Genomic DNA, 288,358 nt, shown 5'->3' on the forward strand with positions numbered 1-288,358 from the left:
AGTGTTGGAAAGTTATGATAGACCATTTTCATACTTTCACAAAAAAATAGGTACTATATTTTTTTTTTATTTTCAGTTGAATTTTTGTTTCTAAAAATGCCGGCAATTAGACGTACAAACTTAAGTCGCAGAACCCGTAATGCTGCAAGTCAAAGAAATACAAGAGCAAACTGATGAGCAACGTGAAACACGGAATGAAAATGAACGGAATCGATGGAACCGGAACGAACAAAATAGAAGTGTTGCGTTTAACCCCTATAGAGCTGCATTTAATTATAACAAATAAATTGACTACAGTACATTGCATATCGTTGCTATTGGACCAATGAACGTTGTTTGTCAGTATTGCAAGGCATTTAAGTTTGAAAATGAAGCCCCTGCATTGTGTTGCTCGAACTTAATAAAGAAATTAACTTAATTCAGATAAAAAGAAAACAGATATTTCTTGATTATAGGGCGGTACGAAGTTCGCCGGGTCAGCTAGTATATGTATAAATAAATTAATTTATAATTAATAAATTAAATTGAATTAATAAAGGAGCATCAACATCAAATCATAAACAATAAATGAATAAGATAGTTTCAACAATAAGAAAATTACTTTCAACAAAAAATGAATAACATAAATAAATTAATTTGAATAGATAAATATATGAATAAATAAATAAATATATGAATAAATAAATAAATATATTAATAAATAAATGAATGAATAAATAAATAAATATATAATTAAATAAATAAATGAATCATTTCTTTTTTCTCTTTGTAGCAAAGATTCTTTTTGCCCCTATTTTGATAGGATCAATTAATTCTTTACTAGGGGAAGTTAGAAGGAACTTGGAAAATTTTGTATCGGTACCACTCATAATTTCGTTTACCTGCTTGCACCACCAGTGCAAGGAACACCTTATTATTGTCTCACTCACATACTTTTTCCCCCAACATATGTTCATTACAATTTAAAATTTTGAAGTCCAAATATTTCATTAAAAACGATTTTAAATAGAGGGAAATGTTTTTTTTCACAAATTCGCGGAATAATATAGAAAAGGTAATTTAGAGAATGCCGACATAAAAATGATACACATTGCCCAGGTTTTGTCAACTTTCCGTCACCTTACCTGAATAAAATCCATGTCCCCCAATTCTTCACTGTTAAAGGTTAAATTTTTTGCCGGTAAGGGCATGGATGTTTGGTGGTTGTTCAACCACTAAACATCCATGCCCTCACCGGGATTCGAACCCGGACCTTCGGTGCCGCAGTCGAGGTCTCTATGGACTACGCCACCGAGGCGGCTACGACCGATGTATTTGCAAAGAGCATATAAACATTATAAACTACGTTTCTTTGTTTCAATGTCAACTACGTGAATTATGCAACTTTCGTAATTTTTTCTTACGTAAGAACCTTCTGCTAGTAATAAAATACAAAAAAAAAAAATTGATGAAATCGGTCCAGCCATTCACGCGTGATGCCGTGACCAAGGGAAAAAGGGATTCATTTTTATATATATAGATTGTTTATTTTTTGTTGATTTTTTTATTTTTGTTTACTGCTAATAAATTATATGTTTATTCTACTATCGACTTTTATTTGCACAAAATGTTCATCATATTATACCAGTTATTTATAAAAAATTCAAATGGTTTTTGGTCATCATAGCACCAAACTCCATTTGAATTGCTTAATATTTCGTTAATAAATTCAAAACAAGTATAGGAAAACCAGTCACTTCAAATTTCCCGCGTTTGTCGAGTTTGTTCTTGTCCCGACCACCAGGGGGAGTTAATTTCAAATGATTCTACTTTAGGTAGGGGAGTGTCGCATCTATGTTATCCGTAATCTGGGATCCAGATTGAGGGGATTACACATCTGGAGCGTTCGGCAGAGAAATCTGATCAATCAGATGTCGATCTTTTTCGTCGGACGTTTTCGACCTAGCAAAACGATTTTATCCACAGAGTTTACCTTTGTCTATGGATTATTGGAGTTTATCTGTCTTTAATGTTTGTTTATTTATAAAAATCAAACGTAGTTTGTAATGAAAAATTTCAATACCTACCTTGTTATACTTCTATAATTGGATTTTAAATAAAATTATGGGTATGGTATGCAGATAACAAATGAATAGGCGGTGTGCATATTTTTGGAATGAGATATCTGGTGGTGACTTTGGGCAAAATCATTAGTAAGACTTTGGGGACAGGTAATTTTTTCGTGTAATTAGGTACCGATATAAAGTATTGTGCTTGTGCAGTTTATTCAGGAGCGATAGACATTCAAGCTATAGATATGAAGAAAAAGGCCAAGCTTTTTAAAAATCTGGCCATGTTTACAACATATGAAGCGGACTGGTTTCATTACTTCTAAATTAATGAGACAGACTTCAGTGAATTTACCATCTTATAATATCGAAATTATGTAAGAATGTTAGATGAAACAGAAGAAATTTATTCCTTCAAGGGTACCGACCTCTGGGACATCAGCAAGTCCCAGAAGTATTTTATAAATGTTCCGTTCAGCAATAAATATACCCAGCATGGAATTAATTGGGAATATAAGGCCAGATCAGTGTATTCAAGGTACTATATCTATATTTGTGTTAGCTTATTAGTTTATTATCATACAAAAGTTTCAGAGAAAAAAATACCATATTCGGGAAAAGGACTTGCAGTTTGTCAGTTGGACCCAAGGCTTGTTGCTTTTCTGGATGGAGTTATTTTCAAGAATGGGGAGTCAGTGCAATTATTGGAAATCAAATTTCCATTCATTGTTAAGTTTCTAGTAAGTTATAGACATAATTTTTATAATTTCAGGTCAAACTATTTCTGCTGTGAATACTGAGCACCATTGCCAATATTTGAGAAGGGAAAAAGGAGAGCTAATTTGAAAGAATAAATAAACATTATGCTAGACTCCGATTAAGTATGGCAATTACGAATTTGAAAAATTGCGACTCCGAACTTCTCTGAGTCTCTGAACTTCCAGATTATTGCTAAGATTTGAATCCAGTTATTTTCAGTAAGAGAGTGAAGGATTTGCTATTGGATCATACAATGTACAGGTTGAGCGATTTCTTGAATCAGTAAATTTACTTAGGAATCATTTTTGTACATATGTATTTCTCAATATTATTTGATAATTAGTACCAACATACATATTTGAGTCTTTATTACAATGTCTATTAATATTATTCATTTATAGTTCAAGATTTTTTTTATTGACAAGCCATGTAAAATTTTTATGGCAAATATTTATATGTTTTTATGAATTTCTTGTGTGAAAATAAATTATCATTATTATAATAATAATAACAATAATAATAGCAATTTATTTCAAAAATTATCACAGTCCAGACAAAATTTATCACAGAATGAACAATCTATCATAGAATGAGACAAAAAGAAACAGCGAGAAAAGAAAAAAAAATTCAATGCCGAATAGATCAATAATCGTAATACTCATCCAGACAACGGTTCACAATCCACCAAAAATCGACGAACCTTGAAGTCAAAAGAGCTTGCACCATCAAGATCCCGCATGGATTTAGGTAATGAATTGTATAATTTCATACAAGAATACAGCACAATATTCTGAGACTGTGTCAGAAATAGTCTTGGAAGATGAAAAGTATGAGCTTGCCTTTTGTTGTTAATATTTTGAAATTTATTAAACAGGTATTTATGCTTGGATACAAATTGCAAAGACTTGTAAACAAAAAGCCCAGTGACTGTCAGGATGTTATTATCCCTCAAAATATTTCTACAGGATTCCCTAAAATGCATTCGCAACATCAGCCCCAATGCCATCTTCTGATTAACAAATAGGCGACGCGCGGAAGTGCTGCCACCCCAAAATATTATACCATACGCTAGTCGCGACTCGAAATTAGCATAGTAAACAGTTTTTAAGATATCAACGTCAATCTGACGTTTTAGTACATTAATGGAATAATTAACCGATAAAAGCTTTCTATTTAAAGAATCAACATGCACATGCCACTTTAGGGTACTATCAATGAATAACCCGAGAAATCTAACAGATGTCCCAACTGAAACATTACAGTCATCAGTGATATTTAAAGATGAAGGAAAATCATGTCGAGAGCGATCAGTATGAAAAAACACCAGCTCGGTTTTTGTTGAATTTAACTTAAGAATTATCAGAGCACCAACTCCCAATCCTCCCAAACACCTCCGACGCACCCTCAATAACTGAGGAAACACTGTTACCACAAACGACAACATTTGTGGGTAGCGGTAGGTGAATCCCTAGCGATTCACCTATCAGGAGAGTTGAATCGACTCCTGCCCACCACAGATTCCAGGAGCTCCCTGACCCGGGAAGCTGAAACCTGTCAAAGGGTCCCTGTCCAGGGTAACGGACGAAGCCGTGTGGAAAGCAGCTCAAGAATTCTCCCACCGTAGCTCTGCGGATCGTAAAAAGCGATCAAAGGCCGTCTCCTCCACGACACGGAGGAACCCATGAATGATGGTGAATTTGAGGAATAGGAATATAGAGCCGCTGCCTGAGGTTCGTCAGGGCGTGTCTGGAGCCGGCGCTGGACATGACAGTATGCGGGACGTCGGTGACAGAGTGCTAAGGAGACGGGCGTCCGTCGAACAAAATGCTACGCCTCCACAATCTCAACATTCTAGGAGAAAAATAACACGAGTTTCTCCGACCGCTGAAGGTGCTGCGCAGGATTCCCAACCAGCACTCGCCCAAGCAGGTCTACCAAGAAGACGCATGAAATGGACAAGTTCGATAAATGAAACGATCATGCGCATATATTATGAAGTGACTAATATGGAAGAGGACAAAATAGGCTACCGGCAAAAATTATTTTCAGAATTCCACAGAAACTATCCCGAACTCCAAGTTTCTGAGCAAAGAGTAGCCAACCAATACCGGGTCATATTGAGAAATAAACTTGTACCCGATGAGAGACTTAACACCATAAAAAATTAAGTCCAACTGAGGCTACAGAATAGAGACCTCACTAACAACGAAACGACAATTGAAGAAAACTACGATTGTGCTGAAAACCAACACAACATCAATGCACAAATGAACACTGAGGAACAAAACAACGCAGATGTGATAGCAATAAGTGATGCTCAACGACGGAATATACTGCACCAGTCGAAAATCCAGAAGAAGACCAAAGAGAACTACTGGAGCGATTATCTGCCACAATGAATAGATGCGTTATAGATTTTGAGGGCACAGATCCATTGAGACGACCGATTCTACCAAGATTGAGGACATCCAAGAAACTATCTCATCTTCTGGTCATGACCAACAAGGAGATTGTACCAAAGTATCTTTCTGACTACCATGATCTCGAATCATTACACCTCATCTTATACTGTGCAGCATTTTCAATAGCAACAGTGCTAGGTGTGAAGCCAAAACCTAAAAGTCAGCAACCAGCCAGAGAAAAACAACAAAATAAACCACTTTGGCAAAAAAGGCTAGAAAATAAAGTTCATAGCATCCGCCAAGATATTGGGAGGCTCACCCAATTTGCAAAAGGTTCGCCGTCTAGAAAATTACAAAAAATGGTGAATATAATTATGGATCGTCACCGGCAACATACAACATATGATCCAAACAATGAAAATGCTCAACAAATTTTAGACACACTGAAACAAAAACTTAGTGTATACTCCGAAAGACTCAGAAGATACAATGAGAGCTATAGAAGAAAACAGGATAATATGAATTCCGAAAGAAAATTCTATAGAATTTTAAACAATAGTATGTCAGCAACACCAGGAAGTAATCCAACCGTCGAGGATATTGAGAATTTTTGGACAGATCAACTGGCTACACCAACCCCCTACAGCTCCCAGGCTGATTGGATAAGAAGTGAAGAGGAATCCTGTGAGACAATAGAACACATGCCGCATAACGCAGTTTCTATAGAAGAATTCCATGAAATATTGAAAAACACACACAATTGGAAATCACCCGGCCCAGATGGAATCCACAACTTTTGGTTGAAGAAATTTTGGTGTATACACGGCAGGCTAGTTGAAACCATAAATGGTGTAAGGAATCCAACGGAAATGCCCAAATTTTTAACAACAGGGACCACTTACCTCTTACCGAAGAATCTGCAAAATACAGCGGATCCATCAAAATACAGACCAATTACATGTCTACCAACAATACATAAAATCATCACATCATGTATAGCATCTCGTATCTACAAACATTCCGAGACAAATAACATAATGACAGCACAGCAGAAAGGATGTTCCAAGAATGCACTAGGATCGAAGGAACTGCTGATAATAGATTCCATCATATGTAACCAAGCCTTCAAAAAACACAGAAATCTTTTTATAACATATTTTGACTATAAGAAGGCCTTCGACTCTATTCCACATGGGTGGCTGACAAACATTTTGGAAATATACAAGATCGATCCAATAACAATAAACTTTCTGAAGTATGCAATTTGCAACTGGAGAACGAATATCGAACTCTCTTCGGCAGACCTAACTACTAAAGAGATTGCAATAAAAAGGGGAATTTTCCAAGGAGATTCATTGAGTCCCTTATGGTTCTGCTTGGCGCTGAACCCCCTTTCTAAACAACTGAATGCTACTGAAAAAGGTTTCAATGTCAAAGGAAATAGAAATACTATTGCACTCAATCATTTGCTATACATGGATGACCTAAAACTTATAACAGGCAACAAAAACCACTTGCAAATTATGGTCGAACTGGTGGAAAATTTTTCGAAAGACGTGGGGATGAAATTCGGATTGGACAAGTGTCGTACGATTAGCGTAGTGCGTGGAAAAATCCAAGATGAACCGATAGCTCTCTCCAATGGACAGGAGATAGAAGCAATGAAATCGGACGATCTTTATAAATACCTAGGAATGAAACAAAACCGACGAATAAACCATCAAAGAGTGAAGGAAGACTTAACAACTGAGTTCATTAGGAGAATCAACAAAATTTTAAAAACAAACCTCAACAGCAAGAACATGACGAGAGCCATCAACACATATGCATGTTCAATTCTTACATACTCTTTCGGTATCATTCCATGAAGCAAAACAGATATGGAAAACCTGCAACGCAAAATTAGAACCTTGATGACGAAAGCACACAAACACCATCCGAAAAGTAACATTGAGAGGACGACACTGCCGAGGAATAAAGGAGGCAGAGGTCTGCTAGATATCATGGAACTTGCCCATGGTCAAATTGAATGCCTACGAACATACTTCAAAGAAAAATCAGGCATGATGATTAAAAAGTAAAATAACTTATTTCCGCTTTATACTATATTTATTTTCACAACAATTGTTTCGTCATGATAACATGACTTCGTCAGGTGAGCATGGTAACTAACTACATATTTGGGATACAGTTCTTTAAATAGTTGAAAAGATATGGTGTGAAATATAATAAAATCATGGAAATTCTTGGGTTTCAAAACAGGTTGAATAAGGGAGATTTATTTAGGTCCGTTTGGTCGTTGAGGAGAATCTGTTTTTTATGGTACCTATTTATCTCCATTGCTTCAAGGAAGTTCAATTTTAGGTTCTTAATTTCGAAATTGTTGTCGAAATCATGCCCGGTCTATAACAGATGTTCTGCATATGTTGAATTACAAGCTCCGCTAACGTATGCTTTCTGATGTTCTCCTATCCTAGTCCCAAATGATCTTTCTGTTTGACCAATGTATACATATGGGCAAGTACCACAATTCAACTTATAGACTCCAGACTTCCTATCTTTAGCGACTTTATCTTTATTGTTTTTTATTAAATTTCCTAATGAGTTTCTAGTTGTAAATGAAATATGGTAATTATTATTTTTCTTTAGGTATCTTGCTATTTTTTCAGATTTATGTCCAATGTATGAAAGGGAAATATATTTATTATCTTGTGGAATTGTTGGATATACAAGTGAAAAAGATTTTTTCAATTGCATTCGGTTAAATAATTTGTTAATGATAGATGGATTGAAACCATTGTTAAGTGCAATCTGTTTTATTGTATTAAGTTCAATATCAAAGCAATCATGAATACTACCAAATACCAAAAACAGATAAAATCAGTCATTAAAAACTCAACAACCCTTTTTGAAAATACACCTTTGTATAAATTAACTATTATGAATCCACAACCCCCAAGTATGTATTCTCTCATAAAGTTGCATAAAGAAAACCGACCTAAAAAACTACTTTTTGTTTGATGACATATTGTACGAGGACGATGAAAGTTTAACTATGGGAAATCCTCTTAGCACGATTTTAGCCGAAATATTTATGGACTTCCTAGAAACTAAAATCCGAGAGAGCCCTTTCTACAAATGGTTCATTTATTGGTATCGTTACGTAGATGACATCCTAGCACTATTTACCGGTACCAAGAGACAACTCGCGATGTTTTTATAATTCATAAATTCATTATCTCCTACAATAAAATTTACATATGAAGAAGAACAAAATAATAGTATTAATTTTCTTGAGTTAAAAATCACGAAAATTAATAATAAACATGATTTTTCAATTTTCCGAAAACCAACATACACAGATCTCACAATTCATTCCTCCTCTAACCACCCATATGCTCAAAAATTAGCAGCTTATAATAGCATGATTTTTAGATTGATCAACATACCCATGACACATGAGAACATTGATATTGAACTTAATACAATAAAACAGATTGCACTTAACAATGGTTTCAATCCATCCATCATTAACAAATTACTTAACCAAATGCAATTAAAAAAATCTATTTCACTTGTATATCCAACAATTCCACAAGATAATAAATATATTTCCCTTTCATACATTGGACATAAATCTGAAAAAATAGCAAGATACCTAAAGAAAAATAATAATTACCATATTTCATTTACAACTAGAAACTCATTAGGAAATTTAATAAAAAACAATAAAGATAAAGTCGCTAAAGATAGAAAGTCTGGAGTATATAAGTTGAATTGTGGTACTTGCCCATATGTATACATTGGTCAAACAGGAAGATCATTTGGGACTAGGATAGGAGAACATCAGAAAGCATACGTTAGCGGAGCTTGTAATTCAACATATGCAGAACATCTGTTAGAGACCGGGCATGATTTCGACAACAATTTCGAAATTTTGCACGTAGAAAATAAGACCCTAAAATTGAACTTCCTTGAAGCAATGGAGATAAATAGGTACCATAAAAAACAGATTCTCCTCAACGACCAAACGGACCTAAATAAATCTCCCTTACTCAACCTGTTTTGAAACACAAGAATTTAAATGATTTTATTATATTTCACACCATATATTTTCAACTATTTAAAGAACTGTATCCCTAATATGTAGTTAGTTACCATGCTCACCTGACGAAGTCATGTTATCATGACGAAACAATTGTTGTGAAAATAAATATATAAAGCGGAAATAAGTTATTTTACTTTTTAATCATCAAGATGAATTTCCGACAAGTAAAGACTGAGACAATCAAACACAAAAATCAGGCACGTCAGAGATCTACAAAGTACTGTGTGAAGCAGACGAATACCACCTTCACAACTGCACAAGGAGCAATTGTCATACAACCATCAGACAATCCAAGAAAAACTGCAAAGATGGAGAGAAAAGCCGACATCTCAACGAGGTGAACCAGGATCATGTCGACATTGAAGCGTCGAACTATTGGCTCACATCAGGTGCGATGTATCCAGAAACGGAAGGATTTCTTTTAGCCATCCAAGATCAAGTGATCTCAACAAGAAATTACTGCAAGCATATCATAAAGGATCGAACTATTACTGACGATCGATTCCGTTATGGGTGTCCAACGAATGAGACCATCCAACATATCACGGGAAGATGTCAAATGTTTGCAGGAAATGAATATAAAGAGAGACACGATGCAGTAGGAAAGATACTACACCAAGAAATGGCAACTAAATTAACTCTAATTCATTCTGAAAAAGTGCCATACTACAAATACCGACCGGAAACCATCCTGGAAAACGAACGCTATAAACTGTACTGGGATCGTACAATTTTGACTGATAAAACAGTCCCTCACAACAGGCCAGATATATTGCTAGTTGATAAACATCAAAAGGCAGCAATACTCATCGACGTAGCAATACCCAATAACAACAACATGCGTCAAAAAGAGGTCGAAAAAAATTCAAAATATAGGGACCTCGAATTTCAGATAAAGCGCCAGTGGGGAATGATATCAACGAGAACTATTCCAATTATCATCTCAACAACAGGAATAGTACCCAAAAATCTCAAGAGAAATATCAAGCAACTAGGACTTAGTGAGTATATATGTAATATAATGCAAAAAGCTTTTCTTTTAGGTACTGCAAGGACGGCGAGAAAATTCCTAGGAAGCGAAGGACAGGTCCAAGGATCGCGTGTAAGAGGACCAGAAGTTCAACGAGAACCAGGGGACCACAAGGACCGGACACGACCGAGCTCTGCCCTTCTGATATTTTAAATATCTGGGATTGAGTGAATGTTCCTCTTAGCGAGGAGTGAGAAGCCGACGGCGAGGAGAAATCCTACGCGTATAGACAAAAGTCGGGATAGCAATTTATTTCAAAAATTATCACAGTCCAGACAAAATTTATCACAGAATGAACAATCTATCATAGAATGAGACAAAAAGAAACAGGTCAAGCGAGAAAAGAAAAAAAATTTTCAATGCCGGATTGATCAATAATCGTAATACTCATCCAGGCAATACGGTTCACAATACACCAAAAATCGACGAACCTTGAAGTCAAAAGAGCTTGCACCATCAAGATCCCGCATGGATTTAGGTAATGAATTGTATAATTTCATACAAGAATACAGCACACTATTCTGAGACTGTGTCAGAAATAGTCTTGGAAGATGAAAAGTATGAACTTGCCTTGTGTTGTTAATATTTTGAAATTTATTAAACAGGTATTTATGCTTGGATACAAATTGCAAAGACTTGTAAACAAAAAGCCCAGTGACTGTCAGGATGTTATTGTCCCTCAAAATATTTCTACAGGATTCCCTATAATGCATTCGCAACATCAACCTCAATGCCATCTTCTGAGTAACAAATAGGCGACGGCGGAAGTGCTGCCACCCCAAAATATTATACCATACGCTAGTCGCGACTCGAAATTAGCATAGTAAACAGTTTTTAACATGCACATGCCACTTTAGGGTACTATCAATGAATAACCCGAGAAATCTAACAGATGTCCCAACTGAAACGTTACAGTCATCAGTAATATTTAAAGATGAAGGAAAATCATGTCGAGAGCGATCAGTATGAAAAAACACCAGCTCGGTTTTTGTTGAATTTAACTTAAGGTCATTATCAGAGCACCAACTCCCAATCCTCCCAAACACCTTCGACGCACCCTCAATAACTGAGGAAACACAGTTACTGTTAAGGCTTACAGAGGAAGAAGAAGAATCCTGCTTCGATGCCTTCTCCCACCATTGCCCCACCACCAGAGCTCCCAGTTATTCATTATTCACAGGGACAATCCACCATCACCAGTTATATTCAGTATTCAATCACTTAACACACCGGCAATCAGTAACTCAACAATCATACATATTCAAGTATTCACAAGTTATTAATATTATAATTTTATACAGTGTTTGTGTTAATATATATTAAACAGTAAAAATCATACGTATTTTATTACAAACAAATCAAGCACAAACACCACAAGTTACTGAAGCCGAATCAAGCAATCAATCCACATACCACCACAAGGTACTTCGATCCAGAAGTATTTTATAATTCAAGAATTCAACCAATCCATGCAAGTGTTCATGGTCCTCGAGCCAGAAGATAATTATACGAAGCAATCTATCCATTTGTTCATGGTCCTTCGATAGCCAAATTCACAAGAATCAGTGAAACAGCAGAAAAACACAGTAAGTCATCCACTATCCTTCTATATATTATTATCCACATCAATTTCCTATTTTTGAGTAGTTTTAACCTGACAAAATAAAGTATATATATAACTAAATCAAAATGGTTGAAGCACTTAAACTCAAAAGAGGACAAATCAAAGGGCAACTAACTCGATTTAGCAATTTCATATCTAATCTGTCGGATGGAAGTTGTAAAACGGACATTTATCAAATCAACGGTAGATTAGAAAAACTGAGAACGTTGTATGACCAATTCGATCAAATTCAAGGCAACATCGAGTTAGAAACCGGGAAGATAGATGATGACGAACGAGCATATTTCGGAGAAACGTATTTTGACTTAGAAGCTCAGGCACTCGAATTAATTTCCAAAAATTCTATAAAAACTTGCCCTTCAGAAAACGGATCTGTTCATTCGAACAATCCAATAAGTTCAATAAAGCTGCCTAATTTAACCTTACCCGATTTCCAGGGTTCTTATACGCAATGGTTAACCTTTCACGATACCTTCGATTCATTAATAAATTCAAACTCTCAACTTTCTGATGTTCAAAAATTCTATTACTTAAAATCATGTTTGAAATCGGAAGCTGCAGAGTTAATACGATCAATAGAAATTACCTCAGATAATTATAGTATAGCATGGTCACTATTGAAAGAAAGGTATGAAAACAAAAGATTAATCATTCATACACACGTAAAATCAATATTTGAACTACCTCCTGTCAAAAACGAATCATACTTTCATTTGAGAAAACTTCTTGATAATTTCAATAAAAATATACGATCATTAAAAGCTCTAAATCAACCCATTGAAAGCTGGGATACTCTTTTGGTATATATATTATCATCAAAATTGGATTCAATCACCAAAAGAGAATGGGAAGAATTCGTAAACGCAAATTTAGATAATAAAACACTTCCCACAATATCAGAGTTGACTGATTTCCTGTCTAAAAGATGTCAACTTTTGGAAACAATTGAAAACAAAGGCAAACCTTCAACTAATCCCTATCGAGAAAAAATACATTCCAATTTAGCAACGCAAAAGCAAACATGTTCATTTTGTAAAGAAAATCATTTCAATTATAAATGTCATAAATTCTTAGAAATGTCTACAAACGAAAGATTAGAAGAAGTTAAGAGAACCAAGCTTTGCACCAATTGCTTAAGGGATAATCACTCACAATCAAAATGCAAATCACTTTCTAATTGCAGAATTTGTAAGAAAAGGCACAATACGTTACTCCATAACAATACTAAAAGCGATACTAAAAGTCCAAATTTCTCGGTAAATGACGCATTTAGTAATTATTCAGTACCTACTCAGGTAGAAGAAAACGAAAATCCAAAAACCCATCAACCAAATTCGACTTTCACTTCTGTACTAGACAATAATCCGACTAATTCTCTATTCTCAGAAAGTTCTCAGGTAATATTACCAACAGCTAAAATCAATATTTGTGACTCAAGGGGAAAATTAATACCATGTAGAGCAATTCTAGATACTGGGTCACAAAGCAATTTTATATCTTCGTCTTAGCAAAAAAACTTAATCTCGAAGTTTCTAAAAACAATATCCCACTAATCGGTATAAATGGTACCACGAGTCATATTCAAGGAAGATTAGAGACATCATTCATTTCAAATAATAGAAAATATCAAACTAAAGACACATTTTTAGTTATTAATAAAATTACAAATCATATGCCTCAAAATTCTTTCGACATTTCAAATTTAAATCTGCCAGACAACATTACCCTAGCTGACGATGCCTTTAACAAATCCGGTTCTATTGATGTATTGTTGGGTGCTAGTATATTCTTCGATGTCCTTATCCCTGGACAAATTAAAAACAATCATAATTGCCCCACATTACAGAATACCAAACTAGGTTGGATCGTTTCAGGCTCAATCAATAACGAAAGGCATTTGAATTCACCCGTCCTTTGTAATATAAATATTAACAATAATGAAAAACATCCAAATTTTTGGAAACTAGAAAGTACAAGACAAGAAAAAACTCATCGAAATTTCAAAATCAGAAAATCTTCTCATATTCGATAAACATAATGATATTATGAACCCATTAGGATTAATTCGGAGTCCAATTAAATTTATTTTAAGATTTGTACTGAAACATTGAATATCCGTTCTCTAAAAAGAACACTCGTCGGTAATCATATAGCGAAAATTCAGAAAATCACATACTTTCACAATTGTCAATTCAGAAAATAATCTTTTGCAAAACTATATTACTTCAAGGCTCATTCCGTAAGGTCAATTTTCTATTGTTGGTATTGACTTTGCAGATCCCATTAGTATTAAAGCTGTTCAATTAAGATCTAGGAAATTGGTAAAGGCATATCATATATCTGTTTGTTTCATAACTGAGGTTGTTCATATTGAACTTTTTGGAAATATGATTTCAACAAAAAATTGAAAACTTTGCAAACTATCTTTTACTTTCGATTTGTTAAAAACGCTCATCTCACCTTTGAAGGTTTATATACAGTTATTTATCAGATTGAAACTATGCTCAACTCACGTCCTATTACCTCATTGTCTTCCGATCCTAATTACCTATCCCCCCTTATACCTAAACATTTCCTTGTGGGTGACTCATTGATGGCTGCACAACAAAGGGAATTCACAGAAATTCTCTATACACCTTTGAAGATGTCAAGGACCACAGCAGATTACACAACATCAATGGCGTTTGGGAAGAATCGCGGATCTTCATCCAGGAGTGGACAATAATCAGTCCCCTGTCAATGGAGGTTTAATATCTAACAAGAATCAAGTCATTACCTGTCGCCTGACAATAGGAAGGTCATGAAAATCCTTTATTGAAAGTCAACCTTTCAAGGTGGCCGCGATGTTAAGGCTTACAGAGGAAGAAGAAGAATCCTGCTTCGATGCCTTCTCCCACCATTGCCCCACCACCAGGGCTCCCAGTTATTCATTATTCACAGGGACAATCCACCATCACCAGTTATATTCAGTATTCAATCACTTAACACACCGGCAATCAGTAACTCAACAATCATACATATTCAAGTATTCACAAGTTATTAATATTATAATTTTATACAGTGTTTGTGTTAATATATATTAAACAGTAAAAATCATACGTATTTTATTACAAACAAATCAAGCACAAACACCACAAGTTACTGAAGCCGAATCAAGCAATCAATCCACATACCACCACAAGGTACTTCGATCCAGAAGTATTTTATAATTCAAGCATTCAATCTATCCAACTGTTCAGTTACCACAAACGACAACATTTGTGTCGTCCACATAAAGAGAAAGTTCATAAGAAGGTGTGTCAATAACTCTAGGTAAGTCATTTATATACACTATGAAAAGCAATGGGCCCAGTACGCTGCCCTGAGGCACTCCAGATGTGATCTTTATTTCATCTGATAAGTATCCACTTCCTTCACATTTTAGCTCCACTTTTTGAACTCTATTGGTCAGGTAGCTTCTTATAAGGTCCAATTGCCTATCACGTATTCCATAATGCTCAAGCTTGTCCAGCAGTTTTCGGTGGTTAACACTGTCAAATGCTTTGGACAAGTCGAGAAACACACCCAGAGGAATATCTCCTCCATCCAAGACCTCAGTAATTTTTCGCAATAGATCGAAAATCGCAGTTTCCGTAGATTTATTAGATATAAATCCATGCTGAGATGCATTAAAGATTTTGAACTTTCTGAAAAAGGACACAAGACGGATACAAAGTATCTTTTCACTCACCTTTGAGAAAGTAGCTAACAGGCTTATGGGCCTATAATTGCCAAAATCAGCTTTAGAGCCTTTTTTAAGTAACGGTTTAATAATTGCCATCTGGAAATATTCCCTCAACAAATGAACAATTAATTATAAAGCTCAAGGGTTCTGCTATTATATGAATACATTTTTTTTACTATTTTCATAGAAATACCGTCGAAACCACATGAAGAAGAATTCTTCATTTTAATAACCATTGATAGTAATTCTCGAGCTGTCACCTGGAACACATAAAAAGAGCTTTCATTTCTCTGTACACCACAAGTATTTCCCTCCCCAGAAAGTTCACAGCTTGTACCACAAGCAGAAAAAAATTGATTGAACTTATTTGCAACATCTTCTGGATTGCCTGCAGGAAAATGGTCATACTCTGTATGACGTTTGCCAGTGAGATCTCTGACAATGCTCCATGTCATTTTTGACTTGTTTGAAGAGTTCTTAATAAGACTCCTATAATGAGCCAGTTTGAGCTGTGTGATCCGCCTGTCATATTGCTTCTTTGCAACTCTGTACTGATCTAAGTACAGAGGGTCAACCCGTGACATTCTATAGAGTATATCTAATTGTCGTTTGATTTTCAACACCTGAGGATCAGAATTGCAAAAATTCAACCTACCAGAGGAAGCTCGAAAGGAGACTGTAGGAAAGGCATCAGCAAATACTCCATTGAAAATTGACGAAAAACAGGACCACATGTCTTCTACATTTTGTCTATTGTTGTCATATAATACTGACCAATCTATATCAGTCAAAGGACTCAGAAAAACTCTTATATTCGAGGAACTAAAATTTCGGCGCTTAGACGGCATTGCTTTTGGAGAAATTAAACTATTTATGTTGAAATTGATCGATATTGCCTTGTGTTATTATCAAATACTGCATAGATTTTACATATCACTTATTTATATCCTATGGCAGTAATTTTAAAATCACACACTCCCTCGGCACTATGGTCTATGAAATTACTGATGAAAATAAAAAGATATCATCTTCCAGATCACTTGGATCAGTTTGACATGAGAATTCCTTTTTTCCTTCTTAAACTTCCACTGAAACATTTTTGTCTCTATATAACAAATGGAGATTGAAGAAGTGATTAATCCTTGGGTATATACTTTCTACTAGATCAGGCTATTTTTCTTTTATATTTTTTCATTCTTGTAGTGGAATTATCCATTTTTTATACTTCTGAAAATAGAATGAGATTAGTAACATAATTTAAATCGAACTAACCTGTACAAATCTTTGGGTTAAATCATAGACCTAATATCCATGGATATTAGACCTAATAGACCTAATATCCATATGGATATTAGGTAATAGACCTAATATCCATATGGATATTAGGTAATAGACCTAATATCCATATGGATATTAGGTCTATGGGTTAAATGAAGTTCTTTCTAGGGATGGGCAATAAATATCGATATATCGAAATATCGATATTTTTCAGAAAATTCCCGATAAATATCGTCGATATTTTCAATTTCGATACTATCGATTGTCGATATTTTCGGCCGATATATTATCGACATATTTATATAAATTTCAGAGTATCAAAATCGATATTTTTTAATATTTCGCATTACGATTTCGACCTCACGAAACATATAATACACTAGTTCCATTAGTCGAAAATCCCGATTTCCCGATCTTGCTGAAAGCTCAAGAAAAAAAAGACATAATAAAATTGTATGATAATAAAATTCAACGGCCGTTGTTATATACCTTTCTTTCTGTACATAAACGTCCTGAACCATTTATTGGTTATTGCTGGAATTCCCAAGATCCCTTTTACCTACCCCATATCAACCCATACAATAAGAAGCATTTTCAGTTTTGAAATTCTACATATTGAAAATATGCAAAACTACTAAATATGATGTTTTCAACTGAATCTGGTCACAATGAATATGGATTTTCGTCTAATGAAACTAGAGCATAATATGTTTCGTGTGGTCAAAATCATAATGAAATATATTAAAAAATATCGAATTTGACACTTTCAAATAAATATCGACTATTTTCGATATGCAGAATTTCAGAACTGAAGTACCTACTTCATTTTGAAAATATTCTATAAAAATGGAAGCCAACTACTAAATGTGTTTTCAACTGAATCTGGTCACGATGAATCATAATGCGACATATTGAAAATATCGAATTTGAAACTCTGAAATATCTAAATATCGAAATGTAGAATCGCAAAACTGAAATTCTGCATATCGAAAATATTCCATGAAATGGAAGCAAACTACTAAAAATCCGGATTTTCGACTAATGGAAGTAGATCAAAATATGTTTCGTGTGGTCGAAATCATAATGCGAAATATTGAAAACTACTAAATATGTCATCTTCAACTGAATCTCGTCATCTGAATCTCTTTATTCTTATCTATGATAGAAAAACTTTATTGAATTCAACAAAATTTTCCCACACTAAAATATACAGCGATATATATCGATATTTTTCTCTAACATATTTCGATACATTTCGATAGTGTCAGAAAATATCGATACAATATATATCGAAAGTTTTCTGTCCCTAGCCCATCCCTAGTTCTTTCAGGATAATTACACAGACTAGTAATCTGTGATAATTATTCCTCACGTTTCATACAAAATGAGAACTGCATATTTTATGGAATACTTTAGGTTGCCATTTCTCTCAAAAAATGATTAGCACTATAAGTTTTAGATGAAAGACATTTGCTAACATTTCTCGAATAATCTTACCAAACTCTTTAAATACTAATAATAATCCACTTCTTTCCCTTGGATCTCACGATTTTCTCTGAACATTACAGGATATCTTCTTTCGTAGTAACCAGAAATGTTAAAAAAAAAAGCTACTTTTTCTTATTATAATATGAATTATGTCAACCAACTACATAGCACTGAATTTGTGAATTTCTTGCAGTAAGGCATCTGAGATTAAGAATGCAGCGACAAGGTGAGCAAACGTAGAACTATAAATGTTGCCATTGGATTGTTTGGTTGTATCAGTTGTGTGTGTATTTGCGTTATTAAAATTTGATTTTACAATAAATATAAAAACTTTTTAGACTTCTATAGTGAACAAGTGTGTTACTGTGTATATAATATTTTCATTTTAGGTAAAGGCGGTAGGTATCATCATTTATTTCAGTTCAGTCTAGTGATATTGAAAGTTATGCAAGGATGGAAGACTTCGAAAAATGACGAATAACAATCGTGTGCATATAATATGTGAACGGTTCAATCAACATTATTATACTACAGGATTCTAATAGTACCTTTTCTAGGTCCAAATGGCAAGACTGAGTAGAATACTTGGGGTATCTTAAAGGTACAAACACTTCTAGAAGTCTTTATGAAGGTGAAGAAGTTTTTAAATGCTGGTCACATAATAAAAATGTTACATGTTATTTGCATGACTAATAAACTTTAGTTGAAAGGTTTTTTTACTTATCCGAATTGATCATTTCACATTGCACTTCAATTATACAGTCCCAACAAAATATTACAAATGCTAATTAATTGAATATTCTTAGGAATACTACAGAAAGTCGCATATCCATTTTGTTTTATTTATTAAGAGATAACTCAATTTACATAAAATGTTTCTAAAAATGAATTTAAATAACTAGGTTACTTGAAACTACTCATATCGTTACCTATTTATCGAATTAAATTATTGCTTGAGTAATGAATCATCAAAAAATAATGAGAATTCAATTGAAAATATTTCACTTATGAAATGTATTTATTTTGAAAATATATTCGGCATATAATACGACTATTTTAAAATAATTAAAATGTGATAGAGAAGTATCATCAGTGTGCCCTGAAATAAAATATATAGAATTTCAGAATACATGTCCAAATATTTCTGAGGAATTTTTCCAATCTTGTGTAAAGGTACCTTAGATTTGAAGAAAATGTATCTATGGCACAATTCTTGTGAAATCCAAATAAAACAGATAATGTCACATATGAAAAATCACATTTCAATTTTGTTAAAACTAAAACAATACACTGCTTGATTGTTAAACGATCTGATCTTTGATCACTGTAAATAGATTGTACTGCTTCTACTATTGTATCTTATAGTTTCATATTATTGAGACCAGTAAAACTGTTCAGAGCACTATCTGTTGTTATCAGATCACACAAAAAGATACTTCAGGAGTATTCATTTGCACTTCGAAATCTTTGGAAGTTTTAGGCCCATTATAATCAGGCTGACCCTGAAGAAGCTGTAATAGACCTTGTGCAGCTTCGATTTAATCTTGGGAAGTAGATTGTAGAGCATGTTCGATTTCTTCACTAGAGCATTCTTCAACAATAAGTTTTTCTTTGTTGATATTTCTTTGATTCAATCTTTCAGATCTACTACTAGAACATTCAGGTTCTTCCTTTGTGGTAGTGGATCCAACAAAAAGATTTCTGGAAGGCACAGCAGTCTTTTTCAAACATTCTTTCTGTGTAGAACTGGAATCTGTAAACGATTATTATTATTATTATCCTCATAAATATAAGCTAAAATTTCATGTGCTATCAGTGCTTACCTCGATAAAAATAATCATCATCGATAAAATGCAGGGAACATACTTTCATATTTCTTGTCACTGGTTTATCGATTTTGAATTTCAGTTGCCAAGCTTTTTGTCGATCCATCAGCACTTTACTCCCCAGTTTCCCTTCCATCCAAACACGATATTTATTACCAGTTTGAGGGAAAGCATGGAACTCGATATTTGACCTTTTTTTCCCAGGAAAAACACAGAGGAACTGAACAATAGCGATTCGAACGACTCATAACTATTAAAATAATTTAAGAAAAATATAAATATTTGTAGAATATCACACAAACACACAGCAGAATGCAAGAACCTCAGAGGAATGAAAAGGACTGACTACCTCTCAGGTAAGAGCCATAGCAAACCATGGCAACATTTATAGTTACTCTGATTGTCACCAGGTGGCGTAGCGCTTATCTTGATTCGATATTATATTGATTATATTGATTTGATATTAATAATAATAAAGTCCATACCTTCAGAATTCTTTTTCAATATTGAAAACAAAATCAACTCAAAACTTCTTAGTATAGTTCAAAAAACTTAAATTTCTAACACCTTTTCAGCAGGCAAGACAGTAAAAGCGTATATTATGATTATTTATTATGTTTTACCAATGATTTCATTTCATTTCGCCACGAAGGGCGCCACATGCAAATATCAACAGCTGATGCTCTGTATTGTACCTAAGATGCATAGAATACCTGGTGTGTTTACTGATTCGATTTTGTTTCAGACTTTTCGAGAGACCCACCTGTTGCTTTGGTGGTGTGCTTCACCAGAGTGCTGTAAGGTGGCGCTCTTTAAAATTTTTCGAATTCCCGTATCTGCCTGGTGCCGTTTAAAAAGGAAATACTGATTTTAGACACTGCAAACATTCACAATAAATTACAATTCAGTTCATATCGAATTTGTACTCAAATGAATGGAATATAATGACAGACCATCATAGAATATAAAATATTATTGTTCTATACTCAAAGTTCGAGACAAGAGCGTAGAAATAGGGGGATACTGGGGGTAATTACACGGTGCTCCTAAATTGGGGATACAAATGAAAATGACAGATTTCCGGATCATTTTAAGAAAAAAGTCCTATAACATGAGTCCCCATACATTTTGTTTTGAGATACATGTGTTGAAGTTCAAGTTATTTTCTCGTATAACCTTCCCTTCACAAGATATTTAATATGAATTGGCCATAGATATTCCAGTTTAAAGTTTCCACTATGTGATATGCTAATTTTGAATGCAAATCTACAGGGTGATATATTTTCTGGAAGGATGCCTGCTTCCTTCCTCCAAATCTATATTTTGGTGAATGGCTGTTAGTTTAGAAAAATATAGAAAAAAAACTCTGGTCCTGTACTACACTTTTTGGTTTGTTATAGTTTTGTCGTATCTGCTATCGATTTCGAGAAAAATCTCTAGTAATCCTCAGGAAAATCCAAATTATTTTTAAGATCCAGCTAGTAAGCTCTAATGAATGCATTTATTATAAGTTTTGGTATTTATTTACCTAATCTGTAGCGAAGATTAATAAGTATTTGATAAACTGTACGACACACTAGAAAAAACCTGTATATTGAAAGCAAAGCCTTTGTGGGCTCATATTCATGAAACTTTTTTTTCTCAAAATTATCCAAGTAATTTCTCATTTTCCTTCGTAACACTTATTTGAGAACAAGGTAAGAACAACCGAATTAGTAACAACAAAAATTATTTCGAGTAATTTGGTTCAAACTTCATTATCAAACTTCTTTTTTTAACATTACAGATATGAATAAAAGTTGTCGTCAAAAATTTTTTTTTCGATTATCCCTCCCCAAGAAAAAAAGATCTACGCCCTTGGTTCACAAGAGTCGAGAATTCAGAGAAATGTCAAATGTAAACGATGTATGCGCCATCTGAAAAGCCCGCGATCCCTCGAAATCAAGTAGGTAAAAATCTCCCGTTTTGTCTGAAAGTTTTACAGGTATAAGTAGACACACCAGGTATTCTATGCATCTTAATTGTACCGTTCGTTTATTTCCATAGACCTATAATAACATGGACGGGCCCTCACGTGGCTTCTAATGGCTTCGCTCTGCGGACTATCGAAGAGAGAGAGGTGTTGTGAAGGATGGAAGTAGAAAGGCAGAAAATGCGAATTTACTAAGGGAATGGAGCGTTTTTAATTTCTTTTGGAGAAACTAATGAGTTTTTTGCATTAGTTGATTATTGAAATAGCTAAATTGCTATGGGAATAAAGCGTTTTAAATTTTTTTAATGAGAAATATTAAGTTATTCGGATGGAAATAGAATTGAAATAGCTTGATATTGCTATGGGAATAACGCGCTTTTAATTTTTTTTTAGGAAAAGTATTGAGATATTCGGATGAGAATAGTATTGAAATAGCTAAATGAATCACATTTAGGAATTGTATGGCACAGATTTTCATGTTATCTAAACTTTTTTTCAGAAAAAGATTAATTTTATTGAGGGCTACCTGAAAGGAAATATTTTTTAATTTATATTCCAGAGTTTTTAGATAGTTCAGTATATCAATAATATTATATATAATTAAATTTATATTCGATCTAAAGTAGCTACAAGTGCAACTGAGCTTTAGGAAATTCAAAATTTGTGATAAGTAAAAACACAAAAGAAAATTTATGAAATTTTTATATCTTTTATCTTCAGAAAAAATAGCCGAAATATTTTTAGAAATAGACTGAGGAAATGAAATAGTGAGTGTTATTGGGAATAAAAGTGCCATATTTTTCCTATCAAAGGACAAATTCAGCCTTACGTTCCAAAAGTATACATCTTCCTCTATACTCTAACGGTTTGAAAAAGTACTGCAAATTTTATGCATGGGTTTATTATATTAACTTTTATCATCAAATATGTAAGCACATATGGAAAAAAACATATGATAAATATCAATATAAAAAAATTATGATTAACATCCGACGAAGAGATTCGAATCAGGGCTTTGAAACTGGAATAACATGGTCAAAAATTCATAACTCCGTATTTATGAATGGCAAGAATTTGCTGTATAGTATTCATTATCATTTTAGTAACACATGTTCTCAATATCATAATTGTATGGCTCTTTCCTTCAAAACTTTGGTTCCATATTGGAAATGACATAAGCTGCTTTCCAGTCAGGTGCGTGTCACCCCGGATAATTTTGGGAAAAAAAAGTTTCATGAATATGAGCCCACAAACGCTTTGCTTTCAATATAATATTCCTAATGTATTCATTAGAGCTTACTAGCTGGATCTTTATAATAATTTGGATTTTCCTGAGGATTACTAGAGATTTTTTCTCGAAATCGATAGCAGATACGACAAAACCATAACAAACCAAAAAGTGTAGTACTGGACCAGAGATTTTTTTCTACATTTTTCTAAACTAACAGCCATTCACCAAAATATAGTTTTGGAGGAAGGAAGCAGGCATCTTTTCAGAAAATATATCACCCTGTAGATTTGCATTCAAAATTAGCATATCACATGGTGAAAACTTTAAACTGGAATATCTATGGCCAATTCATATTAAATATATTGTGAAGGGAAGGTTATACGAGAAAAAAACTCAAACTTTAACACATGTATCTCAAAACAAAATGTTTGGGGACTCATGTTATAGGACTTTTTTTCTTAAAATGATCCGGAAATCTGTCATTTTCATTTGTATCTCCAATTTAGGAACACCGTGTAATTACCCCCCGTATCCCCTTACTTCTACGCTCTTGTCGTGAACTTTGAGTATAGAACAATAATATTTTATATTCTATGGTCTGTCATTATATTCCATTAATTTGAGTGAAAATTCGATATGAACTGAATTGTAATTTATTGTGAATGTTTGCAGTGTCTAAAATCAGTATTTCCTTTTTAAACGGCACCAAGGCAGATGCGGGAATTCGAAAAATTTTAAAGAGCGCCACCTTACAGCACTCTGGTGAAGCACACCACCAAAGCAACAGGTGGGTCTCTCGAAAAGTCTGAAACAAAATCGAATCAGTAAACACACCAGGTATTCTATGCATCTTAGGTCTGAGGTAATAAACGAACGCGCTTGATTTTTTACTAATGGAGTTTCCGAAAGTCATCACTAGATGTCTCTATTTCAGAAACATGCACACCGTCTATAACAGAGTTTGAATAATTGAAATGATCTGGAAATGTGTTCATTAATAAATGAACCTATAGAGCAACATATAAATTGAAAATATGTTATTTATCTTACTTTCTATGTTTGCTTTAGAAATATTAGACATTTTTTTTTTGACATTTTATGAAGAACGACGATTGTCAATTCACCTTACTATTGACCAATCGGAGGCAGATGTCTGGTTGTTAAAGTCGGACTCATTCCAATCATGGCTGTCAGTATAAATTTGAACGGCAAGCAATGGAGGGCTCTTCTCTTGTATCAACAAATATCTTCACGTTTATACACGAGTTTGTATTGAAAATTCTAAGAATTACTATGAAATTTTTCAAAATGAATTTCAATGTTGACTGATTTTGGAAAGTGTACTTATAACATTGGATCATAAGGTATTTGAAATTCTTTTATTTATTTTAAAAGTACATGTTCCATAGTACTTCGAGTTTTATAATTAAGATTAATAATAAACTTATTGATAATAGTTGAAGAATTTAATTGAGGTAAATTAATTTTTTCTTCCCATTGCAATTCGAATACATAAAAGCATATGGGTATCATTTGTTATATTTATTGAATGACAGATCTGTATTGATTTTCTTAAATTTTCAGGTTGGAGAATTTTTTTGCTATCTGTACGAATAATGACATCCAGTAGGTGAGTAAACTCATAATTCTGTAAGAAGAGCATTTTCTTTAGATAATGATAGGTTTTTTCATTGCATTCTTGCTATGAAACCTTTGTCAAACAAACGTTGAATGAGGAAAATGACAGGAAGTTATTCATTTGGATAGTGTCAGTTAACTCTATATCCAAAAGATTGATATAAGAGCTATTGAAGATTTGCTACTGACAAGCTGGTTTGGGAGTTTGTAGTAATTTATTCTCTAATACTCATTATTCAACTGCGTATTGTGGAATATCTGAATTATGGCAATTTGAATTCAAAGAGCATTTATATTTGATATGTATAATATTTTATGGAAAAAAAAATTGAATACACCCTTTGTAGTTGTACTGAATGTTACTTAATACAAGGGGGAAAACTATAACTTGTATGCTTTTCAGTTCTCTTTTCTTGAGTTAGTTATAAAGTCAATATAAATTTTGCTAGTCAAACTGTTTTCTAATTGATCTTCCAATTATAAGGTGCTACAATTTTATTCAAAACATAAAAAACATTTCTTTCACAAAAGCTAATGATGGCTGTAGTCGAAACTCTTGCGCATAGACAAACCTATGGCAGTTCTCGGCAAAGGCTGTCTGTAATTATCGACTAAAACTAGTCATTTTTAATATTATAATATACAACCAGTGCCGGATCCAGGGGCGGGGGTTAAGGGGCAATTAATTAAATGTATTAATATCATTTTGTTGACCTACCAAACTCTATTATTTTGTCATATGAGATTTTTTGAATGGAATTCTTTCCTACTATAAGGCTCTATCTTAGAAATCAAGGAAAAATCCTTTTCTTAAAAATGACAAAATTTCTTTCTAACATGCAGTTTAGTATATATATTTTATGCAATAGAAATTTAGAAAGCTGCTTTCAGTATTATAGTTAAATTATAGTTTGGATAGAAATAGGTAATTGGTTGACATTTCTCTTTTTCATCGCATTTATACATGAATCCCTATTATTTAATTTTGAAAATTGTAACTTAATATCATTCAACACAAATAGTTACAATTTCAAGTAATTTTATGAGATAAAATTATAGAAAATAACAATTTTAGGTTAGGTTAAATCCATAGAGTAATAAACATAGATAGAGGAATTATACGCAATTTTTACTTCTCAACAAGGTTAGATTACATTGTCGTATTGTGATATATTTTCAAATCCACAATTTTACTATATCATTATGAATGTTTATTATGTTGAATGAAATGATGTATGCTCCCTCTATCTATGTTTATTACTTTGAGGTTAAATCTGAATATACATATATATTTAAGTTACCTGGGGTTTCAAGTCCCAGCAAACCTCAAGGTAGGTAACTTGACGAAGTACGATGCCAAGCAATAATTTTTCAGTGCTCGGTGGCCGAGTAACAACTATGATAAGGTCCCACGCTTTGAGCTCTTTTCAAGCACAGAGTGTCAAATATGAGTCTTTGTTTGAGTCATTTAAGTTGGGTAGGTTTCTGTGAATTGATGTGGTACTCAGAATTTTTTTATTTTGGTACTGATTATAAGCTCATAATTATCAAAGACAAACTTGCTATTACAGCAATCAAAAGAATCAATTCAAAGAGGAAATGGATATGTGTTAAAGTTTACAATGATGGTAATACAGAGACAATGATATCACAACTGACCCCCACACTAGAGAAACTAACAAAGGATGATTTCCAAATAATATTGGCAGGTGAATTCAATATAAATATGATGGAGGAGAATAGAAGAAAACAGGATTGGGTAAATTTCATGAAGACATATGATATTATTCAAACCATATATGGAACTAGGATTACATCAAAAACTTCCACATGTATTGATGGTATTAATGTAAAGGTAGATTATCACTTTGTTGCACAAGTTATTCAGACTCACATCTCAGATCATTGTGTTCAGAAGATTTGTTTTACACAAAATTTCACATACAGAAGAATACTATCTTTATCTTCACAGAATTGGTCATCGATATATGAGAGTGATAATGAAAATGTAGATGAACAATTCAACAAATTCCATGACATTTTTCTTGAAAACTTCAATAAAAACTGCCCTTCAATAAAGTTTTCCATAAACATCAAGCACAAGACCTATAAATCAAATAATCCATTGATCCAGCAGGTAAAGAAAAAATTAGATATATTACTCATTCTCAGCCAGAAAGATGAAAGATTCTAACCTGAATACAATACCCTTAAAAAAACAGTATGAAAAAACTTCTAACAAAAAGCAAAAATTAATTAGCAATTCAGACAATAAAAGCAAAACAATGTGGTCTTTAGTAAATTCTTTTAGGCAGAACAAAAAACATGAGAACTGTTTACCACACAAAAGGAACACAAAGAAAATGGCGAATGAATTCAATGATTAATTTATAAATGCAGCTACAAATTTAACTTCATACAGGAACCATGGAAGAAAAAACATGACTCTATCCTCTTCACCAAGAAATTTCATAATTGAAACAATATCTACGGAACAACTAAAAAAAATAGTTGAACAACTGAAAAACAAAAGCTCAAGTGGTATTGATGGAGTATCCAATCGAATAATTAAACATACTATAGATGAAATAATAGAACCAATCACTCATATCATTAATAATTCATTAAAATCGGATGAAACTGAAACTAGCAGAGGTAATACCAATATACAAGACTGGAGATGATTATGGAAACTATAGACCTATAAATATATATAGACCTGTGTAAAAGTGAACTAAAATAGTGGAATCTCTGCTTAAAAAATAACTAAATTTTATACTCACGTGAGTACTACAGAAAACATTATATGGCTGAAAAATCATTTGATTCAATCCATGGAAAAGCATTGAAATATAATTATTTGAAATATTCATACGTATTATCAGAGAACGACGTAGTTGGCAAAAAAAAGGAAACAGCTGCGATAAATCCTGCAAAGAAGAACACAGCCATCTCGTTAACTAAAGGCGTTCATACACTATAGATAATTGAAACAACCAAAATTATGAATGACGCTGCCGTTAAAAAAATAATAGATGAAATCCGAAAAAATTAAGAAGGATTGAAAAATGCAATAAAGGCAAGTGAAACTAGGCTATTGTTGACAATCGAAAATCTCAAAACTAAAGTCCACGATTTGGAAAAAGAAAATTTCTCAAACAATATTGTCATTTTTGGAATAGACTTAGACGAGGAAGTTTCAGTAGAACATGTTCTTCAAGAACTAAATAACCGTCTTGAGATTGATATTACTTACAAAGATATCAATAACATATACTGCTTAGGAAAAAATAAAGAATGTCCTGTTAAAATTGAATTCATTTCCTACTTAATGAAAAAGAATGTCCTACAAAATGTTAAGAAGTTGAAAGGTTCTGGTATTTCCATCGTACATGATCTCACAATAAAAGAACAAGAAGAATACAGAATTTTGAGAAGACACCTGTTGGCAAAAAGAGAGAAAGGAGAAAAGAATTGCTTCATTAAAAGGAATAAGTTAGTTGTAAATGGAAATGAGTTTACTATTGAAGAGTTACTGAGAATTGAAGAAGACGAGGCCTTACCGAAGACAAATAGTACCCCTGCCACACCGACACAGAAACTGCTCCTACAGCCCGAAACTCCAGTGGAACAGCTACGAACCTCATTGGTGGCTTCGAAAGAAAACGTATCAATGGAACTCGAGAAAAACCAAATAAAATTGGATAAAATTATGAAACTTCGTTCTGATTCGTCTACATTGCATATTGGAAAAAAATCAAAGTAGGTACTTAATAAAGAAATAGATAAAATAAAAATTATAATTATTATTGTTGTTAAATTATTATAAAAAAGAAAAAAAAAATTAATATATTATCATCATCATAATTGTAGGACATTACTGATTTTTGTTCTGTCTGTATATAATACTGTTTTATACTGGGTTACTGTCTAATACTTCATTTGTAATTTAATATATTATATAGTCACTATGGATCAGTACATTAGAGATTGCGAATTCAAGACAGTCAATACAATCGAGGTCGAGCAAATGTATGGTATATTGGATTACCCTGTTGATTCTTGCAATAAAAACACTTTTTCTTTGAAACACCAGAATATTAGAAGCATAGCAAAGAATATTGATGAATTCGATTTATATTTAGGCGAAACCGATACAGTATTCGATATATAATTTTGACAGAAACTTGGTTGATTCAAGATATTAATTTCTTCAGTAAAAATGGTTACGTGACTATTTACAATGAAGGAGATATCAATAAGAACGATGGTGTTGTTGTATATATAAGGGAAAATTCTAATTACGTAACGAACATTATCCACATTGATAAATGCAAAGCAATAGAAACTCAAATCAATACTCGTAACAGAAAGAAACTAATAATCACAGCTCTTTATAGACCTCCTTCCACGAACGTAATACTATTTCTGGATCAACTCAAACTTTACCTGGAACAATCAAGACAAGAAACATCAGATTACCATATTATTGTCGGTGATATGAACATAAATATCGGACTTGAGGATGACGAAATTGTATCCGAGTGTCTGCACATATTGAGTGAAAACAATTTTGAATCGATGATAAACAAAGATACTAGAGTAAAAGGTAAGTCTGCTTCGTGTATTGATCATATTTTTTTGAAATGTAAAACACCTGAGTTCAAGGAAAAGTGTAGGCCAATAATTGTACACTCACATATCACATCATTATACTCAAATCTTGAAAATGCCAATTGGGTCGGAACCTACACAGGCTTCAATAGAATTCTATGTTGAATACATTGATTACAAGAACTTAAGGAGCGAATTATGCGAGTATGATTTTACGAAATGAGAGATATAGAAATGGCTACTCCATTCTTTATTGAGCGTATATGTAAACTGACAGAAAAATATATAAAAAGAATCAAAAGGAAAAAAGACGATAAAAAAAGGAAAGAATGGGTTACAAAAGCACTTATGAAATCAATAACTACAAAAAAATCAACTATATAAAAAATATCGTGAGAACCCAGAAGCTTACGGAGAGGAATTTAGGAATTACCGCAATCGTCTAAATCGTGTTATGGAAATTACGAAATTGAACTATTATAAATCAAAGATTGAAAAAAACAAAAAAAGCTCGAAACAACTGTGGAACACAATAAATAGTATAGAATGTAAGAAGAAAAAGTCAACCATCAAAGAAATTATCATAAACAACGATGTATTGACCGATAACCTGAAAATTGCAAATGCCTTCAATAAACACTATGCGGAAGTAGGAAAAAAATTGGCTTCAACAATTCAAAAACCGATTACTATCCCACCATCTAGAAAATATCTACCAAAGTCGATGTTTCTTTCACCTGTGGATGAGAAAGAAATATGTCAGATTATAAATTCATTGAAATCAAAGAAATCACCAGGAATTGATAAGATTAAATCTGAAACTCTCAAAGAAATCGCTAAACCCATGACATATCTTATCAACGAAATGATGAAATCTGGTGTATATCCCTCTATACTCAAAGTTGCCGTTATAAAGCCACTCTATAAAAAAGGAAAAAAATGTGTAATTGAAAACTATAGACCTATTTCACTGATATCCAATGTCGCGAAAATTTTTGAAAAAGCTCTCAAGAATAGACTGAATGATTATATAAATAAAAACAACTTGCTATCGAAAAAACAGTTTGGGTTCAGAGAAGGCAAATCTACGCAAGATGCCATTATAAACTTAACATCCCAAATTTATAAAGCGATAGACAACGGGAGACCCAGTCTGTGTGTATTTCTAGACCTCTCCAAGGCTTTTGATACTGTGAGTCATAAGCAGCTACTCGAGACCTTGGAAGATATTGGAGTTCGAGGAACAACTTACAATCTCTTAGAAAGCTATCTATATCAGAGGAAGCAATTTGTACAAGTTGAAAATGAAATGAGTTCAGAAGAGTTAGTTCAGTTTGGTGTGCCACAGGGTACTGTCCTTGGGCCACTATTGTTCTCGATATATCTCAATAATTTACTGAACTTGAACACTACCGGAACTATAATCAGCTTTGCAGATGATACTGTGATAGTGTATGAGGATAACAACTGGCATGACCTGAAGGAAAAGGCGGAGTCTGATATGCCACATATAATTGAGTGGTTTAATCATCAACTATTGACAATAAACTATGAAAAAACGAAATTTATGACTTTTACAGCTTACAGAAATCACTTACCAAATTTCAACACCCTCGATATACGGGACAACGAATTGGTTATTAATGTTTCCAGAACGGATGCTATCAAATATTTGGGTGTAATAATAGATAGTCATATGAGATGGGACGTTCACACTGAGAACGTTACAAAAACCTTAAGAAGTATGCTGTTTAAATTCAAATATTTGAGTAAATTACTTGACATTCACCAGTTGAGAATCATTTACTTTGTTCTGGTGGAATCTCGTATTCAATATGCCATATTGAGCTGGGGAGGGGTTGCTGCTGCTCACTTAAGAAAGTTAGAAACGATACAGAAACGAATTCTGAAAATTATGTATGGAAAAGAACCAACCTTCCCTAGCAATTTACTTTTTTCACTAGCAAAAATATGCGATGTAAGACAAACATTTCTTTATAACATACTTACACATATACACAAAAATAAATATTTATTGAATAATATTGATCATGAACATTTCACTAGGCAAAAAAAAGAACATCACGTAAAAACATCTCTGAGTAGTACAAAAATCGGACAACGAAATATATATTACCTCTTTCCAAAAATTTTCAATTTTCTGCCCTCTGAACAAAAAATAAATATAATAAATATAAACTCTCGTTACATGTTGAAAAAAAAAATTAAGAAACTACGTGCTTAACTTGAATAGAGATCTAGTTCGATCTCTGATCAACTAACAGACTTTTTTCGATGTTTATGTTGTTCTATCGTATGGATCAATATATAAAATGTCAATTCGATTATGTAAATCCACAAATTATTTAAAAATTTTGTTTATTGTTAGATTTTTTTTCTCGTAGTTGTATCTAAAATAGGTTAAATGTCAAAGTGTGAGGAGTCAAGTATTAATTATAGATATCATATACATAATATATAAGAAATACTGTAAATTTAACTGTGCAAAACCCACGCGCACCTTTAGTTTTAGTGGGATTTCAATGTTTATTTACATCTCAACTATTCTGTTGTTATCTATGAAAAACATTTTTTTGGTGAATAAACTTATTATTATTATATAAGCATGTTACCATGCTTTTCAAAAATATTCGAGCTGGCATATTGCAAACAGATAATGGAGTTTTTTATGATGAATAAGTTATTCAGCACAAACCAACATGGCGGTTTAAAGGGAAGATCAATTCAAACAGCTATCTACCAGTTCCTAAAGAGAATTGTTGATGCTTTTGAGGAAGGAGATCTGGCATGTGGCTTATTCCTTGACCTCTCCAAGGCTTATGATTGTTTGGACAACCAAATTCTATTTAAAAAACTGGAATGCTATTGGATTCTTGGTATTGGATCAGATCATATTTTAAAGACCGAGCACAGATTGTGAAAATGAACATTGATGGAGTTGTCACAAACTCTGATCAATTAGAGTTGAAATCGGGGATACCACAGGGAAATATAGCTGGGCCACTGTTTTTCCTTGTGTAAGTGAATGACTTCAGGATAAAAGTAGAATGGGACCTAAATAAAGTAATAGAAGTAAACTCTGTTGATGATACCAACCTTCTGGTAATACAATCTCTTTGGCCTGATCTCAAGCAATTAGTAAATGAAATAATGAGACACACCAAAGAATGGATGGACGATAATAACCTTATTTCGAATAGCTCCAAAACGAAAATAACCCTATTCAGTCCCACAAACTCTGGTATAGAAACCCCAGAAAAAATGTTAATTGGAAGTGAAGAGTCAAAACTCTCACCATACTAAATTTTTAGGAGTCTACATAGATGAACAACTATATCGGAAATATCATATAGCAGAACTTGGGAAAAAGCTGGGATCGTCAATTTATGCCTTCAGAATAACATTGAGATATCTAAGGGGAAGTGTATTGAAGACAGTGTACCATGCATTAATAGAGTCCAAACTTCGTTTTGGCTTATGTTTCTATGCCTCAGGGAATGTATCTTCTTTATTCATCTATATCTTTATGCCATCTATATCCAAGAATGCCTTTTACTCTTCAGTAAATACATGTATACTAAGACCAGATATGAGACAAGAACGCAGGAATATAGGTATCCAAAATGTAGGTTAACATCACAGAAACAATTGGAATATAGATGCATAAAACTCTATAATAATTTACCACCTAGCATACAGACAATAGAAACGATTCAAAACAGAACTATACAAAATTTTGGTTGATTTGGAACCATACACATTGAAAGATTAAGGTATAGATAACTAAAATCTTTAGCACCTGACACTATTTTATTTCTTGTGTTCTTGTGTTGTAATATAGAGTGGTTTGAAATAAAGACTGTTATTATTATCCCCGACTTTTGCCTATACGCGTAAGATTTCTCCTCGCCGTCGGCTTCTCACTCCCCGCTAAGGGGAACATTCACTCAATCCCAGATATTTAAAATATCAGAAGGGTAGAGCTCGGTCGTGTCCGGTCCTTGTGGTCCCCCTGGTTCTCGTCGAACTTCTGGTCCTCTTACACGTGATCTTTGGACCTGTCTTTCGCTTCCTAGGAATTTTCTCACCGTCTTTGCAGTACCTAAAAGAACTGCTCTTAGCATTATATAACATATATACTCACTTAGTCCCAGTTGCTTGATATTCCTCTTGAGATTTTTGGACACTATTCCAGTTGTTGTGATGATAATTGGAATAGTTTTCGTTGATGTCATTCCCCACTGACGCTTTATCTGAAATTCGAGGTCCCTATATTTTGAAATTTTTTCGACCTCTTTCTGACGCATGTTGTTGTTATCTGGTATTGCTATGTCGATGAATATTGCTGTCTTCTGATGTTTATCGACTAGCATATATATCTGGCCTATTGTGAGGAACTGTTTTATCAGTCAAAGCTGTACGATCCCAGTACAGTTTCTAGCGTTAGTTTTCGAGGATGGTTTTATTTATTTATTTAATACATTAATTCTACAAATCATCAATACATTGATGTTCCCATAGAATGAATATGTTTATTTGTAAAAATTAGTACAATGTTTTTATAATTTTTAAGTGATCTAATAAATAATTTTAATGAATTTTTCTTCTTTACTTCTTCTGGTAAGTTGTTATATTGTGAATTTTTGGCTCTATTTGTTCTTATTTTATCTAAATGGTAATTGTTTATTTGTCTTGTCTGGTAATTATATACGTCTATCTTTTTTTGAGTTCTGTGTTGAATTTGAGCAGGCCATGCTCCATCTTGTATATCAGTTTACACTCCTCAACGACCTTTGTGACCTTCATGTTGGGTATCTTTAGTGTGTCATATAACTCAGTTGTTGCAGTATCATATGTTAGATTATATATAGCCTTCAAAGCTCGATTTTGCAATCTTTGTACCCTCTGTAAATTGCTGACTGATGTATTTGACCACACACGAATCAAGTACGCCAGCACAGAATGAATATTCGAGTAATATAAAGTCTTTTTTGCTTGCTTTCCGGTTGGTACTTGTAGTATGGTACTTTTTCAGAATGAATTAGTTTTAATTTGGTTGCCATTTTTTGGTGTAGTATTTTTCCTACTGCATCGTGTCTCTCTTTATATTCTTTTCCTGCAAACATTTGATTTCCTCCCGTGATATGTTGGATTGTCTCATTCGTTGGACACCCATAACGGTATCGATCGTCAGTAATAGTTCGATCCTTTATGATATGCTTGCAGGAATTTCTCGTTGAGATCACTTGATCTTGGATGGCTAAAAGAAATCCTTCCGTTTCTGGATACATCGCACCTGATGTGAGCCAATAGTTCGACACTTCAATGTCGACATGATCCTGGTTCACCTCGTTGAAATGTCGTCCATGTAGGGCTTTTCTCTCCATCCTTGCAGTTCTCTTGGATTTTCTGGTGGTTTTTTTTTTTTTGTTATTATTATTAATCATGTAATAATTATATTGATAAATCTTGAAAACTATATCTAAATATGAGTTTTCTTCAGAATCTAGTGTAGTACACAAATAATAATTTTAGAGTAAGGTATTTTGAAGATATTGAAAAATTGAATGAATATCAAATAATTCTATTGCTAGGTTATTGGATGAAGAATGTGTTGAAAGTTAATACAATTAATTGCCAACATGGAATATTTTACAGCTCACCTGAATGAAAGTTTTGTAATAGTCTTATTTTAGTATTTTTTTTCGAACAGTTGGGAACCAACTTTTGGACTACTATGTGTAAAAATAAATGGAGACTATTTCACAGGAAATATCAGAGTTGTGAGCATGGTATACACAAAATTGGGGAAGTTTAAAGTCCAAAATAAACTTGAATTTCAAATATTGAAATCAGATTAAGAATTTATTAGAGCATGTCTCAGATTCTTAGACTTCACAAAAGAATAGAGGTTGGTTTAACTGCCCTCCTCTAAGATTCTATTCTGCATAAAACGCTGCTTGAAAAGCTTACTATGAGTTAAAGTCCTGGTTTATTTTATGCTTGGGCTCTTCAATCAGCTGTTAAAACAAATCCAATGACCTAAAAAATATTGGAATAAATGAATAAATAAAAACATTTTGACCAAACTCAGTTGCAAATTAACATAAACAAATCGTCATGTAAAATTTTGTCATGATTCTATAATTGGAAGAGCAAAAAGGTTTTTTTGTGAAATTTCGATATCTCATAATCTATCCTTACCATTTGGAAATAATTAGTGAGATTCCAGCCCTGATTTGATAACCCTATGCACAAAATACTTTTTGGAGAACATACTAGGTTATTTGAGGGGACTCAAAAAGATACAAATTGTGTTGTGGAATTCATATTGAGAACAATACTTCAACAAGTTCTAACATCTTCATGTCATGTCAGGAATTTTGGAAATTTATGTGTGACATTTTGTGAAAAAATTGCATGAATAAGAGAAATCTCCTAATTTTAACATGGCGCTTTTCTCATTTTTTATATATTCATCACATTTTTAATAATGAAAACTTTTAATAGTAAATTTTCACAAATAAAACATCTGAATTATGCATTTTTTTTTCAGATTAGACAGACTTTTCATCTTACTAGAGACTGGCAGTTCAGCAGTTACAAGGTCAGCAGCTGCTAAACAACTGGGAGAGGTGCAGAAATTACATCCTCATGAGTTGAACACTCTGTTGATAAGAACTGCAAAATATTTGAAATCTAATTCATGGGAGACAAGAATTGCTGCTGCAGAGGCCATTAGAGCCATTGTGAGCAATGTTCCACAATGGGATCCCCATCCAAACGATGATATACCAGGTAGAAAATTGAAAAATTAGTTCTTATTGGGGCATTACTTCATCAAAATTACATGAAAATTATAAGGTTCTCATCATAGCCCATTTTAATTTATTAGCTTATCTTGATGCACTAGAAGAACTTGCTTATGATAACCACTGGATCTACTGAATATAGATCATAACATCGATCATAAAAATATCCTATTCTTTTCAATATGCTTATCTAAGTGTCAATTTTTTTTTTTTTTTCAAGAATTGGAGTTGAGTCAGATTGTTCCATCTTCAATAGGAAGACTCAGATTTACTCAGTTCGATATAATGAAAGTATTGGAAAATAGTAAATCTCTTATGGCATCAGAGGGAACTGAATTCGATATGGAGGAAGATAAATCAGGTTAGTTTCATGTAAATTATATTTTGAACTAACATAATTTTTAGTTCATAATGCACAATTATTTCAAAGCATCTGAACTGTTTTTATTTTTACTTGTTTTCTCAATTTCGAGTGTTATAGTTTCATCTTGAAAAAGGGATAAAATGAAAATTTGAGAATTTTCACATATATCGATCATCCGAAAGAAAAGTGTCACATCTCAAAAATCTTGAATTTCTTGATTCTGCCATTAGATTAGATTTAGATTTAATTGAGGGGGTTACGTTTCAATGCGACCTAATGGTCTATTGTGCCCCCCATCAGAGCTATTCTCTCCATAACATGATCTACAGCTCGCCTTCCAGTTCCAGAGACCTGATGAACTCCAATATCTGGGATGGCTTCAAGGAGGCTAATTCCTCACTTCTATAAGTTTCGTGTCCAAGGCAAGTTTTGCGTTGGCTAGCGATGGCGAGGCATTCCGTCACCAGGTGATCCGGAGTTTCTTACTCCTCCCCATAGAATCTGCACTCGTCATTTTCTATTGGACCCATTCTCATGGTTTCCTAAGGCGGCAATGCCCTGTGAGGAATCCAGTGAGGAGGTGTAGCATAATCTTTCTAAGATCCAGATACTTCTTGGATCTTGTAGAGTCAAAGTTTCGAAGAAACTTTTTGGAGTGATCCAGACCAGGAAGATTCCGCCAGAGTTTTTCTCTTTCGGTTACCTCTTTTTCCTGAAACTCTTTCTTGTAGGTGCATTTGTATACACCACAGAAAAGTTCCGGGCCGATGAAAGGAGTTTGTGCTCCTTTTCTGGCACGTGTGTTGGCCTCCTCATTCCCTCTGATTCCCGAGTGGCCGGGAACCCAGACTAGAAAGCTGTTATTCGTACTCATTTCATTAAGGTTTCTTCGGCACTCCAATACCATCTAAGAATCGATGGTATGTGAGCTCAGTGCTTTAATTGCAGCCTGACTATCGGAATTTATCGCTGTCACATTTCCGATAGTTTCTTGCTATGTTGATTTCTACACATCTTTCTATTGTAAGTATCTCTGCCTGAAAGACACTTAGACAGTGGCCTAGCGATATTGAGCATTTGGTACCAGCCCCAAATACTCCAGCTCCATTTCCCGTCGTGGATTTGGAACCATCTGGTATTCTTTTTAAGAACAATCGTTTTTCCTCTTAGTATCGTAATGAATGTTTTTTCTATGCTAATTTTCTTTATCATACCATCACTGGAAGGTTCGCTGATGGTATATAATTAGTCAAGGAGGACCAGGCTCTCTCATTCCTAATTCCCTCATTGTCAGTACCTTGCCTAGATAGTCTTAGAGTGGACACTCTCTCTATCACTAGATGAAGAGGTGTGAGATCTGTGATGATCTCCAATGCCTTAGTTGGGCATGTTCTCATAGCTCCAGTGATACAAACATAGGCTAACCTTTGTATTGTATCAAGGGCTTTCCTCGTGCTGGTCTGGCTTGCTCTAGCATGCCGGACTATTGCCCCATAATTTATTATCGGCCTCACAATCATGACGTACATCCATGGCAGTATTTTTGGGTTACATCCCCAAGTCTTATCAGCTAAACGTCTGCACGCCATTGAGGCCTTTGTTGCTTTGTTAGCCGTAATCTCAATGTGTTTCCTCCACAGAAGTTTGCTTTCTAGTTTTATTCCCAGATATTTGACTTCTGATTTCCACTCCATGGAAGTTTCCTTTTCCGAGTGAATGGGATTACTGTGGTCTTGGATGGGTTGATGATTAGCCCCACTGACAAGCACCATTGTTCAATTATTCTAAGGGCTTCCTGCATTAAGTCGCACAAGGTGCTCTCGAATTTTCCTTCAACTATTAAGACTATATCATCTGCATAGCCTATACAGTCGAAGCCAAACTCTAAGTCTGTGGAGTAATTCATTCACTACTAGGCTCCATAGAAGGGGAGATATTACTCTCCCTTGAGGTGTTTCGTGAGTGGCTTTAACAGAGGTGGTTTAATTACCCACCTGTGTCTCAGCTATTCTCGTCTTCAGCATCTCATACATCCATTTTATAATGGTTTTATTCACTTCTCGCCTTTCAAGTGCTTCTCTGGCCGACACATGTGTTGTGTTGTCAAAGTCCCCAGATATGTCTAGGAAGGCACACATTGCGATCTTTTTGTTATTCAGAGTACTCTGCATGGGTTCTGTCAGACGATACAGAGCAGTCTCTGTTGATCGGCCCGCTCAACTAAAACTAAAAGGTTTCGCGGGAATTTCAAATGGGATTCCATTCAGAATGCTTGCTTTTGTAAATGAGAGTTAGAGCCAGTTTGAAAGTTGATATCGCTGTGCGATATCAAACACTCAATTTTTAAACTGACTCTAACTCAAACTATTTGTGAAGGGTAATTTGAGTCAGAGAAATAGAAATATATTCAATAATATATATTAAATAATAGTAATAATATGAACAATACTAAGTATTATGATATTTCGATTAATTTATCATGTTTAAAAGTTACATGTATTGTGAGACATAACAAAATAAAATGCACAATATTCAGCCCAAGCAAGCTTGTATGCTGCCAAGTTATTCAAATACAAAAGATGGAATTACTACCATGTAAAAAATACAAAAAAAAAAAAATATTCATAACAATATTATAATGAATAAACTCTGTATATTGTGTTGGATTGGTTTCTATATTATAGAATATAAGAAACCTTATGATTGAACAATGAATAGGACATGAAAGCAACATTAAAATGAAATAGAGTCAAAACAACTTATAGGGCAGGTATGGTATAAAATGTATGCCCGAAACAAGATTGCAAAAACAAATACTATAAGGAATAGGTTTCAGGAGTGTATCACATTTATATGATTTAAATTTGTAAAGGCTTTTGTTTTAAAGAGAATGTCAGTCGTCATCACATCTCATTTGTTTTTATTATGGAAAAAATCAAGTTTTTAAGAAAAAAACTATTCGTACATCTGGAGATTCAAAATATTGAAATAACTGTTAAATAAAAAAAGTGGAAAAATTAAACTGGAATGGCAAAAAGTTAAGTCTATTAGTGAAGGAAATTTGAGACAGGGGGACTTAATAATAATTTAATAATAATTTATTCGTGCTAAAAATACATAATCTTACACATGTCCAAACAGTAATGAGAAAAAAGAAAAAAAATTAATTTAGATATTCTTCAGTGCTATATACCGCGGCATTTGCTAGATGTTTCTTGACTGTCTTCTTGAATTTGTGCAGTGGTAACTGTCTGATTCCCATTGGAAGCCTATTGAACAGCTTAATGGCTATATATTCAGGTCTTTTCTGGCTTTTTGTCAATCTGCAATGGGCGGCCACCAAGTCACTTCTACCCCGTGTAAGGTGATCATGGATGTCTCCGTGACAAAGAAAATTCCTTTCGTTTTTCTTAATATGAGTTAAGCTGCTCAGTATAAAGACCGAAGGAAATGTAAGCACCTCGAGTTTACGAAAAGTTCCTCTACAATCATCACGGTAGCCCAGTCCTGCGATTATCCTGACTGCTTTGCGTTGTAGGGCAAATACCCTGCTTGATGTTGCTGCTTCACCCCATGCCATAATCCCATATGACATCACAGAATGGAACAAAGCATGATATGCAGTCAGTAACGTCTTGATCGAGACACACTCTGAGAGATTTCTCAACAGAAACACGGTACTTCGCAGCTTGCCACACACCTCTTCAATGTGGCAATCCCATTTAAGCTTCTGATCCAGTCGAATTCCAAGGAATTTCACCGAGTCTGGATTCGGTCTTCCATTCAGAGATCTCAATGCAAACCAAATCTCCTGTGTTTTATTGGTATTAAGCAGAAGTTTGTTTGCACTGAACCAATCACGTGCTCTAAGTTCTGCCTCGTCAGCTGATTCCTCGACCGCCTCCATAGTTTTACCAGTGTGAAGATAGAAAAAAAATGGGGAGAGTTTTGATGTATAATATGCGTATCAAAGTATTTTTGTATCTTTTTCGATTCTTTTTTTCCTATAATTGAAAATTTCAATCGCTGCAATTTTGATTGGGTCTGTATCCATATATGCTCGTCAGTTCCTTCCACTTAATATTCTTTTATTTGTTTCAGAAAGCTTAGTTTCTTCTGTCTTTGCTTCTGATGTTCCTAGAACTGGAAATAAATTATTCATATCAGATTATTCTAATTCTACAATACATAATATGTTAACAGAAATTAAAATGAATATTACTAAAAACTAGGCTGAAGGACTTCGGTCGATGGCCAATAAAGTACAGTTATTATTATTATCAAAAAAAATAATATTTAATTATAATTGGTTGCTCACATTCCTGTTCTTCCAAATTATTTGAAACAGATGGCATCTCGTCAATACTCTAAGATGAAACAAGCTCCTTGTCAGTACCTGAAAATAATGCTGGAGTACATATACGAAGAATTTCACTAGTAATAATATACTATTTGAATAGACTCTTTAATATGAACAGAAATACAAACCTGATGCTGATCCATTCTTAAGAGAAAGAGTTGGTACTGCATCTCATGTAGCCGTATTGTTCCTGGGTAACAATATTTTTTTTATCAGAATGAACATGACAGACATATATTTATATATAGATTCTGGCAGCAATCCGTTGAGTCTTCTTTTAATATAATATTCAGCCATTATTGAAATCTTTCCTAACATTCGGTAAACGGTGCCACCAAAGAGAATTAATTTTACAACCGGGTACCACCCATGATAAACACTGATAATTTTTTACAAATCTCAACGAAAAACACCAACTATTTCTCACCTTTACGTTGCAAGATACAATTTTAAATGGATTATTATTAAAAACAAGTTGGTCCATGATGTCATTGATGTCGGACAAAATTCAGGCAAACAAATTGTTATTGTTTTTCTTTTTCTTTCACTTAAAATCAGTAAAATATAGGTTAACGATAGAAAAACGGCCAGAAACCGACCGACCTGCCGCGAGTATCAAGACGCCGGTACTAAAATAGCCTGAACCAATAATATGCAATAATATGTTAGTTGGGGGTCTATAAGATTAAATGAGATGATCTATAAGATAAGTTTGTCTATGGTTCTTATGTAGTTATCCACCTCTCCATCGTTTTCAGCATAAACGATGTTAGGCAAATGGGTCTGAAAGATCGGGGATCACTACCATCTTTCTTCCCTATTTTTGGTATGAAGATTACTTTGGCCCTGCTATATATCTTAGGTATTTGACCCAGTGCTAGACTCCTTTTTGTTATCTTCAGGAGATGGGGAAGAATCTCCTCCATTCCTTTCTGTAGGAGTACAGGGAATATTCCATCTACTCCTGATGATTTGGAAGGTGTTTATTGCCCATTCCAGCCGTTGTCTTGTAAAAAGTTTCTTAGCAATATCCCAATCTTCCTTGCGGGGATTTTTGGTTTGAATCGCTATATCAGCGTTTATTATTGAGAAGAAGAACTGATCGTTCCTCTTCTCCCTCAATAGGTGCTTTCCAGCCAACGTCAAGAGCTACTCGGTACAGCTCCGAAGCGTACCGAAGCGCACTTGTAGTGTTCCAGTAAACAGGGCGCCGAGGCCTCGCGTTACCTTCCCCTTTCCCCTGAAGCACCGCCCGCATTTGCGGGGCTTCGACCCCTGACAGGTGTGAGAGAGAAAGAAGACCGTTACTTCGCATAAAGTACGAGACAGCTGTAGAACGCTGGTTTGTTTACGTTGAATTTGACAGTTTCGTTTTGGCGCGTTCCACTCATAACAAGGGCTCGAAGCTCTAGTGCGCCGAGCCCCGTGGGACACGCACCTGACTGGAAAGCAGCCCGTGTATGACCCGTCTGGCTTTCTGAGCGACATTATGGGGTTGTTTCTCCCCTTTGTCATTACTTTTTGTAAACTGGCTGCTGTTGGAGTAGAAGTGATCTTTTCACAAAAGACGCGAAAATCAAGTCTTTTGGCCATCCTTATCTCCTTATTGTACAGAGAAAGCTTAATTACCGTATCTTTTGGCTCTATTGAAGAGCCGACGAACCTCTACTCTGAGGGTTGACAAGTTCTCGTTCCACCAAGGTGCCTCCTTACTTGTTCGAACTTTCGAGAGTCGACAACTTGAGTGAAAGGCCTCTATTATTGCCGTACTTACTTGTTCGACTTCTTGTTCCAGATCGTATTGCGGGTGTTTTGTCCCATCATTTTCGATCTGTTCTAAATTATCCTTTAGATGAACCTTATATACAGACCAATCCGTGTTTCTAGGATTTCGACTTGGAAACGACGAAGTTCACTCCCCCGTTATATTGAATTCGATAATCCTATGGTCAGGAAGTGAGGGTTCATTCATTACTTTCCAACCTGTAACATTTTTCCTAGCAGTAACGCTGGCAATTGTCACGTCCAGAACCTCTTCTCTTACTCTCGTGACAAAGGTGGAAGTTGTCCCCACGTTTAGGGTCTCAAGATTATTAGCTAAGAGATATTCAAATAAGCACTCACCTCTGAGGTTGTTGTCCGTGCTGCCCCAAATGATGTTATGCGCGCTGGCGTCACAGCCTTTTATGACTGGAGATTTTCTACTGTTACAGTATTGCACTAGCTCTTGCACTTTCGCGGGCGGTGTTGTGGGCCCGTCTCCAGCGAAATAAGCGGATGCAATGACAATGTCTCGGTCAATACCCCCAACATTGAGGTGTACCATAATTGGGACTACATCCCGAGTCATGTATTCTGAAACACAATGTAATTAATGTTATTTCTTATGAGCACACAGGCACGTGAAGATACTTGCCTCTGGTCGTAAATCAATTTTGAGTCTTTACAAGCCAAACCTTTTATTTGACCTACTTTGTCTCCTTTCTTTCCAAGCCCCGAAACCGGGATGCGTCCGACCCGAAAGTTCATCGCGCATACCCCTGCTTTCAGAGCTTCCTCGGATTGGTTATCAATCCCAATCGCGATTATGGTTCCTTTTCCCTCTTTTTTGGAGTTCAGAACCTTCCAAGCCTCTGGATTGAGGTTTGAATTCTGAAAAACCTGATTCCTCAGGTGCAAGTCCCTGATGGAGGAGTCGTAGGTACTTCCGCACTCCGGCTCCACTGAGACCCTTTCTCAGTGGATCATCTCTGCCGCCTGGTTGTCGCAATTTGAGCATCTCAAACGGCAGACGGTTTTTCCGTTTGTTCCCTTTTCCAAGGGGGCCGGATGAATAGGTGGAGGTCTTCTCCCCCTCTACTCCAGTAGGTTTATTTAATTCTTGGTCCTTTTCCATAATAGGTCTCACGAGAAGCTAGGGTCGTATAGGTCCATTTGTACAGAGCCCCGCATGTAGAAGTAAGGGAATTATACAATTGAGTTCCCCTGGTTCTCCAAGGTCGAAACCAGTAAAGACTAGGTCCTCTAACCAGTCATGCATCCCTCAGCCTGGTTTCCCGCCTTGGATTTAGAATTTTTGATGAGGTTGTTTCCTCTCGGTCCGGGCGGTTAAGCCAAGGCCCCCGCCTTGGTTCGCTCAAGACCTAACCTGGCATCGTTTACCTGAGTGCAATCCTTAGTCACGACACTACAGTTGGGACAGGGATTGATTCTGCCATGAAATGGTTCCAAATATTTGAATTTATCATTGAAAAATCGTCACACGAAAGCTTCAAACATTGGTTAATTATTGAAGCTTTCATGTGACGATTTTTCAATGATAAATTCAAATATTTGTTACCATTTCATGGCAGAATCAAGAAATTCAAGATTTTTGAGATGTGACACTTTTCTTTCGGATGAGCGATATGTACTTTGCCTGGCCAAAATATATCTGATTATAACAGAAATCCATTCTTTTAATTAATTCTTGTTAAGGAGTGATCTATGCTTTCTGTGATATTCATCTTAAAATATCTAGCATCTTAGATACTCGTAATTTTTGTTTTTCGATAAATTTTAATATTGTCTTGAACCTTTTTCTTTGATGGAGTTTAGGGAATAAAATTTTCCTTCGTTGCTGTTGGATCTGAATATAAGCCAAGGAGCAGGGTAAAATTACAGTTTGGTCTTCTCTTACTCCTACTCTTGTTATTGTATGGCATACTAATAACAGAGGTTTTTATTCAATTTATTTCATGATAAATAATTACAAACTCTTACCGGCAAACTCTATTGATCTAATCTCCTGATCATACCAAACACTCAAATATATTTCAACCACCCAAAACATTACATAACTGAAAGAAATTATACTACAATTGTATGTACATCATCCTATTAGTTATGGTAAAATTTGAAAAATCCAACCTCATTGGTTTATTAAATCATATTGATATAATTCAGAAATCAATATTTAAAACAAAAGCCACTATGAACAAATCTATTACTACTTAAACAAAATAAAAATTCACTGAATAATTACCTTCTGCAGGTGGCGACTTGAAGGAAAAACTGGCGAAACAAAGACAAATTTTGAATGCTAAGTTAGGTCTTACTGAAGCTGCAAAAATTGGAATAGATGTATCTGATTTATTCTCAAATGAAGATTTAATAATCAAAATGGAGCCTCTGAATATGTCGGACACTAAAAAACCACTACATGAATTTATCACAGCAGTGAACGACTCACTCAGTTGTCGAGAAAGGAATCGTGCCAAGAGGAAAGCTCGTCAAGCTGTTGGTAAGAAGTCTCGAGAAATGGGTGAAGACAATTCAACAAATGAAGAATTGGATAATAGAAAAAGAATAAAATTTGAAGTAAAAGAGGAAATAATGGATTTTGGATCTCCCCCTGAAGCAGGGGAATCTATGGATTGGCCTCTGGAATGGTTCTGTGATAAAATGAGTCAGGAGTTGTTCAGTTCTTGTTGGGAGTCCCGACACGGAGCTGCTACTGCCCTAAGAGAAGTAATTGCAGTCCATGGTAGAGGGGCTGGAAAATCAATGAACCTTACTTCTAAACAGGTAACTTTTTATTTGTCCAATGGAGGGTTTTTTTAAAGGAGATTTTTTTTTATAGAATGTGGAAATCATCAAAATAATTTTTTTCACCATAAATTGTCCTAATTGAATGATGGGTGTTATATCAACCTCTGAAGTCTGTAATTCACAAAATTTCGGTTATCACAGGGTTTCTTTAAATTTTAGAACATACTGAACATCAATAACATTTATCATTACTGCTTGTAGTAACTATTAGACAGGGCAAAACTTTTGCTCAAATCAAACTAACAGTGAATTTGAACAACTTCTGTGAATAATTTGGGTCAATATTATTGGTTATTCTCAATTTTTTAACGTTAGTCTTTTTCTTTCTGTGGTTAAAACTGATCAGAATGAAGAATTTCATAAAAAATCAACTGAAAAGAGTATATTCAAATATTCCAAAAATCCCCATTCCATGACTGAAGCTAACATCTTTCTTTCCGGCAACATTCTAATTTATCAGTTCAACTTAATTATTTTATACAGGGAATTGTTTATTTTGACGATTTTTACTATTTTTTGAAAAAACTCGCAACAAAGTTTAAACTGGGATATGAAAAAGAGAGAATTTTATATTTTGAGTTCGAAGAAACCTAAATATATTTCCAAATGTTATATCTTGACTGCCATACATATCTAGAATTTGGGTATTTCCTTCAATTATTTCATTGTTTTCTTTTCTACCTTTCATCACTAAGGTACAAAGATAGATAGATATACTTCTTTGAAAGTTTAAAGTTTCTTCTCAGGTAAATAAACACTGTTCCTCATATTTCAATTTGTCTTTTCTTTAACAGATGTTCAACTCTCATCAGATATGGTTAGAAGATATGGCAATAAGACTTATATGTGTATTAGCATTGGACAGATTTGGTGATTTTGTATCTGACGCTGTAGTTGCTCCTGTCAGGGAAACTTGTGCTCAAACTCTTTCGGCTGTACTCAAATTGATGACAACAGAGAGTTGTTTGGAAGCCTTAAAACTATTACTACAGCTTTTAGATTATAAAGAATGGGAGGCCAGACATGGCGGTTTACTAGGACTGAAGTATTTATTAGCAGTTAAGGAAGGTGTGTGAAATTCAAAGAAAACTAATATCACTCATTGAATTTTCAATGTTCCGCTTGTATTTTGAGCTGATTATTTTGTTTCAGATATAAATAATTTATTACTGCCACAATCATTTCCTCATATTTTGAATGGATTGTCAGATCCAGTGGATGATGTTGGAGCAGTTGCGGCCTCATCTCTCATACCAGTTGCTGAAAAATTAGTTGAATTAGTTCCAACATCGGTGCCCCTAGTAGTTGACAAACTTTGGGAACTTCTGGCCGAACAAGATGAACTTGCCGCTGCATGTAATAGTTTTATGGGTTTATTGGCATCTATTCTAAATTTATCTATTGCTCAAGCACTATTGCCACCACAAAATTTGAATAATGTGAGTACAGATATAAGATTTGATTTTCTTTCTCTATATATTGAAATTAATAACAATAAGTCGATGTCTGTATCTAAAAACAGGTTTTATTAATATAACTTACATCAAAATATAACGAGGAATACCTTACCTAAAAACAGGAATCGAAAATTAAATTTCTAAGGGCCAGTTGCACCATTTGCCTAAACATTGATTAAAATTTAAACATTGATTAATTTATGATTTTTCTTGAGAAATCATAGAGTAATCAACGTTTAAATTTTTAATCAATGTTTAGGCAAATGGTGCAACTGGCCCTAAATACTACTTATGACAAAGAAAAAAAATCTAATTAGACAAACTGTCAATAAAAGTCATAAAAGTGAAACATGTTCATTTAGATTATCTGTCTAAAGAAATGTCAGTTTCACTTTTACATAGAGATATATTTTTAGCATGTAGCTAAAATTATTCTGAAATTTCACCATTTCATCTTAATTTTTCCTTAATTCTTGCAATAATAACAATTCTTGAATATTTGTATCTCAATATATTGAATATAAACTGTGACACTTATAGGACCCATGGTACAGGTGGTAACTTGCTAGTATTTCAAACAGTAGTAGATACAAGTTTCAATTCCGTGTGAAAATTAGTTATCATTTTTAATTTTTCCTATATTCTAAATAAGATGCATAGAAAACCTGGTGTGTCTACTTATACCTGTAAAACTTTCAGACAAAACGGGAGATTTTTCAGATTTATACCTACTTGATTTCGAGGGATCGCGGTCTGTTTTAGATGGCGCATACATCGTTTACATTTGACATTTCTCTCAATTCTCGACTCTTGTGAACCAAGGGCGTAGTTTTTTTTTTCTTGGTGGGGGATAATCGAAAAAAAAATTTTTGACGACAACTTTTATTCATATCTGTAATGTTAGAAAAAGAAGTTTGAACCAAATTACTCGAAATAAATTTTTTGTTACTAATTCGGTTGTTCTTACCTTATACTGGGTGTTCTCAAATTAGAGTTACAAAGGAAAATGAGAAATTACTTGGATAATTTTGAGAAAAAAAAGTTTCATGAATATGAGCCCACAAACGCTTTGCTTTCATATACATATATATATATATATATATATATATATATATATATATACATATTCAGGTTGTTTCTAGTGTGTCGTATATTATATATATATATATATATTTATATATATTTATTAATCTTCGCTACAGATTGGGTAAATAAATACCAAAACTTATAATTAATGAAAATAATATAATAATCCGTCCTTGGACCTCTGTTGTTCCTTATTTTTATCAATGACCTTCCTGCAAGTTTGAAAGATGAATTGTTAAGTTTTTGTTCCCAAAACGAGTTACCATCATTCTCGAAGATGTGTTTGATTAGTTTGTTTGCTGACGACACATCGTTTGCTGTTAGGGCTTCTTCTTTCGAAGAGCTCCAAATATTGTGCGAGTTTCTACTTGATTGTTTTGTAAAATGGTGCCGTACAAATAATCTTGTAATTAATATCGGAAAGACTGAATGTATTCATTTTTCATTGGGTAAATATAGTAAGAAACTCGTTCTTCACCATCTAGATACTGTAACCACATCTAAAGATTGTGTAAAATTTCTTGGAATTTCTCTGGATGAAGGTTTAAGATGGTTCAGTCACATTGATTTGGTCTGCGGTAAATTGAAAAGTTCATATTTCGCTATAAGTAGAGTAAGACACTTGTTTCCCATGTCAACGTTGATCAATATTTATTACAGCTTAGTATATAGCCATGTATCTTACAACATCCTACTTTGGGGAAATTCTTCAGAGGTTAGTAGGGTATTTATTATTCAAAAGCGGATTTTGCGCATGATATATGATATAACACCAAGGACGTCTTGTAGACCAGTTTTTTCACAAAATGGTATTCTCACGCTGTCGTGTATTTTCATTCTTAAAACCTTATTATATATTAAGGAAAAAGAGAATAGCATCACAAAATTATCAAGCTTTCATAACTACCATACAAGAAGTGGGGGAGTGCTGTTTGTGGCAAAGCACAGAACAACAAAATTTGAAATGTCGCCCACATATCAGGGCATAAAATTGTTCAATCATTTACCTTTCCATATTTCGTCTCTTAATCTTAGAGAATTCAAGGCCAGTGTAAAAGCTTTATTGTTAAGAAATTGTTATTATACTGTTGGTGAATTTTTAAACGATACATCTGATAATTATTTATGTTAACTTTTTTCTTTTTTCTGTGACTTATCTCACACATAATTGTATGTCTTATGAGATCAATAAACGATTATTATTATTATTATTATGTCGGAAACTAAAAATGTTATTAGCTAATTTGAAATGAAATTAGCTAAAATATCAGTTGTTATACTGAAGGGGTTTTCCAAAAAGAGCATTTTGATATTAAAGATAACGAGTATATTTTAAGAGAAATTAATGAATGTTTATTTCAATGTAGAGGAAGATTTGTCAATAACGATGGAAAACGATATCGACCAAATCGAAATTTACATCAACTCTTTCATTCTGTAATTTTCCTTTGGAATATTCTACTAGTTCCCCATAGGCTTTATTTTTGATATTCCTGTTTGCGTATGCTGAACTTTTCATTTTCCATCGACAGGTTGTCTGCCTGAATATTTCGATGAAACCTATCAAAAATTCTTTTATTTTGCACAAGAATTTGGTGCGCTACGAAGTTCCGACGGTACTTGATAAATTGCCAGCTGTCTGTGATCATCTGAAATCCGACCCGGATACTCAATAAAACAACCTCTCGAGTGGCAGGTTTCGACGGCAGCAAGAGATGGCACACTAGCTACCATTTCGACGCAAGCTACTTGGTCGCCTGCTTCCAAAAGCTCGAAAAAACGCTTCGTGAGTGGCGGGCATTAGGTCGGATGGCGTTTGTCGAGAGGTTGTTTTATTGAGTATCCAATAAAACAACCTCTCGAGTGGCAGGTTTCGACGGCAGCAAGGGATGGCAGACTAGCTACTAGCTACTTGGTCGCCTGCTTCCAAACGCTCGAAAAAACGCCTCGTGAGTGGCGGGCATAAAGGAAGGTACTCTCTGATTAACGAAGCTCCTGAAAAGCAATAAAAATACAATTAGTTCGCGCTCTCGAAGAGTTCCGAGGATCCGAAGTTCGTTGACTCGTATGTGGTTAGTCATGTCATATGGTCAGCAAGTACACTGAAAGAATGCTAAGCTGGCAATCATTTCACTAGAATCAGGGGATGGGTGGTTCGTTCAATTTCGACGAACCATATCGAACCAGTGGTGGGATTCTGTAACGGCAAAGCGAAGCGAAAACGTGACGAAACGACAGTTTTGCTCGGTTCGGTATTCTGTAAAGGGATTCGGCAATAGTCGTGTTTGCCGAAGCAAAGAACGACCTCATGACGATAACGAAACATTTTAGGGTTCGTTGTCATTACGAAAAGTCCGACGACGTTTTTGATTGGTTTACTTTTACCACGTGACCAAGTCTTAAGCGTCATATTATGACAATTGAATGATTTCGATTTCGAGGTTATACTTTTGAATGTTTTGCTTCACAATATATATTAGAATTGCAAATCAACTGCACATTAATTGAGTGATATCAAGTTATCAGAGTTATCAATATTCGCTGTTCAAATGGCGTTCTCGTGTTCCTCCAATTCCAATAATTATCCATAAATGGTTTCAATTCATCGAATAGAACGTGAACTAAATGTTTCGACAAACGGAAAACGTCTATGAATCTCTCATCCGTTAAGTTAAATGGATCATTTCTATCTCGAAGAAATCTATTCTCCTCTCTTGTAAGAGTTAGACGAACTCTTCTTGAGATTTCCTCGTCGATGATCAGAATCATTGAAAACATGATGAATATTTCTTTATACCTATACACACTATTAGTTGACTCCCCGAACTTATTTTGTAGTATGGGTAGGTTTTGTAACTGGAATAAGAATGAAGGTTTTAAATTATAATCCATTGAACGAGGTTCCATTTCGAATTTCTTCCAGTGCTCAAATAAGACTTTGTAATACTCAATATTTGCATTCAGGTGCTGTATTCAATTAGCTAATTCATTCTTAATGATAAACTAAACAGTTTAAAATGGTATGAAACCCTTTGTTAAGTAACTTCCAATGAGAGTCATAAATCAAAATATAATTTCTGACAATACTCACGTTAAATACTGTGGATTATTCAAAGGACATTACAGCTAGAGTCCATAAAAGGGACTCTTATCTCATTGCTCTTATTAGAGATTATCTCAGGTACCTCATATGTCAAAACCTGCAGAATCCTACAGTAGCTCAAATATCTACTTATTTGCAACGTTGCCAATGTTCCTTCGTGTAAAGTCGGTAAGCTCCGACAACGAAACTAAAAGCGTAAAGATAACGAAACGATAAAGAAAAAGACGCTTACAGAATACCGCATTCGCTCCGCTTAGCTTCGCTTCGTAACGTTTAACGTTATCGCTTTCGTTTGCTATGATAACGAAAGTTACAGAATCCTACCCCAGATCCATTGCTGTGACGACCTGGTTTAAAACAAGGGCGTAGATCTTTTTTTTTCTTAGGGGGGGAATCGAAAAAAAAAATTTTGAGGACATTGTTTACTCATATCTATAATGTGAGAAAAAGAGGTTTGATGACGAAGTTTGAACAAAATTACTCGAAATAATTCTTTTTATCACCAAATCAATTGTTCTGATCTTATACTGGGAGAATGAGAGATTCCTTGGATAATTTTGAAAATAAAATGGCCCATAAATACGAGTCCTACTTTTTTCGCATGTTTAACCAGTTTATCAAATCTTTATTAATCTTCGCTACAGAGTTGGTAAATAAGTACCAAAACTTATAATTAATTTATTCATCACAGCTACCTAACTGGATCTTTTTAATAATATGGATTTTCCTGGAATTCGATTGCAAATACCACAAAACTACAACAAACCAAAGAATGTAGTACTAAACTAGAGTTTCTTTTTAAATTTTTCTTTTTGTGATTCACAAAAAAATAATTCTGGAGGAAAGAAGCGGGCACCATTTCAGAAAAAGTTCACCCTGTAGATTTGCATTCAAAATTAGGATATCACATGATGAAAACTTTAAATTGGAATATCTATGCCAATTCAAGTTAAATATCTTGTGGGAAGGTGATATGAGAGAAAAAAATTTGAACACCTGTATATCATAAACAAAGCGTTTGCGGACTCATGTTATAGGGCTTTTTTTCTTGAAATGATCCGAGAAATCTGTCATTTTCATTTGTACCTTTAGGGAACATCATGTAGATATAGTCAATTCATTACTGATGTCTTCACAAATAAATTGCTTTTTCAATGAAACACAATAAAGTGTACAAAACAGCATAGACCATTTTTCGATGCGACTTACTCAGTTCAGTTCTTTGATAACTACTAATTGAAATTTTGTTTCGAGAATGATACATAAAACGGGTAAGTGTATACGGATGACGAAAAATCACAGATGGCAAATAAGGGCGATGCTGAGAAAGCGGATAGATAAAGGAAAATAATAAACCTCGAACAAATACGAGCTCATATAAAAGTATCTTGAAAGCTTTAATAAACTCATAAACAGTAGAGTGGTCCGATTTTTTACTGACGTCGATTTCAAAGAAAAGTAAAGTGATTACCCCCAGTACCCCCCACATTTCTACGCCCTTGGTTCAAAAGATCTGTTCCATTGGCCCAATGGTTCTTGTCAGCCACTTCCCTCATTGGCTTAGTTCGAATAATGTTCGATTTGCGCATGATTCAAAGATCCGTAGATCTCGTTCTTTCGTTCCTTGTTTTCTTTTCCTGGTTATGAATGTTAAGTTAATTTCAGCTTTGTATTTGAGGTTCAGTATGTTTTTAATCGGATCGTTAATTCGGAATAATGATTTATTCGAGACATAATCATAAACATAAAGGATATTATCCATGATCACAAAGTTATGAGTTACTGAATTTCCCAAATATAATGAATTGAGATCTGGTTCATGAGATGATTATGGATCTATCAAAAAAATTTCAAAAACCTTAACCAATATATGTCTTGTTCCAATTGCGGACTGTGAACTATTCGAGGTCTTAGTTATTAATAAAGAAGTAGAAGTAAATCACGAATGTACATTTTTTCAGAACACAAAAATTCACGAGGCCTTGACTTAGTATTACCATAGTATAAGGAAAGGATAGTAAGCCAACCGCCGTTTGACGGCAAGGAGCTGGTCACTTGGAGTCGCTTCTGTAGTTGGAACCAATGTTTTACGGGTTGCATATATCGAACACTATTGACTACCCAAAGTGGAGAAGTAACTCGATAATAGATGGCGCTGAATCATGAGCTATAGATGGCGCAGAAATAATACGAAAATTCATTCAGTGGCGTGGTTGAAAAGGGGTCGCATAACATTGCCAACAATTTTTATGTTATTATTAAGTTACCACTACATTTGAATATTCGAATATTCATTGAATATTTATTCGAATAATTGCGTTTTGCATTACGATAAAAGTTTGAATGATCACTTAACTCTCTATTCAGGAATAATTACAACAAATTGATAGATACAATTGAATTAAAATTATTCATATAATAGTAGAAAGTGGTTTCATCCGAAGAAATATGAATAGAATTGGGATATTATCAATGAAAAAAATATAAAAATTGGATATAAGATTCAAACATATGAATTTAGCAATAAAGAGTTCTAAAAATAATAATATAAGATTCCACATTCGAAATGTAATGCCGTCTTTTAAATCGTTGGTAAAGTTTTTTCATTTGAAACCTTGCTTTTCTGATCCCTATGCATTGTGATTTTTAGACATTTCTCTATTTCAGTGGTCAAAAATTTTTTTATTCTGAATTGAGAACCGACGAATCTTTCTATTCTTTTAAACCTGGGGTCTTGAAATGTACACACATCCTCCTCTAACTAAACTGAATCAGAAAAACAAAGTGTTTTGAATCATTCATAGAATTGAGGACGAAGTGTATTCTTGGAGGATTAAATGTTCTCAAAATCCGCTCTATCATTCTTTTTGTATCTGTATACCTGTAATGAATCTTATATAGGAACAAAATTGACACAAAAATATTCGAAAGGGTATCATAAATTACAAAGTTATATTGGACAATTTACCGGCTGGGATTTCCAAACTATCGGAAGAAATTCAATAAAGGGGATGAGTTTACATCCGTTTGTTCGTTCAACAGAATATTTTGGGTATTATACCTGTTTATTTCTAGGGATTCTAAGAGTGTTAGTCTTAAGCTCTTGTTTTCTAAATGAAGGATTTCAAAGTTATTATTGAAGGTATGGTCCCATTCTTTTAAGTGATTCGCCTAGGTTGAAAACGAACTATCAGATGTATAACTCTTTTGGTGTTCCTTTATCCTTTTATTGAAAGATCTTCCTGTTTGTCCAATATAAACCATAGGGCAATCATTACAGGTTAACTTGTTAATGAACATCTCTAAGTTGTTACTTGTTTTGAAGGATATTGTGTAATTGAATTTTGTCTTCAGGTATTTAGCAATCTTTTCAGAAATATTATTAACATAAGTTAACGAAAAAAATTAAGTATCAATACCATAAAATTGATAATATTTCTGAAAAGATTGCTAAATACCTGAAGACAAAATTTAATTACACAATATCCTTCAAAACAAGTAACAACTTAGAGATGTTCATTAAAAACAATAAAGACAAAACAGATAAAGGAAATAAATCCGGTGTCTACAAGTTAACCTGTAATGATTGCCCTATGGTTTATATTGGACAAACAGGAAGATCGATAAAAAGAGTAGTACGGGAAAAGCTTTATTAAAATTGACGGATAAACATCTCAATCCTAACTGTTTCCAAAAAATGAACGTGAAGTTAGCAGCACAGTTATTGAGTCACAGTGTTTATGCTGCTATAATGACAGCCCTAAGAACTGGAGAACTAGTATCGGCAACAGCCGAAAATACTGCACGCTTTGTGGAAACCATCAACAACTTATTCGATGCTTTGAATAGCACACGGTTTCATTCAACAAAACCTTGTAATCGTGCACTTAGTGATAGAAATCCGGAAGTTATAACAGCCATTAATAATGGTTATGAATTAATTGAAAACTTGTATAAAGTTGGCAAAAATAACAAATTAACGAGGCCTGATAGTTTTGATGGTTTTCTATTAACTATAAATGCCGTGAAGCAATTTGCATATGATCAAAGAAATGAGGGATTCAACTATTTATTCACGGGAAGGCTTATTCAAGATCCTCTCGAGAATCAATTTGCTGTGTATCGTCAGAGAGGGGGATATAACAGAAATCCCACAGTAAGTTCATTCAGAACAGCATTCAAAATTAGCATTGTATCAGATTTTTTAAGGCCATCTGCAAGTGCCAATGCAGGTAGTAAGGCAGATGACGATGAAAATATTTTAGTGGCAGATAACAACGAACCTTTTCACTTATTGAATCTCGATGAAAACTCGTCTTCATCAGAATCGGACGATTCGGATTCTTCAAGTAGTCCAAGTAGTATTCCTGCCACCGAATTTCGAGATGAAGTGACATTGGAAAAATGTTCTGTAGTATATTTTGCAGGTTATTTGGTCAAAAAATGTTGGGAGCGTTTCGGGTGTGAAGATTGTAAAATCACTTTGGAGGCTCCTAAAAATCTTGAAAATGAAGATGAGCTCTTGATCTTTTTCAAAAATTACGGTTTAAATTTTGAATGTGGATTAAAAGCACCTACATCTTTGCTGGAGAAATTCACAACAATAGTTTTGGATTGTTTCAGCAAAGATATAGGGAAAAGTTGCAATGATAAAGTCATGTGTAATTTGAAAAAAAAAAGTGTTAAATGCATTAAAAATTTTCTGCCCGAATGGTTCGCAACGAATATCATCTGCTCGGAACATAGAAGATATATTTTAGATTTGTTGTTAAGAACTGCAATATATAAATATTGCAAAAATATTTCCAGCCTACTTAATCTCGGCAATCATCGAAAAATGTGAAACTGTCAATTGTTCAACATTATTGAATATACAAAAGGCCAATTTTTTGTAATATTGACTACTTTCAATGTGATCTTGTGTCAATGACCATAGCTGTCGAGACACGTTAATTTAAATAAATAATCATTCAAAATAATAATAATAATCAATAAAGTCCCATTTTTAGAAAATAGGACTTTATTGATTTAAATTCGTTATAAATGAACAGAAAAGCAAAACAACTTATATCTTAATATTGTACGAACAGAAGGAAAGTCCAAATAACCTTCAAAATATAAAGATCAAATAGAATATTTTTCTAATGTCACTTCGGTTCGAGCTATTCGATTGTGGGACTACTAAAAATAAATAAATAATTCTCTTTATTCCACAATAATTCAAATCATAATGAAATGGCGTCATCAAAATTGAGTAGTTCGGAGGATATTTTCTCGATATCATTGAGATTATTACTCCACAACAGAATATTCGTGTCATCTACATATTTCAATAGCAGGTATAAGAGAAGGTATATAGAAGCACAATAGGCTTTCATTGAGTTTCAACATATCATAAACGGAATTGTTGTCATACTACCAAAATATTTTCATTAACATATGGCTGACTACCTTGCAGGTAGACTCTGTTGCAGATGTAATTTGTAACAATGCTAATTTTGAATGCTTATTGTGGGATTTCCATTCTCTGTATTGTATTGGGATTTGATTCTTGAGTCGATCTTGAATAAGCCTTTCTGTCAATGAATTTTTGAGCCCACATTTTTTATCCGTTGCAAGTTGCTACACGGTTTTTATATATAGTGACAAGGAAACCATCAAATATATGGGTCTCGGTACCTAATTTGTTATTTTTGCCAACTTCAAAGAAATAATTGCCAGTTAATTCATAATGATTATTGATGGTTGCAAGAGCATTCGCTCAGTATCTTCATGATTACAAGGTTTTATTGACTGAAACTGTGTGCTTTTCAAAGCATCAAATTCATTATCACCAGGGCAGCACTGAGACTCAATAACCCTCATCAATATCGTATAGTGTCTTATATCGGAAAAGCTTTATTCCCATAGAAAATTATTTTGTAAAGAATTGGTGCGGGTTGAATTCAAATGATAGAGAGTATCGAAAAAATACATCATATTGTTTCCTTCCAAGAACAAAAATCAGAAACTTTTGATTTCTAATTCAGTAAAAATTGAGGAAATCTCTCTAAATTTTTATTGAATTAGAAATCGAAAGCTTCTGACCTGGTCGTAGCTAAATTCTTTAATGTATTTCTGACATCTAAATTCACCTTGATACTCACTTGTTACCATTTACTTGAATATTGAAGGGATTGAGGCAATAGGTCCTTTCTCAAATGCTGGATAAATAACAGATTTAGAACAAGATCTTGTAGAACTGATGTTAACCAGAGAGCTAAGAGTATTAATTAAACACGGATAACAACGATTCTGATTTAAAAAATCATTTTCAGTTCTTTCTTCGTTAATGGTTGAGCTTGGATTTAATAAAGTAGCTTATTTACTTTATGAAAAAAACTGCACAGCACTAAGAGTGGCTATTTGCTTAGTATGTATAGAAGAACTAAAATTCCATCTGTCTCTACCAACTCTTGAACTTTTCTTTATAAAATTTCTTTTATTTGATATTAAAACTGAATTTTCCAATTTTCAAGTTTTTTCCTTCATTTTTACCAAAAAAGATGTATTACTAGGAAACCTCTAATATTTCAAGCTCCTGAGCTATATGAAAAATCCATTGATATGTTCAATCCACAAACTACAACCCGAAAATATTCATTTCAATTTTAAATATAAGGTAAATATAAAAATAAAACATGATTTTATTTATTTTCAACATCATTGAGATATTTCAATATAATTTGGTTGTTTAAGGTAAACTTTTCTTCAAATATTCATAAAAACATGGGCTGATTTTTCGGTCAGAAAATATTATTACAGTCGAATAATAAAATACATAACTCGAAGAATCGTAGAAGGTTGGGAAAAAATGATCGAAACCAACTGTCAAATGCTAAATATAACTTTTGAGAAATTTCATTGGAACTTACGACATTAGGAATTAAATGTTGATAGAAACTTTCACTCAATCTATAACAAAACGATGTCAATCGAATATTCTTCAAATACATTCAATTGCAATATCGATATCCCGCAAAATGGAGTTTATTCCATTCATAAATCCTGAAAAAAACTAGAGATATCATTTCATGACGACTGGACCTGATTAGTGATTTCATGATAACTTGTAGCATTGTACTTGTTTATCACAAATATACGCCACTGGCGTAAATTCTTATTGTAGAGCAGAAAAAATATCAAAATATAGAAATCTTCTTACCACTCTATTTCAAATGTTTTAGTTCTTCAAAATAACACCAATTCTTTCAGAGGGCTCCACTTTACGGACCAATTTTTTGACAGTAAAATTCGAGGCTTAACGTGAGTGCAACTAGATGGCGCTCAACATCAACAAAATCGAAAAAAGCACTACACTGGCTTACTATCCTTTCCTTATACTATGGTATTACCTACTGAATTGCCTGTATCTATCCCAACCAAATGAATACAAAAGATCTGAAATCCCTCGAAATGATATTAACTGTAATTAATATACCTTGTTCCCGAAAAATATTTAATTCATTTTAATCCACTTCACATAGCCAGGTTTAAATATCTAGTTGAAACCGAAAACTTCTCAAAAAATGATAACAATATTTAAGACCTTTAAAACATTTTCAAGATATACTAGTTGGTGCAATTACAGAGCCCGGTTTCTGTTACTCCACTATCTATCATTTTTCTTCAAAACCGGGTACCAAGTGCCGAGTGGATGATTCATTTGCGAAATGGATGTATATTATTACTACCATATGTTTCTTTTCTTTGCAATCAGTCCAAACCGAAACTCGTCTACCTAGACTCGGATAACGAACCATTCTATGGATCTTCGGGTCCTAAAAGATCCTCAAATTGAATGAACTGAATGTGAAAATTTGGATCAATTCAAAGGACAAATCATTTTCAAAGAGACGACTTGATTGAACCATTCGTTCCGAAGACCAGGGTCTTTTGATTCGTTTGTTCGTGAATGACACATCTCTACTAGAAACCGACGCGTTCAACTAGTCAGTGGATATGCGTTTCAATAATATAACATACTTCACATTTGAAATTCTATGTTAGTTTTCCATCAAATAAACTTTTGTACAAAAAGATAAAAGACTTAAAACATTGAAATTTTATAATTTATTTATAATTGTTATTGTTGTTTTCTAATTATAGTTTTTTTTTGCATAATTTTAAGGTTGTTCCAAAATTGTGGCCTTTTCTTAGTCATAGTACATCATCCGTTCGAAAAGCTACCCTTCAAACTCTTCATACACTGACAGAAGCACCATCAAAAGATATTAGTATACCATGGAGTGCTCTTCTCCTTCAGGAAGCATTGCGTTATGTGTTTCAAAGAGTTCTAGTTGAACCATTGCCTGATATCAGAGAAGTAGCTGAAAAGGTTTGGGTGAACCTTGTGAAAAATTCTGGATTGGTTGAACTGTTGCATGCTGCTTGTCCCTTTATCACTGTGTGGTTGGTTTTGAGTATGCAGATTACAAGTATTCCTGTTGATTGTGCATTGCTGATATTTGCAAGTACTCATAAAAAGAAGAGCACCATCGATGGACTGCATACATATGACAATAATATAGTGGTACCTAAATGGTATATAGGAGGTAAATTATTACAATATTCTAGAATTATCTCCCATTTTTCCTTTCAATCAGAAGAAATTCTATCAGTTGAAGGTCAGAGTGGCAATTTGATATGTCTATCATGAGCATTGGATTCTCATTCTAATCGTGTAACAGACTTCTCTCTCCATGACTATTGAAGTAAAATAAAAAATGCTTTTTCTGACGCTAAATAACAATGTAGAATTCAAAAATGACATTGTTAAAAATTGAATTATGAAAATCAATTCAGATCACAAATAGCTTTCTATTCTCTCTGTTGGTATAAGTATTTCAGGATATTCATTGCATAAGGAGGTATTACAGAATAATTATCCTTCTAGTGGATTCAGAAATCCTATATTTTCCTTGAATCAAAATGAACTAAGAACCACAAAAAAAGAATATGTAAATCTTTATCACACGCCACCAAGATGCACAGAGCATGAGGTATGAACACTTCAGTTTGTCAGAATTAGGAAATTAACTGAAATTCATCATAGAGATATTTCATTTCTTTATAAAATTGCAAATCAAATCCAAAGTTTTTTAATAGCCTAATGGAATTAATATTTTTTTCCCTTATTTCATGTCTATTTCTGGCCCTAGTACACTTTGCTTTTTTGACTCTTGTTTCAAAGCGAGAATTGTAGCAAGCCATGGAGTTATGTTTTTATTTGTTACATTTTTGAAAAATTCATATCAAATTTTCTGTATCAATACCATTACACAAGCAACAAAACATAAAGTGAAATTACAAACAGTTTATTTATAACTATTAAAGACCCTGCCCTTCCTAATTTGAGTCATGTCACTTCAAAAAGATGAAAATTGTTTTGGTTGCCTGCATTTTTATATTGCAGGTGAAAAAGTTGAACTGAATTTCATGGCTAAATCGAAAGTTAGACCTGAAGGGTTTTTGGAATTAAATGATAGAAGAGAACTTATGCACAGATGTTATAAAACCATTATTATTGCATTATAGATAAATATGATTAGCGCACGAACATTCCTCAAGGTTTAATTGTGGACCTCATTGATGAACATTGGGAGGATTTAAAGAATCATACACAGATTCGACTTGGGGCAGTTGAGAATATTATACAGTTTATTTTCAAGAACATCTATTGTACTTATAATGGTAAATTTTACAGCCAGATTAGAGGTTCGGCTATGGGGAACCCAGCATCACCTATTCTAGCTGAGATGGTCGTGAACAAGGTTGTTGCTTTTGTTTTGTCTAATGTAGATTTCTTGATTCCTTTTGTGTATTTTTATGTTGATGACATTATCATGTCCATTCCAAGAGATTTTGTTTATTATTTGAACCGGGGTTCGTTGTGGCTCGATAAGCCTTCCGGGAACTGCGACCATGTAGATATTTTTTATTCTCTCCATTCCAAGGGATAGTGTTCAAAAAGTCTCACAGGTTTTCAATAGTGACCTCAAATTTACCTATGAGTTAAAGAATAATAATTGAATTCCGTTTTTAGATGTTCTTCTAATCAGAGATGGTAACAAGATCATCAGCGATATACATAAGTGTGGCAACATGGCGCGTAATAGTTGAGTTATCGAAGCTTAAAAAAGAATATTTAATGAAAATAATATTATATAGAAAACTTCCCAGTGGTACTGTTATCTCTTCCGAATTACAAAAATTCATAGAGAACAGCGATTGTGGATCATCAAATGAAATTCTCATAACACCGAAACATAACCAAAAAAATGTTTTGGAAAAACTAACACTAGAAAACGAGCTGATACTTGCAAAACAAGAAATTGGGTACTTACACAAGCTCACCAAGAACTTAGAGAAGACAGTAAGTGACAAGGCTCACAAAATTAACTTGCTGACATCAAAGCAACAAGAACAAAATAAACAATCGACGTCACCTACAGATTGCGACATTGCCGGTGTGACGAAATTATCAGAGGTCTATAAGCCCGAACAGAACGCCCAAAAAAATTAAAATTCTACCGTCAGATCATTGAAGTCGATCAAACATAGAGTTAAAAATCCAAACCGAAAAACCGAAGCAAAAGAAATACGAGGTATTGACAGATCCCAGACAACGTTTGGCAGTGCCCCAAAACGTACATGGTTGTATGTTGGACGTGTCGAAGAAAGTGTCGACGCAGCCCATATTAATAATAAATGCCATTCATTTCATAATCAAATTTCACAAGTGAAAGCATTGAATCGAAATATCGTCAAAATAATCTGTTTGATACAATTTTAACTCAAAAATTCTTCTATTGTATATGGTTCTAGTTCCAGAAGAAGGGAGAACAGTTGTTTTTTGAATCTCTTGTAATTTGTTTCTCTTCTTAATGGTATAGACAACTTGTTGAAGTACCTTATGCAGGACTAATGAGCACTTTTTTCAGTGGATGAGAGACGATGTTTTGGGTATGCTATTTCTAGATTTCGTGTATGAAGTGTTTTAGGTGCTTCTTCAGTGAGATCATTTCTGTTGTTATGGAGAAACAAAAGGCATTCTTGAATATGGATCGCTGGGACTGTCAGAATCCCATTATCCCTGAACCTCCCTCTGCATGACTCTAGTGGTTTCAGCTTCAGCATTATCCTCAAGATTCTTTTCTGCATAACCATGACATCATACAGCTTTTTTGAGGAACCATAAAATAATATGCCGTATCGAACTCTGGATTCGAAGCCTCCATAGTATATCGTTTTCATGGTGGAAAAATTTAGGTAGCCTGATATCACCCTCATTGAGAAGCATATCCTTGAAAGTGATTTGCATACCTCTTCAATGTGTTTTGTCCAATTTAATGTTTCATCTAGATAAACACCAAGGAACTTTATAGATGGGCAAAGTTCTATTGGAATCCCTTCCAAAATCATTTTGTCAGGTGTGATGAATCCGGAATGGATAGTTTGGAATAAAACTGACTTAGTTTTTTTATCATTGAGAAGTAGACCATTTGATCTGAACCAGTTACCAGCATTGCACATGACCAATTCAGTCTTCGAAACAGCTTCAGGGTATGTTTTGGCTTTAATGATGATGTTCTTGTCATCTGCATATCTCACAATTTCTACGTTGTCAAAGTCATTAGTGAAAATTATAAAAAGTATCGGGCCTAAAATACTTCCCTGAGGTATTCCCAAAGTGACATCGATTACATCTGACATTTCAGTTGCTCCATCTTTCCCTATAGTAGTCATTTGCTTTCTGTTTGAAAGGTAAGACTTGAACCAAGGCAAACCGGGTCCTCTTATTCCATATGATTCTAGCTTATCTATGATGTAGTCGTGGGACAATGAATCAAAGGCCTTAGATAGATCTAGAAAGAGTCCAATGGTGATCTTTCCGTTTTCTAGTGCTTGGTGGATGTTTTTCAGGAAACTATATATGGCTGTCTTAGTTGATCTTCCTCGTCTAAAACCATGTTGGGAGTCAGCAACAACTTCTTCAAGAAAGCTAGACAATCTCCTCAACATCACAGCTTCCAATATTTTTGAGAATGATGGCAGCAATGAGATAGGTCTATAATTCTCTATTTTCTCCTTATCTCCTTTCTTGAGAATGGGCTTTACTAATGTTAGTTTAAAGCAATTAGGAAAGATTCCAGATTTTATGGAGTTGTTCATGATGAAGTTCAAAAGACTGATAATCTCTTCTGCGGTGTACTTTATAACAGTCATGGGTATGCCATCTACTCCAGAGCTCAATTTATTTTTGAATGAATTTATTATATGTAGGAGTTCAACTTCGTTGGTTCGTTGGAAGAAAACTGATCTATCTCGGTCTCTAATGTCATGTCTAAATTCCTGCTTCGGCAGCTGGAGAAGGGCCTTTTCTGCAGAGGTGGCAAAATGCATGTTAAAGTCATTAGCCACTGTCTTCAAGTTATCGGGTAAATGTATGTCCGTGTCATTGTTTTGACCTCTGATCTCTCGGAAGATAGACCACATGCACTTGGCTCTATTGTCGGAGCTATTAATCTTCTCTTCATATTTCTTTACTTTAATTTGTTTCAGTAAATAATCATATTTCTTTTTTTCTTTTTTATGTAAAGGATCAAATTTTTTGTTTGCAGTTTTGCAGGTAAATAGAAAATCCAGACGCTTCTTTGAAGCAATGATAATAATAATAATAATAATAGTGCTTTATTTCAGATCAAATTAAATATGTACATGTACATGAAAAATGAAATGAAATAGTGTCATAAGTCATAACTTGAATAGATTTACTTGATATAATCTGATATACTGTATGGCTCTAAGTTCAACAAATATACAAATAATTTCTTTTTGAAGCATTTAGTGTCTTCGATCCTTTTTATGTTGTCAGGTAGAGAATTATAAAGTTTTAAGCATCTGAACTCTAGCTGTTTTTGAGTTGTTGTGAGATTACATAGTGGGTAATTATAATTATTGTTTCTTGTCATGTGTGTGTGGTCACTTTTGAAATGTTCAAACATACATTTGTTCTTCTGAAGAAATAGTAGGCATTCCTGCGCATATATAGCATACACTGTCAAGATGCCATTCCCCTTGAAGAAACCTCTGCAAGACTGTCGGTATTCCATTTTGTTGAGAATTCGAATCGCTTTTTTCTGCAAGATAAACAATGACGACATATTTCCTGACCCATAAAATATTATGCCAAATCTGATTTTCGATTCAATGGTAGCATGGTAAATAGTCTTCATTACTCTTGCATTTAGGTGTTTAGATAAGGTTAAAAGTGCATAAATGGATGATCCCAACCCTTCACAGAGACTGTCTATGTGTGCGCTCCAGTTAAGTCGATGGTCTATAACAATTGCCAGAAACTTTGCATGCTCAGATACTGCAACTTTGCAGCCATTCAAGGTTATATCTCCTGGACTCCCAATAGTAGGATGGAAAAGAATTGAGTTTGTTTTGGCATTGTTCAATATTAAGTTATTCTCTCCAAACCATTTTTCAGTGTACTCCATTACCTGCGATGCCAAGAGCTTAAGGTCTGGCCACAGTGTTTCCACAGCGAGTAAATTCGTGTCATCAGCATAATGCACGCTCATTATCTTTCCATCGAACCAATCAACTTCAATTCCATAGTCATTCAGGTACACCAGGAAGAGGAGTGGACCAGCGATCCCTCCCTGAGCAATACCCAAGATGATATCCCTCAAATCCGATGTAACTTCCATGCCGTTCATACATATTCTCACAAGTTGAGTTCTTCCTTGTAGATATGAAGTGATCCATTGAAGTGCTGTCCCCTCGACTCCACAACACTGGAGCTTTCTGAGCAGAACCTTTGAGTCCAGGCAGTCATATGCCTTGGAGAGATCCAAAAAAAGTCCAAAAGCCAAGTCTCCATCCTCAAAGGCATCAGTAACTTTCTTGACAAACTGATACATAGCTGTCTGAATGGACCGCCCTCTTAGGTATCCATGCTGGCTCTTTTTAAAGAAAGCACTTTCCAGAAGAAACTCCATCAACTGACTGCAGAAGGCCATCTCAAAGATTTTGGAGAATGAGGTTATCACGCTGATAGGTCTGTAATTGCCGTAACAAGCCTCATCCCCTCCTTTATATATTGGGACTATTACTGCCGTTTTAAGACTGTCTGGGAAAACTCCTGTTTTGATAGAATTGTTTATTATGAATTTCAGAGGTTCTATAATTTCATCACAGGTCTGCCTTATTAAACTATTTGATATGCCATCTATTCCGCTACTGTGTTTATTTTTCATCTTCTTAATTATTGATTTGAGTTCTTCAGATGACAGAGCATTCAGTTGAAATTTCCTTTATGGTTCCTTGTTCTCCTCGTTTTTATTGAACTTATTCTTTATTATGGATTTTGTCAGCTGGGATGCATTGTTCACAAAGAAGTTATTCATATCATTGGCAATTTTTTTCGGGTTTCCCTTCAATGGGAGTTCTCTTGATTTATTTTTATTTTTTAAGGAGTTTATTATTGACCAGGTAGCTTTGTTCTTATTGTCTGCATTATTTATCTTTTCCTCAAGTGCTTTCTGTTTTTGTTGAATTAACGCTGAATCATATTCTTTCTTGACCTGTTTATATTCTTCTTTTAATTCACTGTTCCCTTCTTTTAAAACCAGTAGAATATCCAATCTGTTCTTTATTTCTCTAATTTTTGGATTCGACCTATCCAATCTATTTATTTTCCTATTTCGCAATTTTGTTAATGGGCATGCTTTGTTTAGGTGATCAGTATATAATCGATGGAATTTTTCAAATTGTAGATTTACATCACTGCCATCAGTGTTGTAAATTTGTGACCAGTCTTGATTGATTAGGTATTCCTTCAATTTTTGTATATTTTCTTTAGAAAATATCCGTCTCAGTATGAATTCACATGATGTATCATATCGAAAAGAGATCTTCTGAGCTGTGTGATCAGAAATATGTGTTTTCATTACTTGGGTGTAATATGGAACCTCTATGCTGGTGTATATTCCATCGATGCAAGTTGAGCTGGTTTCAGTAGTTCTTGTGGGCTCAAAGATTGTTTGTTTAATATTGTAAGTGGAAAAGAAGTTCAAAAGCTCAGATTTTCTGCTATTATTTCCCATCATATTAACATTGAAATCTCCAGTAACAATTATATCTATATGATCTCTTGTTAGTCCATCCATTATTGGGCTTAATTTTTCCTTTAATAGTTCTGTATCTCCGTTACTGTAGATAGTAATACAGACAAATGTTGCTTCTTTTAAGTTGTATTCTACGCCTGCACATTCAAATTTGCCCTTCTTTGAGATTTTACATATCTCCTTCCTTTCCTTTGCCTGAATATCATTTCGTACATACATGGCCACTCCTCCATGTTCACCTTCATTTCTACAGAATTTTGCCATTAATTTAAAATTAGGTAGTGCATAATTGAGCAGCTGATCCTCTGATTTCCAGTGTTCGGTTATACACATAATACCAATGTCTTCATTTTCTTTCACAATTTCTTCTAGCTCGTACATTGCATTTCCTATTGATCTCACATTTTGGTGGAACAATGAGAAAATTTCTGTTTTTTTCTTACTTATATTGTGGTTGTTTCTGTTGGTATTATTTGTTTTTGTTTCGATGACTCTAAAAAATGTTGCCCTCTTATGAAATTGAATATAGATTCAATTTCATAAGAGGGCAACAACGAATGAGATATCCACTGGCCAGAAATCATTTTTGTAGACTGCTTCCTTATATTCTAGTGGAACTCCCACCATAAAGCTTCTGAATCCGGAGTGTTTATATTTAGTTTCAAGCAATTTCACAACTATTTGACCGATTTGTGTCTTACATTTATCAGCTACATATTTTTGGATAGCAGATTCCGCCACAGATTCGTCCACTTTCGAAATAAACAACCATATCTTCTTTGGTTCTTTGTTTGATTTGAAGGATTTAAAGTCAGTTTCGTCCATTTCTGTTCCTGAACCAACATTCGCCTTTTTATTTCGTTTGCGATTTTTCCTCACTACTTGAAATCCGCTTGATTCTTGTTCATTTTGTTGTTCTTGGATTCTCTCTCTTTCCTTCTCATTGTTTACATTAATTTCGATGTTTTTGTTATTCTGCTTGTCATCTTTGCGGTTTGTCAAAATTGACAGATTTGACATTTCTAACCTGGTTGGTATTTCAAACAATGGTGACTTTGTTGTTTTGTCATTTTCAGTGATTTTCTTATTGCTATTCTGTGTCAACGTCAATGTTGTGTTTACTCTTTCGTTTTGATTTTTTCTTTGCTTATCTGTTTGACTGTTTTTTATATGATTGTTTCCAAATAGATCGATTTTTTCAGTAAGAAGTTGATTCTTCTCCCGTAATAATTGGTTTGCTTCCTGACATTCTTTCAGAAGTTCTTTCAGATAACGATTTTCCATGTTAAGTAATTTATTCTGCGTCGAAATATCTTCATACGATTCATTTTCTTTAACCACTTTTTTTCCACTGCCGATGTGCTTGCATGTCGCATTTTTGTTATTTGCTGCTGCTATTATGCAGGAAGGGTGAAAATTTTCACTGCATTTATCACACTGCACAGAGTCAACAACTTTTTTGGCACAATAAGCGCATTTTTGCTCGTTAATTCTTTTTTCTTTCTCGGAGCGTAAAACCGTTCCACCTTCACTTGTCGCCATCTTGACTCTTCCTGATGATTGATGGGTGATATTGCTTCTTCTTAGGTTTGTTATTCCATTTCTTAAGTGGACAAGTACGATTGAACAGGTCCTGATAAGTAATCAAGAAATAAGCCCATTGATCGTTCACGTCTGCCTGGTCTTGCATTAGATTCCAGTTTACTGATTTCAATGCATCTTTTAAGGTCTTCAAGTTCCTTGTACTTAGGTCTCTTCCATATATATAGGTTTGGCAACTTAAGTTTTCTGTTTGAAGAGTCATGAGTTGACCACTATGATCAGATATATGAGTCTGTTGTACCTCAACCTCTATGTCATCATAGTTAGTATAAAAATTGTCAATACATGTACTTGAATTATGTGTTACCCTAGTGAACTTATCTACAGTGTGATATATACCGTAACTATTGATTAACTGCAGGAACTGTTGTGTAACATTTGAACTTTCATTCATTGTATTGATATTGAGATCACCAGCAATAACAACAATCCCGTTGCTCCTACTCAAATGTATAATGACCTGTTCCAAACGTTCCAGAAAAGATGTTAATTCTACACTGGGAGGCCTATAAAGACATATCACATTCACTGTAAGTCTCCCATGTTGGACTTCAATGGCAGAGCATTCAAAAATTCTAGGAATTGACCAATTTTCCAGTCTTCCCAATACCCTCCATTTGACAGATTTATGACAATAAATTGCGGTACCCCCATGCTCATTTAATCCCCTACAGAAGCTAGAGGCCAAAACAAAATTTTCTACTCCATAGTTGGATAGCTGTTCCTTGGTTTTCCAGTGCTCAGATACACACATCACATCGACAGAAAACTCCCTCGTAATTTCTTCAATCTGCTCAACAGCGTTTCCAATTGATCTCACATTCTGATGGAATATCTTGACATATTGTTTTCTTGGATTTCTAATACCTACTCTGGAGGCGACTTTGGTAGGCTGCGCTGCTCTAAAAACTTCTGTCCTCTCATAAAGTTAAATCTATCGAAAGATACACCGATTGGCCAGAACTCGTTTTTATATACTTCCTCTTTCATTTCCATTGGGACACCCACCATATAACTTCTGAAACCTGCTTGATTTGACTTAGTTTCCAAAAGCTTCACTGATATTTTGTCGGTATTCGGTACACAGGACGCGCTTTTCCCCGAAATATAATTCTTTATGTCTGTTTCCTCGACAGATTCATTCACTCTGGATATGAATAGCCATATTTTCTTTGGCTCTATTTCTGACTTGAAGGATCTGAAAGTCTCATTCACCTCTGCTCCGGAACCAATATTAGGTTTTCTATGTTTTTTGCCATTTCTTCTCGAAACCACTTGAAATTTATTATTTTTATTTTCATTTTTAACCTCCATCTCGGTGTTGTTTATTTCAGTGACAGAGCGCGTTTCGACAAGCTTATCAGAATTATGAGATGTCATTGAGTTTGACTTTCTTTTTTCTACCGTGGTGAGCGGTTGAGAATCACCTAAAAATGAAATTTCCCGAAGGACAATTCCAAGTAGAGAGTCTGGATAACAACGAGCACTCAACCAGAAAACAAGTGGGAGCAAACATAGAACTTCTCAAAGAATTATATAAACCAGACATCTGGCCACTTGGTATCGTAGTGAAGCAGTTCCGATTTTTTCGAAAACCCAATAGGAGCAGACAGACTTGGAACAAACAAAATTGGAAAAACTCCCCCGGTAACTGAGCAAATATTGAATCAAAACATTCAATGCCTCAAATAAAATTGATTCCTTGAGTTTTAATCTCAATAGAGAGAATTATAAAATTGTATGCTTGACTGAACATTGGATGCGTAAAGAACAAATAAAAAATATCGCGGTGACTACCACCACACACAATGACTTCAATGCTTGTTAAGTGGGCCAAACAGGCCAATATTTGAACAACAGATCGGCTCAACACGAGAGGGATTGTAGTAATAAAATGGATTCTACAGCATTGTCTGGTCACGCTTTGTCATCCAACCACATTCAAAATGTTGAAATTTAAGGTCGTGAGAATAATTGGTTTAAACGTTGTTTCAAGGAGATGATATATATTAAAAAATTTCAAAGTGCAGTTAACGCCCGTACTGATGTTAGTACACTGAATATTGCATATTCAAACTTAATACAAAAATGTTGAAAGCAGATTTAACGTTTTACGTGTTTATGTCACGCCACTGTACCGGGGTTTTCACTATAATTTGACCCCCCCTTCAACTTTGTTACTGAAAGAGGTACAAAAAAATGTTTCCTACAAAAGTTACTAGTGTTTTTTAAAATGATTTCACAAAATGAAATATATACCTACAGAGTGGGCAACATATTGATTGCGACTTCATTTTTTCAAAAGGAACACCCTGTATATTTTTCTATATTTGACTAGCTCTTTTTCCCCTGATTTCGAATATATAACATATGTTTGGCCTATCTCTCTTATTCTGAGTACCACAGAGTTTCAAATTTTAAGAACCACCTGGCAAGCTAAGTGATCAGTTTTCAAGTGGAAGGCTGCGTTAATACAAAATGCCTTTTTTTGAGTTATCTCGTAAGCAACGATATCTAACATTCGTTTGTCATATTCATATTCATCGAATATTCACTACACAGAAGCGGAAAAATTTGAAATGTCTATGTGAAGAACAATAAAAATAAGAGAGCTACAAGAAGAGAATATACGGAGTTGCATCCAAATCATCCAATTGCAATTCATAGTGAAAAACGTATGTCATATCGTTGCTTACGAGAAAACTCAAAAAAAGGCATTTTGTGTTCCATTTGAAAAATGGAGTTGCAATCAATATGTTGCTCACTCGGTATATATTTCATTTTGGGAAATCATTTTAAAAAACACTAGTTGATTTCGTGAAACTTCTGTAGAAAACAATTTTTTGAACCTCTTTTAGTAACAAAGTTAAAGGGGGTTCAAATTATAGTGAAAAACCCGGTACATGTTACAGGTTTTTCTTCCGTTCCTTTCGCGGTTCGTTTTGAATTCATTCTTATTTTATGTGCGTTGTGCCATGACCCCGGAAAAACCAACAAACATCAATGCTTAGGTTCAGTGGAACTCATTTTCTTTGATTGTTCTGTTTTCCATACCGATGTCTTGCCTGATCCGCTTCGATGTTAGATAACTTAGTTTTTTTTTCGCTTTTTTTTTCGTTTTACATTTTCACTTTGTGAGTATTGAATTCAAGTGTTCTCATCTATATATTTGATGTTTTTTAATAATCTATGTAATCATTTTAAGGCACCTAATATTCAGTTCATGTGTCACTGATTGTAACTTATTGTTTTTTGCCTGAAGAAGGCCTAATAAAGGCCGAAACGTTGTGAAAGAATGAAGTTAAACTTATTCATTTATTGTTCCTGAGACCGATATCTCCCAACTTTAGTTATAAATATTATTTATTCCATATAGGGTATCACGATTGAACTAATCATATTTACCTATAATGCAATAATAATAAACCCTTCCAAGAGATCGTAATTTTCGGTAGAAATTTTACATGTACTCATTTTTGAAATTCCTGATAATGAACTTTTTGTGTCGCAGCCCATCAGAGCATGGTACCTCAATTGTCTTTTTGGTCCGAGAGCTTCGACAATTTTGCGAACCTCTGATGTTAACTATTAGTAGAATCTGTCTCGTGCAGATTGCAGAACGGAATGACAGTCGGCTTCTTCATGATTACCTAATTCTTGAATGAAGGACAGATCTGTTAATGTGTCGTTACTTCGAGTGTGTTATTAAATCCACCAGCATCACAATTTCCATCTACTATCAGGTGTGTGAATAAGTCTTTCCCGTTTTTTGTAAGAGATGGCGCCACCAATACTGTGCGAGTATTTAATGGTTACATATGTCATAATCAAAGCTTATTCATCTGTCAACAATTCCACACTAACACATTAGTTGAAATTTTTTCGCATCATAAATTTTTGAAATCGTGAAAATGTCGAAATTTGAGCCGAGTCGACGTCATTTGCGGGAAGTTTCACTTTATTGGTTCAATTTGAAGAAATCTGCTGCCGAGGCGCATCGGTTGCTTCAGGAAGCTTATGGAGAAGGTTGTGTCGATGATTCAAGTGTTCGCGGATGGTTTCGACGCCTCAAAAGTGGCGATTTCGACGTGGAAGACAAGGAGCGTTCCGGGCGGCCGCAAATCTTTGAAGATCAAGAATTGGCGACTTTGCTTGATGAAGATTCGTGTCAAACGCAAGAAGAACTTGCTGAAGCATTGGGAGTTGACCGAACAACCATTTCCAAGCGTTTGAAAGCCATGGGAATGATCCAAAAGCAAGGAAATTGGGTGCCGTACGAACTGAAGCTGAGAGACGTCGAACGGCGTTTTTTCACTTGCGAACAGCTGCTTCAGCGACATAAAAGAAAGGGTTTTCTGCATCGTATCGTGACTGGCGATGAAAAGTGGATCCGTTACGATAATCAGAAGCGAAGAAAATCATGGGGACTACCCGGCCATGCATCATCATCGACGGCCAAGCCAAATATTCATGGCGCCAAGCTCATGCTCTGTATATGGTGGACCAGCTAGGTGTGGTTTACTATGAGCTTCTGAAACCGAATGAAAGGATCACAGGCGAGGTCTATCGACGACAATTGATGCGTTTGAGCCGCGCACTGCGAGAAAAACGGCCACAATACTCCGACAGGCACGACAAAGTTATTTTGCAACATGACAATGCTCGCCCACATGTTGCACAGCCGGTGAAAACATACTTAGAAACGCTCAAATGGGAAGTCCTACCCCACCCGCCGTATAGTCCAGACATTGCTCCGTCTGATTACCATCTCTTCAGATCGATGACGCATGGCCTGGCTGACCAGCACTTCCATTCCTACGAGGAAGCCAAAAAATGGGTGGATGACTGGATAGAGGCCAAACCGGTCGAATCTTTTCGCAACGGGATTCGTATGTTGCCAGAAAGATGGGGAAAAGTTGTAGCTAGCGATGGCCAATACTTTCAATAATTCATTTGTAACCATTTTTTCACAATAAAGGCTCAAAATTTGAAAAAAAACGGGAAAGACTTATTCACACACCTTATAACTTTTGTCGCTTAATCTGAAAGGTATTTTGAAAGGAATATAAGATATGATTTATTGGCCGGAAGAAATATAAAGCGAGCCGATTGAATTGGAAGTGGAGTAGTAGCGCCCGTTATTTTATATTCCACAGGAGTGATCAGTACCGTATCTAGGGCGTGGCAAAGGTGGCACTTGCCACGGGCGCAAGGCCCGCAGGGGCGCCCAAAAATATCAAAAGAAAAAAATATTGGAGCTCCAGGCGAAATAATTCGAAAGATCACAATTTAGTTTTCATGTTATACCTATATACGCCTCGCAACGAGCGATGCCGAGAAATCTGGAAACATTTAAAATATTGCTAGCCTTCCATAGAATTTGCCCAAAATGATCTCAAGATCAACAAAACTTTAGTTTAAGGGAAGAAATAATATAAATGTGGCTATGTTCAAGCGTGCCGTAATCTAGTCATAAATATATCTGTTGAGCGTCGGTATGTTCAAAGGTGCCGCATTCAGATCATAAATATTAGGGTTGAGCTTCGACATGTGTTATTACCCCTATTTTAACGAGTTTTTTGCGCTTTATCAAACTTGTCGGTATTTCTTCGACAAACGGTACCATCTATTTTTGAAGTGCGGCGGCTTCTTTTTCTCTCCCGCTTAGTGGAAAAAGTAGTTTTTAATTTGTGAAAAGTTGATAAATGTTTTTTGTTACATTCATTTTATATTTGTAACAGTTCTCAAAAAAATATCGTTTTGACATCATTTTTCTCTTGAAAACCAAAAAATTCACAAAAATAAAGTTGAGCTGACATTTCATGCGAGCGAGAAGGCATTCGAAAAAATTGTTGGTGGTGTTTCTCTATGATTCCAAGGGGTAGAAAAAGACACCCTCCAAACTTGTTTCGCGATAAGTTTTTCTTTATTCATATTTTACAATGAGAAATTAATTTTGGATAGACTAATCTATTCTTAACTGAGGTCTCTTGTAATTTTTTGCTTTTATTAACAGTTTTCGAAAAAAAAAACATCAAAAAATAATACGTCTGAGTTGTGGAGGTTGGAATTATTTTCGACCTCAAATTTATCCAATAGGCGGATGTCAAAACGATGATTTTATCGAGAAATGGTACAAATATAAAATGAATGAAACAAAAAAAAACAACAGTTATAAACTTTTCACAAATTGAAAACTACTTTTCGGGAGCCATCTTTAGGGGGCTACAGCTAAGGAGATGGATGTGCCCAGGTAGTCGTGATATATTTCGTTTAGAATTAATATATTTCCAAAAATTACTAGGACTACTCTCCAAATCAGTTTGACACCTCAGGATAAAATCTCTATATGCCGATTCTATGTCAAGTTTAAAGTTTCTGAAATTTCTAAAGCGCTCACGATAAAAAATCAGCTTGTGCTTTCTATTCATTTTCAGATAATGGTTTTTTACTTTTATTTTGTGAATCAAGTCCTTTGTAAACCATAATGGATATTTACGGGAGGATTATTTTTTCTTTGGAGCACACTTTGCGATAACATCTTGAACGGTATTGTTGAAAACATCGCTAGCATCATGTACATTTCCGATATCACCCAAGAGCTGACCCCAGTCTGTACCACCGAGAAGTCGACAAAATTTTTCTACATCTAAATTTTTTAAGTCATACCGTTTGGCACTAGAAGTGAAATTACTTGGTATGGCAGGACAGGATGAAACTCGCACAATAAGTCCAGGATGATGCGGGTCAACCTTACCTTTCCTTCACAAGATATTTAAATTGAATTGGCATAGATATTCCAATTTAAAGTTTTCATCATCTGATATCCTAATTTTGAATGCAAATCAACAGGGTGAATTTTTTCTGGTATGGTGCCCGCTTCTTTCCTCCAGAATAATTTTTTTGCGAACCACTGGTTAGTTTCGAAAAATTTAAAAAGAAGCTCTAGTTTAGTACTACACTTTTTGGTTTGTTGTAGTTTTGTAGTATTCGCAAGCAAATTCCAGAAAAAATTCATACAGCTCTCTAGAGGTAGATGGTTTGATATCACTGGTGACGTCGAAGAAGGAATCGGTGTGTATGGGTGTGCCTCAGGGGTCCATATTGGGGCCGATTCTCTTTTTGTTATATATAAATAGATTTGGAGCCAGTATACTTCACGATTTTGTTGCGTATGCGGACGATATATCCTTTTTAAATTCTTCGACAAATGCGTTGTTCTTAAGAAAAGAAGTCGAGAAATTGTTGTACGCCGCTTGCAGGTTTTTCAGCAACCACGATCTATATTTAAATGCTAAGAAGACCCAAGTCATTCGTTTTCATAACTATAAACAACAGTCTGTTGAGTTACGACTTGATCTCGGTGATACACTCCTTTCCAATATGAATACGGTCAAATTTCTTGCTGTTGAATTTGATGAACACGTCAACTGGGTGTCGCACTGTGAGGGTATGGATTCGAAGTTGCACTCTTACTATTACATGTTTAGAAACTTAAGGGCGGTGCTGGATGTTGACCAGCTTGTGAGTATCTATTATGCACAAGTGGAATCTCGTCTTCGATATGGAATCTGCTTGTGGGGCATCTCAACCAAATCAAAAGATGTATTTGTTGCACAGAAAGCAATTTTGAGGTGCATTTTTAACATCCCTAGGAGAGAAACCTGCACACTGGCTTTTAGGTCCGGCAATATTTTGACGCTTGCCAGTTTATATATTTTTGAAATTTCGTGTTATATTTATAGCAACATAAGCTCTTTCAAACGTAACGAAGAGATTCATAACATGAATACACGGCGAAAAGGATTGATTCACACGCAGGTTGCAAAATACAGGATTGCTCAGAGTGCACCTAACTATCTAGGACCACGTATTCTTAATCATTTATCGGAAAATATTAGGTCCAGTTCAACACTTAAGATGTTTAGGACGCGTCTTGAAGCATTTTTGATGCAGAATACTTTTTATACTGTGCAAGATTTTTTTAACTGTCCTGTACATTAATATAAGTTTTATATATGTTTATATAATTGTTTTTGATTTCTATGTTGAAGTTTGTTGATATTTCTATATTTTAAAATTTTTGACGTTTCCGATACTATGTAATAATTGTCTTATGGAAATAATGATTTGATTGATTGATTGTTCTATAGTAATTCTCAGGAAAATCCATATTATTATAAAGATCCAGTTAGGTAGCTGTGATAAATAAATTAATTATAAGTTTTGGTACTTATTTACCAACTCTGTAGCAAAGATTAATAAAGATTTGATAAACTGGTTAAGCATGAAAAAAAAGTAGGACTACAAGAAACACCCTGTATCTCGAAAACAAAGCTTTTGCGGGCTCGTGTTTATGAGCCATTTTATTTTCAAAATTATTCAAGGAATCTCTCATTTTCCTTTCAAACTCCATTCAGGAACACCCAGTATAGGATAAGAACAATTGAATTGGTAATAAAAAAAATTATTTCGAATAATTTGGTTCAAACTTCGTCATCAAACCTCATTTTCTCACTTTATAGATATGGAAATTGATTCCTCGCATATCGCTTGGGGAAATATAACTTAATATCTATAAAAGATAAAATGAAACACTTGACTTGACGTTTCACAATTTTTAATAAAATATATAAAGTTTTGAAAATGGGATGAAACATGCAACAAGATTTTATATATTTTACTAGCTGACCCGGCGAACTTCGTACCGCCCTAGAAATATCTGTTATCTTTTCATCTGAATTAAGTTAATTTCTTTATTAAGTTCGAGCAACACAATGCAGGGGCTTCATTTTTAAACTCAAATGCCTTGCAATATTGACAAACAACGTTCATTGGTCCAATAGCAACGATATGCAGTGTACTGTAATCAATTTCTTTGTTATAATTAAATGCAGCTCTATAGGGGTTAAACGCAACACTTCTATTTTGTTGGTTCCGGTTACATCGATTCCGTTCAACTTCATTCCGCGTTTCACGTTGCTCAGTTTGCTCAGTTTGACTTGCTCTTGTATTTCTTTCACTTGCAGCATTACGGGTTCTGCGACTTAAGTTTGTACGTCTAATTGCCGGCATTTTTAGAAACAAAAATTCAACTGAAAATGAAAAAAAAAACTATAGTACCTATTTTTTTGTGAAAGTATGAGAAGGGTCTATCAAAACTTTCCAACACTATATTAATTTGACTAACCTTGTTGAACAAACCCTTCAGAAAAAAACACACATTACAAATTATCCTGTAGAAACCAATGTGAAGAATACACTAAGAAATGGTTAATGAATTATGTAGGTATCTTGTTATTATAACTCCGACCACAGACCAACTCCGACCGATATTCATTCATTCTTTCTCGCTTGTTGGGCTCAACCTTTGGTTAATGTACCCAGTCACAAATTTGTTGGATTTCTCCTAATTTTCCCATATGTATTACTTATAATTCACACTCGCATTCATCCTTATGTCAACATACAATTTTTATTTTTTCTCAAAGACTTGAACAACCACTAAACATCCATGCCCTCACCGGGATTCGAACCCGGACTTTCGGTGCCTCAGTCGAGATCTTTGTCGACCACGCCACAGAAGCGGCTCTGACCGATGTATTTGCAAAGAGCATATAAACATTATAAACTACGTTTCTTTATTTCAATGTCAACTATGTGAATTATGCAACTTTTGTAATTTTTTCTCACATAAGAACCTTCTCCTAATAATAACAAATACAACAAAAAAAGAAGTAGTGAAATCGGTCCAGCCATTTACGCGTGATGCCGTCACCAAGGGAAAAAGGGATTCATTTTTATATATATAGATTAAAAATTGTGAAACGTCAAGTCAAAAGTTTTATTTTATCTTCTTTTATTAATATTATAGATATAAGTAAACAATGTCGTCAAAAATTTTTTTTTCGATTCACTAAAATTATGTATCCCTGAAGCGAATACTAAATAATGAAATAGATTTATCCTTCAAAGTAGTTATTTGAAGTTATAAATGTTCAAAAATTCCAGTAGTTCTAATTTCAGTTGAGAAATAACGAATACTTTTATTTCTAGGTTGTGAAACAACCCCATTGCGAGTCCGAGAAAAGAACGCCATAGAAGTTAGATGTATGTTAACAAGAATGTTAGGCTTATTATCTTGTTATATCGTGCAAGAGGCTCCAGGTGTAGATTATGGTAATGGTATTGAAAAACCAGTGAACTCATATGAAAAAATTTTATTATCTCATTTGAACTCTAAATCTGCCATGCAGAGGATGGTCGCCAGCATGGTAATATCTGATTGGGCTAGACAATCTCAGATGTCGGTGTGTCCTCCACTGTTAAAAGAAAGACTTCAGGTCTGCTTAACAGAAGGTATTTATTTCGATGAAATAGCCTTGAGTTTCACCAAATTGGCGCAAGAAACTAAAGACTTCATAGCAACTTTGAAACACTACAAGGTTGATGTTGATATTGACAGTGAACCTATACTTACCCTGAATAATATACATGAATTGACTGGTTCTAATATGCAGAAACACTTGATCAGCTCTAAACTGAAAAGTAAAGTGTATGACAATTTAGAGGATAGACGCTTGAGCATTCAAGGGAGTGTTGTTCAGATCAGTAATGAACAATTAACTTTAAGCATAAGTACATTGGGTGAGTTGAATAAGTGAATGAATATTCAATAGTATGTATTCTATTACAATAATTCTGATCGTAGCTTCTTGATGAAAATGTCTTCGGTGATACAATTTCTTTTTTAACTGAAATTTATGAAATTTTTCATCAGCCAAATAACACCAGTATGTTTAAGAAAGTATCACGGAAATTTTATGAATTCTAACTTTGTTGAATTGTTATTTAGTTGTCTAAAAATTAAATTTAATGACAAAAATCATTATATTATCCCCTGAAAAGATCAACAATCTATCGGCTATTCATCTGTATTTCGAACCAATATGCGGTTCTTCTTTAGGATGCTAAAATCACATAAAATACAAAATTAGAGTTGGAAAGTTGTAAAAATAACAAATCATGCTTACATCTGACAAGATATTATTGTTTGAGTTGACAAGGGCAGCTATAAAAGATCTCTTAGTCATAAAAATCTCTTAGATATTAGGGAAAAAAAAACAGAAACGTTACCGTGATGAAACTGTCAATTTTAGGTCAACATTCATAGACAAGGGAACACAGAGAAAACAACAATGCACGAAATGACATAAAGTCAACCACTTAGATGAACATGTCATTTCGTGCATTGTTGTTTTCTCTGTGTTCCCTTGTCTATGAATGTCAACCTAAAATTGACAGTAATTTTGTATTTTATGTGATTTTAGCATCCTAAAGAAAAACCTCATATTGGTTCGAAATATAGATGAATTGACGATAGATTGTTGATCTCTTCAAATTACCTTGATACCCAAACCACTCATTTTTATATATATATATATATATATATATATATATATATATATATATATATATATATATATATATATATATATATATATATATATATATATAAAATATCGAAATGTATTACAAAAGTTAATTAAAACTGCAAAAAAAGATCATATGAATAGCTTTGTAACAGAGAACACTTCAAAGACAAGATCTCTCTGGTTGTATGTCGATGAACTCTGCGGAAGAACTAGGCCTAAAACAGAAATAAATTCGGTTATAAGTTCTGATGGACAGTTACTAACATCAAAAAAAGAAATGGTGGAGGAATTCGGGAATTTTTTCAGTGAAATAGGAAAACGACTGGCGGAAAACATAGATGAAGTTCCAGAAAAAGAGGAGGGAGAACGTTGTTGTGATAATACACTTTTTCTGTTTCCAACTTCTGAAGATGAAGTGAGAGGAATGATAAGGGAATTAAAAAATGGTGGAGCTCCGGGAAATGACGGTATCAGAAATGAACTTATAAAAAATATTCAAGATGAAATAATAGAACCAATAATGTTGCTTGCAAATCTGTGTTTTGAGACGGCTGAATTTCCGAACATTTTCAAGGTGGGTGTGATCAAGCCATTGTTCAAGTCGGGAGATAAAACCTCTTTATCAAATTATAGACCAATCTGCTTAACATCTAATTTGTCTAAAATAGTGGAAAAATTATTAAAGGTGCGTATTGTTAATTTTTTGGAGAAGAATAAAATTTTATCTGATAATCAATACGGCTTCAGGAAGGGCAAATCTACACAGGATGCAATAAAAAATGTAGTGGAGAAAATTTACCAATGGTTGGATGGAAACAAGGTAGGACTGTGCGTATTTATCGACCTTGCAAAGGCCTTCGACACCGTATCGCACAAAAAACTATTGCGAAAACTTTACCTCAATGGCTTTCGGGGCAAAGCACTCAAATTAATGGAAAGCTATTTATCAGATAGGACCCAATTTGTGAAGATAGATGAACATACGAGTAAAGGGAAAGCTGTTGAATATGGGGTTCCACAGGGGACAGTATTGGGACCAATTTTGTTCATTATATACATGAACAGCTTATTACTAATGAAAAGAAAAGGAGAAATTATCAGTTTCGCAGATGACACTGTCATAATGTACGAAGATAGTACTTGGAAAAAACTGAAAAAAGAAGCAGAGGGAGATCTTTCAATTATAAAGCAATGGTTCAGAGAGAATAAATTAACAATAAATTTGCAGAAAACAAAATATTTACCATTTGTTGCTTATCAATCAGGACTTCCACATATGGGCAATTTGGACGTTGACAACGAAACATCAATTCCCGAAACTGAATATATAAAATATCTAGGAGTTACAATTGATCGACATCTAAAATGGGACAAGCATATAGGTATCTTGGTGATCAAACTGAGATGTTGACTTACCAAGTTTAGATATCTCAGGAAGTACTTGGATACAAAAAGCTTGATGATGGTATACTCAGCTTTATGTCAATCCCAAATGGCATATGGGATAATAGGTTGGGGTGGAGCGTATAGTTGTCATATGAGGAGGGTTGAGGTGATCCAGAAATGGTTGCTACGAATTATCTACGGAAAGCCTCTTCTGTATCCATCAGATGTATTGTTTACTGTTTCCAGGGTCATGAATCCCCACCAATTATTTGTACAGCAGATTTTAAATGGCATAAGTGAAAAGAAGATTCAACTCCAACTAACTAAGTGTGAATATGAAACACGGAACAAGACGAATCAATACCTTACTCCAAGAGCAGGAAAACGTATAGGCCAAAGATGCTTTGCCTATCTGGCCCCAAGAATATATGCCGCTGTTCCAAAAGAATTGAAGAACATCACAACACTCATTAAGAAGAGAAAAAGATTGAAAAATTGGGTAATTGGCAAGGGCAGAAGATATTTTAATTCAATAATAAATCCCCAATAACGCTCACCATTTTTCACAGATTTTTGCTAGAAGAGAAATGAATAAATTACTTACTGGATTCAACCTTCCTCCATATAAGTATATTGATGTAACTTGAAATAGAGAATGAGCTTTTTGATGCAGTGTTATTTGATGACCGAGTAGCTGATAGTGGACATGACCGAATGAGTGCGCCCCTGAGTTTATGATATAATATATGTATATAATTGTATGTATAGAATGGGCACTTATCTATGATCATTACTGTGCTATTGAGTTTTTGTTGATTTTTATATTTTTATTGAAATATGTTAAAAGAATTTGATCTTGATTTGTGAATTTATTTGAATACTGGCTACTGCATTATATTTTGTTTATTTAGAAGTCACGTACAGGCTCACGCCTCTGTGACTATATGTTTATACCCTGTAGCTTACAGAATAAACCATTTTATTTTTTTTTTATTTTATTATATATATATATTATTATATATTATATATATATATATATATATATATATATATATATATATATATATATATATATATATATATATGAAGGCTCAAATCAGTGACAATAATGCCACTAATAATAAGCGTAAATGGCCTTGTACATCGAAAGACCACCCAACATTTACATGAACTGGACCTGCCGCAGAACACCATCACGTGGATGCAGAAGGCAGTCATCCTGGGAACCGTCAGCATAGTGCGGAAAATCATATACCCCCATCAGCTCACGGAGGTACTCTTGGCACGTGCGCCCGGGTATCACGGAAACTGCGATGAAGTGTGAATTGTAAAAATATATATATATATATATATATATATATATATATATATATTTAATTCACACTTATTAGTGGGTTTCGTAGAGTTATCCGGACGCCAAGGCATCAAGGATAACTCTCTTTTTGGTCATATATATATATATATATATATATATATATATATATATATATATATATATATATATATATATAATAAACAATGGTTTAAGGGGTGTTAATTACTTTAGGAAATTATCACATTTTGTATATATATATATATATATATATATATATATATCGTGCATCTATTAAGGGAATTCTACTGATAAGAAGGATTTCGGTTTTACTCTTTATTCATACCAAGCTTTCGGAACTGATTGGTTCCTTCCTCAGGGTTAAGAATTTGAGGTTGTCTCCTTAATAAGTTAAAATTCATCAATTAACGCAAATTTTCAAGTAAATTAGTCTCAAATACTCTATCAGTTGGATTAATCTTTCTTTGTCAATTGGATGTGAAGTATAATATATATATATATATATATATATATATATATATATATATATATATATATATATATATGTTGAATATATTTTCGGAATATTCCGTGTAGAAATAAATGACATTTTTGATGGCGTGTTCATTTCAACGTTTCGACTACAATAACATGTGTCTTTATCAAGAATATATTTGATACTAATTAGAAGGTACTGTTATGGAATGGTATTATCAACTTATAAAATCAATAAGAATACATTACCAGATTATATCTTTCGCAAACCACAGCAAATTCATCAAATAGATAATAAATTTTAAATTAATATGCTCCAATAACAGTAAAGAAAGAAGAGTAACTTTATTTATTTATTCCATTCACTTGCACATTACAAAATTAGCATAATTCCAATATTTCTAAATTTCTATATCATTATTCATTCAAAACATCTCAGGATCTGAAACAAAAGGATAATGTTAATGAAATTCGAGTTCAATTTGATTAAATCATCAAAAGATATTTAATTTAAGTATCAGGAACCTTTTATATATCATGTAAATAATGTTAAAATAGTCAAAAGACTGAATATTCAATTTTCTACTTGTAAATCTCGACTAACAATTTATAATTTGAAATATAAAGGATATCGGGTGTGTAGTCAAATTTGAACAATTTTATCTCTTTATTGCTTCAGCCAAGCTTTCGGACAATAACTTGTCCTTCTCCAGGGCTACTGAAAATTACATAAAGTTGTAAAAAAACACTCAGAAATTAACACAGCATAACTTACATCAATGTGAGTCTTAAAAGTTAAAATTATTACAATGTTCATATATAATATGTAATTTGGCAGGAATAACTATATTTCACTTAATCTTAACAACAGAATCAAACTAGTCAAATATTAAAAGACATATGAACGAATAATGTCAAAGGTTAAAAACATAGAAAAAACACAAAGACAAGAGACACAGAGAGGAACGACAACAGAGGACGAGTGACGTCACACAATGAGGAATGATAAGGCGTTTTATAGTGAGGGAATCATCTGTAATGCATAAAACGCCTTATCATTCCTCATTGTGTGAATGATAAGGCGTTTTATAGTGAGGGAATCATCTGTAATGCATAAAACGCCTTATCATTCCTCATTGTGTGACGTCACTCGTCCTCTGTTGTCGTTCCTCTCTGTGTCTCTTGTCTTTGTGTTTTTTCTATGTTTTTAACCTTTGACATTATTCGTTCATATGTCTTTTAATATTTGACTAGTTTGATTCTGTTGTTAAGATTAAGTGAAATATAGTTATTCCTGCAAAATTACATATTATATATGAACATTGTAATAATTTTAACTTTTAAGACTCACATTGATGTAAGTTATGCTGTGTTAATTTCTGAGTGTTTTTTTACAACTTTATGTAATTTTCAGTAGCCCTGAAGAAGGACAAGTTATTATATGAAAGCTTGGCTGAAGCAATAAAGAGATAAAATTGTTCAAATTTGACTACACACCCGATATCCTTTATATTTCAAATTCAATTTTCATTCATAATGATAATAAATAATCATTTATTTTATATTTCCTATGTTAATTTTCATGAAATAGCTTGTGATCTAGTGAATTACATCTAGATGTAATCTCAAAAATGTTATATTAGCCAAAATTCCTAATAAAATTGTAAATAATGGATAAGGATAGGATATCGAATGAAAAATCAGGGACTCCAAAGTAATTTATGTCTCAAACATACAAAAATGTATATAATTCATTAGATTATAGTATAATTTAAAAATATGTAATAGATTTTAGGAGCTATAGATAGAAATCTTTGAATATTAGGCCAAAGAAAGTGAATATTAAAAAAATTTCCAAATTGTATGTAGAATATTTGAAAATTTAGAATCGACCGAATGCAACATATGTGGTATCAAAAGATGGGGAAAAAAATGAAGAAATTAACTAGATCAAGATTGTAGAAGGAAAACTTACCTCAAAAGAGAAAATTGCGAAAGCATCATATTTTAAAATTTTTTTGACATCCAAGACAATGCTGATTTCAAGAAAAAATTGAAAAACTATAAATAGCCCAGCCGAACAGCAGCCATTGATTCAGTGAAAATCCATTGCAGAGAGCACATCACTTGAATCAATATAACATATCTGAAGAAATTAAAAATTTATAAACAAAGTTATTTACGTAAGCTGAAATATAACAGAAATAATCCCAATACGTACCTGAAAAATAACCATTGTGTAAGGAAGTTAAAAAAAACGATTAATCAATTTCAAGAAGAAAGTTCCCTGGTTTCAAGAAAGAGTGTGAAGCAGTATTATAGGGATGGGACGGTATTTCAATATCGCGATTTTGGAGCGGTATTTTTGAGTAACGTAGTCGTGCGTTCCACAAACGTAAAGTAACCGGTTCCAAAGTAACTATAGTTACGGCGTACCGGCACCGGACTTCGAATTATAACATCGAAACGGTTTGGGATATTTGAACGAGGTTTGGTAAATGTGGATACCTCATTAAGGTTTTACGTTGAATACCACGTCTTCAGCAATACACATAGATATAATTTCTTTCACGTAATACCTAGATTACCCGAACATGGTATATTTCCACTGGAGTTTACACCATCTGTTTTTAATGAGGTGCCCTTCGAAGATTCTAACCTTTGTTGTTATTCTGAGCCACCAAAAATTTTTTATGGTTTTATGATTTTGTTATGCTTGCATACGTTCTTCTAGAATAACGTAGAAACTCAATGAACAATGAATTATCATTCAACAGGACAGTCCACAAATAGTCAAAGTATCCCAACAACTGATTAGATTATGGTAATGGTATTGAAAAACCAGTGAACTCATATGAAAAAATTTTATTATCTCATTTGAACTCTAAATCTGCCATGCAGAGGATGGTCGCCAGCATGGTAATATCTGATTGGGCTAGACAATCTCAGATGTCGGTGTGTCCTCCACTGTTAAAAGAAAGACTTCAGGTCTGCTTAACAGAAGGTATTTATTTCGATGAAATAGCCTTGAGTTTCACCAAATTGGCGCAAGAAACTAAAGACTTCATAGCAACTTTGAAACACTACAAGGTTGATGTTGATATTGACAGTGAACCTATACTTACCCTGAATAATATACATGAATTGACTGGTTCTAATATGCAGAAACACTTGATCAGCTCTAAACTGAAAAGTAAAGTGTATGACAATTTAGAGGATAGACGCTTGAGCATTCAAGGGAGTGTTGTTCAGATCAGTAATGAACAATTAACTTTAAGCATAAGTACATTGGGTGAGTTGAATAAGTGAATGAATATTCAATAGTATGTATTCTATTACAATAATTCTGATCGTAGCTTCTTGATGAAAATGTCTTCGGTGATACAATTTCTTTTTTAACTGAAATTTATGAAATTTTTCATCAGCCAAATAACACCAGTATGTTTAAGAAAGTATCACGGAAATTTTATGAATTCTAACTTTGTTGAATTGTTATTTAGTTGTCTAAAAATTAAATTTAATGACAAAAATCATTATATTATCCCCTGAAAAGATCAACAATCTATCGGCTATTCATCTGTATTTCGAACCAATATGCGGTTCTTCTTTAGGATGCTAAAATCACATAAAATACAAAATTAGAGTTGGAAAGTTGTAAAAATAACAAATCATGCTTACATCTGACAAGATATTATTGTTTGAGTTGACAAGGGCAGCTATAAAAGATCTCTTAGTCATAAAAATCTCTTAGATATTAGGGAAAAAAAAACAGAAACGTTACCGTGATGAAACTGTCAATTTTAGGTCAACATTCATAGACAAGGGAACACAGAGAAAACAACAATGCACGAAATGACATAAAGTCAACCACTTAGATGAACATGTCATTTCGTGCATTGTTGTTTTCTCTGTGTTCCCTTGTCTATGAATGTCAACCTAAAATTGACAGTAATTTTGTATTTTATGTGATTTTAGCATCCTAAAGAAAAACCTCATATTGGTTCGAAATATAGATGAATTGACGATAGATTGTTGATCTCTTCAAATTACCTTGATACCCAAACCACTCATTTTTATATATATATATATATATATATATATATATATATATATATATATATATATATATATATATATATATATATATATATATATATATATAAAATATCGAAATGTATTACAAAAGTTAATTAAAACTGCAAAAAAAGATCATATGAATAGCTTTGTAACAGAGAACACTTCAAAGACAAGATCTCTCTGGTTGTATGTCGATGAACTCTGCGGAAGAACTAGGCCTAAAACAGAAATAAATTCGGTTATAAGTTCTGATGGACAGTTACTAACATCAAAAAAAGAAATGGTGGAGGAATTCGGGAATTTTTTCAGTGAAATAGGAAAACGACTGGCGGAAAACATAGATGAAGTTCCAGAAAAAGAGGAGGGAGAACGTTGTTGTGATAATACACTTTTTCTGTTTCCAACTTCTGAAGATGAAGTGAGAGGAATGATAAGGGAATTAAAAAATGGTGGAGCTCCGGGAAATGACGGTATCAGAAATGAACTTATAAAAAATATTCAAGATGAAATAATAGAACCAATAATGTTGCTTGCAAATCTGTGTTTTGAGACGGCTGAATTTCCGAACATTTTCAAGGTGGGTGTGATCAAGCCATTGTTCAAGTCGGGAGATAAAACCTCTTTATCAAATTATAGACCAATCTGCTTAACATCTAATTTGTCTAAAATAGTGGAAAAATTATTAAAGGTGCGTATTGTTAATTTTTTGGAGAAGAATAAAATTTTATCTGATAATCAATACGGCTTCAGGAAGGGCAAATCTACACAGGATGCAATAAAAAATGTAGTGGAGAAAATTTACCAATGGTTGGATGGAAACAAGGTAGGACTGTGCGTATTTATCGACCTTGCAAAGGCCTTCGACACCGTATCGCACAAAAAACTATTGCGAAAACTTTACCTCAATGGCTTTCGGGGCAAAGCACTCAAATTAATGGAAAGCTATTTATCAGATAGGACCCAATTTGTGAAGATAGATGAACATACGAGTAAAGGGAAAGCTGTTGAATATGGGGTTCCACAGGGGACAGTATTGGGACCAATTTTGTTCATTATATACATGAACAGCTTATTACTAATGAAAAGAAAAGGAGAAATTATCAGTTTCGCAGATGACACTGTCATAATGTACGAAGATAGTACTTGGAAAAAACTGAAAAAAGAAGCAGAGGGAGATCTTTCAATTATAAAGCAATGGTTCAGAGAGAATAAATTAACAATAAATTTGCAGAAAACAAAATATTTACCATTTGTTGCTTATCAATCAGGACTTCCACATATGGGCAATTTGGACGTTGACAACGAAACATCAATTCCCGAAACTGAATATATAAAATATCTAGGAGTTACAATTGATCGACATCTAAAATGGGACAAGCATATAGGTATCTTGGTGATCAAACTGAGATGTTGACTTACCAAGTTTAGATATCTCAGGAAGTACTTGGATACAAAAAGCTTGATGATGGTATACTCAGCTTTATGTCAATCCCAAATGGCATATGGGATAATAGGTTGGGGTGGAGCGTATAGTTGTCATATGAGGAGGGTTGAGGTGATCCAGAAATGGTTGCTACGAATTATCTACGGAAAGCCTCTTCTGTATCCATCAGATGTATTGTTTACTGTTTCCAGGGTCATGAATCCCCACCAATTATTTGTACAGCAGATTTTAAATGGCATAAGTGAAAAGAAGATTCAACTCCAACTAACTAAGTGTGAATATGAAACACGGAACAAGACGAATCAATACCTTACTCCAAGAGCAGGAAAACGTATAGGCCAAAGATGCTTTGCCTATCTGGCCCCAAGAATATATGCCGCTGTTCCAAAAGAATTGAAGAACATCACAACACTCATTAAGAAGAGAAAAAGATTGAAAAATTGGGTAATTGGCAAGGGCAGAAGATATTTTAATTCAATAATAAATCCCCAATAACGCTCACCATTTTTCACAGATTTTTGCTAGAAGAGAAATGAATAAATTACTTACTGGATTCAACCTTCCTCCATATAAGTATATTGATGTAACTTGAAATAGAGAATGAGCTTTTTGATGCAGTGTTATTTGATGACCGAGTAGCTGATAGTGGACATGACCGAATGAGTGCGCCCCTGAGTTTATGATATAATATATGTATATAATTGTATGTATAGAATGGGCACTTATCTATGATCATTACTGTGCTATTGAGTTTTTGTTGATTTTTATATTTTTATTGAAATATGTTAAAAGAATTTGATCTTGATTTGTGAATTTATTTGAATACTGGCTACTGCATTATATTTTGTTTATTTAGAAGTCACGTACAGGCTCACGCCTCTGTGACTATATGTTTATACCCTGTAGCTTACAGAATAAACCATTTTATTTTTTTTTTTTTTTTTTATATATATATATTATTATATATTATATATATATATATATATATATATATATATATATATATATATATATATATATATATATATATATATATGAAGGCTCAAATCAGTGACAATAATGCCACTAATAATAAGCGTAAATGGCCTTGTACATCGAAAGACCACCCAACATTTACATGAACTGGACCTGCCGCAGAACACCATCACGTGGATGCAGAAGGCAGTCATCCTGGGAACCGTCAGCATAGTGCGGAAAATCATATACCCCCATCAGCTCACGGAGGTACTCTTGGCACGTGCGCCCGGGTATCACGGAAACTGCGATGAAGTGTGAATTGTAAAAATATATATATATATATATATATATATATATATATATATATTTAATTCACACTTATTAGTGGGTTTCGTAGAGTTATCCGGACGCCAAGGCATCAAGGATAACTCTCTTTTTGGTCATATATATATATATATATATATATATATATATATATATATATATATATATATATATATATATATAATAAACAATGGTTTAAGGGGTGTTAATTACTTTAGGAAATTATCACATTTTGTATATATATATATATATATATATATATATATATCGTGCATCTATTAAGGGAATTCTACTGATAAGAAGGATTTCGGTTTTACTCTTTATTCATACCAAGCTTTCGGAACTGATTGGTTCCTTCCTCAGGGTTAAGAATTTGAGGTTGTCTCCTTAATAAGTTAAAATTCATCAATTAACGCAAATTTTCAAGTAAATTAGTCTCAAATACTCTATCAGTTGGATTAATCTTTCTTTGTCAATTGGATGTGAAGTATAATATATATATATATATATATATATATATATATATATATATATATATATATATATATGTTGAATATATTTTCGGAATATTCCGTGTAGAAATAAATGACATTTTTGATGGCGTGTTCATTTCAACGTTTCGACTACAATAACATGTGTCTTTATCAAGAATATATTTGATACTAATTAGAAGGTACTGTTATGGAATGGTATTATCAACTTATAAAATCAATAAGAATACATTACCAGATTATATCTTTCGCAAACCACAGCAAATTCATCAAATAGATAATAAATTTTAAATTAATATGCTCCAATAACAGTAAAGAAAGAAGAGTAACTTTATTTATTTATTCCATTCACTTGCACATTACAAAATTAGCATAATTCCAATATTTCTAAATTTCTATATCATTATTCATTCAAAACATCTCAGGATCTGAAACAAAAGGATAATGTTAATGAAATTCGAGTTCAATTTGATTAAATCATCAAAAGATATTTAATTTAAGTATCAGGAACCTTTTATATATCATGTAAATAATGTTAAAATAGTCAAAAGACTGAATATTCAATTTTCTACTTGTAAATCTCGACTAACAATTTATAATTTGAAATATAAAGGATATCGGGTGTGTAGTCAAATTTGAACAATTTTATCTCTTTATTGCTTCAGCCAAGCTTTCGGACAATAACTTGTCCTTCTCCAGGGCTACTGAAAATTACATAAAGTTGTAAAAAAACACTCAGAAATTAACACAGCATAACTTACATCAATGTGAGTCTTAAAAGTTAAAATTATTACAATGTTCATATATAATATGTAATTTGGCAGGAATAACTATATTTCACTTAATCTTAACAACAGAATCAAACTAGTCAAATATTAAAAGACATATGAACGAATAATGTCAAAGGTTAAAAACATAGAAAAAACACAAAGACAAGAGACACAGAGAGGAACGACAACAGAGGACGAGTGACGTCACACAATGAGGAATGATAAGGCGTTTTATAGTGAGGGAATCATCTGTAATGCATAAAACGCCTTATCATTCCTCATTGTGTGAATGATAAGGCGTTTTATAGTGAGGGAATCATCTGTAATGCATAAAACGCCTTATCATTCCTCATTGTGTGACGTCACTCGTCCTCTGTTGTCGTTCCTCTCTGTGTCTCTTGTCTTTGTGTTTTTTCTATGTTTTTAACCTTTGACATTATTCGTTCATATGTCTTTTAATATTTGACTAGTTTGATTCTGTTGTTAAGATTAAGTGAAATATAGTTATTCCTGCAAAATTACATATTATATATGAACATTGTAATAATTTTAACTTTTAAGACTCACATTGATGTAAGTTATGCTGTGTTAATTTCTGAGTGTTTTTTTACAACTTTATGTAATTTTCAGTAGCCCTGAAGAAGGACAAGTTATTATATGAAAGCTTGGCTGAAGCAATAAAGAGATAAAATTGTTCAAATTTGACTACACACCCGATATCCTTTATATTTCAAATTCAATTTTCATTCATAATGATAATAAATAATCATTTATTTTATATTTCCTATGTTAATTTTCATGAAATAGCTTGTGATCTAGTGAATTACATCTAGATGTAATCTCAAAAATGTTATATTAGCCAAAATTCCTAATAAAATTGTAAATAATGGATAAGGATAGGATATCGAATGAAAAATCAGGGACTCCAAAGTAATTTATGTCTCAAACATACAAAAATGTATATAATTCATTAGATTATAGTATAATTTAAAAATATGTAATAGATTTTAGGAGCTATAGATAGAAATCTTTGAATATTAGGCCAAAGAAAGTGAATATTAAAAAAATTTCCAAATTGTATGTAGAATATTTGAAAATTTAGAATCGACCGAATGCAACATATGTGGTATCAAAAGATGGGGAAAAAAATGAAGAAATTAACTAGATCAAGATTGTAGAAGGAAAACTTACCTCAAAAGAGAAAATTGCGAAAGCATCATATTTTAAAATTTTTTTGACATCCAAGACAATGCTGATTTCAAGAAAAAATTGAAAAACTATAAATAGCCCAGCCGAACAGCAGCCATTGATTCAGTGAAAATCCATTGCAGAGAGCACATCACTTGAATCAATATAACATATCTGAAGAAATTAAAAATTTATAAACAAAGTTATTTACGTAAGCTGAAATATAACAGAAATAATCCCAATACGTACCTGAAAAATAACCATTGTGTAAGGAAGTTAAAAAAAACGATTAATCAATTTCAAGAAGAAAGTTCCCTGGTTTCAAGAAAGAGTGTGAAGCAGTATTATAGGGATGGGACGGTATTTCAATATCGCGATTTTGGAGCGGTATTTTTGAGTAACGTAGTCGTGCGTTCCACAAACGTAAAGTAACCGGTTCCAAAGTAACTATAGTTACGGCGTACCGGCACCGGACTTCGAATTATAACATCGAAACGGTTTGGGATATTTGAACGAGGTTTGGTAAATGTGGATACCTCATTAAGGTTTTACGTTGAATACCACGTCTTCAGCAATACACATAGATATAATTTCTTTCACGTAATACCTAGATTACCCGAACATGGTATATTTCCACTGGAGTTTACACCATCTGTTTTTAATGAGGTGCCCTTCGAAGATTCTAACCTTTGTTGTTATTCTGAGCCACCAAAAATTTTTTATGGTTTTATGATTTTGTTATGCTTGCATACGTTCTTCTAGAATAACGTAGAAACTCAATGAACAATGAATTATCATTCAACAGGACAGTCCACAAATAGTCAAAGTATCCCAACGGTCTCGTTTCCTTCGTTCCCCCGTCGCTGGTACTCAACTTAGTAGCAATCGCCTACGGTTTTGTTGCCTGTAACCACAGTTACAAAATCGCGGTATTTTGGAGCGGTATTTTTCTGGAGCGGTCGCGAATGTAACGCGACTGGTGAGTAACCGGTATTCCCATCCCTACAGTATTATATGTCGAAAATAATTCCAAACCAAAACAAATTTATGAAGATTAAGGTTACAATTTGAGGTTAGAAGCATAGAGGACGATATCATAGAACAAGGATGAAGTCGATGAAGTTTTAGATAAGTAAATATTAGATTAGATTAACAAGAATTTAGTTATTAAATAGGAATTTCGAATAGTTAATTTTTTTGAATATTAATTAAAATTTTAAATGAAATTGAATTTGAATTGAACCCACCTGAGTAAGAGTCGATATAAAAAATTAAAAATATAGTATCAAATTTTCAGTTATTGGATCGAATCAATTAAAATTTAAATCAAATCACCAAAAAAGTAAACGCAGCTTGCCTATACGATCCATAACAGTTCCTTCCTGCGCCGCAGATTGTATCGCGGTTCGGTTTTCACATCTTCATTGGAGTTATCCCTTCCTTCTCTGTGATGCGCCGTGTTCTTATTTACGTTAGACGTTGGTTTGTCTTCACTCTGTTCATTACTTCATTCAATCATCAATGTTATTTTTGAATTTTTCCAGCATGCAGACAGTGTCAAAGAATCATCTCTCTTATTCATATTCTCCCGTTTTTCAATCTCTATTGCTTCCCTAGGCGTTTATTATATATTTCTATATTTGCAAGTTGTTTAGCATTTTCAAAATCGATGGAATGACCTGTGCTTTTCGTATGTTGGAAAAGGGATGAAGTTGTAATCTCTTTTTTAATGCAGTTTTTGTGTTCATCTATTCTTGATGAAATTCTTCTATTCGTCTGTCCTATATATGATTTGGGACAATCAGCGCACGGAATAGCATAGACGCCCTGGTTTTCTAGAGGAATTTCATCTTTTGGATTCCTCAATAGTGACTTCAATATTCGATGTGGTCGAAAAACTGATATTATACCTCAGAGGAAAGAAAAGATAGAGGTGCCCTTAGAAGTAAATAGCGTTGTGTTGTAATCAATTGCACAGCATGATGATAAAGTGAGATAGGACAACAACAAACCTGCAAAATTGACAACTAGAGGGGCGGTAAACATTTCAGTGGCGTAGTCTATGGTTCTCTTACTGCCTCTTATTAAGTTTTCGGTGCTGAAATGTTTGGAACAAACATATGCATATTTCGGCAAATTGTTCATTTGCAATATTAATACGTGGCACCATATTTTGCTAAATTCTCTATTTGAAGGAAACCTACAAATGTTAGCATTGAATTAAGTTTTCGATATCTCACAAATACTACGCCATAGACGAGATATATTCTACGCCTATGGACTCAAAACGTGAACTTACCTATGATAGGTTAGGTTTTCATTTCCGATGTTTTAAACATGAAATCAATGATTCACGTTTACATTTTTCCTAATTTGTCTGATATATTAAATATACTAAGTAGGTGAATGAATGTCAGATTGACAGTTAATTATTAAAACGTTACGTTTTGATAAGCGTGTTTTTCCTAAGATATTTCCTTCAAGTTCAAACTTCAACACTATACATGTTTTTCGAGTATTTACCATGATTAAAATTAACAATATGTAACTTAAAATTCACAAACTTGTATGAAATAACGCCGATTACAAACGTGAAATTAAAATGAACACTTAACCCTTAACGCACCTCTAGTTGACACGTGCAATAACAACAACAGAACCGTGTTGCCAAATCCTCAAAATATTCGCAAAACATCTATGCCACAGAACGGAGAAAAGATTACTTATTCCTCAGAATGGCAACGCAGTACATTATAAGTGTTTGTAAACAAAAATGTTATAGCGATGTCAACAAATGCTATAAGGCACCTCTATCTTTTGTGTATAGATTATTTGTTGATTGATTTTCTTGTGCTTTTTGATTTATAAAATCGTTGTGAAAAGTTTTCTTGGGTTTTTAGCACATGGTTCTTGACCAGTAAATAGTCATTTACTTTTCATAAAATATATTTATTCCTACATATTTAAGAGTCTTTAGTGTATAACTGTAAACTATTGATAAGGGTCAAACGACTCGATTTTTTGGAGAATAAAAGAAAACTCTTTATTTCTTGCCAAGCTTTCGAATTTATTTAATTCTTCTTCAGGACTTCTGAAATACAATACAAACATATCCTCCACATATTCAGTTCAACAATAACTTAGTTTAATAATTTACTTACAGAATGTGAGGTTATGTTTAGGAAACTTGCAAAACTACAAAACATTTGTTCTAATTCAATTTACATTGATCCTTTGGACATTAAAACGACAATAATTTTCTTCAATTTGAAACTTCAACGAAATAAAAACATTTTTTTCAACCAAAATCATACAACTTGAAATATTTTATTTTTTTTCTCCCTTGTGTCAACTGGCTAGATATAATTGTTTTGTTTGTTTTTGACACTTTCGTAATCTGCCTTCTTTCTTTCACTCGTCAACTGGACCATCGAAAAAGTATTTAAAATACACCAAATTTTCCTAGGAAGATTGAAACCTAGAACTTTTTCTGAGGGGTCAACGATAAGACTTTTGTTGAAGACGTTATAAGAAGTCCATCCCGAACGCCAAATTTCCTTATCGCTTTCATTGGATTCAAGGAAGGTATTAGTCCATAAAGGTTTGCGTGATTTCAATCTAGCTGTTCTAGAATCTGGGAAATAGGATACAATTGGAAATGAGTTCGGGTAGAAATGAAATTTATCCCAAGATTTCTTGACTGCAACCTGTCTACGGATATGAGGCGGAAGTATATGTGATAGCACCGGTAACCAATCTAAAGGAGTAGATCTAATAGTCCCACTAATAATTCTCATAGAAACATTAAGCTGTGCATCAATTTTATGAACATGAGCACTATTAAACCAAACAGAACAACAGTATTCAGCAGCAGAAAAAACCAAGGCCAAGGCTGCTGTACGAAGAGTGTTGGCATCAGCACCCCATGAAGATCCTGCTAATTTTTGGAGGATATTATTCCTCGACTTCAATTTCAAACGCAAATTTTCTAAGTGAACCTTGAAATTCAAAAAAGAATCAAGTTTAACTCCAAGATATTTGGGGGCAAAATTATGATTCAAGACGGAATTATTGAAAGTTACTCTCAATTTTCTGTGTTTTTGTTGATTATTCAAATGGAAACAAGATACTTCTGTTTTAGTGGGATTAGGGCATAAGCGCCACTCAAGAAAATAATTTTCCATAATTTTCAGATCTTCATTGAAAGTATTTTCAATAATTCCAAAATCAGAATGACGAAACAAAAGAGCAATATCATCGGCATAAATGAATTTCTCAGATGAAGTAACTGGGATATCACACAAATATAAATTAAAAAGTATGGGAGACAAAACCGATCCCTGTGGAAGACCATTATTCAATGTTTTAAAACTACTACTTTCATCATCAACAAAAACACGAAGTCTCCTATCAGACAACATGTTTTCGATTAAACGAATCATTTTTCCACAGTTCAAATGATCATGTAGTTTTTTAATTAGACCATCCTTCCACACAGTGTCGTAAGCTGCGGACAAATCTACGGAGACAGCTCCTGTTTTCAACTTATCATTGAAACCTGATTCAATGAAGATAGTTAAACTAAGTACTTGATCGGAGCAATTTCTATTTTTCCTAAAACCTCCTTGACAATTTTGCAGACCATCCTGAACATAAGGTTCAATCCTTATCTCTATGGAATGTTGAAGAAATTATTGTATGCAAGGCACCACAGAAGCACCACAACCAATAAGAAGCGAGGAAGAAACAGAGGAAATTCATTATGCATCATACCTAAATATACATGGATTAACAAAAAAACTAATAAATATATTTAAACATGAAAAAGTGAAAATTGCTATTTATAATAAGAAAACTGTGGGCAATTTATATACATATACATTTAAATACAAAATTTATTGTAGATATTGTGTGTAGCAAACTAATTTTATCCTGGTGAATGCTTTCCCAGTAGTTAGAATAGTTTTGAAGCGATATTATTTTTTTTTATCACAAAAAAAAACTTCAATGTTCTTATAGAATATACAACGGAAAGTTGATAAATGAATGATAATGAAGATAAATCCCATACTTGTTTCGGTTGTATCTGGATTGAGTATCAAGTTTGATTTAATTTTTTCAAATTAGATTTGTTTTTTTTTTCAGCTGCTGTATCTGGTGCTTTAGTTATGTTCAATGCTCTTCCTGAAAAGCTAACCCCTATTGTCAAACCTCTCATGGAAGCTATTCGTCGTGAAGACAATGAGAGCCTTCAAAAATTAGCTGCTGCTAATTTAGCAATTCTTGTTGATCAATGCAGAAACAGGGTGCCTTGTCCTGGTGATAAAATTTTGGTCAATTTATGTACTTTTTTGAAATGTGATCCTGATTTCACTCCAGTCATTGTGAAAGAAGGTACATCCGATTCCTCATTCAAGCAAGAGAATTATCTTGGTATTCTAACGTTGGTGAAACAACAGAAGAATGCTGAAAAGGTCACATTTCGCCGACAGAATAGCTTGGGTAGAGGGCCCGGTAGGCCACCAGTGTCAGAGTTACCCCTGGAGGAATTATTGAAAGAAGAAGATGAAGTCCATAAAATAAATCGAACACAAAGACGAGGGGCCTCGTTTGCTTTGACTGCAATTGCTAGCCATTTTGGAAAGGATTTACCTGAGAAATTGCCCAAATTTTGGGAATTTGCAATTGGTGAGTATTTGATATCTTGGGTCCACTTAATGATCTTACATTCATATATTCCTAAAATGAAAAAAATTGAGATTTGATAAAGATCAAATGTTGGGTTACTGAATAATTAAATTTCAGTATTACATGATTAAACAATTTAATATAATATCTCTCGTTCTTCTGGTACGATTTTTATGAAATTTGGTATGACTGTTCAGGTTAAATTAAGAAAGTAGTAAACCACACAAGTTTGAAAGTTAAAGTTGGAGGAAAAGTCTATAAAACACTTCTGTTGGTGAAACCTTGTATATTAAATCATCTGGTTACATGTTTCGGCGTATTCGCCATTATCAAACCAAAGATTCTGAAAAAGTTTATACTCAAAATATCAAGTTGAGCGAAAAACTTAAAGAAAAAGTGAAAAAAGGTGGAGAACATAATGCTACAGTTTGGTTAATTGCTCACTGAAACTTACGATTTTTGAGGTTCCAAAGTCATATGGTAAAACATCGATTAAAATATATACAAGTCACAAAGTGAAAAATAAAGATAAAAAATACAATGGTTAAAAAGGCATAATATGAATAGTCAAATAATATAAAATGACAAACAAAAACATAAAACAAAACTGACGTTCATGCTAATGGATTCTTTTTCTTCCAATCAAGGTTGACTCAGGTGTTGAATTTCCTTTTTTGGTTTATTGCTAATAGTTGGAACCATTTGATCAATGAAAAAATTAACCCCCCTGAAATGTTCTCATTTGTAAAATCCTATAATTGAATAAAAAAAATTGTTTGTCCGCCGTCCAGACTATACCATATTGATCCTCCTAATTCGAAAATAGTATATTATTTCACAAGGAGGAGAAGTGTCACTTTTCATGGCGAGCTTTTAAGCAAGCCATGAAAAGTCACTTCAACTCCGAATGAAATATGCTATTTTTTTTCAAACGTTTTGTAATTCATACATTCAAATTCTGAACAAAATCGTACGAGAATATATCGGATTTGCACAACTTTCATGGTTATATTTTATTATTATATGTTGGTACTCCGAACTCTCCCGTCAGCCGTCACGGATTTATCTGTCACTTCATCGTTTATTTTCATTTCTGCTCAGAAGTCAAGTCGTGAACAATAACAAACACAATATCTACTCTACACCTAGTAATATCGTAATTCCTGGAACTTGCCTAAATAGAAATATATCAAGTAGATCCTGTGTTATCAAATATCGAACTTATCCAATAGTATAGAAGAAGTCGTTTCATAAAATGGAAGGTAGAATCAAGCAAAATTATTACATCTCGTATGATTACTATTTACATTTATTTTGCAGAATTGTTGAACTCTCCAGGGTGAAAAAAATAGAAAATACTTATATGTACAATCCACACATACTGCATTGGATAACCAAAAGAATTGAAATGAAATAACTAGAAATATTTTTGATGAAGAATATTGTTTTCAATGTTTTCTTTACGGAAAGCATTGATGAAATATATTGTAATATAACTAACCTAACAATTTCAGCATAACTATCATTAGTGTTCAGAATAAATGATTGAGAGATTTATTATTCTCATCAACAATATTTATGCACTTATATTTTTTTTGATTACTAAAAAAGAATTACTGCAATTGTGCTAATATGTGATTTTATGAAGATAAATTAGATTGGTTTTGATATATTCTATTCATTCTATAATAATTTGAAGATTGAATGAACTCTCAGTCCATATTTTTGAAAGTACAATTATTGAAAACTTTGATTGTTACATTAGAATGCATTATACATCCCTGCATTGAATGATAATCCACGTATGAAGTGGTTACGTTTGTAGTACCTTTGTCAATTGTATTTATAATGGGAACGTTCAAAATTTTACTACTCGATGCAGGAATATAGCTAGCCAAAATTTTAGCAATATCCAGTTTTTTCTGTGCTGCAGTTCTACATAACTTTCAGCAACAGAAGAGCTCTTCCATCCTCCATGTCATTTCAAGGATATTATATTTTCTCCTTTATTTAGCAGGTGAGAGGTAGATAACTATTTATTGTTATGCTGCTCAACTCGATTCTTCTGAATGCACCAGAATATGTGATAATTAATATTACCTGCAATTTTGTTCCAAAATTATGATCATGTCCTGCCAAAATTCAGATAAGATTAAAAGATAAGATGTGATAATATTGAGGATGATATACATACCTTGACATTGAGGAATTCAAAAACTTTTCAATGTCTTCAAATTCTAAAACCTCAGATTTTTTCGGAATATATTTTCTTGACAAAGATTTTTAATAAAGGTTGTCATTTCGAATAATTCGATTTCGAAAATCAATATATGTTATCGGTTGAATATACAACAATACATCGCATAGGTTATCTCTTCCACAAATTTGACCACATTGAGCCATCAACTTTTGAACATAATTCTAACCGTCCATTACTATATGGTAATATAGTAATAATGCAACATTAATCAATTGTACAATATAATTTTGGTCAATAAAAATGACGTTTGAATTAGAATTATTCATTCTTGTCCTTGGTAACTAATTAATCATTTCCGTAGCAACCACTTTTCCCTCCGCCGGAGGGAATAGTAATTTACGTAACAAGTCCGGAAAATATGGTTTTTTTGGACGAATAAACAAAATTCCAGGAAGAGCGTAAGCGAGTCCTGGAAGTCTGTGAGTCCAAAAAAAACATTTTCGGGCGTGTTGCGTACAATATTTTTTCGGCAACCGTGTAGAATAACACTATCGCTGCTGCGATATTTTATTGCGATTGCGATAAAAAAACATGCAAATTTTTTACAATTAATTTCATATGAACTGTCAGCCGTTATCTCGGTTGCTATGGTAATGATCAACTGCATTTATTAAAAATATACCTACCAAGATTTTCATATTCACAATGACACGAACGACGTGATTCTTTTCCGGACTAAGCCGAGAAGTATGTACTTTCCGGACTAAGCCCGGAAATGCTACTTTCTCAGAGAAAAAGCGTCCAGGAAATCAGCACTTCCCGGACGGTTGCCGAAAATAGTAATTTATGTAACAAGTCCGAAAATGGTTTTTTTGGACTCACAGACTTCCAGGACTCGCTTACGCTCGTCCTGGAATTTTGTCTATTCGTCCAAAAAAACCATTTTCGGGCGTGTTGCGTACAATATTTTTTCGGCAACCATGTAAAATAACACTATCGCTGCTGCTTTCCATATTTTATTACGATTGCGATCAAAAAACATGCAAATTTTTGACAACTAATTTCATATGAACTGTCAGCCGTTATCTCGGTTGTTATGGATTCTATGATTCTTTTCCGGCCTAGTCCGGGAAGTACGTACTTTCCGGACTAGGCCGGGAAATGCTACTTTCTCAGAGAAAAAGTGTTCGAGAAGTGAGCACTTCCCGGACGGTTGCCGAAAAAAGTATTTTTCCCTCCGGCGGAGGAAAAGTAGAACTTTTCGATGATCCTGTCAGTCGAGGAAAGACGAAAGTACGTTTGAAAAAAAAATATTTTTGTATTTTCTATATATTTATAAATATATATATATATAGATATATATATATATATATATATATATATATATATATATATATATATATCAACAATTCAAGAACAAGAGAAGGATTGCTCAACACAAAAGCGACATCAAAAATTCAAGTAAGATTTGTGCCCTAGCAGACCATACCCGGGACAAAGATCATCCAATGAATTATGATTCCACCAAAATCCTAGAAATTGAAGTTAGTGGAAGAAAGAGATGTTTCTTAGAGATGTATCATATTAAACGTCAAACCTGTTCGATGAACTACAGAAGGGATGTAAATAATATCAGCTCCATCTATTCTTATTTGATTCATTATGACCGGTTCTGTGGGAGAGAATTGGATGGATCACATACAGAAAGAATTTCAACAAGTTCAGCAGTCGTAGGGATAACGTGAAAATGAATTTTGTGTTCTAGGCCATTTCTGTGAGAGGGGATTGGTTTCGGTTCATGGAATCTTTCAAAAAATCGCATTTGTTTTGAGTTCAGTGAGAGTGAATTACTGCGACCAATGTGATTTAATGCTACTCTATGTTTCATCTGTCATGTGCGTGTATTCTGTGGCAAGTCTGGTTGACAACATTTTTGACAACCTCTCATTTTGTTGATTATTCTGTTTACCTTATTTACATATGATAATTGATTTCTACTCTTGTGCTAACGAAATATCAGATCTTTTTTCGCTAAATTTGTTGATGTTCTTGTTCATTGCTTTCTTGAGAGCTATTGATTTGTGTTCAAATAAGATCTTTACAACTCTGTATTTCGGTATGTACTATTTTTACATGTTTTGTGATTGCCTTATTTTGACTGTTTTTTATTGCTATTGTAGAGTCCTGAAGAAGGTCCCCATCGGGATCGAAACGTCGACTAAATGAAATAAAGAAGAGTGACATTATAACACTTATCAATTTTCCCACACCCCTTATTTAACTTATAACTATATATATATATATATATATATATATATATATATATATATATATATAACATCATCCGCCAGGTGCTTTACTCCTATTGAAGGTGACGACAGGATTTTTACCTTGGTGCTCCCACCCGGTTGATCCTATATAACCACGAAAGTGTGAAGGAAAAAAAAAAAAAAAAAAAAAAAAAAAAATATATATTGTCTCCAGATAACAGTCGTACTATATATATATATATATATATATATGGCCTTTGTTTCAATGGGATTGTATTGGTAACTTTTAAACCATAAGAGTTAGAAGGTCGCTCAAATGGAGAAAAAGTTGCATTCATAGGAGCATTGTCAAGCAGTTCAAACAAATCGAGATTATCAGGGCCCGTTATTGAGATATCATAAAAAAAGGAAATTCTGTCATTTTGATTTTTCTTCTTTTCCCACTTGATTTCAAATATTATCAAAAAATGTTACAGGAATTTTTTATTCGACAATTAATTGTTCTCAATTTGACGTAATCAGATTTCGTATCCAACGTTTCGTGCTCTCTGGGCCACCCTCAAACTCATTTTTTTCAATACGGACCTGCATATTTTATGACACTTTTCGAAATAACTTTTAACGCTGAATTCAACGATATATCATGCGATGTCATACAAAGTTGATTTACAGGTGATTTTGACCCTCATCCAAATTTCTTTGGGTCGGATCTGTATTACATTTAGGTACTTTTAGTTTAATTAACAACATGCAATACATTTCGATAAAAAAATCAACTAACTCATCTTGAAAAACAAGTGAAAATTATTTCCATATTTCAGTTCATACTAATTAAACGGAACTATCATTTAATCAAAGATAAGTCAAATTTTCATTCGAAAGTAACTACCTAAATGAAAATTAATGATATCTCAAAAATAAAATGTATGATACTACCAACCCGAGATTCTTCGCGAGAAGATTGAGAATGTATTGAAAGGTATTCAAGGAGATGAATAAGCAAATGTTTAAGAAGTATGGGTTCCAGAACCTTAAAGTGCATTTTACAAAATGATGGTCATTTCGAACAATTACTTCCTTAATTTTCATTTGATTTTTCTGCGATTAAATGATAGTTCCGTTTAATTAGTATGAACTGAAATATGTAAATAATTTTTACTTGTTTCTTGCTTTGATTCATTTGTTACATTTGTTGTTACATTTAGTTCAAGAAGAGTTAGTTGATTTTTTTATCGAAATGTATTGCATGTTGTTAATTAAACTAAAAGTACCTAAATGTAATACAGATGCGACCCAAAGAAATTTGGATAAGGGTCAAAATCACCTGGAAATCAACTTTGAATGACATCGTATGATACATCGTTGAATTCAGCGTTAAAAGTTATTTCGAAAAGTGTCATAAAATATGCAGGTCCGTATTGAAAATAATGAGGTTGAGGGTGGCCCAGGGAGTACGAAACGTTGGATACGAAATCTGATTACTTCGAATTGAGGATAATTTACTGTCGAATAAAAAATTCCTGAAACATTTTTTGATAATATTTGAAATAAAGTGGAAAAAAAAGAAAAATCAAAATGACAGGATTTACTTTTCTTATGATATCTCAATAACCGGCCCTGATAATCTTGATTTGTTTGAATTGCTTGATAATGCTCCTATGAATGCAACTTTTTTTCCATTTGAGCGACCTTCTAACTCTTATGGTTTAAAAGTTACCAATACAATCCCATTGAAAAAGTGGCCACCCTGTATATATACAGGGTGTTTCCTAAACATGCGGCAAAAATTCAGGGGGTTGTTCCTTGGACTATTTTAAGCATGTTTTATCCTTGGATGATTTTCGAAAAACCTCTTTGTTTCGAAGATACAGGGCGAACAACATTTTTCATATTTTTAAAATTAATAATAGTTTAAATAAATCCAGATCGCTGGATTGGAAGAGGTGGACCTCATTTATGGCCTGCTTGTTCCCCGGACTTAAACCCCTTAGCTTATTTTCTATGGGGCCATCTAAAATCATTAGTTTATACCACTCCAGTAGAAAATGTGGAAGACTTGCGAAATCGGATCATTGCTGGGTGTAACTTAATAAGAAATGATCCTGGTGTTTTTGAAAGGGTTCGGCAAGAAGATTGGATGCTTGTATGCTGACTAGAGGTGGTCATTTTCAACAGTTTTTGTAGGTTGAGTTGAATTTTCATGTAATTTTTCATAATAAAATGTTATTATCTGAAATTTTGTTTCCCCTATATCTTCGAAACAAATAGGTTTTTCAAAAATCATCAAAGGACAAAATATTCTTAGAATAGTCCAAGGAACAACCCCCTGAATTTTTGCCGCATGTTTAGGAAACACCCTGTATATATATATATATATATATATATATATATATCATACAACTCGGATCGTTAAAAAATTCCTGCAAGGATTCTGAGTACCGATTTTGGTCTTGGCAATTTGCTTGCCCGGCCGAAATCGGAATGTACCCCAAGTAATGGTGAAGGCAAAAAAAAAAATATATATATATATATATATATTTCAATATTATGACTCATGAGGTTTTTTTTTATTTATAGCAAATTATAATCTACTTCCACTCTACAATGTTGAATAAGTCATCCGTCATCGGATGGTAACTGTCTCAAATCAAGATCACACATAATATTTGATCATTAACGAATTGAGTAGATTGTAAATTTGCAATAAATCAATTTAAAAAATGAGTTAGATGAAGGATTACAAACTTCAATGTAAAATGTTCGTAGAGTTTGCATATTTATTTTATTTTCATATCAATCCTATTATTATTTCAGAGTAATACCCAAAATTTTTTTTTCAGGAGATCTTGTGAACAGAATCGATCCTTCTATTTTCGATCCTAAGACTGCTTATGAAAAAGATGGAGAAGCGGAAAAGTTAGTTGAAACGCTTCAGGTTCTTGAAGTTACAACTACCAGCTTCCACCCAGACCTGTTTCCAGATTTGATGTCAAAAAGTTTAGACAGATTATGCCTTCTCTTATCTCATCCTTACACAGCTGTCAGGCATTTAGCCTCCAGGTGTTTAGCTATTTTCGCGAAAATAGATTCTGTAAAAGTTATGGAGATGATAGTGGAAAAGGTTCTTCCCAAAATGGAATCAATGGATTCAGACATCGTCAGACAAGGGGCCATAGAGGTTATTGCATGCATTGTTGAGGTCTTACAGTACAACATTATACCATATGTTGTATTATTGATAGTTCCTCTTCTGGGAAGAATGTCTGATCAAAATAAGTCTGTCAGGCTTATGGGAACAAGCTGTTTTGCCACATTAGTTCAGTTGATGCCACTTGATGGAGGTAAGCACAGATACTTAAAGACTGATGTTTCAATGAGGGTTATAACAGCTTCATTTCATCACCATCAAGATATTTGAATAGTTCATCATTTTTAATATTACTGAATTGAAGATAATAGTTACATATTACCTTATGACCTTTGACATTGTTCAAAGGAAAGAAATATATTTCTCTATTTCAGAATTGTAATGAGTTCATTACAGTTCTAAAAACAGTGCTGTAATAGACTCATTACAGCATCGTTTTCAGTTATATTTTTCGGTTTGTGGTTGTCTATACTGACTTCCAATCCTATCAAATTTAAACAAACGTCAATAATTGTCAATATAATATAATTTGGATATAGTGAAATGATTTGCAATATTATTTCTCTTAATTCTGGTGGTGTTTAATAGATTTCGTCAGACATAACTCACGAATTTAATGCGTAATTGTAAATTAGTTCAAAATTCGAAACGTACGATTCTTATCCAAATTCCGTAATCTTTCAATGTTCGTAACAGTCACACCAACTGCCAACATACAATACAAATGTCACTAGGATATATAATCTAAATTTTTCATTGAATTTCGACAATATATCACAAAACTTGACTGAAATAGAGGAAATATTGTCTAATACTCGTTGCAGAAGGCAATTCCAACACCATGCGTTCGAATTTCGCATTCGTGTTTGAATAGGAGCCCATTCTGCAACTTGTTTCAGAATGAATACACTATTTTAACACCCTTAGCCTTGATAGCTTTGGAATTAAACATTTCAATTATCCCAGATTCAAATTGTATGTGAATATATACCATAATTTCTTTCATATGACTATATATATATATATATATATATGAACTTTGTGTGTTCCGGATTGGACCGCGTCTAATATTTTGTCGTGTTCGACGTTTCGGCTCCGATTTTGGAGCCATTCTCAAGAACCGTTGACTTTACGCCGGGGTCTCAATCTGCCTACTCCCCCTACTCCCCAGGTATCATCAACAAGAGTATTCTCGTAGGTGTGGTTATCTTCCGTCCTTCGAGGCGACGGAAGATAACCGTCCTCTACAACACAAAATGTCACCATCAATGAGAGTGTCAAACTGATGTGTTTACTTTATTCTTGAACCTGTTAAACTACAGGTCGAGTCTGCAATGTGTTGTTAGAATGTAGGAATCCTGATTCACGGTGTTAAATATCTGTTTTTGAAAAGATTCAAAATGTTGTTGTATATTAAGCTCAAATTTTGTGTGTCCGTTCGGCAATTAACAGTTTCATTCAATTTAATGTATATCATTTCACTAAGGTTTCGTTTTATATAATTACTTTCTACATCCAACACAGTGACAGCTTGAAAATTAAATTGGTGTTTTTCACTAAAACAGTGAGCTGCAAGGGCTGTTTTGGCATCTTTGGACTCGAATTTTTCGTGACAATCATATTTATGCTGTTTTACTCTGTTTCTTGAAAGTTGTTTTGTTTGACCTATTATTATTATTATTATTATTTGAACTGGGGTCGTTTTGCTTCGGTAAGCCTTCCGGGAACTGCGACCATGCAGATCTTTTGTTCACTACCCTACTCATTCATAGAAACCCAGGGAGGTCGTCAACGACGTTAATAAAATTGACAACCTCCCTAGGGGCCTTGGCCATTACCTCTCTGGTATCCAGGACCAGCTTGCCCATGTGAATGGTTCTTAGGCCAGCCAACTCTGGACACTTGCATATCAAGTGTTCAGCCGTTTCTACTTCCGATCCACAGAACCTGCAAATCTCCTCTGCTGACTTACCCATACGGTACAAATGATGTTTGTACCGACAGTGCCCCGTCAGCAGTCCCACCATCACCCGAAGCTCTGCTCGCGACAGCTTCAGGAGCTTTCTGGTGTAAGTAAGTGAAAACTTCACGAATTTCTTTGCCTGAGCAAGTCTAGGAGTGTTAGTCCAGTGGATTGTCCTACTGTTCAACTCCCATAGCTGGACCGCAGCTTTGTATTGGTCTTTTCCTATCCCACAGAAAGGCTCAGGTCCAGCAGGTCTTAACCTTGATGCACTTTTTGCAAGCTCATCCGCTTTCTCATTTCCTTCAACCCCACAGTGTACCCATAGTAGAGTCACCTTATTTCCTCTGGCCAGTTGCTTTATGGTGTTACGGCACTCCCAAGTCAGCAGAGACCCCTGACAGCACGATTCCAGGGATCTCAGCGTGGTTTGGCTGTCCGTGGTGATGTAGATATCCGCCGCTTTGAGGTTCATTTTGAGACACTCCTGGGCGCATTCATAAACAGCCATTATCTCGGTCTGTAGAATCGAGGGCTCACTTCCCAGGGCTTTAGAGATCCTCAGTCTAGGTCCATATATCCCAATGCCGGTGCCCTTCTCTGTTTTTGTACCATCTGTAAACCACATGGATGACTTTTCGTCCAGACGATTTATGAAACTTATTGCACTATGAGGGTCATTTATAACCGTTTCAAAGGGCGTTTCAAAATCGTAGGTGGTTGGCATAATATCTGATGGTTTTGCAAGGAGGTTTGAATCTAGTTGATTCAGTATCCTCATATGTCCAACCCAGTTCCCAGGAAGGAGCTTTCCATTATGGAAATTCTTATTGCTTCGAGCAGGCTACATTTCCTCACATTTAGGTGTAAGGGAGGCAAGTCTAGTATGACCTCCAGCGCTGCCGTGGGAGCTGTGCGCATAGCTCTTGTGACACCAATACACGCCAGCCTTTGCAGTTTCTGCAACCTGATGCGTGTGGTGACCTCCTCGGTTTTGGTCCACCATGCTAGAGATGCATAGGTAACAATAGGGCGTACCACCGCTGTGTATAACCACAGTACCATTTTCGGTTTCACTCCCTCCCCATGTCTTTCCAAAGAGTCTTTTGCATGCCCACATAGCCGCCGTGGCTCTGGAAAGAGTCTTATCTATATTTTTCCCCCAGTTCAGTTTACTGTCCAGGATAACACCTAGATATTTACACTCACTAGAGAAGTGCAGAGTCTGACCATTTAAGACCAGAGCTCTGAGGTCGAGATTCCTTCTTCTAGTGAACGGGATTATTGATGTTTTCGAGGGGTTGAAGGTAAGCCCCTCTTCCCCGCACCAATTTTCAATAATTTTGAGAGCAAGTTGCATTCGGCTACTTATTTGGCCCCCATGCTTGCCTCTAACCGTCACCACTATGTCGTCGGCGTAAGCCTGGACGTTAAATCCGCCTGTTGGAGAGGCTTCTCCAAGAGGCCATCCTCCCTGAGGGCATCCCCTGCACGTCAGCACAGTCACTTCGGTTTCTCCCAGATAGGCTGTAACGGTTCGTCCTTTCAACATAGCTGATATCCACTTAACAGTGGAGGATTCTATCCCTTTCCTTTTGGCTGCATTGCATATGGAGGTATGTAGGGTATTGTCAAAGGCCCCCCCGATATCACCGAACATTGCAAGCAGAATCTCCTTTGCGTTGAGGGTGCCTTCCACCTCTCTAAGAAGATGATGAAGGGCGTCTACAGTAGATCTACCCGCCCTATAAGCAAACTGTTTGCTGTGGAGTTTTAAACTTCCTCTTATATTATTGTCAATTATTTTCTCCATGGTCTTCAGGAGAAAGGAGGTGAGGCATATGGGTCGATAGGATTTAGGCTCCGGGGTGCCTTTTCGAACCTCTTTGGGTATGAATACTACCCTCGCCTCCCTCCATGATTTCGGGATATAGCCCCTTGTGAAGCTGGCCTTAAAGAGCTCAGTTATCGGGGCTATAAGCACTTCAACACCTTTCTGAAGCATGGCTGGAAAAATACCATCCATGCCTGCTGATTTGAAGGGCTGAAAGCTCTTTATCGCCCATTCAATTCTTTCTGGTGTGAATAGTCTACCAGCTTTCTGAGAATCCCACCTGGTGGGGTTGTATACTTCCCCAGCGGGAGCCCCATCTTCACTGGTAATCTGCCTGGAGCCAGGAAAGTGAGTCTCTAATAGAGCTCTTAGGCTCTCTTGAGGATCATTCGTAAATTCCCCACATGGCTTCTTTATTTGGCCAATTGGGTTAGAGTGATCCGTAGATAGTACCTTTTGAAGTCTAGCTGCTGGGGCTGTTTTATCTATTCCCTCACAGAAGCTTCTCAAGGACTGCCTTTTTGCTTTCCTGACCTCTTTTTGTTTGACCTATATAACATTTAGAACAATTATCGCACGGAATCTTGTAGATTAAGTCACTGCGATCCATTTTGGGGTCGACATCCTTCAATCTAGAAACAAACTACTGCAAGTTGAAATGTTGTATGAAACCAATTTCACATTGTTGTACACCGAATTTATGAGTATATTAATTTTATTAGTAAGTCCAGGTATGAATGAAAATTTGATATATGCTCTATTTTCCCCATCTTCATTTTTTACATTATGACGTAACTGTCTATCAACAGCGCTGCTGTTTACAATAATTTTATCACTCAAGGACTTTGGATAATTATTCAGCTTTAGAATGTCTCTTATTTTTTTCAAATTATCTTCATGAAAAGAGCGATCACTCAAATTTATAGCCCTGTAAATAAGATTCTTTATGGCGGATACTTTATATGTAAAGCTGCAACATAAATGATAGTTTAAAATACGTCCAGAACTAGTTGGTTTCCTATACCAGTTGGTAATCAATGAGCCATCCTCTCTTCTGCTCACAGTAACGTCCAAAAATGGCAAAGATTTATCTTTCTCCATCTCAATAGTGAACTGGTGGAGGCGATGATGAAATTGGTTGAACACAGTTATTTCTGTTTCAATTTGCTCAACAAGCTCATATTAAGATCGTTTATGTGGAAAACATAAGTTTCAACTTTGGTAAGGTTTTACGAGTTTATTGGTAGTGTTCTAGTCAATATATATATATATATATATATATATATATATATATATATATATATATATATATATATATATATATTTGAACTTTGTGTGTTCCGGATTGGACCGCGTCTAATATTTTGTCGTGTTCGACGTTTCGGCTCCGATTTTGGAGCCATTTTCAAGAACCGTTGACTTTACGCCGGGGTCTCAATCTGCCTACTCCCCAGGTATCATCAACAAGAGTATTATCGTAGGTGTGGTTATCTTCCGTCCCTCGAGGCAACTGAACGTTAACCACGAGAGGTCCTGTATTCATAGTAGAAGGAGGTGACCCACGTGATGGAGGTTGCGCAGGAGCCGGTTGCGCAGTTGTTAGGCAGCCTCCAGTCATCGATCGAGTTGTTATTGATCGAGTTGTTTTCGATCGGTTTGTTGTCGATCGAGTTGTTATCGATTGTGCAGGAACCGATGGTGATGTCACGTGACTTCGAGTCATCGATCGGGTTGTTATCGAACGGTGGGTCACCTCCTTCTACTATGAATACAGGACCTCTCGTGGTTAACGTTCAGTTGCCTCGAGGGACGGAAGATAACCACACCTACGATAATACTCTTGTTGATGATACCTGGGGAGTAGGCAGATTGAGACCCCGGCGTAAAGTCAACGGTTCTTGAAAATGGCTCCAAAATCGGAGCCGAAACGTCGAACACGACAAAATATTAGACGCGGTCCAATCCGGAACACACAAAGTTCAAATATTTCCTACCGCGGAAACCTATCCGAACATATATATATATATATATATATATATATATATATATATATATATATATATATATATATATATTGACTAGAACACTACCAATAAACTCGTAAAACCTTACCAAAGTTGAAACTTATGTTTTCCACATAAACGATCTTAATATGAGAATAAAATAAAAAAAAAAAGGAAAAATCGAATCTATGAATTTTAATATATATTTAGATCAATTTATTTTTATAATCTTTTATTGTATATGTGGGTTTAGAATTTGTTTCGAAGCAGTTTAAGAAATTGATAATTTAATGTTAACTGAAAAAATAATTGTACATTATTGAATCTTCGTAAATTTCTCTCTTGTAGCCCCGAAGAAGTGGAAATATATCCGCGAAACGTTGGCATTAGTTGGATTTAGTTTTGTATAACCCACTTTCCTAAAATCCTGTGAAAATCAAGTACAGTAATACTGTAACTATTTCATACAAAAATGACTACTTAGAAAAAATGGAAGCTCTATTAAACCCCAGCAATTTCAAACAATTAAAATCTGACTCCACATCAAAATTCCGAAATGCAGTCAAAAAGACTATCAAGAACTTGACATACTACCCAGGTGCCTTTGACTGTGATGAATCCAACAATATCTTCACATGCTCTTCCAAAAATAAATAAAATAATAATAATAAAGAAAATTGCCCAATGAGATCTATTGCTTAGGTATATATCTTGTGATTGCGGTCTATTCCAGGAATGAATTACTGTATCCTTGCCGAACGCATTCTATCAGTTTCCGCTACGGTCGCTATCTTATATAATGCTTCTTTATGGTAACATGTTGAGTAACTGACAGTTGTGACAGTGATTTTGGACGAAATAAAATTTCAAATAAAACGATAATCGAAACTGAAACATATTTCACTCAATTCGCGAGTTTCTCCACAAAGAACGCATTCTTATGTCCCAAAGTGAATCAACATTTCATATTAACTCAAAATCTATTGGAATAAATACTCGTTTCTTTTTGAATATTTAAATGAAACCACTTATTGGAAAACCCCTTACAATAGTAAGTCATTTATATGATATGTAGGAGACATTTTTTCAAATAGAACAACAATTTTTTTTACTGATATTTAAAAATTTCAGGAGTTCCTGAACCACCCACCTTTGCAAATAGTTCTTTGCAAGAGAAACGAATAAAAGAAAGAGAATTCCTTGAGCAACTCCTTACTCCATCTTGTATTCCTGATTATAAAATTCCTGTACCTATAGCTGCAGAATTGAGAAGCTACCAACAAGCTGGAGTCAATTGGTTAGGATTTCTAAATAAATACAAATTGCATGGTATTCTTTGCGATGACATGGGTCTTGGAAAAACCTTACAGAGTATTTGTATTTTGGCTAGTGATCACTACTTTAGGGAAGAGAAATATAAAAATACTAAATCCCCTGATTGTGTTCCTCTACCATCCCTAGTTATTTGTCCACCAACATTAATTGGTAAGTTTTTATAATATTATTATTATTAGGATGATTTGTTTATCTAATATTAATTCTCATGTCCAAATAATTATTCCTAAGAAAAAAAAGAGCACTCACAGCGAATGTATCAACGCAGAGATTATCAGAGATCAAGAGATTTTTAAATTTTAAGTATATTCAATATTAATGCTACATAAAATATGAATGCGAAGTGTGGCAGTAACACCAAAAGGATTGTCCGATATTCGGAACTTCCACAATTGTAGACCTATAAGTCTACTAACAACTTGCTCAAAAATTTTGGCAAATCGGCTGGTTACCTATCTTAATAAATTCCAACTTTCAAGCACTAGTCATCACGGTTCATAACAGGCAGGAACACGGAAACGGAAATATTTGAACTCACACAGGCAGTAATAACAGCGTTAGACCATGGTAAAATCCCAACTGGATTGCTCTCGATTGTTCGTTTCATTGTGTGAATCATGAAAAGCTTTGACAAAAACTAGAAATATTAAAGGTATAAGAGGTGCACAATTCAATTTGTTTCGCAGCTATATACAAAATAGGAAACATAGAGTACTTATCCAAGTGAAACGGTAACAATATCTGTCTTCTGAAGGAACAATTGAGATGGGTGTCATACAAGGAAGCATATTAGGTCCAGTACTATTTATAACTTATGTGAACGATTGAATTATCCATGATTATGGATCAAGTTCAAAAATGGTGTGTTAGAAACTTCTTAGCATTAAAACATAGATAAGATAGAATGTATGATATTTAGTACCGATAGGTCCACATCAAAATATCCTGTGGATTTTGGCCATGGTGATCACATCAGCAAAATATCCAGTTCAGTTAAGTTTCTAGGTCTGAAAATCGATCAATGTTTGAAATGGAGTGAACATATAGAGTTTCTTGATAGAAAATTATAGGATTGTATGTATGTATACCTTGAGAGTGTACAGTGCATCCCATTTTGGGTGAGACAGCCAGGTTTCTCGCTTGTTATTTAAGATAGAGCCTTGCGGTTTTCACGTTCCTTTCCTACTTTTTCGTGAAACTCAAGTTGGTCTAATCAGATTTTGCATAACTGTTTCTGTTCAAGAGATACAGGGCGATTTTGGAGATTGATACTTTTCGGACCCCTCCTTTATCTCCGAAGTTATTAGAAATAATGCTGAGGTAAAAACTACGTCTGAATCAGAATTCTGCGTAGAATCCAGTGGCGTACCCAATTTTTTTTTCGGGGTTTGGTTTTGAAGATTCAACACAAACCTATATTTTTTTTAATGGAACACCCTATATATTATTACTTCGTTAAATTCGTTATTTTTTTCCCTTCAAAATGATATATGATACCATGTAGGTAGGATGTTCAGAAATGTTAAAAAAACACTAAAACGTCAAATAATGATGATTTTTTGTTAATGGGCAATGGATTTCCCATATAAAAAAAGAATCAATTGGGTAATTTGCATTTGTGATTTATATTCATAGAAGAGTAAGCAAACAAAGATAATACACTCATCACTAACATGAAAAACAAAACGTAGGTACCTACCAAATAGCAACAAATAAATAATACAAAAATTCATAAACATTTCATAATATCTTACACATTGAACTGTTCAAAATGCTGTCCATTTTCCCTAATACATAATTGACAAACCTTTTCAATACGCCTGAGTGCATTTAATATTATAAAAGGGCGGTTTTGTAGATCTTGGAAAACTGCCTTTGTTGATGCACGAAGTTCTTCGGGACTGTTGTGTCTTTTACCGTATATTTTATTTTTCAAATAGCCCCAAAAGAAAAAATCTAATATAGACAGATCAGGTGACCTTGGAGGCCACCTGATGGGTCCATGAGTTCCAATCCAACAACCCTGAAAATTATTTTTTAAAAACCGCCCGATCAATCTTGAATTATGGGCAGGGGCGCCGTCCTGTTGGAAATATATAGAATTACGAAAGGCGAGGGGAACATCTTCCAGCAGTTCTGGTAACACGTCTTCTAAAATTGTCAAGTACCTATTTGCGGTAAGAGATCCTTCAAAAATGCGGTATATGATTTTAGTCCCCAATATGAAACATGCCACATTAAAACCAAATCGACCTTGTTGTTGTCGTTCAAAACTATGTGATGGTTTTCATCATACCAATGTCTTGTGTTTTGCCTGTTAAATATACCAGCACTGCTAATATGTGATTCGTCTGACCAAATAATTTTTTTTGCAAAATCAATATCTCTCTGAGCTTGGTTCAAAAACCAATTGCAGAAATTCATACGTCTTGCTGCATCACCAGGATATAAGTGTTGGACAATATTAAATTTATAGGGTTTTAACTTATGCTGTTTTAAAATTCTGTGTACCCGTGATCTGGAAACGCCAGTTTCATTTTCTAATTTTGCACAAGAATTCTGATGAGTGGCATGAACGCTAGCTAAAACATTTATCTCATCTACTTCTTGATTTTCTTTATTATATACCTTGGGTCGAGGTTTGAAATATGCACCATAATTCAGTAAATTATGCTTTAGTCTAAATATAGTTGCTCGACTAGGTTGATGCCTCTCAGGAAATCTGAAAGTTTTTAAATCACGATATAAGGAAATTAAGAAAATGTCTTGTGGTAAAATTCTCGACGTCATACCTGTTGAAATAAAGTTCCAAAGCTTCGCTAACGTTTTCATTGGATTGATTAAAACATTGTATAATGTCATATTTTTCATTGTTACCAAAAACCAAATCTCTTCCAGCCATTATCAGTCCTCAATCAACAAATTCCAAATAGTTTTTTCTACAATATTCGATATGCCTTCCAACCCAAACACGATGATACACAATAATAATAACAAGGATGTTTGTATCATCAATGATCTACTACTTTTAAAAATCAAAAGTGATAATCCTCTTATCCTACCTGCATAGTATCATACATCATTTTGAAGGAAAAAAAAGTAACGAATTCAACGATGTAATAATAATAATATTATGCAATGTTTATGAATTTTTGTATTATTTATTTGTTGCTATTTGGTAGGTACCTACGTTTTGTTTTTCACGTTAATGATGAGTGTATTATCTTTTTTTGCTTACTCTTCTATGAATATAAATCACAAATTAAAATTACTCAATTGATTCTTTTTTTATATGGGAAATCTATTGCCCATTAACAAAAAATCATCATTATTTGATGTTTTAGTGTTTTTTCAACATTTCTGAACATCCTACCTACATAGTATCATACATCATTTTGAAGGGAAAAAAAATTAAGAATTCAACGAAGTAATAATATATAGGGTGTTCCATTAAAAAAAATATAGGTTTGTGTTGAATCTTCAAAACCAAACCCCGAAAAAAAAAATTGAGTACGCCACTGGATTCTACGCAGAATTCTGATTCAGACGTAGTTTTTACCTCAGCATTATTTCTAATAACTTCGGAGATAAAGGAGGGGTCCCAAAAGTATAAATTTCCAAAATCGCCCTGTATCTCTTGAACAGAAACAGTTATGCAAAATCTGATTAGACCATTTTGAGTTTCACGAAAAAGTAGGACAGGAACGTGAAAACCGCGAGGCTCTATCTTAAATAACAAGCGAGAAACCTGGCTGTCTCACCCAAAATGGGATGCACTGTACTCCGATCAGGAAATTCTTAGAACTATTTACTATGCTGATTTTTAATCTCTAATTTGTTATGGTATTATTTTTTGGGGAAGTAGTGTAATACCCCTTCTTTTTTGGGGGTATATATTTACTGATAAATTTGTGGGTTGCGGCCCGTCGCACTAGGGACGGGTCTTCTTGTGTTTCTTTTTCCTATATCGGATGTGATAAAGGTTGAAAACAAACAAAAAATCTTTGAATAATTTCAATATTTAATAATGAAACAAAATCTAATCTTTAACTTAGATGATGCCTGGTAAATTTAGCATTCAAATTATGACAAATAAATAACTTCCAAATTATCAACAAAAACAACCACAAGAAAAAATTAATTAAACACTTATCAATGAATATTATAGTTCGGAAAATTCAAAACTTGGGACTTTTTTTTTCAGCGTTTTTGTTTTTTGCTCTTAAAATTAGGAGGATACCGCTCAATAAAAAAATTTTTTTTCACATGTTTCTCCCACGTTGCCGGTATCCTTATGTCTCGACTACCTTGCAACCCCGATCGATACTGTCTTATTTTTCTATTTCTTTTCCGATACTGATCTCAAATAGAGGGGCTTAGTTGAGGGAATTAAAAGCAATTTCATGTTGTATAACAGATATTTTCTCAGAAGAATTATTCCGTTCAAAAATATTAGATCATCATTCATCATATTTGGATGCGTATTTGGATCTTGGAAGACCTAACCACCCAATTTATGTGGCATTTATGATCAATACAGGGTCCTGCAATGGTGCGTTAAGCTTCCATAGCTGCCAAACCAGACGTTTTAGGAATTTAGTTGAAAAAATGTAAGGTTTTAAACTGTATACATCATCATGGAAAAAAATACAGGGTGTTACATTTGAAAAACTCGAGAAAAAACAATTTGAAGTTCTTCATATTTTGACATTGATTACCGACACCTTGTATAAAAGAGGTTGATCATTTACGAACTATGAGGGCAAAATCTTAATTTAAAAGAAATTCTGATCAAATTCATATTTCTATCGCTTCTGGAAATCGGTAAAGGGATTTTACCGAACTACTGTTTCGTGGAAATTTTACAGTTTTTTCTGAATTAGATCCGTACCGTTGGAAAAATATCCCTAATATTTCATGATAGATGTATTGAAGAGCATTGAAAATATGCAAAAATATAAGGGGTGTTCCATTTAAAAAATCACTCATTTGTTGAATAATTTTATTTGGGACAACCCTGTAAATCAGAAAATAATTACCAGAGATGCAGAATCGAAAGTACAAAGGGAATGCCTATCAACTAAATTTCTGAAACTTCTGGTTTGGCAGCTATGGAAGCCTAACTCAATATTGCAGGACCCTGTATACTTGAAATACGGAACAAAGAAACTGATGAAAGATCTAATTATGAGTTATCAATAATTCGAACCTCTCACACTGCATAGAATTCGGTTGGACTTAAGTTTGAAGGTTTTACCAATTTCCGATTTATTATAGTAGTTCTGGTGTTCAGCGCATTTTCATCACTCAAAAATTGGCCATTAGGATTATTTACAGACTCGACTTTAGACAGTCTTGCCAGGATATTTTTAGTCATAATAAGATACTCACCATTACAGGATTATACATTTATTATTGTTTTTACAAAACGACAGATCTTACTTCACGCACTTATTAAATTCTAATAATACAAGGCAGAAATTCCACTATTTTTATCCACCATCTGAGTTCTGTAGAAAAAAGCGCTCTCTACACTCTACTCGAAAATAAAATTGTTTAATATGCTCCCAAGATATTTGCAGTCAATATAAATAAGTTTATTGAAGCAGAAAAAATATAACAATAGGACTTTTAAGGAAGATATTCAAAGAATGCTAATTAAAATTGAGTGTTATTCAATTCAAGAGTTTGAATTGGCTTGTAAGGAATTGATTAATTCTAGTAATCCAGTTTTGTTACTTCTAAAACATGTTTTCTCTTTATTGATGTATGATCAATAATCAAGTAGATAGTCTATTCTATTCTACAGTGACTTAATAAACACAGTGGCGATAATTCATTCAAATTGAGCCTAAAAATGCCGAACCATACGGCTTTTGCATAGAACTACAATTGACTGAACTGACACTTTGTCAAAATTAAAATTATTTGCTTAATAGTATTTGATTTTATATAGAACAAATTTATTCTACTGAAGAATACTACAGTGATAAAATGGGCCTTACATTTTGAATAAATCCCAAAAATCAGGTAAAGGGAGATGGAAACATAAAGCCGCCATATTTAGGCTCAGCCAATCAAAAACGAGACAACGCGTGTCGCCACTGCAAGTTACTGTCTATTCTAGGCAATTAGTTCATTAGGGATCATTGATGTACAATGTATTTAATTTCCTCGGTTCAAGCCTGCGCTACTGATTATTGACATGAACAGATTCTGGTCATAGTCCTAAATGTAATCCATGAATTTTTTTTTTAATCTCTGAAAGCGTTCGAGAGTTATAATGATGGATGTTTCGATAAAATACATAAAACACCCTAAGTCTCATAAACAATACTGATTCAGACTATACCAACAGTCTTGCAATTGCATATAGACTATATAATTTTGCAAGGAGACCTGTATACATCGGCACCGAATATCATGGAAGGATATTTAAATGTGTCTATTTCCTTTTATTGAAGATCACAAATCTTTTGAAAATTAATACTGCGTCTTGAAACCACCATCAAAAAATTGCTCCTTTGTATCAGGTCAGAAAAACTTGATTATTTTTTCTGTGTAAAAGCTACATAACTGAATTTATGGAAAACTCACTTTATCAATATATGTACTTTGTATACACCCAAAATTTTAGTGAAATCTGAGGGATAGATTCTTGATACTGAAATTTAATCAATCACAAAAACTTCATCTTTCGACTATATTTCACGTGAACATTTGTATTACTATTTCAACTCAATTCTGAATTTCAGTCTGATCGGATGAAATTTTCAAAACAAATTTCATATGGGTACAACTCAGGAAACATCTAACAGGTGGTCTAAAAAATTTTTTTGGTTTTTGGCTAGAAATTCATTAAAATGGTACAAAATCTTTGAGATTTTCTCAAATCTGATCTGAATATACTCTATGAAATGCCACACAACACTAATATAGTATTTTGTATTCACTGTATCACCTGTGACAATCAAAATAGTTATCAAAATCATCATCACTTTTGATTAACTTTGAGGTACCTATTTCGCCACTCAACTTCATGTTACATTTTCACACAAAGTTCTAACTGCAATTCAAAATTCAAGGCGAATTTTGTGTGCAGGGTGTTTCACTTAAGCGGGTCACTGGATTTAATGGCTTATCCTTTGGATAATATTGAAAAGTGACCCATCACATTGATAGTATTTTTCACAAGCTATCCAAATATGTTGAAGGAAAAATTATTGAAACCAAGGCCCGGAAAGTTATTGAGGAAAAACTGTTTTTCTAAACGAACAAAAATTGAAATTTGACTGGTTTTCAAAATAAGAAGGTCTAGGGATAATTTATTAGCAAATAGTTTCTTCATCTGAACTTCCGGTTTTTCAAAAAACAAAATTTTTTCTTACAGAATATACTTCATAATATTTTCCCATATTTTCTGAATACTGAATCTATTCTGAATCCGAATATGTGAATATAGTGGTAGTTTTATATTCATTTTAAGCAACACAAATTGAAAAGCGTCTTATAGAAAATGAAATATTCGTTAGTAGGTGGCTAGCACATATAAAGGAAAAAAAAATTTAAGTATGAATTTGATGGAGGAATACAGAAATGGTATAGTAAAGAACCATAGACAACATGGATATATTTTCTAAATACGGAATCTGAATTTACTCAGGTTGATTTTGAATGGAATAGCTTGAAATAAATATAAAACTACGATTGAGCATTCAGAAAATATGAAAGAACATTATAAAGTATATTTTGCAGAACAAAAACTTTTTGATTTCTAGAAAACTGGTTCGAATGAAGAAACAATTGGTGAGAAATCGTCTATAAATCATATTATTTTGAAAATCAGTCAAATTTGCAAAAAAAAAATTTTTTTTTGAAAAACTGTTTTTCCTCAATAACTTTTCATGCCTTGGTTCGATAGTTTTTCCAATAACATATTTAGATATCCCGTGAAAAATAATATCATATTGATGTGTAATTTTCCAAATTTGCTCGAAGGATAAGGCACAAAATCCAGTAACCCGCTTACGTGAAACACCCTGTACACTTGAAATGAAATGGTAAATAAACAAGTCAAACTTCGCATTAGTATAAAAACAGTTATGTCAACTCAGCGATCTAATAAATTTGGAAGATCCCTTTGAGCTGGTATTCTTTTAAATGATTTTTTATATTTTATGTTTTGATTGTTACAATATAACAATAGAAGAGCGTACACACTGTTGTTAATTTATGTATTTATTTCAGGCCATTGGGTGTATGAAGTAGAAAAATTCCTATCCAAAAAATATCTGAAACCATTACAGTATAATGGTACACCAACAGAAAGAGAAAAATTGCGAATAAAATTTAAAATATATAATCTCATTGTAGCTTCTTACGATATAGTGAGAAAAGATATAAATTTCTTCAGCAGTATGAAATGGAATTATGTTATTTTGGACGAAGGACACATAATAAAAAATGGAAAGACAAGAACAAGTCTTGCAATCAAAGCATTGATCGCAAATCATAGGTTAATATTGAGTGGTACTCCGATACAGAACAACGTATTGGAGTTGTGGAGTCTCTTTGATTTTTTGATGCCTGGATTTTTGGGCACAGAAAAGCAGTTTACTGCCCGATACTCCAAACCAATTTTAACCAGTAACGATCCAAAATGCTCTTCAAAAGATCAAGAAGCTGGGGTGTTGGCGATGGAAGCACTACACAGACAAGTGTTGCCGTTTTTATTAAGGAGGATGAAGGAAGATGTCCTTGATGATTTACCACCAAAAATTACTCAGGATTACTATTGTGAATTAAGTCCCTTACAGGAACAGTTATATGAAGATTTTTCAAAATCTCAAGCTCATCAAACCTTACAGGTATTTATTTTTAATTGATCCTTTTTAGATTCTATGCAGCCACTGTAGTGTTCAGTGTGAGAATATGTGTGAGTTAATCATTACCTGCAACTACAATTATTAATTCTAATTCTTATTATTATTATTATTAATATTAGTTAGTGATGTCACCAGGGTTATTCTATATAATATGTTTGTCTATAATTAGGTGCACCTCCTGTTTATACAAATAAACGTTGTCCGATGCCTAGAACAGGAGGTGCACCCAATTACAATTACAATGAGGTTGTCAAAAATGCTGTCAACCATACTTGCCACAGAATACACGCGCATGATAGATGAAACACAGAATAGCATTAAATCACATTGGAATTATTGTCTTTTCAGTACCGAAAGATAGTCATTTGATATTTCATTCATTTCGTGCTCCTCAACATAGGAACAAATAATTTTTGCATCCTCGTTAAAATAAAATAGAAGTGTTTTTAAATTCATTAAGAATTTTTCAAAGTAAAGATTTTGATGATACTGAAGCATGTAGGCGTCGTACAAGTTTGAGTGAATATTCAATAATGTTCAAATCCGAGTAAGGCTTCTTGGATTTGCTTGTTAATGCTAAAGAAGTAGCACTGATAGCACTAATAAGCAAGAATAAGAAAAATTAAGAAATAATTCACCTATATAAACACGAAGATGTTAATGTCCAAAATTCTGAATTGAAACTCAAAATTAACTATTTTTTCGATGTTCTTCATTTCAGTATTCAGTTGGTGAAACATAACACTAATATCGCATTTCGCTTGGTGAAACATAACTTTAATATCAATAAAAGATAATATAATAAAACATTTGAGAAATGTCAAGTAAAGTGTTTTATTTCATTTTCTTTTATTAATATATTCAGTTTTGACAGATTTGAAGTGTTTTAAGACTATTTAAAATATTTTGATTTTTCATGGAATATTGAGACATATTCGGATGAATCTCAAAATTATAAATGCAGTAAAGATGTCCAAGATCTACAACAAGAGTAACAATTCTAACGGTCTTGCGAAGATAATGTTTCATCTTTCCTCATCAGTTCACTACATTACATTATTGAATAGTTATTTTTGTATTAAGTGTGTCAAATGAGTGTTTTTTTTTTCAATTGTAAATACCTACATGAGAATGTTGATTTTTGGACGAGACCCCAGATCGATGCCAAAAATTCTTCAGAATACGCCATAAATCGCGAATTTCATACACGAAATACCAACAACATTGTTTGTGCAACTGTGAATGTGATTTAACATAATTTGATTTTTTTTTCTCAAGACAAGTCACCTGAAAATCTACTTTGAATGACATTGTATGATATATCGTTGAATTCAGCGGTAAAAGTTATTTCGAAAAATGTCATAAACTATGCAGGTCCGTATTGAAAAAAAAGAGGTTGAGGGTGGCCCAGAGAGTACGAAACGTTGGATACGAAATCTGATTACGTCAAATTGAGGATAATTTACTATCGAATAAAAAATTATTTAAGAAATAAAATATTTCAGCAGGTAATATTCAAAATGGTATTGTTCCATTTCAATACATTTTTGAGCAATTTGATATAGTTGTTTCACAGATTTCGCTATCGTATTTGGTTGAAATTCAATAATATCGCAAACATCAATAATTCTTTGTAGCAGTTGCTCATTACTGTCAGTCTGTACCGCATAGACCTTCCCATAATAAATAATCCAAGGGTGTCAGATGAAGGGATCGAGGAGTCCAAGCCAAATTTCCATTCTGCCAATCCATCTGTCAGGTGAGCATGCTCACCTGACGAAGTCATGTTATCATGACGAAACAATTGTTGTGAAAATAAATAGATAAAGCAGAAATAATTTATTTTACTTTTTATTCATCACCGATACATTCAACCTGTCTTCAACCATTCTAGATCATATCCAATCTTTCACCCTTGTGAGTGCCCACGTATGTTTCGATTTTTCAGGATACATTTTTATATTTATAAGGTCCGCGAGGGGGGAGGCATGCCCCCCCCCCTGTATCCGCCCCTGAGCTAATTCACTTGAATATTTCATAGTACGAATAATTTGAATATGTTCAATAAATAAGAGCAGCTGGTAAAAAAGTTCTCAAAGCTTTATGGAAAGGCACTATAAAATCTAACTCAAATGTTGGTTGGAATTCGACTTTGCATGACATTTTGTATATGCCAAATATTTCGAGAAACTTCAGTTCTTGCAGCGCAAGATAAGAACTTTAATAGTCTTTTTGAATCAACTGCTACACACTGTTCACTGAAAATAAATGATGAAATAATGGTAAATGGAGAACGATCCATAGGAGGAGGAGCATATAAATGACCTGAATAATGACCACAAAATTTCGATTTGTCTTCCGTTTTGTAGCACACATTATTCTAATTTTGGTTGGGTGGAAAAAAACCCGCTTCAATTTTGGCCACTGCGAGTTGTGGTGAATGGCTTTTCGGATTCTATTTTGTATATTTACTCTAGTTGTTGGTTGTGTTTGATACACAATGTCTATTATGCGTCCCCATAAATAAAAATCGAGACACGTCAGATCGGGTGACCAGGCTGGCTAAGTAATAAAGAAATGAGCTTCCCCTTCCTATCCAGCGCCACTGAAAAGTTTCGTTGATGTGGTTTCTCACATCGATTGAAAAATCAGCTACGCATCCGTCCAATTGCAGGAACATGTTTCCCCTGGTTGCCAATGGCACATCTTCTAACAAGATCGGCAAATGGTTCTTTCAAAAAATTTAAAAAAAACGGCACCAGTCAATGGCGTATCAAAAAAGTGTTGCTTAATAATTCGCTATTGTAAAATTCCATACCAAACGTTGTAACCTCTTGATAAACTCAAAATGTCCGAGAACACTCGTTTGTTTTGAGTCGTGGTTCTGATCTCTGAATTCACCAAATGAAAGAAACAAAAACCCAGGTCGATAAAACACCTCTCATATTTACACAAGTATTTCACAATCTGAATCTTTAAGATATCTGGTACCAGAAAAATTGACATACAATATTTTACAAAATAGAAATATAAATAAGTGAATCCGCACGTTTAGTATGGGAAATGGCTTTCCGTGAATTTGGCCGAATTTTTGATATGTTGTAGTTTTTGATAAACTGATCAGAAGTGTCCTTAGCCACAAAGCTCAAAAATGGACAGTTTTCGAGATATGGAGCTTTGAAAATGGATTTTTTTGCAATTTTCGGGGTTTTTGCTCATCAATCGGGGAGCTCTCATTTCTGGTTTTGATGGAATTTGGATGTTCGGCGGCCAGAACCCGACTGATAAATGATCATCCTTGGTTATATTAGGCACCGCCATCGATAATTTTTTATACACTGCTCCACATTGGCTATGAAATGAGATACAAAATCCAAGATCTTCCATACATCTTTTCATGCCACAAGATGACGCCAGAATAATTCACATGACCGAGATACGACATATTGTGAGATTTTTTAAGAGAGACCATAATAACTGAATCCTTATATATCTGATGTCCAATAATATCAAATATGTTAGCCGAAATGTTCATAACCAGGCATCGCGAGCTGTAATGGGGGAAAATGGGAAAATCATAATCATATATCCTCAGGGATAACAATTGTGATCACTATTGATGTCATTTACATATGATATGTGATTTGTTTCTCACAAATCTCGATAATCTGACAATGGGGTGCCAAGACATTTTCCTCAGAATGTCTCGAAATTGATTATAGCATCTCACAGACAAACAAATCCGTGAAAATGTCTGCAGTTTTGATGCAATATAGTACTATACGGGTAGAATATAGAAGTCCAAGTGTTGGAAGCTAACTATGAATGGAACTTCTGATATTAACCCACGAATTCTTGAAAATATTTTTTTTTTTCTATGAACTTTTTGAACTTCACACATACGAATGAATACTATCTAATAATATGATCGTTGGCAAAATGAATGAGTAGATCAATCAAAAACAATATAATAATGAGAGTAACATTCATAATAACAGTAACAATAATGATAATAAACAAAAAACAATTTAAAATTATATTAGCAATCGCAAGAATCGAGGGCAAAATTAATGATTTGGTAACCATAAAACGCTAGCAATGTGAGCACAACCCGACGGTCCTGGCACCCGATTTGCATGTGCAATAATATCCCTGTATTGACTCTTAACCACCGTTAGTGTACACAATCCAGAGCTGATACTTTGCTGCGCTCCGGAACCTGGAATAAACTCTCACTCTCAAAAATATTTCATCTCTTGGTCTTATAGTGTATACCTTTCGAATGTGATGGGTTCTCGTTCATCATCGCAGAAAAGTTGCATTTGACGCGGAGCAAATCTTACATTATCTATTTAGCATTCAACTTGATTTTCATAATCCACGTGCTAAGAGAATCAAAGTCGTCGTGAATGAAAATACAACAATTGCTAAAACTGTCTTATCAAAATATCTTAGTTTATTCAGTCATCAATGCTCATTCTAAGAAGTTGAAGTGATACACATTGATATTATGGCATATTCGAATCGAACTGAATGCTTCATCTGTAATGTGAGACTTGCTCCTGGCCGAATGCAGCTTCTACGCGGTGAAGAAAATGAATTTAAACGGGAAATAGCGATTTCAAGACGTGATGTGCAAGGTTATCCTCCAATTCCTGTGACAAATCAAACAAGAATCTGTCTCAATTGTAATAGATCAGTCCTGAACGAAATCACGCTTATTGAACTAGATCCAGCTTGCATTCGTTTGAACGTTTCAACGTAAACAACAAACAATTCTTGTATGATTTGTAATTCAGTTGTGAATATTCGAAGAATATCGAATGAATGCAGAGTTGATATATTCATTTCGAGGAATATTTACGTACCAGAAAACGTGAGATCTTGTCCCGATCATTTAGATGATAAAGGTTGTTTACTATGGGTATTACTGCCGTGTTTGAGGTTCATTACTAGACCTTATACAATAAAATGTAATGTGAGACTTGCTCCTGGCCAAATGCAGCTTCTATGCGGTGAAGAAAATGAATTTAAACGGGAAATAGCGATTTCAAGACGAGATATGCAAGGTTATCCTCCAATTCCTGTGACAAATCAAACAAGAATCTGTCTCAATTGTAATAGATCAGTCCTGAACGAAATCACGCTTATTGAACTAGATCCAGCTTGCATTCGTTTGAACGTTTTAACGCAAACAACAAACAATTCTTGTATGATTTGTAATTCAGTTGTGAATATTCGAAGAATATCGAATGAATGTAGAGGTGATATATTCATTTCGAGGAATATTTACATACCAGAAAACGTGAGATCTTGTCCCGATCATTTAGATCATGGGTTCCCAACCAGTGGTCCGCAGAAGCCAAAATATGGTCCGCGAATGGTTCACAGTTCTTCATTTGATATCCGCATAATCTTATATCTTTGGCCTCTGTACTAATGGTGCTCCTGCAATGTTAAGATCACCTTCCGGGCTGGCGAGGTTTATAAAGAAAAAAAATCCGAAGATAATAACAACGCACTGTAACATACATCGCCAGACATTAGCTTCTAAAATTCTTCCTGTGTGCCTCAATGATGGCCATAAAAGTTGGCAATGTTATAAAAACCCGTGTTTCAAATTCACAAAAAAATTATGCATTGAAATAGATTCTGGCCATGAGGCATTTCTTTTTCACACATAAGTTCGATGGTTATTGAAAGGTAATATGTTGGGACGATTATATGAACTAAGAGCAGAGGTTGAAATTTTTTTGGTTGACAAAAAAATTAATGATTTGTTGAAACAGTTTACTGATCCAGCATGTCAGATGAGTTTGGCATATCTTGTGGATATTTTCACACATTTAAATAAATTGAATATGAAACTGCAAGGTTCCGGAAATAATAAATTCGAAAACGTCGCCTATATATTCATTTTTGAAGATAAACTTCGAGGTTTTTATTTGCAAAGTTCAGATGTGGATGCGTAATATTGAAGAAAATTATTCTCCATTTGCGACATTGAAAGCACTTGTGGAAGACCCGAAATATGATAAAATAGTAAGGCAAATTTAAAGAAAAATATCGAGACACTTTTACAAAAGCTGATTTATGAATTCAATCGTAACTACCCAGAATATACCTACCACAGAGCTGAAGTTGATCAAAAACTGATTCGTAACCCTTTTAGCACAGAGAAGTAACGGAAGAAATTCAGGAAGAACTCATTGAATTTCAGAATGATAGAAACTGCAAAGATGCTTTTGAATCAAATTCACTTCAGTCGTTTTGGTGTAAAACGGCAATTTTTTATACCAAACTTCGAGAAATCGCCTTGCGCTATTTTATGTTTTTTTTAACAGCTTTTTTGTTAGAAGAACGATTTCCTGTTTTGTTGGTAATTTAAAACAAGACAAGAAATCGTTTGAGTGTGACTGATGATTGACGTGTAGCTTTAAGTAACAATATTAGTCCTAAGATAGTCGAACTCTTGAAGAAGACGCAAGCTCAGATATCACATTAATATTTATACAAAATTACAGAAGTTTATACTAAACTACTTGAAGATGTATTTAAAAAACTTAATTGGCAAATGAAAGGCATCAAAGTTGACGGCTCATTTCTCAACCACCTGCGATTCGCTGACAACATTGTCTTGTTTTCCAGTGATATTCACGAATTGGAGGAGATAATAAGAGAATTGAATCTTGCATCAAAACATGTTGGTCTGAAGATGAACATCCAGAAGACCAAAATTATGAGCGGGGAAAATGTTGCCATCACGATAGATCAGCAACAAATAGAAAATGTTTCTCATTATATATATTTGGGACACAATATCACTTTGGGAAAGGATAATCAGCGATCAGAGGTCGCTAGGAGAGTATCGCTAATGTGGGCAGCTTTTGGAAACCTTGCACATATATTAAAGAATCCGGACATTCTTATAAATCTTAAACGTAAAATTTTTGACTCCTGTATCCTACCTGTTGCCACATACGGGATGGAGACCATAACGTCCATAACCCTCACAGTTAACAGTTCAAATAAACTTAGCACAGAGGGCAATGGAACGTGCTATGCTCAATATATCATTGAGAGACAAAACCAGGAACAAGGAAATCAGGGAGAGAACCAAGGTCAGGGATGTAATGGAGGAATTATGTTTCTCCTAAGAAAATTTTATCATTACATTTGAAATTTCGGGGAAAAATGAACAAAACAACGAACTTTTGACTTAGCTCCCCCTATCGGAAGCAGCAAAAACAAATTCATCATGAGTATATTTTTTCATCAATCAAAAAGATGTTATCTCTCAAACGAGATCTAATTTTCTCAAAAATGTTGAGCCAAACTGAAGTTACAGATATTTTCAGTCAGATTTCTCCCTTTCCCCTAGTCTTATTTTATGTCGTAAAATCGAAAGTAACAATTCAAGAAGATACAGAATTCGTCAAGTATGTAGCTGTACACAGTTGTCATTGAATAACTCCACAGTATTTTTCAAGTTTATTTGTAGTTTTCGAACCAATAAACTTATTATTATTACAGTGATGATATGTTTCCATCAACTTGATATGAAACATTTTCGAGTAAAATTCATTTATAGTGAATAGCGATAGCTATTTGGCCTCCTAGCGGTAGAGGTATGAACTTCTAAACAATTTTCAGTTTTCAGTGTATTTTTTGTACACTTTAGTGGTAAAAATTTTTACCGCGAGTCTCTGCGATGGGTGTGGATTCTGAGTTATAGCCGCTTACCTCGCCCACCCTGTACAAGCAAAACACAAGAAAGAATACGCTCTATTAGTGATGACGTCACACAACGCCATTTTAGTTCTGAGAAAATAATTGGAGTCATCGCTTTTCTCCTCTGAACAATGATCTTCGATCAGTAAAATATACCATTCATGATATTTAATAAATTATTTCCTTGATTTTGTTTTTTAAATGCCATTGAAAATCATATTTTTCTATCAATCATGATTTTTGATTAATTAATTTTTGAACATTGATGAAATTAAAAATTAACAGGATTCTTTAACTACTGGCTCAACTGGCGCATCTCTGCAAGGCAACACCCATATATTCCAAGCTTTGAGATATCTTCAGAATGTTTGTAATCATCCTAAACTGGTTCTGAATCATAGTCACCCTCAATATCAAAACATTCTAAAGAAATTAAAGCAAAACCAGTCTGAATTAGATGACATAAACCATTCAGCAAAATTACCTGCTCTGATGTAAGTACTACATGAAAATAATATAGATAGTATTGTTTAAAAAATCGTCACATTCTTAACATAAGCATTTTCTTTTTATTTCTTATTTTTTTTCTCAACACAAGCAATTATTTTTTCTCAGTCAGTTTTGGAGGGATTGTTGTGATCCTTTTTTTAATAATTTTATAAATTTCAGGCAACTTCTTCAAGATTGTGGTATTGGTTCCTCAGGATCACAAGCTTCAACACAACTAGTGATAAATCAACACAGAGCATTGGTGTTTTGTCAGCTCAAAGCTATGTTAGATATTATAGAGAATGACTTATTCAAGAAACACATGCCAACTGTCACCTATCTGCGTTTAGATGGATCAATCGCTTCTAGTCTTCGACATTCTGTAGTTCAAAGGTAATGCTTTACAACTCTGCGTTATCGTAAAGTTCAATAAATATTAGAATTTGTCATATTATACACTTTAGGTGACGTCGTTTTGGAGATTTTCAGAGGGCTCTAGCTCCTTAACGCGGTTCTGAACTGTACACGCCTCCACAATATACAGTCCATTCAGGAATTATTGACATCGAAGTAGGCCATGAAAGTCTAGTCGCGGCTTCATTTCTGGTTACAAAAATATCACTAAAAATTGCTATGGTTCATCATAGAAATAACCAGTTTGAATTATTTTCATCATTTTTGTATTTGAAAGATCCTGAATTTTCGAAAATACGATTATTACGAAGGGACGCATACAGTCATGATTTCATAAATTGAAATTCAGATAATATAACGTAAAAATATAGTAAAGTGCTATCTCATTTCAAGGAAATCCAATGAAGAGTATTTATTCATTTAAGAGTCGCCCATGAAAGATCCCATTGAAGATCATTAAAATATGCATATTCCGTTTCACCAAAGGCTCTTCAAAAATTGTTGCATTACTGATGGACACTGGATACCAACCTGCTTGCAAAATTCTTATCAAATAACTCTTATGGATCATTTTTACTGTGGTGTCTAAACTGGTGAAGAAAACAGAAGAAACTGGTTGATAAATTTAAATAGTGTAGCTTAGTGAATGGAAGAGCCATATCATAATAAGACAGAAATAAAATTCAAAGGATCCATTTAGTATATGAAAAATTTCGACATCACAGTTGTACTGTAACTTTCAAAATTGGAACCAATTTATCAGCCGATGTGTAAATTACTTCCTAAAGTCACTATTTATTGAAACTGTTCATGACATGAATGATTGATTAAACTTGTATGAAAAATATAGGTACTATTTGTACTCAAGTTTTCTGTTTTTTATTGAAATGGTTTTATACTAGTTTCTATTAAATTACATAAATTATTTCGCCCATAACAGCTTTAACTCACTCACTTAAAGCATTTTTGCATGAAATTATTTTTAAATTGTGAATTTTAAAATTTTATTGCATTCTATTATTATCTTCAAGTGGGTAAGAGGTGAAGAAATTCTTGAAGTTACTCTTCTGAATATATTTTTCGATTAAATACTCAGTAAAAATTCTATAAAGCAAATGGAATTCATTAGATTTTTGGATTACTCATTGAAGAACAAAAAACTGATATAACAATACTTAATTTCAATATAGAATATAAATAAACTATAGATGCAATGCCAATACTTTGTTTAGCAATCCAATTATAAAATAATTCTCTCTTCATAGATTTATATAATCCTCATGATCAAAACAAAACATCCAGGTAAAAATCCAAATATCCAGCATTCAAAATAGTGCTCCTTCTACTTTTACCCTTGAATATACTTGAAAAATATTTTGTTTTCTTTCTAGAGTCCACTGTTGAATAATGCTGGCATTTTCAAATAACCAAGTTTCCTCCAGATAAATGAATTTAACATTTTGTTGCAAATATTCTCTGTATTCACCATAAAATCATACTCAACTTATTATATTTTTCTGTTTATCAATAAGAATTCCTTTTATTAACTGTTTTGAACTTGTAACCAATTAAGTTTATGTAATGTTGTCTTTGATTGATTAAAATCCAGATGCTATTTGGTGAAATTTCATCCAGGCTGATATATTGGTTGCTTTTGGCTCGGCTTTTGGTAACAATCAAATCATTCAATGATTCTTTGAAGGTGAAATCGTATTGCACAGGTTTTCTTCCACTAATAATCCAGGTTGTAATAACTTGCCTTCTTCTTTTTTTCAAACGGTACTGTGAGAAATACTGAAATAAACTAATCAATGTGTGTTTGAAATTGATACAACTTTTAAGTTTCAAAATTTCTTCGATCAAAACCAATAACACAAACAAACTGAAATCTAACCTCCTGTCGATGACATTTCCAATGCCAACCCGAAATCTGCAATTCAAAATGTTACTAATGAGCCACTACCAACTTAATTTCGATTTTCCAAAGCCATCCGGGATGTCAATAATTCCTGGACTGTACATACATACATATATCCGGGTTCATAGCATCCTACACCTTCCGGTTCACAATCTCAAACTGTTTCTATATTGCCAGTCCCCTGACCGAAGATTTCGCTCTGACATTATTCCATAGAACGATATTTTTTTTTTAGGTTTCTTAATGTGAACTGCTAAAAAATGCTAGGAACTCACGAGTCGAACGGTACCCTCCCAACCTCTCTTACCCGAATAGGGGATGAAAACTAGCAATTAGAAAAACTTCCATCCTTTGTGGCAAACCCTGTATAAGGTTTCAGGGAATGAGTGCGACAAACTTCAGGGAGTGGTTCTGGATAAAAAATTATGACAGTTTGCTATACATATAACTATTGCTCGCAAATACTTTGTATTCCAAAATGCAGGGTGTTGAAGTTTTTCTTAAAAATTGACTGCTTATTGCTCTCAATAAAAATAATGTTTAAATTGCTTGTTCAATTCGTGACAGAAACATCGCCCATGCCTTATTACCGTATAGGTCGCAAAATAAAACATCTTAACTCTAATACATTATCAAGAACTACCTATTAATAGATAATTTAATGAAGATATGGAAAATATTCCTTTAGAGGTTTTATTTTTCGCATAAAACCGGCGCCCAATACAAAAAAGAAATTTTAGATTCTTGTCATTGAATGAGGAATTCAAAAATTATTTTTAGCTTGAAATATCTCAGTGGCGTTTCATTTAAAGATCATTTCCAGTAAGATATGCATAAAATTCTCAATTGCATCTCATTATAAGTATAGATATAGATAACTCGATATCAATATTCTGGTTGATTATACATATTATTTTTATTAGCAATCTATCAAGTGATATATAGTTCGTATTGGAAAAATGTATGCTACAAATATAATTGGTACTACCACCTTCATTTTTTCAGATTTAATAATGACCCATCAATTGATGTGTTATTATTGACGACTCAAGTAGGAGGACTGGGATTGAATTTGACAGGAGCAGATACGGTCATATTTGTAGAGCATGACTGGAATCCCATGAAAGATCTTCAAGCTATGGATCGAGCTCATAGGATTGGTCAACGAAAAGTTGTTAATGTTTATAGGCTGATTACAAGAATGACATTGGAGGAGAAGATAATGGGGTCAGTGATATATTATTATTTGTATTAAATCTGAGATAAGAGTTTGTATTGGCTACCATCCATTTTTACACGGTTATGAAATATTCACAATGGACTTATCCACAAAATAATAATAATAAATCGACTTTATTCAACAAATGTACATACATTTGCCCTAAAAAGGCGAAGATTAGCTAAAGCTACTCTTAACCTTCTCAGTTTACAAAATAGAAATAAAAATAGTGAATAATAATAAAATTTGGTGTCCCGTAAAGACCACGTCGAACCGAGGGAGAATGTTGATCAAAGTATAACCCACCTGCTATGACAAAATTCCCATTATAAAAGTCGTTTTCGAGATATTTTTTTACAACCTTTTTGGTTAATTTTTTCAGTAAAATATTGCTGAAGAATGATTTTAACGTTTACATTAAAAACATCCTCCGAACATTTCAAAGAGGGGCTATGAGAAATATTTTTATTGGAAATTTTGGTAGTGGATTATTTTCTTCATGAAGCTTAGCCCATCGTAGTGAAACCAAAATGTACCGAGCTACTGCTGCACATTACACCAATAAATTGTCTATTTTATAGTGATTTCAAAAAGGTATCACACAAGTCATTTGTTATTGATGTTGCATTACTTTAGTGAACAATGGCAATTGTTCACGTGCGAAAATATTACTCGCATAATTATTAATCTCAACGAAATTCAATTTTACCGGCAAATTTTGCGAAAACATGAAGATCCAGATTTTTTTAATAAGATCATTTGGAGCGACGAGTCTTCCTGTACCAAGGATGGGTGCATGAATCTCCACAATTTGCATAGCTGGAATATCATAAATCCACACGAGGTGAGAGAAGATAGATCACAATATCGATTCAAGATCAATTTATGGACTGGAATATTTAATGGTGCAATTTTGGGCCCGATCGAACTGCCGCCATTACTGAACGCAAACAATTATTTGGAATTTTCAACCAACCAGCTGCCCATTTTATTGGAAGATGTGCTTCTGGCGCTGCGACGTAGTCTGTGCGTACGGACTCGAAGTTACCGCACATTTGAATAGAACTGATTCCCACCGATGGATTGGAAGAGGAGGTAAAATTTTGTGGCCTCCTCGTTCACCTGACCTAAATCCTATGGACTTTTATTATTTGAGCTGCCTGAAAGACAAAGTATACGCAACACCCATACCTGATGAAGCCGAATTGAGAGAACGCATCCGCAATTCGGCTTCATCACGTATGGGTGTTGCGTATACTTTGTCTTTTGGGCAGCCCCAATATTAAAAGTCCAGAGGATTTAGGTCTTCATGTACCCATCCGTGGTGCAGGAAGACTCGTCGCTCCAAATGATTTTATTTAAAAAATCTGGATCTGCATGATGTTTTCGCAAAATTTGCCGGCAAAATTGAATTTCGTTGAGGTGAATAATTCTGCGAGTAATATTTTCGCACGTAAACAATTACCATTGTTCACTAAGTAATACAACATCGAAGATTTCTTAACAGAATTGACAAACTTGATTTTGTCAGAAACGTACCCATTTGGATAAAAACAGCCATATCTTTTTTCTTTGAATAACAAAGGACTTGTGTGATACCTTTTTGAAATGACTATAAAATAGACAATTTATTGGTGTAATGTGCAGCAGTAGCTTGGTACATTTTGGTTCCACTACGATGGACTCAACTTCATGAACAAAATAATCCACTACCAAAATTTCCAATAAAAATATTTCTCATAGCCCCCCTCTGAAATGTTCGGAGGATGTTTTTAATGTAAACGTTAAAATCATTCTTCAGCAATATTTTACTGAAAAAAATAACCAAAAAGGTGTAAAATTGTACCAACCGTAAGGACAAAACTATTGAAAGGGGCAACAATTCATTATTTTCCAAAAAAAAAAATATCTCGAAAACGGTAAGACTTTTTTAATGGGAATTTTGTCATAGCAGGTGGGTTATACTTTGATCTACATTCTCCCTCGGTTTGACGTGTTCTTTACGGGACACCCTGTATATATTTTTATGACTTTAGCCTTAAGTAAAGATTACATGAATAAAAACACATGGTGTTACAGGTTTGTAGAGGTTGATTGTGGAGACTTTGATGGTTCTGAATTGGTCGAAGGAATATTTGTGTTAATGTTAGCTTTTCTGGACTTCTTCATTATAATAATATAATAATAATAATAAATTCGTTATAAGTTCATTTCTGAGGGAGTTTAGTCTAATCAAAACATTGATTGATCTCACTTGAGGATATTCGGCTGCAGGGCTCAAGTTCATGAGAAAAAATATCTAAGAAAGAAGATGGATTCCAAATCATGTCAATACATGATGGTAGGATAGTGTGAAATTTCAAAAGGTTATCGGTTGCTTAACATAAAAAATTCTAAGAAAATTATCAAAGCACGAGATGTAGTTTTCATTGAACCAGAAAAAATGAATTTTCAACACCCTCAACAAATAACTATTTTGAGTGAAGAATGTGAAACGAAGAAAATTCAGATTATTTCAAATCTAAATGAGGATAAAATGATCAAAAGGAAACCTTAATAACATAAGAAATGATGAATGCATATCTGAAGAAAATTTTAGCTATGAGCAACACAGCTTCATAAAGCTAGACTGGTAGCAAAAGGATTTTCTCAAAAAGGGGGAGAAGATTATGGAGAAACATTTGCACCAGTGGTCAGACTTTCAACTATAAAACTCTTCTTCAGGCTAGCTGTAGAAAATAATTGCAATAACTGCAATTTTGAATGGAAGTTTGCAGAAAGTAATATATATATATATATATATATATATATATATATATATATATATATATATATATATATAAGTTTCTCGAATTTTTCATTCTAGAAATCTCAATTTGCACTATTTCTGATTTTCTCTGTGAAATCATACACTCAGAGATGATCATATATTTTTTTCTATTATCCATATTCGATAAACGTCCATGACAGTGGTTCATTGTCATTTCTGTATTCACAATATTCACAGTAATTATCTTATTTAGTAATATATAACTAAACAAATATAACAAATTTTCCTTCTTTTGAAGAAGTTTTCCAAAGAATTTTGCTTACTCATAATGAGATTGTGATATATAAGGTTGTTACATATAATGGATATTCCTCCTGGGGGGTATATATCCCCCTTATCCTCCCTCCCTAGGATACGCCACTGTATCTAAACTGAACTGAATTTCTAAAGTTTACAGAAACACAAATTTACTCTTTGCTGGGCTTCATCGAGAGTTGAGATTTTATTAGGGGCAATAAATACCAAACAGGCGGTTCTTCAAGTAGAATGGGTGTGTCAGGTACAAATTTACCAAAAATTTTCGGGTAGCTCCATCTAGCGGAATTGCAGTTTCAGCGCAAAGTAGTCTACAACCTTAAGTGAGGGTGTTAGGAATTCGTTCGTTTCTAGTAGATTTAATTAATGGCATATTCGACTGGCTGCACCACTGCGAATTAATTCGAGCTAATTATGTCATTTAGCTCTACAAAAATTCGAATTAATTCGAACTGGTGCAGCCAGTCGAATACGTTGTTAGTATCAGTTGTTTATGATGAATGTCATTATTTTAAAGCTCAGAGTTATAAACATAGAGGGAGCATACGTCATTTTCAGTGAGCAAATTTTGTGCCCAACATGAACTATCAAATTTGACATAAAGTGCGCGCATATAGTAATAAACATACATAGGAGGAGTATACGTAATTTTTACATGTCCCCAACATGGTTAGATTACGTTGTCGGATTGTAATATATTTTCAAATCCACAATTTTACTATATCGTTATGAATGTATTATTGTATTGTATTGAATGAAATATACTTATATGAGTGATTCCCGATTAAATATGCAAATTTCAAGATTTGGAATACGATATTTTTCCTAATTGTCAAATTTTTAGTAAGCAGAATATTTATTATTTTTGGCAACTGTTAGATATTCTATTACTGCGTTCTGCAAATCCACATCGGTGCGGAGCGTGCGGTGTAAGGTGCGAACGGTTGATAGGTCACGAGACCACGGAGCAAGAGGTGCATACGTGTTTTGCCGAACGAAAGCGGAGCTTATATCGAAGAATTTTTGATGTGTTTCGTGAAAAGAAAAAAAAAACAATTTTGTCGATTGAAATTATTGGAGACGGTCAGACTAAATCTAATTTGTATCCCCGTGATATCAGGATGTATTCTACATAATTGGTTCATCTTGAAGGAGTTGATATTGAAGCCTGAAGCTTTAGAGCATTGAATATTTGTATGTCAACATAGAACTTGTTGATTAGTTTTTTAATCATAGTAGTGAAAAAAAAGAGAGTTGAGTTATATTGATTGAATAAATCAGTTGCAAAAACGAGTTCGTAATTTTATTATTTTAATCTAGAAAAGATCTGTTTATTATACTTCAACATGGTAGCAGAGCGCGGTTTGTAGATTATAAAACAGAAGTTTACATCTGGAAAAATAAAATAATAAAAAAGTTCCGTAAAAGGTAAAAGGTTTGTGACAGAAAGTTTTTCTCCTTCAATAAGAAGTAAAAAAGTATTTTGGTGGAGTAAATAATGGATGCCAGCAAAGTACAGATAGGCTTACTATAGGTAAAAGAAAATTGGTCGACTTGGAAGTACAAGATTGGTATTACTGAGGTCAGTGAAACGAGGATTGGAAGTTTTAGAGGGCAAACTTCAAGCTCCTAAACCCTTGGAAGAAAATACAACGCAAGAAGACAAATCCAAGTATGACAAAAATCTTATGGAATTCAATCAAGCTGATAGCAGTGCTCTTTTAATTTTGACTGTCAATATGACACAAGAAACTTTGGAAAAAGTCATGCGTTTTTCGACTGCAAGAGATGTTTGGCTGGAATTGCACAGACTTATGGATGGAAATGTCGAGAAAAAGACATATGATGTTTGTATGCAATTTTTCAGTTACGTAAAACAAGCAGATGATGATATCGCAATGCATACTTCGAAGCTGAAAAAATTGGTTAACAGTTTACAAAAAGAAATTTCCAAAGATAAAATTACAAATGGAAAGACATGTAATTGTGAGTTACCTGAAATTCTTCTTATTTGTAAAATATTAGACACGTTGCCTGCAGAGTATTTCTCATTCAAGTCTAGCTGGATCTTAATGTCCGATACAGACAAAAATGTGGACAATTTGACAAGCCAGTTATGTGTATATGAGAAAGCACTAACAACAAAGTCTGAAAGCCGACAAGAGGTTCTTTATAGTGGTGCATACAAAAGAAATAACTTGATATGCAATTACTGCAAACTGAAAGGGCATAAAGTGAAAGATTCTTCAAAATGGAAAGCAGATGGTAAGCAACCAAAACCTGTGAAACCTAAGAAGAACAATGGAGTGAAAACAAAAAACGTTTCTTTATTAACAGTCTCCAGTGATGTGTTGTTTTGCGAGAATGATAATGACAATTGGTATGTTGATAATGGGGCAACAAACCACATCACCAACCAAAGTGAGTTGTTTGAAACCTTCAAACCATTTGATCAAAATCACCAAGTAAAAACAGCAAATGGGGACTCCGTACCAGCGATTCGTGTACAATCTTGGGAGAATGGAGAAAAATACGAGTTTTTTCTATCTCAAGTATGGTATGTCCCAAGTATAAGAAAAAAATTGTTTTCAACATTATCAGCACAAGATAAAAACCCTGACAGTGAATTTGTTTCTAAGGCTGAAGAATGCTATTTCAAATTATCTGGCGAAAAATTGATTGTGGGTTCGAGAAGTCTCTCAGGGGGCTTATATAAACTTGATATGAAAGCCATAAGAGCAGAAACTTCGAATGAAATCAATTTTATTAATAAGGAAAATGCATTACAGCTCTACCACGAAAGATTTGGCCACCAGAATAAAAGACATGTGAGAACAGTATTGAAGCGTGAACTAGGCATTGAAGTCAACCTAGATAGTGACGTTTGCGAGGGGTGTGTTTATGGAAAAGCTCATGCACTCAAATTTGGTACAAGGGAACGACCCAGCTCACCTGGTTTACTGATACATTCAGATGTTTTTGGACCTTTCTAAAGCAAGTCAAAATCTGGTTACCGCTACTATGTGCTATTCAAAGATGACTATTGCAGATACCGTTTTGTCTATTTTATTAAGCACAAATCTGAAGTTGTAGAAAAACTGAAAACAGTAAGTGCTGAAATCAAAGCTGAAGGATATGGCATAAGAGAGATTTTGTCAGATAACGGCAGTGAATTCGACAATGGGCGAGTGCGAAAAATTCTAAGCCATCATGGAATCAGACAAAGACTAATAATGCCATACACACCTCAACAAAACGGTTGTGCTGAAAGGGAGAACAGAACTGTTGTAGAGACAGCAAGAGCTTTGATGCACGCAAGAGAAGTATTATTCGATCAGACTTTTTGGGCAGAAATGGTGAATACAGCTACATACATTTTAAACCGAACAAGCAATTCAGGGATCGATAATCAATCACCTTTTGAGGTATGGCACAAGAAGAAGCCTAATCTCAAGCATCTTAGAATTATAGGTAGTACTTGCTATGCTCATGTTCCGAAGAAAAACCGGAAGAAAATGGATAAGAAAGCAGTCAACGGTGTTCTCATGGGTTATGATAACGACGATGGATACAGAATTTGGTCATTTGAAAAAAGGAGATTTTTCAGATCAAGAGATGTCATTTTTGATGAGTGCAAATCCTTACAGATAATGAATGAGACTGAGAAAGAGAATCTTTCTACACTTCCACAAGAAAATGTTCTTGAATTCATAAAAAATAAGGATTCACTGAAAAATGATGAATTTGAAGATCAATCCGAAAAAGAAATGATAGAAGATATCCATGTAAATCCAGAAATGAGAAACACACAGAGAGAAGCTATAGAAGCAAAGCAAAATGTTGTAGAAGACGAACATATAACTGAAGAGATTGTCTTTGATGATATTAAAGGAGACGACATCTTACTGAAGAGACAGCTGAGAAATAGAAGAGAAACGAAGCTGCCTATGCATTTTGAAAATTATATCATGGAAGTTGCTGCAGAAGTCAATGAACCTTGCAATGAAAAAGAAAACTGGATTTCAGCTATGGAGAGAAAGATAAGATCACTGCAAGAAAATTGTACCTGGGAAATGAAAAATTTACCAGCGGGAGACAAGGCAATACCTTGCAAGTGGATATTTGAGTTCGAGACAAATCCAGATGGATTCATTGACAAATACAAAGTACGTTTAGCAATCAAGGGTTATTCACAAAGAAGAAGTGAAGATTATGAGGACTGTAAGCCTGTTTCAAAGTCTATAATAAAAGAAAGCATTCAATTAGGGAAGGAAGATGAAGATGAATTGAATTGCACTTTTCCTTATAGAGTATATAGAGAAACAGCCGGTGCTTTATTGTACCATGTACCTGATACCCAGACTTCAAATGTTGAGAAAATGCATTGAGGTTGACAACAATGATTCAATGAGGGAAGGTATTGAAGCCTGAAGCTTTAGAGCATTGAATATTGGTATGTCAACATAGAACTTGTTGATTAGTTTTTTAATCATAGTAGTGAAAAAAAAAGAGAGTTGAGTTATATTGATTGAATAAATCAGTCGCAAAAACGAGTTCGTAATTTTTTTATTTTAATCTAGAAAAGATCTGTTTATTATACTTCAACAGTTGAAAGGACATAATTCTGAGGATATTGTTGATGAACCACTTATTGAAAAAGTTGACGTCGAAAATATGCATAATCAATCAGGGAACCAATTAGAAGAGAGTAAAAGGAATTTTATAATGTATTCTTTGAACATGGATGAAATATTTCTTCGCTGAGATACATTTATGTACTTTGTAAAATAAACCTTTATTTTTAATAATAATATTCGTTTCCTAATTGCCTTCAACATATACAAACATAAGAAAAACTAATATATAGGTAAAGAGATTTTCCATAATAAGCTTATAATTCATAATTATTGTTTTTCCAAAATTCTCAGATTCGTGCATGATGCTCAAAGACAATCAATGCATGTACCTATTTTCAAACCAATCCTTAATTTCTAATTTTTAGGCTCAAAGCTTAATACGATCTACCGGATTTCAAGAGAAATTTAATATAATCAAAAAAGGCATCAATTGTAATATTTGGAATGCCCGGTTAAGTCTCCTTTATAAAAATAAATTTATTTCTCTTTGAGAAGCCTCCAATTTTCATTTGTATTGTTATGGATGTAAAACTTATTTGTGTTCAATATGACCTATCGAAATCAAAAATTCCTATCCCACAGGATTTGGCGTATTTCTTTTCTTCATTTTTATGTTAATATTATTGTAATCTATGGTCCACAGTTCGCACCCTTTTCTCCGCCTATCTAGACGGTGTGAAAGGTTGAGCACCGGTGTAACATTTACCGAACGCGGAACAGTGCAGGTGTGGCATATACCGAACGCAGTATATGTAATTCATTTTAGAAATTGGGTAATGGAGATCCCATTACTAAGGGGGAGAATGTTAGATATGTAGATATGTAACTAATATTAGATATTCTATGTTGAGATTTTATATTTTTAAGGATTAAGTAAGCAATGAAAAACAGTCGACGATAGCATTGATGTAAAAAGTTTATTTTAAGAATTTTTGAAAATATACAAGTTAAAAGTATTCAACAGCAACTATTGCGTGCTTATTGTCAACCTAACTTTCACGTCGAATGGAATATACTGCTCCACAAAAGTTGAGGGAGTTTTTTTGTGTGACCGTTACAAAAGTTGCCGATTCGGTACCGATTTTTGTCCACCAAATGTTCATTTATGATGAATAAATTGTTTACTTTATTTTATCTGAATAGGACGGTTTTTGGACAGTCGGCGTGCTCGGGTATGAACTATGAACCCATTCTCTGATGCCCAGAAATCGCATATCGGTTCAGGAAATTTATCCGTCCAGAGGTGGTACAGTTACTGTTAGTTGTTTGAATGGACGTACCCAATTGTTAGTGCTTGAAGCTACCATGAATGTGCAAATTTACATATTTACATTGACCAAGTTAATGACAACACTATTCCATTGTTTCATGGTGCTATTATAGGCCAAATTTCTTGTTTTTGGACGATAATGCGTAAACCCATCGTGCGAGAATTGTTGATGAAGCTCTGGAAATTCTCGATATTCCACATTTCGAACAGATTAGCAAAATTTTAAACTTATATTATATTTTCGGTCATATCGGATCGCCCTGTGTGTGAACATATTATATAATTTTTATGACTGAAGAAACTAGTGCTTAAACTGGATAATTAAAAAAACAAAAAAATAGATTGAAACTATTTGAACTCTAAAACAAAATTTTCAGTTCAGGAATTGTTCAAAATGGTATCTCTCCATTTCGATACATTTTCGAGCACGTTGATATTGTTTTTTTTGACAGATTTCGCTATCGTATTCGGTTGAGATTTTATAATATCGCAAGCTTCAATTATTCTTTCTAGCAGTTGATATGTACCGCAAAGATCTCCCCATAAAAATAATCCAATAGTGTCAGATCAGGGGTTCGAGGAAGCCATATGTCCACCTCTGCCAATTCATCTGTTTTCAGAAGTTTTAGTCAAATATTCGCGCACTTTTCTTGAATAGTGCACAGCAGCTCCATGTTTTATAACAAACCAAGCAAAGTATTTTCCAAAAAATTCTTATAAGTTTATCCTGTCAACCTATTCTCAAAAATACGAGAGCCAATAAAACGTTTGTTGTAGATACCACACCAAACATTTATCGAGAATCTAATAGCCTATTCCACTGGCAGCACCAGTGCGAATAAATATGAATTTTTGTAGAGCTAAATGACATAATCAGCTCGAATGAATTCGAACTGTTGCAACCAGTCGAATACGCTATAACTCAAGATTTTTTTGATTCATCTATAGATCTTGGAACATCCTGAGACCATACGTGAAAATTATGGAAATTTTTGATTTCATCCCTAGTGAATTGCGATTCATCGGTGAAAAAAATTCTATAAATCATTCTTTTATGATCTATTGAGAAAAAATGAGCCTTCGAATTTCACCACCTTGTACTAATTTTTGCACCATTTGTTGATGATATGGATGCATTCTGGCTTTCTGATTGTTTTATGTATTCTGTTTTTAGGGACCCTCATCTCTTTGTTTATTCTGCGAGTATTGGTAGATGAATTTTCTGTCACTAGTTACAGAATTGTATTCTCTTCATTTGCACTTTGTCTTGGGGTACGATCAACTAATATTACAAAATGTTCTTTGTCGAAGCTGTCAATAAATTCTTGAGAAAAACGTATTATCGGGAATTCTGCGGTTATTTTCTTCCGTATTCTCTTACTGGTATCCTGGAATTGCATTCACAAAAACCATAATCAGAATCATATCCGTATATTCTCGAGAATATTTTAGGCATTTCTGAATTCGTTAATAGAACAAATCTCCAAATGGAGCAGGTTTGATGTGGAATTTTATTGTTCGATTGGCTATTTTCCGAGGATCACAGATCATAGAAAAACGATGAAATGCAATTCACTGGCGATGTAATCAACAATTCCCATAATTTTTGATTTATGGGCTGCGGAAAATTTTAAAACAATTTTTTTTGGGTATTTTGAAATAATTTTAAGGATGGAAGTCGTAAAGGGTGACAGAAAACTGCAGAATTCTAAATACTTCCACCAATAATTTCAAATGACAGTTATTTTTTTTACACTTAAAATTATTTAATATAAGAATTGTTTCGCTACACAGAAGCTTCTTCAGATATTTTAAGTTTTCGAATAACTGTGTAGCGAAACAATTATTATAGCAAATAATTATAAGTGCAAATAGAATAACTGTCATTCATTCCTTAAATACTCTTATTTATGAAAATAAGCCAATTCTTTCAACGACACCGTACTAATTTGAATGGGCGCTTTCAACAGAAAGATCGGTAGCGTAAGTAGCTCCGCTACTGATAGGTATCAGTTTGGTAACGTTGATTTTCTCTGCTGGACGGGTTGCTCCTTTTTTTGACTGTCAGTTCTGTGGTTCCTTCTTGAAGGTTATGTTATTATTAAAAATAACTTTCTGTTATATTATAGATTTTAATTTCTAAGTTTGCTTTCGCCCTTCAATACTATTACTATTTTATTGCAACACCTTCCAAACATTGATCATGGATTTGAGAGTTATTCCATTTATTTTTGATGACGACGAAGAAATAAATAGGTATAATCAATACAATATTTGGACCTGTTCTAGAGTTGGCTCAGCCTTTGCCTAATTTGGAAAGTGAAAATAGAGCATTTATTCCAAAAAATGAAAATACAATTCCTCTTGACATGGGAGATCTATTCAAAGAACATTTCAGAATGTCCCAAACAGCTTTTGATGTATGTACTTTATATGTACATATATATATATATATATATATATATATATATATATATATATATATATATTTATTTATTCATTCATTCCTCTCTCCCAAACAGCAAAATCTGCTGGTATCAGAGACTGAGTTCACATAAAATTTTTTAAACAACAATAATTCAGTTTCAAGAAAAAATAAAGCAACAATTCTATATATAAATGAAATCTTCTAATTTTTGCTATTTTAGGATCTTTCCCATATTATCGCTGCAAATTCGAGCGGTCCACATAAAATTCCTTTGGAAAAAAAAATGTTATTCACACTTTAGATGATCGCAAAGCAGGAATGCTTTTTAGCAAGTGGTGACCGCTTTGGGCTTTCTCATGAGTAGAATCCCTGTTCTAAGTTTTTAGGTGCAAATATACTTATTGTATTGAACCAAAAGTAATCAAGGAAAACTATAATTTTTTTTTCAAATCATTTATTTCATACTACAAAACTGGCACAGAGGCTTTTAGCTAATACACTCATAACAAGTGTAAAAAAAAAACAATATTTATTTATTCATTCAAATTCAACAATAAATGAAATCTTATTTATGCAATTGTAGGATCTTTCCCGTATTATCACAGCAAATTCAAGTGGTCCATATAAAATTAATTTGCGAGTTGATTTTTATATTAGTTCTTTTCTTTTGAGTTGTTAGGTAACAATTTCCTTAATATATCATTCCTTTCTGCCGTCAACCTATTCTTTTCAGCCATCAACCTAGTCTGTTCCTGCAAATCCTTTGATATTTGGGAAAGGAGGTCCAATCGCCTCTCTTCAATTTCAACCATTTTTCTTCTATGATCATATAATGATTTATTTCGCGTCTTTTTTTTTTCTCTTTCTCTTCTGACGTTTCATTACTTTCAGATCGAGGTTTTTTCTAGAATTTGATTCTTTTGAAATGCAGGGTGAATCAGGACACTCTGAGTCTGAGGATAATAATGAATGGTCCGATTTTGAAGCGTTCCCCTCAAAGTATTTCTGGCAGAAAACAATATCTGGAAAAAGTAATTTCTTTCTTAGTACGATAATAAAAAAAATGCGTTCTGATCAGGATATCATTACGAACAGAAAATTTTTATTTCAATCAACAGAAACATTAACCTATAACATTTCACGCATTTACTTACCATTTTGTAGTCTCTGATGAATTTGTAGAGTTTCTGTCACATCATAAGTAATATTATTAAAAGAATATCTAAAAGTTTCCATCTTTGCTATGTTTGAAATTCAAATTTCGTCCCAAAACAAATGTCACTTGTCACTAACTCAACACGTTACCAAAAAGGAGCTTAAAATAAATTCGCTACCGAAAATGGCGACCGCTCCGTAGCATACGCTCCCTAGCGGAAACTGATCGAACGCGTTCAGCAGAAAATTCATTGAATATTGACAACTGTTCCACAACTGTTGTGTCTGCTGAACGCGCCCAATGACAATTTATTTGTTTGGATTCCAAACCACTGACAGAAGAACTAAAATGGCGGTGTGTGACATAACACACCGTTACTTTAGTTCTCAAATTGTCATTCAAATTAGTACGTTGTCGTTGAAGAAATTGGCTTATTAGGATAAATAAGATTATTTAAGGAACGATTTTACTATTAATTGATAGACAGAAGGCACGAGATTAATGCCAGTAAGTTCGAACTTGAAGTTCAACTAATAAACACGGCTTTTTACAAAATCTGGGGAATGATACAGGATTCAAACTTACTGGTATTAACCTCGTTCCTTCTGTCTAATATAATTATTAGAAATTGAAATTCAGTATTAATATACTGAAATCGTTCCTCAAATACTCTTATTTATGAAAAAAGCCAATTCCTTCAACGACACCGAACTAATTTGAATGACTATTTGTTTGGATTCCGAATGATTCCACTGACAGGAGAACCAAAAATGGCGGTGTGTGACGTCACACTAATAGAGCGTATTGCCATCAAGAATTGACACCCAGATATCCACATCTACGAGAATACTGTGAAACATATAGCAATAAGGCATTCTTTGAGTACTGTAAGAATATATAACTGTAGCAGATAAATTATAAATATATGCATATCATGACGTATTTACGCTGCGGATGCAAATTGTATTATTCTGTATCTTCTTTTGTAAATAAACCTTATGCTATTATATTATAATATATTTCAGAGGATGAAATTTCGAGATAATTTGTCTAGAAATTTTTGGTTACTTACAGGGAGGGTGGAACAAATGGCAAGATACAAGACAGACTGATTTTTTTTTATTGGAAGACCTAAGTATTCACAACAGATGGGCAACTTCATACTATCGAAGAATTTGATTTTAAATATAAATTATTACAGTTTTTAATCTGCACATATAAAATAAAAGCCTCTGAATTACTTGAATCAAATTTCGTTCTTTGAAGTAACAAACATTGTCATGACTTCTTAAAACCTTAATGACATTTTTTTGTTTTCAGATTACAGAAATTCAAAGTACAGACTGCTAATACTGTTATTAGTGGGGAGAATAGTAAACTAGAAACAATGGGAACAGAACAACTCCTTGATCTATTCTCTCATAAGCCATCGATTAGTGGAAACCTACCAAATAATTCTGTTACAAGTTCCGGAGGTATGAAATCAATCTTGGAAAATCTACCAGACTTATGGGATCATAAGCAATATGATGATGAATATGACATGTCACAGTTCATGGCCAAATTAAAATGACAAAGGTGAACAAATAAATATATTTCAAAAATGTTTCAATGACCCAATACAAAACTTTTACTTCATTACATCAAATGAAATATGTATTACACAAAGTAAAGTGAAAATTAACTTGAACAAATATAAAAATATTATCCTATTCATGTATATAATTCTTGTCATAAATAAGATTCTTGATTTGAACATATTTCATATTGCCTTTAAATTTTGGTTTTTCCTTGCCAGTTTTTTCAATTTCATTGAGTTTTTTTCAAGTTATAAGTGAATTATATTTGAAAAACTTCTGTGTTGATTCTATACATTTCATTTTACAATTTCAACTAAAAAATATAAAATCTCAACAACAAACTTTAATTTCCACATCATTTTATTAATTCCTTAGAATGCTCAATAAATATCCAAATAGTTACAATTAATTTCTTTCAGAAACCCTTGAGACCACTCAGGTTGTCCAGCTATTTGAAGCATTGGCCTACTTTCCAGTTCAAGTTGTTGTTTTTATAACCTATAAGTTTCAAGAGCTCTTATGCCCAATTATCAGATATTATTTCCAATTTTCATGTATCATCTTCATCTCATTGTATGTATCATGATAATGTAAAAACATACTCTCATTTAATTTATTCAATTGATTAATTAATGTGTTCTCATTTATAAATTAAACTAATATGATTTAGTTTCAATTTAATAATAAAAATTAGTAATAAACTGTGCAGCCTTATTTGTGATAAAACTGGGGTGTTCTGATTTGTTTCCGACAAACTGAAACGGGTGATAGATCACATCATTTTAAGCAAAAAAGTTCCTATGAACATGGGTCCGGAAATGCTTCGTTTCCGAGATACAGGGTGTTAAAGTTGAAAAAATAATTCGCGTTTTCTTAAATATCTTTCGACTGATTCCAAATAATTGCATGAAAGTTGGTACATAGGGTTGTTTGAGGTGAGAAATTCAAATTTGTGGTCGATTTGGTTGTATTTTCTAGAGGGCGCCACTGGCAATCATTTCGTCCCCTTTAAACCGTAGCAACTTTTCTTTGCTACCCTGTACGTCATTCTGGACTAAAAAAATCGATTCCCCTGACTTTTCTAGTTAAAAAAGGTATAACTCATTTAAGTTGCTAGGGGCAATCGTTTCAGAGAAAAACGCATTTAAAGCCAAATCCATATTTTCGTAATCTCTAAAACATGTAGAAACAAATTTGTAATAATTTTAAATTAAATATTTTTTAGAAGTAACAATTTAGAACAAAACAAAATAACATAATAATTTTTAATTCTGTTGAATGCACAAATGACATCTTCGAATGATTGATTGTTTTACATTCAACAATTGTTGCGGCAATAGGTTTAAAATGGCTATACACAATGACAGATTTAAAGTGTGTTAGGTTCAGATGTCATTAATTATAATTATAGTTAACTAAGTTAATAACTTATCAACAAATACAGGAAAATGGTATTGGTTACCAAAGGCCCGAACGAAGCATACAAAGAAGAAATCATCTACAGAGAAATTGGATTTTACAGACCTTCGAAGAAAATAAAAACTCAGTATTCGTAAAGCATCCCAACAACGCAATATTTCAGGAAACAGAATATTCAGAACACTTAAAAACAACAATTACATAGCATACCACTTCTTCTTATTAGTGGGCAATAGAAAATCCGCATGCATTTCGCCTTAGAAATTTTCAAAATGAATTTAAATTTAATATTTGAATAGGAATAATTTCATGAAAGGATTTCGAAGCAGTCAAAACATATTAAAGAAAACGCGAATTATTTTTTCAACTTTAACACCCTGTATCTCGGAAACGAAGCATTTCCGGACCCATGTTCATAGAAACTTTTTTGCTTAAAATGATGAGATCTATCACCCATTTCAGTTTGTCGGAAACAAATCAGAACACCCTGATATATGCCCAGAAACAGGTTATCCTTGGGACAGTCAGGATAGTGAGAAAGGTTTTGCAAGATCCATAGCTGCAGCATTTGTCTTGACAGTTTTCTGTTCGGCAAATAACTAAGATTGAACCCCCCTTTTATAGGTGATTTACTAAAAAAAAAAAAAATATATATATATATATTATTTTGAGATAGAGCAATACAAAAATTATCAACTGCAAACAACAAAGCATGTGTAGATGTAATTTGAGTATTAGCAGAGGAATTGTAAACGGGGCATCATACATTCCAACGTATGATTCAAGAGAACAGATAAAAACCTCTGTCTGCCTATATCGTTTGTGTAAATGTTTACAGAATAAGCAGACATAATTTATATTGAAGGGCTTCCTCTTCAACCAAAACAAAATTTTCTCCATCCTCTCTTTACACCAACTAATAAATAATAAATTTGACCAGAATCATAATATTGAAAATCCAGATATTTCAGTGACAAATGATCGGTCAAAGTTTTTTCGTTTTCACAGGGGAAACCAAATTTTTCATTCCTCAATAAATAATTTCCTCCCCACACTACTCCTCACCATTCGCCAACACATCCGGCAAGCGTGGAGTCTTATATTGCCAAAACCTTCTAACAAACCATGAAAATATGGAGGCAACTACTCGATTAAAAAAAACTCCTTGAAAACGACATACCTGACTTCGCATAGCAACGAACAACATAAGAACTATGAGAACATCGAACCATCTTGAAGAACTTCCAAAGGAACTTTAAATTGGGACATTCTGGGGCTATGCGAGACAAGACTACAGAGGGAAAAGAAGACTTTGTTAAAATCAGGCCACACATTATACCAAAATAATTCTGAAACTAATTATAGCATAGGCGGAGTTGCATTCTTGATAAATAATAAAATAGAACATCTAATAACCAAATATCAAGCAATATCGGACAGAGTTATATACATCATTTTAAAAATAAGCAAAAGATATGACATGCAACTTATTCATTGTTACGTTCCGACAAGTAGTTCCGAAGATAAATCAATAGAAAAGTTGTACGAGCATATTGACCAGGCAAGAACACTTGAAAATACATATTATACCGTTGTTACTGGAGACTTCAATGCAAAAATCGGGAATAAACAGCAACATGACTAAGAATATATAGGAAATTTTCTCAATGAACAACAACTGCATTGTCTGAACACTTTAATCAAAAAACAACCCAAGTGAAAGTGGACTTGGTGTAACCCTGACGGGTGAAGAACGAAATAGACTATATACTGTCTAATAAGAGGACAAAATCTGCAGAGACGTCTCTGTATTGAATAGGTTCAGCACTCAAAGCGACCATCGTTTAGTGAGAGCGGATATTGAAATAAACACCAAATACGAACGTCAAAAACTAATACATAAAACACGCTTCCCCACATCAGACACGTTGAACCAGAAACAAGGATAATAACAATAAATAATTAAGATTAGGTCCTACACCAAACCTACACGGAAAAGAAATGGATGAACTAGCAGAGAAAATAACAAAGGATATACAGACAGCAACTAGAAAAGTATGTGCAAATATAAAGTCACAGAAACAGACAAAGTTAAGTCAAGACACTGTGCGACTAATCGAAGAAAAACGAAGATTAAACATAGCTAACTCAGAATACAACGCGATAAATGCTAAAGTAAAAAAAAAGATACGGACAGATTTAAGGAATTACAGGGCAAAACAAATCATAGAAACCATTGAAGCTAACAGAAATATGAAAATCTTACAATCCAAACTTGCTTTCGGTAAACAAAAAATGGCAAAAATAAAAACTGAGCAGGGTTCGATAGTACCTAACTGACAAACAAGCTATATTGCAGGAAATAGAGAGGTTTTATAGGAATCTGTACACATCTTCACTAACAAATCTATTTGGTCAACCTCAAAAGATAATGAATGTTGGGTCAGAGGAACTGCCAGAGATCACTATTCCGGAAATAAGGCATGCTCTGCACTCTGGTGCATCTTCTCCGGGAGATTTTCGATTTTTCGAGATCTGTCTCGAAAAATCGAAAATCTCCCGGAGAAAATCAAATAACTACAGAAATGTTGAGACAAGGTGGAGAGAACCTAATGAAAGCAATTGAGATTTTATTGAATAAATATGTATTATACAGGGTACAATACCGAGCAGATGGAGTGATGCAGAAGTTATATTATTGTATAAAAAAGGAGACATCACAAACATCGAGAATTATCGACCAATAAGTTTCCTTTCTTGATTCTCGTTTATATAAACTGTTAACAAGAATCGTTTAACGAATAAGTTGGATTCCTACCAAGCTGTAGAATAGGCAGGCTTTCGGAAATCATTTAGCACCATGGACCATCTGCATACTATCAGACAAATGATTGAGAAGACAACTGAGTATAATATCATATCCCATTACATCTGGCATTTGTGGATTATCACAAGGCTTTAGACAGTATTGAAACATGGTCGTTTCTGAAGACGATGGACAACGCTCGTATAGACTCTCGTTATTCCATACTGCTCAAGAACATTTATCAGAAGGCAACATTTCATATAAAAATAGATGACAACATGAATACGAAAAAGATTTCCGTAGGCAAGGGAGTGCGACACTATATCACTTAAACTTTTCACTTTGGCACTAGAAAATGTGTTCAAACAGCTAGCATGGAAAAATAAATCAAAAAGCAGATATATTACAAAAAGTTCCATCTTGTTAGTGGAAGTCCTTTATGTGAAAATTCAAGAAAAACAGGTTCGAGGCTGTTTTTCTACCCCGCATCCCCTTGCTAAGATATTTAGATTGGTATCAGAAGAAAGCTTATCAAAAAGCAGTGGCCAATCGGTACGCTTTGTACGCTGAAGCGTAGGGCCCCGAGGTCCACAGGGGCCCCCGATCGATTAACTTTTCTTCAGAATAAAAATTTGTCCTGTAAGTGAAAATGAAAAATACTGAAATAAGGAAGAATAACGTAATAATTGCCACAATAACACGAAACGCAACCAGAAACCAGACCCAGAACAAAAATTCAGCTGCCAGTAAAAAAAATTACATCAAATCATTCTGCGTGATGTCTCCAATTATTTTTTTCTGTCTGCAATAAATTCCCGCAACAGAAGCAATAAAGTTTTCGGCTTCCCATTGAAATCTAGGTATACATGCCGTAGATATTGTGTGGAGGAAGGGATGCAAAGTGCATGATATAAATTTGGTATTTATAATTTTTTAAACAATTTAAGGTTCTATGAACTAGCGAATTTTTTCGGATTTTTTGACATAGAATTCGGATTTTTCAGTGAAGTCTTATTAGCAACACTGTTGGAAAGGTACTTTAATGTTATTCAAAGCAATTTTTTTATTATCTTGTCTAATGATGTAGATATTGCCTGTATACGAAAACTTGAGACACCCTGTATACACTATGCTTACATATACAAATTTTACTTACTGAATTTGAGATTTTTTTCTCTCTTAATTCTACAGCATATATAGGGAGGTATTTTCCTTTTTTTGAAAGAAAAAGAACAAAAAACATTTTCCTATATATTTGTTCCTTCCTCAGGGTTCCTACAATAACCGAACAAAATTAATTACAAAAAAAATCTACAATTTCATTTATCAAACCTTACATATATAAATTTTAGTTATTATTTTTCAATTTGCGGTATTTTCCTATAATTCAGTAGAAATTAAGAGAGAAAAAAACCTCAAATTTTTAAAGTAAAATTTGTATATGTAAGGTTTGAAGATATAAAATTGTAGATGTTTTTTGTAATTAATGTTGACCGGTTATTATAGGAACCCTGAGGAAGGAACAAATTTGGTTCCGAAAGCTTGGTGAATGAATAAAGAGAAATAATAACTTAATATTTATAGGTCGATATCCCTTACCCTCCAACTATATATATACTAGGATTACGGATTAATGTACTACTCTCATTCCCTATTGTTAGTTAAGTTACATATTCAAAAATCTTCATGAATAAAAATTGCACAAAATTGAATCGGAAATAATTCACTATTTTGATGCAGTTATTGAAACATTTGGGAAGACCTAGAAATGAATGTGAGATGATTATACAAAATGATCACTTATAAAAAAAAAAAGAAATTACACTTAAAATGAGAGAATATCTGTTTGTAAAAAGTTAAAAAAAACTGATATATGCATTTGAAGGAAACAATAATATGGGTGAAATAAAATTGTATTTTGATCACTGAAATTTTAATTTCATTCAAAATTATAATATACATATTATGTAGGTATTTCATAAGAGATATTGGAATTATAAACATTTTATAACAATTGTATGTTGTTAATCAGCTAAAAAAGTAAAATTGGAAGTACTAATATTTTATTACCTTTCAAAATAATAAATCTATGAAATCAATTTTTTTTAAATCCTTAAAATACTTTTTCTTTAACTTCTTGACCTAGATCGAGAACCACTCTTTGATCGTGACACACTTCTAGAACCAGACCTCGACCTACTAGATCTTGACCTGCTTCTAGACCTCGATATACTTCTAGAACCTGACTTGCTTCTAGATCTCGACTTGCTTCTAGATCTTGATCTGCTTCTAGAACCAGACTTGCTCCTAGACCTTGATCTACTCCTAGAACCTGATTTGCTTCTAGACCTCGATCTACTTCTAGAACCGGACTTGCTTCTAGATCTCGATCTGCTTCTAGACCTTGATCGACTTCTAGAATTTGAATTACTTCTAGATTTTGATCTGCTCCTTCTGGATTGTGATATTGATCTAGAGCGTGATTTACTTCTTGAATTTGACCTAGACCTGGCTCCTCCATCGCTGTCATCGTCACTACTGGATATTGTAGCTTTAGAAACTATCCGTAACTTTTGTTTGCCACTAAGACCATCATCCTTGGATTTCTTCTTTGGTTCCTGTTTCTTTTTAATCCTTTTAACTTTTGGTCTATCGCTATCAGACCCTGATCCTTCTATTTCCTTTTTCTTTCTTCCACCTCGGCCTCCCGATTTCCTTGGTTTCTTCTCACCTCTTTCTGAACTTCGAGCTCTTTTTCTTGGTCTTTCTTTCTTCGCTTTTTTATGTACATGTTCTCCATCTAATGGCTCAGCGTCACTACCAGAATCACTTGCAATGTCTCGTCCTTTACCTTTGCCTTTTCTATTTTTCTCACTTGGCATTTCCATAAAAAGAAGAGCATTCTTGGTTTTCTCCTTATATTCTTGACGCTTCTGCAACAACTGTTCTTTAGTAAGCCTACGTTCTTCCTCAATTTTTTTTTGTTCTTCCAACTGCTTAAGTTTGAAGGCACTACGTTCATCCTCTTGTTTACGTCTGAGCATTCGATCTTCTTCGTCTGCTCTTCTGGCACGAGCAACATGATGCTGCGCTTGTGATAAAAGATCTTTACACTGTCTTGCTTCCAACAAAGCCATATCTCTATTTATTTTTTGATCCTTTGATTCAACTAGGTAAGTGAAATATTTCATGGAAAGACCTAATTCATGCACAGCTTGTAGTACAATTTGTAAAGTAGATTTCTCGTCTTTCAATATAACCATTGCCAACTTTTGAAGAACTAAAGCAATATTATAAAGAAGAATGGTATCATGCGGTGCAACCCTTCTGGCTTTCAATAACACCATCTTTGCTTCTTTCAATTTACCAGCTTTGAAATATGCTCTGGATAAATATTGAAGTACTTCAACATTATTATATTTGAAGAATTTTCTGAGACAATTTTCATACATTTGTATAGCAGAGACATATTGTTTCTGCTCAACGTAGATGTGAGCAATATTAAGCCACACATCACAAAAATCTGCAGTAGCTTCTCTCACCTGAGCAAAAATGTCTCTTGCTTCATTTACTGCATTCTTATGAGCTAATACACATCCGATTCCGTTGGAAGCCCATATATTTTTAGGATCAATTTTCAACACTTGTTTGAACAAACCCAATGCTTTCTCCTGATGTCGTTTCTCCCTTTCTTTATCCTTTGATGACTGGTGGACTGTCTGTAAATAAACATTACCTAAAGCTATAAGGGAATAAGAATCTTGCGAAGTTGCTGGATTTTTTAAGATTCTTTCATACTTCTTCTGTCCTGGAAGACATTCTGCTTTAGCCAGGTGAAGGTTAGCTAATAGAGACCAAGCATCGGGATGTTCTTGATTGATCCTCAGTGCTTCTTTAAGCCAATCTGAAGCTTCATAAATATGGCCTTTATCTCTTGCCATGCAACCAAGTCTCAAGTAACAATCAACATAATTTGGATGTTCTTTTAAAATGTCTTTATACAACTTTTCAGATTTATCGAATAAGAATAATGCTTCATTTAACCGAGCTAAGTTATAGGTTATGGTCACAGATATTGAGTTATAATAGTGGGGATCATGCTCTGCTTCTGTTTTTGCTCTCACCAAAGCTTCTTCCAGATTTTTTTTAGCCTCTTGAAGGTTGCTCAAACGATAGTGTAGTGCACCTACATTATTCAGAATTTCAGTTGGAATTTCTGCTTGAACATCTTTCCTGAGTATCTGCACTGCTGTTCCATAAGCATTCAGAGAACCTTGCAAATCAGATTGTTCTAAAATTTGTGCCAACTCTATCCATGCTTCTATATCATCTGGGAATTGTTCAGTAACTTTTTTCAAGTGATTCTTAGCAATATCTCTTTTTGATTGTGAAGATGAATTGGCATAAATCGATCCTAAAATTTTCATAGTTTCATAATTTCCTGGTTGTGCTTTCAAAACTTTCTCAAAACATTGAGCAGCATTTTCTGTATCGCCCCTATATATATACATCTGACCAAGGCCAAAGTGGGGGAGTACAAATGCAGCTGGAGCAAATTGGGTGGCTTGATAATAATATTGGAAAGCTTGGTCATAATCAGCTTGTACATGAAAAGCTCTTGCTAATTGATAGCAACTTTCTGCTCTCATCGCTTCATTTTCAGTATTATGAAATGCATGCAAAGCCAAATGTTGTACTTTATTGTAGTCTTTCTTGAAGAAAAAATGATTTGCCAAGTGGTTAAGCACCATAGGGTTGGAAGAATCGATAGTATATGCTTTAGATAACATTTGTACTCCAGATCGAATAGATTCTGGTTGCTGTAGATTTAGTTTCAAAATGGCCAATCCAACTAAAGCACCAACACACTGATTATCCAATTGTAGTGCCCTGTCAAACGCTAATCTTGCTTTTTCTTGATTGCCAAGTTTCATAAAACAGTGTCCCATACCTAAACGAACAGCCGCTGGACAATTTGGATTCGTTCTCAAGGCTTTTTTGTAAAATGCTAGTGCAGCTCTGAAATCTTTTTTGTTATATGCTATGCAAGCCTTACCGAGTAAAGAAGGAATATTATTAGGCGACTGATTGAGTACAAAGTTGAATTGAGCATCAGCTTGTTCCATTTTATCGCCCTCCAACAAACAAAAATATGCACGTCCAAGAAGATGGTTTTGATCATACATAATAATTTTATCTGCTGTAGTATATAATAATGTAGCTTTGGTGAAGAATTCTCTCTTCCTATCCTTATTTTTCTCACGATTAGCTTCCTGCACATAATATGCAGCGAGCATATCCAATGCTCGCATTTGATCCTTCTCATAATCTCTATATTCAACATTAGCATCAACTCGGGAAGTTTCAAGTATCTTGATGAAATCATCAATTTTCCTTTGCTTATAATATTCCAGAGCTAAATTCACCCATATTGACAGCTGTGAGTTTTCTTGCCTCAAAATTCCCAAAACTTCTTCTCCATCAGGAAGCTGATCTGAATGCAATTCTATAACTTCATCTGTATCACGGAGAGGAATTTCTATTGATCCAGAAGTCATTCTCATCTAAGACAATAAAACTCCTTACAACTGAACACACCAATAAAATATTATATAGCAGTCATTTAGTAATACCTTTATTGACAACTTGAAAATATTCAATATTGACAACCTTTTTATGAAATCTGAATAGAGGTTAAATAATTCCATAGAATTATGTGCTCCAGAATCATAGAAAGAAGTTCGGCATATATAAGATGTCTAAAAACCTGGTGTATGGACTGATTAGCTTTTCTTTTGCCAATTTTGAGAATATTAGTTTAAGCTTCTGATTGGCTAGGATCGGGTTTTGATTAAGATGCATAGAATACCTGGTGTGTTTACTGATTCGATTTTGTTTCAGACTTTTTGAGAGACCCACCTGTTGCTTTGGTGGTCTGCTTCACCAGAGTGCTGTAAGGTGGCGCTCTTTAAAATTTTTCGAATTCCCGCATCTGCCTGGTGCCGTTTAAAAAGGAAATACTGATTTTAGACACTGCAAACATTCACAATAAATTACAATTCAGTTCATATCGAATTTTTACTCAAATGAATGGAATATAATGACAGACCATAGAATATAACATATTATTGTTCTATACTCAAAGTTCACGATGTAATAAACCCCTTCTTTGGGGGTATATATGTGTCAATGGAAGAGCGGCTTTCCACTGACTAAAAATAAAAAAGATGTTGTTATTGTGGGTTCGGCCCGTCGCACTAGGGACAGGTCTTTTTGTTGATTTTTCTTTCTTGGGGACAGGATTATATTTCCAGGTTAATCAAACTCAATTGATTCTTTAAAATCAAATATAATAAAGCTAAAAATTTAAGTTACAATATTCAAAAATTTGTACTATTTGACTCAACGGCCAAAACTTTCAATACAGAAAAATATATCTCAAATGATCCACTAATTATTCATTGAACATTGAATTTGGGAGAATCAGGACTACTCAACAAGACAAAAATAAAAAAAACCCAAAAGATCGTTAAACTGTTACTTGCCCTTATCCCACGAGGCTAGGTTGGTATACCTAGTTTCAATAAACTCCTTTTCAACTTTTCACACGAGACGTGTAATTCTTTTTTATTCACTTCACCCCCGAATCACGCACTCAAAGCTAATCTATTTCTTCATCAAAACAAAATTGAAACTTTATCAAAAACCCCTATATTTCTACTTCTGAGTCTGACCTAACTCGTATTTCTTAGAGTAAAACAATTTCTTCTTTCTTAAATACTTGAAGTTCCTTGAACTAAATCATCTACGGAATTTTCCCAAAAAAAAAATAGAACTCTAATCTTCAAAAAAATTGCTTTGCTCTAAGTCCGGTTTCGCGACCGACGTACTATTCCCGTTACTATTGACTTCCCTGAGTCCCCGATCGATACTGCCTAATTTTTCTAATCCATTTTCCCAATTGATCTCTTACAGAGGGGCTTAGTTGAGGGAATTAAAAGAAATTTCATGTTATTTACCAAATATTTTTCCAAAGAATTATTCCGTTCAAATATATAAGATCATCATAACTGCGTATTGAACCTTGAAAGACAAATTTAAAAACCGTGTTGACCACTCAATTTATGTGGCATTAATGATCAATATACTTGAGATACAGAACAAAGAAAGTGCTGAAGGATCTAATTATGAATTATCGACAATCCGAACCTCTCACATGTGAGAGGTTCGGATTGTATTGATTGAATTTTACGCAGTGCACTGCGTAAAATTTGGTTCGATTTAATTTGGAAGATTTTACCAATTTCCCATTTATTACAACGACAAGAGCGTAGAAATACGGGGATACTGGGGTTGATTACACGGTGTTCCTAAATTGGAGATACAAATGAAAATGACAGATTTCCGGATCATTTTAAGAAAAAAAGTCCTATAACATGAGTCCCCAAACATTTTGTTTTGAGATATATGTGTTAAAGTTTAAGTTATTTTCTCGTATAACCTTCCCTTCACAAGATCTCTAATATGAATTGGCCATAAATATTCCAGTTTAAAGTTTTCACTATGTGATATGCTAATTTTGAATGCAAATCCACAGGGTGATATATTTTCTGGAAGGATGCCTGCTTCCTTCCTCCAAAACTATATTTTGGTGAATGGCTGTTAGTTTAGAAAAATGTAGAAAAAAACTCTGGTCCAGTACTACACTTTTTGGTTTGTTATAGTTTTGTCGTATCTGCTATCGATTTCTAGAAAAATCTCTAGTAATCCTCAGAAAAATCCAAATTATTATAAAGATCCAGCTAGTAAGCTCTAATGAATGCATTAACTATAAGTTTTGGTAGTTATTTACCTAATCTGTAGCGAAGATTAATAAATATTTGATAAACTGTACGACACACTAGAAACCTGTATATTGAAAGCAAAGCGTTTGTGGGCTCATATTCATGAAACTTTTTTTTCTCAAAATTATCCAAGTAATTTCTCATTTTCCTATGTAACTCTTATTTGAGAACACCCAGTATAAGGTAAGAACAACCGAATTAGTAACAACAAAAATTATTTCGAGTAATTTGGTTCAAACTTCATTATCAAACTTCTTTTTCTAACATTACAAATATGAATAAAAGTTGTCGTCAAAAATTTTTTTTTCGATTATCCCTCCCCAAGAAAAAAAAGATCTACGCCCTTAGTTCACAAGTGTCGAGAATTGAGAGAAATGTCAAATGTAAACGATGTATGCGCCATCTGAAAAGCCCGCGATCCCTCAAAATCAAGTAGGTATAAATCCGAAAAATCTCCCGTTTTGTCTGAAAGTTTTACAGGTATAAATAGACACACCAGGTATTCTATGCATCTTAGTCAGTGTCAATCGATCACTGTCCAACTCTCGCCCCGAGGAGGCTGCGGTGAACCATGCCAGCACAGACCTTGACATGGTCGGGGTCGACAAACCCTCCGAGAGCAATGAACAAAATAAGTTTTGACTAATTTTTTGCGAATTCTTCATGAAATGGCACACTAATAATTTGAATGCCTTATTACCATATGAGAACACTATTCTCATAAAAAATAGTTTAACTTGAAATGAAAAACAATTATTATACTCTTACAAACACATTGTAGAAATGTAATTACGTATTAAGTGTTATAAAAATAATCTTTATAATTTACTAGAAACATACCAATAAAAATGAATGTTCATTTGTTTTTCAATAATTTCACTGGCTCCCTATATATTTTGGAAATCTGTAAAGAAATGAAGAACAAGAAGAGTGCTGGTCCTGATGGTGTTCCTGCCACTGTTGTAAAACACTGCATTGATGAGATATGTGAGCCTATCACTTACATAATTAATAACTCCTTGAAGTATGGTGTTTTCCCGGATGTTTTGAAGGAAGCAGTGGTAAAACCTTTGCATAAAAAGGGCGATGTCAATGAAATTGCGAATTACAGGCCTATTAGTATACTGAGCATTTTCTCTAAAATTTTTGAGATGGTGGTATGCAAACAGTTGACTGGTTTCTTTTACAGGTACAGTTTATTCGCTACCTCTCAACATGGTTATATGAAGGGTCGTTCTACACAGACTGCAATCTATGATTTCATCAAAGTTATTATTGATGCACTTGAATCATCTGAGATGATTGTTGGCCTTTTTGTTGATTTGAGTAAGGCATTCGACAGTCTTGACCACGATTTGCTACTGAAAAAACTCTTCAAATATGGGGTTAAAGGTACAGCTCTGAAAAGGTTTAAATCTTTCCTACTGAATCGTACACAAACAGTTGTGATTTCCGACCAGACTCGAGAAATTAAATCAGATCCAGCTAAAATTCATTCTGGAGTACCCCAGGGCAGTATTCTGGGTCCTCTGCTCTTCATTATCTTCATGATTGATCATGAATACATTATCATGAAATTTAACATATTTATGATGAATTATGCTGATGACACTAATCTTCTAATAAGAGCTTTAAGGTATCCCGAGATCGTACGGTTGGTCAATGAGGTTATGTTTGAGATTTTGAGGTGGTTTGCTGACAATGGCCTCTCAGTAAATGCTGACAAGACAAAGGTAACCCTCTTCAAAACTAGTCATGCTGGTTTTGATACTCCACAAGAACTTAAATTGGAATCAGAGAACATCTCCTATAGGAGATGTTCTCTCTGATTCCAAATCTTGACTGAAGAGGAGTATACTCTCCTCTTCAGTCAAGATTTTAGGAATGATTGTTGATTAGTCATTGAACTGGGATGACCATATTACTGAACTATGTAAGAAACTTACTAATATATGCTATTCTCTTTATGTTCTCAGTAACTATCAAGAGAGTAGAGACTGATTCACTCAAGTCAATCTATCAAGCCGTCTTCGCATCAAGGAAGGAAGGTATGGTGCAATGTTTTACGGCAGTTCATCTGGCCTAGAGTATGTTACTAGATTGCAAAAAAGAGCTTTAAGAAGAATTTTAGGCCTAGGAGTGAAAGAGTCATGCAGGAACAAATTCAGACAAAATGGTATTCTAACAGCAGCTGCCATACATATACAAGAATGCCTGCTTTTTCTTTTTAAGAATAGGAATAAGTTCATTGAACTGGAGCTTATAACACAAGAGCAAAACTACTAATGTATCCCAAACATAGATTGACTCTGACTGAGAAAAATGCTGAGTATTGCAGCATAAAGTATTTCAACAAGCTTCCAGCCTACATTAGAACTGAATCCAATCTATGGCGCTATAAGAAAAAAGTTTTTAAGTTGTTATTAGAAATTGAACCTTATTCAGTTAGGGAATTTATAGAATATCATTTATGATATATTTTGTTTTCTTTCTGATTGACACTATTTCTTTTCGAGGTTTTACAATCATTATATGTCATGTATACCTTTATTAGAAATAAAGATGCATTATTATTATACACAGAGACAGCAAGCGATGGGTCTGACTGACAAACTACAAGTTCTAATTCCTGAATGTGGAAATATTTTTCTCTGAAACTTTTGTATGATAAACTTAAACGGTGCCCTTCTAAGTGAATAATGGGAAGGCTCTTGATGCTGTAATTCTAAATTTCCTCTGCTTCATCCAACTTACTTACGTAATTTGGACCTTATAAGGTGACAAATCCACTGAAGACGGTCTCATTATTTCAGAAATAAAGAAACTAGTTCGATCTATAAATGTTGTAAACAACACCAAATTTTGTCAAAGCTTCACTTTTTCCCTCATTTTCTTTGGAGAAATGATTAAAGTTGAGTTTCAAAAACCGGAAAGATGCTTGAATATCTGTTCTTCTATATGAACTCCACAATAATTTATAAAACTATATGATTCGATTTTGTTTCAGACTTTTCGAGATATCCACCTGTTGCTTTGATGTCCTCTTAACCAGAGTCCTGAAGGTGGCGCTCTTCAGAAATCTTCCGTTTTGATATGAAATACTGATTTTAGACACTGCAAACTTTCACAATAAATTACAATTCAGTTCCTATAGAATTTTTACTTCATTTCAATGAATGGAATATAATGACAAGTATCTCAAAGGACACGAGAGTGATGGAAAATATTTGTTCTCTTGTTGAAAAGGTCCTAGAGCAAGTTTTCACCTCAATACTGTAAATCAATAGGATAACCAGGAAGTAGCTTGAAAAAACGCTCTCTAATATTAGCTATCACAAATTTAATAGTTTAAAAAAATCACTATATTGAGAAATTCAAATCGTCGGTAGTATAATGAGTAGCTTGTTTCATTGTTGAAACGACATCGAACACAGATGAAAGTCCCGTGCAAAAGAGAGTTATTCCCTTTAATATAACACAAGGTCCACTGTCAACTTGAAATAATTAGTTTTGAGTTAGTATGGCAGATCAAACCGATTTTTTCTTTCTATATGGTATCTAATATTTAATAAGGATTTATCCGAATAATTTTTTCGGCAGACATTACAACCAAAAAGGAAAATAGAGGCAAGCAGTTTGTTTTTCAGACAATATTTGACATTCAGAAATGTAATACTGAAAATCTCGGAATTAAAATGCAATAACTAACTCATTGAAATTTACTCAATCCTTTTATAAATATTGTTATAATTTAAGAAATGCTTCCATTCTATAAAACACTCTTCTTATTTGTATATTTACAATAAATAATGTATAAAAATAAAAAATCAATAAAATAACAAATAAATATTGACTGCTCCATAGTTAGTTAAATTGGTTTCTCAAAATTCAGTTCTTTTTCACAATTGATTAAAATTTGTAACATTGCATACTGGTCCCTGACCTACAAAGAAAAATATTAAAATTCTACAGAGGTAACATTAGTGCCCTTCAACATCATATCCAGGAGAATGTCCTCCATAACAGAATTTGCTAACAGGATCTTTATAGGAATTTTCATGTTGCACACTTTTTGAACTTGTCCTACATTTGGCTAGACACAATTCAAAGTGATCAGATACTGATGCATAGATAACATTATTTTCTTCAGCTGCTTTTTCAAGAAGAACTTCAAGTAAATCTTTCTAAAAATCAAAACCAGTGAATAGTATGAAATCTGCAAACTATAAAAACTAGTTTACCTTATCTGGATCTAAACAACAAGAAATACAATACTCATATATTTCACAACAATTATTAGGCTTGCAAGTTTCACAGGAGTATTGAGTTACAGATGACATGATATCATTGCAGCAACCATTTGCTAGAACTTCTTGACGAGGACAAATGAAGCCTAAAAACAATATATTGATCAACTAAGTTCGAGTAGTGGAAAAAAATTCTCAAAGTAAAAATGCTAGGTATACTGAAAAGGACCCGAGACTATTATTATTCATCCACAATAGCAATATGCATCTTAAGAGGAATCTTGGTCTAAGATTATTCGATTATATGCTACTGCAATATTTAAACATACATTTCTCTGCAATTATTGAAGGTAATTCAATCGATTAAAGAGTTTTACCTCTATCATCAACAATCAACGCCATCCCCTGTACAGAATTTCTACAGGTGATGTCATCACCAGTTGTATTATGCTCTTGCAATGTCCTCCAAACAAAAGGTTGAGTTCGTTTCATGAGCACTTCCTCATCAGTGCCACTTAAAAAGTCACCCTATAAAACAAAAAATTCATCCATATTTGTAGTATATACTTTTCGATTATGATACCTTTCCTGTGTAACTGAGAACACAGTAAATGAATGATACTGCTAAAATTATTCCAAGTATAATTCTTCTTCTAATGAATCTAATGAGGGCAGCATACCACATTTTGCTTAAATATTTGTCATTTCATTTTAAATGCTGTCATAAATGATAAATAAAACACATAATATATGAAGCATTTCACTTTTGGTTGTTGAAATATTTCTGATAGTGGAAAAATAAAAACAATTTCAGCGTGAAAGACTAGGTTAAAACATATGAAACATAGAAAAAAATATTCATACTAAATATTGAATGTTATTTCTGGGAATAATTGAATAACCCTTATATTTTAGTATGTATAAAATTACAGCAGGAATTATTTATATAGGAACTTGAAAAATGATACTTTCCTAGTTCAACTATATTAGTGATTTGTTAACGTAAGTAATGCTGGCCCAGTGTGGCAGCATACTTCGTTAGGTTGGCAACCTCGCAATCGGACATGTGACTTAGAACATTAAGGCCCGGTGCACACATACGACTTTTGCAGTTACGACACCGTTGCTGTGTCGTACTTGCGGCCTGTAGTACAAAGAATCAAATGGGAGCATGCACACCCAGTGCTGCCAACCCACTGAGCTCAAATAAAGGTAGATAGGGGTTCGAAATTTAGGTAGATGTTGCCAAATTTAGGTAGATTATTTTTTCCTTTATTTTTAGGAGTTTTGAAAGAACTGAGTCCATAGTATTATACTTTATTAATGATAAATATTTATGAATTAATAAAAAAATATAAGAATTTACATAATAAAAAAAAATTAAAAACAATAAAATATAAAGTAAGAAATATATAGTTGAACACGAAAGAATAAATAGTCTTTGAAATATTTCATTTCAACAGATGTGGATAATTTGCAAGAAAACGCTTGTTGTCCAAAAACTTTTATTATTTTAACACCCAAAAGGGTCTTTTATTGCTTCCAGAATGCAGCCTTCGATGCATTCAGACGGTCTCATCTCATTCCTTTCGACGATCTTACTTTATTCTGTTTTTTTTAAGCATAAGGATCGATTCAATTAATCTGCGAGCAATAGGAACTTATCTATTATTCCTACGTACATGCAACCATATTTACCATCGCTATTTTTCTATCAAGCAAGTGCGTATTGAGGCGCAGCCATCGTTATTTATTAGTTTATTACCCATTTCGGTCCTTTCTTTGCATCTGTATATTTCTGAAACTCCGGCGCTGACCTCCACAGATCTTTATATCCAATGGTGTGCGTAAAAATTACGATGTGAGAGCTTTAATAAGGAATAGTTTTTTTCATAGTCACGTTACTGTTACTGGTAAAACGGTTTGTCGTTGATCTAAAACCGTAAAGTTCGCGCGGAGCTGAAATAAGGTAGATCGAGCTCAAAAAAGGTAGATAGGTAGATTAGTTCGAATTTAGGTAGATCTACCTAAATTTAGGTAGGGTTGGCAGCACTGGATGTGTGCACCGGGGCTAATAAGAGGAATGGCAATCGCCTTGTAACTGACGCATTTGTTTTGATGCCAACATTCGTAGCTCCTTGTCTGACCGGCGTCTATGGCAGTGGCGTAACATATTTTGATTTATTTCGAAATAATCAATTGGTGCTCAAAAATAGTTTAGAGTGTGATTTATTTATGAAAATTCTTTCGTAATTAGAAAAGGTCAATGTTTTTCTCAGTTTGATGATTTAGCCATTGTGAAGTTAGGAAAAAAAGATTTCTGATAATTATTAAACATAAATACGGATAAAATCTTTTTTGCTGTATGAATTTCAATTTAACACACAAATTATCATTTCCCATTTCTTAAGATGTGAAGGGTAGAAGGAATTCGAAAGAAATCTTTTTTTCTGTTGCATTTTCTGATATAAAATTTTTTCTGTAAATTTCTCAAGAATCTGATTTCACGATTTATTCAACAATGAATGGCAGGATAGGCTGGTGGATTTTAATTGAATTTATTCAACTTTTTCAAAACATAATAAACTAGTGAAAACTATTTTCATGAACAATGATTTACCGAAAATTTGAGTTAAATTGTCTTAGGCCCCATTTTGTATTTTCAGAAAAAAATATTTGATTAAGCACTAGATTTACTACTGAAATAATTGAAGAAAAATAATAAGGGCAGCCCCTCACAGAGAAGGGAAATAATATTTTTTAAACTGTTGAGAATTTGTGGAACAGGGGCCAACGCATTTATGTCTAGCGATAACTTTATATGATTAATATATTTTATTTGGTTGGAATCAAGTTGAAACATGACAAAATGATGCAGTATTGCTACTTTCATAAAATTACTGACAAAAATCTGACAATTTATCTGAATTGTCGGTGTTACGTCCGATAGCTCAGTATTGTTTGAGAGAAAAATGGACTGTATATCTGCGTGCGTTTGTAGTTGGATAGTTGGAGCGACAGCGAAATATTTGATAATAATGCAAATAATAATTGCGGTCAACAATGATGACTTACCAAATGGGGCTTCAGGTTGAAGAACAAATGGTCTCTGGTACAAATCCCAGCTCTTCACAGGGCCCTTGGTGCGGGTTATCAGCTCCAACTTTCTGGGTTTAAAGCGGTGTAGAAAAAACACTAACAAAGGCGTAGGCGAAAAGACAAAGCGATGAATAAAGCGGGTATTTCAAAAGCGTTAAAAAATCAAGAAAAAAAATGCGAAAAGTCAATTAATATTTAGAAATGTCAAGCACAATTTTTGGGCGAACTAGCGAAGTCAATCATTCAAACTATATTATTCATATGTCTCTTGCGTTCTGGGCAGAGCCATCAGTGTTGACATCGTTTACGCGCAATCCTATGATACTTCGCGGTCGCTCGAACTTCATAACTGTTTCTTGCACAAACATTCTCCGGGCGCGAAAAATGGAAAATGAATGAAAGATAAAAAAAAAAGAGAAAAAAAAATAAATACCGTACATAACATTGGTTTTCTAAAACTGCATTAGGTGCGACTTAATTATAAAAAAAAATTGAGAGAGAAAAAAAAATTAATTTATTAACCACAATTAATATAGGTGCCTATCAAATTTCAACAGGCAAAGGGAAAAGCTTAACAACCGGTCTCTTCAAGAAACCAGATCGGGTTTTAACAGTGGCGATGCGGGAACGTCCATCGATTGCATTGGACAGAGATGAAATTCGTCCAAGTGCCCATTGGCAAGGAGGAAGCCTCTCATCTTTGATGAGCACTAAATCTCCAAGTTTAGGAGGATTATTGTCCGGCGTGTACCATTTGGAACATTGCTGCAAAGTGTGCAGGTATTCACGTTGCCAACGTTTCCAAAAATCTTGTTGAATTCGCTGGAGACATTGCCAACGACTAAGGCGGTTCAAGGGAAGTTGGGTAATATCGGGATAAGGAAGGGCATTAAGTGGTTCAAGGGTAAGGAAATGACCAGGTGAAAGGGCGGACACATCTTCTGGGTCTGAAGACAATGCTTCTAGCGGGCGAGAGTTCAATATAGCCTCGATGAGACAAAGAACCGTATAAAACTCCTCATATGTGAGAATTTGAGCTCCTATAACTCTGCTCAAATGGGTTTTCACAGATTTGACACCTGCTTCCCATAAACCACCCATATGCGGAGCTGAAGGGGGGTTGAAATGCCACTGTATGTGCTCCCTTTCAGCAGAATCTTTCATCAAATTGATTATTTCTCGATTGGCACCGACAAAATTAGTACCACAGTCAGAATATAAATGACTTATTCTTCCTCGTCGCGCAATAAGTCTTTGGAGAGCGGATAGAAATGTCTCAGTGGACAAATCGGTTGCCAATTCTAAATGGAGGGCCTTTGTAGCGAAACAAACAAATAAACATACATAAGCCTTCACCGTTTTGACACCACGATGTCGACCTATAGTTATAGAGTAAGGACCTGCGAAATCTACTCCACAATTACTGAAAGGTTTAACTTCAGAAATCCGTGGTTTTGGAAGTGCACCCATAGGGGGTTGATATGGCTTGGGCCGAATTTTGAAACATTTTAAACACCTATTCAAAATCGAAGAAATGGCCTTTCTACCACTGATGATCCAAAATCTTTGAGCAATCAGAAATCTAAGAGTGCGAAGTCCTGCATGTAAATATTTTTTATGGTACATATCAACGACAAGTGCTGTCAAACGACTCTTTTTAGGTAAAAGCATTGGGTGTTTTGACTCGAAAGATAACGAGGATGAATCAATCCTGCCTCCCACTCTTAATATACCTCGTTCATCAAGAAAAATTTTCAATTTTTGCCAATGTTTGGGAAAAGTGTTCCCTTTAACTTCGGTTGAAAAGGCATGTTGTTGCGTGACTCTGACTAATTGAAACAATGATTCATTTAGCTCAAGGAGTGTGAGATTTCCAGACAGTTTATCACTCTCTTTTTTAGCGTTATGCGTGAAGCGAAGAACATATGCGAGAATTCTTTGAATTCTGGTCAACGAAGAAATACTATCGAGTAAAGAAATTATAATATTCTGGGCAGATTTATCTGAAAGTTTCGAGCAAAAATTATTAATGTTCTGTTGAGTGGTCACATCAATATCGATATTAACAGGAAATGAGCTTGAAGGCGTGTGCAATAATTGAGGTCCATCAAACCAAATGGACTGATAGGCGAATTCTGAAGGCAATAACCCTCTGGACCCGGCATCAGCGGGGTTATTTTTGGAGTCAATGTGATACCACGAAGCACTAGGTACCTTCTCCTGGATGTGAGCTACTCTGTTGGCTACAAATGTAGGCCACCGATGTGGTGATCCCTTGATCCAATCTAATGTGATTTGGGAATCCGTGAAAGCGTAAACTTTACAAAAACCTATAGAATCCCGAAATACGTGAAGGCAATATGAGAGGAGCTTGGCTAGCAGTACAGCACCGCACAATTCAAGACGCGGAATTGTTATTCGTTTCAGAGGAGAAACTTTAGTTTTTGCGCATAAAAAATTATTATTTGGTTGATCGTTGTCATCATCATACGATTATAAACCACGGCGCAGTAACCCCTCTCAGAGGCGTCACAAAATCCTACGAGTTGGTAAGACTTGGCTTTCGGGGAGAGAAGTTTGCGAGGAATGGTGATCGAGGATAGGATCTGAATTTGGGATTTGAATGCATCCCAGACTCTAGCGATATCTGGAGGAAGTTCATCATCCCAATCAATACCTGACGACCAGACTCTTTGCAAGAGGTGCTTCAGGAGAAAAGTCACTGGAGCTAAAAAACCTATGGGATCATAGATGCGAGCTATTTGGGAAAGTAAGTGTCGCTTTGTAGAAGATTTATTCAAGGGTTCAAAGCTGAAGCGAAAACAATCTCCCTTTGGATCCCATTGCAAACCCAAAATCTTCAAAGAAAAGTGTTCATCTTCCTGGTCAAATGTCAGAGGATCAGCTGACATATGTGAAGACGGTATTCCTGCCAAAACGGAAGGGCAATTGGAAGAAAATTTTCTAAGTTCGAAATTACCCCTATTCAAAAGTTCAACTAGTTGCTGGAGCAACAGTTTGGCTCCTTCCAACGACGAATTGCCAGCAACGATATCATCAACATACGTATTTTCGAGTAGTGCTTTTGAAGCCAAAGGAAATTTAGGACCCTCATCATCAGTTAACTGAATGAGGGTGCGCAATGCTAGATATGGGGCACTATTTACACCATACGTTACTGTGAGTAACCTATAGTCTTGAGGTGCCTCATCGACTGAAAACCTCCAAATAATCCGTTGATAATCTGCATGGTCTGGCCTTATACGAATCATGCGATACATCACAAGTATATCGGCGCATACTGTATATTCATGCAACCGAAAACGAAGTAAAATCGAAATTATATCCCTTTGAAGTTTCTTCCCGGTAAGAAGATGATCATTTAGTGAACATTCTTCAGAACAAGGAGATTTTGCGGAAGCATTGAATACTACACGAATTTTACTCTGACTATTCTGAGCTTTTACAACGCAGTGATGAGGAAGATAATATGAGTTTCGATTAATGCAGTCGTAAGGAATAATCTCCATATGATTGGATTCAAGATAATCCCGCATAAACTCAACATATAATTTATACAAATCGGGCGTTTTCAAAAGTCTTCGTTCAAGAGTAAAGAACCTTTGCAGCGCCAGTTCACGCATTCCAGTAAACTGCGGCAAACAACTGCGAAATGGAAGCGAAACGACGTATCTACCCTCGCTGTCGCGATAGTGTTGATCGGAAAATATCTGATCACATAGTTTGTTATCAGGGGATATCGGTTCTACTGAAGGCAAGGAGTCAAGTTCCCAAAATTTTTGCAGAGAAATATCTGTGGAGAAATCTGAACATGAAGTTAAAAATGTTGATATAGATGGTTTTGATTTACAATAGAACTTCCCCATTAAAATATAACCGAAAATGGTGTTCATAGCGTCAATTTGACCAGGTTTTCCAATTATCTGTTCAGTCAACATGATTTTCGAAAAAACATCTGCGCCTAATAAAATATCAATCTTACCAGGGGTATGGAAGGATTCGTCGGCTAATTTTATGTGCGCTAAATGGGACCAAGCGGAAACAGGAATCGGATGAGAAGGTATCTCATCACAAATTCTGTCTAAAATTATTGCGTCTGTCAACAAAACAGGACCATTCAATTTACATGGGCGAAACATTAAAACTAAAGAACCATAAGAAGCGTTCATTTTCATGGAATTAAGACCCTTTACCTCAACATCAAGTTTGTGCCGGGGTAAACCTAACAAATTCGCAGCCTTTCGAGTTATGAAAGAAGACATGGATCCACTGTCAATCAAGCAACGAAAACGATGAAACATTCCAAAATTATCAATCAATTAACGCGGTGGACAATAGAACTGTAGGTGTTTTATGAGAGACACCAGCGGATGCTGACAAAACTGCCCAATCAGAAGAGGTAGAAGGAGGTTCCTCTGATCCAGCGGAAGTTTCACTGGAGGGCCGTGCAAGGTGCAACAAGGTGTGATGTCGTTGATGACATTTTCGACACGTATTCACAGACTTGCAAGATAATAATAATAATAATAATAATAAAGGTCTTTATTGAATAAAAATTTAAATACAATTGTTCCAACATCCATAGAGGGCGAGGTTCAGTTCGTTCGGAGTATTTCATACCCCGAACGTCTGTTCAACTAACCCTACAAGAACTCAATAATTTAATCGCAATAATTCCCAAATATGACGCCAAAAATAAATAAAAAAAAAAAATAACCTGAAAGGTGGAAAGAGAAAACGGAACGAAAAGAAAAAAAAAATTTTAAGTGCAGAATTATACCCATATCCCTGAAATATTAACAAATTGTACGAAGTTTTCAAACTTTATTTCCACCTACGTATCCACTCAGAATTTCCAGCACCATCTTTCTAAATTTTTTTTTAGGGTAAGATGAATCAATGCTCGTGTAGTCTAAGGGGAAGTCGTTCAAACATTTTGCGACATTATACGAGAATGAGCGTTTAAACAGCTCTTTTGAGTGAGGTGGTATTGTGAGCCTTCCCCTGAAGCGGACATTGACATTGTGTACGTCACATCGGAACCTTATCTTGTTATACAAATATGGTGGTGATCTGTGGGCGACTACAGAAAAAAACTGGCAAGCAGAATGAAGCCGACGTCTCTGAGCCATGTTCAGCCAAGATATCTCCTCTAACTTATGACTGATGCGATCGAATTTTCGGATGCCGTATATCAATCTCAAACATGAGTTTTGTAATTTTTGAATTCTACCAGCATCCGATACTGTGATACAAGGCCCATAGACTACGTCACAATAATTGGGATGTGAAAGGACCAAACTATCGCAGAGCAGGGCCTCCGTTCCCACATCAAGAAAATGTCTATTCCGAAAAATGAGTTTCAGGCTGGTGTACGATCTCCTCAGAATATGACTCACATGATGTGAGAATCGCAAGTCGTTATCAATAAAGAGGCCAAGGCTTTTAACTACACTCTGAAAATTTATATTGCAGTTGTCCATCTTCAGAAGTTGACTGTGCCTTTGCATGAAAAAGTCTCTATCCTTTGGCCTTCCAAAGAGAATGGCATTAGTTTTCTGAGGGTTTAGTTTGAGGGAATGATCGATAGAGAACTGTGTCAGATTACCTAAATCATAATTCAAAGCAGATACAGCCTGTGTGCACTCCTCCAAGAAAAATGATAGGTAAAGCTGAGTATCATCGGCATAGTAGTGCTGGGTACACGACTGAAATGCGGCCGGAAACCTGGATGTATAAATGGTGAAAAGAAGAGGGGAGAGAACCGATCCCTGTGGCACACCAGTCAGCACACTTAAAAACAACGACTGCCTTCCGTCAAACACCACTGACTGTGACCTACCCGTTAAAAAAGCTGTTATCATATTGAGCGCCAACTGCGACAAACCTATATAGCGCAACACGGACCTCAAGACATCATGACTCAACGTATCAAATGCTCTAGAATAATCGAGTAACAACAATATTGTGAGCTTACCCCTATCAGTTGCCGTCAAAATATCATCTGTCATCGAAAGAAGGGCTGAGCTACATCCATAACCTCGTCTGAAACCCGACTGACAACTTGGTAAAATATTTTTACTTTCTACATATTCACGAAGTTGGCTCTCAAGTACTCTCTCAAGCACCTTTGAAAGGGTCGGTAAGATACTTATTGGTCTCAAATCATTAAAACTTGAAAGATTCTGATTTTTGGGTAGTGGGATGACACGGGCTCTCTTCCACTGCATCGGAAACACGGAATTCGAAATGGAGTAATTGACCATATGAGTTATGTAAGGCAACAAGAATGGCAAGCAGAGATTCAAGGTTAATATATTTATACCGTCCAAGCCTGCTGCGTTACTTTTGATATCAGCAATAACTTTCAAAATTTCCATCTCCGAAACGTTATGAAAAGTGAAATCCGCCTCTCCAAATCGATTGTTCTCATAATAAGATGTTTGATCCTTGTTTGTTTTCAACTTTGGTATTGAATTGACGAAATGAGAATTAATTAAATTAACATCGGACAAGTGGTCCGGTAAATTACCTGTATAGCCTATACTTGTTTTGACATTCAAAGATTTCAGATTCCTCCACAACTCCTTTCCCTTCTTGTCTTTCAGTTTATTGTCATAGAATGCTTTCTTTTCTTTTCTTACAGTGACAGTGAAAAGATTGCGGAGCAGTTTATAGTGATTCCAATCACGTTCAGTCCTACACTTTTTAAATTTAGACAGAGCTTTATCTCTATCCTTCTTCAAAGCTCGAAGGGACTCCGTGAACCAAGGAGCATATGGTTTGGTTGTGCGATACGTTTTATATGGCGCATGTAAATCTAAAAGAGCAACAATGTTGCCACAGAAAAAGTCGACTTTATCATCTACATTATTTATGTCATAGATATTGCGCCATGGAATAGATCGCAAATCATGTATGCTACTCAAACAATTGAAACATAGATGTTTCTGCTTGGCGAATGAATGACGTTCTTGGGGAGTTTTTTCAATAAATTTTGAACATGAGAGAAGCGGTCTTGATTACAAAGCGTACAAGTGGATTTTGAGCGTTGATTCTTATTGTCGTTAGAGAAATAGGTTCCTATGCGTTGTTTTGAATTGGAAGAACTATTTGAATCACCCGTTCTGGTATTATTAGAATTATGGGATGTACCCAGAGTGTCCATTGCAATACAATATTTATTGAGAAATTCAAGTAGAGTCTTGAATTCGGGAATCATAGAGGAACCATTTTCAAGTTCGAAGCGTGCGATAGTTGAATTATCCAAGCGTTTTATCAAGAGCATAAACACGATAAAGTCCCAAGATTCTACAGGAAAATTCATGTTTTTTAGTGCGGCCAAATTTTCAGTGAATGTACTTAGTAAATTGCGAAGTGCGGTTTGATTATTACAATTGATTTTGCCTGTGCTTTCTATTGCGTTCCAATGAGCTTGGGCTCTCAACCTTTCATTGGAAAATCTATTGACCAGCGAGTCATAAGCGATCTGATAATTATCAGAAGTCATCGGCAATGTGCGAACTAAAGATAGAGGCGGTCCTTCTAACGAGGATATCAAATAATTGAACTTTTCAATTTCAGTGAGCGATTGATTGTTATGAACAAGGGCGTCAAAAACATCCAAAAATGTAGCAAATTGCGTATAATCTCCTCTGAACTTTTTTATTTCTATTTGCGGAAGTCGAATGTTAGGAGTTAAGGAATGAGGAAAGCAAGAAGCAAGACTCTGCTTGCGTGTCAAAACAGATTGCGTCGATTCATTCAAAGATTTTTCATTTGGATCAAATAATTGAGTATAAATAGTTTTGACAGAAAAATAATCATTTTGAAATTCACGTTTTATTGCTTCTTCTGAATCGAGATCAGTATCTTCACCTTGTAACAAGATTGAAGTTACAGTTTGGTGTTGTTTATTAAACTCTTCGCGAACATCATCTATCTCGGTAAAACGAATTCTAAACGAGGTTCTGAGATTAGAATCTGTTGTTGCTTTATTGGCCAAATCCAATAGTGAAGCTAATTCACCTATACACGATGTTCTCGCGAACTTAGCTCTCTTCAGTTTGAAATCCGTCATGTTTCTGTTCGATATTCACAGTAAGAACCAAAATATAATGAAATGTATAGAAAATTAATTCAAGGTAAGTCCAAAAGCAATCAATAATTTTCAAATGTGTGTGCATAAACGATTTCTAGACGACGGAAAATGAAAGGAATGAAGATAGGTACATATGACGTTACTCGTCACCAGATGCGAGATTATAACTATGAACTATGAAATAAAAGGCACAAAAAATGTTTATGACAGCGATAAATGGGAAATGAAAACAAATTAATAAACCAAAATTATGCAAAATTCAATATCCGGCTGCGAAAAAGGACCAATGTTACATCCGATAGCTCAGTATTGTTTGAGAGAAAAATGGACTGTATATCTGCGTGCGTTTGTAGTTGGATAGTTGGAGCGACAGCGAAATATTTGATAATAATGCAAATAATAATTGTGGTCAACAATGATGACTTACCAAATGGGGCTTCAGGTTGAAGAACAAATGGTCTCTGGTACAAATCCCAGCTCTTCACAGGGCCCTTGGTGCGGGTTATCAGCTCCAACTTTCTGGGTTTAAAGCGGTGTAGAAAAAACACTAACAAAGGCGTAGGCGAAAAGACAAAGCGATGAATAAAGCGGGTATTTCAGAAGCGTTAAAAAATCAAGAAAAAAAATGCGAAAAGTCAATTAATATTTAGAAATGTCAAGCACAATTTTTGGGCGAACTAGCGAAGTCAATCATTCAAACTATATTATTCATATGTCTCTTGCGTTCTGGGCAGAGCCATCAGTGTTGACATCGTTTACGCGCAATCCTATGATACTTCGCGGTCGCTCGAACTTCATAACTGTTTCTTGCACAAACAGTCGGAAAAATTTTGATCTTTTCCTTCGTTCATTCCTTCGTACTGAAAATAGAGCTGGCAACGTTTTCAATTTGTCTAGCTCAATTGTGATTGGCGCGTCTAAGCTTTCATCTCTCTTGTATTCGGGATCGGGTTCGAATGATTTTCCGTTCCTTCTATCTATATTCTAAGGTGCACGACTACCTCGGTAGTGCAGTGGACTGAGAGGTTGGCTGTGGTGCCGAGGGTACCGGGTTCGAATCCCGGCTAGATCATGGATGTTGTATATGTCTGGTGATGGTTAAATAGAATTGAAAGAGTCTTGTAGAAAAAGAAATGTTGGTTGTGTGGATGGTGTGGAAACGCCTGGCACATATAAAAAAAAACCACTTTGTTATCGTTTTAGATCCTTACATGATTTAAGTTAATCTCCAAGCCACCTTTCGGCGGAAACAATAAATTAATGTGTAGTTCGAAATATATATTTAGTATCACAGAATACTAAATATGTCTTTAGTATTCTGTGGGTGAAACCCATAGACCTAATATCAAATAGTGTGTGATAGTAGGTATATGGTGAAACCGCTAGTGCTAATCACAGAACACTAAATAAGTGCTAACGCCGTGCTAAATCAAGGCAACAATATGGCCGATATTTTGTCCGCCATCACTAAGTGTTATATGGCGGGAAAATTTGAATATGAAGGTATTACAATTCATTGAAATTGTTGGAATATAATTAGTATTTATTTTAGGTTATGTTGTTGTAATTTCGAATTAAAACAAAAAAATTTCATTGAAAAGTTTTATTTATCAAAGGAAATTCACATATTTGCTTAAAATAATAATTATTTATAAAAATCAATACATAATATACATTATATTGGGAGATTTACACTATACCTGACTGAAAAAAATACCTATTTATACCTAATTGTTGTCTTGATATTGATGATGGACTATATGTTAGATAGTTATTTGGGCTGTTTCCATCATCTGTGCGGTTGGATGTTTCCGACGTTTCGGCAAGCATTCGCCTGCCGTCCTCAGGGTGGTGGTCCTGAGAAGGACCGATTGGGTGGTTCTGAGAAGAACCGTTTGCCAAACTAGGTCTGTCTGGACTTGTACGCACCATACTTTTTTCGATTTCGTATGAGGGTATCGGGGTTTGAACCTTAGTCGAATCGGTTGCAATCCTTTAACTCTCACCACTAGTCTACAGAAGCAGGTAGTAATCTATACGCATTCAGCTTAATATAAGTTACACCTGTATGCGCAGTTGGGATGCGCAGTAGTCGAATATTCGGGTTGCGCAGATGGTGTGCGCAGTTATCCGTCCGAATTCCGATTCATTTTTTAACTTGGTGGTGTCAAGGTGCTTCCGACCTGGACCGGGTTCAATTTCCTCAGATCAGATCTTATGATTGGTGCCCAGACTTCCTTGATCTCCAGAGACGGCATACTTATGGGATTCGGAGTGATGGCCATGAAGGCTGCTTCTTTGAGTTTCCTCCGTTTCGATCTTTCTTCCTTTGATATTATGGAAGCTTCATCCCATTTGATCCTATGTTCCTCATCCCAAGCATGTTGGACTAGCCTGGATTTCTCTGTTTCTCCCAGTCGAGCTAGTTTTTGGTGCTCTTTGACTCTTGTGTCCAGGGGGCGTTTGGTCTCTCCAATGTAAGACCTACCGCACTCGCATGGTATTTCGTATATGCAATTTTTTGTTCTTTGATTTTCGTTGTCAGGTTTCACCTTGGTTAGGTTAGCCCTGACAGTGTTCTTAGTTTGGAATGCAGTTCTCACGCCGTATCTATTACCAATTCTTCTTAGTTTTTCTGATAACCCTCTCACATATGGGATAACCGTGGTTATCGTTTCAGTTGATTCGGTTTTTGTTTCTGGTCTAGGTTCTGTGTTTTCCCTTGGTGTTCTGGCGATTTCTAGTATCCTCTTGGGGTAGCCGTTCTTCTCAAGAATTTCTGTGATCTTATCGAATTCTTCGTTCTTATCATTCAGACTGGAGCACACTTGAGTTGCTCTGTCATAGAGGCATCTGGCTACTCCAAATTTGGTGTTGAGGTTATGGTTAGATTCGAAGTGGAGATACTGACCTGTGTTCGTTGGCTTCCTGTAAATCGTGGTTCGAGGAATTCCTTCCTGTTTGTGTATGAGCACATCCAGGAATGGAAGTTGTTCATTTTCCTCAATTTCCATCGTGAATTTTATGGATTCCTCTATGTTATTGAGGTGTTCTAGGAATCCTGTGATGGTCTCTTTTCCATGAGGCCATATCACGAATGTGTCATCCACGTATCTTCGCCATAGTTTCGGTTTTAACACATATTGGTCTAATGCTCTTCCCTCGAAATCTTCCATATATATGTCTGCCAGTACCGGGGACAATGGTGAACCCATGGCCATTCCGAATTCTTGTTGGTAGAAGATGTTATCTACCTGGAAATACGTGGTCTTGATACAGACTGAGAGCATATCCATAATTGCATTTATGCTCAGTGTGGTTCGTTCAGCTAATGTTTGGTCCTCCTCGAGTTTCTTTCTCACGATCTCGAGTGTTTGATCTGTGGGAACATTTGTGAACAAGCTGGATACATGCCGCTTAACCATGGTGTCCTGGTTGAGGATTTCTTGTGTGCGCATGGTTTCTATGAAATGTTCCGTATTTTTGACCATTGCTGTTGTGTGGCCTCTTAGTGGTGATATTATCTTGAGGAGAAACTTGGCTAAGGAGTGGCAAGGGGAATTTCTTGAGCTGACGATCGGTCTCAAGGGAATGTTCTCCTTGTGTATTTTTGGGAGACCGTATATATGTGGAGGTTTGCTGTAGTGGGGTGTTAGTCTTGATCTTGTGTAAGGATCTGGGAATTCATCCTTGTATTTATGCAGGGTTCTGTAGACTCTGTTTTCCACTGATGAAGTGGGGTCCTTCTTCAATTTCTTATACTCTCCTGCTTCTAACACCTCTTTGATTTTTTCGTTATATTGGTCCACATCCATGATGACCGTCGCATTTCCCTTGTCTGCCGGAAGTATTTTGATGGTGGGGTCTGATTTCAATTCTTTCAGGGCTCTTTGTTCTGCCCTGTTGATATTGGATTCAGGTTGCTTGGTGGTTGAATCCAGTGCAGTTCTTATCTTCCACCTATATTCCTCAGCTTTCTCCGGGTCTTGTATCCTTTGTGCTGTTTCCTCCGCCGCCAACATCACTTCAATTTTTGGAACGTTTTTGGGTGCTATGGAGAACTTCAGACCCTTGTCGAGGAGGTATTTCTGGTCGTCACTGAGAGTCTTGCTCGACAAGTTTATCACCGTTCTTGTATGCTCTAATGGTGTGTATTTCTTGGAGTCCCTCATCAGTTTTTCCATTTTCCTCCTTTGTGTCTCTTTCTGTTGTTCATTTGTTCTCTCATAGCTCCTCTTGACCGCTTCCAAGATACTTTCATAGTCCTCTGCGGTTGTTCTGCTTCGTAAGCTTGTCCTGATGTTCTCACATGTTTGGATAAGGTTAGCTTTGTTGAACCGGTGGTAGTTGAGCCTTTCTCTTATGAGTGCTTGGCTTGCTCTATTGGAGATTCTATCTGCCCTTCTGCCTCTAATTGGGAGTTTGATTCTGAGACCCTTAGGAACAAGGTTTCGATCTCTGGCAAGGTGTAGAAACGTAAGGTGGTTCGTTTCTTTGGCAAGTTTGATTGACCACCACCCTGAGGACGGCAAGCGAATGCTTGCCGAAACGTCGGAAACATCCAACCGCACAGATGATGGAAACAGCCCAAATAACTATCTAACATATAGTCCATCATCAATATCAAGACAACAATTAGAAATTCGGTATGGGCCCGAATTATACCAAGACGTCAGGAAATATGAGAAAACCTCAATCAAACTTGCCAAAGAAACGAACCACCTTACGTTTCTACACCTTGCCAGAGATCGAAACCTTGTTCCTAAGGGTCTCAGAATCAAACTCCCAATTAGAGGCAGAAGGGCAGATAGAATCTCCAATAGAGCAAGCCAAGCACTCATAAGAGAAAGGCTCAACTACCACCGGTTCAACAAAGCTAACCTTATCCAAACATGTGAGAACATCAGGACAAGCTTACGAAGCAGAACAACCGCAGAGGACTATGAAAGTATCGTGGAAGCGGTCAAGAGGAGCTATGAGAGAACAAATGAACAACAGAAAGAGACACAAAGGAGGAAAATGGAAAAACTGATGAGGGACTCCAAGAAATACACACCATTAGAGCATACAAGAACGGTGATAAACTTGTCGAGCAAGACTCTCAGTGACGACCAGAAATACCTCCTCAACAAGGGTCTGAAGTTCTCCATAGCACCCAAAAACGTTCCAAAAATTGAAGTGATGTTGGCGGCGGAGGAAACAGCACAAAGGATACAAGACCCGGAGAAAGCTGAGGAATATAGGTGGAAGATAAGAACTGCACTGGATTCAACCACCAAGCAACCTGAATCCAATATCAACAGGGCAGAACAAAGAGCCCTGAAAGAATTGAAATCAGACCCCACCATCAAAATACTCCCGGCAGACAAGGGAAATGCGACGGTCATCATGGATGTGGACCAATATAACGAAAAAATCAAAGAGGTGTTAGAAGCAGGAGAGTATAAGAAATTGAAGAAGGACCCCACTTCATCAGTGGAAAACAGAGTCTACAGAACCCTGCATAAATACAAGGATGAATTCCCAGATCCTTACACAAGATCAAGACTAACACCTCACTACAGCAAACCTCTACATCTATACGGTCTCCCAAAAATACACAAGGAGAACATTCCCTTGAGACCGATCGTCAGCTCAAGAAATTCCCCTTGCCACTCCTTAGCCAAGTTTCTCCTCAAGATAATATCACCACTAAGAGGCCACACAACAGCAATGGTCAAAAATACGGAACATTTCATAGAAACCATGCGCACAAAAGAAATCCTCAACCAGGACACCATGGTAAGCTTCGATGTATCCAGCTTGTTCACAAATGTTCCCACAGATCAAACACTCGAGATCGTGAGAAAGAAACTCGAGGAGGACCAAACATTAGCTGAACGAACCACACTGAGCATAAATGCAATTATGGATATGCTCTCAGTCTGTATCAAGACCACGTATTTCCAGGTAGATAACATCTTCTACCAACAAGAATTCGGAATGGCCATGGGTTCACCATTGTCCCCGGTACTGGCAGACATATATATGGAAGATTTCGAGGGAAGAGCATTAGACCAATATGTGTTAAAACCGAAACTATGGCGAAGATACGTGGATGACACATTTGTGATATGGCCTCATGGAAAAGAGACCATCACAGGATTCCTAGAACACCTCAATAACATAGAGGAATCCATAAAATTCACGATGGAAATTGAGGAAAATGAACAACTTCCATTCCTGGATGTGCTCATACACAAACAGGAAGGAATTCCTCGAACCACGATTTACAGGAAGCCAACGAACACAGGTCAGTATCTCCACTTCGAATCTAACCATAACCTCAACACCAAATTGGGAGTAGCCAGATGCCTCTATGACAGAGCAACTCAAGTGTGCTCCAGTCTGAATGATAAGAACGAAGAATTCGATAAGATCACAGAAATTCTTGAGAAGAACGGCTACCCCAAGAGGATACTAGAAATCGCCAGAACACCAAGGGATAACACAGAACCTAGACCAGAAACACAAACCGAATCAACTGAAACGATAACCACGGTCATCCCATATGTGAGAGGGTTATCAGAAAAACTAAGAAGAATTGGTAATAGATACGGCGTGAGAACTGCATTCCAAACTTAGAACACTGTCAGGGCTAACCTAACCAAGGTGAAACTTGACAACGAAAATCAAAGAACAAAAAATTGCATATACGAAATACCATGCGAGTGCGGTAGGTCTTACATTGGAGAGACCAAACGCCCCCTGGACACAAGAGTCAAAGAGCACCAAAAACTAGCTCGACTGGGAGAAACAGAGAAATCCAGGCTAGTCCAACATGCTTGGGATGAGGAACATAGGATCAAATGGGATGAAGCTTCCATAACATCAAAGGAAGAAAGATCGAAACGGAGGAAACTCAAAGAAGCAGCCTTCATGGCCATCACTCCGAATCCCATAAGTATGCCGTCTCTGGAGATCAAGGAAGTCTGGGCACCAATCATAAGATCTGATCTGAGGAAATTGAACCCGGTCCAGGTCGGAAGCACCTTGACACCACCAAGTTAAAAAATGAATCGGAATTCGGACGGATAACTGCGCACACCATCTGCGCAACCCGAATATTCGACTACTGCGCATCCCAACTGCGCATACAGGTGTAACTTATATTAAGCTGAATGCGTATAGATTACTACCTGCTTCTGTAGACTAGTGGTGAGAGTTAAAGGATTGCAACCGATTCGACTAAGGTTCAAACCCCGATACCCTCATACGAAATCGAAAAAAGTATGGTGCGTACAAGTCCAGACAGACCAAGTTTGGCAAACGGTTCTTCTCAGAACCACCCAATCGGTCCTTCTCAGGACCACCACCCTGAGGACGGCAGGCGAATGCTTACCGAAACGTCGGAAACATCCAACCGCACAGATGATGGAAACAGCCCAAATAACTATCTAACATATAGTCCATCACCAATATCCAGACAACAATTAGAAATTCGGTATGGGCTCGAATTATACCAAGAGGTCAGGAAATATGAGAAAACCTCAATCAAACTTGCCAAAGAAACGAACTACCTTACGTTTCTACACCTTGCCAGAGATCGAAACCTTGTTCCTAAGGGTCTCAGAATCAAACTCCCAATTAGAGGCAGAAGGGCAGATAGAATCTCCAATAGAGCAAGCCAAGCACTCATAAGAGAAAGGCTCAACTACCACCGGTTCAACAAAGCTAACCTTATCCAAACATGTGAGAACATCAGGAAAAGCTTACGAAGCAGAACAACCGCAGAGGACTATGAAAGTATCGTGGAAGCGGTCAAGAGGAGCTATGAGAGAACAAATAAACAACAGAAAGAGACACAAAGGAGGACAATGGAAAAACTGATGAGGGACTCCAAGAAATACATACCATTAGAGCATACAAGAACGGTGATAAACTTGTCGAGCAAGACTCTCAGTGACGACCAGAAATACCTCCTCAACAAGGGTCTGAAGTTCTCCATAGCACCCAAAAACGTTCCAAAAATTGAAGTGATGTTGGCGGCGGAGGAAACAGCACAAAGGATACAAGACCCGGAGAAAGCTGAAGAATATAGGTGGAAGATAAGAACTGCACTGGATTCAACCACCAAGCAACCTGAATCCAATATCAACAGGGCAGAACAAAGAGCCCTGAAAGAATTGAAATCAGACCCCACCATCAAAATACTCCCGGCAGACAAGGGAAATGCGACGGTCATCATGGATGTGGACCAATATAACGAAAAAATCAAAGAGGTGTTAGAAGCAGGAGAGTATAAGAAATTGAAGAAGGACCCCACTTCATCAGTGGAAAATAGAGTCTACAGAACCCTGCATAAATACAAGGATGAATTCCCAGATCCTTACACAAGATCAAGACTAACACCCCACTACAGCAAACCTCCACATCTATACGGTCTCCCAAAAATACACAAGGAGAACATTCCCTTGAGACCGATCGTCAGCTCAAGAAATTCCCCTTGCCACTCCTTAGCCAAGTTTCTCCTCAAGATAATATCACCACTAAGAGGCCACACAACAGCAATGGTCAAAAATACGGAACATTTCATAGAAACCATGCGCACACAAGAAATCCTCAACCAGGACACCATGGTTAAGCGGCATGTATCCAGCTTGTTCACAAATGTTCCCACAGATCAAACACTCGAGATCGTGAGAAAGAAACTCGAGGAGGACCAAACATTAGCTGAACGAACCACACTGAGCATAAATGCAATTATGGATATGCTCTCAGTCTGTATCAAGACCACGTATTTCCAGGTAGATAACATCTTCTACCAACAAGAATTCGGAATGGCCATGGGTTCACCATTGTCCCCGGTACTGGCAGACATATATATGGAAGATTTCGAGGGAAGAGCATTAGACCAATATGTGTTAAAACCGAAACTATGGCGAAGATACGTGGATGACACATTCGTGATATGGCCTCATGGAAAAGAGACCATCACAGGATTCCTAGAACACCTCAATAACATAGAGGAATCCATAAAATTCACGATGGAAATTGAGTAAAATGAACAACTTCCATTCCTGGATGTGCTCATACACAAACAGGAAGGAATTCCTCCAACCACGATTTACAGGAAGCCAACGAACACAGGTCAGTATCTCCACTTCGAATCTAACCATAACCTCAACACCAAATTGGGAGTAGCCAGATGCCTCTATGACAGAGCAACTCAAGTGTGCTCCAGTCTTAATGATAAGAACGAAGAATTCGATAAGATCACAGAAATTCTTGAGAAGAACGGCTACCCCAAGAGAATACTAGAAATCGCCAGAACACCAAGGGATAACACAGAATCTAGACCAGAAACACAAACCGAATCAACTGAAACGATAACCACGGTCATCCCATATGTGAGAGGGTTATCAGAAAAACTAAGAAGAATTGGTAATAGATACGGCGTGAGAACTGCATTCCAAACTTAGAACACTGTCAGGGCTAACCTAACCAAGGTGAAACCTGACAACGAAAATCAAAGAACAAAAAATTGCATATACGAAATACCATGCGAGTGCGGTAGGTCTTACATTGGAGAGACCAAACGCCCCCTGGACACAAGAGTCAAAGAGCACCAAAAACTAGCTCGACTGGGAGAAACAGAGAAATCCAGGCTAGTCCAACATGCTTGGGATGAGGAACATAGGATCAAATGGGATGAAGCTTCCATAACATCAAAGGAAGAAAGATCGAAACGGAGGAAACTCAAAGAAGCAGCCTTCATGGCCATCACTCCGAATCCCATAAGTATGCCGTCTCTGGAGATCAAGGAAGTCTGGGCACCAATCATAAGATCTGATCTGAGGAAATTGAACCCGGTCCAGGTCGGAAGCACCTTGACACCACCAAGTTAAAAAATGAATCGGAATTCGGACGGATAACTGCGCACACCATCTGCGCAACCCGAATATTCGACTACTGCGCATCCCAACTGCGCATACAGGTGTAACTTATATTAAGCTGAATGCGTATAGATTACTACCTGCTTCTGTAGACTAGTGGTGAGAGTTAAAGGATTGCAACCGATTCGACTAAGGTTCAAACCCCGATACTCTCATACGAAATCGAAAAAAGTATGGTGCGTACAAGTCCAGACAGACCAAGTTTGGCAAACGGTTCTTCTTAGAACCACCCAATCGGTCCTTCTCAGGACCACCACCCTGAGGACGGCAGGCGAATGCTTGCCGAAACGTCGGAAACATCCAACCGCACAGATGATGGAAACAGCCCAAATAACTATCTAATATTTATACCTACTTTATAAAATTATATCTGATGAACAACTGAATTGATACATTTCAGAAATATAAAAATCTTCAGTTGGTTCAATCTATCTTCCTACGTTACAGTGCTCATTTCGTAATTCACTTTAATTATCACAGGACTTCTTTGGTACTTCATTTTCAGCTCATTTGGAGGTTGTAGGTGGATATGAAAATTAATTAGTAGGTAATTCATTTTGATTTGATATGATAATTCTGGTTCACGTAGATGGTTATTGTTAGAATCATTAATATTTTCCATACAAGAAACATTTGGGGAAGTTCTACAATCATAGGGTTGATGATTATAAATTTGATACTTCAGTAAATGCCGAGGAACAGAATTTAACTTTAATATAGTTGGTTTTGAAGGATTATTATAATCACAAGTAAGGATCTCAGGATCTCAGATATATTAGAACATTGAAATGCAATATGAGGAAAAACCCGGTCTTAGTTTGTTTCAAATTTATTTTCTCATGGATTACCTGACCTTACCTTACCTGAAACCTAAAACAGAACTTGTAATAAATGAGTGACAATAAAATAGTTATTTATAATACAAGTGTAGAAGGCATTGATATTCATCCACGAGTTCAAAATTCAAAAACGAGCCACAAAGTGGCGAGTTTTGGAATGAACGAGTGGTAGAATGAGCCTTCTGTACGAGTATTATACATTATTTTCTCTAATTCATTGCATTTTCATTGAAATTAATGAAATATTTCCATAAATATAATTTAGTGATTTTTGCATTGAAAAATGTTGGTTGGCAGAACCGATTTCTTTAAGGCAAATTGATGAATTGACAGATAAAGCCGTAGCGGAAAGTTCGGAGGGACAACATAGAATAATAAAATATAACTATGAAAACTGTGCGTTTCTGATATATTCTCGCACGATTTTGTTCTACAAGATGTGGAAGAATGAACGAAATAACCACAGAATTAGAGAAACTACTTTATCTGTTCATTGCCACCATACAAGAATTACAAATACAAACATAATTTATTGTTGGTTATAAAATCATATTGAAAAACTCGAACGCTGATTGGCTTATTATGAGAATGAAATTTTTACATCGTGATATGTATGCATGATGTATACCGTGTATGCTGAGTGTTTGTGACGTCACATCTGTTGCCAATGCTAGCACTAGCGGTTTCACCCCCCTGCTTGTAACTGAAGCATTTGTTTTGATGCCAACATTCGTAGCTCCTTGTCTGACCAGCGTCTATAGCAGTGGCGTAACATATTTTGATTGATTTCGAAATAATCAATTGATGCTCAAAAATAGTTTAGAGTGTGATTTATTTATGAAAATCCTTTCGTAATTAGAAAAGGTCAATGTTTTTCTCAGTTTTATGATTTAGCCATTGTGAAGTTGGGAAAAAAGTTTTCTGATAATTATTAAACATAAATACGGATAAAATCTTTTTCACTGTACGAATTTCAATTTAACACTCAAAATATTATTTCACATTTCTTAAGAGGTGAAGGGCAGACGGAATTCGCAAAAAATCTTTTTTTCTGTTGCATTTTCTCATATAAAATATTTTCTGTAAATAATAATAATAAAGGACTTTACTGAATAGAAATTTGAAAACACTTGTTTAAACATTTACAGAGAGCGAGGTTCAGTTCGTTCGGAGTATTTCATACCCCAAACGTCTGTTCAACTAACCCTAACAAAATTTCTCGAGAATCTGATTTCACTTTTTATTCCACACTGAATGGCATGATCGGCTGGTGGATTTGAATTGAATTTATTCAACTTTTTCGAAACATAATAAACTAGTGAAAAATATTTTTCATGAACAATGATTTACTGAAAATTTGAGGTAAATTGTCTTAGGTCCCATTTTTTATTTTCAGAAAAAAATATTTGATTAAGCACTAGATTAACTACTGAAATAATAAAAGGAAAATAATAAAGACAGTCCCTCACAGAGAAGGGAAATAATATTTTAACTCTTGAGAATTTGTGGAACAGGAGCAAACGCATATACATATGTGTAGCGATAACTTTATATAATTAATACATTTTATTTGGTTGGAATCAAGTTGAAACATGAAAAAATGATGTAGTATTGCTACTTTCATAAAATGAATAAAATTACTGACAAAAAATTACTATTTTCCCGTGCCTGACTTCAAGTTCCCCAATCTTTCTCTAAAACATAAAAATCATTATTTGCAATTTCATGTCTTTCATTTCTGCTTTTAAGGGTACAATATTATTCTCATATTAAAATTACTAATGCGTCTAGAAGACTTCCTAGATTTGATATAAGGAAAATATTACTGTATATTATTCAATCATATGAAAACAGGTCATGAATGTGGCAATAGAGAGAAAATACATTAGAAAAAACAACAGAATATATTTATCAGAGAAAAACAGAATATAAATATAAAATATTGGAATATATTCATCACAAAAATACAGTATAAATTAAATTATTGGTTTTGAATATTATTAAAAAAATCTAATGATTATCAAATATAGTTTTTGTCAATGTACTTCTTAACCGATTCAAATCTAATTTTGCACTCTGTCGATTTCTCAATTCGTGGTGAATCCTCAAATTGAAATAAGTTTCTAGAATCATTTTCGTATTTCTTTCGCAGCATAGGGTTTTCAAAATAACGATGTGAATAGTCTCCAATACAGGGTCTTTCACGAGGAACCTCACCCATATTTATACGGGAAACTACTGAACGTATTTTCATGAAATTCAGCACTTATAAGTATTTCACGATGCTGATGAAATCTAAAATATTTTCAAGGCATGAGCACCTCCGGTTTTTCCGGAAATGACGTCAACTTCCGTTTTTCAAATTAGAACACCATTTTTTTATTGCAGAAATAGATTCCTTAGAAAATTTCAAGTTATTTTGATGTAACATTTTTCAGTTTTGGTTGGAAAATTCTCTCTGAGCGGGAAAATTTGAAAAAAAAAACGAAAATAGAGCTCCGCTGAAACAAGAATAACTTCGAGGTTTTTGGATGGAAAATTTTCATTTTTGGGATTTTTCAAGATGTAAGATTGATGTATCCACTTTAAAAATCGAAATCGCGATTCATGATACAGGGGGTGAAAAATTCGCTTTCAAAGTTAGGGATGACAAAATCGTGAAAAATCAATTTTTTCAAATTAGAACACCATTTTTTTATGGCAGATATTGAATCTACGTTAAAAAATAATGTTAGTGTATTCATCACACCCTTGCCCTAAAATAGATATTTTCTGAGTTATTCACAAAAAACTGTTTTTCGTCTTGAATTTTCAGCTATTTCTTTTCCCTTCACGCCAAAAAGATGAAATTTTCAGGAACTGTTACTTACACCATGTTTTAGATTTCACTACCCTAATATGCAAGAGAAAAAAGTTACAGGTTGTTCCTAAATAGATGGCGAATTTTGATTCGAATTTGTATCGGAATCCTCTTTATTTCAACTAATCGGCCATCGGTTTTCTCTCCAGTGATAAATAAATAATTCCTTATGAACCATATGCAAAAACTTACCATGTTTTACATTCTTTTTTATTGATAGATATCATTAATTACATCTGCCAAATTCCTCTTTATTCAGTAGCATTTTGTGTTTACTATTAATTTGGTGATAATTCGTATTAAGTTATAAAATCGATCACTATGCCTAATTTTACCAATGAAGATTATTTAAATCTCATTCTACTTCATGGAGAATGTAATAAAGTTGTAGATAGAACGATTCGACTGTTCATTGAGAGGTTTCCTTTATTTATCACTGGAGAGAAAACCGATGGCCGATTAGTTGAAATAAAGAGGTTTCCGATACAAATTCGAATCAAAATTCGCCATCTATTTAGGAACAACCTGTAACTTTTTTCTCTTGCATATTAGGGTTGTGAAATCTAAAACATGGTGTAAGTAACAGTTCCTGAAAATTTCATCTTTTTGGCGTGAAGGGAAAAGAAATAGCTGAAAATTCAAGACGAAAAACAGTTTTTTGTGAATAACTCAGAAAATATCCATTTTAGGGCAAGGGTGTGATGCATACACTCACATTATTTTTTAACGTAGATTCAATATCTGCCATAAAAAAATGGGGTTCTAATTTGAAAAAATTGATTTTTCACGATTTTGTCATTCCTAACTTTGAAAGCGATTTTTTCACCCCCTGTATCATGAATCGCGATTTCGATTTTCAAAGTGGATACATCAATCGTACATCTTGAAAAATCTCAAAAATGAAAATTTTCCATCCAAAAACCTCGAAGTTATTCTTGTTTCAGCGGAGCTCTATTTTTGATTTTTTTTTCGAATTTTCTGAAAACTGAAAAATGTCATATCAAAATAACTTGAAATTTTCTAGGGAATCTATTTCTGCAATAAAAAAATGGTGTTCTAATTTGAAAAACGGAAGTTGACGTCATTTCCGGAAAAACCGGAGGTGCTCATGCCTTGAAAATATTTTAGATTTCATCAGCATCGTGAAATACTTATAAGTGCTGAATTTCATGAAAATACGTTCAGTAGTTTCCCGTATAAATATGGGTGAGGTTCCTCGTGAAAGACCCTGTATAGCGGGGATTTGAGAAAAACCGTCTCGACCTAGAAAAATAGAATTTAAAATGGTGTTTTCTTTTATGATATATCTTACTTCATTTTGGATATTCCTCGTTTCCCAGAGAAAGAAGTGGCACTAGAGCTAAATGATGCACATTTTGAAGGAGAGGTTAAAGTCAGTGTTTCTTCTGAATCATTGGTAGTTGCAGTGTCAAATCTCAATAGTTTTTTGGATGGAAATTGTATTTTAGAATCATATAGAGATTCCGTAGATTCCTGTTCTTCAATACTTTCATTCCCTTCTGAGTAAGTCCTGCAAATTGCTTTATGTTATATGGTAATATTCTGAGGAAGATTTTCATTCCAAGGAATTATAATAAATATGACAAATTATGAAAAAAAGTTTTCGTGACAACTTACAGAGGTATTTCCAATTAATTTCAGAAGGCAAACCTCCTTGGATAAGCCTTAGGTTCTTAGTGTCACTAGAGCTAGAAAATGCACATTTTGAAGGAGAGTTAAGGGTGTTCAATACCTTGTTCATACCACTGCTATTTCAGTGCTAATCAACTGCATTTCCAATTCCAAAATACAGGTCGGATTCATTTCATTTTTTGAGTGAACAATGACGTGATAGTGAACTTGAAGGTCTCGTCTCGATTTTCAAAAAAAAAACGATAGTATTCCGAAAATTGAACTTTGAAATTAAACACATTCTTTAAATGACTATTCAGCTATAGAGAGACTTCTCATTTCAAGTAACTCATTCTTAAATGTTCAGTGATATTATGTGTTTTGAATTGGTGCATACATTTTTTTAAAATTGCTTGATTTGCTCTAATTGTAGATGTTTTTCAAATAGAATTATGCTTTTTGGAACGCCTCCCAAAGGTTTACGCCTTTTTGCAACATGAACGCCAATAGAATCTTGGACTGTATTTTATGGCTCGAGATGAATGACACTCTTATGATTTACGAGGGTAGGGTTTCTCTGATTGGCTAAAATTGTGTACATTACTAGTTTATGACAATATTGCACTGAAGAATAGGGATAGGTAGAAAACTTGTTATGAAATCATTGTTAGAATTACAAACGATACTGTTCCTAAAATATATATGCTAGCTGATTTTATTCGTAATGATGTCTGGAGAAGTACATTTTGAGCGCTTAGTATCATAAAGAAAATTTCAAAAGTCATAAAGAAATTAAGATGAAAAAAAGGTATCTGGATTTTTGCCGAAATATGGAAAATTATTAATATTTGAGAAATCTGAAAAAAAATTCTCAAAAAAAAATTTTCTTTTGAAAAACTCCCTATTCCCGAAACTCTATCTACAATATTTATCATTTCAATTTAACCCTAAAAATAGGCAATTCTTGATTAAGAAAATTATCTCGTACTTCCTTCATTAATATTAACTTGAAAAAATTTATAGTAAACATTTTTCGCTTCGTGAAGCCATTCTTGTATACATACCTCCTTGAAAATTTCATGTCATAAAAGTTTAAGAAATTGCAATATTTTTTCAAATAATTTTTTTCGTTAACAAAAAATGAAAAATTTATGTAATGCAATGTAAAGTGATGTGCGTTTTTTCTTTTTCATCATCATATACCGTTTCTCCATCAGCAAATGACATCTTTTAATCCAAAAAAAATCCGCCATTTGTGTAATTGAATTTCAATAATATGAAATTCTAACAGTATTGAAATATTCCATTTTTTTCTCGAGTTAATAGATGCCTTCGTTGATGAAGGAAGGATCATAACATATTAAATTGAAAAAAATTCACACATTACATTTTTCGTTTCTTAAGATTTCTTAAATGTTGATAGTTTCCGAGATATCACTTCGCCACAATGACCGTACTTTGTGACGGGAATGGTCTCCAACGATAGTGTTTGACTCACCGATGACGAATCTGTCCTCAAATTCGATTCTGGTCAGTCCGTCAGGCCGTCCTATACGTGACAAATATATGATATGCAGCCCTTTCTCACTATCTATATATTCAATTTCAATGAATTTATAAATCGAACTAGAACTTTATGAATCGTTATTTCTTAGAATAAATAAGAAAAGATATTTGTAGATCATTCAATTTTGAAGGCATAACTTATTCCATTTATGAAAAGGAACTGTGTAATTAGTATATTTTCTATATGATGAGTACCTATATATTCGAGTGGATGATACAAAAAATATTAGTTTAAGCTATTCGGAAAACGTGTGAATAACAGTGCATTTATTTGTGATATTTTTTATATTATTATTATTTTGTACCTCAATTATGGCGAAGCGCCCTAATTCATCAAGATTGCATAACGAGTAGGGCTTCCCCTTGCACACCAAAAAAGTTCTTGAAATTTGTAAAATATTTTTCCTCCGATTGACAACAAATATTAATTTTGCAGACACATATCAATCAGTAAAGTATTACTTTTCCTGCCTAGGCAGCAAAGTAAGTAGTTTCATGAATAGGCATCATCAGAAATGATTAATGGAAATAAAACATTCCAAAAAGTTGTCAAACTAAAATTATTATGGACATATACATTTCCATAGCAACCAACCATACCAACAATTGCAATTTGTATCAAATTTTATTTTAATTTATCACTACAAAATAAATGAAGCTTCGTTTCATAGAAATCGGATGAAAATAGTTATTGTCAAATAAAAAATACTTTCAATAGTTATTTATTTTACTATAGGTAGCAAAGTAGTAGATAGATTGCCGCGGCTGATAGTTCAAAGCCGAGTCATATTATAAAAAATACTAATACATGGCTGAGCGTAGCGTGGCTGGGAATTCAGCTAAGGTAGTCAATCACTACTTTGTCGCCTAGTAAAACAAATTATTGTGTGAATTTTATTTGGCAATAACCCTTTTCATCCGATTTCGATGAAACAAAGCTTGAATATTGAACTTAGATGAGCTGAATATATCTGTAAAAACCCAAAGTGACACCCGATAGACAGAACAAAATACAACTTTTCATTCCTATTCTGTTACTCTTTTCTTATTGCCCTCACTAATTTTTTTTCACGACTTATAATACGTGTCAAATGTCAAATAATCATTTGAATAATCATTCTGAATTTCAGGAGAATATCAAAAATTCTCATCTAGATAAAGAGACCGAGAACAATAACCTAATAAATCGCATATGTTATATTCCTATACATAGTGTTGTGGCCTCCAAAGGCGCATAAAATGAGAACTCAAAAGCTTTTCGAATTTTACATTCTAGAAATCTCAATATGCAAATTTTTCTGATTTTCTCTGTGAAATCATACAACCAGAGATGATCATATATTTTTTCTCAATTCGAATAAATTGCTATTTCTATTACCCATACTCAAAATAAGTCCATGACAGTGGTTCATTGTCATTTCTAACTTGACAATATTTTCAGCGATTTTCTTATTTAGTATTATATACCTAAACAGTGGCGTACCCAGACATAAGCCTTGGAGGGGGGATAAAGGAAAAAAAATCAAATTTTCCTTCTTTTGAAGAAGTTTTCCGAAGAATTTTGCTTACTCATAATAAGATTGTGATATATAAGGTTGTTACATGTAATGGATATTCCTCCTGGGGGTATATATCCCCCTTATCCCCCCCTAGGATACGCCACTATATCTAAACTGAACTGAATTTCTAAAGTTTACAGAAACACAAATTTTCTCTTTGCTGGGCTTCATCGAGAGTTGAGATTTTATTAGGGGCCATAAATACCAAACAGGCGGTTCTTCAAGTTGAATGGGTGTGTCAGGTACAAATCTACCAAAAATTTTCGGGTAGCTCCATCTAGCGGAATTGGAGTTTCAGCGCAAACTAGTCTACAACCTTAAAAGTAGCTGAAGTCTCAAATCTCAATCGTTTTTTTATGGTGATTGTGTTTTAGAATCAGATTCTGTAAAGTCCTGGAATTATAATAAATACGACAAATTATGAAAATAAGTTCTCGTTACAACTTACAGAGGTATTCCTAATTTGATTTCAGAAGGAGAAGGCAAACTTCCTGGGATAAGCCTCTTTCTTAGGTTCATTAATCGGAAGTAATCTTCAGGAAAATGATTTGAGCAAAGAAAAATTATTTTTTCCAACATCTTTCGGTTCCAAGAAATTCTCCATTTTTCTCGTTCAAGTTGATTCGATGGAAGTCTCAAAAAAACATTTATTAGTCGTATAAATTAGTTTTAAATTATTTTTAATTATAACTGAATATATAATTAATAAAATAATAAACCTAACCAAACTTAACTTCACAGTGACAACCAGGGGGGTGAAACCGCTAGTGCTAGCATTGGCAACAGATGTGACGTCACAAACACTCAGCATACACGGTATGCATTATGCATACATATCACGATGTAAAAATTTCATTCTCATAATAAGCCAATCAGCGTTCGAGTTTTTCAATTTGGTTTTATAACCAACAATAAATCACTCTGTTATCTGTGCAATAAACTGTGTTTGTATTTGTAATTCTTATATGGTAGCAATGAACAGATAAAGTAGTTTTTATTGTCACTTATTTATTACAAGTTCTGTTTTAGGTTTCAGGTAAGGTAAGGTCAGGTAATCCATGAGAAAATAAATTTGGAACAAAATAAGACCGGGTTTTTCCTCATATTGTATTTCAATGTTCTAATATATCTGAGATCCTTACCTGTGATTATAATAATCCTTAAAAACTAATCAAAACCAAGTATATTGAAGTTAAATTCTGTTCCTCGGCATTTACTGAGGTATCAAATTTATAATCATCAGCCCTATGATTGTAGAACTTCACCAAATGTTTCTTGTATGGAAAATATTAATGATTCTAACAATAACCATCTACGTGATCCAGAATTATCTGTTGAAAATAACAAAAATGTATTGTTCTTTTTCTAATGAAGAACTATGAAGTTCTTTTGTTCAACCCATCTGTGTTCATATATATTTTTCTATGATACCCTAGCTTTAACCAACGGTTGGGATGGGAATACCGGTTACTCATCAGTCGCGTTACTTTCGCGACCGCTCCAGAAAAATACCGCGATTTTGTAACTGTGGTTACAGGTAACAAAACCGTAGGCGATTGCAACTAAGTTGAGTACCAGCGACGGAGGAACGAAGGAAACAAGACTGTTGGGATACCTAGACTAATTGTGGACTGTCCTGTTCATCGAGTTTCTACCTAATTCTAGAAGGACGTATGCAAGCATAACAAAATCATAAAACCATAAAATTTTTTTGGTGGCTCAGAATAACAACAAAGGTTAGAATCTTCGAAGGGGACCTCATTAAAAACAGATGGTGTAAACTCCAGTGTAAATATACCATCATCGGGTAATCTAGGTATTACGTAAAAAGAAATTATATCTATGTGTATCTGGAATTTCATTGGCAAATTGACTGAATATTATAAATTGATAGATACTCATTTCACGTAGGTTATATCTAAAATCGACTTTTTGTTTACCGTTATTTTACAGAGAATTTTTAAGTATTTTTGCATTTCCGATTGATTCAATTGAGAATAAGGTTCAATTGTTGAAAGTAATCTCGGACTTTCTAATATACATTTGCTGCAACCAATTTTTATCGAAGAAATTATCAAAAAATATTAAAAAAAAACATCGAAAATATTGAAAATCATGAATCGAATTGTTTAGTTCTAATTTTGGAAGATACTATAGAAAAAAAATATATTCCATTAGACACTAAAAACACAATGGCAGAAACGATTTTAACGAAGTTACAGGTGAAAGAATTTCTTCTCATTGAACATGGCGCAAATGATTGTAAAAAATTTTAAAAGCATTGACAGCAGGTGTTTTTGAGCGATCATAATTTAGTTTTTGTAAAAGGCACTGGCGTACTATTTTTTTTTCACAAATATGAAATATGTACGCACAACACTGTAGTTACTGAAGACGTGGTATTCAACGTGAAACCTTAATGAGGTATCCATATTTACCAAACCTCGTTCTTCTTCCCCTTTTGCTTAAGACTATTGTCTTGTTATTTTCTGTTTATCCAGCCTCCTGTGACGTAGATGTCCAGCTCACATGCCATCTTTTTGGTGGTCGGCCAGGAGGGCGTCGAGTGTTGGGTCTTTCGTTCTTTGCCCACTTTGCCAATCGATCAGTTCCCATTCTGTCTACGTGGTCCCTCCAGTTTCGGCGTCTTGATCGTACAAATCGAACAACATCCTGAACCTTCAACTCATCCCGTATGACGCTGCTCCTTATTTGGTCTCGTAATGTTACTCCCTCAATTGTGCGCAGGATTCTCATTTCTGTAGATCTAAGTAGCGACTTTGTTGTTGCTGTTTCGGCTCGGGTCTCAGCTGCATACGTTAAAATTGGTCTTACCACTGTCTTATAAATGCGGACTTTGCTTTCTGCTGTCATATGCTCGTTCCTCCATATCATGTCTCTCAGACATCCCGATATTCTTGAAGCCTTATTTGCTTGTGCTCTTACTTCCTGGTAAACATTCATGTGACTGGATATTTCAACCCCTAAGTATTTGCAGTGCAAAGTTTGTCTGATGGGTTTATCATGAACAGCCAGTTTACATCGGATAGGTTCCTTTGAGATAACCATCGATTCCGTTTTCTCGGCTGAAATCATCATATTAAACTTTTCTGCCATTATCTGGAATCGGTGTAATGAATGTGAATGATAATTCGCAATAACTACAGGCTCATTGAAAGGATATTCAACAAATTCCCGTTTCTATCTCAGTAGAGTGAACGCAAACGAAGTCGTTGTCACCCCTCACATTTATTAGGCATTAATTCCTTCATCCTGGCTTAAGATAAACACCCCAGGGTGGTTGGCACATATCGGTATCCCACGATAAAACAACCAGGCTCTAATTCCAAGAGATTTGTAGAGGATGTCAAAGTAATAAAAATTCAGTCGTAAAAACTCTAGGGAGGATTAAATGGCCCAAAACTTAGAACATAAAAATCTGTTTTATTCGGAGAGACCACCAGCGGTACGTTAAAATGGTTGCTGATTTTAGGCGGGGCTAACGGTACAACCCCATGTCAATAGTACATAACATGGGGTGGAACCAATAATCTAGGTATATAAGGACAATCACTCTGATTGGACAAAAGGAAAAAGAAGATAGACGCTAAGAAAAATTTGATAGAAGGAGGGTGACGATTATTCAACTATAAAAACAATAGTTTTCAATTCGGTAGAGAGTTCAAGTTAAAAGTTCGGGTTCGGCTCCAAGTCGGGACCAAAAGGGGAATTCGGCCCTGAGGTCAAGTTCGATTCTAAGTTGAATAAAGTTCAAGTCGATTTTCGGGAACGGTTTCAGGAAAGGTACAAATAGGGAATTTGTTGAAAGGTTTATTCGAACAGTTTGGAAGTGATTGTGATATCCAGGGTAAGGATATTTAATTCAATTTTATATATATTGTTGTTTGATTTTTCTCTTTATAAAAGATTTACCAAATAGTCCAAGATTGTTGAGTGTTATTATTTTTCTTATTTACTTTTAAGGTGTTTGCCATAGGCTAGTAATGTGCAAATTTTATTGACTGTATTTTCTCATTAATTATTTCAATCAATTATTAAACTTTGTTATTCAAGAATACTTGGTCTCATTCAGTGAAACACCTCCTAGAAAAAGATCAAATATAAGACTTATCCTAGGGCATGAGCCGGACGCACGAAAGGTTCTTTCATAAAAGAGAAATTGTGTTAATTTCAAAATAACTGTACTGGCCGGATCTGTAGAAAGCCGCTCTTCTAATAAGTTCCTTTTTCAAACATTAACACCCAACTACAGGCCAGTTTATTACAATGGTGACAGCGGTGGGATCTATTTTGATCTTTTTCTGAAAAAAAAAACTCTGAGGACTCACGTTTGGTATTTTTTTTTAGTTAATTAATAATACAGATTCATTCAAGGAAATACTATTTGGCGAGGAGCAGTAAGAGGATTACGAGATCGGTGTACATGAATTTGTTGTATGCATTGATATAATTTTTTTTTCATGAGAAAATTTGAGTAGAAATTTTATTCCTTATTATTTTAGTAGAAATTTTGTTCTAAATAAATAAATAAACAATGTTCCCGACGGTTAGCACTCACTCTACGGCGAATACAAGTAGTTTATCGCAAATTCCATTTAGATACCCTTTAGGAATGATCGCATCAACTTTAGATGATTTTTCAGGCAAGGACTCAACCAGATACTTTGAAAAATTTGAGCTTAGGTCAAAATTAGACGGGTGGAGTGAAAATGAGACGTTGACACTGCTTAGATTGAAACTCGTAGGGGACGCGTATAATTTTTTTAAATCTGATATCACGTTGAATTTTTTATCATATGCGGAATTGAAAGTTAGATTTCTTCAGAAATTCACTTCAGTTAGGTTGCCTTGGGAAAATCAATGGAATTTGAATAATTGTTTTCAGAGACAGGACGAAGACGTGTCATCTTTTTGCACTAGATTGCAAACTATAGGGACGGAACTGTTAAGTGAAGATTTGGCCGGGGCAACGAAGGAGGAGGAATCGGGTATAAGAAAGAAAAATAGGGACTTCATTTTGAATCAATTCAAAATTGGCCTACGTAAAGACGTCATGAGGGAAGTCGGTATTTTTTTATTGCGCGAAGAAAATTTATATTTGGAAAAAGCGGAGGAACTAGTAAAATTGCAGGAAACGTCTCATAAAATGTTGCAAGGGAGATTATCTACAAGAAATATATCTACAGGTAATTTCGGAGTAATATGTCAATTTTGCGGAGAAGTAGGTCATTCGGCAAAGGAATTTAGAAGTACTTGGGCAAATTGGAGGAACGTTCAACAAAACGTCGAAAAAGGCTGTTATTCTTGTGGCAAACCGGGCCATTTCGCGAGGGAATGTCGGACTTTTGGGAGATCGGAACGAATAAATCAGGTATTTCCTGCAAACAGACAGGACACTGGTCGAGAGAATGTCCAACGAAAAATTGGAGAGAAACCCAATATCATAATAATCATCATTGTCAAGTGAATAAAGAGTTAAAGATCGGAAATATCAGGAGAGTTTACCTTGATCAACATAAGTCGGAAGCAATACCGAAAGATGAAATAACGGAAGTTCAGGAGGGTAAATCTCGAATTGAGGAGAGGAGTGCGCAAGTGGCCGAAAAACCGGTAAAAAGTCAGATAAATGATAATATTTTGACAAAAGCAAATGAGGTTAGGAACTTGAGGTGGAGACGCAGTATAGAGACATGGAAAATTCGAAAATGAGAGAAGTAAGGGATTGCGGTATTACGCGGGGGAATATAACGGATTTCGAGAAACAGGGATCGACTTTCAGAAAAGTGAGGAAATATGAAAAGTTGAGAGACTCTGAGCTCGGGTCAGTTGATTCAGTCGTGAAGGCAAAGAAAAAGCGGAAAAATAATATCACTTCAGAAACAGGGGTTGTCATTCCGGTTCGTTCGGAAGAATTGAAGGGCAATTTGGAAATCAACAACATACTCGGCGAAAAATTGAAAAGTGAAATTTACGACCAAATGGACGAAAATACAGGGGTTTGGAAAATCCGCAAGGGTTACAAGGTTCAATACAAATAAAGTAGACCCTCAGTTCAATGTGGGAGATTTGGTATATTTGAGGAAAATGAGCGCGAAAAAGGAGTTATCTAACAAATCATTGAAAAACTGGGGTGGGCCGTATAAGTTAACCGAAATAATTGGTCCCGTGACGTGTAGGGAAAGAAAATGCGGAGGAAGAGAGGGAACAAGTTATTCATGTAAATAGATTGAAAACGTACACTGCACGAGATAATGAAATAAAGGAAAAACTAGAAAAACGCATGAGATCGGGATATACGGACCTGGATACGGATTCAGATGAAGAACGGGAGGAAATAGAAAAATTCCCCCCGTTTTTGATCCCCAATTGGACAAACCAGGATGAAGATCAGGGGGAAAGCGAAGAAGAATCGGTAAGAGAAGTTGAAATTCCTGTTCGACGATGTTCAAATAGTGTAAGACGCCCACCAGATCGATGGGGCTACCACTAACGGCGAGGGACAGCCTCAGCTACCGTGAGAACTTTGTTTTTCGTTTCATTGTAGTTATTTTTGGGGTTAAACTTAAGTAAGGATTAATTTAGTTTGATAGAGTAAGATAGGATAACTTCGCGATGGGTAACGTGGGGAAAATCTTAGATATATGACCTTCAGGAGATGTGAATCGGCTCCTGCCCTTTTCGTAGATTCCAGGGACTCGCTGACTCGGAGAGCGACAACCTGATTTAAGGTACCCCTTCTGGGCTTTGGATATTTTGAAGAATTCAATTGATTTTCATGATTCAACATTTTTCTTGGAAAAAGGAAAAAACATTGTGGTCGCTGAAGGACATCCCTCGCCTGCAGTTCAAAAGTGAGCACAATGTTTTATTGTTTAGTAGCAATGGGTGGAATGTTCTATTGTATGTGTAATGTTTTGTGTATTTCTTGTTAATTTAAATATTGTATATTTCAACGAACCTTTTTGAGAGGTTTCTTGTGTCCTGTTGTAATTTATATAGGGAGTTCGAGGAAGAAGAAATCAACCGTCTTGAAGAAGGACCAAATCGTAGTTAAGGGAATAACCTTCCCCCCAAAGGTGTGTGTCTACCGCGAATAGTATATGTGCGGAAGATAACAATTAATTAACATGATGTTCCGATGTGTCACAGCGACAATATACTACAGTTTGAGTTAAACACCTGAGAAGTATAGACAGTTGTGTTGAGGAACCAGGCGAAAGGGTTAAGTTAAAGGCTATGGAAGAAGTTGTTCAGTTGTTCATTTGTGAGATGAAGAGAAGAAAGTCAGCGAGAAACAGAGGATGCAGAAGAAGTTTACACAAACCGTAACTTCGTACAAATCCGACCAAGATGATCCGACGAATACTGAAGAAGACATCAACGATGCCAAGAGAATCGTCAAGATGGACACCGAGCAAAACCATCGAACTAGAACAACATTTCATCTTACTTTAACTACACCCTAATGTATGGAGGAGCAGACTACAAGTCTTACGCTCAAGAAGTGAATCGTGAAATACAAACTATATGTGTAATGATAGTGCGAATTTCACGAATTATTGCGTTACATTAAGGACAAGTGACACTATGTCCCTTACCTATCCTTGGAGGTTATTCCTGAAACAAAGGTTGGGTCCAGGAGAAAACGAACTATCGTCCTGAATTTTCGAAAACACTAGGAGCCGGCAAGACGACACCAGTATGTGCCGCAAAAGTGTTCTCGAATCCCGACAGTGAACTCACAGCACTCCATGTTTGAGACAGTGAAGTGGGGAAGGAAAGAATTTTACAAGAATGACCGATAAATCTTGTCTCTAATTTTAGGTTGTAGATTTTGTTTTTGTTGTTGAAGATTTTTGTATTCGATATGTAGTAAGGGAAAAGAACATACCACCTTAGTAATAAGAGATTTTTTTTCTTTGGGATAAATTTTAGATAAGTTGATTGTCTTTTTTCATGTACGTTGGATTGCTATTGCATTATTGTAGGTATACACTTATTGGATATATGTGTTCGAGAGATGATAAATTTGGACTATCGATGGTAGTAAGGGAAAAGTTATGACAACCGATGTCAAAACTTTTCAAAGGGGAAAGTAATGTAATGAATGTGAATGATAATTCGCAATAACTACAGGCTCATTGAAGGGATATTCAACAAATTCCCGTTTCTATCTCAGTAGAGTGAACGCAAACGAAGTCGTTGTCACCCCTCACATTTATTAGGCATTAATTCCTTCATCCTGGCTTAAGATAAACACCCCAGGGCGGTTGGCACATATCGGTATCCCACGATAAAACAACCAGGCTCTAATTTCAAGAGATTTGTACAGGATGTCAAAGTAATAAAAATTCAGTCGTAAAAACTCTAGGGAGGATTAAATGGCCCAAAACTTAGAACATAAAAATCTGTTTTATTCGGAGAGACCACCAGCGGTACGTTAAAATGGTTGCTGATTTTAGGCGGGGCTAACGGTACAACCCCATGTCAATAGTACATAACATGGGGTGGAACCAATAATCTAGGTACATAAGGACAATCACTCTGATTGGACAAAAGGAAAAAGAAGATAGACGCTAAGAAAAATTTGATAGAAGGAGGGTGACGATTATTCAACTATAAAAACAATAGTTTTCAATTCGGTAGAGAGTTCAAGTTAAAAGTTCGGGTTCGGCTCCAAGTCGGGACCAAAAGGGGAATTCGGCCCTGAGGTCAAGTTCGATTCTAAGTTGAATAAAGTTCAAGTCGGTTTTCGGGAACGGTTTCAGGAAAGGTACAAATAGGGAATTTGTTGAAAGGTTTATTCGAACAGTTTGGAAGTGATTGTGATATCCAGCGTAAGGATATTTAATTCAATTTTATATATATTGTTGTTTGATTTTTCTCTTTATAAAAGATTTACCAAATAGTCCAAGATTGTTGAGTGTTATTATTTTTCTTATTTACTTTTAAGGTGTTTGCCATAGGCTAGTAATGTGCAAATTTTATTGACTGTATTTTCTCATTAATTATTTCAATCAATTATTAAACTTTGTTATTCAAGAATACTTGGTCTCATTCAGTGAAACACCTCCTAGAAAAAGATCAAATATAAGACTTATCCTAGGGCATAAGCCGGACGCACGAAAGGTTCTTTCATAAAAGAGAAATTGTGTTAATTTCAAAATAACTGTACTGGCCGGAATTATAGAAAGCCGCTCTTCTTATAAGTTCCTTTTTTAAACATTAACACCCAACTACAGGCCAGTTTATTACATCGGTACAGTTGTCGCTGTAGATCGTCTTCGTTTTCTGCCATTAGTATGGCATCGTCTGCGTAACATAAAATATTTACTGTCCTGTTTCCCATCCTATATCCCCCATTGATCTCGTTGACGCTTCCGATTATTTCATCCATAATATTATTGAAGAGGGTCGGGCTAAGATTATCACCTTGTCGGATTCATGATAGTATCTGCACCTCCTCAGACAATCCATGCTGCGTTTTTATACGTGTCTTGTTGTCAGTGTTCAGCTGTTCGATCACTTTTATGTATCTGGAGTCTATCCCATTCTCATAAAGAATTTTCAAAACGTCCGGCAGCTGAACTCTATCAAATGCGTTTTTCAAGTCCACCAAGCAGAGATATAGTGGCTTCCCGAATTCCACCAATTTTTCTATTATTTGTCTCAATGTGAAGATTGCATCAGTCGTTGATCTATTATTTCTGAATCCTTGCTGTTCTTCGCTGATGGTTATCTTGGTTGTTATCCGTACAGTCAGTATTTTCGTGAAAAGTTTACTCACGCTGTTTAATAAGGTTATAGCTCGATAATTCGCGGGGTTGTTCTTGTTCCCTTTCTTGTAGACAGGTATTGTCGTACTTCGTTTCCACTCTTCCGGAACTTTTCGGTCTGATATTATTTTTCGGAATAGCACTGATAAAGCTTCCTCCAATTCGATACCACCATATTTGAGCATTTCATTGGTGATTTCATCGGGACCAGGTGCTTTCCTGTTTTTGATTTTCATCAATGTCCTGTGAACTGTGTCTCGTGTTATCTCTTCTTCGTTCAGAGTTTCTACATGTTGCTCATGAATTTCTTCTGTCTGTGTGTCACTCTTTTTCTGTCCGATATAAAGACCTGCTATAAACTCTTTCCATTGTTCCGGCGTGATAGTGTTCACCTGAATGTCCTCATTAATATCTCGTTTGCATTTCCTCAATACTTTCCAGATCTTCTTCTGCCCTCCATATAGGTCGTTTTCCATTTCACTTGAAAAATGTTCCCAGTATTCTTTCTTTAGATCTTTTATGCTACCATTTACTCTGTTCCTGACCAGCTTGTACTCATCATATGCTTCTCTTGTCTTTGCGTTTTTATAACGAAGTGTAGTAAATCGGATATTTGAAAATTATTGAAATTATTGGAATTATTATGCAGAAGGAATATAAGTTAAATTCAAAAGAGTGATCGCGACTTATGTAAACTGATCTTATCTTAGACTAAGGATGTTTTATTTTTCAATCAATGCTTTTCTTAGTTACCGTCTCACGGCGTTGGTGAAATCGATATATTTTATACGGATAAGAAAAATAATTTAGATATGGGGAAATCTTGACTTATCTGAGTTCGATACATGCGAAAAACCGTCAGGGTCGTTCCCAGATGATGCAGCAAAAAGGTCTTAGGCGGAGTTGAAGTATGTTTCTTGCTGTGATCGACAGAAAAATGTAGTTTGAAGTAGAGGTAAGGACTCTTATTGAAAAAAGATAAAAAAATGTTCTAACCAATGATCTAATTGACATGGTATCTTGAGGAGTAGTTGGGGGCGGTCTTAGGTAAGTACGAAGTTACGATTTTGGGAGAGGTCGAAAGAAGAAGTTAGTATCGCTTAGGGTCTCTTATTAAGAACGGTTAAATTAGGTCAGAAATAGTAAAATAGGAATTTTTTGGGATAAAGTTAGAATTTGTTTTGAATTATTTGGAAATAAATTAGGTTAGATCGGAGTTCGCGGATCGGGAGTGAAGTGTTATATAAGGAATTACACGTTTCGAGTGAACAGTTTGAAAAAATTAAAACTAGGTTAAGGCAGGGCCTAAAATACTCATTTAGCATCGTGGGATAAGGGCAAGTCTTTTGGCTATTTACTTTTTAGTTTATTTGTTGATGTTTGAATGTTTTTTTTCAATGAAAATAAGTTCATTTGAGTAGTCCCGATTCTCCCAAATTCAGAGTTGGTATATTGTTTCGTTTGTTTGAATAACAGATTATTTGAGATATTTTTTTTTGTTAACACAGGCCAACACACATTTTGGTGCCTGCGATTTTTTAACTGTTCCTGAGTAATTTTTGGATGCAGAATATAAAAAAGTTCTCAGAGTTTGTCTATCAAATCTAGTTTTTGAGATTTTTTAAAAAATTGTGTATATAATTTACGTTGTAACTGTTATAATATATAATATTACTATTGACAGTTAAAAAAAACAAAGACACATGGATTTAAGTATTTATTGCAAAAACTTAATTTACATAATTACATTAGTCACTAATCACATAAAAATTTTCTTTTATACGATTTTCTAGAATGGAGTTTACTAGGGCAGTCTCGCTGAAGGCTCCAGCAGTAGTCCGCCATCATGTGGCTATCCCATCGTCCTTGATAACGATCTTCCATAGTTTTAATATCCTGGTGGAATCTTTCCCCCTGTTCTTCACTACAATCACCTAAGTTTTCTGGAAAACGATCTAGGTGGCTGTGGAGGTAGTGAACTTTTATACTCATGTTACAGCCGAGAATATTAAAATTTGAAAGCATAGTTTCCACTAGTTCTACGTAATTCTCTGCTTCATGATTGCCAAGAAAATTTTGTACTACTTGAACAAATGAACTCCAAGCGTTAGATTCAGTCTCGTTCATTGATGTGGTGAATTGTGGATCTTTAACAAGTTGCCTTATTTGAGGACCATCAAATATACCAGCTTTTAGTTTTTCCGTGCTAATGGCAGGAAATTTATGTGACAAATACCCAAAACAATTTCCATCTCGATTTAAGGCCTTCACAAATTGCTTCATTAGGCCTAGCTTGATATGCAAGGGCGGAAGTAAGATTTTTTCTCTTGAAACCAAAAGTTCGTTGATCACGTTTTGTATTCCTTGAATCATGACATCTCTTGAAGGCCAATTTTTGTTAACCCAGTGCTCATTTTTAGCTCTGCTGTCCCAAAGGCACAAAAAACAAGGATATTTTGTATAATAATAATAATAAATATTTGATTGATTCGGTCTTCACTTGATGGAAATTCATTTTAAATAAATAATAATACACTGCTGATTTCCACAAAATTTATTGATGTTTAAATGACGACAATTGTTTCGCTACACTGTAGCTTTTTCAAGTCGGATGCTGAACTGAGCATTCCCAAAGTATAACATTCATTTAAATAGGTATTGACAACATAGTTGAGGAGAAAAATGTGTTTTAAATGAGGTAATGAGAAAATGTGATTTAAATGAGGTAATTAACATTATATTGGAGGGTGCTGCTGGTTATTCCATGATTGTATAAAGATGTTAAGTAGCGGTGATCTATTTACATCTGTTTGTTCAGAAAACAAGAGTTCTAGACTCACACTCTTAGAATCTCTAGAAATAAACAGGTACAATTCCAAGAAGGTCCTTCTGAATGAACAAACAGATGTAAATAGATCACCGCTACTTAACATCTTTATACAATCATGGAATAACCAGCAGCACCCTCCAATATAATGTTAATTACCTCATTTAAATCACATTTTCTCATTACCTCATTTAAAACAGATTTTTCTCCTCAACTATGTTGTCAATACCTATTTAAATGAATGTTATACTTTGGGAATGCTCAGTTCAGCATCCGACTTGAAAAAGCTACAGTGTAGCGAAACAATTGTCGTCATTTAAACATCAATAAATTTTGTGGAAATCAGCAGTGTATTATTATTTATTTATAATAATAAATAATCTTTATTTCAAAACAATTCAAGTTACAAACAAGAAGAGAAATGAAACAGTGTCAAAAAAGAAATGAGGTTCTAAATCATCCACTATATAACCACTCTGCTGTCCAAGGAGGAAGTTAACCATTTTTAAATCAACACAAAATGACCACTGATGTTCTTCGTATTTAATTTTTCTCAAAACTAATGCTATTGTTTCATATTCTTCCTTCATGGTAGTAGAATGACCAATAGGAATTGAGCCATATTTGTTACCGTTATGTGAAAGAACACATTTTAAACTACGTTTTGAACTGTCAATAAAAAGGCGCCAATCATCTGGAGTGTATTCAGGCAAACCCATTTTTCTAAGAGCCCTTTTATATTGTTACAGAATACCAAGTCATTTTCCTGAGTGAAAAAAGGCAGCAGATCCTTATGTCTTTTACGATAAAATGTAATATTAGTAGCTCGACAAAGTAGATTTTTTTCTTTTAATCTGGATGCAAGTAATTCAGCGGATTCCTTTGAGAGATTCAGGTCTCTTATAAGATCGTTTAGTTCTTCTTGATTGAAACACTGCGTAGTTGCTAAATCTGCTTCAAAATCGCTGTCGTTTTCTGATTGAATTCTTTTAACTTCGACAGACGTTGATGTTTCTGTATCATCTTCTGTCAGTTCGGGTAGACTGCTGAATGATGGAACGGGTATTTCTTCCGAATGCACTACAGGCCTTCTTGCAGAATCTAGATCAGGATATGTCCATTTGTATCTATTGTTTCTATTTATGCCTTTAATATTAACAAGACAAAAATAGCAGTCGTCATGATGGTTCCGCGGTTCTCTCCAAAACATTGGTACACCAAACTTTAGGCACTTCCTCTTTCCAGTTGTCCACTGTCGCAAATGTTCAACACATGTTTTACATATGAAATGTGGGGCCCAAAATTTATCTTGATCTCCTAAATGAACACCAAAATAGGCAAAATAAGCTCTTTTCACAAAGTCACAAATCGTTTTTCTGCTCTCTTTCAAAGTGTATTCACCACACACATAACAAAAAACATCGGGATGATTTACACAGGTACGTCTGCTTGTGGATGCCATTGTTTCAGTTTAGTGTCTTGATACTACAAAACGACCAAAATTTACACAAAATGATAGCACAACTTTACTTGGGAAAACTCAGTAATATACTAAATCAAGTACAGCCAAGTAGGTATAGAAGGATCGGGTCATAGGCAATTACAGGTATAAAAGTAATTAAGAGCGCATTGTATTGAGTAGTTCCTAGTATAGGAACATTGGGTCAGGGACAATTCCAGGTATCCATTTGGCTAATTAGATTCTGGGAAATTTCTATTTTGACTATTGAGTACATATTTATCTCTTTATTTATTGTCCTTTATCAGAAAAAAATATATCATTTAACCTGTAACGTGTATCTCAAAAACTAGAGCTGATAGAAAAAATCTGGTGGCATTTTTGGAATCAGCACATTAAAAACACCTAAAATCAGATGTTAGATTTCTGGCACCAAATTTTTTTTTCATTTTGTTGGCCTGTGTAATATTATAAAATTTTGGCCGTTGAGTCAACATTTCAAGGGATATTGTAACTTTGGTTATTTTTTTATTTTTCTTTATTATATTTAGTTTTAAAATTTAAATCGATTTTCATTGACCCAGTAAACTAATCCTGTCCCTAGAGAAAGAAAGTCAACTAAAAAGACCTGTGCATTGAAGCGACGGGCCGGATTCACCCATAACATCTTTGTGAATTTACATAATTATTAATTCTCCGAGACCTCTGGAAAACCGCTCTTCCAGGGGTTGAAAGAACATCTCAACCGGAGATAAGTGAACGGTGGTCAACATTCTTTGACCAATCCGTTTATGACAGAAGAAATGATTCTTTCTTTTGCTTCGCCAGGATCTTGATGTCATTCGTAAACCATGGTTTAGTCTGCTTTCTTCCGTTTAGGTTAACTCTCCGAACTCCAATTGCTTCCTTTGCGCTTTCGACTCGTTCAACTATCCCAAACTGTTTCGATGTTATTATTCGAAGTCGAAGTCCGGTGCCGGTACGCCGTAACTATCGTTACTTTGGACCGGTTACTTTACGTTTGTGGAACGCGCGATTACGTTACTCAAAAATACCGTTCCAAAATCGCGGTTACTGAAATACCGTCCCATCCCTAACCAACGGTCATTTTTGTTCAGTGATGTAGTTCCAACAGTTGAGAGTGTATTACAGCAATCAGTCTAGTGCTACACGTGTTTTTGTTCCACCTTTTTACCGAAAAATAATAGGTTATGAGCCCACGTGCGTGATTCAGCAAACATTTTAATTTTTCGTGAAACAAGTGATCAATAGTTAACACAGTTGTGTAGCAAGACGTGATTTTTAAAAAACTAAAATGGCCGTGAATTACTTTGCCTTTGTGCAGAAATTAATTGGTCGAGAGAATTACCAAGAATGGGCGTTCGCCATAGAAAATGTGCTAGTGCTCGAAGGACTGAACGAATGCATAGATGGCAACGAATCTGACACAGTGTTGTTGTCAAAAGCGAAGGCTAAATTAATACTGACGCTGGAACCTTCTCTATATACCCACATTAGGGAAGCGAATTGTGGATTTAGCAGGAAGATAGGACTGTTGAGAACCCTGATTTCTGCCAGGTTAGAGAACCACGATTCGATGGAAAGTTATATTCATCAAATTGTTGAAACATCCCAGAAATTGAGGAGAACAGGCTTCAAAATAGACGAAGAATGGGTAGGATCTTTGCTACTTGCGGGACTACCTGAAAAATACGCTCCGATGATAATGGCGGTCGAGCATTCTGGTCTATAGATTACTACTGATTCCATAAAAACCAAGTTGCTAGACATGCAACCAGAGGGCAGCAGCAGCGGTGCTTTCGCAGTGAATTTTAAGAACCGACAGAAGTCAAACTATCGGAAACGAGATGGCAGCACTTCTACAGCGTCAAACAACAAATTTGGCAAATCGGGTGAGCGCAATGAAAACAAAAATAGAAATAACATAGTCTGCTATAGATGTAAGAAAAGTGGACATTTTATGTCCAAATGCCCTGTAGCCAAAGAAAGGAATGGATTCAGTGCTGCATTTACCACAGCGGAATTCAACACTCAAGATTGGTATGTTGACAGTGGTGCTAGCGTACAATTATCTGCTAACAACAGTTGGATGATGAACGAGTGAAATCCAGATTTAACAGAAATAATCGTTGCAAACAGATCGAGAATTGCTGTGAAGTCATCAGGTGATATAAAAATCACCACCAAAGTTGAGGACTCTCAGCATGACATACTGTTGATGAGCGTAGGGGAAAGTCGGGTAGTACGGGACACCTAAGCTTTTTAATTTTTTTGAGGAAAAGTACATATAAAAAAATGAAAATTGGCATAACTAGATCATCCCAAGAAAAGGAGAATCAATATTTTAAATGAAATAATTTTTAAGAAATGACTCCAATCCAGTTTTCAATGCATAACAAAACTCTACATTTTTTGAGACTCTTAATTGTGGAGGGTAGCATGGGACAGGTAATCAAAGAAGAAAATGTATCAAATAACTTTATTGAAAGAAGCAATTTAACTGGGATAATCTTTACAAAAGTCGCATGTATAAAAAGATGACTTCAAATCGAGGTCTGCGCAGTCTTCATGTGCCCATTCTTTACATTTCTGACATTGTATCCAATCTTCTTCAAAATTTTCCTGGCAAATTAAGCAAGAATAATCTTTATTTGAACTATCATTATTGTTGTTCATATCATTTTCTTTATTCATCATTTTTGTTGTTTTATTTTTAGCTGTAATTCCATCGAATTTTACTTTTTTTGATACTTTTTTAATTTCGGCTTCTTTAGATCGCACCTGTTTCTCTTCTAAAGAATTTTTGTAAGGGGTAGATGTAAGAATTTCACTCCTTTGGGCTTTCCTTCTTCTCTTGTCCAATCTTCTCTTGCTACAGCCCGGAATAGGTCAATCTATTATCCATATCTTTGACATGTTCAACAAGAAGGTTTTCATATTTCAAAGGAAACGTGGCATCATACCTTCCAATTTTAGGTTTTGAATGTATTTCCAAACCATTGTTTATAGCTGTAACTCGTCTGTGTAAGGTAGATTTTGATACATCAAACCTTTTAGCTGCATCTCTTATCGCGTGGTGCTCTTCTGTTACATATTTTATAGCCCGAATGAGGTTTTCTTCAGTCCAGGAACCACGATCAGTCGTCCTGCCCTTGAATTTTGGTATTCTGTAAAAAAAATACAAAACTAAACATTATTTAAATTGTCCCAAGGTACCCGAATTCAATATGTCCCAGGTTACCCGAAATGCAAAAAATCGTTAGGGCAGTGACGACTTCTAACCACTCGATTTTTTGGCGGATTTTAAATACAAATCGATTTTAGAATCCCTAAATTATAATCTCCATAAGGTAGAAACACATTAGCTTACCTGACCAGCTCCTAACACACACCAAAAGTTTACACTGAACGATCAAAATTGCGGGGAAAATGTAAAAATATTGTTAACGTCACACTCGCTTGCCCCAGCTACACCAACTGTCTGAGACTCGTTTTTCAATAGTAAACTTACATCCCGCCAAGCACAGATTGTACTATAGGACCTAAGAACGTAAAAAAATTTGAATGTCCCGCGATACCCGATGTCCCGGGGTACCCGACTCTCCCCTACATTATGTTCCGGATTTGACGACCAATCTTCTTTCTGTATCTCAGTTGATTAAAAATGGAAATCGAGTATGTTTTGAAGATGAGGGTTGCAAAATATTTAATAGTTCTAAAATTTTAGTTGCGACAGCTAGCCTCAAGAATAACATATATAAATTGAACCTTAGTCAACCAAATTCAAGTTTCCTCGCAGGAAGTGAAATATGGCATCGACGATTAGGACATATTAACAGCGGATACTTGAATAATATGATTATTCAATGAATAATGGATGATTTAGTTGAAGGTATGGAATTTGGAGGAAGATCTAATAACAACCTACTGAACTGTGAAATATGTTGTCAGGGTAAGCAAACCAGATTACCGTTCCCGAGTAAAGGAAACAGAGCAGGTTATAATCTAGAAATTATTCATAGTGACATATGTGGCCCTATGGAAACGACTTCTCTGGGTGGAGCCAAGAGCCAAGTACTTCCTAACGTTTACAGATGACTACAGTAAGATGAGCTTCATATATTTTCTACGAACGAAGGATGAGCTTTATGAAAAATTTGAGACCTTCAAGAATCTTGTAGAGAACCAACAAGAACGAAAGATTAAAATTCTCAGAACTGACAATGGTTCTGAATACTGCAGCAAGGAATTCGAAAGATTATTAAGGAAGGATGGAATCGTCCATCAAAAAACGAATACATATACTCCAGAACAGAACGGTATGGCTGAAAGGATAAATAGTACACTTGTGGAAAAAGCCAAATGTCTCATGTTTGATGGTGGAGTAGAAAAGTTTTTATGGGCAGAAATGGGCCTGCAATACAGCCAATTACATCCGAAACCATTCAATAGCAGCTGGTATCGATAAAACACCTTTCGAAATTTGGAGCAATAAAAAACCTAACATTGAACATTTCAGATTGTATGGAAGTGCCACCATGGTCAATGTTCCTAAAATAAATAGAAGCAAATGGGATCGAAAGGCTGCTAAACACATCTTTGTTGGATATGATGAACTTACTAAAGGTTATAGATGCTACAACCCTGTGACGAAGAAAGTTATCATTAGTCGAGATGTGTCCATTATTGAAAATGTAAGCAAGTCCTCGAATATATCCAACGTTACTTTAGAAGATCAAGAAGAGCTTGCAGTTTCAATGGGGGAAGAACAGCTAAGTTCGGAATCGGAGAGCAGTGAGAATTCCATTAAGGAAGAATCACTCAACGAGGGAACTGTCCCAAGTGAAGATAGTGATTATCTTCCTGAACGAAAACCAGAAATAGGAACTGTACCCAGGAGATCACAAAGAACTGCTAAGAAGAAAAACTTCAATGATTATGTCACATATCTCAGCACCAACAATGTGGATAACTCCGTCTCTGACATGGTTCATACACCTGAGACCGTAGCCGAAGCACTCTCTGGACCAGATGGAAAGAGATGGAAGGAAGCCATGCTGAAGGAAATCAGATCCTTTGAGGAGAACGAGACATGGGAACTCGTTGATCCACCAGAAGGAGGTACCATAGTTGAGTGTAAGTGGGTGCTAAAAACTAAATGTGACAGTGAAAATGTTAACAGTTACCGAGCAAGATTAGTGGCGAAGGGTTATACTGTTATAGACAAAAAAGGGGAATTGATTATGATGAGACATTTGCCCCTGTAGCGCGTCATTCAACACTTAGAAACTTAGTTGCTCTAGCTGTGAATTTAGATTTAAAAATAATCCATCTAAATGTAAAAACTGCATTTTTAAATGGTATACTGAAAGAAAGCGTCTACATGAGACAACCGGAAGGTTTTATTGTGAAAGGCTTTGAAGACAAAGTCTATAAATTAAAAAAGGCTGTATATGGCTTAAAACAGTCTAGCCGAGCCTGTTATCAAAGGGTTAATGAAATTCTTTTAAGTTTTGGTTATCAAAAATCTAAGTTTGAACCATGCCTTTACATCAGGAAGAAAAATAATTTATATACTTTTGTTGCTCTTTATGTTGACGATTTCTTCATTTCTTCTAATGATGAAAAACAAGTTGAACTTCTAGAAGAACGTTTAAGTTTGAAATTCAAAATTAAAAATTTAGGTGAAGCTAAGCATTGCCTATGAGTCAGAATTTTAAGAGATTATGATTTGAATTATATAACATTAGATCAAGAAGGTTATATTGAAGAACTCTTAAAGAAATTCAATATGTTTAATTGTAAAACTGTTTCGACTCCTCTGGACAATAGCCTCAATTTGAATGTTAACGAAGATGTATCAACTTGTGATAAAAATGTACCATATCAAGAACTTATCGGTAGCCTTATGTATCTGGCAGTTTTAACACGTCCTGATATAGCCCATGCAGTAAGTTGTCTCAGCCAATTCAATAATAGATACAGTAAATTACATTGGCAGTGTGCAAAGAGAGTGCTCAGATATTTGAAAGGCACAAAACATTATTGTTTAAAATTTAGCAAGTCTGATTTAAAATTGACAGGCTATGCAGATGCTGATTGGGCTGGAGACAAGGCTGACAGAAAATCCTATACAGGTTACGTTTTCAAACTGTCAGAAGGTTCAGTGTCCTGGAGAAGCAATAAACAAAAAACTGTAGCTCTCTCCAGCACAGAAGCTGAATATATGGCTCTTAGCGAAGCCACGGAAGAAGCCATATATTTAAAAAATCTTCTATTTGATTTGATAATAATAATAAGAGAGTTTATTCATGAAAATACATTCAATAAACTCTATAATACTGTAGAGTTTTATAAAAATATAAACTGTGCACAGTAATGAACATAAAATTTACTCTTTATACACCGCAAAATATATTAACTTCTAATTAAGTGTCATATTCGTGTGTACATTAATAGTTCTGATTTATTATTTTATGTAATTTTGTTTTATCAAAGTCTATTATCCATTTTTTCAATTTTCTTTCAAATGATATTTTGTTCTTCACATTTTTTATTTCTTGTGGTACTAGGGGAAAAAGTCTCGGGGCTATGTAGGTGCAACATCTTTGGCCTATCCTCTTTACTGATCTTGGGCGTTCAAAGTTTTTTTCGGCAGTTCTTGTACGATGTTGATGGTCTTTCGCTTTGACATTAATTTTTCGTTCGTAGATGTTCAGAACGATTTTCAGTGCATAAACCTGTCTTATATCGGGTACTTTGGCCAGTTCATAAAGTTCTTAATGTAATTTTTTTTCGGTGTATTATTTTGAGGAAATACTTCTTTTGTGACAGTCCAGTACTCCACCCCAACCAATTACACCATAGGATAGCTGGGATTGCACGAGCGCATTATATAATATGTTCAGATGTTTCAAACTATTTATGTTTTTCCTTAGATATTTGAACTTATATAAGATTCCGCGCAGTTTCTTAGTTAAATAAATCATGTGCTGGTCTCATTTTTAAATGTTGGTCGATTATTATGCCTAGGTACTTCTCTGAGGCTGCTTTTGGGATACTTAAATCTGTATTTATGTGTAAATCTTCAGTCTTCTGTTTTAGCTTTGCTTGATGTGAACAGTAAGTTTTTTGTTTCACTTGCGTTTAATGTAAGTTTATTTAGTTGAAACCATTTATTTATTTTCTCAAAATCCCTCTTTGCAGTATTTTCCAGATCTGCCCATGATGACTCCTCGTACAAAACAACGGCATCGTCTGTGAAACTTATACATTCGCATTCAGTTCTCATCTCTAGCAGGCTGTTTATATAGACTAGGAAGAGAAGCGGTCCTAAGACTGTACCCTGTGGAACTCCGTAAGTTATCACCTTTTTTTCACTTTGCTCATCATTTATTACCACAATTTGCTTTCTGTTATTAAGGTAGCTTTTGATCAAATCGAACATTGGTCCACGGAATCCATAGTTATAAATTTTTTCTTTTTATCATGGTGTTGTATATGCTGTATTTTCTCTTTTTTCCAATGAAGGTATTCCAAAATATGCTGTTCAAACATCCTATGATCTTTTTCGCTTGATTTATTCTGTGTCTGATCTCTCTGTTGTCGCTTCCACTTGAGTCAAACTTAACACCTAAGTATGTAGCAGAAACTTGGAGAATAACTGAAGAAAACAAGAGAAGACTGGAAACCGTTGAAATGGACATACTCCGAAGATCACTGGGAGTATCACGCCTACAAAAGATCAGAAACGAGGAGATACGAAGGCTAATGGGAGTGGACGGAACGCTGTACGAAGATATAGAAGCGAAACAACTTATCTGGTATGGTCACCTACAAAGAATGGACGAACAGAGGCTTCCAAAGAAGGTGTTCGAGTGGGTCCCAGCACAACGCCGAAAAAGAGGACGACCAAAGAAAACCTGGAATGAGGGTGTCATCAAAGCCATGAGTTCCAGGGATTTACGACAAGGACAATGGAATGACAGAAAGGGGTGGCGAAAAGGCATCGGACAACGTCAAACGACGTTATGATCCCGATTATCATTATTAAACTTGAAAAACTAGGAATTAGAGGGAATGCGAGAGAATTGATTTCGTCATATCTTTCGGATCGACAACAAATAGTCTCAATCATTAATAACGGGAAAGAACTAAAATCTGAAATAGCGGAGTCAAACCATGGTATTTCCCAGGGCAGTGTCCTCGGGCCTATCTTGTTTGTAATTTTCATGATTGATATATGTGACTCAACTGAAGAACTCATCAACTCATTAACATCTTTTGTTGATGATACAAATTTAATGATAGGAGGCGCTGATTTTGTCGAAGTTGAAACAAAGACAATGTCAGTATATGATGAGCTTAAGTCTTGGTTCACTAAAAACAAATTAATAATGAATGAGGAAAAAACATCTGCTCTTCTCTTCACTACAAGTAGATCTAAGAAAATAAGGGGGAATACATCGAATTTAGATGGTCGTAAAGTAAAAATAGAAGAATCTATTAAATTTTTGGGAATACAGTTGGATGGCTTTCTAAGATGGTCTTGTCATATTGATTATTTGGCAGGAAAGTTATGTAGTGTAGGCTTTGGCATCAGGACGATTTCAAAATATTTAAGTATAGAAAATGTTAAGATAGTTTATTTTGCAAATTTTGAATCACTAATAAGATATGGGATTATTTTCTGGGGAGCAAGCACAGATGTTCATAAACTGTTTGTGATACAGAAGAAACTTATGAGAATCATGTTCAAAATGACTTACATCGAATCCTGTAGAAATGTTTTCAGAAAAAACAAAATTATGACTATATTTGCCCTTTATATATATGAGTGCTTGATTTTTTTCTTCAAAAATAAAGAGACATTTTCTCTTCGTACAAGTAGAACTAACTACCCCTTAAGATCCCTAGAACTGCATTATCCGATACACAGATTATCGATATCTGAAAAGCATCCTTCTTATATGTGTATAAGAATTTTTAATAAGTTAACAAATGAAATTAAATGTATAAATAGTTTTAAGATTTTTAAGAGAAATGTTAGAGAGTATCATGTTAATTTAGAACCTTATTCTCTGGATGATTATCTGTTGATAACTGTGTGATATTTTGGTTGTTAGAGACAATTTTCTTGACACTGTTTCTTTTATGTATGGCCTTATCTGTACATATTTTGAAATAAATGTTATTATTATTATTATATACAGGGTGAGTCTTTGACTTGTACATATATTTTAACCGAAGATTCTTGAGGTCAAAAGAAACACTTTTTTCATTTACCATTTTTTCCGATTCGGCCCTGTTAAAAAGATATAGCCACTTTAAATTTTCATAATGAGCTAATTCACCCCTGGTAACCGGAACACCGAAGTTTTCGCAATTATAAGATATACAATTTGAAACTTGGAAATAAGCTACTAAATTGGAAAAACCATCATAAACTCACTTTTAACATTCCATTTGTTGAGAAAGTAGTATTTATAATACAATAAATGAGTTATTCCAATTTCACTGACGATAAAGATTAAATATTTTTCTCTTGATTTTCTATTTCATTTGCGATAATCATAACGAATTGAGCTCGCTACAACCCATATTAGCTTAGCTCTGATATTCATAATTCATATCCATTCATTTATTATATCGCATTTATAATATATCGTTGTTTATTTCAATATCGTAAAGGAATTGCAATTTAACCTTACATTCTCAAATAAATAATATTCATCTGTGACAGTTCTAACACAGACTAGTAGTCTGTGGTTTTAAGTTTGAACCTCAAATTTCGAGTGTTGCAAATTTAAACACAGCAGTTCGAATAATCTATGTTCTAACTTCTAACCTAAAATCTAAAATATTCATTTACAGTTTACACTGTTATTGTCTTATGATATTTGCATAAAATGAAAATCATTGAAGATTTGAAGAAACCCAACAGAATATTGAAGTTCCATACATATTTTCAAGAAATTTAAAAACAATTTCCAAAATAATTGTGTGGATACAAAATAAATAAGTGTGCATTCTGATAGAAAGTAATTCCTTTATGAAATGAAGCATTTGATTTGTTCCACCTATCTCATAAAAATAAAAATAATGATCTGCTTCAATATTTTTGGAGCCATCAGTGTGAAAATATGGAAATGAAGTTTTATGGCTCTGTAATCAATGGAAAATGTTAGACTCCACTTGTAATCAAATTTGTTCTATAATATGTACCTACATTATAGCCAACTCTACTACTTGATTCTTCTTGATTTTGCCATTGAAAATAAATGAGAAGTATTCAATATAAATATCCACAGTTGAATATCCTGTTTCTTTCAACTCACCTATTTGTCTATACTATATTAAACTCGTAAGCGCTCCTCCCACCGAAAATCGAACGATTTTGGACCGATTTTGCGGTCGAGTGTTCTCGGCTCTGGGAGAGATACGAGAAAAACTAAAAGTACGGGAAGAAAGAGAAAATGTCGAATTAACTCCCGCGGATATTCCCGTTTCCCGATTTTTCGGGATTACCTGGGAATGAACGGATAAAGTTTGGGAAATTTCCCGACGAATTTCCAGATTCACGTCGACGTGAACGACCAATAGGAAAATACTACGATGTCCTTGGGTAGCAACGGGCCTAGCAACGTCCGCGGCAATTGACGTTTCTAGAATATTTAGGTTTTATATTATTTTTACTGTGTCCATTAGAGGGCTCTTGATGAATAGAACTATTTGAAATATGAATAACTGTATAATAAAATCAAGGATCAATCTAATAATCTATTCAAAATATTCTGACGTTTTAACCAATTCTGTGCTCATTCATGAAATCGTCGAAATACAGAATGAAAATGGGAAACGTCACATGATATTTTAATGGAAATGTTGAAATTTGGACGAATCGAGAGGAAATATGCAAGAAAAGATGAATCAGATGCGATTTATATCCCTTTTTCCATGTATATCTTATGATATTTTCAAGCGGAATCGTTTTGTGTCGGTGGAAAGCTTGGTTTGCCAGAAGCCTCTACAGGAGTCATTTGGTTATTTGAAAAGTTTTTAACGAGAAATTTGAGGAAATAATAGACTACACCTGTATGTACCGCCCTTTTATGATGGTATTTTTGCGTTTTGTTGATATTTTCATGGAAATTGGTCAAATCTTGAAGCATTCCGTTTCATGTGAATTGTCAAGGTAAATATATCATTTTGGAAAGATATCAGCATTTGAGGCGAAGAAAACTGGTAGGTAGAGATATTTTAATTCGATTTCCTTTATATTTAACGATTTTTTAAACGAAATTCATGAAAATTCATCGATTTATAGAATCTCTGTCACCAGTTATTTTGACATTATTCCTATAAGAAGCACAAATGCACCTAATGCACAAACTTCCACACTCTCGAGAAAATTTGGACTTTCCCCACTTGTTGCACAATATACTATTGTAGCTGTTTAGGTAAACAGAGTGATGAAGGAAACTTTTTGAGAAATTTGTATTTTATTTCTTGATTTTGGGTATCTGTGGGAACCATTTCATTCGAGGAAAAAATGTGCTCTTAATAACGAATTTTTCAAGAACTTATACGATTCTCAACAAAACACCATATTTAATTTGATCCTACTGAAAGAATTAAAATAATACTGATAAATCCTGAATTTTATTAGAAATAAGAATTTACCTATATTGTAGTATTGTTACAGAATACTACTGCATACTGAATATTATTTTTTTAAATTGAATATAAGTAATTTACTCTGTAATATGGACACATCAATGGGATTGTTTTGAAAGAAAAATAATAAACATGTTACCTTAGTACTTTTTTATATATCCCAGCAAACACTGGGAGGTAACTGTGAAGTACTATGGAAGTAACTTTGCAACTGAAAGCTCGCATGCGATGTATTAAAAACATTGCCTCCCGCTCGCATTTGCAGCGAAATGTCCGCGACATCATGTACGCATTTCAAGTCGTTGTGTTGTTCAAATTGAGACATGAAAAAATATCCCCAAAAAAACATCCATTTGTTGTCACTTTTATGGAAGTTTTTTGAGTCAATGAATGTCTTTTTAATAACCACATTGGGTCGTTTCATGCGAGGTCTCTTTGATATCTCTATATTCCATTCCCCTTTTCACCACACATAGAGAACATTATATCAATTTCAATAGGAAGTTCGATTATGATTTCATTAGGATATCATTATTAGACTTCTCAATTCTATTCTTTTTTTCACTACACATAGAGTACACATACTGACTTCCATATAAGATAAAATTTTGAACTTTAAAAACTTTTGGGACAGCGTGACGACTTGGTCGATGGTGGGGTTTAATCAGCCCTCAATCTGCCTATTCCTGATTAACCTCGGGATAACTATAACGGGACATGCGCTAACTAGGTCTCAATCTGGCTACTCCTAGTTAGACGGATATAAAATAAAACAGTAAAAATAAAATATAGAACAATTATAATACAAGACACAAAATGCTACATGATGTAGGTTGCTATTTGACTGGGATTCCTCGGCTTATCTCCGTTTAAGATGCTTACTTCGAGGCTTAAGTAGATTGTTGCGCCCTCTGTTGGGGGAAGCGTTAACCTGGTTGGCAGCGCCACCATGACCGTAACGCAGGAATCTGTAATCCCCACAAAACATTACTTTTGTGATATTCATAAAAAAGTCCCTTTGGCACTATACAGTGTGTTTCCAAATTGTATGTATGACTTTGTACAAGATATTCTACCAATTGAATAAATGATATTTAATATAGGTCAAATGCCTTGTATTGTTCAAATTCGGACAAGGATTCCTATATAGAATATCATTTATTTAATGTGTAGAATATCTTGTACAAAGTCATACATACAATTTGGAAACACACTGTATAGTGCCAAAGGGACTATTTTATGAATATCACAAAAGTAATCCTGTAGAAATTTGTACATACAATTTGGAAATGGGAAATGAAGTAATGAAACATCCATATTATAATAAATAATTATTCAATCTAATATAAAAAAACAAACGTCACAAAAAATTGAAATTATCTCTCATAAAATAATAAAATTAACAAACAGAGCCGGTCTTCATTTGACCACTTATAAAAAAATATTATATATATTTTAATTTATTGGTTTTTTGGTGATATAGCTATATCACCAGCCACATGGCAGACACCAACGCACAAATAAAACTGAAAAAACGGGAAGCCTATAGCTATTGTAGTTTTCGAAATATCGCTCGATCAGCCAGAAAACGGACCAAGTGAATACGTAATCTGTATTTTGTTGCAAAAATGCTTCTATTAGGATCACGTTCTGGTTTCACCGACGACCTCTCGGATTGCTCTGAATCGTTTGTTTTTGTTTATTACATCCAGATGAAGGAGAATAAATAAATATTCGTCGGACTCTTTGAGGGCTGGATATTTCAGTGCCACAGATGGATAATTGAAAATAATAATGTGCAAAGTATTACTATTACATTCATCAGAATAAACAGCCACATTGGGAACATAAAGTGACCCACTCAAAAAGGATTTGAAATATCATCCAATTCATGTTAACATTGTGTAGTTCTCAAAAAGACTTCGTTGCGAAGTCGCTCGATGGTAAACTTTTTAACTACTAATTTACCACTTTCTATGGGGATGGCATTGTGGTTATTTATTAATATCCTCAAATTATTATCACTGCATCTTCGAATTGTTGTTAACAAAGCAATGTCGCAAAATAAATATGTTTAGAACAAGTATGCGTAATCGCAATGAAGATATCTGTCAATGTGCAATTTGAGACTTCGCGAAACTGCCAAGTGATGTAACGTGTTTGCTGGGATTGGATCAATATAGCATAAAAAAAGCAAATCACAATGCAGAACCAAGTTAATTATCAGTAATGTTGTTATAAAATTATACGTTAAGTACACTTTTCTCAAAATCATTGTAGGAAAAGGTACAAAAATACATAATTCTGTTAAACAAAATAATCTTCCAATACTGGTGGTTTTACATAAAAAGAAATACTTGATTACTTCCATTCAAACAGGTACATGAAGTAGACTGATATTTTACATAGTGATGATACTTTGTCAACAAGTTTCTCTAATAGTTCCATCGATAAAACCTCGGTAGTTTGGTACAGCTCCTCCCATATAACGAATTGGTAGACTAAAAACGAATTAAGGTAATATATAATTTAAGTTCAATTCAGCTAATAGCTTACCTGTACATATAGCTAGAACTATTTCTATAAAGCCACTTATGTGCATTCAAATTATCTTAGAAGTGTCCATGATTTTCCACAATGAAGTTTGGAGTTATAAAAATAAACTTCGATAATTATTGCGAGACTTGCAGTAAAAATTTTCCAGATCAACTAGTCGATTTGTTTCAATTGTTTTTGATATATTTTTTCTACACCAACTGTATCTATTATGAAAAATCAATTCCTCTATAATGGTCCCAGCTAAAATTGCTAACGCTATTTGTTCTTTCATTTTCGATTATGAACTTTTACCAAATGAATCATTCGATCATTTGATTTATCAGAATACAAAATAAAGGTGAATAAATATAAATATGTCAAATTTAAAGATCTGTCACTTTACTGACTTTCGTTAAAAGCATCTAAAATAATAATAACCAAGTTTTGGTAATTCTTTACTTTAACGCCCCCTCGTATAAATCTCTTGTATAAATTATTTTGCAGAACTTTATCAAGACTATTGGAAAAATTAACATTCAATCCAGAATTAAATGCTCACATTTTTCAGCAACTTGAACATACCGTGAGTCAAATTAAATCTCGTCAAGATAAAGTATGCGCTCTTATCTTTGATGAAATGTCATTGTCCACAAATTTGAAGTATGATCAAGTTGCTGATAAGATCATAGGAGTGGAGGATGATGGATCTGAAAGAAAGGCAAGGTTGGTTGATCATGCCAATGTATTTTTCCTCAAGGGATTATACAGGCAATACAAGCAACCTCTTGCCTTCACTTTCAGTAAAGGTCCCATTACCAGTGTAACATTGAAAATTGTAATCAAAAAATTGATTGGAGAGTGCCAAAAAATCGGATTGAATTTTATGGCCACCATCTGTGGCCAAGGGACCAATAACCAAGCAGCCATAAAACTGTTAATCCAAGAAAGAAAGGCTTTCTGCTTGAAAATGGGAGTGGATGATAATTATTTTGGCTTCTTAATCAATAACAAGGAGGTAGTGCCCCTCTTTGATACTCCTCATTTATTTAAGGGTTTGAGGAACAACCTCCTTGTTAAAGAAGCACATTTTTTTTTGAATGAGGAGAAAAAAATTGCCAAGTGGTCTCATATTGAGCAATTTCACCATTTGAACTTATCAGACCAAACATTAAGAATTAACAACAAACTTACAGATGCACATGTGATCCCTGAGAAGATCAACAAGATGAAGGTGACATTGTGCACCCAGGTTTTCAGCCATTCGGTGGGGTCAATGATGAAATTGATTTCTAAATGGGGTAAGTTCATGTGTTTTTTTAATAATGGGTTATTATTTATTTTTTTAATAATGGCTTATTATTTATTGGCTGATGTTATATATATATATATATATATATATATATATATATATATATAAACAATGGTTTAAGGGGTGTTGGAAAACTTCAATTGTTACTAACTTCTTTATTTCATCAGTCGACGTTTCGATCCTTGGTTGGGATCTTCTTCAGGACTTCTATAAAACAAACAACATACAAATATAACAAACATTGCAGAAAAGACAACATGTTAAAACGCACCGAAATGCGAAGAGTTACCAGATCTTAAGTTGCACTGAATCTTATACAGATTTGGAGGAAAAATTATTAATTAACTTGAACACAAAATAGTCTCTAATACAATAACGTCTCTTTTTTTTTTTTTTTTTTTTTTTTTTTTTTTTTTTTAATTTTAATTTTAATTAATAATTTTTCCTCCAAATCTGTATAAGATTCAGTGCAACTTAAGATCTGGTAACTCTTCGCATTTCGGTGCGTTTTAACATGTTGTCTTTTCTGCAATGTTTGTTATATTTGTATGTTGTTTGTTTTATAGAAGTCCTGAAGAAGATCCCAACCAAGGATCGAAACGTCGACTGATGAAATAAAGAAGTTAGTAACAATTGAAGTTTTCCAACACCCCTTAAACCATTGTTTATTAATTACTTTAGGAAATTATCATATTTTGTATATATATATATATATATATATATATATATATATATATTTATATAAACTTCATTATTATTATTATTATAATACAAAAATCATTATATTATTTTAATGCATTCATGTTTTTTTTATATTTTATATATTTTCATTTTATATCGACTTGGATACTTATATACATTTACTTATTATATACATATATTTTTGCTCATAAAATCAACCTTGTTTTTTTCTCTTATGGATGATGAAAATGTACATATTTATTATTCTTTTTTATTGTATTATATATTTTTTTTTTGTTCGTGGGAAATATATACATTATTTGAGAAATTTTGTATTTTATTTATGAATTCCTATAATGCTAATGATTTAACTAATTTGAATTTCGCGCCAAGTGCGGATTCAATATGTTGTCAAAGTAGGTATCTGTAATACACAGATAACAGAGTGCTGTAATACCACAGTTATTTATGCCACCAGCCGTATGAGGGCTCAAAAAACAGTGTTTTCCATCGTAGAACCACAGACTAACAGTAATCTGTGGTAGAACGTCAGTGTCCGATCTAGTCTACTCTGTTATCTGTGAAAAGCATCTTGCAATAGTTCACTTTTAACGTCCACGATAGAGGATCCTTTATTACAGGATCCTTTAATAAAAGATCGCTTATTTGTGCGTTGCAATCATAGACCTATAATAACATATTATTATAGGTCTATGGTTGCAATAACTCTCTAATAACTCCTGAATGGACTATATAGGTTACGACAGATGGCGGGAAATCGTAAAATATTTCTATTTTCTATGATTAGTATATCATAGAAAAAGAAATATTTTACGAAGAATTAATCAGGTATTTGAATTATCAAATACCTTATTAATTCTTCATCTGGCAACGTAGCTTCCCATTTGACTTACAAAATCGGACGTATTTCGAGGGTCCCAAGTAGGACTGGGAATTATGAATGAATGATTTGAATATTCGAATATTCATTGAATAATTATTTGCATAATTGCATTTTGCATTATTCGCATATTCATGAATATTCACTGAATAGTCGAATATTCAGTGAATAGTTGAACATTCACTGAATAGTTGAATAATCAATGACTACTTTTCTATTCATGAATAATAAGTGAATAGTCGAGTATTCACTGAATAGTTGAATAATCAATGGGCGCTTTCAGCAGAAAGATCGGTAGCGTAAGTAGCTCCGCTACTGATAGGTATCAGTTTGGTAACGTTGATTTTCTCTACTGGACGGGTTGCTCCTTTATTTGACTGTCAGTTCTGTGGTTCCTTCTTGAAGGTTATGTTATGATTAAAAATAACTTTCTGTTATATTATAGATTTTAATTTCTAAGTTTGGTTTCGCCCTTCGATACTATTACTCTTTTATTGCAACACCCATAGATAAGGCAACACCTTTCAAACATTGATCATGGATTTGAGAGTTATTCCATTCATTTTTGATGACGACGAAGAAATGAATATAATCAATACAATAATTGGACCTGTTCCAGAGTTGGCTGAGCCTTTGCCTAACTGGGAAAGTGAAAATAGAGCATTTATTCCAAAAAATGAAAATTTTTATGAAAATACAATTCCTCTTGACATGGGAGATCTATTCAAAGAACATTTCAGAATGTCCCGAACAGCTTTTGATGTATGTACTTTATATGTACATATATATATTTATTTATTCATTCATTCCTCTCTCCCAAACAGCAAAATCTGCTGGTATCAGAGACCTAGTTTACATAAAATTTTTCAAACAACAATAATTTAGTTTCAAGAAAAAATTAAGCAACAATTCTATATATAAATGAAATCTTCTAATTTTTGCTATTTTAGGATCTTTCCCATATTATCGCTTCAAATTCGAGCGGTCCACATAAAATTCCTTTGGAAAAAAAAATGTTATTCACACTTTAGATGATCGCAAAGCAGGAATGCTTTTTAGCAAGTGGTGACCGCTTTGGGCTTTCTCATGAGTAGAATCCCTGTTCTAAGTTTTTAGGTGCAAATATACTTATTGTATTGAACCAAAAGTAATCAAGGAAAAATATATTTTTTTTCAAATCATTTATTTCATACTACAAAACTGGCACAGAGGCTTTTAGCTAATACACCCATAACAAGTGTAAAAAAAACAATATTTATTTATTCATTCAAATTCAACAATAAATGAAATCTTATTTATGCAATTGTAGGATCTTTCCCGTATTATCACAGCAAATTCAAGTGGTCCATATAAAATTAATTTGCGAGTTGATTTTTATATTAGTTCTTTTCTTTTGAGTTGTTAGGTAACAATTTCCTTAATATATCATTCCTTTCTGCCGTCAACCTATTCTTTTCAGCCATCAACCTAGTCTGTTCCTTCAAATCCTTTGATATTTGGGAAAGGAGGTCCAATCGCCTCTCTTCAATTCCAACCATTTTTCTTCTATGATCATATAATGATTTATTTCGCGTCTTTTTTTTTCTCTTTCTCTTCTGACGTAGCATTACTTTCAGATCGAGGTCTTTTTCTAGAATTTGATTCTTTTGAAATGCAGGGTGAATCAGGACACTCTGAGGATGATAATGAATGGTCCGATTTTGAAGCGTTCCCCTCAAAGTATTTCTGGCAGAAAACAATATCTGGAAAAAGTAATTTCTTTCTCAGTACGAAAATAAAAAAAATGGGTTCCTATTAGGATATCATTACGAACAGAAAATTTTTATTTCAATCAACAGAAACATTAACCTATAACATTTCACGCATTTACTTACCATTTTGTAGTCTCTGATGAATTTGTGGAGTTTCTGTCACATCATAAGTAATATTATTAAAAGAATATCTAAAAGTTTCCATCTTTGCTATGTTTGAAATTCAAATTTCATCCCAAAACAAATGTGACTTGTCACTAACTCAACACGTTACCAAAAAGGCTTAGAATATAGATTATTAATGTTCTAAGAAAATAGGATCTTAAAATAAATTCGCTACCGAAAATGGCGACCGCTCCGTAGCATACGCTCCCTAGCGGAAACTGATCGAACGCGTTCAGCAGAAAATTCATAGAATATTGACAACTGTTCCATAACTGTTGTGTCTGCTGAACGCGCCCAATGACTACTTTTCTATTCATGAATAATCCTTGAATAGTCGAGTATTCACTGAATAGTTGAATAATCAATGACTACCTTTCTATTCATGAATAATCAGTGAAAATTTGAGTATTCACTGATTATTCAGTGAATAGTTTTCGATTCAGTGAGTAGTTGGAAATTTATGAATAATTTGTGAAGTTACCAATGAAAGTTTGAAGATCCACTATTCTGTTGAAATTGAATCATGTATCTAAAAATTTAGGTTTATACCGTGTTCAATTCACGCTTACTTTTCTATGATCTTTCTCAACCACTGTTCTGTGTCTACTAATAAAGCTCTCTCTTCTTTGTGTTGTGCTTCTCAACAGGTGAACTAGTGTTCGTTATTTATCTCACCGTTCCAAGAAATACAATAGTATAAAATATTCACAGGTTATGGGCCCAGTTACATTTCGTGAGTAAAAACAGTGACCGTGTAAAAGTTCCGTTGAGAAACGCAAAAAGAAAAAGTCAAGTAGCAAGCGTTGCAAAGTTTAGTCAGCGAGTGTTCAGTTTAGAAAGCATCAAAAATGGCGTCGAATTATCTCACAACTATACCGAAATTGCAAGGTCGCGAAAATTATCAGGAATGGTCGTTTGCCATGGAAAATTTTCTGCTACTAGAAGGAATCAACACATGCATTAAAGAAGATACGACTGCAAATGCTACTGTTAGTGAAAAAGCCAAAGCGAGAATCGTGTTATCCATCGATCCTTCGCTGTATGTGCACGTGAAAGAAGCCAAAACAGCCAAGGAAGTTTGGGATAGGTTGAAACAACTGTATGAAGACACAGGATTCTCAAGAAAAATTTCCCTTCTCCGACATCTAATATCTGTAAGGTTAGAAAAATGTTTATCCATGACGACTACGTGTCACAAATTATAGAGACATCCCAGAAACTTGATCGAACAGGGATGAAACTCGACACATCTTTGGTCGGATCATTACTTTTGGCGGGATTACCTGAACGGTTTGCGCCCATGGTTATGACCATAGAACACAGTGGAATCGAAATTACAACAGATGTTATCAAATCAAAGCTACTAGATATGCAAGAAGATGGCAGCACCATTTCGACAGCGAAAGCACTTATAAGCAAGAATGGAAACCACAGACCCCATCACAGAAATGACAACCGAAGCAGAAACGACAGATATGGAAATGACAAGCGACAGAAGGAAATCATATGTTTTAAATGTAAACAACCCGGACATTTTATGTCGAAATGCCCTCAAAACAAATCTATGCAGAATAATTATGACAAAAGTCAGGATAAGCAAACTAGAAACGCATTTAACGTTGCCTTTCTCACTGCAGAGTATAATAAAGAAGATTGGTTTCTAGACTCAGGAGCAAGTATTCACTAAACTTGCAGACAGGATTGGTTATTGAATAGCAGAAATCCCCAAATCCAGGATATCATGGTTGCAGACAATAAGAGGATAATGGTAAAATCAAGTGGTGATATTGACATACTTACACGAACGAGTGAAGGATCTCACGAAGTACAAATTAAAAATGTACAGTACGTTCCCGAACTAGCCACTAACCTCTTATCAGTGAGTGAACTTTTGAAAAAGGGCAACAATGTTAAATTCGACAATGAAAAATGTAGAATATTCAATACGAACAACGTATTAGTTGCAGAAGCTCACTTAATCAATGGTGTCTATAAGCTTGACTTAAACAAAAATTGTTTACTGGCAGGTAAAGCTCAATCCGGTGAACTGTGGCACAAGAGATTAGGTCATATCAACTCAAATTATTTAAACAAAATGAGAGATGGTATAGTACATGGAATTAATTACAAAGGAGATGCGAAGATTTATCTAGAAAATTGCGAAGTATGTTGTGAAGGAAAACAACATCGTTTCTCATTTGGAAATTCAAATTCAAGGGCAACTGGACTCCTCGATATAATACATACAGATCTAGCAGGTCCCATAGAGAATACTTCAATAGGAGGTTCCAAATACTATATTGAATTTCAAGATGACTACAGCCGTATGTCATTTGTTTATTTCCTGAAAGCTAAAAGTGAAGTTTTGGAAAAATTCAAGGAATTTCAAAGATTAACAGAGAATCAGACAAGACGAAAGATAAAGGTTCTGAGATCTGATAATGGAGGTGAATATATGAGCACACTATTTAAAAGATATCTTAGTGATCATGGTATTATTCACTACAAACCCGTATACCCCTGAACAAAATGGACGGTCAGAAAGATTAAATAGAACTCTAATAGAAAAAGGCTCGATGTTTACTGTTCCAAGCAGATTTAGGTAAGCGCTTCTGGGCTGAAGCAGTCAACACTGCTTGCTATCTGCGAAACAGATCGACAGTGGCTAACATCCAGACAACGCCATATGAAGTGTTTTATGGTAGAAAACCAGATCTTAGCCATATAAGGATATTTGGCAGTCATGCAATGGTACACATCCCAAAGGAGAAGAGGCAAAAATGGGATAAGAAATCAGAAAAATTAATTCTCATTGGATTTCATGAAACAACGAAAGGATATAGACTTTATAATGCAAAAACAGGTCAAATTTCCACCAGTAGAGATGTTATTGTATTAGAGAAAGAAAGTGAGATGTTCATTATCAAAGAAAAAGATAGTATCAGCCCAAATGAAAATGTAATTTGTTTGCAAGAAGAAATTCCAAAGGAAGAATCTCAACCATATCGAGAGCCAACACATAATTTGCAAGAACAAGAATATGAAGAAAACACCATTTCAGAAGATAGTCTTGAAGAAGAGAATACTAGCAGTGGGGACATCGCCAGAAGATCTCAAAGGATCAAAACGGGCGTGACAGCAGCAACGGACCTAGCAACGGTTCTCTTCATCCGTTCTTCAGAACAGTTCTTCTTCTAAGGGCTCTACCAGGGATTTTGGAAGGAGGATTGACTCATTTTCGACTCGAATCGATTATAAAATATCTTTTGAACACGTTCTATATGGTGAAATGATATTTACCCCCTTGTTATCCCCTACCTACCCCCCGAAGATTGAAAAATTCGGTGGTCGACTAAATTGAACGTTGCTGGGGATTTTTTGATGCCAATCGATTGTTTCGATCGAGTTGAACACGACCTATATAGTGAAATAATTTGTGACCCTCAATCAAACCCCCTACCAACCCCCCGAAGATTGAAAAATTCGGTGGTTGACTAAATTGACCGTTGCTGGGGAATTTTTTATGCGAATCGATTGTTATGATCGAGTTGAACACGACCTATATGGTGAAATAATTTGTGACCCCCAAACAAACACCCTACCAACCCCTCGAAGTTTGAAAAATTCGGTAGTCGGCTAAATTGACCGTTGTTGGGGATTTTTTGATGCGAATCGATTGTTTCGATCGAGTTGAAAACGACCTATATAGTGAAATAATTTGTGACCCCCAAACAAACCCCCTACCAACCCCTCGAAGTTTGGAAAATTCGGTGTTCGGCTGAATTGACCGTTGCTGGGGATTTTTTGATTCGAATCGATTGTTTCGATCGAATTGAACACGACCTATATAGTGAAATAATTTGTGACCCCCAAACAATCACTGAGCTCCCGAAATTCCAAAAATTGCGAGACGACGCGACGCAACTTCTCACTATGGCAATCAAATGCAGCACATTGAACTCATATATCGAATTGTATGATTTCGTTGAATAGGTGGGCGACTTCGTGAATCCTTGATGTCTGAGTGCAATAATCTAAGACACTTATTTGAAACATTCTGTGTTCTTCATGTACACAATACCACATGTATTTGTTTATTCGCACGTATAGTATTTTTCCAAAAAGATTAATTTCCTTAATCTTGGTGAATCGAAATGGTTGGTTCATTGGGGAAGATACCACATGTTCAATAATTGCTCATATAACGAGAATAATTTATTTCGGCTTTTTTTTTAAATAACTATCATTAATGACAAACATAAAGAGAACTGAAAAGTTAAAAAAATAAATCATTTAAATAAACTAAAACAGCATAGCTTTGAAAAAATTAAACGAAACATTCTTCGAAATAAAACTGAAACTTAAAATAATGTAAACTTTATAAATAAACAAATATATTATACCAATGCAAAATATTCGGTAAAGGTAACTTTCAAAACTCTGTTTTTAGTAATGCATCAATTGACATTTTCATAATATAAATTTTTCGAAAATTGAACTTACATAACAAAATATATTTTATATGAAGTCCAACATTATATAAATCACATCTTATAGCAGCAGCCTTGTTGCAAATATCACAGTTCGTTAGTTTATAATATTTCAAATCATCAGCAGTCAAATTTGGAGGTACCTAAGTGAACTTTCACGATATTATATTCTCATAGTAGGCAAGAAAATTTTCTCAATAATATCTGTTCAACCAAGTGATCTGATGTTTTTCAAAGAATAGATAGATAGATTATCCAACAACTGATTAATTACAGGATTTTGGTTGTTTCCTATAATTTATACATAGACTGCATTCATGATCAATCGACTTAATACAATTCACATGAAATTTCCTCGAACAAGTTATACAACTGTAACTCAAATACTCTGGGTTCATTTCAAGTCCACATATGAGACAAATCTCATTTTGATTTATATCCGTACTCTTCAATATAATGTCTCTCAAATTTTGGCGATAATGATTGATATTTACTTGTTTCAAGAGATTTACTTCATTTATTATTGCCCAAGCAAAATAAATCACAAAAACTCCACAGTTGTACCCATCCTTTTGTGTGATATGCGGTGATCTATTATACTCATTTCGGAGCTCCAGTGAGTATTATTAAATTTATTGTATACTACAATAAATTTTCCGAAAGTGTCCCTAAATTCAATTGCTCTTAAGCGTGACTGTCCTCTCGGATCTATAAAATTGAACGTATAATCCTTAAAATTGACAACGGCCAATACCCAATGATTCCGACTGGCCACTGTTCCGATAATAATTGGGAGAATGAAAATTGAATTATTCGCAATATCCGGAAATTCCTCGAAAAACTCCATAACAATATCCTCACAATGATAAAATATTGCGTATGTTTGATTGGTATTTAAAAAGGTATATCTACATTGATTGTGATTGGCTTGTCCATTCAAGATTATGTTTAGACAATAATTGATGACGAAATCTGTCAACCATTGTTTATCGAATAATGTTTTATAATCATCAATTTTCATTTCCCCAAAAATTCCTGAACTAGCTTTTGCCACTATATAATTCCCACATTCCTTACATTCTGTATAATAATTTAAATTTCTTACTAGACCATTTTTATGCAGGGAGAGTAAGTTTCTCATCGAATTTTCCAAACTTCGGGGTCACAAATTATTTCACCATATAGGTCGTGTACAATTCGATCGAAACAATCGATTCGAATCAAAAAATCCCCAGCAACGGTCAATTCAGCCGAACACCGAATTCTCCAAACTTCGAGGGGTTGGTAGGGGGTTTGTTTGGGGGTCACAAATTATTTCACTATATAGGTCGTGTTCAATTCGATCGAAACAATCGATTCGAATCAAAAAATCCCCAGCAACGGTCAATTCAGCCCAACACCGAATTTTTCAAACTTCGAGGGGTTGGTAGGGGGTTCGTTTGGGGATCACAAATTATTTCACCTTATAGGTCGTGTTCAATTCGATCGAAACAATCGATTCGCATAAAAAAAATCCCCAGCAACGGTCAATTCAGCCGAACACCGAATTTTCCAAACTTCGAGGGGTGCGTAGGGGTTTTTTTTGGGGGTCACAAATTATTTCACTATATAGGTAGTGTTCAACTCGATTGAAGCAATCGATTCGCATAAAAAAATTCCCAGCAACGGCCAATTTAGCCGACTACCGAATTTTTCAAACTTCGAGGGGTTGGTAGGGAGTTTTTTTGGGGGTCACAAATTATTTCACTATATAGGTCGTGTTCAATTCGATTGAAGCAATCGGTTCGCATAAAAAAATCCCCAGCAACGGTCAATTCAGCCGAACACCGAATTTTTCAAACTTCGAGGGGTGAGTAGGGGGTTTGTTTGGGGGTCACAAATTATTTCGTTATATAGGTCGTGTTCAACTCGATCGAAACATTCGATTCGCATCAAAAAATCCCTAGCAACGGTCAATTCAGCCGAACACCGAATTTTCCAAACTTCGAGGGGTGCGTAGGGGTTTTTTTTGGGGGTCACAAATTATTTCGTTATATAGGTCGTGTTCAACTCGATCTAAACATGCGATTCGCATCAAAAAATCCCCAGCAACGGTCAATTCAGCCGAACACCGAATTTTACAAACTTCGAGGGGTGCGTAGGGGTTTTTTTGGGGGTCACAAATTATTTCACCATATAGGTCGTGTTCAATTCGATCGAAACAATCGATTCGCATCAAAAAATCCCCAGCAACGGTCAATTCAGCCGACTACCGAATTTTTCAATCTTCGAGGGGTTTGTTTGGGGGTCACAAATTATTTCACCATATAGGTCGTGTTCAATTCGATCGAAACAATCGATTCGAATCAAAAAATCCCCAGCAACGGTCAATTCAGCCGAACACCGAATTCTCCAAACTTCGAGGGGTTGGTAGGGGGTTTGTTTGGGGGTCACAAATTATTTCACTATATAGGTCGTGTTCAATTCGATCGAAACAATCGATTCGAATCAAAAAATCCCCAGCAACGGTCAATTCAGCCGAACACCGAATTCTCCAAACTTCGAGGGGTGCGTAGGGGGTTTTTTTGGGGGTCACAAATTATTTCACCATATAGGTCGTGTTCAATTCGATCGAAACAATCGATTCGCATCAAAAAATCCCCAACAACGGTCAATTTAGTCGACTACCGAATTTTTCAAACTTCGAGGGGTTGGTAGGGGGTTCGTTGTGTGTGTGTGGTTCACAGAACTGTTATTTTGCGTGAATTTCCTTCGATAATTAAGTGAATATTACCTCTTTCGATAATACACTACTGTACTACAGTATCATCCAACTATTTCAACAAATAGTCTTCGTATTTCCGCCGTTTGTTCTGTAATTCGCATTTTCGGTCCCAACAAGAAAAAACGTAAACACTGGATGCAAGTAAGTGTTCATCAGATATTGTCCACTCAGGATCCGAGTAAAATCGATTTGAAGGTACAACTAACTGTTCATCGGATAATATCTCTGAAGAGTGGATTTCAAGGCGGAATTTCCTATCCAATCCAACATGGCTCCGAGAACTAATATTGACACAGTTTCGTGCTGTAAGAAATATGGCGAAGAAGTAAAATTGTTCGTTGTTTGTAGTAATTGTAATTTTAAATACCACCCAAGTTGCATACTGAAAATGTGTGGCACTTTCGTAAACAGAAATGGACTGATAAAATGTTGTGGAGAACACGAGTGTGGAAAAGATGAGGAAATCGAACAACTGAAGATGAGGCTTTCTAGATTGAATGAATCGCTTTATGAGTATTCCACGAAATCGGACCCGACAATGCATGAGTTAGACGAACCCAAAGATAGTATCAATGCAGATACCTCATTCAAATCCTCTGTGATGGACAAAGAGGCCTATTACAAGGACTTGATCATTGAGCAGAAGAATATACTGATCGAAGAACTGCAGGATAAAATTAATATTCTTAAAAAACATATAAGTCTCCTTGAAGAATATGGAACAGCGTCCACCATAAATGAGGTTAAACATGGCGTGAGAAAATATGTTAACACGGATGACCACTTGATTGGAAGTAATGTTGAAAATGCGAGTGTTGTGGAGGCTGTAGTTGTTCCCGGGTCTACAGCTGACAATGTTAACATTGTGATCGAAAGTGCACCACCTGTAATCAATAAACGACAGTTGTCGCCTCATAGCTCGTCTTCTGGGAAAGAGTCACCGAATTCCAATGAATTCCAAACTGTGAGGCATAGGAAGAAACCCGATAGAAAAGGGATCATGAGGATGACAAAGACGAAAGCTGAGCGTCCTATAGCAACATCCGGTGCTTCAGACGTTAATAATAAGGAACAGTTCTAGAGGATAACGGGAGCGTCTACAGAAAATCCTGTGAAAGCCATTGACAGAAAAGTAAGTCTTTTTGTATCGAGAATATCTGTCGATACAACTCTGGAGGATTTCACGAATATGGCAAAGGCGATATTTCCTGAAGCTGAATGTGAAAAACTTCAATCCAAACACCCTGACAAATATAGTTCCTTCAAAACAACCATTGATGCCAAAAACATAGCAAGGGCAAAGGAAAGTGATGCATGGCCGAACGGAGCATATGTTTCGAAATTTTGTCGGAGAAGTATGGGGGAGAGACCGGAAATAGATTAGTCTCCCGGGATGCACAGAAAAATGGAAGAACCAGTATTACTTTGATGCATTTAAACATACAGAGTGTCCGAAATAAGATGAATGACCTTGAGTGCATGATATACTCCCAGTACAATACGCCAGATGTGTTGTGCCTAACTGAACATTGGCTAGCCAAGTCAGAGGCAGAAGGGATATGCCTGGATGGCTGGTACATGGGTCACGCATATACAAGGACGAACCTATCAAATGGACGATCTATGATACTGGTAAATCAGAATGGAACTATCATCGATTCCCCAACAATAATGAAAATTCGCGATCTGTCTTTAGAGATTCACTGTGAGATATCTGCCATAAAGTTGAAATTGAATAAAATTAATTTTGTTGTAGTATGTATATACTCCGCGCCCTCCAGAAATTTCAGAATATTCATAGACAATTTGGAGACTTTACTGAATATTATTAGTGTATATAACGAAAATGTTTTTTTATGTGGTATATATATATATTCTTTTGAGAAAGAGCAATACAAAATATTAATTTCAAACAATCAAGCATATGTGTCGATGAATCTCAGTATTAGCAGAGGAAATGTAACTGGGCATCATACATTTCAACGTATGATACAAGAGAACAGATAAAAACCTCAGCAAAAACTCTGTCTCCCCGTATCGGTCTAGTGACTGGTTTATGTAAACGTTTACAGAATAAGCTGACATAATTTATATTGAAGGACTTCCTCTTCAACCAAAACAAAATTTTCTTTATCCTCTCTCTTCGGTTGACGACTCTATAATTTCCAATTGGATCCTAAAACAAAAAAAAAAGAAGCAGAAAGGAGTACTAAATATTAGTTTTCATTATATCGATTTGAAGTTAACTACCCATTCTAAAAAAGAATCTGAAACTGAATGGATAGCTTGGAAACCATCATGAAATTTATAAATCGGACAATCATTCACCAAGTGGTCAATGGTCTCTTCTACACCACACTCACATAGTGGGCTATCAACGGAATGCCATTTGAAGAGGGTACTATTACAACGACCATGACCAGTTCTAAGTCGATTTAAAATACACCAAATTTTCCTAGGAAGATTGAAACCTAGAACTTTTTCTGAGGGATCAATAATAAGACTTTTGTTGAAAACGTCAGAAGAAGTACATCCCGAACGCCAAATTTCCTTGTCGCTTTCATTGGATTCAAGGAAAGTGTTAGTCCATAAAGGTTTGCGTGATTTCAATCTAGCAGTTCTAGAATCTGGGAAATAGGATAAAATTGGAAATGAGTCCGGATAGAAATGAAATTTATCCCAAGATTTTTTGACTGCAACCTGTCTACGAATATGAGGTGGAACTATATGTGATAGCACCGGTAACCAAACTAAAGGAGTAGATCTAATAGTTCCACTAATAATTCTCATAGAAACATTAAGCTGTGCATCAATTTTATGAACATGAGCACTATTAAACCAAACAGAACAACAGAAAAAACCAAGGCCAAAGCTGCTGTACGAAGAGTGTTGGCATCAGTACCCCATGAAGATCCTGCTAATTTTTGGAGGATATTATTCCTCGACTTTAATTTCAAACGCAAATTTTCTAAGTGAACCTTGAAATTCAAAGAAGAATCAAGTTTAACTCCAAGATATTTGGGGGCAAAATTATGATTCAAGACGGAATTATTGAAAGTTACTCTCAATTTTCTGTGTTTTTGTTGATTATTCAAATGGAAACAGGAGACTTCTGTTTTATTTGGATTAGGGCATAAGCGCCACTCAAGAAAATTGTTGAAGTAAGAACTGCTGGCCAAATATATATTTGGCGCCAGTCCACTTCTATAAAACAACCTGCTGACAACTAATATGATCCGTCTAGTGCGCATGCGCAGCTAGAAATGTAATATGGCCGCTGAAGGTGGAGATGCCAGTTCTGTCAGACACGAATAGAGAACGGCGTCCAACCTTAAGCAGCAAACCTAACCTCCATTTTGTTTTAGATTTGTGTTTCCAAGTTTGTTAAATCAATGATTAAACTGTACAAAATACCTGTATTTGTCAATCCACCCTTACATGGTATCAGAACCCTAACATGGTAGCGGAGCGTGTAGCGGATCCGAAGTAGCAGAGCTTGTGACGTTAAAAGCAATCCACAATCAACAAGAAGTTAGTGTTAAAATGAGTTATCAAGAAGAAATGGATCAATCCCACGTGTCAACAATGGAAGTTCCAGAAAACATTTTCGAGATGCTGACCAACCAGAGTTTTACTCTTACAGTTACACTTTACCCGAGGCAACCAGAACCTATGATTTTGTGAAGAATGCATTTTTAGAGGTAGCAAACTGCCAGTATTTAAGAGAGGTTGACAACAGTATGTATACAGGTAGTAGTTTGAATGATATTTGTTCTGAATGTTTTGATGACACAGATAGGAATCTCGAGACCGAGATCAATGAAGTTTATACTGCATGTTCCTTATGTTTTGATTATCCCATTGGAGAATCTAATATGTTCACGAATAATCTTAATTCTGTTTCAGTTCTCTGCATTAAATGTGGAAAGAGTGATAATAATATATGTGATTTCTGTTTAGAGAGTCGACATGATAGGTTATATAGGTAGCCCCATACGAAGAAAGAAAAAAAAAATTCTTTCAAAAGTCCTTCTGTAAAGTCTTCTGTTATGTTATCTGAACTGGGTTGAGCCCCCTTCTGGGACGAGCTCCCTTCCATTCAGACAGCTGAACTTGGTCGAGCCCCCTTCTGGGTTGAACTTGCTTCCGTTCAGCCAGCTGAACTGGGTTGAGTTCCCTTCTAGGTTGGGTTCCCTTCCGTTCAGCCTTTCTAGAACTTGCTTAGAGATAGAGTGAGAATTAAGAGTGTTTTAAGAATAAACAACAAAAATCATCATCTGGGTATTTACAGTTAAAGACAGTGGTGTATATAAGGCTCGTTTAGTTGTTGTAGGATGCAAAGATACTGAAAAGTATACTTCTGAGGAAACTGCATCCCTACACCAACTCTATCAGTAGTTAAATTATTATTTGCATTATCAGTTTCTAGAAAATGGCATATTGAACAGTTGGACATCAAAACAGCATTTCTTTATGGTGAAATTGATAGACGAAAATATGTAAGTGTACCAGAAGGAATCAATCTGGATAAAACTAAGGTGATTCGTAAGTTACGAAAAGCTCTTTATGGAATATCGATAGCACCAAAATGTTGGTTTATGACACTCGATAATTTTATTCAGGTTTTGAAACAAATTTACGTGAACCATGTTTGTATAAGAAAGAGGAAGATAGTGAGATTATTTTGATTCTAGTATATGTTGATGATCTATTAATTACAGGTACCAGTGAAAAGCTTATTCAAGAAAACGTCAATATGTTCATTGGTTCCTCAAGGAAATCATGAAGTTCCCAAAGTTACTAATGAAGCAGATTTTCTGTACAAGAAAGCCATAGGCTCTCTGTTGTATTTGAGTTTATTTACAAGACCCGATATATCTTTTTTTGTAGGTTATTTATCTCGATTCCAAGCCAATCCACAACAGTATCATTGGACATTAGTAAAAAGGGTTTTCAGATACTTGAAAGGTACCAGTCAGTTGGGTCTAAAATATACAGCAGGTTCCCCAACGTTGTCATGCTATTGTGATGCAGATTTTGCAGGTGATGAGAAGAGTCAAAAATCGACAACCAGCTTTGTGATTTTTGCATTCGGTAATCCGTTTGTATGGTGCCTCAAAACTTCAATCAACATTAGCACAAAGTTCAGCAGAAGCAGAATTTATTGCACTTACTCATGCTACTAATGAAGTTCTATTTTTAGCACAGTTATTGGCAGAAACTGTGGGTAACAGTTCATTTCCTGTTGATATATATGAAGACAATGACAAGACAAAACTATCTTGCAGGTACAAGTAAAAGTCTTTTAAAATATATTGCACGTAAATATTTATTAATTCGTCAACATGTAAGTGACAAGAAAATTAATATTGTGAAGATTAATACCAATGATCAGATTGCTGACATTCTTACAAAACCTTTAAGTGCAGCAAAGCTAAGTAAATTTCGTAATCACCTTGTATTCTATGAGGCTTGATTTTTCAGTTGATTTGTATACAAATAACCCAATATGTTCTCTTTTTTTTCAGTTATCTGTTGTTTATCCATGTATTGTTTAACATACTCGGATAATACTATAAAATCTGTCGAGTAGTTGTCTGTGTGGAAAGGTTCTTCGGTTCCTGGAAACATGCTTAGACAATACTAAAAATCTGTTGAATATGTGTCTGTGTGGAAAGGTTCTTCGGTTCCTGGAAACATGCTATGACAATACTAAAAATCTGTTGTGTATTTGTCGGAGTTTTTATTGAAAGGTTCTTCGGTTCCTGGAAATATACTCTAATAAATATGTTCATATGTTAAGTGTTTATTCAAAGTCATGTAGAAGGGTCTCCGGTCCCTGGTTACATACTTTCATAAACACTAGTGTCTTGATTTGAAGGGTCTCCGGTCCCTGGTAATGATAGATGCGAAAGCAAAAAAAATTCGGACACGTATGTGTGTGATGAATTAATCAAGTTAGTTCTATATGAAGGAACTTAATATGTATCTGTTATATGTATATGTTGATCTGGTGGTATAATATCACTTGTTGGAAGGGTCTCCGGTCCCTGGAAACAATGTATTGATACCATACAAAATATTCAGGAAAGTTGGTTCGCTATAAGGAACCCTATTCGATTGCCTTACAGTAACAGCCTCTACAGTTCCACTGACAATCCTGTTGATTTAGTTTTAAGGCTTGATTTATATAAACTCATAAGAAATATTAACTATTATTTGTATTTATTGTACTGTATATATTCTATTTTAACTATTGAAATCAGTTGGTTGGAACTTATCTGTATATGTCTTATCTGTTGACTAGTTGTCAGTTCCTCAGTTTGGGAGGGGGTGTTGAAGTAAGAACTGCTGGCCAAATATATATTTGGCGCCAGTCCACTTCTATAAAACAACCTGCTGACAACTAATATGATCCGTCTAGTGCGCATGCGCAGCTAGAAATGTAATATGGCCGCTGAAGGTGGAGATGCCAGTTCTGTCAGACACGAATAGAGAACGGCGTCCAACCTTAAGCAGCAAACCTAACCTCCATTTTGTTTTAGATTTGTGTTTCCAAGTTTGTTAAATCAATGATTAAACTGTACAAAATACCTGTATTTGTCAATCCACCCTTACATGGTATCAGAACCCTAACAAAAATAATTTTCCATAATTTTTAGATCTTCATTGAAAGTATTTTCAATAATTCCAAAATCAGAATGACGAAACAAAAGAGCAATATCATCGGCATAAATGAATTTTTCAGATGAAGTAACTGGGATATCACACAAATATAAATTAAAAAGTATGGGAGACAAAACCGATCCCTGCGGAAGACCATTATTCAATGTGGTGATCTTAATATTAGATTCGATACCGGCACAAGCTTCGTTCCAGATAGGGAGGCTAAAACGTTTCTAAATCTTTTGACATCCTTCGGGTTCAAGCAGAAAATTTTTCAGCCTACCAGGAACAATAATTGTCTCGACAACATCTTCACAAATTTTGACGCACAGGATGAGTATGCGGACGTGATACCGACAGCGTTCTCGGACCATGATGCGCAGATCCTTAGTGCGAGGATTCCCAATAAGCTTAAACCATATAAGTACATAAAATTGCGACCTCTTACTGCCGAGGGTTTTTTCGAGATGCATGGTGCTCTCCAAAGAAGAGATTGGGGTTTTATTTATGACAATACTTTGGGTTTTGAGGCACGCTTCAGTATGTTTCATCAGAACATCGTTGAAGATTTTGTGATGTCATTCCCGGAAAAAAAATTGAGAGTCCAGGATAAACGAGCTGATATCGGTTGGTTCACCCGTGAAATAAGAGACATTAGAGAAAACTTGTTGCTCATAAACTCGATGTATCAGTACTATGCATCGTCTGATCTAAGCGAACACAGGAACAAACTACGACTGGAGTATAGAAAAGCAATAAAGAGAGCAAAATTATGTTATTACAACAGCAAAATCGAATCTTCAGATAACAAGTCAAAAGCGGCCTGGCGCATAATAAATGGTTATATCAAAGACGGCAGCAAACGGGAATTAGCCAACATTGATGCTGACAGCTTCGGTGCGCATTTTGCAACTGTTGCGCAGAAGGCTCTGCGTGGTCTACCCCAAACCAACGTGCGCTTCGACGAGACCTTCCGAAAACAGATTCCACCGGGGAAAACATTCAGTTTCCAGGAAGTTGGACAAAATGTAGTGAGAGATATAGTACGAAATATTAAAAATAGTAACTCTGCCAATTTCTATGGGCTTTCAATTAAAGTAGTGAAAAGAAATATCAATTATATCATATCTCCGCTTACCAAGTTGATTAACGAGGGGTTGATCACCGGCAAGTTCCCTAAATGCTTAAAGGTCTCCAAGGTGATCCCTGTATTCAAAAAGGGCGACAAGAATGATGTCAACAACTACCGTCCGATTTCTCTCGTACCTGTCTTCTCGAAAGTGTTAGAAAAAGTTATGTCTACACAGATTGTTGCATATCTCGAGTGCAACAACTTGCTAACTGATCGTCAGTTTGGCTTCCGCGAGGGGAGGAATACAGTTGAGGCGATCATCGATTTTGTCAACTCTACTATCGAAAGCTTTGAGAATAAGGATCACCGTCTGGCCTCATTTGTCGATCTTACAAAGGCATTTGATTGTGTACCCCACGACAAGCTCCTCGAAAAATTGAAAATATATGGATTCGACGACAGGGCGATGGACATAATGGCTTCTTTTTTGAGCGAGAGGTATCAAATAGTCAGCTCGGACGGAACACGCTCTCAGATGAGCCCCATTAATATGGGAGTGGTACAGGGTTCAGTTTTGGGACCAGTGCTATTTCTGGTGTATATTAACGATCTACCAGATTATATACCTGATGTTGAAGCTACATTATTTGTAGATGATACTACAGTCGCAATAAGAGACGTGAACTCACAGACATTGCTTGAGCGTTCACGTATAGAGCGAGTGAGGCTCGTGGAGTGGTTCACGGCAAACGGTCTCAGTGTGAATGAGGAGAAAACATACAATATGATTATGACCTTGAGACCGTTTGATGGGAAGGACGACATGGTTCATTCAGTAAAGTTCCTCGGTGTTCATGTGGACTCGGCGCTCACGTGGAGTAGCCACATTGACAACCTACTGGCCAGGCTGAGTCGAAATATTTTTGCCCTGAGAACTCTATCCTTTTCCCTGACACCGGACATGTTACGTTCCGTATATTTTGCCCTGGTAGAATCACATCTGAAATATGGCGTCCTGCTGTGGGGGGACAGTGCGGGTCGTGAGGCTGTTTTCAGACTGCAGAGGCGAGCGATAAGAGTTTTGGGAGGGCTGGGCTACCGTGACTGCTGTAGAAATGCCTTTAAAGATTTGGGTATTCTTACATTCCCATCACTATTCATATTGGAGAGTGTTATATATATTCATAAAAACAAGGATAAATATGTGCTACAATCTGACATACATGGATATGGTGCACGGAACAAATCACTCATTAGGAAAGATTTCCTAAGATTGAGTAAATCCCAGCGCGCTCCTGGATTCCGAGCGGTGTCTTTGTACAACAAACTTCCTGGTGGGCTGAAAAATCTGCGAATGAACGTTTTCAAGTTAAAAATAAAAAAGATGTTGACATTGAAGGTATTTTATTCAATTGACGAATTTTATAATATGACTGGATGAAATTGATTTAGCATAATATTGTTCTGGAGCTGAGATTTAATATACTATTTATAGCATTCATTTATTTGTTTATTTTATATTATATTTCTATTATATATTTATTTATTTTAGCATAATATTGTTCTGGAGCCGATATTTAATATACTATTTATACTGCTGTTTGTAAATTACCCTTAATGACGTGTGAAAACAATGTATTATTTGTATTAATCACCAATAAATATCTTATCTTATCTTATCTTCGTTTGGGGATCACAAATTATTTCACCATATAGGTCGTGTTCAACTCGATTGAAGCAATCGATTCGCATAAAAAAATTCCCAGCAACGGCCAATTTAGCCGACTACCGAATTTTTCAAACTTCGAGGGGTTGGTAGGGAGTTTTTTTGGGGGTCACAAATTATTTCACTATATAGGTCGTGTTCAACTCGATTGAAGCAATCGATTCGCATAAAAAAATCCCCAGCAACGGTCAATTCAGCCGAACACCGAATTTTTCAAACTTCGAGGGGTTGGTAGGGGGTTCTTTTGGGGATCACAAATTATTTCACCATATAGGTCGTGTTCAATTCGATCGAAACAATCGATTCGCATAAAAAAAATCCCCAGCAACGGTCAATTCAGCCGAACACCGAATTTTCCAAACTTCGAGGGGTGCGTAGGGGTTTTTTTTGGGGGTCACAAATTATTTCACTATATAGGTCGTGTTCAACTCGATTGAAGCAATCGATTCGCATAAAAAAATTCCCAGCAACGGCCAATTTATCCGACTACCGGATTTTTCAAACTTCGAGGGGTTGGTAGGGAGCTTTTTTGGGGGTCACAAATTATTTCACTATATAGGTCGTGTTCAACTCGATTGAACCAATCGATTCGCATAAAAAAATCCCCAGCAACGGTCAATTTAGCCGACTACCGAATCTTTCAAACTTTGAGGGGTGAGTGGGGGGCTTGTTTGGGGGTCATAAATTATTTCGTTATATAGGTCGTGTTCAACTCGATCGAAACATTCGATTCGCATCAAAAAATCCCCAGCAACGGTCAATTCAGCTGAACACCGAATTTTCCAAACTTCGAGGGGTGCGTAGGGGTTTTTTTTGGGGGTCACAAATTATTTCACTATATAGGTCGTGTTCAACTCGATTGAAGCAATCGATTCGCATCAAAAAATCCCCAGCAACGGTCAATTCAGCCGAACACCGAATTTTCCAAACTTCGAGGGGTGTCAAGGGGTTTTTTTGTGGGTCACAAATTATTTTACTATATAGGTCGTTTTCAACTCGATCGAAACAATCGATTCGCATCAAAAAATTCCCAGCAACGGTCAATTCAGCCGAACACCGAATTTTCCAAACTTCGAGGGGTGTGTAGGGGGTTTTTTTGGGGGTCACAAATTATTTCACCATATAGGTCGTGTTCAATTCCATCGAAACAATCGATTCGCCTCAAAAAATCCCCAGCAACGGTCAATGTAGTCGACTACCGAATTTTTCAAACTTTTAGGGGTGAGTAGTGGGTTTGTTTGGGGGTCACAAATTATTTCACTATATAGGTCGTGTTCAATTCGATCGAAACAATCGATTCGCATCAAAAAATCCCCAGCAACGGTCAATTTAGCCGACTACCGAATTTTTCAAACTTTGAGGGGTGAGTAGTGGGTTTGTTTGGGCGTCACAAATTATTTCACTATAAAGGTCGTATTCAACTCGATCGAAACAATCGATTCGCATCAAAAAATCCCCAGCAACGGTCAATTCAGCCGAACACCGAATTTTCCAAACTTCGAGGGGTGCGTTGGGGGTTTTTTTGGGGGTCACAAATTATTTCACCATATAGGTCGTGTTCAACTCGATCGAAACAATCGATTCGCATCAAAAAATCCCCAGCAACGGTCAATTCAGCCGAACACCGAATTTTCCAAACTTTGAGGGTTGTGTAGGGGGTTTTTTTGGGGGACACAAATTATTTCACCATATAGGTCGTGTTCAATTCGATCGAAACAATCGATTCGCATCAAAAAATCCCTAGCAACGGTCAATTTAGCCGACTACCGAATATTTCAAACTTTGAGGGGTGCGTAGGGGGTTTTTTGGGGGTCACAAATTATTTCACCATATGGGTCGTGTTCAATTCCATCGAAACAATCGATTCGCATCAAAAAATCCCCAGCAACGGTCAATTTAGTCGATCACCGAATTTTTCAATCTTCGGGTGGTAGGTAGGGGATAACAAGGGGGTAAATATCATTTCACCATATAGAACGTGTTCAAAAGATATTTTATAATCGATTCGAGTCGAAAATGAGTCAATCCTCCTTCCAAAATCCCTGGTAGAGCCCTTAGAAGAAGAACTTTTCTGAAGAACGGATGAAGAGAACCGTTGCTAGGTCCGTTGCTGCTGTCACGCCCGTAGGATCAAAAAACCCAAGAATTTTGACGACTTCATCACGTATTTCAGTCCAGGAAAACCAGACGATTCAGATGAAGAAAGTCTACTTTCAGTGGGAGACCCAACTTCAGTGGAAGAGGCCCTTGCTGGACCAGATCGAGACCGATGGATAAAAGCCATGAAAAATGAGTTGAAGTGTTTTAGTGAAAACAGTGCGTGGCAGTTAGTAGACCTTCCGAAAGGTCAAAGGCCTGTAAAGTGCAAGTGGGTTTTCAAGGAAAAAGTAAACAGTGAAGGACAAATTATATATAGAGCAAGGTTAGTTGCAAAAGGTTTCGATCAGAGACCTGGAATTGATTTCGATGAAACTTTCTCTCCAGTAGTTGAACATTCTACATTAAGATTACTTTTTGCATTAACAGTTAAACTTAACTTAGACATTCAACATTTAGATGTAATCACAGCTTTTTTGAATGGAAAACTGGAAGAAAATGCATTCATGGCAATTCCAGAAGGTTTCGATCACAACATTCCTGAAATTTGTAATAAAGTGTTGAAATTAAATAAGGCGATCTATGGCTTAAAGCAATCGTCTCGAGCATGGTACATGGAAGTTGGAGATGTCTTGTCAAATTTGAACTATATTAAAAGTTAATATGAACCATGTATATTCATAAAGAAAAATAACGGTTTAATGACCATTGTTAGAAGAAGAGACAATTCAGTGATATATATTTTTCTATGGTTGACACTGTTGACAATTGACATAACAACAAGATGGAGGTTCAGTAATGTAATGACGTAGCGTTGTAATAAGTCTTCAGTTTGTTAATGATAAATATCTTAAAATATTACTTTGCTTCCACAAAACATAAACCCTAACAGGTTATGGGCCCAGACATACACGGCAAGTAAAAGTAATTAAGGAAGTTGTTCTTGTTCAAAAATAAAATCTTTGTGCTAACACGCGGAGACAAAATGGCTGGTTCTCAATACATGTCTGTTGAGAAACTAATAGGAAGGGACAACTACAGTGAGTGGAAATTTGCTATGAAAGCTCTTCTAGAATTAGATGATCTGTGGGATGTAGTCAGTGGTACAGAAACTGACGAAAAGAAGGACAAAAAGGCTCTGTCCAAAATAATACTTTCTGTCGACAAAATACATTATTCCCACATCAAATCTGCCACAAAATCGAAGGAAGCTTGGACCAACCTCGAAAAAGCTTTCGAGGACTCAGGACTGACAAGAAGAGTAGGACTCCTGAGATCACTCATCAACACAAAATTGGAAGACTGCAAATCAACAGAAGAATATTGTGATAGAATAATATCAACTGCTCACAAACTGAATGAGATGAATTTCAAAGTGGAAAATGAATGGGTTGGAACTTTACTTTTGGCAGTTCTACCCGAAGAATATCGTCCGATGATAATGGGACTAGAAAGCAGTGGTACACAAATAAGTGGAGATTCCATCAAGGTAAAGCTATTGCAAGATGTAAAAACTCAACAAGATCCAAAGTCAGTGGATAGTAATCTGGCAATGTTCACTAAAGGTAATATAACTAAAAGTAATCCAAAGAAAAACGTTAAATGTTACAATTGTGGAAAGATGGGTCATTTTAAGACAGAGTGCCGTTCAAAGAAAAAGGTGGATAAGAAAACAAGCAAAAATGATTCCACAGCGTATGCAGCATTTCTAACGTCTGAAAACGTCAAAACAGATGTGTGGTATTTGGACTCTTGTGCATCAACACATATCACAGGAAACAGAAAATGGCTAAATGAAGCAACAAACATTAAAGCCAAGGTTAAAACTGCTAATAGTAATGATATGATTATCGAAGAAAAAGGAACTGCTTCAATTCAAGTGCATATAGAGGGTAAACAAGAATCAATTGAGGTTAAAGAGGTTATGTATGCCCCCGAAGCTGCAGTAAATCTATTGTCCATACATAAAATTGTGGAAAAGGGACACAGAGTAGTATTCGATAGGAATGGTGCGAAAATCTTCAATCGCAATAACTATCTAATAGCAAGAGGTTTTGAGACAAATGGAATTTATCAATTGAACACAGTTCAATCAAACAGAGCATACTTCTGTACACAACCAGAGGAAAATTTGTGGCATCGCAGGTTAGGACATCTCAACCTAAGATCTATGAATTTGCTAACCAAAATGTCAGTTGGAATGGATAAGGACTTCAAGGTGTCAACAACATCATGTTTGTCATGCATTGAAGGAAAACAAAGAAAACAGCCTTTCCAAATAAGTCAAACACAATCTACAAGGCCACTGGAATTAATACACAGTGATTTATGTGGACCCATGGAGACAATATCCATAGGTGGTAGCAGGTACTTTCTGACTTTCATTGACGATTATACGAGGTATGTACACATCTATTTCTTAGCAGAAAAGAGTCAAGTGATAGAAGCTTTCAAAGAATTCAAAAATTTAGTAGAGAACCAGACTGATAGAAAGATCAAAATTTTAAGAACAGATAATGGTACTGAATATGTCAATAAACAGATGAAACTAATTTTAACATCTTCAGGTATAGTTCACCAAACCACAGTGAGGTACAATCCTCAACAGAATGGGGTCAGTGAAAGGGCCAACAGAACTATTGTAGACAAGGCAAGAACCATGTTATCAGAAGCAAACTTAAATAAGAAGTATTGGGCTGAGGCAGTCAACATTTCAGTTTATTTGATGAATCGTTCCCCAACAAAGGCTATTTCAGGGAAAACACCATATGAAGCCTGGTATAACAGGAGGCCAAACCTGGCACACCTTAGAATCTTTGGTTGTCAAGCAATGGCACATGTCCCGGATGAACTACGACAAAAATGGGATGCTAAATCAGAAAGACTCATATTTGTTGGTTATGGTGAAAACAAAAAGGGTTATAGGTTGCTCAACCCAAATACAAATAAGGTAATATACAGTAGAGATGTTGTATTTTTCGAGGATAAAATGGAACAATTAAAATCAGATGAAATAAAGGATGAATCCAACACATTTTTGTGGAAAATAAATCAAGATACAGCAACAATTGAAGAAAATTCAGTCCACGAAGAATCTGAGCAAGATGAACTAGAAACGACAGATGAACAAGGGGGTGGCTCATCAACAGGTGAAGAAGAAATTGTATCAAGTAGAGGGAGAAGAGTAAATAAACCCAAATATTTACAAGATTTTGAAATTTATGCTACTTATGATCACCTTATACTTTCAGATGATCCCCAGACATATGAAAAAGCAATTGTTGATGAAGAGTGGAGAAAATCAATTGAACAAGAATTGAAATCTCTAGAGAAGTTGCAAACATGGTCAACATGCGAATTGCCGGATGGTAAAGTAGCCATTGATACAAAATGGGTATTCAAAACCAAAGAAGATGGAACAAAGAAGGCTCGACTAGTTGCGAAGGGTTTCCAAATTCAAGAAGAGAATCCACATAACATATATGCACCTGTTACGAGGATGTCTACCGTAAGAATGTTATTAGCGAAGTCTTTACAAGAAAATTGGAATTTACGACAACTCGATATTCCAACAGCTTTTTTAAATGGTATGCTCACATCCGAAGTATACATCAAGACACCTAAAGGATTAGACATAGGGAAATCCAAAGTACTCAAACTAAACAGAGCTCTATATGGATTGAGGGAGAGTCCAAGATGTTGGAATAATCAATTCGACAAAATTATGAAGGACTTGGACTTTCAAAGATCAAATTTCGATTTTTGCATGTACTGCAAGAAGGATTGCTGGTTAATTGTATTCGTTGATGACCTAATTATAACCGGAAAAGATGTAGAAATTGAGAAGACAGTAAAATCTTTGAAGAGTTTATTGAATACTAAGGATATGGGACAAGTTAAAAGATTTCTTGGAATGGAAATAACTAAAACAGCTGAAGAACTCAAGATAATACAAAGAAATTACATTGAAAAACTTTTAAGCCATTTTAATATGATGGAATGCAAAGGTGTATCCACACCAATGGTTACAGGATTCTATATAGATCCTTCAAGTGCTCCTGATACAGAATCGACAAATTTTCCCTACAGAAAGTTAGTCGGATCTTTGATGTATTTAGCCTGTACATCAAGACCTGACATTATGTACTCAGTATCATATCTTAGTAGATATTTGGATAAGCCCAACAAAGAGTTGGTTACGGCTGGGAAAAGAATATTGAGATATTTGAAATCTACAGCAGACAAAGGACTTGTATACAAAAAGGGACCAGAAAAACTGGAAGCCTATTCGGATGCAGATTGGGCAGGTGATCGAAGTGATAGAAAGAGCACTAGTGGATCACTAATACTGTATGGGGGAAATCCAATCAGCTGGTTCTCCAAGAAGCAGACTTGCGTTGCACTTTCAACAGCAGAAGCTGAATACGTTGCAGCCGCAGCCAGTGAAGTGTGCGACATTGAAAATGGACAATCTGAGTGCGGTTTCAATGGCGCAAACTTACGAAAATTCAAAACGGGCTAAACACATAGACATTAAAGAACATTTCATTAAGGACTTGACTAATAAAGGGATAATCAAAATAGAATATGTGAACACAAATGATAACTTTGCAGATATTCTGACAAAACCCCTATGTAAAGAAAAATTTGTAAACATATGCAAATTGTTAAATATCATAGAATACTAGGTACGATTGTAAAACTTTTGTTGAGAAAAGTGTTTAAATCGAGGGGGAGTGTTAGAAGAAGAGACAATTCAGTGATATATATTTTTCTATGGTTGACACTGTTGACAATTGACATAACAACAAGATGGAGGTTCAGTAATGTAATGACGTAGCGTTGTAATAAGTCTTCAGTTTGTTAATAATAAATATCTTAAAATATTACTTTGCTTCCACAAAACATAAACCCTAACAACCATAATTGCACTGTATGTAGACGATTTCTTTATCTTTTCTAACTCTAAGCAAGAAACAAATAACTTGAAGAAACAGTTAGCTACTAAATTTAAAATTAAAGATCTTGGAGAACTAAAACAATGTTTAGGCATGAGAGTAAGGATTGATAGAGAAAACAAAAAGATTAAATTAGATCAAGAACAGTATATTAATGTCATACTGAAGAAATTTAATATGAGCGATTGTAAACCAGTAAGCACACCATTTGAAAGGAACCACTGTTTGGATAAAACAAATGCAGAAAAGTGTAGGAATGATTTGCCTTATCGTCAGTTACTGGGTAGTCTAATGTATTTATCTGTTTTGACCAGACCAGACATCACATTCGCTGTAAATTTTCTCAGTCAATTTAATAATTCGTACTCAGATTTACATTGGAAATGTGCCAAAAGAATATTGCGATACCTAAAGGGCACAAGGTCTTTATATAAGGGCTATATATTTTAGAAATGTTTTACATGAATTTTTGGGATATTATAACTGTATAACTGTGTTTAATGATAACCAAAGTGCACAAAAATTAGCTGAAAATACTTTAGTTAATAAAAGATCGAAACATATTGATGTTCGATACCATTTTATTAGAGAAGCAATCTCAAATAAATTATGTTGTTTAGAATATTTACCTACAAATGAAATGCCAGCAGATGTGCTTACAAAGGCATTATGTTCAGTGAAACACAATAAGTTTTGTTCAATGTTAGGATTAAAGAATAATGAAATTGTTTAGATAAGTGGGAGTGTTGAAATTGAATCATGTATCTAAAATTTTAGGTTTATACCGTGTTCAATACACGCTTACTTTTCTATGATCTCACTCAACCACTGTTCTGTGTCTACTAATAAAGCTCTCTCTTCTTTGTGTTGTGCTTCTCAACAGGTGAACTAGTGTTCGTTATTTATCTCACCCTTCCAAGAAATACAATAGTATATAATATTCACATATTCAGGAATGATTAAAACAAGGTTTTGTGATTTACTATGGACAAATCGTTTTATTAATATTAAAATTACTGGAAATTATATATATTGAAATTGATAGATACATTTGAATTAAAATTATTCATTTAATAGTAGAAACTGGTATTCATCCAAAGAAGAATTAATAGAATTGGGATTTCATCAATGAAAAAATATAAAAATGGAATATAAGATTCTAACATATGAATTTAGCAATAATTAGTTCTAATTATAATAATATAAGATTCTACATTCGAAATAATAATGCCTTCTTTTTAATCGATTGCAAAGTTGTTTCATTTGAAAACTTGCTTTCCTATTCCGTATGCATTGCCATTTCTAGACATTACTCTATTTCAGTGGTCAAATATTGTTTGATTTTGAATTGCGAATCGACGAATCTTTCCATTCTTTTAAATCAGAGGTCTAAAAATGTACACACATCAACTGAACTAACATCCTTCCCTAACAAAACTGAATCAGAAAACAAAGTATTTTGAAAATTTCCTATTATTGAACACGAAGTATATTCTTGAAGGATTTCATGTTCTCAGAATCCCCTTGATTATTCTTTTGTACCTGTAGACCTGTAATGGGTCTTTGTCCCAGCGAAGGTTTTACTGCGTCTATTTAAGGATCTATTGTATTTTGTATGTTGTCATGCACTAATAGTATATTGTGCAACAAGTGGGGAAAGTCCAACATTTCTCGCGAGTGTGGAAATCAAAAATTCCCTTCGTTGACAGTATGTGCTAATTTATTGCGTTTCCATAGAAACGACTCAAAAACGCAATTTCATTGGTCTACCAAGCGAGGTGTGGGCAAAGTGCCGTGGGGAATAATATTTCCCACAGTATGAGCAGTACATAGTTTTGAAATTGAGTATGCTGTGAAGAATTCGCTACTTTTCATAGCAGTTGTAGGAAAAAATAATTTCTGCATTCACCAAACGACAATTTCATTATAAAAATATAAGAATGTAATCAATTCTTATTTTTATAATCAAAGAAATAGACGATTTGATGTCTTGAATCTGTAAGATTTATTTTGTTTAGTTTAAAATATAACATAATAACATACAAAAAAGAAATAATATTATACAAAGTAATACAAAGAAATAAAATAAAAATAAATAAAAACAAATAAAAAGAAATAGCTTACTAACCTGTAAGAAATCAAAAACAATGCCACTTCTTCGGGATTCTAAAATAACTCACAAATACCACATGAACTAGTCTTAGGTTAGTATCTCAGACATAGAACGTAGATCATAGAACATAGAAGTTATAAAGTTGTTTTCCCTAAAAATAACAGTCTTATTTTTACATCCCCCCACACAAAGTATATTACATGTTACATTACATTTTTGCGTTTTCACATGGGAGCAACTTAGTTACATGAAAATAATTATTGTCCTTTCTTTTATTTCCAATATTTATCTCATATATAGTGTTAGAAATTTTTTTCACTATTGGAAAAGGTCCTATTCTTATTTCATCAAGTTTTTTTCTATTTAATTTTGATTTATTTTCAACGTAAACATAGTCTCCAATTTTAAAATCATAATGTTTCCTATTCTTGTAGATCAGTTTTTCATTGTATTCATGATAGCGTAAAGAATTTTTATATGCTATTTCCCTATCTTTTGGTAAATTTCTCTCTTCTATAAGTTCTTCTGGAGCAATGGGATCAGTTCTGCCACAAAGTAAATATTCTGGGCTATATCCCGTTGTAGAATGGTCTGTTCTATTGTATTCTTCAATACATTCATCGGCTATTTTCGTCCATGCCCTAGTTTTCGTTTCGTTTTGTTTGCACCTTATTCTGTTCACTAATGTCTGATTCAGTCGTTCATTCAGACCATTAGAAGAAGGACAATCTACTGTTGTGAAAATCAATTGTATATTCAAACTTCTCATATGTTGTCTGAATTTTTCCGAATTTATTCCTGGGTATTGATCTGTTAATAGTGTTTTGATCGGTCATTTATCTTGAATTTTATTAATTAATTTGATGAAATCTTCGGTTGTTTGGTGTTTTGAAGTGCTCGCAAATGCATATCTAGTAAAATGATCGACTAGGAGATGAAGGTATCTTTTTGAAGAGCGGTTTCCAGCAAAACCTCCAATTTTGTCTAATGACATTATTTCAAATGGTTCCTTTGCTGGGCCCAGTTGAGAAAGGAGACCATACTTTTGACCTACTCTCGTTTTATTTTTACAACATATGTCACATGATCCACAAACCTCTTTTGTCAGTGAATCCATGTTCTGAATGTAATAAAACTTCCTGATTTTATTATTTATCTTACTAGCACAAATATGGCCATAATGCTTGTGCACTTTTCTGATCAAATCTTTTCCAAAATCATTCGACAAAATTATTTTTTTGTTATTTTTGTACAATTTGTAATGTATCTCTTTCTCTACAACCGTTTTTCTCATACTATTTATCTTTAAGAGATTATTCTGTTGATCGTTTTTTATTTCATTTAATTCCACCAAATTAACTGTTCTTATACATTCGTCCATATTCTCCGTTTCTTCCAGAACTGGGTTTCTAGAAAGGCAATCTGCCTCTACATTTCCTTTTCCTGGTTCATATCTAATCTCAAAATCGAATTGTGATAGAAAATTCATCATGTCACTCAGCTCTTCATCTGGTCTTGTACGAAATTCTTTCCCTTCTAATGGCTTATGGTCAGTAACAACAATAAATTTATGTCCCATTAGCGAATATTTCCAAAATTTAATTGCCTCTTTAATTGCCAGACATTCTAGGAATATTGCTTTCTTGTTCTTTTGATATTTATTCAGTTTTTTAGAAAAATACGCTACGGGTTTCATTTCACCATTAATCTGTTTTTGTTTAAGAACAGCTCCTACTCCTTGAATACTGGCATCAGTATATATAGTAGTATAGGCACTTGGGTCGAAAATTGCAAGAATTGGCTCAGAACAAAGGATGTCCTTAACCTTATTGAAAGCTTCCTGACAAGCCAATGACCAATTGAACTTTACATCTTTTCTCAGTAAATTATGCAACGGTTCTAATAATCTAGCTGAATCTTTTATATATTTGTGATAAAAATTAACTTTACCCAAAAATTGCCTTATCTTCTTCCGAGTATCTGGTGGAGAAAAATTCCTAATGGAAATTAAATTGTCATTTATAGGTCGTACTGTATTGTTTCCTACAATATGTCCTAAATATTTGACTTCTTCTGCAAAATTACACTTGATAAATTTAAGTCTGAATCCTTCATTACATATTGCATTCAAGAGATTGTCCAAATGTTCTATATGTTCGTCAAATGTTGAAGAAAATATTAGAATATCATCTATATAATTTAGGCAGAATAAATTCAGGTTATATTTTCTGATAATATTATTCAATATACGTTGAAATATGGCCGGGGATGTTTTAAGTCCGAAAGGTAAACATTTCCATTGCCAGTGACCATTCTGTGTCACAAAAGCAGTCTTATATCTATCTTTGATGCGAATAGGAATCGACCAAAAGGCAGAATTCACATCAAATGTTGTAAAGAATTTTGCATTTCGGGTCTTGGCTAAGATTTCATCAATTAATGGGAAAGGCTGTGGTTCGGGAACAATTAATTTATTGAGTTCACGAAAATCGACATACAATCTGGTTTTAGACTCTTCATCTCTCTTATATGCTAAAGTGACTGGTGATGCAAAAGGTGAGGAGGACTCCTCAATCAGATTCGCTTTCAACAATCTTCCTATTTGGAATTCTATCTCTTTTTGATCCTCCATTGAGCATCTGTACGGTTTTTTTGCTATAAATTTGTATTCTAAAAGTTTTATATGTGCCTCATTATTTTGCACCTGACCAATATCAAACTTGTGTTTTGCAAAAATATGGTCATATTTATTTATTAAAACTTCAATTTTACTTCTCTGATTTGTTTCCAAATGGTCTAATTTTGCTTCGAAAAGTTCTGTTGGTATCCCTTCATTGAAATTGATGGTGTAATCATTATTCTTATTATTATTGAGATAATAGATCTTTCCCTCTTCATTCATATCTAATCTTTGATAAATATTCAAATCAAAATCTTGTTTTAATTGAAAATTGGAAATAGAATCTAGTCCGAGTAGAACATCATACTCGAAATTTTTCTCATTAACCACAAAAAGTACAACTTCTTTTTCGATATTATCGATTCTCATTTTTATAATTATTTTTCCTGAAAAATTTGCCCTGCCACTGACTGTTTTGAATGTGTTTCTATTCTCTTGAATATGTAGACATAACTTTTCTGCTACTTTGGAATTCAGAAGACTAACATTTGAGCCCGAATCATAAATTCCACATAATTCATTATTATTTATAAACACCTTCAATTTTATCATTGGCAACAGTCTTAGTTTTTTTTGGTTTGAAATGGCCTCATTTAATTCATCCTGTATCCCAACATTGTTTACCGTTCTTATGTTTCCAGGTATGTTCTTTTGTTCGACATTATTGGATTTATTATTTAGCCGACAGACTGTTTCTAGGTGAAATCTACCTGAGAAGCCCTTCTTCTCACAAATTGAGCATGGTTCCTTCTTAATTGGTTTTCTATTTGTTTGTGAATAGGAAGGAATTTGTTCGGCAGATTTAGTCATTCTATGATTATCTTTATTTCGACCGTTATCATATTTTTTTGAACTTTCTAGCTTTCGCAATTCACCCAATAATTTCTCGAAAGTTGTTACTTCTGATCGATTAATTCTATCTTGTAAGATATCTGGCAAACTCGTGACAATTAAATCAATTAATATGTCAGTTGGAAAATTATTTCGGAGATTTAACAACAAATTTTCTTTCCTAAAAGCATAGTCCACTAAACTTCCTCCTATATACCTAAATGAATACGCCTCTCTATATTTATGCCAACTCGTTTCACAAAAACTCTCTAAGCAATTCTCTTTCCATATTTGAAAACTTTTGTCTAAACCTAATCTAATTAATTTAGAATCAAACCATTCTTTCGCTATTCCATCCATAAACAACCGTAAAATCAAAATTCTGTCTCTATCTTCTTCTACTTCACAACGCGTGCATTCCGTCTCGAATTTTTCTAACCATAAATCAACTGAAACACTCTTACCATCAAAATTATTCAGCACAAAATCCTCCTTTATCTTCTTAAAATCCTTTTTATTCTCCTTGCTTTTTCTTGGAAGTTCTACCGTATCCTGTGGTTCTGATTATTCTTGTCCAAATACTGTTCTCACGTATGCGGGTGAATAAATCAGTTGTAAATATTCATCCTCAAACATCACATCTTCTTCGGCATCAAAATATATTTCTTTCAACTCCGGGGTTAATGAAAAGACGCTCGTACGAAATGAACCTCTTGCTTTAATCGATTTCAAGATATTCTTCACCTTCGGTAGAGCCAAAAGTTCATGATGGTCAGATATATCCTGTTTGTCCTCTGGTATTTCATAATATGTTTTTTCTGTTCCCGTAGTTTGGATCCATTTGAATTTGTATGTATTTTTCTTCTTATCAGTATTTGATGCTTCCAAAGCGATGCAAATTTCCATGGTTGTCGTCATTATAGCTTACGTTTTTGATTTATAAGAATGTAATCAATTCTTATTTTTATAATCAAAGAAATAGACGATTTGATGTCTTGAATCTGTAAGATTTATTTTGTTTAGTTTAAAATATAACATAATAACATACAAAAAAGAAATAATATTATACAAAGTAATACAAAGAAATAAAATAAAAAGAAATAGCTTACTAACCTGTAAGAAATCAAAAACAATGCCACTTCTTCGGGATTCTAAAATAACTCACAAATACCACATGAACTAGTCTTAGGTTAGAATCTCAGACATAGAACGTAGATCATAGAACATAGAAGTTATAAAGTTGTTTTCCCTAAAAATAACAGTCTTATTTTTACAAAAATATGACCATTTTTTCAGTAAAACCAGAGTACTCCCGACTTTCCAAAAATAACAAACGTTTTCCTACAACTGCTATGGAAAGTAGCGTATTCTTCATAGCTTACTCAATTTCAAAACTATGTATTGCTCATACCGTGGGAAATATTATTCCCCACGGCACTTTGCCAACACCTCGCTTGATAGACCAATGAGTCTTTTTTATGGAAACGCAATAAATTAGCACATACTGTCAACGAAGGTCATTTTTATTTGAACTCGTCCATTACTTGAATTATTGAAATTTGTGCAGTTGTAGGAAAAGTATAGTGTGCAACATGTGGAGAAAGTCCATTTCTCGCTCGTGTGTTTGCGGCACTCGCCTTTCAGGCTCGTGCCACAAACTTCCACACTCGCGAGAAAAGTTGGACTTTCCCCATTTGTTGCTCAATATACTATTTTACATTTATGCATGAGATAATAGTAAACTGTGTTCAGTATTACCTGTTAATTAATTAAACAGTTATATTATCATAGGAGCATAGAAAATATTCGATTATACACCGAGTCACGAGAGCGCAACTCGAGTGGTGTTTCGCGAAATACGTCGAGTGAAGAGGTTCGTATTATAAAAATATAGATACAATTTTCAATTTCTTATTTATTAATAGAACTGTAATCGTAGCGCTGCCGTCTGCAAAATGTAACTTAGCTTGACATTAATTTTTTTTCGGCAAACATCCAATTACGTTACTGTGGAAATTATCGCAATATGAGGCGAAATACCATAACGTTTATACCACGTCGTCAAGGGTATACCTATTCACTGATCAAAACGCGCGGATTATATTGATTCATTAAAACATGAGTTTAATCACTGAATATTAACTGAATATTCATTGAATAATCACTGAATAATCATAGAATATTCATTGAATAATCACTGAATACTCATTGAATAATCACTGAATACTCGTTGAATATTAAACGAATAGTAATTCATGACTACTCATGAATAATCAAGCATAAGTATTTGTTTGAATAAATTATTCGAATAATCGATTAAATTTAAGAACGAATATTCGAATACAAAAAGGCGAAAAAGTCCCAGCCCTAGTCCCAAGGTCATGCCTAGCAATTTTTTTTGTGTGGAGCGTTGAATTTTCGGTAGATCTACCGATTTTGGATAAAATCTACCATTCTGCCGATTGAGATTTAAATCTACCGTATTTTTCCAAAACTTCGATGAACCAAAGTTTTCTCATAATATAACAATTTTTATCTCAACTGCTAAACAGAATATGATAAGAGTTTGCTGGAAAATAGATTTCTATCTTTCGCTAATAGTAGGCACTGCATTCAGTAGTTCTTTTCATCATTGGGTCAATTGCCTCCCGGGAACCCCGCTATCGGGGAACACCGAACGGTAAAAACTGTAAATCATCATATTTCATATTTGCGCTTGCTGTTGAAACTTAGACAAAGACGATCGTTTTATTATTTATTTCTTTGTTTTGTTTCTTATTTTCAATTTGTAAGTTACTTATATGCAGATATTTTGAATAATCCGTTGTTTTTCATTTATTTCATGATTGGAAACATTTGTAGTGCAATAAAGTTCCTAGCGTTATTTACGGCTTTGTGAATAAATAATGATTATTGAAAATAGCATTGTTTCCAACTCCTAAACCCCCCTCTATTTGACGCCTATGGGCAAAATAACCACAGATAATACTCTAGCAATATATTCTATGAAAATAACGTATATATAAATAATCCACCGATAAATTACGAAATCTACCGAAATTTTACTATCGTTCTACCGAAACTTCACATCGTGTCTGTGGCAACACTGCTTGAAATGTACAACCACAGAATACTAAATACAACTGGCCTAAGATGCATAGAATATTCTATGCATTCTATGCATAGACCTAATATCAAAATATATGATATAAGGTGTATGATTCTATGCATAGAATATTCTATGCATCTTAAAGTGGCCCTAAGGCGTGACAGTTAATACAATATAATAATTAATAATCGGTACTTGTTGATATAACATAATGGAAAATTCGCTTGATAGAGTAATGGATGAGACGTGAGTAGCTAATGATTTTGCTTTCGATTGTTAATCTCATTTGAAATTTGATTTGATTGATATTTTTTAAGGTTATCCCAACCAGGTATTTATGGATGTGTGTTTTCAGATGATCATGGTTTAGGATTGGGAGGTATTCTTAAATTAAAAAAAATTAGATATTTATGAATATAATTTCACCTTTCAGCAAAAGGGAAAGCTTCAGTTGATAGTTCAGGAGTTATAGCAGCTATAGCAACGCTTGCTGCAAAAGTAGAACCTCAAAATGATAATCCCATAATATCATATGAAAGTGATGATAGGACATGCATAATCAAGAGGAATAATAATTTAATTGGAGCAATATTCAGAACTAATGATAGAGCATAATAAAGGCGTATACCAATAAAAGGATAAAACAAAAAATTTTTTTTAAGAATTGGCCTATATATTTATGATAGCTTGTTATATTTTATTAAAAATCATTGTGTGCTACCACTTAATAGGATAGAAAAATTTCTGACATGTTGAATTTTGAAATAACAGTAATAAACAGGAACATCAGTCTGTAATTCGAAAATATAGCAGATTAGTAAACAATAAAACCACCAATTCTTATGTTTGGGCAATTAGGTTTTTGGGATATAATTTTACTTTCTGTATAAAAGACTACCAACCAAAACCTCAATTGCCTAAATGGTGAAAAGTGGGGAATATTCAGGTGAAATTATTTCATATAAAGCTTCCTCTAAAAGCAAATGAACCATCTATTAGTGTCAGCAAGAGGGTACGTAAGATTTTGATGAGAATATATCTATATAAAAGAATTCATAGTGAAAACTTGTACATATAATTACTGAATCTGAACCCTATATTCTAAACAATGTATCTATCCTTATCTTCCATACGAAATGAATCATCGTCTTACAAACCCTTTGCGTCCATTGTTGGACGTAGGTCTCTCCTATTGACGAAATGAATATAACTTGTTAATATGATCCTAGTACAGTTTATAGCGTTCGTTCTCTGGAATGGTTTGCTGGCTGTACTTGTATTGTAATTTATATTAAGGATGTATTACTCCTAATACGATTCCTATTAATTCTTTATATTCGTTGCCTGCAAACACTTGATATCCACTCATGATATGTTGAATTGTTTCGTTGAACACCGATAATGGTGTCAATCGTCAGTGATAGTTTGATTCTTAAGTTATGTGGGTTGTGTCCTTAAACTGTTACTAAAGATTAGTATCAAGTCAAAGATAAATAAGGAAAATAAAGCAGATACACAAGTTTCATTTTTTATCTCAATCCTACTTAGCGAGTATGTCATTGTACAAAAAAAAAAAAAATTTGTTTTTAGCATTGAATTTTTAGGTCTATGCGTAATACTAAATAGGTCTGTCTCTGGTTATGAGTGTTATGACACAAAACACATAGATTAAGTATATACATACACATACATACAAGTACATACTTGTTCTATGACAAAACATAACCTATAATAAAAAGAGAACCTGGAATTGAATATTTTAAATATTCTTTTGATTTTTAATACTCAATTAATCTAAATATGGAGGTTGAACAATATATTGATAATTTATTAGATTCCCAAGATGCAGAAAACGAAATTGTTCTCAGTCCAGCAGCCTTGATACAAATAATTGAGGAAGCTTGGCTGAACGAAAAATTCTCACCCGAAATTTTACCGAATAAAATTGAGTATATTGAGCTTCTGTTGGGACAGTTAACAGCAATGGAGGAAAATTTGAACAATACTAGTGATAAGGATTTAAAAAAAAGCATACATCAGCTTGAAGTTGAACGTTTAAAATATCTAGTTTGTAGTTACCTTCGTATAAGGTTGGAAAAAATTGAAATGTTCGTTGAATACGTTTTGAAACAAGAGAATGAAAGAACAGTAATGGGTGAAGACTGTTATTTGACTGAGTCAGAGTTAAATTTTGCAAAAAATTATAAAGAAGGATTAGATAAACATTTTGATAATATCATGAAGGTTCATTCAACAATACCTACAGAATGGAAAAATCATATAATTCAGCCTAATTTACATAGTTTTGTTTTTTTGAAATCTAAAGCTAATATTGAAAGTATAGTTATTGATGAAGGTAATGAAGATGAAACAGTGTATGTTAATAATGACTCTCAAATGATAATTTCTTACAATAGTATAAGTAATTTGGTTAAAAATGGTGAAGTACAACTTATTTGATGTCTTCTGGTATTAATATGATTGATGATATTCTGTGAATAAGCTTACCTATATAATGTTTTGAGTAATATTATATTGAATTAAATATGTCATATTTGAGATTATTTTATTGGTATGTGTATGTACAGTCTGCAGAATTCAAATGTGAATGCTTTTTGTATTTTATTATTTTTGCCTTTACTTGTTTGTTTTTTTTTCAGTAGTCACTCCATTTGAAAATTAATTTGAATTCATTAAGCTATGACCAATCATTCAACAAATAGTTTTTATATCTACCAAATTTGAATATAAAGAACCATGATGCAAAGCACATCGTTGAAATCTGGAATTTATATCAAGTTTGCTCCAGTTGAAAATACATAATATATATTTTCCAAAGAAACATTCTTATATCAGTAGAGTGAAATAAATAAATCAAAAATGGCAGAAATTTGTATGAATTCCAAAGTTCATTCATTATTTTGTGTGATTCATTAGTTATAGCATAGCCCAAAGTCGAAGGTCAGAAGTTTGAGCCTCAGACCAGGAAAGAAATTTTCTAGTTCAGGGAGGCTGTCCAACAATTCTCTGTTGGGTAAAAATAAACAGTGCTGTGTCTGAAGTGGCGATGGGACACATTAACAAACCATTCACAAAAAACAACCGGTTCTCCTAATTCGCACAATCTCTAAGCTTCTGAGAGGCCTAAGAGAGTCAGGATCAGTGTTGCTAATCGGCAGATTTTAATCCGATTTGCGGATTTTTTGGGTCCGGCGAATTTTTTTCGATTCACTGACTGAGGCAATATATGTTTGAAAGATATGGATTTCTTCAAATATGGTTATCATAAGTTACTCACTAGGCTCTGAGGCATATTGCTTTCAGTGGCTTATGCATTGTATTGAAAATGCTTTAATGTGATGAAATATGTTGGGATGTTGATTCGTTATGAATTAAGAAATGTTTACCATCTGGGTTTTATTATGTGGATTAACAATTCCAATTCAACTCTTCGAGAGTGCAATCCTACAAATATTTCGTTTTTATTGTAATAAACTGTTAGAATTATATGTCTTGTAATTTTTTTCCTGCATCAGAAAAAAGTCTGTTCAGGACAAGAATTCCAATATTTCATTATCTTTTCGAATATTGCGACTTTGCTATTGATCTTCTAGATTCAAAATTCTGTAAATCACATAGACCTATAATAACATGGACGGGCCCTCACGTGGCTTCTACTCGCTTCGCTCTGCAGACTATCGCAGAGAGAGAGAGATGTTGTGAAGGATGGAATTAAAAAGGCAGAAAATGCGAATTTACTAATGCCCGCCACTCACGAAGCGTTTTTTCGAGCGTTTGGTAGCAAGCGTCGAAGAGATTCCAGTCAGACAGCTCGGGTCACGGCCATACGACTGTAAATCAGAGTATGAACTTGACTGCCTGACTGGAATCTCTTCGACGCTTGCTACCAAACGCTCGAAAAAACGCTTCGTGAGTGGCGGGCATAAGGGAATAGCGCGTTTTTAATTTTTTTTTTTGAGAAATATTGAGTTTTTCGCATTAGTTGATTATTGAAATAGCTGAATGGCTATGGGAATAAAGCGTTTTTAATTTTTTAATGAGAAATATTGAGTTATTCGGATGGAAATAGAATTGATATGGCTATGGGAATGACGCGCTTTTAATTTTTTTTAGGAAAAATATTGAGATATTCGGATGAGAATAGTATTGAAATAGCTAAATGAATCACATTTATGAATTGTTTGGTACAGATTTTCATGTTATCTAAAATTTCTTTCAGAAAAAGATGAATTTTATTGAGTACTACATGAAAGAAAATATTTTTGAATTTCTATTCCAGAGTTTTTAGATAGTTCAGTATATCAATAATATTATAGATAATTAAATTTATATTCGATATAATGTAGCTACAAGTGTAATTGAGATTTGGGAAATTCAAAATTTGTGATAAGTAAAAACACAAAAGAAAATTTATGAAATTTTTATATCTTTTATCTTCAGAAAAAATAGCCGAAATATTTTTAGAAATAGACTGAGGAAATGAATTAGTTAGTGTTATTGGGAATAAATGTGCCATATTTTTCCTATCAAAGGACAAATTCAGCCTTACGTTCCTCTATACTCTAACGGTTTGAAAAAGTACTGCAAATTTTATACATGGGTTTATTATATTCCTTTTATCGTCAAATATGCAAGCACATATGAAAAAAAACATATAATAAATATCAATATAAAAAAATTATGTGTAACATCCGACGAAGAGATTCGAATCAGGGCTTCGAAACTGGAATAACATGGTCAAAAATTCATAACTCCGTATTTATGAATGGCAGGAATTTGCTGTACAGTATTCATTATTATTTTAGTAACACATGTTCTCAATATCAAAATTGTATGGCTCCTTCCTTCAAAACTTTGGTTCCATATATGGATTGACATAAAATTCCTCTGTTTTGAAGTGATTACTACATATTACGGTTGTGGCAGAAGGTTTTTGTCTTTACTCCATATTTCCATCACCCATTCAATTCAATTTCTCGGAAACCTGTGAAAATATTCAATAAAACAAACGATAAATCCCTTCTTGTTTTCTTACCTATTAAATGTCACGTCCAACCCTTTTTTGGATATAACAACACAATTATAAGCTACTCTCGAAGCAGAGATACTTCAAATTGTTTATTAGTACTAAAATAAGCACCGGAACACCAACAAACACTCAGTAAATCATTGGGTAGGTGAATAACCCAATATCATCACCTCCACTGTATGTTATGGATCGCCTCTGTTGGATATACTCAGTAAATTGTTTGAAAATCAGTAATCACCACAAGAAAACACATACAATCAGTTCAGAAAACCAATGTTTTGCCTTTAAACTTCCATCCTTGTCACAATACACCGATATCAATGGTCTCTCTCTAACGCCCAGTCCAGGTGCTTTCCAGCCAACGTCAGGAGCTCCGAAGCGTACCGAAGCGCAGCACTTGTAGTGTTCCAGCATAGAGAAAGGAGGAAAAGAGTGACGACTCAGCGGTAAAATAAATAAGCGTGATTGTGGCGACCTTATGGGCAGGGAATGGAACTAATGATGTTGATTCTGCGCATTTGGCCCCTTATTATTTCATAATTCCAAACAACTCACAATTTGAATGAAAACCAGCACCGAAATTTGTGAAAAAACTGTAATATCAATTACAGTTTTTTCAATATTTCGGTGAGATTTTGCATCCAACTTAATTTTTAGTTAAATCATAATACTCAACGAATTTTGACATACTTTTTATTGCACATAATTATACAAATTGATATTTGTGAACAGAAATTAATGAAATAATTGAATCAAATTATATATATATCGTATTATACCACTTAAATATTAAAGAAGGAAACATTTCATTTGAAGATTGACAATAAAATAATTATTTTTGTGATTACTGACAAATATCCAGAAAATCGAAGGATTGAATGGAATCTTCAATTCTTTGGCAGAACTCAAACGTAAGCCTTTTGAACCCTGAAACAAAGTGAAAAATTGATAGTGATCCTGAAGAGACTTTTATTGAAAGTATATGAGGTGATAGCAATAAAACAATATGAAGAGAAAATATAGCTCCGTTTTCTTAAATCGTCACAACTGCTCCCTTAGACATTTAGGTACTAATAAAAAAAATTTCTCTTTGTTAAATTACTCTTTTTCTTGATATTAATTTGATTTAAAATGCCTGGTCTTTTCTTCACAAAAAGGAAAACAGTATCAGTATTCGGTTGGTTATTTCTGATCCTATCTAAACTTGAATCTGTTAAACTAGTACTCGGTACACAATTAATTAAATTATTCTGATCTTGAAGCAGTGCATAATTTGGAAAATCTGGCAGGGATGAAGGTAAAAGTCTTGTTTTAGGTGTATTGAAAAAATTGTCCTCACTGATATGGTCCCCACATATTTTACTCATACTCATATTAATATTTGCTGGATAGAATAGCTTCATTTGCTTTATCCCATTCAAAAATTCTAGTTGGAGGTCTAAAACAGTGCTTGCTCGTGGTTGAACCCTTGACAATTTTGGATGCAACATGATATGATATGATAAAATGCTGATCAGTTATGACAAAAGGTGCTTTATATTTATAATTATCATACATACGAAAAAACTAGAAGATATAAGCCTAAGATTCTTCAATGCGTTGCCAGCAAATATTCAAACGCAGGAAAATTTCAAAAAATACGAAAAATACATACCTACATGATCATTTAATTCAACTGTAACCCTCTAAAATTTAGGATTTTTTTATCTAAAGAGTTTTTGACATTGTTTTATTTGTTCTTTTTTTGTAAATGATTACCTTCTGAAATAAAGATTGTTATTATTATTAACAAACTTGAACCTGCAAGAAAATAAAAATCAGGAGAGAACTGAAACACAATAGAGAGGTTGGAATTTACGCCGAAAACATTTCATCATTTACAGCAGATAAGGATGAAATATGTTTTTGTGTGAAATAGCGATACATTAGTTCCTAACCCTGTCCCTCGGGTCGCTAGCATCAACATTTCAAACGACTCTACGCAGTCGTCAGTCTTCTCTTTATTTGTCTATGTGTTCCAGTAAACAGGGCGTCGAGCCAGCGTGACCAGATTGAAATATGGTGAATCTACTAAACTTGCCGCAGAAATCTACTTAAAAACTACCAACACCGTTCAGAAATCTACTAAACATCTACTTACATATTTTCTGACAAAATTTCACATATGGCGTTGCATTAGATTTTAACATTATTCAGAATACACTTTATTCTAATGTCTCTTATGGTAAATTTTACTTCATGAATAGGATATACAATACAGATGCGTTCAGATTCGAAAATAAAACAAGATTTTATTTCAAAATTTGAACGACAAAAAAAAGGAAAAAAAAAAACCGAACAAAAACAAATAGGATCAAAATAGCAAATATAAACAAACAAATTTATATATTTAAATAAAAGGATATAAATAGAAATAAAAACTAAAATCTTTCGGATAAAAATAACATTAAATAAAGAAATGAAATAGGTACTACAGTTGAACATAAAAAAAATAATTGAAAAATCAGTATCTTTAACATCCATATATAAATTTTCACTATCCATCGAATCGAGCATATTTTTTGTAGGTTGAAAACGACAACAATCACCTATCTCCTTAAGTCCTTCTTTAGCATGTTATAATAATGCTATATTTTGTTGAAATATTTACCCAGTACATAAGTAATATAAGTTGTCTTGTAGTATTTCTATGCGCGGCATGCGCAGTTGTATATTTATTCTGTGTAATTGTTAGATAGGCCATGTGCAAGCTATGCTCGCTCTTTTCTCTCGTTGGCCGTTGTTGAAGAGTATTATTGTATATTTGTCAGTGTGTTTACTACACAGTTATTTCCTATATTTTATTAAAGACTTTTAATTATTAAACAGTGCGTTTAATTTATAACAGGTTATGTGCCCACGTGCGTTCTCATCGCGTGCAATCTAGACTTTTTATAATAGTTTATCGGTCGGGAACGTTCCACTACGTAAGTACATTTATATATATTGTGAAATAGTGTTGTGAAACAGACGAACAATAATTCAAGATGGCAGCAGTTAATTATTTCGCCAGTGTGCCAAAGCTAAACGGACGCGAAAATTACCAGGAATGGGTATTCGCCATTGAAAACGTGCTAGTACTCGAAGGGCTGGATAAGTGCGTTGATGGCAGTGAATTGGACTCCGTTTTATTAGCCAAAGCAAAGGCAAAATTAATATTGACAATGGAACCATCGCTTTACACCCACGTGAGAGATGCAAAAACTCCTAAAGAAGTATGGACGAAACTTAAAAATCTGTACGACGATAGCGGTTTTACCAGAAAGATCGGGCTTTTAAGGACTTTAATATCAGCCAGATTGGAGAACCATGATTCTATGGAGAGTTACATAACTCAAGTCGTCGAAACATCGCAAAAGTTGAAAAGAACGGGCTTCAACATTGATGATGAATGGGTCGGATCATTACTCTTGGCAGGCTTACCCCCGAAATATTCACCGATGATTATGGCTGTTGAACACTCTGGTATTAAAATAACAACAGATGCCATTAAATCGAAATTGCTCGATATGCACGCAGATGGCGGTAGCCAGGGGCATGGAGAAGCGTTTTCTGCTAAAAGTAACGCACGAAAAGGGAAACAGTTCCAGAGATGGTCCAGAGATGGCGGAAGAAGCAGCGATTCGAACAGTAGGTCGTACGTCAATGAGAATAACCAAAGATTTGAGAATAACGTGAACAAAAAGGATCGTAGTAATATCACATGCTTCAAATGTAAGGAAAAAGGACATTATGTGTCGCAGTGTCTAAACAAAAAGGTAACTTACGCTTTGAGTGCCGTGTTTGCTAATGGTTCTTTTAGCAACACTGACTGGTATATAGCGGTGCCAGTTTTCACCTTACAGCAAGTGATAACAATCTCATTGACAAACGGAAGCCAGAATTAAGAGAAATATTATGTGCGAATGAGGCCAAAATTGCAGTCGAAAGTGCAGGTTATGTCAGAATGGAAACTATGGTGAGAGGAAAAAGTGTTAATGTACTTTTACAAAACGTACACTTCATTCCAGGACTAACCACGAATCTGGTCTCTGTTAGCCAATTAATTAGAAACGGAGCCAGAGTAAATTTCCATGACACAGGATGTGAAATTTTTAATAAAAATAACGTTCTTGTTGGAGTAGCTGATTTGAAGAACAATGTATACAAGCTGAGATTGAATAACAAGAATTCAACAGCATTGTTGGCCGCTCCAATGGTTACACCAGATCTATGGCACAGGAGACTAGGGCACATCAACTCGGATTTCTTAATAAAAATGCCAGAAGTAGTTGAAGGTATGCCACCGTTCAAACTTGGAGAAAAAATACAGAAATCTAATTGTGAGGTATGTTGCGAGGCAAAACAAAATAGATTACCGTTCCCAGCAAAAGGAAGTAGAGCCAGTGACGTATTGGAGATTATTCATAGTGATGTCTGTGGACCTCATGAAAAATTATCTATAGGAGGCTCAAGGTATTTTCTCACATTCATAGATGATTACTCAAGAATGTGTTTCATCTATTTTTTAAAATCGAAGGATGAAGTTTCACCAGTTCAGATGCCTAGTAGAAAAACAGAGGAATAAACGAATAAAAATTCTGAGAACAGACAATGGAGGGGAGTACATTGGTAGAGATTTCCAAAATTATCTCAAAAACAATGGTATTGTTCATCAAAGGACAAACAGTTATACTCCAGAGCAGAATGGTATGGCAGAGAGGTTCAATAGGACGATTGTAGAAAGAGCAAGATGTTTACTCTTCGACCAAAACCTAGGTAAGCAATTTTGGGCTGAAGCGAGTAAAACTGCTTGCCACCTAATCAATCGTTCAGTTACCTCTAGTATTTCAAAAACTCCATATGAAATGTGGCACAACAAAAGGCCAGACATTAGTAGCATACGAGTATTTGGAAGTACCGCAATGTCTCATGTCCCAAAAGAGAATAGGCAGAAATGGGATAAAAAGGCCGTCAAATGCATCCTTGTAGGATTTGATGATCACACCAAAGGAAACCGACTTTATAACCCAAACAGCCGAAAAGTTTTCATCAGTCGAGATGTCACAATAATGGAGAACATAAAGAAGAGTGTTGCTCTAAACATCGAAGAACCAGTTCAAGAGGTGACAGATTCAGTGGGGGTCTCCGCATCAAAAATGGAAGATTTCAAAGAAAATGGTCAACCAACAGATGAACTGGACGACAGTGAACCTGAAACTACTTCAGGTATATCAAACGATCAACCTAGAAGATCTCAAAGACAGAGAAAAAAGAAAGTGGATCCAGACTTCGTAACATATGCATGTGGTGGACATAACAGTGCAATAGGTTCTCCGAAATCTGTTTCAGAGGCTTTATCCAGTCCTGATAGTATTTTTTGGAAAAGTGCCATCGAAGAGGAACTACAGTCTTTTGAAGAGAATCAGGTATGGGAATTAGTTGAAACGGAGAGAGATGTCACTGTTGTCGATTCAAGATGGATTTTCAAGAGGAAGTCCAGTGCTGATGGAGAAGTGAAATATCGAGCAAGGTTAGTCGCAAAGGGATTTACACAAAAGTATGGAATTGATTACAATGAGACTTTCTCTCCTGTAGTCAGATATTCCACTCTTAGAATTTTATTTGCATTAACAGTCAAATTAAATTTAGACATAAGGCATTTAGACATAAAAACAGCCTTTCTAAATGGAAATTTGTCAGAAAAAGTTTTTATGAAAATACCTGAAGGTTTTATATGCTCAGAATCTGATAAATGTAAAGTTTTGAAGCTTAATAAGGCAATTTATGGTCTTAAGCAGTCAGCTAAGTGTTGGAATGATAGAATTAATTCAGTATTATTAGAATTGGGATATAGTAAATCTCAATATGAACCTTGTCTTTTTTCCAAAAAGGTTGAAAATAGCTTTATAGTCATAACTTTATATGTGGATGATTTTTTCATTTTTTCCAATGATGTAATGGAAACTAGTAATTTAAAGGACGAATTAAGCAAAATATTCAAAGTAAAAGATTTGGGTGTTGTCAGAGAATGTCTTGGTATGAATGTTAATTATGATAAGGAACAGGGTATTTTAACATTGAATCAGGAATCTTACATTGACCAAATTTTGAATGAATTTAATATGTCAGAATGTAATATTATAAAAACACCTATGGAATGCAATATTAGTCTAGAAAATGGTGATCAAGATCAACCTTCCATGTACCCTTATCAGAATTTGATAGGGAGTCTTATGTATTTGGCAGTTATAGCTAGGCCAGACATTGCATTTAGTGTAAGCTACTTGAGCCAATTCAATCGGTCATATAGTCAACTACATTGGAAGCATGCTAAACGCATATTAAAATATTTAAAGGGTACTAAACACTATTGCTTGCGATTTTCAAAGGAAAACATGGAACTAGTAGGCTTTGTAGATGCCGATTGGGGCAACAATTCTATTGATAGGAAATCATACACAGGGTATGCTTTCAAATTTTGTGGTTCCGTGGTTTCCTGGCAAAGTTGCAAACAAAAAAACAGTTGCGCTTTCTAGTACCGAGGCAGAGTACATGGCTATCTCTGAAGCGGTAAAGGAGGCTATTTATTTAAAAGGTTTATTGTACGAGCTAATGGGAACAGCTCTTTGTGTGAATTTGTTCAGTGATAATCAAGGTGCAATTAAATTATCTGCGAATGATACCTATCATAAAAGGTCAATGCATATTGACATCAGACATCATTTTTTTCGACAAGTTATTGCAGAAAAGCAAATTGTATTGAAACATTTACCGACACATGAAATGCCAGCTGATATTTTAACGAAAAGTTTACCTGCTGTTAAACATAATTATTTTTCAGAAATGTTGGGCATTCATGATATGTAGTAGTTCTTAAGTTTCATCATGTGATTTTGTTTTTATTTGTACTGTGTAAGTGGGGGTGTTGAAATATTTACCCAGTACATAAGTAATATAAGTTGTCTTGTAGTATTTCTATGCGCGGCATGCGCAGTTGTATATTTATTCTGTGTAATTGTTAGATAGGCCATGTGCAAGCTATGCTCGCTCTTTTCTCTCGTTGGCCGTTGTTGAAGAGTATTATTGTATATTTGTCAGTGTGTTTACTACACAGTTATTTCCTATATTTTATTAAAGACTTTTAATTATTAAACAGTGCGTTTAATTTATAACATATTTTTATTTAGAAATCTGTTTCTATTTTTTGTTTTGATGCGGTTAATAGCCGAAAATATTCTCTTGCATTTCGCATTCGAAATCTGAAATATGCAGCCACCCAAATTTGTCGATGAAATTCCAGTTAGACATATTTTTTTCCACTGAATAGAATACCAAAGGTGAGATAATGGTATATTTTCAACGGAAGTTTACACACCATCTGTTTTCAATGAGGCACCCTTCGGTGCATCATTCTTCGTATTTATTATCAGCCGACAGCCACCAAAGAAGTTTTATGATTTTATTATGTTTAAGTAGGTACGTTCTTCTAGAAACACGTAGAACCTCAATGAGAATGAACAATGAATTGATTCATAGAAACAGTCTAGACATCCGAATTTCCATATTCCCAATCGTCTCGGTTATATTTTTTAAAACTACCAGAATCTACTAAAATCTACCAAAGGATTTCTTCCTACTAAAAACTCCATGAAAATGCGAAAAATCTACTAAAAAAGTAGATTTCTAATAAATCTGGTCACACTGCGTCGAGCCCTCGCGTTACCTTCCCCTTTCCCCTGAAGCACCACCCGCATTTGCGGGGCTTTGAGCCCTGACAGGTGTGAGAGAGAAAGAAACCGTTACTTCGCATAAAGTACGAGACAGCTGTAGAACGCTGGTTTGTTTACGTTGAATTTGACAGTTTCGTTTTGGCGCGTTCCACTCATAGCAAGGGCTCGAAGCTCTAGTGCGCCGAGCCCCGGGGTGACACGCACCTGACTGGAAAGCAGCTTAGGTCTATGCTCTTCATTCATTATTTCCGCGATTACCTGCAATAACTGTTCTTTCCTTTTTCATTCCACCATTATTCCGTATATGCTCTCCTCGTCTAGTTCTCTAGTTATAAGCAGCTATTATAACTAGAGCTGCTTTCCAGTCAGGTGCGTGTCTCCCCGGGGCTCGGCCTCAGAGGAAAGAAAACATAGAGGTGCCTTATAGCATTTGTTGACATCGCTATAACATTTTTGTTTACAAACACTTATAATGAACAACACTTTCTAAATATGCAGTTCCTCGAATTAGCGAGTTTGAAAGGTGAGCATTAATATGTATATATTTTTAAATATGTAAGAGTGTGAATCTTTTTGTAATTGTTTTTTTGTTTAAAAACTTGACGTAGTCCTCACATTAGTACATTCATCAATTTTTCAGACCTGAATTGAAAAGAAGTTCCAGCACGGAAACTGCAAGTTCCAGAACAGTAACAATCCCAGACACTGATAATCAGAGGTAGTTGTGCTATTATTATTAATTGAAAAATAATATATATATATATATATATATATATAATCTTAGTTTCAGCCTATTGTCTTCTCCCAAAAAATTCTTAATTAAACGTGTAATTGAGAGTCTCCCAGAAAGTCGAGAATATGCATTCAAAAATTCCTTCAGTACCGAAACTGCAAGTTCAGCAAGTTCGAGGACATTAACAGCGGATATTGTCTTTGGAAGGTATAAATATATTATATATGAATTTATTTTATTATTTATTTTTTTGAAATAATTTGAAGTCAAACTGAAGGTGTCACTCAATATTTGAATATTTTTTTCTAGCTTTGAGTCATCTCCTGAAGACATGCTGCTTCTTTAACCGAAAAAGCTGCTCCTTCAACTGAAAAATGCACAGCTGGGGGGCTCAAAAGAAAGTAGGTAGAAATAATTATTTCATAATAAGATGTTTCATAAAATATTATCTATTCAACACATCTAATTTTGGGTGCAATTTGAAATATTATACAATTTTTAGGTTTGAGGCTTTAGTAGATGAAGAAAATTTTCCATCAGTCATTACACCATCTAGCCCTGGAATTTCAAATATCACACTGAAAAAGTAAGTTCTCAGCCTGCTTAATTTTTTTTTAATTGCATCAGATTTTTCCTTTTAAATAGTTTTAATTTGAAAAATTTTAGGCGTAAACTCAATATGCCACGTTTCTTTGGCGACATAGAATGTGAAGATCTGGAGGATCCAAATAGGCGAAAAATTTGTTGGACCATCATTACAAATACAGTAAACAAGCTGAAGATAAAAATAAATAATATTCAAGCCAAAAGAAGACGGAGGGAGAATAAAATATACTCACTAGAAAGTTTGACAAGTGATTTGAGAAAGAAAAACTGGATTTCAGAGAGTGCTGAAATGAATTTGAATGTAAATATTTTTCATTGCTTAAATTCAATTGATAAAACACATACTTTAATTTTACAGAGTTCAATGACGGAATCAGCCAAGCAACTGTTTTCTCTCTTATTGAGAAAACGAAAGAGGAAATTCTCACCACAACTGAGGCAGTTTGCATTAACTCTGAATTTTTATTCGAAGAAGGCCTACAATTATGTTCGTCGAACTTTTTCGAATGTGTTACCACATACAAGAACGCTTGCAAAGTGGTATTCCACCGTTAATGCTTCTCCAGGTTTCATGGAAGAAGCTCTTTCTGCTATTAAAATAAAATGCATGGATGCTGCCCAAAAGGGTCATCAAATATTGTGCAATTTAGTGTTTGATGAAATATCAATCCGGAAAAAAATTGAATGGGATGGCAAAAAGATATATGGATATGTAGATTTAGGTTTAAATGATAACACTGAGAATTCGGAAGAGGTCAGGGAAGCTTTGGTATTTATGCTGGTTTCTTTGAATAGTAGTTGGAAGATTCCTGTTGGTTATTTTTTGACCAATGGTTTAACTGGTAGAGAGAAGGCTTGTATATTGAATAATTGTTTGGAATTTCTCCATAAGAGCTCAGTAATTATTACCTCAATAACATTTGATGGTGCTCCATCAAATATGGCAATGGCATCTGCACTAGGTGCAAATTTTAATGTTAATAATTTGAAAACGTATTTCATTCATCCAATTACTCATGAAAAAGTATACATTTTTCTTGATGCTAGTCACATGATAAAATTAGTTAGAAATTCATTGGGCAGTCAAAAAATTTTGTAGGATAGAAATGGAAATAAAATAAACTGGGAATTTTTAGAAAAGTTATGCCACTTCCAGAATATCGAAGGATTGCATGCTGCTACTAAATTAAGAGCAGGCACATAATGTGGATGGGGGAACAAATGAAGGTTAAACTTGCTGTCCAAACACTGAGTAAAAGTGTTGCAGAAGCTCTGGATTTTTTGAATTTTGATTTAAAATTACCTCAATTTGAAAATTCAACAGCTACTGCAACATTTTGTAGAAATTTTAACAACCTTTTCGATATTTTTAATTCTAGAAGTAATTTTACAAAAAATCCTTTTGAAAAGCCTTTGTCACAAAGATCTGAAAAAGAATATTTGAAATTCATGGATGATTGTTCTGATTATATAAAAAATTTAAAAATTAATGGAAGGAATATTCTAACAACAAATAAAAGGGTAGGGTTTTTAGGTTTCTTAATATGCATAGAAAGCCTCAAAGAAATGTATACATACCGAGTGAACAATGTAAAACAACTGAAATATATTTTAACATATAAATTGTCGCAGGATCATTTAGAGATATTTTTCAGTTGTATTCGCAGCAAGGGGGGCTATAATAATAATCCGACATCCCTGCAATTTCAAAGTGTAATGAAAAAATTATTGATTCATTCTGAAATTGCTGGGAGTGAAAGTGCAAATGCTATAGCTCTCGATAGCACGGCCATTTTACATTGTTCAAGTGCTTCACCAGTAATTCAAGTTGAGGATGTAGCAACTCGGTCTGTTTCAGATGATTTGGATGAATATTATACAAATCCAAATTTATGGAATTTAACCTTATATTGTGAGGATGTCATTGCATATCCTGCTGGATTTGTGGTGAAGAAAATTAAAAAAACTATCAGCTGCTCACAATGCCTGAGCATAATTGAAAGTGAGGATATTATTTCCAAATTACAAGTGAGGAAAACATTTGGTGCTCTAACGAGAGCTTCGAAGTTTGTAATCCAATTTTGCAAACTAATTGAAAAATGTTTTCGAACTTACAAACATTTATTCAATATGAAATCGAAAAATGTTAGTTTCATAATAAATTCAATAAAGATTAAAACCAAAGAAAATATCCCACCAACTATGATTGACCTCTTTTCTGATCATATATTTGATCTTTGACCTTTAAGTAATCATTTTAATATATCAATAGATAGTATCTTTGAAAAATATTTTCAATTAAGGTTTCATCATGAAATATCTCAATTTATCAGGGAAAAAGAAAGAGTTCGATCTCGCCTGACTCATTCAATTTTATTCAGGAATCAGTAAGTAGAGTTGTTTTATTTTCACAAGTCATATTATGTTATTCTGTCTACTGTGTTGTGTTGTATATATCTCAAAATTTTATAAATAATTATATGTTTTAAAACTACTTTTTTCTGTTTTTATACCCAAGCATATGTGAACGTTAGGTAAAGTTATATAATAAACCAATAAATATGTGCATTGTTATTTCTTCATTGACATGGGTTTACATCAGAAATATTGTGAATGGGCACTCTCGTAATTTACAAAGAAATATGCTGAAAAAACTTCAGGAAAAATAGGTTATTCTTATTCCACTTTAGCTAACACTTAATTGACCACATTCACCGTCGCCATATTGTTATGCGACAATACCAACCACCCAGTGTTCCCAACGAAGAAATATTGAGTTTACTAGAAAAATTCCACAATATAAAGTTTCTAAGTGAAGTTTATGTGTACCTTTTCTGGCTGCTACGTCAGATAGGCTTGTTTGGGACAATATTTTGCAAAAATTTCACCTTTTGGAAATAAAAACATTAGTGAAAGGTGGTTTTCTGAACAAATTAATTGTGGCCGAGTGTATAAATGAAGGCTTCGCTTCATTTTTGGAAATAGTCAGTGGAAGAATAGTCTCTATGGCTGATAGTATTTTTGATATTAGCGGTATTCTTCTAGTAAACTCAAAATTTCTCCGTTGGGAACACTGGGTAGTTGGTATTGTCGCAAAACAATATGGCGACGGTGAATATGGTCAATTGCGATGCTTTTTTCGAATCCTCAGGTGCACTAGGATAGCTACAGGTCCCAAATATTGGGGAATCATCTCCCATTTCCTCTGATAATATTGCTTTATTGTTTGAAGTTAACAATTTTTCACCAAAAACATTGTATTTTACGACAGTTTATTTACTATTTCCATAAGATATCTACGCAAATATCTCATTACTTCTTAAAGAAAAAATGAAACTAGCTGGTTTTCATTTTGAAATATGGAAGTCATTTATATTCTGATTATAGTTCAATATCGATTTTTGTAATATTAATCCTTACTAAGAAACCATTGACTACGCCACTGAAATGTTTACTTCACCTCTAGTTGTCAATTTTGCAGGTTTGTTGTTTTTCTATCTCACTTTATCATCATACTGTTGCAATTGATTACAATACAACGCTTTTTACCTCTAAGGGCACCTCTATGTTTTCTTTCCTCTGAGGGCTTCGAGCCCTTGCTATGAGTGGACCGCGCCAAAACGAAACTGTCAAATTCAACGTAAACAAACCAGCGTTCTACAGCTATCTCGTACTTTATGCGAAGTAAAGGTCTTCTTTCTCTCTCACACCGATCAGGGCTCGAAGGGGGTGCTTCAGGGGAAAGGGGAAGGTAACGCGAGGGCTCGACGCCCTGTTTACTGGAACACTACAAGTGCGCTTCGGAGCTTTACCGAGGAGCTCCTGACATTGGCTGGAATAGTTATTTATAATACAAGTGCAGAAGGCATTGATATTCTTCCACGAGTTCAAAATTCAAAAACGAGCCACGAAGTGGCGAGTTTTGGAATAAACGAGTGGTAGAATGAGCCTTCTGTACGAGTATTATACATTATTTTCTCTAATTCATTGCATTTTCATTGAAATTAATGAAATATTTCCATAAATATATTTTAGTGATTTTTGCTTTGAAAAATGTTGGTTGGCAGAACTGATTTCTTTAAGGCAAATTGATGAATTGACAGATAAAGCCGTGGCGGAAAGTTCGGAGTACCAACATAGAATAATAAAATATAACCATGAAAACTGTGCGTTTCTGATATATTCTCGCACGATTTTGTTCTACAAGATGTGGAAGAATGAACGGAATAACCACAGAATTAGAGAAAACACCTTTATAGGTCTATGTTTGAAATGTTGATGCTAGCGAACCGAGGGACAGGGTTTGGAACTAATGTATCGCTATTTCACACAAAAACATATTTCATTCTTATCTACTTAAAATGATGAAATGTTTTTGATGATAATTATAAATATAAAGCACCTTTTGTCATAACTGATCAGCATTTTATCATATTTGCATCCAAAACTGAGCGAATATATAAAGGGTCTTTCACGAGGAACCTCACCCATATTTATACGGGAAACTACTGAACGTATTTTCATGAAATTCAGCACTTATAAGTATTTCACGATGCTGATGAAATCTAAAATATTTTCCAGGCATGAGCACCTCCGGTTTTTCCGGAAATGACGTCAACTTCCGTTTTTCAAATTAGAACACCATTTTTTTATTGCAGAAATAGATTCCTTAGAAAATTTCGAGTTATTTTGATGTAACATTTTTCAGTTTTGGTTGGAAAATTCTCTCTGAGCGGGAAAATTCGAAAAAAAAAATCGAAAATAGAGCTCCGCTGAAACAAGAATAACTTCGAGGTTTTTGGATGGAAAATTTTCATTTTTTGGATTTTTCAAGATGTAAGATTGATGTATCCACTTTAAAAATCGAAATCGCGATTCATGATACAGGGGGTGAAAAAATCGCTTTCAAAGTTAGGGATGACAAAATCGTGAAAAATCAATTTTTTCAAATTAGAACCCCATTTTTTTATGGCAGATATTGAATCTACGTTAAAAAATAATGTGAGTGTATGCATCACACCCTTGCCCTAAAGTGGATATTTTCTGAGTTATTCACAAAAAACTGTTTTTCGTCTTGAATTTTCAGCTATTTCTTTTCCCTTCACGCCAAAAAGATGAAATTTTCAGGAACTGTTACTTAAACCATGTTTTAGATTTTACTACCCTAATATGCAAGAGAAAAAAGTTACAGGTTGTTCCTAAATAGCTGGCGAATTTTGATTCGAATTTGTATCGGAAACCTCTTTATTTCAACTAATCGGCCATCGGTTTTCTCTCCAGTGATGAATAAATAATTCCTTATGAACCATATGCAAAAACTTACCATGTTTTACATTCTTTTTTTTTTAATGATAGATATCATTAATTACATCTGCCAAATTTCTCTTTATTCAGTAGCATTTTGTGTTTACTATCAATTTGGTGATAATTCGCAGATAATTTTGCAGATCTCTTCCTCCCGATGAAATAAGAAGAGCAACGCCCGAAGCATTCCTGAGAATGTCTAGAAATTAACGGTCAAAACTTTGAGCATCTTCTCTAGTTATAAGTTATAACTGCGAGAGTTTGCCATGGTTCTCCTAATAGTAACTTGAAGTCGGTTTCAAGAAGGGGTGAAAAATCTACAGCATGGTTCAAATAACAGTTCCTGAAAATTTCATCTTTTTGGCGTGAAGGAATAAGAAATAGCTGAAAATTCAAGACGAAAAACAGTTTTTTGTGAATAACTCAGAAAATATCCATTTTAGGGCAAGGGTGTGATGCATACACTCACATTATTTTTCAACGTAGATTCAATATCTGCCATAAAAAAATGGGGTTCTAATTTGAAAAAATTGATTTTTCACGATTTTGTCATCCCTAACTTTGAAAGCGATTTTTTCACCCCCTGTATCATGAATCGCGATTTCGATTTTTAAAGTGGATACATCAATCTTACATCTTGAAAAATCCCAAAAATGAAAATTTTCCATCCAAAAACCTCGAAGTTATTCTTGTTTCAGCGGAGCTCTATTTTCGATTTTTTTTTTCGAATTTTCCCGCTCAGAGAGAATTTTCCAACCAAAACTGAAAAATGTTACATCAAAATAACTTGAAATTTTCTAAGGAATCTATTTCTGCAATGAAAAAATGGTGTTCTAATTTGAAAAACGGAAGTTGACGTCATTTCCGGAAAAACCGGAGGTGCTCATGCCTTGAAAATATTTTAGATTTTATCAGCATCGTGAAATACTTATAAGTGCTGAATTTCATGAAAATACGTTCAGTAGTTTCCCGTATAAATATGGGTGAGGTTCCTCGTGAAAGACCCTGTATTACAGGGGTTCAACCACGAACAAGTACAGTTTTCGACCTCCAACTAGAATTTTTGAATGGGATAAAGCAATTAAAGCTGTTCATTCCAGCAAATATTAATATGAACAGTAAAATATGTGTGGACCATATCAGTGAAGACAATTTTTTCAATACACCTAAAACAAAACTTTTACCTTCAACCCTGCCAGATTTTCCAAATTATGCACTGCTTTAAGATCAGAATAATATAAGTAATTGTGTGCCGAGTACTAGTTTAACAGATTCAAGTTCAGATAGGATCAGAAATAACCAACCGAATACTGATACTGTTTCCCTTTTCGTGAAGAAAAGACCAGGCATTTTAAATCAAATCAATATCAAGAAAAAGGGTCATTCAACAAACAGAATTTTTTTTATATTAGTACCTAAATGTCGAAGAGAGCAGTTGTGTTGATTTAAGAAAACGGAGCTATATTTTTACTTCATATTGTTCTATTGCTATCACCTTAAATACTTTCAATAAAAGTATCTTCAGGATCACCATTAATTTTTCACTTTGTTTCAGGGTTCAAAAGGCTTACGTTTGAGTTCTGCCAAAGAATTGAAGATTCCAATTCTAAATCAATCCTTTGATATCCTGGATTTTTGTCAGCAATCACAAAAATAATTATTTTATTGTCAATCTCTCAAATGAAATGTTTCCTTCTATAATAGTTAAGTGGTACAATACGATATATATAATTTGATTCAATTATTTCATTAATTATATCAGTTGTATAATTATGTGCAATAAAAAGTATGTCAAAATTCGTTGAGTATTATTACTTAAGTAAAAATTAGATTAGATGCAAAACCTCAATGAAATATTGAAAAAACTGTAATTGATATTCCAGTTTTTTCACAATTTTCGGTGCAGGTTTTCATTCAAATTGTGAGTTCTTTCGAATTATGAAATAATATCTTTCGAATTATGAAGTAATAAGGCGCCAAATGCGCAGAATCAACATCATTAGTTCCATTCCCTGCCCATAAGGTCGCCACAATCACGCTTATTTATTTTACCGCTGAGTCACCACAGAATACTTAATATCACTCTTTCCCTCCTTTCTCTATGGCTATTAATACAGACTATGACCAGACCATATACCTAATTGACCATATTCACCGTCGCCATATTGGTGTGCGACAATACCAACTACCCAGTGTTCCCAACGGAGAAATATTGAGTTTACTAGAAAAATTCCACAATATAAAGTTTATAATTGTGGTTTATGTGTAAATTCCGGAGTACCTGTTCTGGCTGCTACGCCAGATTGGCTTGTTTGGGACATTATTCGCAAAAATTTCACCCTTTTGGAAATGAAAACATTAGTGAAAGGTAGTTTTATATACAAATTAACTGTGGCCGAGTGTATAAATGAAGGCTTCGCTCTATTTTTGGAAATAGACAGTGGAAGAATTATGTCTATGGCTGAGAGTATTTTTGATATGAGCGGTATTTTTTTAGTAAACTCAATATTTCTCCGTTGGGAACACTGGGTAGTTGGTATTGTCGCACAACAATATGGCGACGGTGAATATGGTCAATTCTAAGTTGGCGTAGGAATACACGCACATGCGCACTTCGCGTCTTTTATCTGAGCAGTAACACATTTGAATATAAATGTACATTTAATCATATACTTAACACACTATACAGGGTGTTGAATCTCTGCTCGTGAAAAGTTCCATATTTATCTAATACAGACCTGATTTTTTGTATGATTTCAAAGATCAAACGATGTACCTAATGGAGTGAATTTTGCGTTCCAAATATCAATCAAATATACTGGATGGTTCAAAAGTTATAATGAATTGAAAATATTGGTGAATTCATAAATCACCCTGTATCCCGGCTATGGGGAAGATTAGACCTATCATATATAGGTTTTTTTGGACTCGTCTAGGGTAGCTCTACCTCAGGTTAACGTATGTACTTTTACCAATGAAACACCCTGTATATAGTTAATTCTATATATACAATTTTCATGTTCATGTTCCCAAGAAAAGTTGGATCCGAGTTAGATATAAAATTTCAATTTTACATCGATTCCTTCCACAGGTACATTTTTATTTGTAATTTTTGTCAAATTGAATATCCTACTTGAATGAAACCATGAAATATATCATTGCCATAACATATCAATCAGAAGATTATATATAAACATTAATTAGAAAATAAACCCTTATAATATCTTGAATTTCTTGCCCCATTGCATTAGTTCCCCTCTTTCAACATTAAATTAAATTTGTTGAATCGAGGAATTACAATAGGATTAAACTGAATAATTGACTTTAACTGTAATACCACCATAGACCTAATATCATTGATATTAGGTCTATGAATACCACAGACTAACTAGTATTCTGTGGTAATACATTAGGGAAATTATTATAAGAATATTTCTAGAGAGAATCCAAACTGATTCAATATTATGGAAAATATAAAAAATCGATATTAATTCATTTTAGGTGGCTGGCATCATTCCTTTTAAATTGTTGGAAAGTATAGGATAATTGTACTGGTTAGCCGACCGGCACTGGTTCTCGACCATTCCGTGATTTGAGATAAAATAATAATAAAAATATATCATGTAGTGAAAAATATTTTCGCGGTACGTGTTCTCGGTCAAAGTTTTCTTATTTTAAATGAATTATGTGTGTATATTTTGTTCCATATCAACTATAAGATATATTTTTGAGTGTATTTCAATCAAGAAGCAAATAAATGTATATTTTTTCGATCAATATTCGGCGGTCGTGAACTGGTATTGGAAAATTTGTATCTTTTATTCCTCGACCAAAGTGGTCGAGAACCAATATGTTACTTCAATAATTGTTTATTTCAACCGATATATTTCTGTTGGATCATTTTCGTTTTTTTTCGATACCCTGATTCATTTGTATAACATTGAAAAGATGGCGTCGGTTGAGGATGACCTGAATGAAGGCGAGAGCATTAGAAGTGAAAAAGAAGTAAATTCAGTGAAAAATAATTATAGGTGTTGTGTTAAAAAGGTGTGCACAACTCAAGTATGTATGAATTGTGGGGGCTTATCGTTGAAGGATAAACACTTTATTCTATGGTTTCAATTCTGTGATGACGCCAACTTGACAGATGTCCGTCCATGTTAAGGTGGCCCGATGATGATGAAGTCTAACGACCTTTTTCAACATAAGTTGTACGAACAAGTACGCAGTACGCACACGCATAGAAACGATCTACATATTGTATTTCTTCTATAAGTGAATATCAATCCTAAATAACTATCGATCATTTAAATTAAAGTAGATAAAGTCGGCACATGTGTTTTATTTACAACAAGAACAAAACTAGCTAGTATTAAAGAATTAAAACACTAATTTCTAAAGTGGTGGAGGCGTCTAGGCACGTGTACGGTAGAAGACAGGTGAACATTTCAAAATAATTATAAAGGAAAACCGGTGTGAAATGTAAGTACGATATCAGTCAAGTAAGGCCTATAATATTGCATGCTCAAAGTTGATTCCATTGAGTGTATTAATTAAGAAGGAAATTTGCTAAAGTAGCTAAAGGAGATTAAGGGAGTTGAATCATATAGTTGTAATAAACTGGCCTGTAGTTGGATGTTAATGTTTAAAAAGGAACTTATTAGAAGAGCGGTTTTCTATAGTTCTGGCCAGTTGAAATTAACACAATTTCTCTTTTCTGAAAGAATCTTTCGAGCGTCCGGCTTATGCACTAGGATAAGTCTTATATTTGATCTTTTTCGAGGAGGTGTTTCACTGAATGAGACCAAGTATTTTTGAATAACAAAGTTTAATAATGGATTGAAATAATCAATGAAAAAAAATACAATCAATAAAACTTGCACATTACTAGCCTATGACAAACACCTTAAGAGTAAATAAGAAAAAAATTATAACCTTCGACAATCTTGGACTATTTTGGTAAATCTTTTATAAGGAGAAAAATCATCAAACAATATATATAAGATTAAATTAAATATCCTTACCCTGGATATCACAATCACTCTTCAAATAAACCTTTCAACAAATTCCCTATTTGTAACTTTCCTGAAAACCGTTCCCGCAAACCGACTTGAACTTTATTCAACTTAGGATCGAACTTGAACTCAGAACCGAATTCCCCTTTTGGTCCCACCTTCGAACCGAACCCCGAACTTTAACTCTAACTCTCCTAACTCTAACTAACTGACTACCGAATTGAAAACTGTTGTTTTTATCGTTGAATAATCGTCACCCTCCTTCTACCAAATTTTTCTAAGCGTCTATTTTTTTTTCTTTCGTCCAATCAGAGTGATTGTCCTTATGTACCTAGATTATTGGTTCCACCCCATGTTATGTACTATTGACATGGGGTTGTACCGTTAACACCGCCTAAAATCATGGCCATTTTTTTGTACCGTTGGTGGTCCCTCCGCATAGAACAGATTTTTTTGCTCGAAGTTTTGGGCCATTTAAACCTCCCTAGAGTTTTTGCGACTAAATTTTATTGATTTGACATCCTGTCCAATTCTCTTGAAATTTGACCCTAGTTGTTTTATTGTGGGATATCCAAAGTGCCGACCACCCTGGGGTGTTTATCTTAAGCCAGGATGAAGGATTTAATGCCTAATAAATGTGAGGGTGACAACAACTTCGTTTGCGTTCACTCTACTGGGATAGAACCGGGAATTTGTTGAATATCCTTTCAATGAGCCTGTACAAATTATAAATTATTATTCACATTCATTACATTACTTTCCCCTTTGAAAAAGTTTTGACATCGGTTGTCATAACTTTTCCCTTACTACCATCAATAATCCAAATTTATCATCCCTCGATCACATGCATATATCCAATAAGTATATACCTATAGTAATGCAATAGCAATCAAGCATTCTCCAACATATATGAAAAAGGTAAATCAACTTATCTAAAATTTATCCCTAAAAAAAAAATCTCTTATTACTAAGGTGGTATGTTCTTTTCCCTTATTACATATCGAATACAAAAATTTTCAACAACAAAAAAACAAAATCTACAACATAAAATTAAAGACAAGATTAATCGATCATTCTTTTAAAATTCTTTCCTTAACCATTCCACTGTCTCAAACATGGAGTGCTGTGAGTTCACTGTCGGAATTCGAGAACACTTTCGCGGTACATACTGGTGTCGTCATGCCGACTCCTAGTGTTTTCGAAAATTCAGGACGATATTTCGTTTTCTCCTGGACCCAACCTTTGTTTCAGGAATAACCTCCAAAGATAGATAAGGGACATAGTGTCACTTGTCCTTAATGTAACGCAATAATTCGTGAAATTCGCACTATCATTACACATATTGTTTGTATTTCGCGATTCACTTCTTGAGCGTAAGACTTGTAGTCTGCTTCTCCATCCATTAGGGTGTAGTTAAAGTACTATGAAATGTTGTTCTAGTTCGATGGTTTCGCTCGGTATCAATCTTGACGATTCTCTTGGCATCGTTGATGTCTTCTTCAGTATATTCGTAAATCGTAGTGTATATCTTGGTCGGATTTGTACGAAGTTACGGTTTGTGTAAACTTCTTCTGCATCCTCAGTTTCTCGCTGACTTTCTTCTCTTCATCTCACTAATGAACAACTTCTTCCATAGCCTCTAACTTAACCCTTTCGCCTGGTTCCTTAACACAACTGTCTATACTTCTCAGGTGTTTTACTCAAACTGTAGTTCATTGTCGCTTTCGACACATCGGAAAATCACGTTAATTAATTGTTATCTTCCGCACCTATACTATTCGCGGTAGACACACACCTTTGGGAGGAAGGTTATTCCCTTAACTACGATTTGGTCCTTCTTCAAGACGGTTGATTTCTTCTTCCTCGTACTCCCTATATAAATTACAACAGGGCACAAGAAACCTCTCAACAAGGTTCGTTGAAATATACAATAATCAAATTAAAATGAAATATACAAAACATTACACATCCAATAGAACATTCCACCCATTGCTACTAAACAATAAAACATTGTGCTCACTTTTGAACTGCAGGCGAGGGATGTCCTTCAGCGACCACAATGTTTTTTCTTCTTCCAAGAAAAATGTTAAATCATGAATATCAATTGAATTCTTCAAAATATCCAAAACCCAGAAGGGGTACCTTATTCAAGTTGTCGCTCTCCGAGTCAGCGAGTCCCTGGAATCTACGAAAAGGGCAGGAGCCGATTCACATCTCCTGAAGGTCATATCTGTCTCTAAGATTTTCCCCACGTTACCCATCGCGAAGTTATCCTATCTTACTCTATCAACTAAATTAATCCTAACTTAAACGTAACCCAAAAACTACAATAAAACTAAAAAATTCTCACGGTATCTGAGGCTGTCTTTCGCCGTTAGTAGTAGCCCCATCGATCTGGTGGGCGTCTTACTCTATTTGAACATCGTCGAATAGGAATTTCAACTACTTCTACCGATTCTTTTTCGCTTTCCCCCTGATCCTCATACTGGTTTGTCCAAGTGGGGATCAAAAACGGAGGGAATTTCTCTATTTCCTTCCGTTCTTCATCTGAATCCGTATCTAGGTCCGTATATCCCGATCTCACGCGTTTTTCTAGTTTTTCCTTCATTTCATTACCTCGTGCAGTGTACGTTTTCAATCTATTTACATGAACAACTTGTTCCTCTCTTCCTCCGCATTTCGCGCTCATTTTACTCAAATAAACTAAATCTCCCACATTGAACTGAGGGTTTACTACATTTTTATTAAACCTCGTAACCCTTGCGGATTTTGCATCCCCAGTATTTTCGTACATTCGGTCGTAAACTTCACTTTTCAATGTTTCACCGAATAAGTTGTTGATTTCCGAATTGCCCTTCAATTCTGCCGGTATTAATGTTTCCGAACGAACCGGAATGACAACCCCTGTTTCTGAAGTGATATCATTTTTCCGCTTTTTCTTTGCCTTCACGACTGAATCAACTGGCCCGAGCTCAAAGTCTCTCAACTTTTCATATTTCCTCACTTTTCTGAAAGTCGATCCCTGTTTCTCGAAATCCGTTATATTCTCCTGTGTAATACCGCAAACCCTTACTTCTCTCATTTTCGAGGTCTCTATACTGCGTCTTCACCTCAAGTTGCTTTTGTCAAAATATCATCATTTATTTTTTCGGCCGCTTGCGCGCTCCTCTTCTCAATGCGAGATTCACTCTTCTGAATTTCCGTTATTTCATTTTTCGGTATTTCTTCCGACTTATTTTGATCAAGGTAAACTCTCCTCATTTGCTTTTGTCAAAATATCATCATTTATTTTTTCGGCCGCTTGCGCGCTCCTCTTCTCAATGCGAGATTCACTCTTCTGAATTTCCGTTATTTCATTTTTCGGTATTTCTTCCGACTTATTTTGATCAAGGTAAACTCTCCTGATATTTCCGATCTTTAACTCTTTACTCACTTGACAATGATGATTATTATGATATTGGGTTTCTCTCCAATTTTTCGTTGGACATTCTCTCGACCAGTGTCCTGTCCGTTTGCAGGAAATACATACTACCTGATTTATTTGTTCTGATCTCCCAAAAGTCCGACATTCCCTCGCGAAATGGCCCGGTTTGCCACAAGAATAACAGCCTTTTTCGACGTTTCGTTGAACGTTCCTCCAATTTGCCCTAGTACTTCTACATTCCTTTGCTGAATGATCTATTTCTCCGCAAAATTGACATATTACTCCGAAATTAACTGTCGATATATTTCTTGTAGATAATCTCCCTTGCAACATTTTATGAGACGTTTCCTGCAATCTTACTAGTTCCTCCGCTTTTTCCAAATCTAAATTTTCTTCGCGCAATAAAAAAATACCGACTTCCCTCATAACGTCTTTACGTAAGCCAATTTTGAATTGATTCAAAATGAAGTCCCTATTTTTCTTTCTTATACCCGATTCCTCATCCTTCGTTGCCCCGGCCAAATCTTCACTTAACAGTTCCGTCCCTATAGTTCGCAATCTAGTGCAAAAAGATGACACGTCTTCGTCCTGTCTCTGAAAACAATTATTCAAATTCCATTGATTTTCCCAAGGCAACCTAACTGAAGTGAATTTCTGAAGAAATCTAACTTTCAATTCCGCATATGATAAAAAATTCAACGTGATATCAGATTTAAAAAAATTATACGCTTCCCCTACGAGTTTCAATTTAAGCAGTGTCAACGTCTCATTTTCACTCCACCCGTCTAATTTTGACCTAAGCTCAAATATTTCAAAATATCTGGTTGAGTCCTTGCCTGAAAAATCATCTAAAGTTGTTGCGATCATTCCTAAAGGGTATCTAAATGGAATTTGCGATAAACTACTTGTATTCGCCGTAGAGTTAGTGCTAACCGTCGGGAACATTGTAAGTGTCTTCTGAGCTAACCCTGTATAAACAAACAAAACGATTTATTTACTACAAAATTTCTAGTAAAATAATAAGAATAAAATTTCTACTCAAATTTTCTCATAAAAAAATTATATCAATGCATACAACAAATTCATGTACACCGATCTCGTAATCCTCTTACTGCTCCTCGCCAAACAATATTTCCTTAAATAAATCTGAACTATTAATCACTTGGGAATCAAATTTCCCCTGAAAATAAATCTGTATTATTAATTAACTCAAAAAAAAATACCAAACGTGAGTCCTCAGAGTTTTTTTCAGAAAAAGATCAAAATAGATCGCACCTCTGTCACCATTGTAATAAACTGGCCTGTAGTTGGATGTTAATGTTTAAAAAGGAACTTATTAGAAGAGCGGTTTTCTATAGTTCTGGCCAGTTGAAATTAACACAATTTCTCTTTTCTGAAAGAATCTCTCGAGCGTCCGGCTTATGCACTAGGATAAGTCTTATATTTGATCTTTTTCGAGGAGGTGTTT

At 34.5% G+C, this 288,358-nt stretch overlaps 12 protein-coding genes and 4 long non-coding RNA genes across 17 annotated transcripts; 4 read left to right on the plus strand and 12 right to left on the minus strand.

Annotated features, from left to right (window-relative positions):
* Positions 1 to 15,407: 15,407 nt before the first annotated feature.
* Positions 15,408 to 18,605, minus strand: LOC123682626. Its single transcript, XR_006747841.1, has 2 exons — positions 18,471 to 18,605; positions 15,408 to 16,922 (listed from the first exon to the last, which is right to left on the minus strand). It is a non-coding gene; the product is annotated as an uncharacterized LOC123682626 (long non-coding RNA).
* Positions 18,606 to 24,623: 6,018 nt separating this feature from the next.
* Positions 24,624 to 148,149, plus strand: LOC123682842 (TATA-binding protein-associated factor 172). 2 transcript variants are annotated; one of them, XM_045621642.1, is made up of 19 exons: positions 24,624 to 24,854; positions 25,075 to 25,120; positions 36,320 to 36,561; positions 36,796 to 36,936; positions 45,333 to 45,865; positions 46,684 to 46,957; positions 47,042 to 47,328; positions 59,706 to 60,129; positions 78,373 to 78,495; positions 85,769 to 86,236; positions 97,341 to 97,883; positions 105,194 to 105,694; positions 112,433 to 112,786; positions 120,884 to 121,503; positions 129,538 to 129,746; positions 129,922 to 130,134; positions 133,079 to 133,300; positions 147,189 to 147,446; positions 147,868 to 148,149. In XM_045621642.1, exons 2-18 carry the CDS (start codon positions 25,107 to 25,109, stop codon positions 147,439 to 147,441), a joined length of 5,421 nt encoding a protein of 1,806 aa, XP_045477598.1. In that variant the 5' UTR covers positions 24,624 to 24,854; positions 25,075 to 25,106; the 3' UTR covers positions 147,442 to 147,446; positions 147,868 to 148,149. The 2 variants fall into 2 exon arrangements, with proteins under 2 accessions (XP_045477598.1, XP_045477599.1); XM_045621643.1 differs by lacking the exons at positions 78,373 to 78,495; positions 85,769 to 86,236.
* LOC123682843 lies at positions 40,054 to 41,485 on the minus strand. The gene is made up of 2 exons (XM_045621645.1): positions 41,258 to 41,485; positions 40,054 to 41,082 (listed from the first exon to the last, which is right to left on the minus strand). The coding sequence occupies exon 2, from the start codon at positions 40,844 to 40,846 to the stop codon at positions 40,103 to 40,105; it is 744 nt and encodes a 247-aa protein (XP_045477601.1). The 5' UTR covers positions 40,847 to 41,082; positions 41,258 to 41,485; the 3' UTR covers positions 40,054 to 40,102.
* Positions 47,009 to 47,523, minus strand: LOC123682845. The gene is made up of 3 exons (XR_006747893.1): positions 47,459 to 47,523; positions 47,204 to 47,401; positions 47,009 to 47,149 (listed from the first exon to the last, which is right to left on the minus strand). It is a non-coding gene; the product is annotated as an uncharacterized LOC123682845 (long non-coding RNA).
* Positions 114,150 to 115,750, minus strand: LOC123682844. The gene is made up of 2 exons (XM_045621646.1): positions 115,429 to 115,750; positions 114,150 to 115,358 (listed from the first exon to the last, which is right to left on the minus strand). Exons 1-2 carry the CDS (start codon positions 115,536 to 115,538, stop codon positions 114,797 to 114,799), a joined length of 672 nt encoding a protein of 223 aa, XP_045477602.1. The 5' UTR covers positions 115,539 to 115,750; the 3' UTR covers positions 114,150 to 114,796.
* A 5,440-nt stretch (positions 148,150 to 153,589) lies between the features above and the next one.
* LOC123682053 (RNA polymerase-associated protein CTR9 homolog) lies at positions 153,590 to 157,390 on the minus strand. Its single transcript, XM_045620443.1, has one exon. The coding sequence runs from the start codon at positions 157,235 to 157,237 to the stop codon at positions 153,803 to 153,805; it is 3,435 nt and encodes a 1,144-aa protein (XP_045476399.1). The 5' UTR covers positions 157,238 to 157,390; the 3' UTR covers positions 153,590 to 153,802.
* A 5,832-nt stretch (positions 157,391 to 163,222) lies between these two features.
* On the minus strand, positions 163,223 to 164,765 carry LOC123682336 (SREBP regulating gene protein). The gene is made up of 5 exons (XM_045620902.1): positions 164,348 to 164,765; positions 164,142 to 164,292; positions 163,759 to 163,910; positions 163,513 to 163,701; positions 163,223 to 163,460 (listed from the first exon to the last, which is right to left on the minus strand). The coding sequence occupies exons 1-5, from the start codon at positions 164,447 to 164,449 to the stop codon at positions 163,386 to 163,388; spliced, it is 669 nt and encodes a 222-aa protein (XP_045476858.1). The 5' UTR covers positions 164,450 to 164,765; the 3' UTR covers positions 163,223 to 163,385.
* Positions 164,766 to 177,138: 12,373 nt separating this feature from the next.
* LOC123683043 lies at positions 177,139 to 179,169 on the minus strand. The gene has a single exon (XM_045621939.1). It carries the CDS (start codon positions 179,167 to 179,169, stop codon positions 177,139 to 177,141), a length of 2,031 nt encoding a protein of 676 aa, XP_045477895.1.
* A 16,700-nt stretch (positions 179,170 to 195,869) lies between these two features.
* Positions 195,870 to 196,493, minus strand: LOC123683044. The gene has a single exon (XM_045621940.1). The coding sequence runs from the start codon at positions 196,491 to 196,493 to the stop codon at positions 195,870 to 195,872; it is 624 nt and encodes a 207-aa protein (XP_045477896.1).
* A 13,483-nt stretch (positions 196,494 to 209,976) lies between these two features.
* Positions 209,977 to 212,020, minus strand: LOC123683045. Its single transcript, XM_045621941.1, has 3 exons — positions 211,986 to 212,020; positions 210,444 to 210,647; positions 209,977 to 210,352 (listed from the first exon to the last, which is right to left on the minus strand). Exons 1-3 carry the CDS (start codon positions 212,018 to 212,020, stop codon positions 209,977 to 209,979), a joined length of 615 nt encoding a protein of 204 aa, XP_045477897.1.
* Positions 212,021 to 215,178: 3,158 nt separating this feature from the next.
* On the plus strand, positions 215,179 to 215,514 carry LOC123683046. Its single transcript, XM_045621943.1, has one exon. It carries the CDS (start codon positions 215,179 to 215,181, stop codon positions 215,512 to 215,514), a length of 336 nt encoding a protein of 111 aa, XP_045477899.1.
* A 5,858-nt stretch (positions 215,515 to 221,372) lies between these two features.
* LOC123682251 lies at positions 221,373 to 223,056 on the minus strand. Its single transcript, XR_006747801.1, has 2 exons — positions 221,713 to 223,056; positions 221,373 to 221,657 (listed from the first exon to the last, which is right to left on the minus strand). It is a non-coding gene; the product is annotated as an uncharacterized LOC123682251 (long non-coding RNA).
* A 36,036-nt stretch (positions 223,057 to 259,092) lies between these two features.
* LOC123682312 lies at positions 259,093 to 259,865 on the plus strand. The gene is made up of 3 exons (XM_045620871.1): positions 259,093 to 259,253; positions 259,325 to 259,386; positions 259,441 to 259,865. Exons 1-3 carry the CDS (start codon positions 259,219 to 259,221, stop codon positions 259,620 to 259,622), a joined length of 279 nt encoding a protein of 92 aa, XP_045476827.1. The 5' UTR covers positions 259,093 to 259,218; the 3' UTR covers positions 259,623 to 259,865.
* An 824-nt stretch (positions 259,866 to 260,689) lies between these two features.
* LOC123682311 (DNA replication complex GINS protein SLD5) lies at positions 260,690 to 261,566 on the plus strand. Its single transcript, XM_045620870.1, has one exon. It carries the CDS (start codon positions 260,808 to 260,810, stop codon positions 261,465 to 261,467), a length of 660 nt encoding a protein of 219 aa, XP_045476826.1. The 5' UTR covers positions 260,690 to 260,807; the 3' UTR covers positions 261,468 to 261,566.
* Positions 261,567 to 263,614: 2,048 nt separating this feature from the next.
* Positions 263,615 to 264,423, minus strand: LOC123682246. The gene is made up of 2 exons (XR_006747800.1): positions 264,064 to 264,423; positions 263,615 to 264,012 (listed from the first exon to the last, which is right to left on the minus strand). It is a non-coding gene; the product is annotated as an uncharacterized LOC123682246 (long non-coding RNA).
* A 22,284-nt stretch (positions 264,424 to 286,707) lies between these two features.
* LOC123683048 lies at positions 286,708 to 287,316 on the minus strand. Its single transcript, XM_045621944.1, has one exon. It carries the CDS (start codon positions 287,314 to 287,316, stop codon positions 286,708 to 286,710), a length of 609 nt encoding a protein of 202 aa, XP_045477900.1.
* Positions 287,317 to 288,358: the final 1,042 nt, after the last annotated feature.

The sequence above is a fragment of the Harmonia axyridis genome, chromosome 6 (assembly GCF_914767665.1).
Source record: "Harmonia axyridis chromosome 6, icHarAxyr1.1, whole genome shotgun sequence".
Lineage (NCBI taxonomy): Eukaryota > Metazoa > Arthropoda > Insecta > Coleoptera > Coccinellidae > Harmonia > Harmonia axyridis.

Coding starts and splice junctions, on each gene's coding strand:
- LOC123683045 (XM_045621941.1), bottom strand. CDS start 212,020: ATGGTGGCACTTCCATACAATCTGAAATGTTCAAT. Junction 210,648..211,985: donor TACAATCTGAAATGTTCAAT/GTTAGGTTTTTT, acceptor TTTTTTTTACAG/AATACCAAAATTCAAGGGCA. Junction 210,353..210,443: donor TCAAAACCTAAAATTGGAAG/GTATGATGCCAC, acceptor TCCGGGCTGTAG/CAAGAGAAGATTGGACAAGA.
- LOC123682843 (XM_045621645.1), bottom strand. CDS start 40,846: ATGGAGGCGGTCGAGGAATCAGCTGACGAGGCAGAACTTAGAGCACGT.
- LOC123683043 (XM_045621939.1), bottom strand. CDS start 179,169: ATGGAAAAACTGATGAGGGACTCCAAGAAATACACACCATTAGAGCAT.
- LOC123683046 (XM_045621943.1), top strand. CDS start 215,179: ATGGACATACTCCGAAGATCACTGGGAGTATCACGCCTACAAAAGATC.
- LOC123682336 (XM_045620902.1), bottom strand. CDS start 164,449: ATGTGGTATGCTGCCCTCATTAGATTCATTAGAAGAAGAATTATACTT. Junction 164,293..164,347: donor TTCTCAGTTACACAGGAAAG/GTATCATAATCG, acceptor TTTGTTTTATAG/GGTGACTTTTTAAGTGGCAC. Junction 163,702..163,758: donor GTTGTTTAGATCCAGATAAG/GTAAACTAGTTT, acceptor TTTGATTTTTAG/AAAGATTTACTTGAAGTTCT.
- LOC123683044 (XM_045621940.1), bottom strand. CDS start 196,493: ATGGCAGAAAAGTTTAATATGATGATTTCAGCCGAGAAAACGGAATCG.
- LOC123682053 (XM_045620443.1), bottom strand. CDS start 157,237: ATGAGAATGACTTCTGGATCAATAGAAATTCCTCTCCGTGATACAGAT.
- LOC123682311 (XM_045620870.1), top strand. CDS start 260,808: ATGGAGGTTGAACAATATATTGATAATTTATTAGATTCCCAAGATGCA.
- LOC123682842 (XM_045621642.1), top strand. Junction 130,135..133,078: donor CGACATTCTGTAGTTCAAAG/GTAATGCTTTAC, acceptor TCATTTTTTCAG/ATTTAATAATGACCCATCAA. Junction 133,301..147,188: donor TTGGAGGAGAAGATAATGGG/GTCAGTGATATA, acceptor TTTTGTTTTCAG/ATTACAGAAATTCAAAGTAC.
- LOC123682844 (XM_045621646.1), bottom strand. CDS start 115,538: ATGGCTGGAAGAGATTTGGTTTTTGGTAACAATGAAAAATATGACATT. Junction 115,359..115,428: donor TTGGAACTTTATTTCAACAG/GTATGACGTCGA, acceptor AAAAACTTTCAG/ATTTCCTGAGAGGCATCAAC.
- LOC123683048 (XM_045621944.1), bottom strand. CDS start 287,316: ATGAGGGAAGTCGGTATTTTTTTATTGCGCGAAGAAAATTTAGATTTG.
- LOC123682312 (XM_045620871.1), top strand. CDS start 259,219: ATGGAAAATTCGCTTGATAGAGTAATGGATGAGAC. Junction 259,254..259,324: donor GATAGAGTAATGGATGAGAC/GTGAGTAGCTAA, acceptor ATATTTTTTAAG/GTTATCCCAACCAGGTATTT. Junction 259,387..259,440: donor TCATGGTTTAGGATTGGGAG/GTATTCTTAAAT, acceptor TTCACCTTTCAG/CAAAAGGGAAAGCTTCAGTT.